The sequence below is a fragment of the Balaenoptera musculus genome, chromosome 5, assembly GCF_009873245.2.
Source record: "Balaenoptera musculus isolate JJ_BM4_2016_0621 chromosome 5, mBalMus1.pri.v3, whole genome shotgun sequence".
NCBI lineage: Eukaryota > Metazoa > Chordata > Mammalia > Artiodactyla > Balaenopteridae > Balaenoptera > Balaenoptera musculus.
The window spans coordinates 27,540,843-27,828,641 of record NC_045789.1 but is presented as its reverse complement, the minus strand read 5'-3'; the positions used below and the strand labels follow the sequence as shown (position 1 = coordinate 27,828,641).

General features: G+C 42.3%; 3 protein-coding genes across 8 annotated transcripts in view; 1 reads left to right on the top strand and 2 right to left on the bottom strand.

Annotated features, from left to right (window-relative positions):
- Window positions 1–45,684: 45,684 nt before the first annotated feature.
- ZNF827 (zinc finger protein 827) lies at window positions 45,685–221,497 on the top strand. 5 transcript variants are annotated; one of them, XM_036853682.1, is made up of 15 exons: window positions 45,685–46,203; window positions 82,757–83,800; window positions 93,885–94,057; window positions 99,555–100,035; window positions 117,297–117,530; window positions 141,816–142,055; window positions 144,506–144,563; window positions 160,668–160,771; window positions 201,385–201,522; window positions 204,527–204,698; window positions 205,574–205,740; window positions 215,411–215,602; window positions 215,964–216,141; window positions 218,131–218,163; window positions 219,643–219,763. In XM_036853682.1, exons 1-14 carry the CDS (start codon window positions 46,161–46,163, stop codon window positions 218,144–218,146), a joined length of 3,240 nt encoding a protein of 1,079 aa, XP_036709577.1. In that variant the 5' UTR covers window positions 45,685–46,160; the 3' UTR covers window positions 218,147–218,163; window positions 219,643–219,763. The 5 variants fall into 5 exon arrangements, with proteins under 5 accessions (XP_036709577.1, XP_036709580.1, XP_036709576.1 ...); XM_036853685.1 differs by having other exon boundaries at window positions 215,964–216,154; window positions 219,643–219,652; XM_036853681.1 differs by lacking the exon at window positions 218,131–218,163 and having other exon boundaries at window positions 219,643–221,497.
- Window positions 221,498–239,662: 18,165 nt separating this feature from the next.
- C5H4orf51 (chromosome 5 C4orf51 homolog) lies at window positions 239,663–265,173 on the bottom strand. Its single transcript, XM_036853470.1, has 6 exons — window positions 264,947–265,173; window positions 260,408–260,467; window positions 245,327–245,387; window positions 243,022–243,079; window positions 242,130–242,203; window positions 239,663–239,770 (listed from the first exon to the last, which is right to left on the bottom strand). The coding sequence occupies exons 1-6, from the start codon at window positions 265,171–265,173 to the stop codon at window positions 239,663–239,665; spliced, it is 588 nt and encodes a 195-aa protein (XP_036709365.1).
- Window positions 265,174–286,652: 21,479 nt separating this feature from the next.
- Window positions 286,653–287,799, bottom strand: part of MMAA (metabolism of cobalamin associated A) — a 21,501-nt gene continuing 20,354 nt past the window's right edge. For both annotated transcript variants that reach the window (XM_036853582.1, XM_036853581.1), the window contains one exon: window positions 286,653–287,665. In XM_036853582.1, coding sequence (XP_036709477.1) covers window positions 287,378–287,665 — 288 coding nt within the window. In that variant the 3' untranslated portion in view covers window positions 286,653–287,377. The remainder of the gene's footprint in view (window positions 287,666–287,799) is intronic.

Genomic DNA, 287,799 nt, shown 5'->3' with positions numbered 1-287,799 from the left:
CTTTGATGCTGTCACGTTCAACAGCCAGCACCAGCGGTTCTTCTTTGGAGGATTAGCATTGCTACTGGAACCACATTGCCCACAAGTAGAGAGAACTGGAAATGCCTGAAAACTCCCAACCCCTGGGGCAGCTCTTAACCAATGACTGACAGCGGTGGGAATAAGAGACCCATCTCCCTTACCCAGGGGCAAGACAACTCCGAGGTATCACTTACCCTACACTCAGCATAACTTCCCCAGTGGGATTGGGTGGAAACCACCCTCTGCCAGTCTTTACTGAGATCCCATGCTTGCTTGGCATCTTTCCCTCCCCTGTCTGCTTCTCCCATACCTTTACTAGTCTTTCCTGGAAGAACTTCCTTAGTAAATCACTTGCTCATGGATCCTTATCTCACTAAATAATTGTTCCTGGGGAGCTGGAACCAGACACCCTATCTTGTATTACCAGGTAATACTTTATAGGTTTTGGAATTAGTAGGATCCGTTGCTAGAAACAGAAACTACCCAGATGTGTTAAACAGAAGGAATTTAAAATGGGAATTAGGCCCTTACAAATCACTGAAGCAATAATGACTGAGAATTTTCTCCAAATTAATTTCAGACCCCAAACCATGACCCAAGATGCTTACAGAACACCAAGAAGAATATATGGCAAACAGAAAACAAAACCAAAATAAACAAAAAAGAAACACACCTAGGCATATCATATTCCAACTGCAGAAAATCAAAGATAAAGAAAAAAACCTCGAAAGAGGCCAGGGAGGGGGAAAAGGACCTTACCTATAGAGAAGCAAAGATAAAAATTACATCCAACTTCTGTTCAAAAGACATGCAAACAAAAAAGGAGGTGAGGAAAATAAAGTGTTGAGAGAAAAAATCCACCAACCTAGAATTCTATACCTTGTAAAATTATCCTTGAAAAGTGAGGGAGGAAGAAAGACTTTCTCAGACAAACAGAAATTGAGAGAACTTGTCGCAAGTAGACCTGCCTTGCAATAAATGTTAAAAGTTCTTCAGACAGAAGGAAAATGACATAGGTCAGAAACTTGGGTCTAAATAAGGAAAAGAAGAGCATCAGAGAATAAATAAGTGAAGGTAAAATAAAACTTTTGTTTTTCTTAATTTTAATTGATCTAACACAGCGGTCCCCAACCTTTTGGCACCAGGGACCGGTTTCACGCGGGATGTGGGGGTGGGGTGGGGACACGGTTCAGGCAGTAATGCGAGTGATTGGGAGTGATGGGGAGCGGCAGATGAAGCTTCGCTCGCTCGCCCGCTGCTCACCTCCTGCTGTGCGGCCCGGTTCCTAACAGGCCACGGACAGGTAGCGGTCCACAGCCCGGGGGTTGGGGACCCCTGATTTAGCAGATAAGAGTCTGTTCAAAATAATAATAGCAACTATATATTTGATTATGTATGTTTATGTATATGTCTTACATATATATGTGCTTATGTATGCTTATATAGACGTGAATGAATGACAGAAATGATACAAGGGACAAGAGGGAGGAATCAGGATTATTTTGTTACTATAAGGTACTTACATGATTCATGAAGTGGTATAATGTTATTTGAAAGTGGATTTGAATGAGTTATTAATGTGCATTGCAAACTCTAAGGCAACCACTAAAAAAGTTTCTTAAAAAGGGAGTACAATTAATATGCTAAGAAATGAAAGAAACAGAATCATATAAAATGCTCAATTAAAACCACAAAAGGCAGGGACTTCCCTGGTGGTCCAGTGGGTAAGACTCCAAGCTCCCAATGCAGGGGGCCTGGGTTGAATCCCTGGTCGGTCTGGTCGGGGAACTAGATCCGGCAAGCATGCTGCAACTAAGAGTTCACATGCTGCAGCTAAAGATACCGAGTGCCGCGACTAAGGCCCGGCACAGCCAAATAAATAAATAAATAAATAACTATTAAAAAGTTAAAAAAAAAAAAAAAACAAACTACGAAAGGCAGAAAAAGTATGGAAAACAAAAATAGAACAAAGAACAAGTGTAATAAACAGAAAACAGTAACAATATGATAGCTATTAATCCAACTTTATAAATAATCACTTTGAATGTCAGTAGTCTAAATGCACCAATTGAAAGACAGAAACTATCAGAGCAGATCAAAAAGCGAGACCCAACTCTATGTGGTCTACAAGAAACCCACGTGAAATATAAAGATACATATAGAAGCATTCCATAGTCCTTTGATTAGATTTTAGTCTTTTAGTGAGCCTGTGCCTCTGGACTGTGCACTTCACAAGTATGTCTCAGTTTTTTCTCCCCCCTTAGGTGTGTCAGGATGGCTAGAGTGGGTTTGACTGGGGTATGTCCCTTCCTCAGGTCAGTTCCGCTTTGATGATACCCCAGGCGATTAGGCTCTGGTTAACCAGATTCTCCCGAGGGCAGGTCTTGTTAAGAAGAACAGAGCTCTCTGGCATTATTTCAACATGGTTCCTTTCCCCCCTCCCTTTGCAAGAAGCATGAGGAGATTTTTCTCTGATATTTATTGTGGAAATCTGGTCAAGTTCCTGGAGATATAACTCAGCATATTGTGGGAGCCTCCTCATGAAAGGGTGCCCCCGGAGTTTTTAACTTCTGAACTTCCAACTGTTTGTCAGTTACAATTCAGGTTTTCCGACCCATGGCGCATAGTTCATTGGGAGTCTCTGCTCCAGTACGCTACGACTTCCTGTATTCGCCTGACTCTCCAATCTTGCGGGCAGCAGTTTGCTCTGCGCCCTCCCCTCTCTAGCGGATCCAAGAAGAATTGCTGATTTTGTAGTCTGTTCAGCTTTTTACTTGTTGTTGGCTTGGAGTGGCAACTTCCAAGCTCCTTACAGGTGGAACCGGAAACCGGACGTCTCCACGGCTTTATTCCCAATTGCCAAAACGTGGAAGCAACCAAGAGGCCCTGGAGTAGATGAATGGATAAATAAACTGTGGTACCTCCGGACAGTGGAATATTATTCAATGCTAAAAAGAAATGAGCTATCAGGCCATGAAAAGACATGGAGGAACCCTAAATGTATATTACTAAATGAAAGAAGCCAATCTGAAAAGGCTGTACAGGTCTCCTTCATTTTTGAAAGTTGCCTGTATGATACTTCATTTTTATGAAAGACCTGCATTAGTACCTGTTTTCACTAACAGAAAGAAATCCGAAGAGGATTTTCACTTTTATGAAGAAAGGTGAAAAGCGAAAATAGCGTTCTGCGTTTGTTTTGTAGCAAACAAGTTCCTTCCCAGGAACCACACTCGGCAACTCAGTAACAAGCCGCCATTGCTTTGAACTGTGTCTGTGGGCATCTGTGCTTCATCTCAATTTATTTCGCGCATCCATTAGCAAGATGTGTCCTAAAGGTAAATGCTTTTTCGCTTTACACAATTTCAGCTTACCAAAGGCTTCGTAGGAACTACTTTCGGATACAAGGGAAACCTGTAACCTGTGTGATTCCAGCTACATGACATTCTGGAAAAGACAAATCTATGGAGACAGCAAAAAGATCAGAGGTTGCCAAGGGCTGGGGGAAGGGAGTGATGAATAGGCAGAGTACAGAGAAGTTTTAGAGCAGTGAATCTATTCTGTATAACATATAATGGTGGATACATGTCATTATGCATTTGTCCAAACTCACAGAAGGTACAATACTAAGAGTGAACCTTAATATATACTGTGGACTTTAGGTGATAATGATGTGTCAGTGTAGGTTCGTGGATTGTAACACGTGGACCACTGTGCTTCAGGATGTGGATAGTCAAGGAAGTTGTACATGTGTGGGGCTGGGGGCCATATGGGAACTAGCTGTACTTTCTGCTCAATTCTGCTGTGACCCAAAAACTCGTCTGAAAGATAAAGTTTATTAATTTAAAAAAAAAAAAAAGGGTAAGGTGGTTCATATCTCAGTATACACAGCTTATGATTAGATGGGTGGGGGGAGCAGGTTTCAGACAGTTGGTATAGAACGATCCTTTTCCATGTGTAAAAATGTCTAGAAGGTCAAAACTCAACCATTAATAGCAGTTCTCTCTAAGGAGCAGAATTGAATTGTGGGAGGCGAGGAAGCTGTTGGATGGTGGACTTCCACTTTTTATTTTAAATACTTCCTCAATATTTAAACTTTTTTTAAGCATCCGTTACTTTTATAATCAAAATTTTCATCTTAGAGCATTCAAAAGAATGAAAAGAGGGAATTTCCTGGCGGTCCAGTGGTTAGGACTCCACACTCTCACTGCCGAGGGCCCAGGTTCCATATCCCGGTTCAGGGAACTAAGATCCCACAAGCTGTGAGATAAGAACAACAATGACAATAATAGAATTAAAGAATGAAAAAGAAATTGATGAATAAATAAAGGAGTCTTTCCATGCAAGCCTCTTTGGGGTCTCCGTTTGTTTTTCTCTCTTGTCAAGAAGAAATAACATCTCATGGTTGTGAAAGTTAAGCCACGTGATGCATGTAAATCGATTCCTCCAGTGCCTTGTTTGAGTCACTTTTCATTCCTTCTTGCCCCTTCCCAGTCGTCTCCCAGCCCCCATCTTCTCTTCCCTCCAATTCCCCCTCTGAGCTTCTAAATCCCTATACTCCTGTCACCCTCTTTTCAGCATCCCCTCTGCCTTCCGTTCTGCCGCCACCACCCTCAACCTACCCCATCCCCACTGTGCAAGATGGTTACATTTTATGCAAAGAATGTATTCCTGGAGACCTCATATAATTCAAAACTTACATAATTCAAGCCTGCTTTTCCCACAGGACTGAATATAAAGTGCATGCAGGAGGGGGATGAATCTTGAAGTGCATAAATCTGCAAACGTGGTAATGTATATTTGCTTTAAGACTGCTTTTTATTTTCCCTGTATTTTCTCTAATATTTTGAAGTGCTCTCTCTTAAATTAACAGCACAGAGCATCATGAGAGTTGTCTGGCCTTCTCAATGGAGATTTAGCACATCCAAGTTCTGTACCAAAGTCCCCGACTCTCCTGAGTGTTTTACAGCTCTACCACTTAATGAACTCTTGGGTGACCTTGTTACAGGATTATAGGTTGGATATAAAGAAAATTTTAAATTATAATGGCAGTAAATGTTAAAATAACAGAGGAGAAGCCATCAGGTCTCTCACAGACTTTGGCATGCCGGTAAAGGCTGTGGTTCAGCGGGCACTTACAAAGGATGACGGTTAAGGTGCTGCTGCCCCATGACCACAGAGCGAACACAGCTTCCCGACTGCTCAGCCCGCCAGCACTGATAGTGTGCGATTCTTTTTTGTTTTTTGTTTTTTGTTTTTCTTTTGAGGAAAATAAATAATATTTTCATTTATTGAGATACTTTTTCAACTACTTGATTATCTCATGAAACTCTCAAGACTTTATTATCCACATTTTACAGGTGAGAAAAATTTTTTTTTCATTTTTATTGGAGTATAGTTGATTTACAATGTTGTGTTAGTTTCAGGTGTACAGCAAAGTGAATCAGGTATATATATATATATCCACTCTTCTTATTTTTTTTAGATCCTTTTCCCATATAGGCCATTACAGAGTATTGAGTAAAGTTCCCTGTGCTGATAGTGTGTGATTCTTGATGAAGGTTTTTAATGGGGGGAGAGGGAGATTCCAATTATCTTCAGTTTTGAACATAAAGTGAAACTGCCAGTGTTTTACATAGCACTTGTTCAATTTTACATAACTTCAATAAAATACCCTGTATATGGAGAAAATGTCTTGTTTCTTAGCTTACCCTTCAAGGTTCTTCTAGCTTCTATCTCCATCTCCAACTTTTTCTCCTTGGCACTCCCCTCCCCAGCCATACTGACACTTGTTTTCACCTACCTTAGTAGATTTTTATTAGTTTTAAATAGTTCAATTTAGAAATGAAGATAATACAAGAAGTAGGCAAAAATAAAATGAAGTTCATCAACAATTTCACCACACAGAGATAGTCATTATTAATATTTGGTTGTGTTTCCTTGCAGTCTTGTGCTGTCTACACGAACACAGAAGTCAGAGTATGTAGGTAAATTTGTATATGTAATTTTTTAATCACAAAGTGATGATTCAGTAATATTGTTCTGCAGCATACTTTTTTCACCTTATAATGTCATTAATCGTTCTTCATTATTTTGTTAGGAACTTGATAGGCTTTGACTATATGCATATCCCATAATAGACTGAAAGAATCCTATATTTTTGAATATTTAGACTGTTCACAAATGGGGGCTGTTGTGAACAATGCTGAAATGAATATTCTTGTTGCTAACTCTTTACAAACTCCATGATTATTTCTTTAAAATAAATTACTGCAAGTAGGATTTCTGGGCCAATGAGAATGAAAAATTTCAAGGCTTTAAATATGCATTGCCAAATTGCCCTAGAAGTTGGAAACAATTTGCATTCCCCTTAGAAATGTCTATGAGTCACTGCATACTCATTTGATGTGAGCCTTCTAATTCATCTATCTTCTCATTCATCTATCTTCCAAATTCAGATTATGATGTAAGAAAACCCCCAAAGGCAACCATATTAACTTGTTATATTTTAAAATAACTTCCTATTAGTAGAGGATGCCACGGAGCCCTCAGTGGACTCTGCTCGGTTATTTCTTAGACTCTAAGTTGTGAGAATGTACACAGTATGTATGCGTAAATCTCTCTTGGTACAGGACCACATAGAAGCAGGCTCTTAAATGTCAAAAAGCATTTATTAAGTGGGCTGATAAATGTATTTCACTTGCAGGCCTGATGTAAGTTATTTGTCTTTCCTTGGTCTCCTGTTGATGGCTTATTCATAGTAATGGATGGCATGGTTGAGTTCGTATGTGTACGTGTATCGTTTTGCCTTGATTGTTTAATTTTTAATTGATGGATATATGCTTCTAGCCTTTTGATGGGTACATTTTGTAAAATATTTAAAATCAATGAATTAATCTATGGTGCCTCAGAGACTGGATGTATCAGTCCCCTTGTGGGGACTGAGTCTATTCTGTTGAAATGTAAAAAATGGAACTCAGTTATTTCTCATATCATCCAGTACTAAGTGACAGTGGCAAGGTCGCTGCAAATACACACACAATGGAACCCAAGTTCATGTGGGAGATAATTGTCTCTTCTCACAAGCCTGTTTCTGTGTCTTCTATTTAAGGTTGGCATTTTGCAATGAATCCTACTCAAAGTTCTTTCTCTTTCAAGCATGTAACTCATGTGTATTTTGCTCTGTAACTTCCAGGCAAGGAACTAGAATTAGTAAAACAATAGCTCTCTCCCTCTACTCTTCTCTCCTGGGATGTCTGGTAATCTATCAAGAGACAGTCAAGCCATTAAGGGATTGATCCATCTGTTCATCTAAGTCATCCACTCAGAAAATGCCCAGTTAACAAACATCTCACACCAAGGGGCTAGGCAAAAGCCATGTGACAAAGAGGCACAACAATTACTGTAAAATCACATTAGCAAGTACATATATTCCCACTTTGGACACTCCCAAATCCTTCCTTCAAGTGCCAAAGGAAACCCCTTATGACATGCCATTCTCTAAATTGCAGCTGTTTTCTCAAGGTGTTGACTGCTGCTGCAGGCTCTTAGTAGGAGGTGATTACTGCTTTCTCCTGGAATGGTGGGGGGAAGTGAGGGGATGGAGAATCTCACAGCCCTGAGAGGATTCTGAAAGGGAAAGAATTTAAATGAATAACCCTTTCTCTCAGGCTCACTCAAGTGGAAGAAGTCAGTACCTAGAGAGTATTACCCCCCCATCACCCACACCCTGAATAATGGAAATCTTCCCATCAGTTGCAGCTTCTAGCCAGTATGCCTATGAGGTATTATACATATTCTGTTCCTCTCCTTGAACTTTTTGCAAGTCAAGCCTAGTAGCTGCAAAGGGTAACAGCAAACAAAAAAATCTGATTTCTGCACCGTGACAGCAATAATGCAAGTGGGGTTTTGCCATAAAAATCCCAGCACTGATGGTGGCACCAGCCGTGGCCCTATCTGCCTGTAAACATGTCAACATACCAAATGTGATTTGAATGCCTTTCTGGTCCAACTCGCCCCATATCCTGAGTTCCTAAACCAATTATTGAGAGAATGAAGATGATGAAAGACAAACTATTAAAGAAAAGTCCATCTTTATCTAAAAGCGCACTAAGCAAGTATTGAAGTTCTCCATATTTGCTCCCACGTGGGTACCATTTCTCTGGTCAGTTGTGGCAGAATTCACATATGCCCATCTTAGATGAAGTGTATTGGTTTTCTCTCTTTACCTTTTTTTTTTCTATTTTAGTTTTTCTGGAGATATTGAGCATCTTGTAAACTTGTTCTCTTTACTTGTAGACCAAATGTTTGATTTTGAAAGCACCTGTCCTGGTTAAAGGACTTGATAAAGTGTTGAAGGAAAATGATGCTTATCGTGAGGTGGCAGGGAGAGCAAATACAGCTGCCATTCTGTGTAGACAATCCATTGCCTACAAACAATCCGCTCTCACAGAAGACTTTCACTCCACTCTGTTTTTCAGAAACGAGACTCACCATACCCAAGGATTTTGATGAAGAGTCAATGGGCCAACAGAAATAAGAATGAGCATTATACTTGGGTCACAACATACAACTGGAGCTGAGTGTTAGGTGCCAACGAACATGTGCCATGGACTCACCTTTGTCTTGTTGAACTGACTCTGCTTCCGGACCTGTTCTGCCCAAGATGGAGCCATCTTTTGTGAAATACATCACCACCAGAGTGCTTTGTTCTGATAATGTATTACTCTAATACATTTGTTGCTTTAATGATATAGTGCTGTAACACATTATCAGAGCAAGGACAACTGATGATATATGATGGGAAGAATGGTGCCATTCAGAAAATGAAGGATTCAAGAAAAGATTCATTAGAATTACAGGATAATAGCCAACACATGCGGACTCTGGAAACTGTAATCTTGGTCTGTTTCCTACAGTTAGATAAACACCTCCCTAGCTCTGCACCCCATCAGGCACCAAATTCCATAAAATATTGGTTGCTACATATTTTATAAACTCTTTATACATACTAACAATATCTCCCATGAACCTTGGGTCACTGCAGGTTCATTGTATCCAGTTACATTGTTTTTACTAGAAAGTCCTCCTTATTTACCCCTAACCATAGAAAATCAAGTAACATTGACCTCTGGACAGTCAGAACAGCATATCATCTCTCATTACAATAATCTGAACTCCAATCATTGTTCAACATTAATTATTGCCAAGGCTATAGAGTTTTTTTTGGTACTTGACAGTTGATCTTCATCCTATCATTAACCTGAGGTCAATTTAATCCCAACCTCCATTTTCAGCACCATACAAACAATTTATTTTTGCATTTTTTCAAACACACAAAGACAAACAATGTCAGACTGCTCCACATTGTTCTATGCATGACGAAGATTAAACATTTTTAAAGACATTCATACATCAGAGTTTGGAAAGCACCAGTCGATGGGAGCTCTGGAAATGAGATGTCGTGGTGATAGGTTTTCCTGTAGGAGAATTACATAAGAAAAGATTCAGAGAGAGTATGAGTTGAGGACTTAAAATACATTTTATTTTCGAATTGTTATTTGGCTCTGTATAAGCCAAGAAGAATTATAGTTAGCCTCTACTATACAAAACTATCAGCTATGGCGTAGAATACCATACATTTAGTGTTCTTTTTTTTTTTTTTTTAACTTTGGGTTTATTTATTTATTTATTTATTTATTTATTTATTTATTTATGGCTGTGTTGGGTCTTTCGTTTCTGTGCGAGGGCTTTCTCTAGTTGCGGCGAGCGGGGGCCACTCTTCATTGCAGTGCGCGGGCCTCTCACTATCGCGGCCTCTCCTGTTGCAGAGCACAGGCTCCAGACGCGCAGGCTCAGTAGTTGTGGCACACGGGCCTAGTTGCTCCGCGACGTGTAGGATCTTCCCAGACCAGGGCTCGAACTCGTGTCCCCTGCATTGGCAGGCAGATTCTCAACTACTGCGCCACCAGGGAAACCCACATTTAGTGTTCTTAAAGCCATGAGCAGAAATGATAGAAGAATTCAGAAATGTTATCTGCCTATAAGATTTCCTTTTTTCCTCCTGGAAATCAGAAGTCTGAACATATAGGAGAAAGGAAGCTGGAATTCCTGCTGAGAAATGTATTTGGTGTTCTCTATTCTTCCTGACCTCATGCTTATATTGAAATGCCAGAAATAACAGTTTGACACAGCAAGGGCCATTGAAACAATAGTATTTAATGCATTTGACTGAAGAGAAAGTAAGCATTGTAAATGTAATCACAGCCAATTGCAAGTTAAACAATGCTTTGCAGAACTTTGTTGAATTCTCCTCTGCTGAATAAAATAGAAAATTTAAAAAGAAAAACTGCTAAAAAACGTAAAACTCAGGAAAGCATCCATTTAAAATTTTCCAGAGAATAAACACTTTCACATACAAAAATAGGTGGCTTTATATCCACATATAAAATGTTATATATGAAAAATGGTTGAAGTCAAAGAAGTAAACAAAATCAACATAAACCCAAAACCCACCTCTGTAGCTGTATACATTAATATATCTTTATTTGGATTATAAGTATTTATGTAGCTTACCAAACAGTTAAGATAAAAATCCAATATTCTCTGTTACGACTTTGCCTGTAAACAAGTATAGATGTTTAACAACAGTCCAGGCTGAATACCGGCACTTCCTTTGTCTCTTGCTACATCCACCAGAAAGGAGAAACTGAAATGCCTTAACCTTGGCAGGAAGAGTGAAATGTTTACCTTCTCCAAAACTATTTACTTGAGCAGGATTGAAAAATACAGCATACCAAATTTGAGATTCTGACTTGTTTCTATATGACTATTAATGCAGAATGTGGGGTTGAGGGTACTTCACAGGTGCAGCTGGCATTGACGTCAGCTATTGCTATTCTCCTGACCTTGAACAGTAAGGGACTAGTTTCAAATCTGCCTCAGTGCCTCAGAGTGATTCCCAGGGAAAGCTCTCTGGTCACCCACCATACCTCTAGTGATCACAAGACTCAAGGGAAGCCGGGCTCCTCTTGTCCTAATGCCAACGGCTTTCTCACTTCCAGGAAGGAATGCGGTGCAGGGACGGAGTGAAAGTTCCCCTTTGTTGCTGAACTTAGGAGTTGACAACAAAAACAGGTGGGTGATAGAAATCTTAATAGAAGTCTCCCTGCCTTTCTGGCAGGCTAACATTCTGCATCGTGACCCAGGAGACAGATCTGCCTGCTGTTCCGTGGGAACTCAAGGACAAAGGGACAGAAGGCCAAGGCTTCCTGGAGCCCTAAAGTGTCTGGAATGGGGAGTTAAACTTGAAATTACCCCTTGGCCTTGGGAGAAAAGGGCTCTGTACACTAAGGCCTAGAACTAACTGGAGACCAGAAGGGTCATCTTGTCACTCTATCATCAATTCTTAGAAAATACAAATTTTAGCAGGGAAGGGGTTAGAATTACACTTTAAACACTGAGTATAAATTGAACTACACCAACTCACCTTTATGCTGATGTTTGGCAGGGGTCTTCTTGGAACTTTTATTTCAAAACCATTGTAGATAAAATCATTGTCTTCTTTTCCTTACTCCTCTTCACAAATTCTCCTCAGTCCCCCAATCTAACTGGCTTTTTTTGTAACATAAAGACATGGGAATCTTGATGAGAAAAGAAGTACATGTATGGGATCTCTAGTGGCCTTTAGCAAAGTATTATTTAGTATAGATCATGCAAACCTGCCAAAGGCAGCTGGCATTTCTCATGACAGATCTTGTTAAAGATCTCTTTGGAATCTCAGAAACCTAATCAAAAATCTGAGTCAGTTAATACTGAATTTTTAAGTTATTTTAAGTAATTTCATGGTCACATACTGAGTTCTTCTACTCAGTGATGACTTTCCACATGATTTTAAAAACATCTAAATTTAATATGTCAAACAGAAAATGTTATTATCATGCATTTGTATGTCTGCATACCCAGAAGGATGGGGATTTCAAGTTAGACTTGTCTCACTTCTGGCAAACCACATGTAAAGATGGCATCTGGCCGAACTTGTCTGTAATGAGGAAGCAGAATCTTGGCATTCACCAATCTCCACTGCTGCCTTGGGAACAACAGTCCTAACGTAAACAAGGAATGATCTACACCTTGCTGGGTGCACAAGAATGCGTGATGACAAATCCTCTCCAAAATCAGGGACCACCTTTGTGCAATTCTGTAAATGGATGCTGAGAATCAGGTCATAAGACCTGATCTAGTTATAAGATAACTAGATCTGTCTTCCATAAGATCTATCTTCTAGTTATAAGATAAATAAGTTCTTGGGATATAATGCACAGCATGGTGACTATAGTTTACAATACTGTATTGTACATTTGAAAGTTCCTGAGAGTAAATGTCAAAAGTTCTTATCACGAGAAAAAGAATTGTAACTATGTATGGTGATGGATGGTAACTAAACTTACAGTGATGATCATTTTGCAGTATATGCATATATCACATCATCACGTCGTACACCTAAAAGGAATCAATGTTACATGTCAATTTTATCTCAGTAAAACTGGAAGAAAAAAAAGATCTACCATATTAACCCGGAAGGACAAACACATGATCTCATTCTTGGAAGACTTTGTAAGTGAAAATCCCACAGAAACAAGTTGGTGTAGGTGGAATACCATAAAATATGTAGGAGCAAGAGTAGAACAGGAGAGGAGTGCTTAAGCCTATAGCGTTGAAGGAATAGTCTACTCCACAGCCTTCTCTCCAACTGCTGACAAAGAGCCAGTGTTGAAGGAAAGACACGGGTCTTTTGCACGGTGGGTAAGGTGCTGAGTTCTGGCTGCCCGTGAAAGCGAGTTGAGCCAGACCAAGAAAACTCTGGGATGATGAAATTTCACTCAAGAGTGGACATAATAAAATCTCAACCTCTCATCAATGCCCTTTCCCCAAGTTTGCCTTCAATCATCACATCCTAAACCTCACATTGGACACCTGTATTCACAGGCCAACTTGAGCACAGAGCTCCATTTTCATGCAATCTAGATTCAATTGCTCAAACTGCATGCACACACTTATCCTGCTCTCGCAAATGTTGTTTTATTCATTAAAACGTAAGCTCAATATGCCTTACACAGTAAGGCCAGTTAAACAGAAAAGCGTGAAAGGATACGATGTATAAAATGTAAACAACAGTCGTCCCTCAGTATCTGAGGGGGATTGGTTCCAGGAACCCCTCGGATACCAAAACCCACAGACACTCATTTCTTTTATATAAAATGAGATAGTATTTGCACATAACCTATACACATTCTCCTGTATACTTTAAATCATCTCTAGGTTACTTATAATACCCAATACAATGTAAATAGTGTCCACACAGCAAATTCAAGTTTTGCTTTTTGGAACATTCCAGAATTTTTTTCAAATATTTTTAATCCCTGGTTGGTTGAATCCGTGGATACAGAGGGCCAAGTGTAATTTCTCAACAAGCTTTCATTGAGTACCAACTGTGTAACCAGCTCAAAGAAGACTCAAATTAAATTCAAAATGAAGTTATGGACCATTAAGGTTCTTGATACATACACATTTCCAAATTGCTTTCTAAAAGGATTCAAACAATTGGCACTCCCACAAGCACTGGAAGAAAATTCCTGTTTCACTTTATGTCTTGCATTAAAATTAAAAACTTAAGTAAAGAGAGTGTGTCACACAAATTGTATATTATATAAACCCAGTGTCCTGTAGCTTTAAATATCTGACATCTTAGATATCAGAGGATCTAGCTTATAGCCTAGAGGATGGAGCTTCACATTTTAAAACAATAGGCACTAGTTAGGTGAGCAGTAAACAGAACTGTTTGGGTTATTTTTACATAGAAGCCAAGGTGCTTATGACCGCTTTTCATTTAACTCCAAAATCTATGGATTTGAAAATTTCCCTACACATCCATGATTTTCATGCAATGATAATCATTATCTCCCCTCCCATATTTAGAGATCCTAGATCCACCCATACCTTGATGAAGTGAGTCTATGTGCTCCTGTTTTTATTAGGTGACCCCAACTCCATGGCCAAACCTGATTGGACAAAGAGAGAATACCTAACCCAAGCTGAGCCAATCTGATTCCTCCTATTAAATATTGAAACACTTTAAGAATAAGTCTCTGAGCAGCAGGAATCAGTCAGATGGAGTCCAAATTTGACACCATGAAAAGTCAAAGCTGAAATGATGGGCGGGCCAAAATTCGGAGTGGTGAATGGGAAGGTCGGCAGAAAGATGAACTAGAGAGACATGCAGAGAGAAGACCTCACCAGCACTTGAGTCTTACTGCCCAGTGACTGCCTCGTTCTTATGAAGTCTTCCTGTACTTCCTGCCACCGGGTTCTAGGAGATCTTTCCATGTCCTTAAAATTTATGCTATTTTGTAGTTGAACCAATTTGGTAAGAACAAACTCTCTCTGAGTATTGATTTTTCTACCCCCATTTTAAGACGCATTTCTCCTTCCTTCTCCCTGCCACTTAACAAAATTTCTAAAACAAGGATTTATCATAAAATCCAATGCATATTAAATGTAATGGGGGTGTTTCCTCTTGAAAAGTTACTAGATTGATGGTACATCTTGCATGTGATGACATCTCAGAACTGGAGGCTATAGAACATGGATGAAGGCAACCAGATAGGTTGGCCAGAGGCATGCTACTTACCCCCATGTTCACAGGTTAAAAGGGTCCTAATATATGGGTCTAGGCAGAGACATCTAGACATCTAGACATGTAGACTGTGTGTATATATATCACAAATTCAAAGTGTTGGGTAATTTTAAAAAAACAAATTAGGAGACAAAACTTATTATATGTTTCTGAGTTCAACATTTTTAAACCAGTAAGCCCACTCATCACCAAAAAGTCTATATACAGATTGTCCCATCTGAAACATAGTTAGGCATTAACACCACCATCCCTAATTACATAATGAATTTTTTTAAACCCTGTTTCTAGATTTCGAGAAATTGAAAATTTCTACCAACTCTATCCAATAGAAAACAATAAAATGAAGAAACAGAGTTTGCTAACTTTGACCATCCCCAGAATCTGACTTAGCAACTTATGGCTTTCTCCATAGATGGACAAGGGATCTGATTTAGGAATTGAGTGTCACTCCCCGATGACTACAAAAGCCGCAGCCTCTCACGCCCCCTCCCTCTTTTCAGCCCATCTTCCTCTTGCCCACTGCAGGAAGGAAAAGAGCCTGCTTTCGTCTAAGGAATCTGAGAATTGGACACACAGAGAGGACTGTCAGAAGCACGGAGAACACCCCACAGAAGACGGTTCTTAAAGGGAACCACGTGTGTCTGGCATCTGTTTGCCATCCCTGTGCTGGTGGCGGGCTTTTATGAGTTCTAATTTCTGATGGGAGCAAACAGAACTACGAATGCATCCAGGGAATACACCTGGTGAGTACTTCCGTCGTTTCTGCATTTCTATCCGTCTGCTTGTTGTACTTCTTAATTTCTCAAACCCTCTAAAAATGCGTTGTGAGAGAACATAATGCAAATCCAAAAAAATTAGCAAATAATAAACATTCACACAGGATTGGTGGAATCATGCAAATCCTTTTGCTCATTTCTATGGGAGCCAAAGTTTGATATTGACTCAGATAACCAAAAGGCTTTTTAATTATTGTAACAGAAATATGTTTGCTGCCCCGCCGGATGGGGATAATCATATACAGAGATAATGCTTCTTCATCTGCTTTCTCTCTGTCCAAAGGCCAGCAGACCTGCAACAGAAATGGAGTCAGCCAACACCAAAATTAAGAAAAAGCTCACATTCTGCTTCACAACTCACCAAAAGGCATAATTAGACAAAATTTGCCATCCAGGCCAAATGTTTAGGATCACCACTTTCCCAAAGAAGATGAAAGAAATTTTCAAAAAGTAGTCTTCCCTCTGGAAGTTTCCTCTAAAAGATGTATGATCTGGGATCCTATGAAAATGAGTGCTCCATATTATACCTTTGGAGTTCAGCAATGTTCCACGTAAGGAGCAAATCACTTCTGAATCCCTATCTAGTGTTTCCCAATATCTGTCTAGACTTCCCTCTGTAGAAGTTAGGTTGGTGGCACAGTTCTTGCTGAGATGCCCACAGAATTGATCAACATGCAGCAGAAACCTCAGGATGACGTGATTCGTGCTATTTTCGGGTGATGAACGGAGGCTTGAAGGGGGAGAAGTCAGGAAGGGCTTCAAAAGAGATGAGTGTTGAAAGATCCAACTCAGATGAAGGTGTGAAGTCCACGTGGATGGCTTCGTGATGAGCTGCAGACAAAGTTCCCCACCTAATGGATGCACGTTCCCCCTTTTAGCGGGGAGACAGACAAAATATTCTGGGGGCCAGATTCAGTGTGTGGGCCTTCCAATTTATGTCCCCTACTTTAAAGGTGGCACAGGAAGCATTTTAGGGAGTGGGACAACATCCATAAAAACACCAAGTCAAGGAAGGGCAGGTAAGTCTAGAGGAGGTACAGAACTATGGGTAGCTGGCAGCAGTGTTTCAGGAGGGACGGGAGAGAAGATGGCTGTGGTTGGTTGGGATTGACAAAGGCTTGGAAAACTACTCTACTAATGTTAGGTTTTATCCTGAAAGCCCTTGCCAGCCAGATTATGTCTCTAAGCAGTGGGATGACATGAAAAGATTCCCTTTTAGTAAGATAATTGCCAGCAGGGCTGTGGAAGAGAGAGGCTGGAAGCAGGAAGACTGGTGAGTGATGTCAGGGACACGTGAAAGAGGTCAAGGCAGCGGCGATGGGGGTGGAAAAGATCAGTTCAAATTGAGGGATATTTCCGAGGCAGAAGAGATAAAGCTTGGATGTGGGAGTGAGAGAGAAGGAGACATTAGGAATGATTCCAAGGTTTCCAGCTTTAGTAAATGCTTAGGTAAAAATACCCATAACCAAAATTGAGAATTGAGGAGAGGAACAAACTGGAAGAGTGGTCATTTCTATTTGAGATAAACGCAATTTTAAATAACTGGGGTTGAAGCAGGTGGCAATATTTTTCTTTCTCTCTCTTTATTGTTTTAATTTTGAAACATCCCAAACATACAGAAAAGCTGTAATTACAGTACAAATGAAAAAAAACCTTTTACCCCTTTAACCCTACTAATTATGTCTAAGTTGCTGATCTGATGCCCCATCACCTTATGTAAAGAATACATAATTCTTTAGTACATATTGCCTACAAACAGTAACATTCTCCCACATAAGCAGAGGATCACCACAAAATTAGGAGATTAACTTGAGACACTACTACCATCTAGTCCTCCACTCTCAGTCAAGTTTTGCCAAATGTCCCGTCAATCGTTTTTAGCAAAAGAATCCTGTCCAGAATCCTGGGCTACATTTAGTTGTCAGGCATCCTTCAGCCTGGAACCGTGCCTCCTTCTTTCCTGGCCTTCTTGTCCTTGACTCTTTTGAAGATTCCAGGTTACTTATTCTGTTGTACGTCCCACAATTTGGGTTTGTCTGTTATTCCCTCGTGATTAGATTCAGGTTATGCGTCTTTGGCAGGAAAATCACTGTGATGTTACGTTCTTCTTATTGCATCTTATCAGGTGGTACATGATTTCAGTTTATCCCATTACTGGTGATGTTTGCTTTGATCGCTTGATTAAGGTGGCATCTGCCAGTTTTCTTCACTTTACAGTTACTCTTTTCCCCTATGTAATGAATAAGTACATTTGCTATTTCTCATCAAACTTTCAATTTCTTCATTCATTAGTTTATATCAGAATGGATTCATGATTTCTTTACTCAGTTGGTTATAATCCATTACTGTTATTATTTATGGATACGCTTAAACCATCCCAGATTTGGCCAGCGGCAGCCCCTTCAGGCTAATTTCTGTGTCTTTTGGACAAGGATGTGTCATTCTTGAAACACTTCCTTGCTTTCTGGCATAAATTAAGATATCCCAGGCTCATCTTGTACTTTCCCTACCAGCCCTGAAATCAATCATTTCTCTAAGGATCCTTGGTCCCTTTCTGTGGAGAATAATATTTAGAAGCTACATCCTGGGAGCTAGATGTGCTCATATTATTGGCGTGTTCTAGGCCCTCTCAGTGTACAGAACTAGGGAATATATTTGTGCATTGTGCATATCCATCTACACACACACACACAAACATATATAGGTTCTCACACACATTTGTATCTCTACTTTTCATTTTTTATTTTATTTTATTTTATTCATTTTTGGCCTCACCACGTGACTTGTGGGATCTTAGTTCCCCGACCAGGGATTGAACCTATGCCACGGCAGTGAAAGTTCCGAGTCCTAACCACTGGACCACCAGGGAATTCCTTGTATCTCTACTTTGTTAATCTATTCACATTTTCTGACACATACTGATACTGCTGATTCCAGTGTAATGGCACCAGGTTCCTTCTAATTTTCTCCTTTTCCACCTCTGTGAGTCCATTATCCCATAGTAAAAAACCTGGCTCTCTGGTTACCTTTGGTCAGTCTACCATGTGTAACCCAAACCCCAGCTCTCCTGTTGTCCCCTCCCCTGCACGGGTGTCCTCCTCACCTCGCTCAGTGTATGACACTGGCTGCAGGCTGCCCCCATGAGAACCCTGCTCAGGCTCCTGTAGCCCATTCTGGGGCACACCCCACCCTCCCCGCCCGCTACCTTAGGTTCACACACCTACCTTGTTCTGCCCCACCTAACAGCTTTAGGACCAAATTGTTCAGGAAAACAAAGGAAGAGAAAAGAAGAGCATAGAAAAGAAAGGAACAGAGGGGAAGGGAAGAGAAAGAAAAAGAAGAATGTAAAATACAGGCTTAGCTTAAACGGGAAAGGAATTCACAGACAGAAGAGGTCCTCTCAAAGTTAAGGGAAGGGGATTTCCCTGGGCCAAAAGAGATTCCCCCCAGAGCACAGGGAAAGAAAGAAGTAGAAATCACTAAATGTCATCTAGAATAGCCCTCCATGAACCTCACATAACCCACCCAATAATTAGCTTTTGATGCATTTCATGGACTTGTATATTAGCAGTTAAAGAGAAGCTTGCTACAAAGTGTAGTGATATGATTCTTATTTCTGGTATCATGACTGGACATGGCATCCCCTTGACATTTCAGTCAACAAATCATTTGAAGACCATTTGAGGAAGAAATACAAGCCCTTAGAGTTGTCAAAAAACCTTCCATTGATACTTTCTGGTAAGATAAATAATATGTCAGCATCGAAACTTGCAGAGTGGCTGTCATTGTCTTGGAAAAAAATACAGAGACAATAGTGGCACTCTCTCTCTCTTAAAAATTGCTACATCACCAATGCTGGGGATAACACAGAGGAAGATTTTGTGTGGCAAACCATAGGTATCAATGACTCTGCTTTGAAAAGTGATTCAGAAAATTCAGACACTATTGTAGTCAAGTTCCCTTACTAATACATGCACGAGAGTGATACATAATAAAAACTATGCCCCTAAGTCTAGAAAAGCCCTTTCAATAAATATTAAAATATGTTCTAAGCCATAAGAAATCACTGTGCTGTTGTTTAACTGGCATCGTTATTTCCCCTAGTGGTTGTAAAATGATGACGTATTTTACAATCAATATCCTCTTTTTTCAGTAGCATGGTAAGAAACAGAGAAAGTGGCATTAGTGAGTTAGACTGAGAAAAGAGCCTTGCAAGGTATAGAATGAGAACTAGAGCTGAAAGAACAGGAGACTGTAGTCTAAAAAGAGAACAGTGATGTTTCAGAGGTGGGGTGATTCTTGACGCTAACGAAGTCCAGAGGATGGTCTTGGTAAAGATTTGGGGAGAGAGAGACCAAGGTCACTGGCCTACAAGAGATTAAGGAGCTGTGAGGTAGGGTGTTTAATGGATCCTCTCCTGGACAATGACGTACCCCAGGCTGATGGCAGGAATTGGGATGGAGAGCAAAGCAGCAAATAGGACTTCCAATTGCTCCACAAAAGCAGGAGGCTCATTTGGACATCGGAAGATTGCACCGAATAATGATGGGAAGAGGAGGCAAAGTTGTTACAAATTTTTTTATGAATCTTCAAATTCTTAGGAGAAAGTTTTAAAACTGTCTGTATTATGGTAGACTAAATACACTGCCATGAGAAAAGTTTTGTCTAACTTTCTGACAGTCATTCATTTTGATACCAAATGAGATTCCTATGGAATATGATCTTGATAGAGAAACATGGATTAAACTGAATAGACTTATGCAAATATCTGAGTTTGGATATTTTGAAACTCCATACAATTAATGTCTTGAACTGACTTCCTGTGTAAATGTGGAATTCAACAAATAACCCAGTAGCTTGATGTAATCTACGGCCATCAGAAATGCCCATTTGGTTGAAGACACATTTGCATATTGAATAATAATGCCAAATAGTGGCTTATTGACTTGATGGTTGATATTTAAAGCCATAGGAAGAAAGATAAACATAGCACTTGAAAGCCTTAGACCATTCTATACTTACATACTATTCCCTTGCCACTTTGCAAAATTAAACCACTGTGGGCTGGTAAGGAGATAAGTTAGTTGGGCCATGTCATAAATTAACTTCAAACATCAAAGCCAAATAAGTAAACTCAACTTCAGAAATGATCTCTTGGCTCAGACTTCAATAAACAGAGAGACGGCAGAGGGTTAATCCTTTGCTTGTTGGAGGCCAAAGATAGCGATGTGGTCCTGATTGTTCCAGAAATCGTACGAGAAAGTGTGCTTGTTTGAAGGTATTTGTAATAAATAAATGGTGCAGTCATGGTCATGAGAATAGGGACAAATGAAATTACAGCATGAGGACCAAAGCAATTGTTTTAGGAGATCTATTATTTATGAGAATCATCACAACCACTCAAAGCGTACTCAGAGTTGGGACAGTGGCGCTTCACAGCTGTTGAACCTAAACCCTCCTCTTCCTAGGACAGCACCGGCTGCAGGACAGACTACAAGACAGATGACCTTTGGGAGGATCTAACCATTGTGTGTCCTTAGCATCAAGGGAAAGATGGTCAAAGGAGAGATTTTTGCCTCTCCAGAAAGAATGCTGCACAGGAAATAAAAGTTGAAAATGGCACTCCATGTGGTAAATGAACATTAAAGAAGAGCCATTAATGTCACATATTTTAACCATTATAGGAATAGTCTTAGGGTGGGGAGATTTCTTTTTTCCCTACAAGAGTAATAAAGGATCCACTAAAAAAATCATTACTGGCTGCATGGCAATGAAAACACTACCACTATTCATTTCTTCTTCTGAGAGAGAGGAAGACAAAGCATTCAACTTCCAAGCTTTTAAAGTAATAGTGAGTTCAACAAATACAAGTCATAAGACTAATGTCTTTAAAACTGCCTCTGTTATGGTCAGTGGAGGGAAAAAGAAGGGACATGAGAAAGTTGAGGAAATGAAAGAAAGTAGAGAAAATAAGATGATTATATTCAGTCAATGGCTTTTCTTCCCAGACTCTGCTCCCTGCTCCACCCACATGTGAAGGCCTGCGGGGGTCTCCCTTTTCTACCTACCCCACAAACAGCCCCAGTTCCCTCCTCTGCCACCCACCATCACACGTGGGTTAATAAAATGAAGTCATTCCAGGGGACTTCCCTGGTGGTCCAGTGGTTAAGACTCTCTGCTTCCATTACCGGGGACACGGGTTTGATCCCTGGTTGGTGAACTAGGATCCAACATGCCTCGCGTCGGAAAAAAAAAAGAAGTCCTTGCAAACCCTCTTCAGGGGCCTTCAGTTCCCAGTGTCACGTAAGTTTGAACAAACAATATTTTTTTTAACTTTCCTGAGAAGTTCAAAGTGGTTAGATTTAAACGGCCCCCCATTAACATGCCCCAACTCAGTATGTTTTCATCTCTTCTTTTTTCCCCCTGTCTCAGGAAAGATGGTGCCCTTTCCTGTGTTCCAGCCTCACCCGTCCCCCTTGATCCTGAAGACTTCCTCTGTGGCTCTGTCCTTTCCACTAGCTCCTTTCCCTCTAGAAATTCATATTCTGTAATAGAAGCAACAATAAGAAATAACATCGGTATGAATTTTTAGTATACAAAATACTCTTGTGTACATAATTTCCGTTGAATCCTCACAACCTAAAAAAATAGGTATTATTGTTTTCCCACTTTTAAATCTCTGAGAGGTGAGGGGACTCGCCCACGCTCACAAGTGATGAGTGGTTCAGTAAGGACTCTAATGGAAGCCTTCCAATTTCAGCCCCATCCTGCCAGCCGGCCGCCTCCTCCTTGGAATTGCCATTAGCAGGGCTATCCGCCTGTTGCGGGCACACATGCTTTCCTTGCTCAGCTGGTAAATCCCTGTGACCCTCCCAGGGGCCCTGCAGGACTGAGAAGCTGAGAGCTCCCAGGCCATCTCCTGCCAAGGCTGGTCTCACCCATCAACTCCAGGATGCTTTAAAAAGATAACCATTTTCCACGTGCCATGACTTGACAAGGTTGGGAAGTCCTAGGATGACCCATCACCCTAGTTTACCCAGGCCTCTCCCAGTTTTAGCACTGAGAGTTTGACACTTGGGCCTACAGGGAAGGTTAGTCACTCTGAGAAAGCTCTAACCACCTCTGTGCCCCTCAGACCGACGGTGTTTCTTATACACTGTCTTTTATGACTATGTTTCAGATTCACTCAATAAACATTCCTTGAGAGCCCTGCTGGAGTCAACAGCACTACCCTAGCCCTGGTACACAAAAATGAACATTCCGTGTCTCTGCTGCAAGGAGCTTGCAGTCAAGGGGGGAAGTTGGTATGTATTCAAATGAGCACGTGACGTGGAGTGTGATTGTAAAAACAAAAGCCAAAACAAAAATAACGCTGAGCATTATGACAGCCACAAGAAAAGAGGATTTCAGGAAGGAGAGGGTGACCAGTAGAATCAAACGCTAATGAAAGGATGAGGCCTAAGAGGAGCCCACTGGATTTGGTGGCTAGAGCTGATAAGAAAGTAATTCAACTAGCACAGCCAGGGCAGAAAATAACAGGTAGTGAGGACAACAGCCAGAGCCATCCTCTAAAATTTAAGCCAGAAGACTTCCACTTTTGATCATGAAGGGGTAACTGGTCACCAGACTAGCCCTCCCACCATAAATGACTAGAAAACTGGACGAAACATATGAATCAACATCAGCTGGACACTGGGCAATTGTCATCCCTAGGAGGAGTAAGCCCAATGGAGCCCGAGCTTTCTGCCTGGAGACATTTACTGGACCCTGGTTCTGGCGGGAAACCCAAGCAAAACACTGAGCTGAGACAGACTCAGGGCTCACAGAGGCAAACTCCTGACCTCTCTGCCTTAACTCTGCTGTTTTTTCCAAAGCGCAAGTCACCACCTGTCATTATAAGTTTTATTTTTTTCATTGTTGTTATTTTCTGTCTCCTTGTGACTCCCTCTTCAGGAATGTAATCTTCATAAGGGCTGTGCAGAGATACCATCTATTTTATTCGCTGTTATATCTCTAAAAGAGTGTGTGTAGTAGGTGCTCAGTAAGTATTTTTGAAAGACTGAAACAAAAAGGGAGTAGGTAATGAGGAAATAATGTCAGGAAACAGACAACTCTTTCAAGAAATGTGTAGATGAGGGAAAAGGAGAGATAAGTTGGAACCACAACAGTGTCATAGAGTTTCAGGAAGGGTATTTTGTAGAGAAAAGGGCTCTAAAACATGACCATATCTGAGGGATCCTGGTTGCATATGGTAGCAGGCTGATGGGCTGTAACCTCTGAAGATCCCTCTAAGGACTGGCAGTTGAGATGTTCAGTAGGGATGAAACTGAGGGAGAGTTGGGGGGTTAGAATATGACTAGAGAGAAATTTCACAACTCAAGATGGTGTGGGTGGTCTATTGCTACATAATAAATCTCTCCTTAAAAAGAAAACCAAAGGCCCAAAATGGAGTCAGTTATGCTCGACCATGCCACCAAACTGGGGCTTCATATCTAATCTAACTGAAACTTCAACCTCCCCCCAGAAATGCAGTCTTACTGCTCAGTCAGGAATTTTCTGGTCAACACCAATGAAGTAATCTGTCACATGGGCATTCTCCAGCCCCTAAAGGAGGATGAGGTCATCTGCCACATAGACCCTTTCTGTTCCCTGTAGGTAAGTTACCTAAGCCTGAAATTATCTTTTTTGTTTAGGACTTCTTTGTGTTGCCTTTAAAAACCTCTCCTTTTCTATAACCCTTTGGAGCTCCTCTCTACTTGCTAGATGGGATGCTGCCCAAGTCATGAATTGTGCAAAAAAACCCAATTCAATCCTTAAAACTTACTCTATTGAATTGGTTGTTTTAGTACATTCCCCACTTTAGTGGCTTTAAACCATAACGATATATCATTTCTCATGCTTCCGCAATTTGGGTTGGGAAAATGTCCACGGTGGTTTCTTCACCGACATGTCTGGACCCTCAGCTGGGATGGCTGGAACAGCTGGGGACTGGCCCAGCCTCTCTCTCTCCATGTGGGCTCTCACGTAGCTAGCTTGAGCTCCCCCACAACATGGTTGTCTCAGAGTAATCAGACTTCTTGCTGATTCCTTGAAGGGAGGAAGTAGTAGCTGCCAGTTGTCTTAAGGCCTGGGTTTAGAAGATTCCAATGTCTCCTCTGCCACACTCTATTTACCAAAATAAGTTTCAATGCCACCTCAGATTCCAGGGAAGGAGAAATAAATTATACTTCTTGATGTGTAAGGCAGCCTGAACCTACGGGGAAGAGAAACTTATTGGGAGCCATTTTTGGAGGCTAGCTATCCTGAAGGCTTAGAAAGGAACATCCTGCATGACAATGAAGTCCAAGGTTAAGATGAGGCCACATCAGTGGCTGAGTGGAGATTATCATCCCCAGAGCCTAAGAGGTCAAGAGCCTGAAGGGTTTTGTCTTCATTAACGGGAATACCAGAATACCAATGGATGTTGGCATTCCATGGAACACAGATCTGAAGTCACTGGGGAAGAAGGAAGCTTTCTCTAGATGAGACATGATGGCGGAAAGGATGGAGAGAGGCTGGCATAAGTGAATGGTAGACTTCAGAAGAGAAAGCAGTGGAACTGAGTGCAATTAGCAGAGATCAGGGAGGAGATCCCCTCTTCTCAGCCCATGAGCAAGAAGAGTGGCTTCAGCTGGAGAAATTTAGTAAGAGGATTGCATCACGACAGAAATCCAGGTTTCGGTTGCATTGATGAATAAGGGACCAAATTAAAAATGTAAACAAAATAGAGGGATTCCCCATGGCAAAAGGCAGATGGCAGAAAGATGCCGTTGGGTAAACAGTAGTACTGAAATCCTGCTAATGGAGGTGGGAATAGAGATTTGCTGGGAGAGTATTGTCTAGGGCGGTGTAAGAGGGATACCAGGAGGGAAGAAGTTGAACATTAGCAAGTAAGATGGAACTATTGCTCTTGCTGGCATTCATCCACTCAATGGGGGAGAGATGGTGAATGTTATCTGATCCAGATTGGTGTCAAGATTTTACATCCTGGGGGACTTCCCTGGCGGTCCAGTAGTTAGGACTCTCAGCTTCCACTGTATGGGGCACAGGTTCAATCCCTGGTTGGGGAACAAAGATCCTGCATGCCGCGTGGTGCAATCATGCTCGCTCGCTCTCCTCTTTTAAGTAAAGGAAGGAGGTATAAGAAGTAAGACATTCTGCGACATTTTTGTTGGCCAAAACAAAACAGAACTAACACAGTGTTATTTCAGAGGTTTACGGATTCATTTGTTTGTTTGTTTGTTTTGGTTACACACCTGAGCCCAAGGATTACCAAGTATTTTACACACATTCAGCTCTCTTACTCTATAACATAGGTCAGCAGAAAGCACAGCTCCTAACCTGGCACCTCCCCCCCACCCCACTCTCTAAAAGGAACACACTTACTGATTTATAGTTTTTGCTGCTTTTACAATATTTTAACTGTGGAACAGAAGTACACTTCTCTTTTTCATTAGGAAAAAAAGAGGACGGCAAGGAAATAGGGTGGTTGCAATCTGAATTGAATTAAATATTTTCTTATTTATTTTGTTTTGTGTTTTTCTTTCTCCTCCTAAGAGGCAAAATACATCAATTATGGTTCAGTAGAACTTGTTACTCAGTGGGAACAACCATTCACAGGGTTGAAGAGAAGAACATGGGCACGTCTGTCAGCTCAATCTGGTCTTCAGTGGCCTTCTGCCTTGGAGCAGGCGGAGAGGTGAGTGGACCTCTCAATTCTGTGCAGCCTATGATCCAACATACTTCCCGGAAACATGAACATTCTTGCCCCTCTGGCTCCAACACCATAAAACTGGAAGAAAGCAGGTTTGCTCGTGTGAGTGGGCTGTGGCTATGAGGGGGCCTAGGTAAGCATCTGTCTCCTGTCTTTACTAAATAAGACATAATAAAATAAGACGTCTGAATGGATAAGGAAGATGTGATACATATATACAATGGAATATTACTCAGCCATAAAAAGGAATGAAATATGCCATTTGCAGCAACACAGATGGATTTAGAGATTATCATACTAAGTGAAGTAAGTCAGACAGAGAAAGACAAATATCATATGCTATCACTTACATGTGGAATCTAAAAAAAAAAAAGATACAAATGACCTTATATATAAAACAGAAATAGACCCACAGACATAGAAAACAAACTTCTGGTTACCAAACGGGAAAGGGAGGGAGGGATAAATTAGGAGTTTAGGATTAACATATACACACCACTATATATAAAATAGATAAAAAATAAGGTCCTATGGTATAGCACAGGGAACTGTATTCAATATCTTATAATAACCTATAAAGGAAAAGAATCTGAAAAAAAGATATATAGATAGATAGATAAAACTGAATCACTTTGCTGTACACCTGGAACAACTATATTTCAATTTCAAAAAAATAAATAAAATAAAATGAAATAAGACATCTACCGAACTCTCTTGCCTAACACTTAAGCCTAGGCAGAAAGTTATCTGGCATTGACCCAACTTCTCTGAGGCATGGAAATGACTTACTTAAGATAATCCAGTCAGAAGCAGCTGTAGAAAAACCACCTACTCCGTCTATACAGCAGATTTCCCCGGGGACAGATTCCTTCCCTTCCATGAAAAAAGGTAATTCACTCCCCATCCACACCCACACCCAAGTCTCAAGGTCGAAGCCGGGTTAAAACAAAATTAATGTCTTGTGTGTGCATGTGTGTGTGTGTGTGTGTGTGTTTAATGTTTTAGTAAAATGAACCTCTACCTCTTCACTCCTTAGATCATAGGAATTGCTTACATAACAGGGCACAGGAATTTTGAGGAAGGGAATCTACTTTTCCTCCATAATCGCTAATGATCTTTTCTCATTGTCCCTGGGGACTCCAGTACTTCGAATACTTCCCTGCAACTTCTTAGTTCAAGTCCTGACCTTTGATGCCAAACCAATCCATTACACTTTCTTTCTGGAGCCAAGAGTAGTGGACGTTTGTTTTCTGGCCACTCAGCGTCCATACACCCTACTTCCTGTAACTGTGGTTTGGGGAGCCCCAGTGCACTCATCCCTGCTCCCTGTGGCTCCAGGGGCACTCCTACCACCCTCCCCCACACCACGGGTCACTCCACGAGGTGACCCAGGCCTACGAGCACCGGCACACTCCTCCAAGGCCAAAGGTAAGTAAATGGCCAAACCAAAGGCAATGAAATACAATGAGACCTCGGGGATAACTTCTGAGAAAGAGCCCCTCTTACTTCCCATGCTGGATTTGAGAGGACAAAAAGGTTGGAGCAGTGCCTCCATTTTACTACAATGCGGAGGCTGCCATGAAACCACTCCAGTAGGAGGAGGGGTTGGGAGAAGACAGCAGCACAGCCCAGCGAGCTGGCAGAGCTCAGAATCCAGGAAGCCTGAAGTAAACTTATCCTCGGACTTTTCAAAGAACCACTAAGTCTCCTTTCTCCTTAAGAGAGAATTTTGCAACCAAAAGAGTCATACCTGCTACTCTGAGCATCATTCCAGAGACCTGTTTCTAGATATCTGTGATATTTATAAGCTCGCTTTTTTTGCACACTAAATGGTTCTCGCATCCGCCAACAAATGTCCCCATTTTGTTGAAGCCGTCTTCGTTAATTCTGTGCAATCTAATGTTACAGCATAAGCATAAAGCATAAGTTCTTTACACTTTTACAGAATCTTCTGTAACTTTCTCTCCTTCGTGTTCATTCACTTTTAATTCAGCAACAATTTATTGAGTGCTCAGTACTTGTTCTTAGAAGTCATGAGGTGCACAGCAAAGGGAGCAAGCAACAAAGTGAAAAAGCAACCGATGGAATGGGAGAAAATATTTTCTAACTGTCCGAAAGGGATTAATGTCCAAAATATATAAAGAATTCCTACAACTCAGGAGCAAAAAAACCAATAGCCCAGATAAAAAATAAACTAAATACTTAAATAGACACTTCTCCAAAAAGACATAAAAATGGCCAACAGATACATGTAAGGACTCTCAATGTCACTAATTATCTGGGAAATGCAAATCCAAACCACCATGAGCTATCATCTCACACCTTTCAGGATGGCTATTTTCAAAAAAAAGCAAAAGATGACAAGTGTTGGCAAGGATGTAGAGAAATTGGAACCCCTGAAAGCTGGTGGTGGGATTGCAAAATGGTGTTGCCAGAATGGCAAATAGTATGGCATTTCCTCACAAAATTAAAAGTAGAACTACCATATGATCCAGCAACCCCACTTCGAGGTATATATCCAAAAGAATTGAAAATACTATCTCAGCGAAGTATTTGTACACACTCATGTTCATTGCAGCGTGATTCATAATAGCCAAGACATGGGAGCAAACTAAATGCCCATCAACAGATGAATGGATAAAGCAAGTGTGTATACACATGCAGTGGAATATTATTCAGTCTTAAAAAAAGAAAGAAATTCTGGAGAATTCCCTGGCAGTCCAGTGGTTAGGACTCTGCGCTTTCACTGCCATGGCTGGTTTCAATCCCTGGTCGGGGAACTAAGATCCCACAAACCAAATGGTGTGGCCAAAAAAAAAAAAAAAAAAAAAACAGAGAGAAGGAAATTCTGCAATATGCAACAACACAACAACACAGATGAACCTTGAGGTTATTATGCTGAGTGAAATAAGCCAGTCACAGAAGGACAAATATTGCATGATTCTACTTATATGAGGTATCTAAAATAGGCAAATGTATAGATGGTAGAATGGTGGTTGCTAGAATCTGGGAGTGGAGGAAGGACAGAAATGGGGAATGACTAACCCATGGGCATAAATTTTCAGTTGAGAAAGATGAGTAACTTCTAGAAACCTGCTGTACAACATTGTACTTATAGTTAATAATACTGTATTAGACACTTAAAAATTCATTGAGGGTAGATCTCATGTTAAGTATTTTTACCACAATAAAATGCAATTGAAGGAGGAGGAGGAGAAGGAGGAGAAGGGGAAGAGGAAGAGGAAGAAGAAAAGAAGAAGAAGAGGAAGAAGGAAAAGAAGAATGAGGAGGAGGAGGAGGGGGAGAAGAAGGAGAAGAAGAAGAAGAAGAAGGAGAAGGAGAAGGAGAAGAGGAGGAGGAGAAGGAGGAGAAGGGGAAGAGGAAGAGGAAGAAGAAAAGAAGAAGAAGAGGAAGAAGGAAAAGAAGAATGAGGAGGAGGAGGAGGGGGAGAAGAAGGAGAAGAAGAAGAAGAAGAAGGAGAAGGAGAAGAGGAGGAGGAGGAAGAGGAAGAAGAAGAAGAAGGGGAGAAGGAGGAGGAGGAGGCGGCATGAGGGATGAAAACCTCAGCTTCAGCAACCATGCATAATTACAGAACAAGGTGGTGTGATCGGGAGAGGGAAATGTACAAGGTGATGGAGAGCCCAGAGCAGAGGGCCTGGTTGGAAGAGCTGGGCGCTCCCAGCATGTGTCCAGCTTTTCTAAGATCTTCTGTAAGGTTGGATATTTGATCAAGAAAGCCTTTTCCTTCTTCTTTCATGCTCACTTTTAATTTTCTTTCTGTCTTGGACGATGAAGTATTTGGAATCAAGAAGGCACAGATTCATTCAACATGGGCAAACATTTATGAGCATCGGCTGTGCGCCTGGCACGGTGCTGGGCCCTGGGAACAGAATACCTAGTGTCACACAACTTACATTCTAGTGGGAGATACAGACCACAAACAAGTAAAACATAAATAAATATCTAATATGATGTCAGCTGCTTATAAGAAAAGTAGAGCAGAGTTGAAGGATGGAGATGATGGGCAGGAGTTGAGGTGTGGGGTCTGTGTTAGATGAGGTGATGAGAGAAAGCCTCTCTGAAAAAATGTCATTTTTGCAGAAACATGAATGTAGTTGAGGTTATATGCTGTGTGATTATCCGGGGGAACAGCATTTCAATCAGAGGGAACAGCAAATGCAAAGACCTTGACAAGGGTGACTTCTCCATCAGACCCAGTAGACACAGGGACACAATACTTTTAGGGGCCCGTGAAAACGTCTTAATTCCTTTTAAAATCAGAAGGAAAAAATAAACTTTCAGATCAAAGGAACTATTTTAATGTATAACATTATACATTCATCCTTCTGCCAACGCAGTCATAAAATATAATCTGAATGTTTTTTAATGGAAGAACGTGCCCACAAAAGTCATGATGCAACCTTGGGCCCTGAAGAAGGAAACAGCTGGGCTTGTTGGAAGAGAAGCAAGACTATGTGACTAGACATGTCTGAGTGGAGGGAGGGGAACCAGAATTGAGTTCAGAGAGGTAGGTTAGGTCAATAGGCAGGGAGAGTTTCGAGTCCTGGCTTGAAGTTGGGAGTTGCAGAGTGAATGGCTAAGAGGGAAAGGAGAGGCAAAGCAAAAACTCCAGCGCTCAGAATTTTTGACACTTTGTTGAAGTCTGCAATTGCAACATTGAACATTTCTGGCCATTTCAAGCAAGCTGCTCCCACTGACTTTTTAACTTTTCACCAACCTCTTATGGGCTACCAACTCCACCTGCATCTTGAGATCAGCCTCTGCTACGTCTAGGCTTGTTATTTTCCTTCTGCCCTTGTACCGGCTTCATTGTGGGGTAGAATAACTTAGAATGACGTTGAAGTACTTTGTGATATTCAAATGCCATAAAGACGTGTCTTGCTGTCATTATAGTGAATAATAAGAAGTAATAATGCCTCCACCCAGGGATGGACTTTGGCTGAGAGACAAATGACCTTTCATGCTGGCTCGTCTGCCTTGTGTCCGTACCCAGCACATTCAGGAATCTCTCAGCCACGACCAATATTTCAAGAAGGATTTGTCACAGTGTGTTGTGAACCCATAAAGTTTATGACACTGCTTGTAGCTGCTCATTTACTAATACCAGTGATATTTAAAGCTCCTCAGAGCGAAGGCCTGGGCCACTTGCTGCCTCGCCCCTGTGCTGTCCTACATCCTGTTGAGACAATTGAGGTCACCTCCCTTCTCTTGTGTGCACACTCACATTGAAAATGACCTAGTGGAACCGGAGCCTGAGCCTGGCCAGCTGGGAACTCCCAGCATCCCCCAGACCTTTCAAGGTCCTTTGCAAAGTGGGCTGTGTGAGCGAGGAAGCCTTTTTTCCGCCTTTCTTCTTAGAAGGAAATACATTGGGATGCCTTAAAGTCTGTGAGGTCAAAAGGGCCCACGGATTTTGTCAGAGCGTCTTTAGAAAGCCACTTTTTATTACATTCTCCTGGATGGGCAAATAGCAAATTAGAAATAATATTTTAAAAGTCGCTGTATTCTAGGGTTAGGGAGGGTTTTACAGGAAGGATGACAATTGGTTTTATTGAGTCCGAAGGGGAGGAGGAGCCCTGTTGGAAATTTCAACTTTTAAACTTGCAAGGCTGCCTTTATCTTTCAGTAGTGAATGTGCCAGGAAAGGGGATGGCAAGGTGTAAGGGAAAAAAAAGTTTTGTTTTGGCATCTTTCAGTGTCTCTCCTCTTGGAGACTCATCTGGTTGATGACGGACACAGCTTCTAGAAAGCAAAGTCCACGGATGACCCAGAAAGCCCCCTTGGGGGTCTTTTTCAACTGCAGGTTAATTTACAGTGGAAATGCAAATCCATCCAAGCTGCAGTTCCAGAATTCAGAAAGAAATTAAAGTATTGCTTATACACGGGCTTTGAAAATGTCTGATCAGGGAATAACAGTCCTGGATGTCTCCTTTTCTCTGCTTCTTCCCTTCGAGGTTAGCCAGCATTTGCAAATAAGTGAGCCAACTTCCGAGGCCCAAAAGAAAATGAAATAAAACCTAAAACACTTGAGTCATGTAATCAGAGGCAGCCTCCCAGAGACTGCAGTAGATCAGGGGTGGTAATCTTCCTGCCCCCCCATCCCCTCCCCTCTCCACCTTTTACACACCCACTACGTTCTGGCCTGGGTGCAGGGCCCAGAGAGACTGGAAGGGCTCCAGGGGAAAGTAGCAAAGATGTAAAAAGGGAATCTGGGAAGTACCAGGGCAGCTCTCTGCCAATATTTGGAGAATAGTCATGTAAAAGGGCAGACCTGTGCGGTATGGCTTCAGAGGGCAGAAGAAAGAACAGAGAGTGGAAATGCTAGGTTTCTTTTCACATTTTTTACTGTAGTAGAATGTATACAACATAAAATTTACCATCTGAACCGATTTTAGGTGTACAGTTCAGTGGCATTAAGCACATTCACGTTGTTGTACATATTGTCCTTGATCCATCTCCAGAAATTTTTCATCCTCCCAAATTGAAAGGCTGTACCCACGAAACAATAACTCCCCGCTCTATCCTCCCCACAGTCCCTGGCATTCACTATTCCATTTTCTGTATCTATGAATTTGATTACTCTAGGAATCCCATATGAGGAGAAGCATACGATATTTACTACCCCTTTGTGTCAGGCTTATTTCACTCAGCATCATGTCTTTAAGGTTCTTCCATGTTGTAGGATGTGTCAGAGTGTCCTTCCTTTTTAAGGCCGAGTAATATGCCATTTGTATGTATACACCGCCATTTAACCATCAGTGCAAATTTGGACTGTTTCCACTTTTTGGCCACTGTGAATAATGTTGCTATGAACCTGTGTGTACAAATATCTGAGTCTCTGCTTTCAATTGTTCAGTGTATGTACCCAGGAGTGGGATTGCTGGATCAAATGCCAATTCTATATTTATTTATTTGAGGAACCGCCATATTGTTTTCCACAGTGGCTGCACGTTCACACCAGAGTTCCAATTTCTCCACTTCCTCACCATTACTTATTATTTTGTTTGTTTGATAACAACCACCCTAATGAGTGTGAGGGAAATGCTAGATTTTGACTGACTCTACAAAAGAACTATCTCACAGTAAGTTTTGTCCAGTTAGATAGAGTCTTCCTCATTATTTGGGATGATCAAATCAGAAGTTAGGCTAGGTAAGTGCTAACCCACTCCCCACGTGGAGAGTCTATAAATCTGTGATCCACCATGGTATTTGAGGGCCTTATTTATTTTTTGGTCTGATGTACATAAGATAAGAACAATGTATGACTTGCAATGATTTATTGGGGGTTATGTGTATATAAAGGGGAGATTGAATACTGGTGATTCACAGATTTGACCTACGATGTAATTTGTTTGGCATATATGTCCCACTGCTTAGAGATTTCACAACAAAATTTAGATTTCCTGCTTCTCTTAAAAGATGGGAAGACATGTGAGAAAGGGTCCACAGTCCCTGGAGTAGAGAAACAGGAGGTGGCCTCACTGCTCTGTTCAACTGTGTGCTACCCGCTCCCCACCCCCAGCCCCTGCTGTTCATTTAGACAACCTCTCAATTATAAATGAACTGTGAATTTAGGTGATTTATGTACTTAAAGAACTTTCAATAAGATACAAGCTCTTTGACCAAGCATCTGGAATAAGAGATTTTATCACATTTATCATTTTTCCTGAGGTTCATACATTCAATTATTTTGTTTTGTTGATTTTTAAACAAAAGTAACTGGATTAAAACCTAAGGTGTTACCATTAGAGCCTTTTTACTAAAAGGACGGTAACTTGTCATTATATTTGTTTCATGACAGCAGGGACCACGGTTCCTTTATCACACTGTATACCCAAAGCATAGGTGGCCCAGGATGATATTAGCCATTACTCTGCATTCAATGTTATTATTATTAATTATTGCATATGTTTTGTGGCGAGTTGAATGCTTTGTCGAACAGAGTAACTAACAGAGTGACAGGTACTTGAAATAGTGTATAATTAAAAGCATTCATTCATTCAAAGCACATGGAGACTGGACTTGTCTTGTGATCTTAGTTCTTTCAAGAATAAGATTCCAACCTAAGACTTGGTTAAACATTATCAAACTTTGTATATGTGGGCTTTGTTTTGTTTGGGTTTGGGAAGGTTTTCTGGTATAACATTCCTTCTCTGAATTCAGAGAAAGTCCAGGTTTATAAAATAAATTTTATTTTTGATATTATATTTTTAGATTTTGTTTGCCTACCTGTTTTAGACAAAGAGAAGTGTTAAAGGGAAAAGGTAGTCCTCATTCAGAACTATACTTTTTCCATAGGTCTATAACATAGACTTGTAAGTAATCCAATGTGGGTTATGATTTATGTCAGTTGAATGCCAAATAATACTGGGTCATTTATTTTGTTTCGGGCACAATGATGGGGGCGGAAGAGGGAGAATAGGTTGGTTTAAAACAAATCAAATCTTTTATTGAAAACCTCAATAAATGTTTTATAAGTGAAATTTATAACTGAATGAATGCCACAGTGCCTAAAATTCCTGCTATTAAAGTTGCTGCTCTGGGATAAAGCATGGGGAGTCTAGAAAGCAGAGGTAATATATTCAAACTTTTCCTCTAGTAGCCAAAGAAAACGAAAACTCATCCTCCGGGAATCTAGGGATAGAGCCTGAAGAGGTTTCCGGGAAAAATTTCTTTGAGACCTTGCATTTTCACTTAAAGTGCACTTAGAGTTTGGACCTCATAGCATAGTCTGTGCCATCAGGAACAGTTACTGTGCTTAGGGCTTCACACACTGGATTCATTTAAATCCCAAGCCAATGTCCTAGGGTAAGGACAATGCTGTCATTACCCCCACTTTCCAGGAGAAAAACCAAGGCACCTGGTATATCCAAATATATCTTAATAAAAGTATGTTTTAAATTATTTAAAAGTTAAATTACATAACTCTCTGCCAACAAATATTTGAGTGAAAGGAGCATTCCAGAAAGACAGACATGTTTATTCTGTGATATCTTGTACTTTCAGGCTACTTTATGCGTATCCCTATTGGAAAAAACACAAGTAAAAGCTATTTGTACTGCTGAAGACACTGGCATAGAGTGGGTAATATACTTAACTGTTCAAAATGTTTAAATTTTAAATTCAAAAGAATCTTTAATTATGACAATATATTTTAATAATGCAGACAGTAAAAAAGAAAAAAATGAACAGCTCTCAGTATTCCACTGGCTATCATTTTGGGGGGAATAAAAACATGAAGGCACCTTGGGAGGTGGGGGAAAAAAGGAGCAGGTATATTTTGAATGAAGAAAGACTATGGGCTCCACCTGTCAGGAGAGGGTAGGTTTTGGGACTTCTCCGGTAGTCCAGTGTTTAGGACTCTGTGCTTCCACTGCAGGGGGCATGGGTTCAATCCCTGGTCAGGGAACTAAGATTCGGAATGCTCATTGGGTGGCCAAAAAAAAAAAAGTAGAGGGTAGGTTTGGTGGGCAGTGCGATAGGTATTCCTGGGCGCTAAAGGGAGCAGCACTGCTGAGAGGGTAAACAGGCACCAAATATGTGGAAGTGGGGGTAGGAGAAAAGACAGAAGGTGTAAGGAATGGGTCCTGGAGAAAAACATCACCCACTTGGCAGTTTTGTTTAGGTCACCCCAAATTTATTTAGAGTGGAACTGAGATGGTCCTAGACCGTGAGGGCCAAAGACTTTCCTTTGGGCAACTGATTCTGCTTGCTTTCTTTTTTTTTTTTTTCCATCTACTATATTAGTCAGCTGAGGTGGCCATAAAAACATACCATACACCGGGTGGCTTCAACAACAATTTATTTTCTCACAGTTCTGGAGGCTGGGAATTCTGAGATGAGGATGCCAGCATGTTCAGGTTCTGGTGAGGACTCTCTTCCTGGCTTGCAGATGGCTGTCATCTTGCTGTGTCCTCACATGGCCTTTCCTGAGAAGGAGAGAGAGAGACAGAGAGACAGAGAGACAGAGAGAGAAAATGAGAGCTTTTTGGTGTCTCTTCTTATAAGGGCACTAATCCCATCATGAGTACCCCACCCTCCTGAACTTATATAAATCAAATTACCTTCTAAAGTCACCATCTCCCAATATCATCACATTGGGGGTTAGGGCTTTAACATAGGAACTTCGGGCAGACAAAATTAAGTCCATAGCATTTGCTAATTATGTGCCTAATATTGGGTCAAGGCTTATTATTACCTCTCACATAGCTTCGTTCCCTGTTCTCAGAGTTCTTGGCTGGCCTGGAGAATTTCTATACTTTAAAGGAAAAAAAAAAACTCCTCCTAGTTTCATGGGAAATAACAAAGAAGTGTTAACTAAAATAAGCCCTGGAGTTCTGCAAACTCTACACTGTCAAGGATAATATCTCTGTTTGCTCACTATGGCATTCCCAGTGGCTTGTGCAGTGTCTGGCACAGAGAAGCACTCATTAAATATTTGGCGAATGAATGAAAGGAGCTTGGATCAGTCTATGTTCAGGCCGTGAACAAAATTCACCTCAGATGATTCAAATGAAGAGCCTTTAACCAAGGGACTACTTATTGGGGTGTGGGTGAGGTCATGGGAATAAATGAGGGCTGATGAGGCATCCGGAGACTGGCAATGATGGAAGGCCATTACCACGTCTAAGGCTGAAAAAACAAGGGGAGGAAATAGTGTATCCCAAGTCCGGTGATGTCTGAGCTGTGCTCAGAAGCTGTATTCACGGAGGGACAGCGTCACAGCCAGAGACAAGGCATCAAAGCAGGGAGGGGGAACGAAGAAATATCCCTACCCCTCTGCCCTCCTACTCTTTTCCCTCCCACAAGTACCTCCTGTTGGCTGGCCCAGCTGTACATCAAGCCAGCCAGAGAGCTTGGCTGATGCAGTCACTAGAGGTCAGTTCCTAAGGCTCAGAATAGGGTGGGGAGGGAGGAGAATGGAGGAGGCAAAGGTGGAAGAGCCAGAGCAATGTGACCTCAACAAGGCACAGTGAAGTCCACATCCATTTCTGCTTGTCTCCGTTCTGGTTACTTGCAGAGATGACTTTGCTCTCTTTAATAATGTAACAATGGATGTCTACGTGGGAGCTCATACTTGTCTGTCAGGAAACCGGAAGCAACATTTCCTGGAGAGACTACCAGGGCATCTGTTTTGCCCCTTCTCTCCTAGACAAAAAGCCAGAGTCTCTTACGTATAGAATGGATGGACAACAAGGTCCTCCTGTAGAGCACAGGGAACTATATTCAATATCCTAGGATAAACCATAATGGAAAAGAATATAGAAAAGAATGTATATATATGTATAACTGAGTCACTTTGCTGTACAGCAGAAATTAACACAACATCGTAAATCAATTATACTTCAATTAAAAAAAAAAAAAAGCCGGAGTCTCTTGACCTCTAGGGCATGAGGCCTGACCTATCTGTTCCTCGGGTTTCTGCTGGATTGATGGAGGGAGATAACTGGGGCTGAAGGAGAACACTAGTCATCGAATTATAATGTCCATAACCGCAGGTGAAAGGGGCCTTGAGCAGAGTCTTAACTGGGTGTGCCTCAGTTTCCCCAGCCATTAAGTGGAAAAAGAAGTGGGTCAAAGAGTTGATGTGAAGATGAATTACACAGCCCTTGATATAGTATATCCTTCTCCTCGCCGTATGTCACTGTGTTGATCTCAGACAGAAATACTGCTGGAGAAAACATTTACATTATGCAAAAGGCAAAACAAATCTTCTCATGGACACCCTACAAAAAAAAAAAAAGGCCATCAACAACCTAACCTTTCTCTAAAACAACAAACAACCTGGCACAAACAGAGCTTGCACCTCCTGGGGTGCAAATTTCTAGAAGCATGACCTTTGGAAATTCAGTAATTCCTGCGATGCCTGTAGTCTGTTTTTAAGGACATCTTTGCCAGGAGCTGTATGGCAGCCAGTTCCCTGAGTCCCTGGCTTTCCCACAATACAATGTCCCGGTGCAGCTCCTCCGTCAGAGTGTAACTCCACACGAACTTGTTAATCCATTCACCAGAGTCTGTTTACTGAGAGGACACTTGCTGAACCAGTTGGGCTTCAGATGCCAGGACAAGTGTGTGTATTGTGGTTTAGGCTTTCTGTTTCTTCCTGCTGTTTTGAGCAATTAGTAGGTATTTTTTTTGGTCCTGAAGTTCCACTTTCCCCATTGTTCTTGAATGCAACGTGGAGGGGGGATGAGGTTTCAGAAACTGCTGCTGTAAGAGAACCTGTTCTTCCAACGTGAAAGTGACCCTTTGACCTGCCGTTAGGGTGCTGGGTTGGTGACTCATGCTTTCTGCTTTTAGGGTAATAGATTTGCACCGGTACACTGACCTCCTTCCAAAATACCTATGACCCTCACTGAAAGACTTCTGTAAGACAATTAGCCAAGGCCAAGTGTACCACGGGCTAACATTGGAATGGGATCTGAAGTTGGGCTTCATAAGCACTCTATTCATGAAGGTATAAACATTTGATTTTGAAATGTCTGCAATGTTTCTGCTTAGAAGTGTAATACTTCCTCTCCTCTGCTTTTATTTTGAAGATTTCCAATTTTTTTAATCAACACTATATTCTCAACGGAGTCTATCTCTACGATTTGTGAATTTTTCTTTGTAATTTAAAAAAGTTTCTTGTAGACCCCATAACTACCCTTTATTCATATTTAAAAGAACCTTCCAGAAGCTAGTAAAATAATATCAAACCTATGCTGAGTTTTCCAGGTCCAATATTTAAAGGCACTCAGTTCTCTCATTTTGTATGTTACTAAATCAAACGCTTCTAAGTTCTGGTAGGTTTACTTAAATCCAATAGGATGAACAAATATGCCTTCACATTATCCTATGTTTGAGCTCTAATTTTCTGGAATAGCAGACAGTCACTAGTGAGACTCAGCTAGAACAATCGCCCAACGTCTCAGTCCCTCTAGTTTTTCGTCTGTGAAATACAGGGCTAAACCAAGTGATCTGCAAGGTACCTTCTGGCCATAAAGTTCTGTGATTCTAATTTGAAGCTCTATTTTTCCCTCTTTATTAAAAATATTAAAGTACAAGATTAAGTGATGTAAGAGGGGGAGCATATAATAGCTAATTCCCATGGCATTATCATTTGCTGTTTTATATAAAAGGACTTGTAATCCAATGAAAAGGCATAGCCAACTGCTCAATAACCATGAAGACACAGTTGGAGCTCAGGGTAACTTGTTCTTTCCTCTAATGAGATACCTAACTACATAAAGTCTGGCAAAAAAAAAAAAAAGGATGGAGGCAGATCGGTGTGACTACAGACCACAGAGATAGGAATCATGGAGGAAAGAGTATAGGGAAATCCACAGAAAGCTTTTTGATTGGTTTCTGTTCCCATTTTATTTGCTGATCACCAGTAGTCATGAATTGGGCTGTGTTATCATTCTGTTTTTGGTTATTCTTACAGCCACACAACACTATAGTCTAAAGAGGGAGTTGCTTGACCTGTGAGTTGGATAAACAACCTTACCAAGATACCCCGGGTGGGTGTCTCATAGTGGGAGAAGAAGATGGGGAGTAGAATCAACAAAGGGAAAGACAGACATTGTAGAGACACTGAATCAGAGCCAGAGAGGGGCCGTGAGAGAAGCCACAAGGCATGAGGGGTCTTGCAAGAAGAGAGCGGTATGATTTGAGGCAGGTCAGAGGGTGACTGGGTCAGGCAGCAAAGAAGTACATTAAGAGACCAGACAAATCAGCTGGAAAAATGCATGAAAGTGGGAGCAGCTGCTTAGGGGAGTTTTTCATCCATGTAGATAAAAAAACAAGGCCCAGGGAAGCTACATTGATAGAGATGTTAAGAATCCCAGCAAATGAGGCTTGGGATACAGGAGCTTAAGACTCAGTTGGGGTTCGAGTTTGGAATAAATAAGGAGGGACTGAGTGATACAATCATTACAGCTGACAGGAAGGTAGGGAAACATAGATCATAGAGATTGGAGATCAGGAACTTACCAAATCTAAATACCACTTGTGCTCCGAGATGGTGTTGAGATGAAGAACTATGGGGGAGAAATTTAAGGGAAAGATCCCAAGCACAAGAGTTTGGATGGAAGACCTCCAAAATGCCCAGAAATGTTACCTTCACCAGGTTCTCTGTCAGGTCACAAGCTTGTCCATCCACAACTTTTGAAAGCATGGTTAATCCAAGTTGTGACAAAACTTGCTGATCCCAGCCAGGCCCTGGCCTCCTAAGAACACATGTACAGATGACAGCAAAAGCCTCCCCGCCTCCGTACATGATGGCTGGTCATCGTCACCAGATACTGATTTACAACACGTGAGGTCCAGGCCAGGAGAGATGCCAGACCCATATCTCTGCCTTGGGACAGGTACTCATTATTTAAAATGTCAGATGTGGAGGGCTTTGGGGGTTAAGAGCGTCCCTGTTTTAACTCTTGAGGCTAATAGCTCAGGCCCTGGGAAAGAGAGAGAGCTGGTCTTATTGTTCTAAGGGATCTGAGGTCGGAAGAGGGTTGGGCCCTCTGTTCAGAGGAACTAGCCTCTCCACATGGCTGGACAGCCTGTACCAACAGTCCTTGGTGAATATACTACTTGCCCTCTGTGACAGCTCATTTTATGTGTCAGTATGACTGGGCTAAGGGATACCCAGATAGCTGGTATTATTTCTGGGTGTGTTTGTATGGGTGTTTCCAGAAGAGATGAGCATCTGAATCCATAGGCTGAGTAGAGAAGACTGTTCTCACCAGTGAAGGTGGGCATTGTCCAATCTACAGAGGGCCCGAATAGAACAAAAAGGTGGAGGAAGGACAAATTCACTGTCTCTCCTTGAATTCTCCTCTTCTCCTGACCTTGGACACTGGAGCTCCTGGTTCTGGGGCTTCTGGACTCAGACCAGGACTTACGCCATTGGCGCCCCCCACCCCCCCCCCGCCCCAATTCTCAGGCCTTTTGACTTGGACTGAACTACACTCTTGGCTTTCCTGGTTCTCTGTCTGACAGTTGGCAGGTCATGGGACTTCTTGGCCTCCATACCCTCATGAGCCAATCCTTATAGTAAATAAGTAAATAAATGAATGAATGAATGAATAATATTTATTTCTCCGAAGAACCCTGAGTAATACATCCTCTCTGCATCTCATAAGGAATCTCATCAAAGAAGCCAATCTTGGGACACACAAAACCAACTCTCAGTTCCTGGAGATAAGTGGGCTTCATTTTTTGAGAAGTATACCAATATTTACAATTGGATTTCGAGACTAGTAAAACACCCACCGAAGTTCTTTTTTCTCTTTAATTGTATCTCAATTGATTTCTAGGGCAGTGTTTCTCAAGCTTTTTGGAATCAGGACTCCTTATACTCTTAAAATTATTGAGGTCCCCAAAGAACTTTTGTTTATGTGGGTTATGACTTGATATTTACTACATTACACATTACAACTGTGGAATTTCTAAAATATTTATTTATTAATTCCTATATAAATAACAATAATGAATACAAGTTAACACATTTTTATGAAAAATAATTATATCTTTCAAAACAAAAAATTTAGTGAAAAGAGTGGCATTGGGTTACATTTCTGCAAATCTCTACAATGTCTGGCTTACTAGAAGACAAGCTGGATTCTCATACCTACTTCTGCTTTCAATCTGTTGTGATATGTTGCTTTGGTTAAAGACATACATAAAGAAAATCAAGCCTCACACAGATATGTAGCTGGAAGAAGGGAGGAACATTTTAATAGCCTTTTCAGATAATTGTAGATATTTTTCTTTGACATACCACCAAACCTTGGTGAGTGCTAATTTCTTAAAAGTTACTGACAGTGTGGAATTTGAGACCACGTCAATGACTTTTTACACTCTTGCATTAAAATCCACTGGTTTATCTTGTACTTTAAGTAGATCTTTACTACAGCATGATCTTGTAACATCATGTATTGGTCATTTGGAAAATATTGAGCTCCACAGTTCTTCCAAAAGGTTGGCACAATATCAAAAAGTCACATTCATTAATATCACTATGAATCTCATCAGAAACATATGTAAGTATCAGGAAGCTGTTAAAGTCACAGTGATGGATACAAGTTATCTAAAATTCTAATTTTCACTTCTAACTACAAATATTATCATTGCCAAAAAATACCACGAATTGTTTTCTTTGAAGTTACAGGCTCACTTCATTCATTTTTGGAGAAATACCCAAGTCTGAATAATCATAGTTTGCGTGTCAGTCTTTCTTTCAAGTAAAAATAATATTCCATGGAAAAAGCAGCTATATCAAACCATCTCACGAGCGATTTTCCTTGAGATAACAATGTACTTCAGTATGCAGCAGAAGTACTTTCTATGTACCTAACATTTTGCCACAAAGAATATTTAAAAGTCTTGCACTCAAGGGTCGAGATTTAGTAAAATTAATAATTTTTACTGCTCCATCAAGGACATCTTTAAATGAACCTTTCTTTGTTTCTTTAAGCGAAGATGAGAATGACTACTAATACTTTTTTGGTGCCATTGCCTTGATCTGAGCTGCTAAGGTGCCGCCATTTTATTCCCATTGCTTTTAATCATCAGTGCAGTGTCAACACAGATAAAAGAGCAAACAATATTTTGAAAAGAGTTTTGACCTCAAGGACCCCTCTAGAGCCCACACGATTCTAGGGGGGGCGGTGCTCCCCTACCACCCTTAGTAGTACTTGGGAAAGGATAGAATTACTCCTGTGAGAGTGAGGGTTTATGACACATTGTCTTAGAATATATAATTTTGAGAAAATCTATCTTAATCTTACATTTGAGAGGTGACGGAGATGGAGGTGGAGAGAGTACTGTAATTATTAAGATAAAATATGCTTTCAAAAGCTTGGGCCATGGGGGTGAATCAAATAGAATATTCCAAAATAATGACTACGGTCAACAGTAATCCAAGTTCATGGGTACGTGCATCCAAAAGGCACGCGTTCCCCAAATCATTTATCCACTCGATTTTGAAATCCATTGTAGCAACCTCCATCTATTTACCTTCCTAATATTTTAGGTTCGTCTAACATTAAAATTAGCTTGTGTTCCCTAAACATCTAGGCATTGAGGGTGAGATGCCAGTGCCCTTGAAGAGTGCTTTGTAGCAGAGAGAGATACTAAGCTGAGATTGAAACAGAAGTTGTTCTGTCCTTATTTCCATTTTCTATTGTTGTGTACTACCTCAAATAATTTTTGGAAAGAGGTAGAGGTATGAACAAATTCAATTAAAAATGCTTTTGGCTGTTGATAGAACACCTATATAATTAAACGTTGACAGCATTTGCCTGCGTGCCTTTAAAAGGTTGCAGGAAACGTACTCTACTTTGAAGAAAGGCTTAAAGTGTGTTTTCAATTATAGTGTACTAAGCACTGGAAAGAGTCAGCAATTCAGGAAAAGGTAGTGGTGTATCTGTGCAGAGTAATAGCCCCCCATATCCCAGCTAAAGGCTCTGATGGAGCGATGGTGAAGTGTTGTGGCCGTTCTGTTGACCTTGTATTAGGTTTAAAGATGCTACACACTCAGGGCAATGACTCTGTTTAGAACGGTAGGCCCTGATTTATCATTCATATACTAACTTCACATCCAATGCTACTGACAGTAGTCGAAATCATGGCACCAGTTGAGTTTGATCTAGTTGGAAGATAGTTCTATTTCAAATTGGAACTCAGGGAACTTAACTACCAGTTTACTTAAGCCAATATTCAAGGAAGAGTTGGTTTAAGCGTGATGTTCCATTTCAAACTTGACTGCTCTCTGTTTGGTTTTAGATTGAATCCAAGCAGGTGTTTCAAAACCTGCGTCAGATAGCATTACCTGTCACTGGGAAGCTAGATCTTTCGGGGGAGGTGGCAGAGAGGGTTTCATCCTGAGATTTCACTATCAATGAAAAACATCTTTTGGGAGATATAACACTCTTTAAGCTTCTCCAATGAAAGTGTGCAATGTGAAAGCTTATTGTTATTTTTGAAGGGAGTGTGTAGGGATTTAACTCCCATGACTGTCTTGAACACCACTCCAGTTGTGAGAATTCAGTCAGAACCTCAAAGAGGCATTAGCTACCCGTGTAAGCGTATGGAGTGTCATTTTAATGTTCTGTATCTTTGCCGTGCCTCCACCTTCTTTGATGAAAAAGTCTATTTTAAAATTTGTAAGAAAATATTTAACATAATAAGATGATGAGTCAGAGGTTTGAAAAAGCTAAAAAGGGAAGATGTAGTTAAATAATGCACCTTTTTTATTTTTTAGCTACATCTGACTCACGACATATATAATGTATTTGGCTAAGTTCAAAGTTTTCTCTTACAAAGAGAGTTTTATGAAACAACTCTTCTTCAGACTGTTTTTTACTTCAATTATAGTAGCAGGTTTTGGAGTTTAAATTATTAACAACCTCTGAGTGAACTTTTATCCAAATGACTGCAAGTCGCAAAGAGAACAGTCCTCTTTCACCAAGTACCTTTTGTGCTGGAGTGAGACCCGTCCTTTTCTATTTTTCCCCTTTATGTCTCTCTTTGAAGAAAGATGTGTGATTTGTAAAGTAATGAAAGTATGTATCAGTTAATGAAAACCGCTATATTGAGCTCACAATGCAAACTGGAATTGCTTCAGGGTAAGCTTCACATACCTGCATTAAAGCAGGGAAAAAAGTAAATTTCAGAAGTCAAGATTGCTGTAGGAGTATCATGTAGCAGTTAAATCGACCATCAGGGGTGACCTAATCTTATTTTTCCCCCTTTGTCAAGGAGCTGTAATTTTCATTTAGGCAGCCTTTTCCAGTTTTAACTCCACTGGACACTCCAAAACGGGGCACTTATTCCATCAACCTAGTTATTGATTTCACCATATGTTATTTTATTTTATTTTATTTTTTGTTATTTTTATTGTAATGTTTTTGGAGAGTGCGTGGGAGACTGTCACCTCCACAGACTTAAGGTGAATGGGTGAGAGAGTAATTCTGAGTGCCAAAACCCTGAAGAATTTATGTAGTTTAATCAACAAAAGAAAGTTAAGAGAGAAACCTATTTTCTCTCGAAAAATCAGTAAGAATAATGAAATAATCGTTGTTTCAAGAGTGGGAAAAACTTTTTTTCCCCCTAGATCTGGCGAATAGCGGGATAAATTTGAAGAAGTCCATCCCACCCCCGCACGCGCGCCCCCCATTCTTTCCAGACAGAGCGGTTGCAAATCCCAGCCTGAGTCCGCCCTGGGAGCCTTAGGGCACCTTCCTCTTTGCTCTGTGTGTGTGTGTGTGAGAGTGTGTGTGTGTGTGTGTGTGTGTGTGTCTAGCTCTCGCTCTTTCCTTCAGTCTGTGCCTCTGTGTGTGTGTGACAGAGAGAGAGAGAGAGAGAGAGCGCGAGAGGAGAGAGAGAGAGAGCGAGAAAGAGAGCGAGAGAGAGAGAGAGAGAGAGAGAGAGAGCAAGAGAGCGAGCTGTGAGCTGTGCTGCCGCCGCCGCTGCCCTTTGATCCCGACATTAGTGTTAGGGGCTCGGAGACACAGAGCGCGGCCATAGACACCGACGCACCGGCACTCATTTATTTATACCTCCCATCACACACGCGAGCATAGGACACACACACACTCACACCTATTAGATCCTTTTCCATTGAAGAATATTACGCTCGGGGACAAGCCAGGTGCACGACCAAAAAATTAAAAAAAAAAAAAAAAAAGGAAAAAAAAAAAAAAGAAAGGAAAGAAAAGAAGAAAACCCCTCTTCTGGCTCCAGGAAACAAGCTTCAACCCATTGCACACACCGGAGAGAAGGGGTTTCCCCCTGCCCGCCCGCGCGCCCCCCAACTACCTCCCCTCTCCTGCCAGTGTCTGCCTCTCTGCCCCCACGGGGGTTTATTTGATCTCACATTAACCAAGGAGGAGAATGTGAGAAAAGGGGGAAAATGCCCAGGAGGAAGCAGGAGCAGCCCAAGCGCCTTCCCTCACGTAAGTCATCCCTTCTCCACCTCCTCTCGTGCCATTTTCTCGCCCTCCCTCTCCTCTTTCCCCTCCGCAGCCTCCTCCGTTGTTTTCTGCATTAGTTTAGGGTTACAGAGGTGAAACTGACAAAGACACAGCCCGGGTTACTCCTCGTTTAGGTCGGTGCTGAGGCAGCCATGTTGGTGATGGTCAGCCCCGTGCCCTTTCTATTCTCTCTCTCTTTTTCTTTCTTTCTCTCACCCCCCCCCTTTTTTTTTCCTTGAGATCGGGCTTTTTTCCCTTTTCCCTCCCCCTCCCCCTCCTCACTCCGGGTTGCTGGGGGGAGGGGGCAAAAGAAGGGAGGAGGGGAGTAGTGTGGATGCCGGGGTTTTTTTTAATCGCGGGTGGAGGGGAGGTGGGAGAGGTTGGAATCTTTTTAAACAAGAAATTCCTTGCGGATCCCGGTGCCTGAGGGTGCGGGGGTCGGGGCGCGCGGAGGGCTGGGGGCCGTGACATGGCGTTTGGGGGTGTCGGGGCGAGGGCGCGCGGCCGCCTGCCGAGTACGGGATCCAGGGAGAGGTCCGTCTCCGGCTAAAGGTTGCGCCGGGGCTGGTCGGGCCCGGAGCCGCCGGCGGCAGCGGCGGCGGCAGGAGCAGGAGGCGGAGGTGGAGGAGGCGGCGGCGGAGGAGGGGAGTCGGGGGCGGGCGAGGCGGGAGCGGCTGGGAGGGTGTGGGGGCACCGCACACAAACATACGGGTACACACGCGCCGCCGGGCGGCTGCTCCCGGGGCGCCGGGGCGAGGGGGCGCGCCGGGGCGCGGGGGGCGCGGGGCGGCCGGGCTGGGGGCGAGGCCCGGCAGCGGCGGGCGGATGTGGGGTGCGGGAGCTGCGCCGAGGCGGAGGCAGGAGGCAGGGCGGCTCGCGGCGCGCGAGGTCCCTGCAGAGCCGAGGGGAGGGAGGAGCAGGGCTCCTGGCCGCAATAAAATGCGGGGTCAGTCGGAGCAGACGGAGCCGGGCGAGACTCGGGCTCTCAGACCCCCCTCCCCGGCGAGCCTGAGCAGAGTCCAGGACTAAAGTGCATCACAGCCCTCCCCGGCTGCAGCCACACACCAACTGGAGACACACACCGCCGGCACGGCCCGGTCCCCTTCCCCTCCTCCACCCGCGCCCCTGGTCCCTCTCCGCCCTCCCTCCGGCTTTTCTTTGCGAGACTCTTAACTTTTCCCCCACTCCCTCTCCAGCTCACACCCCCCCCCCCCACCCCAATCTTTCTCCGCTTTGAGTGTTCCGAGATGCTGCTAAAGCTAAAAGTGAAGGAGAAAGAAGCAACTAAAAATATCCCCCGGGGCCGCCCGGCTCCTTGAATGCAGGGAGGAGGGGGCAGGGGAGAAGGCGTGGGGCGGGGTGACGGGGAGGAGGGGACGCCGGAGGCGCCGGAGGGAGGGGTCGGGGGAGACGGAGGGTCAATTTCTCTTCTCTCCCCCCGCACTGCTCCTCTCTCCGGGCGGTTTGGCGCTGCTTGGAGCCCGATCCTGCAAAACCCGGGCTGGGGGCGGGAGCGGAGCCGGAGCGCCCGCCCGCCCGGGTGTCAGGCCGACGTGGTCGGTCACCTGAAGTTCACGGAGGGTGGGGGAAGGGTTAAGGTTATGGTGTCTCGGGCTGGGGTTGTGTGTGAGCGTGTGCGTTTCCGCTGCAGACAGGCAGCGCGATCGATCTCCCCCTCGCGAAATCTCCGCGGCAGTGCCTGCCCGGGGGACGGGCAGGGGGCGCGGGTAGCTCGGGCCGGGCGCCCCCGTGCCTCCGTGTCACCCGGGCCGCGGCCGAAGTGGCGAGCAAGGGCACTCGCAGGCAGCCCGCTCCGCAAACATTCCTCTTTCTTTCCCCTTCCCGGTACGCAGGAGTCGACGCACAGGGCTTGGGTTGTGCTTTTTTTCCCCTTCCTTTAAAAAAAAAAAAAAAAATGCCCCTGTGCAGTCCTTTCTTCGCCTGCCCGCTAGAGGTTCTGAGGATAATATCACATATGTAATATATATGCACATAAAATCATTCGCAGGCGGCTGGGTGTGTAGGGAAATTTTGTGCGAGGAAGGAGAAGGCGGCGGAGTCGGGGCGGGCGAGTTGGGAGGCTCCGCGCTGCGATTCACAGAAAACTCGCAGCAGTTGGTGGAAGTGTGTGCGTGCACATGGCCGGCCGGCCGCAGTTCCCAGCTCTTTTCGGGGGCGTTTGGGGGCAGGGAGAGGAGGCAGGAATCCTGGGGGGGCGTCGGGGGAGGCTTGCCCTGCTCGGACAAAATGGGCTTCAGTGTTCTCTGCGAACTTGCCCTTAGATGGCAACTTTGGGCGCTGATGAGCTTGTGTGCGAAAACCAGGGCGGTGAGGTTATTTGGTCATTTTCCTTTCTTCTTAAAAAAAAAATCTTGGCGGGGTGAGAGGGAGGGTAGGAGGGGAGAAGGGATTTATCTGCTCGGTTGTGACGGAGATGGAACGCCTTCCCTCCCGTTGTGGGTAGTGCAGTCGGGCAGCTGCAGCCTGCCCTGCTGGTGACCTTGACCCTGACCTCGTGCGACTACCCTCTCCGTCTGAGAGGAAATTCAGGCTCCATTTTAGCTCGTGTGTTTTGGTGGGCCTCTCCAGTGCGCTGGGGCCTGGTGATTAAGTTGTATTTTGAGAGTGGGCTCTCCCACCCTGTTCTCTAATTGAATACTGTTATCCACTCAAGTTAAAAAAAAAAAAAAGAAAGAAAGAAAGAAAAAATCAACTCCTTCTCTCAGTCACATAAAGCCACTTTTACTGAAGTAAAAAGCAATTACCTTTTGGAAGCACCGTAAAAGTCCCTCCAGTTTTTAAAGAGAAGCCTAATTTGCGAAGCTTTCTCCACTTACCTTTGGTTTGAATGGACTTTTGTGGATGTGTGCTGCCTGTTTTAAGCATGGTTTACACATGTTTTGTGAGTAGTTTGCATTTGAGCTAAGAGCAATTTCTGGGCAAATGGTGTATTTTGCAATTCAGACACAGAAACCCAAGGCTTGCTAAGTGCTGAGTGAGTCTTGAAAGAACTTGCAGTGGGGTGGACTTTGGTCAAATTAGTGTTAATTTGTATTTAATGTAGAATATAATTGTAGCCCTAAATTCCAGTTTTAATGCTAAGTTCTTTGTTTATTTGTGTGTTTATTTGTGTGGGGGGGGCAGCCGGATTTTTCTTTCCCTGGAGAACCGTTTTGTATCAAAGTTAAAATATAGAGAGTTGGGAGTTGATTGCTCTAATAGACTGTCATCCTGAGTTTTTAAGAAGTTATACAGGGGCTGACTTAACATTTCTCCATAAAAGAAAGGAGTGATATGAGTGGTTTTCAGGGTGGGAAAGGTCAGAGGGGGGATGAGATGGGGAGGATTGCTTTTGAAACCGAAAAGCCTTCTGAGTAAATACAAGTGCTTAAGAGCCACTATTGATGTAACGTTTTTAGAATTTAGAGAACCTGTAAACACATTTAAGAAGTTCAAATTAGAATACAAGAAAAGAAACTTGTGATAACTGCATCTCTAGAAAATTTAAGATGCTTTCCACTTCCTCTTAGGTCCCCCCCCCCATTGCCTGTGTACCCTTCCCCCCATAAACCATTGCTGCTAATAAACTCTTTCTATGTGTTATTAAATATGATACTAGCCAGCCACAGTGGGGAATCTCCAAAGCCCACAGTCCTCCCACCCTATAGCACAGACACCAGGGAACCTGGAAGTTCCACCCTCCAGTAGATTAGTCCTGGAAATCCAGACTAGCACTTGGTATTATCTGATACCAAGTCTGGGGTGAGCCTCAGCCCCTGGCACGGAGTCCCAGCAATTCCCCAGGCTGGGCTTCGTTCTGCTAAGGTTTCCTAGCTCCTTCTGTTCAACTAGACACCCATGGGACTGTTCAGTACCGAATTAGCTTTGGGGATGGGCGAGCCTTTAACCTGACACTACTAACCTAAGCGTTAGATTTCTGATTTAAAATTCTACACAGTCCTTTCCTCCTGGGCCTCTGAAGTAAGTGTGTGTGTGTGTGTGTGTGTTTGTTTTTGTTATGTGGGCCTCATACATATGCAGAAAAACAAATGGACTGTCCTATAGAATTGAATGGTGATCCTATTGGCTGCAAATCAAAAAGGCGAGCTGCACTAGCTTTCAGAGGTGACCCCCAACCAAGGGTGTTAAACCTAAACTATTTTTGAGAAGTGGATTTCAAAATTATTATTCAAAATAAAGCCTTTATTTCTTGGCCTAGAGCAGTAATTATCATTTTGGGATTTACATACGACTCTGCTGCAGCTGATGGCTCTTTTACAAAAGTTCTTTCCATTAACAGGGTCCAATACCATGTTCCAAAAAAATGTCCTAGAGGTCCTTGGAGCTATACCATGTGCTTATCTTTAGCAGAATCCCGAACTGCAGAGTTTAAAAATGTTTGTCAGCCTGAGAAAGAGGAAGAGAGGGAAACTGATACCGTGACTGTTTGCCAGGCCTGGGGCTCAGCCCTTTGTGAACATCATTCCATTTGGGATCACAAACTGGAGAGGGAAAGGGGTGTGTTTGTTGCATCTGTAAAACCTTTGACCATTGGTGCCATCAGCACTTTTAAGATTTCCTCATTAGCTTCAACTTACCCCTAAACGGGTATGAGTTTAGATTCTCTTCTGTTTATCATTGGAAAGCTGCCCGATGCCTATTCCCGAGGGGGACCACAAAGGAAAAGTTCATAAAACAGTTGTTTTGTTATTCCAGTATTTTCACTGTTTACTCAGTTGTGGGTCAAGACCAGAACAGGTTATTGTGTTCATCATGAACAAAACTTTAAAAATTCTTTCTTGCTTTCTAGTAAAATTGGGAAACAAAATGACTGAAAAGCAACAGGATCCCTTATTTTTATATTTTTACGGGTCTTTATATGTCTGTTGAAAGATAGAAGGTAGAAGATTGAACTCTTTCCCTTACTTATTCTTATTAAATTTTTTCAGTGAACAGACAGTACCTCCTGACTAGGACAGGGACCATGGGGAAATTTTTAAAATCTGAAATAGAAAACTATTTCACTTCGGATGATTCTGGGGTACCACAAAGCAGGCTTGCTTGATGCTGGGCGAAAATGCCTATCTGTTCTCCTTAAAGAAATCCATGTATTCCTAATACAGTAAGTAGGGTCCACTGAGCTTTGCTGTTAAAATAAGGAAGATAGCTCAAAATCGCATTCCTTCTAATGCTGCAAAATAGTTTCTAATAAAAAAAAATTGATTTTTAATTTGTCTACGTGTTGCCATCTCGTTCTGGGGATGACACAGCTGGTGTGAATTGACAAGTCTCCTGCACCAAGTGTTAATAAATCACGTTGGGGAAGTATAAATTGGACAGCTTTTGGCCAGTGTTAGAGCTTGCTGTGCATTTGAGTTTTTAGAGTCTTTGAATGGCCTGTTAGGAGAGTTCCTAGGGAGGTGTGGAAAGTCTTGATCTAGCGAGGCTTATCAAATTAGATGGACAAAGGCTGTGGAAACAGCCAAGGGATCTTGTTGTACTGATGGAGTAACCAGGCAGGCTTCTCCTGGGGTCACAAGTTGGTTTAAAATACAAGGATTAATTAATTAATGTCAAGATGTCCTTGTAGGAAAGACCAGATTCGAAATGTGTAGGTAAAGCAGTTTATTTAGTAATCCCAGGAGTTCAGATTGTGTCTGAATGATTTCGTTTCCCCAAAGAGAAAAACTCATCCGGTAGCACTAACCCTGGTCACTTCGTGCAAAGTGGTGTCTTTGGACTCAAAAGATGATAAGGTGCGAAGGAAATGATGGTGGAGCCCAGATTGTCAGAGTGGAAAAAGTTCTCTTGGTTTCCGTGACTGGTCAGTCATGCCCTCTGTGAAAGCTGAGGGCAGCTTAGTCCTGGGAGGAGGTTAATATATCCTTTCGCTTTCCTCGTTTGAAGTTGCCTTGCCTCTCCTCCACTCTTCCTTTTTAAATATCTGCTGGAGTATTAGGACAGGAGGACCGAAAAACAAACACAACAGGCTGGAGCTCATCTCTCTATCCTGAGTGATGTGTTAGTAATTTTCTATAATTTAATCAGACTGATCGCAGAACAAGATAATGAGAGTGTGACCTACAAAATAGGACTTTTGGGGGCGTGAAAGGCTTTCTAGCAGAAGGTTTTTACAGGACCACGAGCTTTGTGGTGACGGCGTAGATTTTGACTTTCCTCTTATCCGAAAGAAATCCAGACCAGGCCTAGTGATGGTAAGACATGTGGGGGTTTTTTGTTTTGGTTTTTTTTTTTTCCATCAGATTTCGTTACTGCTTTGGCCTCAGTAAAGGCACTCTAGAATCACATTTTAGAGATGCAGATTGTCAGTGAAGACACTGTGTCCTGTTTCTTCTCTATTTCCTACTTTCTAGGTGTAGCTCAGTAACGCATACCATCTAGGGCCATGTGTACAAAATACTTTATGGTTTATGGTAGCTGAAATGTCTTTTGTCATATTTTATAAGAAACTAATGTGCAAAGCACAAACCTCAGAAATAGCTAAGAGATTTAGTGGGCTGAAGTTTCTAGCTGCTTTCCCCCTTCTGTTTAGGAGCAAGTTTTGTATTTCTATCCTCCGTCTGTACATTACATTTTTATGATATTAGAGTATAGTATATATGTCTAGATGCTGAAGCAGGGACCTCTCAGATGGCTTTATGATTCCCCAAGGACCCACCTTGGGATAGAATCGCTGTAGTTACAAGGTAGTTTCATAAATTAAAATCAGACTTTGGCTTGATACTAATCTTTAGCTGCATGGGTGCATATTGCTGTTTATTTTATAAAAGTCAGCCTCACTGCCTGTGTACACACACACACACACACACAGACACACACACATACACAGAAGCTGCACTGTAGCTAATTTTATAAAATGTACAGTGATACACGCCCACGGTCTGAAATCAGCATGAGGCCTTTAGCCACTCTGTTTTTCACAGACTGACCCAGAGTTATAGTAAATGCAGCAGATTCTGTGTGCCTAAAAAGGATATTGTTTCCAGCCTCCCATTCCCTTCTTGTTAAAAAACCTCTACCACTGAAGCTCTCTCGAGTTCTTAAATGACTAAGGCTTAGGTACTCTTGCTTCTGTTTTTAAGAAATTCCAAATTCAGCCAAGTTCTATCTCCCAGCAAGGAAGGAATGCGTGGACCTTCTCCGAGGCTTGGGCCTGAAAAAGCCAACCCCAAAATAATCCCTCTCTCTCTCTCTCCCTCTTTCCTGTAATTTCTCCATGGGTCAGAAAAGTGGTTAGAGCCCCATTAGAAGTGAGTTGCGAAGGGAAAAAGATGAGGGCTGAGAGAAATGTGCATCTCTGGATGAATTGTTTTGAGTGCTCTGAAGAGGTTGGCTTTCAAAGGGGAATGGAGAAGCCCAGGGAAGATGGTCTTTTCCATGACTGATCAGCAGCAGTCTGCTTATCTGTGCTTTCGAAACAAGCTACTGTACTTGAGGAGGGTGATAGATTTTTCTGAAGTTACATAGTGCCAGTGTCTTGGGTTGTCTGGTGGTATATTTTATTTATTTATTTACTTACTTATTTTTATTATTATCGGAGTATAATTGCTTTACAATTTTGTGTTAGTTTCTGCTGTACAGTAAAGTGAATCAGTTATATGTATACCCATATCCCCTCCCTTTTGGCCCTCCCTCCTACCCACCCCCCATCCCATCCATCTAGGTCGTCACAGAACACTGGGCTGAGCTTCCTGTGCTTTATAGCATGTTCCAACTAGCTATCTATTTTACGCATGGTAGTGTATATGTGTCATTCCTAATCTCCCAATTCGTCCCACCCTCCCCTTCCCCCCTCTGTGTCCACATGTCCGTTCTCTACGTCTGTGTCTCTGTTCCTGCCCTACAAATAGGTTCATCTGTACCATTTTCCTAGATTCCACATATATGCGTTAATATATGATATTTGTTTTTCTCTTTCTGCCTTACTTCACTCTGTATGACAGACTCTAGGTCCACCCACATCTGTACAAATGACCCAATTTCGTTCCTTTTTATGGCTGAGTAATATTCCATTGTATATATGTACCACATCTTCTTTATCCATTCATCTATCGTGGGACATTTAGGTTGCTTCCATATCTTGGCTATTGTAAATAGTGCTGCAGTGAACATTGTGGTACATGTATCTTTTTGAATTATGGTTTTCTCAGGGTATATGCCCAGTAGTGGGATTGCTGGGTCGTATGGTAGTTCTATTTTTAGTTTTTTAAGGAACCTCCATACTGTTCTCCATAGTGGCTGTATCAATTTACATTCCCACCAAGAGTGTATGAGGGTTCCCTTTTCTCCACACCCTCTCCAACATCTATCGTTTGTAGATTTTTGATGATGGCCATTCTGACTGGTGTGAGGTGATACCTCATTGTAGTTTTGATTTGCATTTCTCTAATGATTAGTGATGTTGAGCATTCTTTCATGTGTTTGTTGGCAATCTGTATATCTTCTTTGGAGAAATGTCTATTTAGATCTTCGGCCCATTTTTGGTTTGGGTTGTTTGTTTTTTTGATATTGAGCTGCATGAGCTGCTTGTAAATTTTGGAGATTAATCCTTTGTCCGTTGCTTTATTTGCAAATATTTTCTCCCTTTCTGAGGGTCGTCTTTTTGTCTTGCTTATGGTTTCCTTTGGTGGTGTATTTTTAAAAGTTTTTGTTGTTGTTTTGTAACAAGAGAGAAAATATCATGTGATTTTTGCCCTCTTTTCACTATGTCTACTGTATACTGTACATCTTAAGTAAAAAACGGTGACCGTACATGCTTTTTAAGGTCATAGAGTAGTGGTCCAGTGTACAGGCTCTGGTGCCAAGCTGTTTAGATCTGAGCTCTGACACTAACTAGCTGTGTGACCTTGGGCAAATTACTTAACTTCCCTGTTCTCTGGTTTCCTCATCTTTCAATAGTGATAACAGTCCCTATATCATAGGGATATTGTATGGATTAATTGAATACCTATATAAATGTCAATATTATGTACACACACAAAGCCATACCTAATTAGTGGCTGCTTTGTAGAAAGAGCTCAAGAAAGATTAGCTATTATGAAGTATATGAAATGTTTCCATTTGCTTAGTGTGTGATTACACTATAGGCATATCTGACTCAGAACTTTTTGGTGATGTCTGTGTTTATTATTATTTTTAAAACTTTTCCATGTATCTCATAGAGTAAATAATAGGATATGGTAAAATTCTTTTATAAGGCTGTATAATAGGGCTTGACAAGTACTTGTTTCATAGGCCAACAATATTACTTTAGGCTTTTACTAGAGGAAAAAGTTCCTCTGTGTGTATGATTTGACCTGAATTATATCTAAATTGTGTAATAATCATATGAATTTTGACTGGGTTTTACTGTAAAGTGATGATAGTAAATCCACAGTCCCAGACTTACACTGAGATTCAAATGAGAAAATAAGTGTTTAATAAAAGTTTATTTATTCATTAATTTACCAGTCAATCCACTGATTAAAATTACCCAGGGGAAATTTCTATTGGGTTTTCCATGTGTTACATAGGTAATAGTTCAAATTTTGCGCAGAAAGAAGGAAAGACAGGGTCTGCTGTTTCTAATTGCAGGGGACCAAACCAAGAGAACATTAGATGATTTAGGGTTTTTTTAAAATTTTAATTTTATATTGGAGCATAGTTGATTAACAATGTTGTGTTAGGTCCAGGTGTACAGCAAAGTGATTCCGTTACACATATACATGTATCTATTTTTCAAGAATTTTAAAAGAAGGATTGGGGTATGTGTGTGCTGTATGTGTGTGTTGTGTGTGTCTTATGGATGATATTAGAAGTCACAAGCTAGTGGCCTACTGATATGTTTTGCCCCATACAGTATGTTTAAAAACTCGAGACAGCATTTGGAAATGGTCGGTTTCACATACAAATCCAGATTTCCAGCTTCTTCTGAAAACTTGGACGAGCAAGCGGCACCAGGCCACCTCCCCACATGGCAGCAATCTGCTGCAGTCGGTGACGGCTGTCTCCCTTCCCTGGCATGTGCTCGCCAGTCTGCCACAGTTCCTGCCCCTGGGCTGCCGTGTCCCCGTCTGCATGTACATCTGCCCACCCCCCTGAAGTGTCTTATCTCCCGGCCCCCACAGGCCGGAGTTTGGATTAGAAACTGTTCTATATTCCCCGATATTCTGTAATCTTTTAATTCATCACTGAAGCTAGGGTACGATAAACCACATCCTATGGAAGTATCAGGAATCTGTCTAGGATCGGGATTAAGATCCTGGTACTAGATGCGTGAGCTCCATCCTGGCTGTCCCACATTTTGGCTGTGACCTTGGCAAGTTTCTGCACTTTGCCTGTTTTCTCATCTGTAAATTGGGAAAACGTTGTAGGTCCTATGGGGACAAAGTGAGTTCATCCATGTAGATATTTTGATTCGTGTCTGGCACATAGTATGTGCACAATAAATGCTGGCCACATTAAGACACTCGAGGTGTGAATTTCTTTCTTTTTTTTTTGTGAATTTCTTTCAACTAAAGATCTCAGTACGATTGCTTTAACTGTGCTGTGTAATCAGTCAATGACAACTGTTGTTGCCTATCAGTTTCAGATCATCATCAGCCAACCCAGTGGTTCTCTACCCTGGTAGCCCATTATAATCACCTGGGAGATTTTAAAAATGCAAACACCCCCCGAGATTTAAATTTAATTGGCCCAGAGTGGAGTCTGGGCATGGACATCCTTTAAAAGCTCCCCAGGTGATACAAATGGATAGCAAGAGTTGAGGACCCTTGAACTAACCAGAACTCCCCCTCTGGGCTGATGCCATGTCAGCCAAAAATAAAGGCATGATTTTGAGTCTGGGCAGCTTATTGATGAGAATCTGTTAAACTCTTAAAACCTTTAAAAATAGCTCATGGATCTGAGTAATTGACTCCAACTCCTCCAGATCAGAAATCAGAGGTTCAGGGAAGGACCTGTACTAAGCAGGAGACACAGATTCCAGTCTTCTCTGTCACCTTCTCCCACCACAAGCACTAGGGTTTCTCACTAGCGTTGTGACCTTGGGTGAGTCACTTGACCTCTCTGTACTTGCGGAGTGCCGTCTTGTAAAATGGATAACAGTACATTAACCACACCTTCTCTTTATAGAATGCTTACTGTCCACAAAACATTTTCGTCGATACCATCTGCCTGTGAGGCAGGCAGGGAAGAGCCCTTCCTCTTACCAATTGGACAGACGTGGAAACTGGGCCACAGGGAGGAAGAAACTAGCTTGAGAGGTCACCGGAGCGAGTACTATAAAAGGCTGGAGCCCTGTGAAGGGCGGGTATCTGGGCTCAGAGCTGCTCTGAGGTCTGTGAAACCTTCACGGGGTCTCAAGCTTGAAGGATACGCCTTCACCACCTGCACCTCTTCTCAGACCCTGCACTGCAGGAGGCCCCCTAGGTGCTGATGGAACACATACGTTGCCCTGTGATTCACAAAAACTTGTGCCACCAGTTGTATTTCTTTTCTCAAAGATTTATTTTGACCTTAGACTAAGCAGAGGGTCATGCGTCATAGAATAGAGTCACATGCAGTGATGTACTTTCTGGGGTCTGAATTATGTGCTCCATATGGAAAACACTGCCTTCATGTAATGGCCTAGAATAGTGAGTTGTTTTCTATTCTGTGCTTGTTTGGCCCTACTTGTTAACCCAACAATCCTCTCTGGATCATGAAACACAGCTGTATTTGGAAGGAAACAAAGTGTGGGACACCCTATGCTTCAGGAAATATTCCGGAAATGTGCTATATGATTTCTCCCTTCTAGGGGAAAGCAAACCTCCAATAATAACTTACTGGGTTTTAATCTGACCTTAAGAAAGAGGGAAATCAAATTATAGTGAGCTGCTTTCTGACATTTATAGAAAGAGAGGCATTTCATAATCTAGAAGTAGGGTTTGGGTTGGCTGGATGACTAGATCACAGAAGTGCTGTGTACCAGTGGCTACTCAAATACATGTTGATAGATGAGAAATATATACAAAAGAGAAGAAAAGAATACATGTATTTTATTTTATTTTTTTTCCTTTCTTTTTTTATTAATTTTTATTGGAGTATAGTTGCTTTACAATGTTGTGTTAGTTTCTGCTGTACAGCAAAGTGCATCCGCTATACGTATACATATATCCCTTCTTTTATTGGGTTTCCTTCCCATTTAGGTCACCACAGAGCATTGAGTAGAGTTCCCTGTGCTATAGAGTAGGTTCTTATTAGTCATCTATTTTATACATAGTAGAGAGTACACGTATTTTAAATATGATTTGTGTACTCCATGAGACTGGAACCATGGAAATCACAGATACTAACTGTTTATTAATTTATTCTTCAAAATCTATATTGGCTTTTAATGACAAAAGGAGTGCATGTTTAGTATAAATAATTAAAGCAATGTAGGAATATTTATAGTAAGATGTGAAAGTCTCGTTTCCCAACTTACACCCCCAGAGATAACTGCTATTAATCAGCAAGCAATATTTAAAATTCAGCCATCATTTGAAAAATGGATGCATTTCAGCAGAGTTGGCTAAATTAATGTAAGTACTGAATTCAGGACAAGGGTGATAACATTGGCCTTGTGAACTGATTAGATCACATGCATCATAGTGAATTCCAGATTGAGTGCCCTGATTTAAAGGGGGACATTGATAAACTACTCACCAGAAGGGAGGCAACTAGAATGTTGTAGGCTCTTGAAATCATCATGTGAGGAATTAACTACTGAGGCAATTGGGAGTACTTAATTTGAAGAAAAATGTGAGGGTGGATAAAAATTGTGCATGGTAGCTACATTCAAATATATGAAGTTCTGTCAAGTGAAAAAGGGAGTAAACTTACTCTGAATTGTCATTCATCCTAAATTCTCACCTTGTGTCTGCTAACTGATACTTGATTCATCCATCCATTCATTCATTCATTCAGGCAGCAGTAACTGAGTGCTTCTGTGCCAGGGATTAAGGATCTGTGGAGCTGAATAGAATATGGTCCCGGCTCACAAGGATCTCAGAGCCAAGCAGGCAGAGAAGGAGATGGAAACAAATAACTAAAATTCAGCTTGAAAAGTATTTTCATAGATTTCTGAAATGCTGAGCAGAAAACAGACACTAGGACCCGCAGGGTAGAAGTTATAGGGAAGATAACTTTGGTTTCTTAAGATAAGGGCCTGTTGAATAAATAAAACTGCCCCCAAATGAAACAGAAGATCTTGTGTTTACAAAGAAGCTGGTTCCACCACCTGTCAAGGGTGATTTTTTTAAGGACTGCAAGTAAAGAGGGGGTGAGATGGGGTGCAGAAATGTTGAGAATTCTATCGAGCAAATGCTTCTTTGCTTGGTTTCTCTTATAAAACAGGAAATCTGCTCCTACAGCGGGGAGAAAACATCTTTCAGTATAGTGAATTGAAAGGCTTTTGGGAATAAGGATACATGGATGTCAACACACATTAGAGCAGTGAGGATTTGATCAGCTGAGAGTTGGAGCCCCTGCTTGGTGCTCATTCATTAAGAAAAAGTTTTGAGCATTTACCTGGCTCATAAAAGTTATATAGAACGCAGTCTGTGCTGACAGTTCTTTCAAATGTTGACACAAAACAATCACAGAGGATAAGTGCAAATCAATATACCAACAGGTGCAAGACAATAATATATGAATTAGGTGTGTAAATGTTTGAGGAAACTCAGAGGAAGAGTGACGGATAGAAGATTCTTGGAGAGGATTGGTACCTAAAGCATCCTCAAGGATGTGATGGATTTAGATCTTGAGACGAGAGAAGAACGTTCCAAGCAGAAGAAATAGCATTAGCCAAAAGAGGTTGAAATAAACCAAAAGTAGGCAGGAGACACTAAGGAACTTCGTTGAACCACAGCGGGCATGTTGGTGATGTAAGGATAGGAAGTAGGAAAAATGTAGTGGAGCTGGCCCAGGTGATAAGAGATTATGCTGGTTAAGTTTAGTGTTTTGGATACAGCACAAAATCAACTGTGAAATTCGGTAGTTTTTTCATTGTGCTGTAGATGGAGTTGGAGGATGATGGCCTGAAGGAAGAAATGGCCTTTTTAAGTAGGGAGGGCTGTTGAAAAATCAAAGTGAATGGATGGCAGTGGCTGTGACCGCTGAAAGTGTCCGAGAAGAGACCTGCCCCACTGATGGGTTTCTCTGGGGCCCGTGCTGCAGACCCTCAGCCAGGGCTTAGTCCCTGCCCCTCCTCCAACCACCCCTTCCATACCTCTTTGGTTTCCTTTGGCAAAGAAAGCTCTAATGCAGTGTCTCCCTTTGGAGGTTGCAAAGTATGTGCCATTTACAAAAAATAATATATCTAACATTCATACATATATAATGAAGCATTATGGTTAAATGAACATTAATAAACCTACTGACCAATCTAACAGATTTCAACGCTAGCAAATTTCTCCTGTACTCTTCTCTTGCTACCTGTTCCCATTTTCCTAAATTTTCTGTTGACCATTCCCCTTGCTTTTTCTCTATAGCTTTACCACATTTAGTTTTGCTTGTCTTTGAAATTTATAAAAATGTAAAAGTATTAAAAAGGTGGCAAATAGCACGCATTCGGCACCTTGGATTTTCATCCAACTGTTACCTTTGTGCGATGTATTCATGTTGATGCATTTAGCTGTGGTGCATTCATTTTCACTGCTTCCTAGTATTGTACTGTAGAAACATACCACAGCGTGTGTGGTTTGTTTCTACTTTTTGCTGTTAGAACAGTGGTGCTGTGAACGTGCAAGTACATATCTCTTTGGCCTGAGTGAAAATTTCTCTAAGAAGACACTGGTTCTCAAGTACTTGGGTCTTGGGGCCTCCCAAAAGTTATTGAGGACGTCGAAGAGCTTTTGTGTATATGCATTGTATCCATCTCTATATAGCATAACAGAGATTAAAATTGAGCAATTAAATATTTTTATTGTTAAAAATAATGGTTATAACCCGTTATCTGTTCATTATAAATAGGATATTTTTATGAAAAATACCTTTTTCCAAAAAAATTTAGTGAGAAGAGTGGTATTATTTCATAATTTTACAAATCTCTTTAATGTCTGACAATACAAGATTATCATATCTACTGCTGCATTCAATCAATTGCAGCATGTTGTTTTGGATGGAATATATGAAGAAAATCTGACTTCACACAGATATGTAATAGCCTTTTCAGATAATTACGGCTATTCTTTGGTACTTTGCCAAGACTCAAAAAGAGGGAGCTTCTTAAAGCTATCCCTTAGCTTAGTTCATTGTAATGTGGAATCTGAAACCATTTCCATGAATTTTTTGTATTCAGTTTCATTAAAACCTACTGGTCGGGCTTCCCTGGTGGCGCAGTGGTTGAGAATCTGCCTGCCAATGCAGGGGACACGGGTTCGAGCCCTGGTCTGGGAAGATCCCACATGCCACGGAGCAACTGGGCCCGTGAGCCACAACTACTGAGCCTGCGCGTCTGGAGCCTGTGCTCCGCAACAAGAGAGGCCGCGATAGTGAGAGGCCCGCGCACCGCGATGAAGAGAGGCCCCCATTTGCCGCAACTAGAGAAAGCCCTCGCACAGAAACGAAAGACCCAACACAACCATAAATAAATTAATTAATTAAAAAAAAAACAAACAAACCTACTGGTCTATATTGCAGTTTGAATGGATCATCATGGATATACCATCACGCATGAGTTATTTGGAAAGTATTGTTTCGCTAAGTTCTGTAGATCTACCAAATGTTGAAACATTTCATTATACAGTATAAAAAATTTATTAATGTCAACACTGGTCTTATTTGAAAAGTCTGTATTGGAAAACTGTCAAGTTCACAGTGTAGGGTACGGGTTTTCCAAAATTTTAATTCTTGCTTGAAAGCTTGAATTTTATCATTGTCTACAAATGCTGTCAGCTTTTCCTTAAAGTATCAACCTTACTTCATTCACTTCCAAGAAATTGTCTGCCAAATACCCAAATTTGAATGACCAAAGTTTGTCAGTTATTCTTTCAAGTAAAAGTGATATTCCATGAAAAATGTTGCTGGTTCTTCTCCCAACTCAATCACACACGTACTTTTCCTAGATACAGCCATCGTACTTCAGTCATGGCAGAAGTGCTTTATGCACACATTTCATTACATTTAATATTTTTAAAAAGTTTACTCAAGGGTCAATCTTTAATAAAATTAATAATTTCTACTGCTGCTTCATCAAAGATATTCTTTTTTATATATATATAATTTTTTTCTTTTTGACCACGCTGCACGGCTTGTGAGATCCTAGTTCCCTGACCAGGGATAGAACCCACACCCCCTTCATTGGAAGCGCAGAGTCTTAACCACTGGATCGCCAGGGAAGTCCCCCACCAAAGACATTCTTAAGTGAAACTGGCAGGGCTGTTTTGTTTTGTTTTGTGTGTGTGTGTGTGTGTGTGTGTGTGTGTGTTTACTGTGAGTGTGTGGTGGTGAAGAGTGCAGTGATTATTAGGATGCTTTGGTGCCACTGCCTCTATTCGAGCTAAGGTGCCAGCATTTTACCCACCATTGCTTTTGTGTCATCAGCGCAAATGTTAACAGAGTGAAAAGGGCAGATAATATCTTAGTATTGCTATGAAAACAGTTTTGATCTTGAGGATCCCTGAAAGGGTCTCAGAGACCCCTGGGGGTCCACAGACCACACTTTGAGAACCACCTCTCTAAGGTGCCTGCAAAGGAACGGAAATGCCAAGTCTTGGTGTTTGTGCTTCCTCAGCTTTGCTTGATAATGTTACAATGCAGCACTTTGTGGCTATTTGCACTGAAGAACCCCAAAGGCAGGGGACCCTTCTCTCACAAAGGTTCTCAGCCTCTAGGAGGTTTCTTTGAAGTATCTTCGAAGTCTTTTGTTCCATCTGCAAATTTGGATGAAAATAGGCATTTTTCTCTATAACATATGTTGTTTTAAAATAACGTTTTAAATAAACTTAGCAGTTAAATTACTCTTCTTCCCCACAAATACATATGTCAAAACGTTGATCTATGAAGATGCTCCATGTTCATCCTGTGACTTCCTGGTACCCCCCTTAGAGAAAGAGAACTCCTATGGATACCACGGGTTCAGGATGATTTATCGTGGAGAGTGTATTGTTGCATACGGAGATGCCTGAGATTTTCAGGCCCGGGGAGCTGGAAGGATTTCTGGTCTTCTTGTGATCCCTTTCTGGGCTGCTGTCCCCACCATTCATGAACCCACTGACCCAAGACAGAAACCTGGGTGAAATCCTCCATGTGACCCATTTCCTTTCCTCCCACATCAAATGGACCACCAAGTCTTTTGATTCTACTTCCAGAATATCTCTAGCATTCATCACGCACCCTCCCCACCACTGCTTTCATTTATGTTGTTATTTTCTCCCATAAGAATTAACATCTTTTTTTTGCCTCAGTCTCATCTCCTCTTCCCCCACCCCAGCCTCTGTATAATCCAGTCTTTACACTGTAGACTTTCTAAAAGACTCATGTAATCCAGATAATCCTTATTTAGGATCTTTCAGGCATTCCCTGAAAGGATAAAGTTTGCTATTCTTAGCAAAGTATAGAAGATGCTTCATCTTTTGAGCCCCCTTTCTTCTGCCCTCCTGTGTGTCCCTTATTTCAATCGTATCGAGTGATCTGTTTTGCAGACCGCCATGCCTATATCTCCTTACCTTGGCATATTCTTTTCCCTACTTCTGGGATGTCTTCAACCCATCTGATTGGCCTGATAACCTTCTTCTTATCCTTCAACACTCAGTCCTCTGAGAAACCTTCCCTGCCTCCCCTCCCCCCATCCTTGTCCCACCTCCCGGCCAGAATTAGGCATATTAGGCGTCCCCTCCCATGTTTCCCATGGATCTCTCATCATACCTCCCATGCTACATTATAATTGCTTATTCATCTATGTCCTTATTGACTGTAAGCTTGGGGCATGGATTATTTCTTACTCATTTTTGTACATTCTTGCACATAACAGTACTTGGTATATAGTAAGTGGTCAGTAAATATTGTTGAATAAGTGATTGAAAGGAGAGGTTAAGAACAGGTCACAGAATCCAAGATAGAAGGCGTTCTATATACATTATTGAATATATGAATGAGTGAATGAATGCATGAATGAATGAAAGAATGGGTCACAGAATCCAAGACATAGGAGGTGTTCCATCAACATTGTTGAATGAACGAATGGAGAAGTTAAGAATGGGTCACAGAATCAAAGGGTTATAGGGGTACAAAGGACTTGGGGGACTATCTCCTGCTATCTTCCTCTCTCAGAAATGAGAAAACGATTTGCCTGAATTGTTTAACTGGGCTGGGTGGAGGTGATGAACAGTGCCACGAACCTTCCCATGGATGTGGCCTAGCAATGACTGGAGAAAGTCATGTGCTTCCGGAGAAGACTTGCCGACAAGAACAGGGGCCATGGCCTGCACCACAGGGGGATACCACAATCTGAGTGCCAGAGAGCACTTTTGTGGTTGGAAGTTTGTGGCATTCCAGACTGTAGAGTCTCCCCTCTGTTATTGGCTGCTGCTCTCCGTCTCTGTCCTCAGACTGTGCCAAGACTGTAAGATTTTCCTGATGACGGGGCATATTCTACATCTGGATTCCATGGTTATAACAACCAGAAGTTTCCTGCCCTTTTTGTTTGAGGTGATTATGATATAGAGCTGGGTAGCAATAGCAACAGTTTTGAGGTAAGCTCTACTATTTAAAATACCCTGTTCTCCCATCTGAGATTTCTAGGTGCCTGGGAGGGAGGGAAAGGGAAAACTATATTCACTACGTGCTAACTCTATATGCCAAATACTTTACTTACATAATTCTGATTTACCTTGACAATGACCCTATGAAATTGCAGGTATTAATATCCTGTTCTACACATGAGACAGTGAGCCTGTAGATGTTGGTAGGGTCTAGTAGGAGGCAGAGTGGGATTCGAGTGGCATTTTCTGGTGCCAAGGCTTGTGCCCTTTCTGTTTTGCCATGCTGCTTCATGTTCTAGAAATGTTGTGGTTTTTTGGTTAGGCAAAACCTATTGTCGCCTCATTTTATCAACTGGGTGAATTCTTGAAGTTGCATATATGTTATGTACTTAAAAGGAGGAGAATCTGTAGTTTTCTAGTTCAATGTTGTCTGTGCTTGGCAGTTTGCACAAGCCTTGCCATCTCTGCAGGACCATGGGGCCTGAGAGAGGGAGCAGGTGTTATTACTCTACTTTACACAGACAAGGGATCTGAGTAATGGGAGGGAGTGTCCCACAATTGTCTGGTTCATCTCTGTGGTCATAACATCCAGTCTATGGATTGGTATTTAGTAGGCTCTCCGGTTTTTATTAAATAAACATCAGGAGTTATATACCTGGTAAGTTCCAAATTCAGGCTGGAACCCAGGTCTCCGGATCTGAGCTCAGTGCTCTGTCCACTGCTAAACCATCCTGCTTTTTCCCAGAGCCCTAAGCAGAGAGATGCAAGAGTGAACTCTCATTGGCCTGTGTGGGATTTGGGAACCCTCTGATATGGCTATCTGGTGGATTTCCACAAATCTAAATAAGCACATCTGGTCCCTTAGAATAAGATCTCTTTATTGTTTTTGTTGCTCTTCCTTTAAATACTTCAATATAGGATTTTAAATCATTTCTTATCATGAATTTGGTAAAGTAGCAGGATACAAAATTAATGCACAGAAATCTCTTGCATTCTTATACACTAATGATGAAATATCTGAAAGAGAAATTAAGGAAACACTCCCATTTACCACTGCAACAAAAAGAATAAAATACCTAGGAATAAACCTACCTAAGGAGACAAAAGACCTGTATGCAGAAAACTATAAGACACTGATGAAAGAAATTAAAGATGATACAAACAGATGGAGAGATATACCATGTTCTTGGATTGGAAGAATCAACATTGTGAAAATGACTATACTACCCAAAGCAATCTACAGATTCAATGCAATTCCTATCAAACTACCACTGGCATGTTTCACAGAACTAGAACAAAAAATTTCACAATTTGTATGGAAACACAAAAGATCCCGAATAGCCAAAGCATTCTTGAGAAAGAAAAACGGAGCTGGTGGAATCAGGTGCCTGGACTTCACACTAGACTACAAAGCTACAGTAATCAAGACAGTATGGTACTGGCACAAAAACAGAAATATAGATCAATGGAACAGGATAGAAAGCCCAGAGGTAAACCCATGCACATATGGTCACCTTATTTTTGATAAAGGAGGCAAGAATATACAATGGAGAAAAGACAGCCTCTTCAATAAGTGGTGCTGGGAAAACTGGACAGCTACATGTAAAAGAATGAAATTAGAACACTCCCTATCACCATACACAAAAATAAACTCAAAATGGATTAAAGACCTAAATGTAAGGCTATAAAACTCTTAGAGGAAAACATAGGCAGAACACTCTATGACATAAATCACAGCAAGATCCTTTTTTGACCCACCTCCTAGAGAAATGGAAATAAAAACAAAAATAAACAAATGGGACCTAATGAAACTTAAAAGCTTTTGCACCGCAGAGGAAACCATAAGACGAAACGACAACCTTCAGAATGGGAGAAAATATTTGTAAATGAAGCAACTGACAAAGGATTAATCTCCAAAATATACAAATAGCTCATGAAGCTCAATATCAAAACAACAAACAACCCAATCCAAGATGGGCAGAAGACCTAAACAGACATTTCTCCAAAGAAGATATACAGATCGCCAACAAACACATGAAAGGATGCTCAACATCACTAATCATTAGAGAAATGCAAATCAAAGCCACAATGAGGTATCACCTCACACTGGTCAGAATGGCCATCATCAAAAAATCTACAAAGAGTAAATGCTGGAGAGGGTGTGGAGAAAAGGGAACCCTCTTGCACTGTTGGTGGGAATGTAAATTGATACAGCCACTATGAAGAACAGTATGGAGGTTCCTTAAAAAACTAAAAATAGAACTACCATACGACCCAGCAATCCCACTACTGGGCATATACCCCGAGAAAACCATAATTCAAAAAGAGTCATGTACCACAATGTTCATTGCAGCTCTATTTACAATAGCCAGGACATAGAAGCAACCTAAACTGTCCATCAACAGATGAATGGATAAAGAAGATGTGGCACATATATACAATGGAATATTACTCAGCCATAAAACGAAATGAAATTGAGTTATTTGTAGTGAGGTGGATGGACCTAGAGTCTGTCATACAGAGTGAAGTAAGTCAGAAAGAGAAAAACAAATACAGTACGCTAACACATATATATGGAATCTAAAAAAAAAACCCATGGTTCTGAAGAACCTAGGGGCAGGACAGGAATAAACATGCAGACGTAGAGAATGGACTTGAGGACACGGGGAGGGTGAAGGGTAAGCTGGGGCGAAGTGAGAGAGTGCCATGGACATATATAACACTTCCAAATGTAAAATCGATAGCTAGTGGGAAGCAGCCGCATAGCACAGGGAGATCAGCTCGGTGCTTTGTGACCACCTAGAGGGGTGGGATAGGGAGGGTGGGAGGGAGACGCAAGAGGGAGGAGATATGGGGATATATGTATACGTATAGCTGATTCACTTTGTTATACAGCAGAAACTAACACGCCACTGTAGAGCAATTATACTCCAATAAAGATATTAAAAAAATAATCATTTCCTATCTACCTGCCACTTCTCAATACAATGATTGGAAAAGGATCGATTATCCAATTATCCAATCCTCGTGGAGGACGCACACCAGGAAGATCCCCGAGATCATCTAATGCAGCGTTTTTAAAACTAAAAAGAAAAAAAAATTAGTGAACCCTTGTCTTTAAGGAGAGCGCTCGTGTATAGATAAGATCAAAGTTGGGCTGCAGGTTAGCCGTGTGCTGAGGTGCAAGGTAAGTGGATCCACACAACCAGGCCCTTCCCTGGAGTCCTAGGGTTTTTGAGGGTGTGGTTTATAAATCCCTGATCTATTCTAAACCCCCTTATAGATGAAGAAACCGAGGCACCAGGGTCCTTAGTGACGCACAGAAGTGGCTGGCTTAAGAAGATGGCGATGAAACTTGTTGCCATCTGTCCGAATTTCCAGTATTGTTTTAAGCACCATTCTGCTTTGATTATAAAGAAAAATTACCTACTTTTCTGCCTGTTTCTGTGCAGCCCCTTGAGCTAAGAATGGTTTTACATTTTAAAGCGTTGTTTAAAACAAATAAGCAATGGCAACAAAAACAAAAAAACAAAGAATATGGGACAGAGACCGTATGTGCACCACAAAGCCTGAAATATTTACTGTCTGGCCTTTCACAGAAAAAGATTGCTGACCCTGCTTTACAGGATTCACTACTATTGACGTTAGTGTGGAAATACCAAAAGAATTTGGCTTTCTTCTAAGTAGCTTCAAACCATGTAGATTGAAAACAAAGCCTGAGTAGTTGAGAATATTTATATCAAAAAGCTTTTCAAATGAAAGCTTTAAATGGCCCTATAGCTTTTCATCCTCCTTTTCAAATACCAGTTATTGGTGGAGGATAAGCTAGGTAACTTAAGTTCTTATAACATGTGGGAGAATATTGTAGCCAGAGGGCTGCAGAGAGTTCTAAGTTCTATAAGATGAAAAAGAAGTGGTGTGGTTATTCAAACAGAGAATTGGGGCATTTTACAGACTCCCAAAAGGTTAACAACGAGAGGAGCTGACATACGAATAATGTAAGAGGTCACTCCCGGGAAATGGCCAGGCTCACTTTGGGGCCATACATCTGTGGGTCAGAGGGATTTTTTGCTGTTGTTGAGCATTTACCTTGGGGTTGAACCTTCATCTGAAGCAACAGTAGACATATTCCCTGACCTCAGCCTTATCACTTGATGCATTTCCAGAAGGACTGAGCTTTGTTGGGAAGCGGAATGAATGTTTTCTTCTCTGCAGCATTGCTCCTGGTGACAGACAACTAGAAAACAGTGCCAGGTTTCTTTCAGGTGAAAGACTTAGCAAAGTGTTCTTAGTGAAACCCCAAGTGGGCATGCCTGAGGAAAGTCCGGGAAGAAAGGAAATCACCCCTGGAATTCTTCAAAGAGACTTAAGTGGACAAAACCGGTGGACTCCGGGTTGTTAAGGGACTGTTAATCCAGCTCCAGGGTATTCTGGCCCTTGGAATTGCCCTGGTTTGTTGGTTGCTTGTAGATTTTGTTGTATCCACTGTCTTTTGGCCTTCTATCATTGACTTCGTATGTGTGTGCCAGAAGGTGGGCAGGGAAAAGAAAGGGAGAGAACAAATAAGAGAACATTTGACCACTAGATAGCAGCCCTGGCACAAAGCCTGGTTCCAGTAAAGGTTAAAATTGTTGGCCTAAATCAGTGTTTAAAGTTGACTTTGAGTTAGGGTTGTCCTTGTAAGTGGTGTTCTTTGGTGTCATGGATTCTCATGCATAACCCAAAGAAATATTCTCACACAATTCCAGTGCACCATCTCCTTTTGTGAGTATGTGGGAGCTAGGAGCTGCTTCCTCTGTAGCTTTTGTTTTATGTGTATTTAATCACTAAATAAAAAGCAATTTCCTCTCCCTTGCTAAATCTCTTATCCCCTAAGGCTCTTTTCCTTCTGGATATACATATATTTTTAGTCAATAAAGGGCTTACTGTGTGAACTTTTCTGTTGGCAGTCAGAACAATTGTGACTGTGATATGTTTCATTCCAAGGTGCCTGCTGTCAACACTTGGTAAATGTGCTCACAAATAAATGTATCATTTTATGTATAAGCTAAGATTTTACTAAGTAGCCATTTATCTCTCTATAGAGGGCTGTTCTTAGACTACAGAGTGCATTATTATGTTATTACGGCTTGTTGTTGTTGTTAAGTTCTTTTTTGATCTATTAAGAATTTCCTGGTGATTTCAGTAGTTTGGTAATTTATCATTCATCTTAGAACAGGTATTGGTAATGTTGGGATGAAAACATTTACACAAGAGGAAATAAAAGTCAAGGAAGCAGATAATCAACCTATTTATCAGCCTTAGCAGACAATTTTTCTGGTAACACCATGGTATTCATGGTAAATTTACTTCTGATTGCTTGAGGGGACAAATTCTATATGCTTTTTGTAACATGGAGGTGCCTGAAAGGGTTAAGTAAGCATCAAGGAATCAATCTGTGGACTAACCAATCCTGTTTTGGTCTCTCGATTGGCCTTCTGGCCAGTGGGTTCATACTATATTTTCAAGTATCCCCTCCTTTTTAATTTGCTACAACATATGTGGTGATGAGTACATATATACACACATAGATAGATAGATAGATAGATTTGTTTGTTTGGAGATTTCTAAGTTGCTCTAATAATAAAAGACTTCTCTTGCGTAATGTCTTTTTCAAAATCTTACATTTGACAGAAATTTGGCTAAAGTTTAGAGAGAAGCAAAAATAACCTTTTAGTCTGTAATCTCTGCAGCCTCAGGTGACTTCACACTGAGTGGCAGGGTGGTCAGTTTTGTGCAATAAACCCAGCTTATACAAAAGCTACAGTACCAGCTGAGGCTATGGTTTAGAATCCAGAGGTGAACAACCCCAGAAAAGAGTCTCAGGCCTTCATTCAAACTTAAGTGTATTTGTTTTCTAGAGCTGCCATTACAAGGTGCCACCAATTGGATGGCTTAAATGACAAAAAAAAATTTCTTTTAATAATTATTCTTAATCGATAAGATCCTATGACAATTATATGCAATAATTTAATACAAACAAAGCAAATAGATATTGTATTCCCATGATTCAAAAGAGGCTCAAACGAAAGTAATGTATTGTCTCACTGTTCTGGAGGCCAAAAGTCCAAGATCAGCGTGTCAGGAGGGCCATGCTCCTTCTGAAGGTGCTAGGGAAGTATCTGTTGTTGGTCTCTCTCCCAGCTTCTGGTAGTTTCTCGACTTGTGGCAGCACAACTACAGTCTTCACATGGCTTGTCCGTCTCTGTGTGCAAATTTCCCCTTTTTATAAGGACACCAGTCATATTGGATTAGGGCCCACGCTAATGACCTCATCTCAACTTGATCGCCTACAAAGATCCTATTTCTAAAATCGATGACATTCACAGGTACTGGGGGTTGGACTTCAGCATCTTTTGAAGGGACACAATTCAACCTATGACACTTGGTTTTCATCTTTAGTTTGCACAGTTTTAATAAGCCTGGTGATTGTTTTTTCAGTTATGGCAGACAAAAAAGTTTCAAATTTAGAAGGAAGGGGCTCTGTGTAGGGCATAATAGAAAAAAAAAAAAATGAAGAAGTCAAAAGACTATTAAAGTAAGAATAGTAACTTAAAATACCATTGCTTGGGGCTATTTAATATGGGGGCAAGCTGCTGAAAAGTCCCAGGAGTTTCTGAGACACATCTCAGAACATAATAATCATGTTACAAACACAGTAATTATGTTTCACACATCCTGTTTGAGTATGTATGCATTTTTAAATCCCATCAAAACAAAATAAAAATATGCTGACTACATCAAGGTACTTTGGTACTTTTTGATTACCTGAAATATTACTTTTTTGTCAAGTTACTCATATTCCGAAGGTATGAGTTTGAACCTCGCTTTGTCACTAGGTGTGTATATTAAGTAAGCCTTTTGGAAACTTGGTTTCCTGGTCTGTAAAGCGAAGAGAGTACAGTCTACCACGTAAAATTATTGTGAGGATCAAATTTGCTGGTGAATATTAAAACACCCAATATAGAACCAGGTACATTTCCAGTGCTTTATACATGATTGTTTACTCGTTCAACAAATGTTTATTGGGAACCTGCAGTGTTCCAGGCCTCATTCTAGGATTCATTCATTCACTCAGCGATGATCACTTAGTGATTTAGTAGTAGAAGCACTGACCTCTGCATTGGGACATCTGAGCTCAAGTCCCGTCTTTTTTGTGAATCAATATGGGACCTCGGGCAAATCACCAGCTCTCTCTAGGCCTCTGCCTAGAGGCTAGACCTATGAACTCATCTCCAAGGCTTTTCCATCTCTAAAATAATACCTATAACAAAATTCAGTTTCAACAAATAGAGTTGTAGTTCTTGATATCCTACGGATCCATTGTATCCTCCTGGGAAGTTACCTTCTGGGCTTCTGCTTTGCTCTCTGAAGTGGGGCGTACCAGGACGAGTGCTGTTTTCTGATAGTAATAATAGTAACACTGACAGCCGCCCCTTACTGAACTCTTGACACTGTGCTACATACTTTTCATACATTCTTGCTTCTCCGAATAGGGTACATGTTTCTCCAAAGCAGGTGGGTATCCAGAGGGAAATGGTGCACTTTCCAGGAGAATAAATGTTTCTGGACGGTTTGTGAGAAATACCCCCGTATTATTAAGTAAGGACAAGCACAGCTATAGTATAGAGTGCAGAATTCACTTGAAATGTTAAGCTAAAACTCAAAGAAATGTGGGGCTTCCTGGAGGGGGCATCAGCTTCAGTCCCACGTTTCCCTAAGCTGCTGTTGTCTTTTCTTGGCCACCAGGCAGGCTCTGGTGGAAAAGTTTGCAAAACAGGCTCTTTTCCCTATTCTGTGTTTGACTCACATGAGAAAAATAGAATTGTCATTTGTAATTTGGAAAACAGTTCTCATTTCCAGTACAGACAAGGGCTACCTTTCTGATTGTTAAGCCCATTCTTCCTTCTTTTTTAAAATATTTATTTATTTATTTTTGGCTGTGTTGGGTCTTCATTGCTGCGCACGAGCTTTCTCTAGTTGTGGTGAGCCGGGGCTAGTCTTCGTTGTGGTGCGCGGGCTTCTCATTGCGGTGGCTTCTCTTGTTGCGGAGCACGGGCTCTAGGCACGCAGGCTTCAGTAGTTGTGGCTCACAGGCTCTAGAGCACAGGCTCAGTAGTTGTGGCGCACGGGCTTAGTTGCTCTGCGGCATGTGGGATCTTCCCAGACCAGGGTTCGAACCTGTGTCCCCTGAATTGGCAGGCGGATTCTTAACCACTGCACCACCAGGGAAGTCCCAAGCCCATTCTTCTTTCTCATTCATACATGTGGCAAATATTTGAGTGTGTGCTCCAGTGAGTACCATTCTAAGTGCTGAGGATACAGCAGCAAGCAAAACAAAGCTTTCTCTCTTATGGAGCTTCTATTCTAGTAAACAGTTATGTTTGAGGGGAGACCTGAGGAAGTAAGGGAATCAGCCATGTGGCTCTTTTTGGGGGAAAAATCTTTCAAGCAACGGGAATAGCAAGTGCAAAGGCCCTGAGGCAGGAGCCTACTTTATTAACAAGGCAGAGTGGTAGCAGATGAAGCCAGAGGGATACAGATTATGTAGGGCCTTGAGGTCAAGGTAAGGGTTTTGGCTTTTATTCTGAGAAATGTGAGAGGCCATTGTGGAGGCTTTGTGGATGGAGTAGTGGAGTTGGAGATATTTTTAAAAGCTTACTCTGGCTGCTGGCTAAGAATAGTGGGGCAAGAATTGGAAGTAAGGCAACCAGTCAGAAGGCTACTGCCAATCTCCAAAATATACAAGCAGCTCATGCAGCTCAATATCAAAAAAACAAACAACCCAATCCAAAAATGGGAGGAAGACCTAAATAGACATTTCTCCAAAGAAGACATACGGATGGCCAACAAACATGTGAAAATATGCTCAAAATCACTAATCATTAGAGAAATGCAAATCAGAACCACAATGAGATATCACCTCATACTGGTCAGAATGGCCATCATCAAAAAATCTAGAAACAATAAATACTGGAGAGGGTGTGGCGAAAAGGGAACCCTCCTGCACTGTTGGTGGGAGTGTAAATTGATACAGCCACTATGGAGAACAGGGACAGTATGGAGGTTCCTTAAAAAACTAAAAGTAGAACTACGATACGACCCAGCAATCCCACTACTGGGCATATACCCTGAGAAAACCATAATCCAAAAAGATACATGTACCGCAATGTTCATTGCAGCACTATTTACAATAGCCAGGACATGGAAGCAACCTAAATGTCCATCGACAGACGAATGGATAAAGAAGATGTGGCACATATATACAATGGAAGACTACTCAGCCATAAAAAGAAACGAAATTGAGTTATCTGTAGTGAGGTAGATGGGCCTAGAGTCTGTCATACAGAGTGAAGTAAGTCAGAAAGAGAAAAACAAATACTGAATGCTAACGCATATACATGGAATCTAGAAAAATGGTACTGATGAACCTAGTGGTAGGGCAGGAATAAAGATGCAGACGTTGAGAATGGACTTGAGGACACGGGGGAAGGGGAGGCTAGGACGTAGTGAGAGAGTAGCACTGACATATATACACTACCAAATGTAAAATGGATAGCTAGTGGGAGGCAGCCGCAGAGCACAGGGAGATCAGCTTGGTGCTTTGTGACCACTTAGAGGGGTGGGATAATAGGGAGGGTGGGGGGGAGGCTCAAGAGGGAGGGGATATGGGGATATATGTATACATAGAGCTGATTCACTTGGTTACACAGCAAAAACTAACACAACGTTGTAAAGCAATTATACTCCAATAAAGACGTATAAAGGAAAAAAAAAAAGGCTACTGCCATGGTCCAGGCAAAGGGTGCAGTGCTGTATACGAGGGTGGGAGTTGTAGTAATGGTGAAAAGTAGCAAAATTTGGGATGTATGTTGAAAGTAGAACCAACAGAATCCACAAATGAATTAGATGTGTGGTGGTGGTGAGAGAAAGAGGATAGAGGAGACTGGCTGTGGCCTTTTGGTCTAAGCAGTTACAGGGATGGAGGAGTTGCCATTCACGTTGAGATGAGCCGTTTGACGGAGGAGCTTGGGTAGTTCCTCGGTCACTGGAAGATCTGGCAACTTTATATGAGAATATTGAAACTGGCTTAGATACTGTTTGGAACTCACTCTGAAGATAAGGAGCGATGTGTTAATTTGTGATACCTTTGTTTTCCTCGTGGACACTTCCAACAAGAATTTGCAAACACTGCTGTGTGCAAAATGCTCATTTTGACCCAGGAGCCCGCCCTGCTATCTCAGTCTGCGGACTCATCCTCTCCAGACTTCCTCTCATTTCCCCATGCCCTCACGGCACCTTTTCCCCAGTTGGACTGGTGACAGGGATCTGGTTGTCTTCTCCACCCTGGCAGTTTAAAATAACTAGCAATTCTTACATTTTCTTCTTGGCCACGCTGACAGCGGATGGGTGCCACCGGGCATCGGTGTTCTGGAACTGCGGTCTCTGCGGCTTGGTCCTGCAGAGCCGATTACCTGCCCATGCCTGTCACTCGGACTGTGGACTTGGAGCCCCGAACCCCTGAAAGGTCTCTTCGCTGAGGGCAGAACCGGTGTGGGGGGATGTGCTGAGGCTTTCAGCCTACAAAGGGACAACTGAAAAATTGGCAAGTAAATCGGCCTAAACGAGGATATGTTTTACGCTCAGAATCACAAAATGGGTTCCGAACCGCCTGATGTGCAGCATACTAAACCTTTATGAAACATTAGAGAGGTCATTGCTTTTGTCCTCCTGGTGCCTCTTTCCTCTGCTTTCTTCTGTGACCCACATTGAGCCATTGTTAAGCCTGCCCTCTAGCTTCAGCGATAGGTCCAGGGAGTGGCACGTGACCTGCAGCAGTCAATCGGAGGAGGAAGGACCTTTCTCCCATGGTACGTCATTGAGAGTGAGAACCCAGAACCTGCGCGGCCAGGTTTTTAGCCTCCTGGGAAAGGTGGCCCGAGAGGAGATGTTAACCTCCGAGAAGAGACTAGAGGCAAATGAGAGGGAGCCCTATGGTGCTTTCCACACCCTCTCTGAGGGACACTGTGTCCCTCTCAGTGATGTAGGGACCAAGAACATCACCTATGGCTTCCTGCAGTCCTGCTTGTCATTTACAACCACAGAAGCCCTACTACCTACCCCTACTATGGGCAGGGCTTCGAGGGGAAGTACAAAAGTGACTTGACTCACGGTCCTGCCCCAGGAATGTATAACCTAACGGTTTGATTTCAAAAGTAGTGGGGACTTCCCTGGTGGTGCAGTGGTTAAGAATCCGCCTGCCAATGCAGGGGACTCGGGTTCGATCCCCGGTCCGGGAAGATCCCACATGCCGCGGAGCAACTAAGCCTGTGTGCCACAGCTACAGAGCCTGCGCTCTAGAGCCCGTGAGCCACAACTACTGAGCCCGTGAGCCACAACTACTGAGTCCGCGTGCCACAACTACTGAGCCTGCGCTCTAGAGCCTGTGCTCCGCAATGAGAGAAGCCACCGCAATGAGAAGCCAGTGCACCGCAAAGAGTAGCCCCTGCTTGCCACAGCTAGAGAAAACCCACATCTGGCAACGAAGACCCAATACAGCCAAAAATAAATAAATTATAAGTAGGTAAGTAAATAAATAAATCAAAAAAACCCGCAAAGTAGTGAGTAGGGTAAGGCAGTTGGTCAAATCTGCCCTTAACAAATCAATAGACGGTGAGTTTTTAAAATGTGAAGAATCTGGAAACATTTTCCATAGGTGCATTTATCTAACATTGGTCACCAGAATATTAGCTTACTCCACAACTGGGCTGTTTCCTGTTTGATAGCTCACAGAGGAGCAAGCCCTCTTATGAGTGAATTTCCAGTGCCGTCTGTTGAAATCCTCTTCATCCTCCGAGGTCCATTTCCAAAGCCACCTGCACAATTGGAATGATTTGCTCTCTTACGCACACACGACTCTTGCTTGATGGTACTAGTCATTGTGTTTCATAGGATTGCACATTCCTGGCTTCCCTGTTGATTATAAACTGTTGGCCTAGAAATTGTTGCATCCCCGAGGCGCCCTGTTGCAGAGAACAGTTCCCCGAACATGGTAAATGCTCAGTAAATGTTGAATTAAACCAATTATCAGCATTGGTTTTACTCATAACTTTTGTACACGGCTCCACAAACTTTGCAAACTGCTTTTGTATACAGTTGCAAGGAAAAGTCTGTTGTATGAGTTAAGGTTTGTATTCCAGGTATAACTGATAATACTGATAGTGACGTGTGGCCTTTAGCTATGGATGTGTATTAGGTGGAAAGTGAAAACATGGAAGATTTGTAGATGAAAATGAGCCAGAAGGTTAGGGACCAGGTGAATACACCTGTGGTCACAAGAAGAGGGTGTTGGCTGCCAGAGGCCTGACCATGAGTCAGCTCCATCCAGGCGAGTCCTGAGAGCTTAATCCTGGTTCTCTTCAATACCTGCTGGTGAGATTCATGTGGCCCGACTGGTGGGAATGGTTTGTGGGTAGACTTAGAAGTGAGGCTTTTCGGCTTCCATCTCCACTCGCTTTCACCTCAGCCAAAAGGCGTGAAAAGTAATAGGCGACTCCTTATATATTTTTTTCTCTCTCCTCCCGATCTTTCTGAACGAGGACCTTCTCAGTTGAATATCAGTCCAATGAAATGCATCTGATTAAAACTGTCAAACTGAAAAGGAAGTGAGTTGAAAAAAATGCAGCGAGAGTTGTGGCTCTCAAGTTACCCAGTTTCTCTGCTTGAGGACTGAATTGTAAATAAATGTGTTAGGTAGTGAAATGTGGTTTTGTTTTCCCCAAAGGAGAAGTCTTTGCCACATGGAAACAAAATGTATTCAGCATATTCTCATTCTGTAATTGCACCGTTTCTATTCTTAATTCTTCGAGTTTCTGATTTAAAGGGAAACACACCAAAACAGACTGTTTAGTAAAATTGACAGGAATGAGTGTGAACCTGGCTGTCAGAGACATAGGTTGTCGTAAGTTAGCAATGGAAATAGCTTCCTGTTCTGGAGGTTAAAAATAATGGATCTAGAAGGGAGTTATTTACACGGGCAGCTCGGAGGCTTCCCCAGGAGCCTGTCAGGAGAGCTGTGAGATCCACGGTGGGGGCTGGATGAGCGGGGAGCGTCTGCAGGACAGTGGCCTGTGCGCTGCCCTGTGATTACGTGCCACTGTTCCCTGCCGGTGACAGACCAGGAAACAGAACAGCCTCGCAGCCCCGGGTGGGGCTGGGGGATGGGGTGTGTGCGTGGGGGGAGCCTCAGGTTGGGAAAGAGCGTCAAAAGTCACGCCACACTTGTTCTGAAGTTCGTGATGTCCGGCAGATTAATCCCCTAGATTGCAGGAATGCTATTCGAACATCCCGGTGAGAGAACCTTTTCTCATCATGCGGTGTGAAAGGCGCGGGGGGGGCGGGGTGGGGGGTGTGTGGCTGGCGGGTAGCGCTGCAGACCCCACTGAAGCGGAGCTCCCCGCAACTGGACCAGGAAGAATGAAACTGAATGTGAAAATAAAACAACAGCCCAGCAGAAGGGAAACAAAATTAATATTTGGGGGAGAAACTCCTTGTTGCCGCCGTTTTATGAACTGAAAGCCTATTTGTCGAAGCCTGTCGGGACTTTTCTCTAAACCTCTGCAGGTCCCAACTTCTCTTGCACTCATTTCTCTGCGTGCATCTTCCACCTTTTACTTGACCTCAGGTGATGACAGAATAATTTCGGAGATGTTTCTCCTCGGGTTTCTGGTCTGGCTCCTTCTAGGTCATGCCTTACAATTATTTGCTGGTTTATTACTTGACAAACCTCGATTTCAGGAGCAGCATTTTTGGAAAAGTGATAAATAGAATATTACGAGTTTAAAAATATTCTTTAGGTAGCCGAGTTTCCTTGCACTGCACAAGAGAGTGTGTGTATCTCAGTGAGCGTGTCTGCAAAGCAGGGAGAAATATCTCGGGGTTTTAAAGGACGTAAATTGGTCTGTTTAAGAAATGTTTTGTTTGATTGTTTGCTTGTTCTCGGCTGTGTTTTGGTGAGGTTGAGGAAGTTGCTTTAAAAGTGGATATCAACTGTTTGTTTCTCTCTTTTTTTTTTTTTAACTTTTTATTTTATGTTGGAGTAAAGCTGCTTAACAATGCTGTGATAGTTTCAGGTGCACAGCAAAGCAACTCAGCCATACATATACATGTATCCATTCACCCCCAAACTCCCCTCCCATCCAGGCTGCCACATAACATTGAGCAGAGTTCCCTGTGCTATACAGTAAGTCCTTGTTGTTTTTTTAACACTCTTGAACGTTTGGATCTCCTTATCACTGGTTGATGGGATTAGAGCCTGAATTCTTCAGTTTTGGACCCACTCACCGGCTTCACATTTGGAGGGGGAATATTCTTGCTCACTTAGGGTCTGGAGGGGGCAGGAAATTAAACTTTGCCTTTGGGGCTTTGCCAATAGATGTGTTGAATTCTTCAGGCGTTCAATATCAATTTTTGACGACAGCAACAGAGAAGAGGCAGAGAGGGAATGGAGAGATCAGAGTATAGGAATAATGGCTACTTACCTCTTAATGGTTTATCTTAAAATAAAGAGTGAATACTGTCCTTATTACTGAGAATTCTCTTGCTGATTTCTGTTTCCAGAGGGTGGAAGGATAGCTGGCTGGGGGTGAGAGGACAGCTGCTCAGAGCTTTCTAGAAGTTGCTATTCAGAGGGCATCTGGCAGGGGCTTTGAAAAGGAACCTTAGGCCAGGTGTTGAGAGATTTGGGTTTTGGGTTCCAGTGTTAGCAGTAGGTTAGCTGTGTGCCTTTGATGCAATCAGGTAACCTTTACAGTATTTAATAGTCTCAGTAAAATGACAAGACTGGACACGTTTGTGGTTGTAATTCTTTGTGGTTCTCAAAACCCTGATTTTATGTACCTTGTTAATTGCCTCATACTACAAGATTCTAGACCAATCTTGACTATCTCGAGCTACTCTAGTTTGACAAAAACATAATCTCCAAGTATTTCCTTTTGAAACATACATTTTCCTATGTTAGCTCATTTAGTGAGTGCTAATAAAGATCAAAGGAGAGATCCTTGAACAAGATCTTCAACTATTCTTACTGGAGTGATTTTTAAATCTTTTACTTCTCTTACTATTTATAAGATCATTCCCATGTGATTTTTCCGAAGGATGAGGTATTTAATCTGAAATCAAGACAGGGGCTTTGCCAAAGGAACGTAAAATTAGCCCTATTGTTGAAATGGATGTTGACTGCTTGGTGTTTGGTAAAAGCATCCCTACGAGAAGCCGCTGGGGAGATGGGTAGTTCTGGGTTCCGCCGATTTCAGGAAAGATGAAAAATGTTGAAATCAAATGGGAAGAAGGAAATGTGACAAATCACAAGGAGCCAGACTGTTCTTAACAGAGAAAACTCAATTCTGTCTGCTTTTTTCCAGCAAATTCCATTTGATATTTTATATTTTCTTGATAACTTAATAAGGAATCTCAGGAAGGAGTTGCAGAACTTTAACTTAGTGAAAGAGAATTTGTCATTTGTGACATTTCTCCTCTAAAGAGCAGGGGAAGATCAGTGTATTAGCTTGTAGTTCGTACATTACTACTTGCAGCTATTTCTATTGGGAAAGGAAACAGCATGTTATACAGCAAAACTTGGCACAGTGGGGGATTTTGGCTCAGTCCCTAAACCTTCACAGAACTCTGCTAGGGACCAGACATTGTGCTAGGCATATGTGGGATCTGTACATAATAAGAAAATCCCTGCCTTCAAGGAACACCACCACTTAATTTTTTAGAAGTTAAGTTCATAGCAGACAGTTCATTTAGAGTAATATAATACCAATATTTAAAAAATGGGAATGTTGGGTCTGCATTCCAAATATGCACAGAATCCGGCTACTTCTCCCCACCTGCAATCACCTTGAGCTGGCCTCCCTGTTCCCACCTTGTACCTGCGTTCTCTTTTCCACACACGGCCAGAACAAACCTTTGAAAACCTGAGTCACATCATGTCACTGCCCTGCCCCTCCCCCTCCAGTGGTTCCCAGTTGCACCAGATGCAAAAGACCTTTCAATAGTTTACAATGTCCTACTGATAGGCATGGCCTCCCTCCTTTATAACTTACACATTCTCCCTCTCTCTCTCTCCCTCTCTCTCTCTCTCTCTCTCCCTCTCTCTCTCTCTCGTTCGTTATTTCTCTTTCTCTCCTACTGCTCTGACACTCACTCACTCACTCCACTCTCCCCACACTGGCTTCCTTGCTGGTCCATGCACATGCCAGGCAAGTTCCCACATCAGGGCATTGACAGTGACCCCCTCTGATCTGCCTGGGCCCCTCTCCCAGAGATGGCTGCCTGACCAGCTGCTGGCATCTTTCAGGTCTTTGCTCAAATGTCACCGCCTCAGTGAAGCCTCACCCCAGCTACCTTATTTAACATGACAGCTCACCTCCTACCCCTTACCTCCAATCCTCCTTGCCCTGTTCTGTATCTTTTCCTATAACACTTACCACCCTCTGGCTTACTGGAGGATTTACTCATTTATTCATTTTGTTTAACATCTGTCTTTCTCCACTGGAATGTAAGCTCCAAGAAGGCAGGATCTTTGTTTTGTTCAACGTTGTTCAGTCTAGAACAATCTAGAACAACGCCTGACATGCAGCAGGCGCTCCCTCATTATTTGTTGAACGAGTGAGTGAATGAATGAGAAAGAGAGATTAATTCTGACTGAGAGTTCTAGGCAGAATCATGAGGAAGAATCCTTTGAGCTGGCTGTTGAAGGATGGGCAGAGTTGGACCGTCGGGTTTTCTGGAGAAAGACATTCCAGATCAAGGGAATATTTTGAGCAAAGGTAGAAAAGTGGCGGAGCCCACTTGTGCTCCTGGAACGGCAAAGAGTCCCAACTGACCGGTGCCGGGGGCCAGTGCGAGCAGTAAGGGTGGACAGATAAACTAATGGATAGAAAAATAACGAAAGGGGACTCTGGGTGTAGTGAGGGAATAAATTAGTAATCACTGCCCATGTTGAGAGGGCAGGTGAGTCGGGGGTTGGAATCTCAAACAAGCAGCATGCGTTGTCCCTTTAAGAAATCAGGAATGTGAATAGTGTTTGCTAATGAGATCTCATTTTTATATAGTACTTGACTGTTTTCAAAACATGGTCACATGTTTGTTATGATGGAGGTTTCAGAGCAACTATGTGAAGTTGGTATAATAGCTAATAGGCAGGTTTTTATTTACATGATTTGATCAACTTAAAGTTAATTGCATTTTACTATATCAAGCCAGCTAAATGACGCGTCTGAGGTTGTGGAGTTAGAAAGTGGAGAAGCGGCTTCCCACTGCCTTGGGTCTCATCACACTGTGTTTTCCCTTCTGCCAGTCTGCCTCTTTCATTCCCACACGATCCTAAAGATGTCATGCTGGGATTTTTCACCAGGGTACAAGCTTCTTCCCATTTCCCCAATCACTGAAAGTAGCGGTTTCTTCTTTACCAGATCCATTTTTCTCTTTCCTCCTTTTCCATTTCACTTTATCTGGAATAATTATGAGAACGATGAACATGTGTAGAAGGTGGGTGTGTTTTTACCTTGGCCTGTTCGGCATCCTTTCAGCCTTAGGCTGAGACGGTCTGACCCAGCACCTGACGTGCTCTAAAGTTGTGTCTGTCTTTCGTGTGGTTCTTGGGTGGAAGGGCAGAGGAAGCATGTCCACGACTCCATTTGAGTGTCTTCAGGCTTGCTTGTTGCTCGCTTTGGGAGTAAACCTGATCTTCTTAATTCCCCCAGATATTAGTAGGCAGGACGAGGCGGAGGGAGAACTCAGTGAAGGAGAACACTGGTATGGGAACTCTTCAGAGACGCCGTCGGAAGCATCCTATGGAGAAGTCCAGGAGAACTATAAGCTGTCCCTGGAGGACCGGATCCAGGAGCAGTCCACTTCCCCCGACACCTCCTTGGGAAGCGGGACCCCCAGCAGTCACACGTTGGAGCTGGTGGCACTGGACGGTGAGGTCCTGCGAGACCCACTGCAGTGTCCAGATCACCTCTCCCCCGGCGTGTCTTCTTTGTGTGATGATGATCCCGCGGGCTCCACCAAGCCCTTGAGCAGCAACTTGAGGCGGCTGCTAGAGGCCGGGTCCCTCAAACTCGATGCCACAGCCACGGCCAATGGCAGGGTGGAGTCCCCAGTCAACGTCGGCTCGAATCTCTCCTTTTCCCCACCGTCCCACCATGCCCAGCAGCTCAGCGTGCTGGCCAGGAAGCTGGCTGAGAAGCAGGAACAGAATGACCAATACACTCCAAGTAACCGTTTCCTATGGAATCAAGGTAAGTGGTTGCCAAACTCAACCACCACCTGCGGCTTGTCCCCGGATTCAGCCATCCTCAAACTGAAAGCTGCAGCCAATGCTGTTCTGCAGGACAAATCGCTGACCAGGACGGAGGAGACCACGCGATTTGAGTCCTTTTCCTCCCCTTTCAGCTCCCAGTCTGCCAGCTCCACCTTGGCAGCTTTATCCAAGAAAGTCAGCGAGAGAAGCTTGACTCCTGGCCAGGAACACCCACCCCCGGCCAGCTCTTTCCTTTCCCTGGCTTCCATGACCTCCTCGGCGGCCCTTCTGAAAGAGGTCGCAGCAAGGGCTGCCGGGACCCTTCTGGCTGAGAAATCATCACTGGTGCCTGAGGACCCTCTCCCGCCACCGCCTTCAGAGAAGAAGCAAGACAAAGTGACCCCGCCGCCACCTCCGCCACCTCCGCCACCTCCGCCACAATCCTTGGAATTATTGTTACTCCCAGTTCCTAAGGGAAGAGTGTCTAAACCCTCCAACTCAGGTATGGATGCTTTCATTTCCATCATCTTGTAAGTCTTTTTTTTTTTTTTAACCTGTCATTTGCAACGTCTAATTCATTGCCTTCTTCGCTTGGGTTCCCCATCTGATCTGAGGCAGGAATAAAAAAGCAGGAGCATGAAAAATATTTTAAGTAAGCAGCCTAGGGGGTTCTTTCATGTATGTGTGACACAAAAAACTTCACCAATAGCTTTAGTTATGAAAGGTAATGAATACTCTTAGAGACATACAGTACTCCTCCGTTGCATAGAAATGATTTTTTTTTTCTTTTTCTTAGCAAGTTCCGGCTAGGTCCACACAAGATATATTTAATAGGGGAAGATCAAAGCACCTTTGTCATGGAGAGCATGGCATCACTGAACAGAGGGGAGAAGAAAAACTCACTGCTTTTGAAACAGTTGACAAGAGAGAGCTTACCGTCCTACTGCCTCCATGACAAATGGACTTTTGTATCAGCAGTAGCTATTCTGCCCTAATGTACCACACTGTATACTTTCCTGTTAGCATTTATATTAATTTTTGGTGGAACGTAAGCCTTGACTTATCTTGTTCTTCCATAATTTCTTGTCACACAAGAACTCTGAAGAGTATTGTCATTCAGATGTAATCAAAGCATTTCCTGCAAATGCTTTATTTTATTCCAGTCCAATCAGATTCTGAAGGAATGTGCATGTGGAAAATGTGAATCATGGGTTTTTCTTGTGGAGACGGTCTTTCCAAAGGAGAAGTGGCCGCTTTATAGAGCCTTGACATTCACAGTTATTCATCCGAGGGAGAAATTTAGTCACTTGAGTCCTCACAGTGGAAACATCATTTCTTGTCCTGGTTTGTTTCTAAATTATGTCCATGGTAAATGCAGGGTCCCAGAGATGGATATATGGAGTTTCAGATGTCTCTTGAGGATATCCTGCCAGACTGGAACAGGAAGTGGGCCATGTGTGTCCTCATCAGTAGAAACGCTGCCATTGTGTGCGTCTAGCCAACTTTTGATTATTTGCAGCCATGTTGATGACAGGGGCTTAGAATGGCAAATAATTGACTGAACAATCACAGCTAACATCAGTTTGATGCATTTATGACAAATTTCCATTTAAATTGCTGAGTGAGCTATATGCACTCATTATAATTACTTGAAAACTTGTGTAAACAGCAGAACAGAACTAGGAAAATGGATATGTGGAACTTTTATGACTCTTTAAGTGATCCAAACTGCTCACTCCAGGGTTTCTGAAGTGTCAATAAAATCCTGGAATGTTGATTAATTCTGAGTTTCCCTACTCTTCACTTCTCACTCGCCATCTGGGGAAATAAAGAGAGAAATGGCTAAAATTAGGAAATGGGAGACAAGCAGAGGGAGTGGGGTAATTTTGCAAGGGAATAAATCACTCCTGGTTTATAGAAATTTCATTTAGGGGTAGCAGCAGAAAGAGAGGTATGGCTATCTATGTAAAATGTCACTTTATAAGTATTCTCCATCTGGTTATTAAATAACTGTATTAATGATGTTTCTCCTGTAAGTTCACCTGGACATTAGTTACTTGGAAAAGCTTACGCAAAATTAGTAATAAACTTTAGATGGCTAAAGGCTTGGAAAGAAGGAACTGATAAAACTCTCTCCTGACGGCAGACTCTAATGGCTTTGTAATTTTCAAGTGTCTTGGGTGTAACCAGCAATAGTTATGAAGTGTGATCTTTTCACTCAAGTGACTAGATGCACGTGAAGAGGAGAGCGAGGTCACGAGCTTCCAGGGTGGGCGATAGACTGTTTGCCTGTTTTGTTGCAGGATCTACACTCCAGGAATGAGATGTGCTCCCTTTTTGGTTTAAATGCACTTAATCCGTGCCCATACCTCCACAGGCTTCTCAGCAGAATTGAATATGGAGATCTATAAGAAATTGATTTTTTCTTTTTTCTTTACTGAATTCATTCTGTTGCTGAAACACTTAATATTTGAATCAATGAACATGTTCCAACTGAAAGAGGAGAGAAAAGAACTTCTCAGAATGGGGCTCTGCCACCCCTTTTGCTGATGGACAGGGACCTGTGCCCCCTGTTTTGCACATGCCTCTGTTCACAGTGCAAGACTTGGCAAAGCAGCTCCATTGACTGAGTGATTGTATTAAAAAAAAAAAAATTCATTTGGTAAAACTCACGCAAGAGAAAAGATCGCTGCAAAGAGAAACACGAGGGCTCTTGAAATGATCCCCTGTGTGTCCATGTGGGCGCATCCTAAATTCAAGTTCTGTTTCTTTAGAACTTTTATTTATTAAACCATAGTTGATTTACAATATTGTGTTAGTTTCAGGTGTACAGCTTCAGATTCTTTTCCATTATAGGTTATTACAAGATGTTGAATATAGTTCCCTGTGCTATACAGTAAATCCTTGTTGTTTATCTATTTTATATATAGTGATGTGTCTCTATAAATCCTTTACTCCTAATTAATCCCTCCCTTCCTTTCCCCTTTGGTAGCCATAAGTTTGTTTTCTATGTCTGTGAGTCTATTTGTTTTGTAAATAAGTTAGATTGCACATATAAGCGATATCATATGATATTTGTCTTTCTGTCTGACTTACTTCACCTAGTATGATAATCTCTAGGTCCATCCATGTTGCTGCCAATGGCATTATTTCATTCTTTTTAATGGCTCAGTAATATTACATTGTGTGTGTGTGTATATGTATGTATGTGTATGTGTATATATATATATATATATATATATATATATATATATATACACCATCTTTATCCATTCATCAGTTGATGGACATTTAGGTTGGTGGACAAGTTCTGTTCCTTACTGCATGGATTGGAAATAGGAGAGGGGGTGCCTCTGTGCACTTTTCACTTAAAGTGAATGTCATTGTTTCCCAGCATCCTAACTGGATTATGGGTTAAGAAGTTGATAGAATATCTGATTTTGTTATTTACTTTGTACCATGGAGAGATAATTTGGCTGGTGTTACTTGAATCACTGGTTTTTGAATCTGAGGAGTGGAAGGGAAGGTGGGTCTTCTCCGTCTGCCCCCTCCTCTCCCTTTCTCCACACGGTACTGTTGGTTTCAGGGCCACCTGGGGGCTGGATTTGGATGTGACTTGACTTTACCTAAAAAGCATTATGGGAATGCAGTGAGAGCTGTCACCCACACTTCTAAACAGTTCTCGTGATTATTTTTTTCCTTTACTTTAGAAAGAAATCTTAGTTTAATTCAAAATAAGTAGGTGGAACGACTTCTCACAGCAGGGAAAGGGTTTCTGTTGCCTACTACTTAAATAAACAAATAATAACCAAAAAAAAGAATCCACAGAAATAAGTTACACACCATTCCGATTTCAAGGGGGGCTTTACATTTTAAAGCTGTTTCTCAAAATGTTGCAAAAAGGGCATATAAAGTAGATTCTGGAGTTACAAAGGGAGATGTGCTAGAAAAGCCAGTCCTGTCTTGAGTCATTTAGACACTAGCATTTCTTTGACCTTCTTTAGGTCACGGGAAGTCCAAACCATGAGAAAAAAAAGTGTCTTTTAGGTCTGCCCTTATTTGTCTTATTTGAACAGGATTCAGTTGTTGCCAGGTCATGGTGTATTTAATTCCTTAAAGAGTCCACCACTCGATAGCCGTTCCCCCTGCAAGGAGAGGTGACACTGGAGGAGGAGGTTTCTTTCATGTGACCCTGCGCCCCAGCACATGCCACACTGCTCCTCTGAAAGGGGACATGATAGAAAGAAGATCATGTCCATTTACTCTAAAGATAAATGTCACACATTGACTCAATTCTCTTTGAAGCTACTGTTCTGTTGCAGCTCAGAACAAAATAAATGGTTTTTATTTTAAAGACAAAGTTTCTTGTAGAAGGCCAACAAGATTCCCAGGATGCCAGGCTCCTGGTTAAAAGAAATCACTAGGCGAGTTTCCGAGAGAGTGTCTCCAAAGCATCTTATTTTCCTGAGTAAAATTTAAATATGCTTAGAAGCAAGCTGGTCTCATATAGCTGAGAGCTAAGAATATTTCCTGGGTCAATAGATACAGTTTTCTGGCTGCTGTTTTTATTCCTGTTTATGAGATGTTATTATTAACATTATTGCAAAAGCAGAGAAAGTCCAGAAAGTCAGGTCACCTCTTCTGATACTCCCCTTAGGTCCATCGTTATTAGAGCCGTAATCTGGGGATGATCGCATAGAGGGACTTCCTTAGAAAATTCACTTTTTAATCAAGATTCAGAACTATCTGTCACCGATCTCAATTATATTTCCCCAGTGATTTAAACTTAGACTGCTTCTAGATATCAGACTTCTCTCTTAGTTTTACTGAATGCTTACCAGTTGTTAAAATATGCATCGATTATCTTGATGTCAGTAACAGCAGAAAGACCCTGTGACATCCATTGCCAACATAGGTTTTGTTTCCCTGAAATAGGAGTTGAGAGACATGCCCAAGAAATTCCATGGAAAGATGTTAAATCCATGTATATGGTTAGGAAGGAGGATGATGGCTCATCCTACAGAGATACGCACTAGTAGGTTAGTGGGCCTAGAGGGGGGACGGATGGTACAGGGATTAAACATACCCAGGGCCACCTGGCGTCTTAAACTCCTTCGATGTGTATGGAAAGGTCTGTTTGCAGAAACGACCCACTTGCAAATTATCTTGCCGCTTAGGATATAACAAGGCAAAGTTTGATTTCAAAGCCTACAAAACAATTACATTTGTTGAAAAAATTACCTACCTTGAGTTACAGCGATTTAGTTAAAACCCTCCATGATTTTTTTTTTTTTTAACCCAATGAAGTTTTTATGTATAGACAATAGGGCAGAGCACCAACCGGACATGAAGAGATTGGCTGTCATCCCCACCCTTCCACTAACAAGCAGAGGGACCATAATAAGCATAAATCTCAATTCAGTTTCCTCAACTGTACGCTGAGCTGGTCGGAATTTATCCTCCAAGATTGTTCTCCGCTTTAAAATTCCTTGCTTTTACTTTCTTTATTTGTCTATCAACTCAAAATAAAAATTTTTCTGTTTTTGAGTTAAATATGTTGCTTCTTAAAATTCCCTATCAAACCTTCTGCAAGATTGTCTCTCTGCCTTGGACAGATCCTGTCCATTGTAAATAGATGACATATATCATTGTACTTGATTAATGAGGTAGTCACACTGCATGCATTTTTAACATTAGTTGCTCCAAAATTCATTTTGAAAATAAGTGATCTATGAGTATGTGAACATCTCTATAAGTATGTGATCATCATGGTTTATATACTCATTCTTTCAACATGTGTATTGGCATACTCTGTGAAAAGCATGCGCTCTTGGGTTAACATACTTCCGCTGGGACTTACTGGCAGCTTCCTGGACCTTTTTCTTCCATTTCCAGCCCATGTTTCATTTTTTGATACTCTCTTGACCCAGCCCTTTCCACTTAAGTTCATTATGGTCCAACACACAATGACTGAATTGTACTTGGTCCCCGGTGTTGTTTTCGATGCTAGAGACACTAGGTAAGGACTTCCAGCTCTGCCCTAGCCAGTTCCTGCCTCCACTCTCTTCTTCTTTTCTCCTTCCATCTTTTCCATCTTTCTGTTTCCCCTGCTGAGCTGAATTTGGCCATCAGAGTTCTGCACAAGCTGAGCTGGACCTACCTGAACAGCACAGTGGATTGTTGCTGAATTTTGTTTCCTCTTGGTTCCGGGAACAATCTGCCATGTTGGGCCAAGCCCTGAGCTACATATTTCTTATGTGATGTCAGTTGTTTAAATTTACATCTGCCTGGGGGCTTCCCTGGTGGCGCAGTGGTTAAGAATCCACCTGACAATGCAGGGGACACGGGTTCAAGCCCTGGTCCGGGAAGATCCCACATGCCGTGGAGTAACTAAGCCCATGCGCCACAACTACTGAGCCTGTGCTCTAGAGCCCGCAAGCCACAACTACTGAGCCCTTGCGCCGCAACTACTGAAGCCCGTGAGCCCTAGAGCCCGTGCTCTGCAGCAAGAGAAGCCACCGCATTGAGAAGCCCGCTCACTGAAACAAAGAGTAGACCCCACTTGCCGTAACTAGAGAAAGCCCGCACACAGCAACAAAGACCCAGCGCAGCCAAAAATAAATAAATTAATTAATTAATTAAAAAAAAATTTACATCTGCTCTGGTGGTAAGTGTTCTGCTTTGGAGGGAAAAGTTTATTGTCACTACTATTCTTACCATAGCTACTACAGATAGCCTCCATTTACTGCATGACAGGCCTTTTACACACATTTAGTATTGCTTTTTATTCCAATAATATTATTGCTTATAAAGAGAAAATGTTTTCTCCAAGGGAGCAAATTAGCAGCTATCCATCCCACCAGGTCTAGCAGCATTTGGTGGAATTTAGTTTTGTTTCCAGTGGTACTAACTAGTGGTATATCTGGGGGAAGTTGTTCATCGGACAGTTGTAAACTAGGTAAAATTATGAACACTTCAATCCTGTTGCCTCGAGAATGTGTGGTTCATTCTGAGGAAGTGGTTGTATTTCCTTAGGCTAGAAATTTGAGTGAAATTTACAGCTGTCAGTTCCTTGAAAATATTTTGGCATACAAAATAGAGTCCATCCTTACTTCCTCCTTTCTCTAAAGTAGTTAACAACATCGTATACGTGTGGAGGGCATCCTACTAAAATATGAATTTTTTTAATAAATAAAAATGCAGATATTACCAGGGGAAATTACTGGCCAATTTTTAAACTCGATCTTTGTGTTCTGGTTACTTTTATCACTGGCTTCTGTCTTCCTTTCAGGCAGCGATCAGTTAAAAATGTCAAATAGTTACAGTAGTATAACTATTTGACCACATATCTTGCTGTTAGTTTCTCTTCAGTATGAGTATTTGAATTCTTTTTTCCCGGTCAATCCAAGGACACTCTAATTTGTGCACCATGCATGTATATTCTGATATTAATTAAAGCTCAGGAAGCATAGCTCCCAAATAAGATACATTTATATGAAATATGAATATGCAGGGTTCAATGTAGCATAGTCTGTGATCCATTTGCCATGTCGAATAGGTGATTAGGGTAGGGGCTGAGAGGGCGTCAGTAAAAAATAGGAAGCCTGTTGATCACATTAGGCAAAGCAAGTTCTCTGGGGGAAACCAGCAGTGTTCCTCTTGTCAGTAAATGCCCTTCGATGGCCTTCCTATGATGTGCCAGGAAATCTCAGGTCAGTGGAGGACATCTCAGTTTTTCTCTCCTCTCCCAGACAATCGTGTAAAATTAGGCCGTTTAGGGTTTAGACGGTAGGAAGTACTTCCTGAAGATGGGAATTAGTGGAAGCCTCTTTGTGTATCTCTTTCTTACTACTTTGATGTTCTTACAACCCCAAGTAGACATCATCATTTTCCCCTCCTCTGGCTTATGACACTAATCTCACCTAGGGGCCTGATTCGGTCTTTTCTCTCAAATCTGTTGTTCAACATGTCATCTTTGTGATCAGGATATCAGAGTGGAGGGAGTGACAATGCAGGATTGAAAGTGAGAGGCCGAATAAGGGATAGGTCAGGAGAGGTCAGCAGAGGCAATCAACAACGAGACGCAGCAGGAAAGCTCGCGTGGGTTTATAAAAAGCGTGTTTATAGGCCTCTGCAAAGTGTGCTTTTCCTAGAGTAAAAGGAAATCCTCAGTCCCCACCCCATCCCCCAATCAAAAAAAGGAAATACTTGTGATGGAACACATCACAAGGAGAATTTCCAGACTTGAAGGGTATATGTTCAGATAGAGGATTCTTTTTCCAGGTGCTTGGTTGAGCTAACCGATATTGCTTACACCTGTAAAAATGGCATCTTTGGCGTGCCCCGACTTTATTCCAGAACTCTTCTGATTCCATCCATTTTAAGTGGCTCTTTGCATGTGGAGATTCAGTTGACTCCATGAATACATAATATGATTATTTTAAAGTATACCCTTGGGAATATTTCCTTTTAAAATTATGAAAGTAATGCGTATATTAAAAAATTCCAATGGTACAGAGGAATATACAATGAAAACAAAAGTTTCCCGCCATGACCCCTTCCCTTTAATCCACAGTCCTTTAAAATGAACTGCTTCATGTTTTCCTGGGTACGCTTCTAGACAATTCTCATACAAATAAAATATCATTTTTTTAAAATAAGATATCATTTTTTTGTTTCATTTATTCATCCCATTCTTCCTATTCCCCTCTTTTTTTTACTTTTTTTGCTCAAGTATTTAAAAGCAAATCCCAGACCTCATATTCATTTGCTTGTAAATATTTACATATATATAAGGACTTTAAAAACAAATAGCCTCGATAACTATTACAACATTTAACAGGATCAACGATTGCTACATGGTATTATGGAACACCTAGGCTATAATCAGTATTTTCTTAATTATCTCAAAAGTGTCTTTTTATAATTGCTTTGTTCAAATCAGGAGCAGAATAAGCTTCACACCTTGCGTTTGCTTTATATGTCTCTTAAGTGTCTTTTCATCTATAACCTCTTCCCTTCTTAAAATGCCAGTTACTTGTTGAAGAAACTGGGTCATCTGTCCTACAGAATGTTCCACATTCTGAATTTGGCTGATTCCATCCCTCTTGGTGTGTTTAACATTTCTAAAAAACAACCTGTATTTCCAGTAAATTTACTAGTTATCTAGAAGCTTGATTAAATATTTTGTAAGAATATTTCATAGATGGATTATCAGAGGGCACACAATGTCTGTCCCATTTTTAGTGATGTTGAGATTAATGGTTTTAGGTGTTGTCAGCTTGATTCATCCTTTAGAAAGTCCCCTACCAACCTTTCACCTAATGGTCTGAGAAGCAATTGATTCCTATTTTTTAGAAAATAAAAATAGAATCTCCCTAGACACATAGTTTCAATTCTTGCTTTATCCACCAACTCTGATATCTTGGACATGTTTCTATATTAGCATCTGTAGGTCTAGTTCATTTTTAAAAATGGTTTCTCATATTTTATTTCATGAGCGTATTACAACTTATTGAATCAGTTTGGAAATGTTCCTGATCCCTCATGATTAAGAACAGACAGTCCGAGTCCTTAACTCTACTCGTTTTTAGTTCCTCTATCCCTAAATCGCAGAGGCTAGTGTGGCCCTGAGCAGTATAAGTTGATAGACCAGATGTGTAGCAACAGAGTGTCACAATAGACACCCTCCCCTTTGGGGCTGGTGGAGGAGAGAGTGATCTCAGCTTTCCTTGGAGGAAGTAGTTGGTTTGTTGGCTTTCCTGAAAAATGGAAGCATTTGCAGCTACCCGGCTGTAGCTCTTCCCAGAGTGAGTAGTGGGGCCCAGTCGCCGTGCAGAGGAGGGCAGTGCATCTCAGTGGCCACCAGAGGGACAGAAGCAAGAGGGTGGCAACCCCTGACCTTATGACCCCCTGATGGCCAAACTGGCAGCAGCATCTGCTGAAGCCGAAACTGAACAAGTCAGCAGTAGGAGCCTGAAATTTGTCTCCACTGGAGTTGGGCTTGTGAGGTTTATGATGGCTGTTTGGTTTTCACTGTGGTGTTTTTCTCGGTCCCATTTGACTTGTCTTTATTTCTTACCCTTTTCCAAGTTCAGGAATTCAGATGTGAACTCGAGTCTGGCAGTTTCCTTCAGGAAACAAAGGCTCTGAAGTCAGGCTTCTCTGGGCTGAGCTGGGACAGATGCCCTCCGAAGTGTGGGATGGCCTCTGGAAGCAGGGCTTTCCCAAGGCAGGATGATCAGATTCTGAAAAATGGAGGCCAGATGGAAGTAATGAGATGAACGTGGGTTTCTACCTGAAGAAAAGCAGTAATAAAGCTTCCTCATGGATATAAAGTCTTGGAATGGCAAAAAACAAAACAAAACGAAGCAAAAACAAACAAACAAAAAAACCCAAAAAAACCCCACAAAACCTCAAAACCCAAAAAACCAAAACCAAAAAAAACCCAAAACCAAACAAAAAACCCCCTGAAGCCCCCCAGTTCCTTGTTAGTGTTCTTTATAGAGCAATGCATGTGAATTAGCGCTGGACGCAATGTGCCTTTTTGTTTTCCTTAATTTTCCTGTCTTTCTCCTTCTTCCAAGCCTCAGAAGAGGAAAGCGGAAAGCCTTTCCAGTGCCCCATATGTGGTTTGGTTATAAAAAGGAAGAGTTACTGGAAGCGGCACATGGTGATTCACACAGGTTTAAAAAGTCATCAGTGTCCGCTCTGTCCATTCCGGTGTGCTCGCAAGGACAATCTCAAATCCCACATGAAGGTAAGCCACCTGCGGATGGGCCTCACAGCGAGGCAAGCACAGCCAGGGCCCTTGCACAGATCCATGCCCAGAGCTCAGTGCTGAAAGGCAGATTGCAATGCCAATGAAGCACATTGAAAAGGATCTCGTAAAGGATTTCATTATAAGCGTCTTCAAGTCCATTCGACAACCCAGAACTTCAAGCAGAGAGCAGCTTCAGTATCCAAATAATATACGTAGTGTAGAACCATCCTTTCCTATTGGGAAGCAACAGCCTAACCTGGCCTTGCACGGTGATGCATTTTGGGGCACTAAGAGGAAAAGTTAGGGGAGAGCAAGAAGCAGGGAAAGACGTGTTCAGGAAGGACTGCTGGACCTGCCCCCCTTCCTGGAGGGAATGCCCTCTTCTGCTGTTGCTTTGCCGTCCAGCTTACACACCCAGAGGCACACCCAGAGACATCTTACAGGGAGCGTGAGGACATTGAAAGACACCTGGGCTTTAACTTTCACCCTGTGGGAGGCTTGGGGGCCACTCCTGACAAGACTGAGTCCCCTTGAGGCCGACAGTGTTTGAGCCGTCATAATTCCTGGGATCACACTTAGCAAACATCTAAAGACATTGTTTTCAGTGTCCTATTAGGAGCGACTGGGGGGCTTGCGCCTGTAATGAGCATATAGGGAATTGACTAGACTATGTGTCACTCTTATGTGAGCTGGGGGGAAACTTTTTAGCAGACCCTATTAATGCTAAGGAATGCAAAGAGGAAACCCAAGAGATCAAAAAAGCATGGCTTCTGAATTTGACAGGTTTGCCTTTAAATCTTATTGTGTAACTTACTAGCGAAGTGGTGAGCAAATGAGTCTTTAGACTTAATTTTCTCATCTGTTAAATGGGAATGATTATGTTCGTCTGGAAGGGATATCATTAATATTTAAGAAGGTATTAGCAAAGTATCTGACACAGAAATGTTCAATGGTAGTTATTTAATTTCAATAGCTATTGTTGAACACCTTAATAATAATAACCATCATTTTCACTGATGTTTGCAATATTGTCTCACTGTTGACATTATTTATAAAGTGTTTACTTTCCTGCCATAAGAAGTAGAGCATGTGTACATAATTGAGGTGTTTGCTTTTTTCAAAATATTGCAGTCTTATCCTTCTGAATAGATCAGTAATCACTGTTTAGAATTGTTGATCTAAAAAGGTATGATCAGACAGAACCTCTACTGACTTTAGGAAATTGCTTGGAAAATTAAAAACAAAAAATTAAAGCCATGATATAATTTGTTTTCTACCATTTGCCTTTGTCTCCAGGGAGTAGCAGGCCCTTCATTTTCAGAATCCATTTAACCAGGGGTTCTGGTTGGTTGAATTTTACTGAGCCGGCTCAGTGTTTTACTTGCATCCTCCTCATCCTCTGTCAACTCTTTCCCAGCGTAAAATCTTGTATTTTACACCTGCAAAGTGGATTTCATTAGCAGGATGAGCCTTCCAAAGAAATGCCTTTAAAACTAAAATTTGTTTTTGTTACCGTCTCCTACTCTGTGTTTAGAAATCAGGTCTGGCAAATTTAAAGCTTCAGTGAGCAGAAAACTTGCATCTGGCCTGACACCTTGTAAGCCTGTTTTCAGCTCAGGGTCACTTAAAACAACCTATTTATAAACCCATGGGGGAAAAAAAAAGCTGGGTTTTCAATAGCAGGAACTGCTGACCCTGAAACTACAGGGAGATGAGTTGGGTGCCTTGATGATACAGACCGTGGGCCATGACAGCGTTGCAGATGAGAGCAGCCAGGGATCTGTGGGTCGTGGGGTCTTAGAATGCTTTCAGAACAAATCAATAACCAGTACAATAAAGCAGTGGTGCGAAATGACTACTTTATTCAAACTCATGGTGTCCCAACCTGTTGAGCTTTTGAGGAGGGGAGTGTGAGAGGGGCTTATGCAAGTTTGATTTCAACAGATGGTGTCCGCTTTCTTTTCTGTTCTCCACCTCACTTATGGGCCCGTGTTTTTTGCTTTGATCAAAGAATTCATGATTTAATTTTGATGAGGCATACTTTCATTTTGGTAGATTTTGAAAACATAGTCTACAGAGAAATGTAATGGCTGTGGCCTTAGGAATGAATATTCTTTGCTCTGTGCGCCAGAGGCTACAAGATGGATAGATTTTCTAAAACAAGCCCTACCTCAGAAGTAAGGGCAGTATAGCCCATAGATTAAGATCTCAAACTGCGTGGTAAAAAAAAAAACAAAAAACCTCAGTTAGACTCTCGATTCCGTGACTTTCAGTAGCTGTGGAGCTTTGGGTGAATCATTTAACCTCTCCAAGGCTCCGTTTCCGCTCGTGGAGATAATAATCATACGATCTATCTCACGGACTTGTTATGAGGGTTAAATGAGATAACAGATATAAAGCACTTAATATGATGCCCAGCATGGAGAAACACTCAATAAATGCAGCTACTGTAGTAATTATTATCCAAAAGCCATCTGAATATATATTTACATTTAGAAATAAATCGATGACATGGCATGAAAGAATTACTCTAAATTTTATTGCTTTTCTCTCTTCATGACATAGCTTTAGTGTTGAGAATTTAGAAAAACTGATAAAAAGAATCTGAAACTGGCCCTTAATCCCATCACGCAGAAATAACCATTATCATCCTAATCTGTATCCTTCTATATTGATTACATAAAGCTACTTAAGGAAAAATGGGATTCTACTTTATTTGTTCAACGACTACAGTACTTACTGGGTTCAGGCACTGTACAATTTTCTGAGAGCCTGCCTTTCCTCCTTCATATATCATGCAAATGTTTTTATGGCTTGCTGCGGAAGGAGCTTGTAAATACCTCCAGCTTCCTCGGGGTTATCTTAGATTTCCATTAAGTCTTTTACAACTTTCCTGGATGAGCGAGCATACAGGAATTAAATGCGGAATTCATAAGCTAAAATTGAACAGAGAAGGTGAGGAGGGCTGAGATCGGGGAACGTGGGTGAAGAAACGGCAAAAAGTAGGCAACGGTCAGGGCGCCGACTTTCCCTAGTCTCAGGCCTGCCAGCTAAGGAGCTGACTCCTAGGGAAGCCCCCCCACCCCGCGGCCTGCCTGGTCCCCTCAGTGAGGTGGAGGAGATGCTTCCCGAAGTGTCCTCGTGTTTGTCCAGCTGCTTCCAGGAGGTGGACCCAGTGATGCAACAACCCTTATACTTCCCACCTCTTGGGGTGGTGACATGCTCTCTCTGTGAAGGATGACCAGCAGAAAGCAGGTGTCTATGTGACCTGGAAAGAATGACACGCTTTAGTCAAGTGTTTCTTGACGGTAGCTGACCAAGAAGGGTTTTTAAGCCGATGTCGGGCTAAAGAGAGTACAGATGATCCCGGAAAGATCTTTTCTGTCGGGAGAGCAGGGGAGAGCCTTCCCTCCAAGGTCAAATGCGAGCTCTCTCCCCTCCGGGAAGGTCTAGCTCTAATAAAATTCTAAGTGTGACCGTCAACACTTCATCCACTGTTTTTCTTTTCAACGGTCACTCATTTTTCTGCCACTAAATATAGCCAGGCCAGGACCGGGTGGAAGAGGAGAGCCGCATACAGGACTTGGGCACAGACGCTTTTGAATCCAGGGCTCCCTGTTTGATTTTAGAACCTGGGCTCTGTCCTTTTCCTTTTTCCAGAAGCTGCTTCCGGAGCTTCTGTTCTTGGATTAGCTCCTGTCCTCTCCCGGGGCAATAGATGTCAGGACACTCCTGAAATGGAATCTGCCCCACCGCACTGCTCCCAGGGACGACGGAAGCTTTCAGCCTCATGACCTTTGCCACCTGGTTCCGGGGCGAGCTGTGGCTGGCACCTGTCAGGGTCCCCTGGGGCTGTGACCTGAGGCCCCCAAGGTGCTTGCTCCTGTGTGTACTGGTTGGAGGAGAGGGTGGGGAATCTTCCCGATTCTGTGAGTGAGAAAGTAAATGAATCGCTCTGCTCCAGAGTGAGGTCCCTTTGTTGTGAAAGAACAGAGACAGTTAACAGCTGGTGACAAAGAGTGTGTGTCCCCCCAATTCCAGCCCCTCCCGAGGTGGCAGAGGGGAAGCCTTTTAATGAGCAAGGCTTTGCTGTAACTGAATGTAAGTGTATACGGTTATTTCTGTGGAGAAATTCAGGCTTTGGGGGACCCAGAGTCTCTTCTGTTGTTTTTTTCAAAAAGCCACAGTGGGGTGCTGTAGCGACAGGATCTCACCATTAACTTTTAATTTCTTTGCTTTTGTTGGTCAATCCACATTATTTAAAAGTATGTTTTGGCTGGTGAATAATGCTTTTGGATTGCACTCAGAATGCATAAACGGCTGTAGTAAAACTTGCACTCTTGGAAAGGAAGCCCACGCAGAGGGGCCAGGTGGCCCAGTGGATTAAGGAATCTTTAACCTTTAACCTTCCTTAGACCTGGGTTCAAATCCTGCCTGGATCACCACTCAAAGATGAGAGGTCGGTTTGACTTGGGTTTTGAATTCCAATCACTCGTTTGTCCAAAATCACACAACTCCCCAAATCTTTTGGCCCAAATCTCCACCATTGGCAGTTTCTACTCAAGGAAGGGCCAGTCCTGAAATAGCAGGGTGGAGCAGGTCAGCACTGAAGTACATTGGCAGAGATGAATGGGGAAGTTACAAGCTTACGAGCACCTGCCAGCTCCAAGCCTGGCTCGGGCCAATGCAATGATTTCCTCACTTTTTCAAGCACTGAATTTGATTGTGACAGGAAGTAAAAAAAAGTTTCCAGCCATTTTTACAGGTACTGTGCAGGCAAGGCTGGAACTGTGTTTAAAAGTCTGCATTCTTTCACTGCAGACAGAACCACGTTTGCAAACACTGGTTTCATCTTGCTGAGACAGCTTGGTGGGCATCAGCCCCTGGTTTTTGTCCCCCTCTGCTTCCTTTATATGTCATGTTGCTCTAGCCACGTGCTTCGGGGTCTCAGTTTCTCTGTCTATGAAACGGGAATACCCTGGAGGCATTATTTGCCACATTCTTAATTACCTAGAGAAGCATTTTTGAAAATGGAAATTATGTTTGCAAAACATAACTAATTCTCTGGGTGGTAATAATTGGGTCCCTGCAGTGTATTTATATTACTTGACAGGTTACCTCTATTGACCCCCAACTAGTAATTATGTAAGTTCAAATTGTGCTGGGTTTATAATGTTTTCTCTGAAGACATCAGCCGAGATGGGATGACTAGAATATTAGGAGGATTCTACCCCAGACGGCCTCCATTGGCAGACAGCATCCTCCGTTGTGAGTACGGCTTTACTAATGGATTCTTAACCTGCGTGGACCTGCTTTATGTTTAGGGATGGCCCTCACGACCTGAAGCACGTAATGAAGTGCTCCTGTAGTGCTGAGATTCCCCGGGCCAGCCCTCTGTACCGTGAGGCAATTGTGGCTGAGTAGCGTGGATGTACAACAGGGCGTCTTCCATCAGCACACAGTGGCTAGCTCACTCTTCTTGCTTCTCCGCCAGGTTCATCAGCACCAGGACCGGGGAGAGACCTTTCAGTGCCAGCTCTGCCCTTTCACTTCCTCCCGTCACTTCAGCCTGAAACTCCACATGCGCTGCCACCAGCACTTCCTGAGGACAGAAGCCAAGGTGAAGGAGGAGATCCCAGACCCCGATGTCAAGGGATCTCCCCACCTCAGTGACAGTACCTGCCTGGGGCAGCAAAGGGAAGGAGGAGGGACAGAGCTAGTGGGGACCATGATGAAGTCCAGCACTCCAGAGAGGACTAGCCAGGGTGGGGCTGGCGTCTCGCCTTTGCTGGTGAAGGAGGAGCCCAAGGAAGATAATGGCCTGCCAACCTCCTTTACTCTGAATGCTACCGACAGGCCGGCCAACCACACGAAGCTGAGAGAGCCCTCCGAGTACGCAGCCAACAGCGCGTCCGCATTGTTCAGCCAGGACATCTCTGTAAAGATGGCGTCTGATTTTCTCATGAAGCTGTCAGGTACTTGAAGAGGGTTGTCCTCTCTCTCTCTCTCTCTCTCTCTCTCTTCTCTCTCTCTCTACCAGTGTTCTCATCTACAGAATGAGCTGGTAGGACTAAGTGATTTCAAGATCGCTTGAGATTCCAGTTGTCCGCACTCTCATACATTTTCTCCTTGAGACTTGTTTTTTGCAGTCCTTTGGAAGTAGGCGTGGCTGTGGTTTGGGTCTAAACACAACAGGGGTTGTTGATTTCCTTCCGGTTTTCCCCCTTTATGAGTTCTTGCTGTGGGGGACAGGTCACAGCGTGAGCCAGGTTGGCGACAGTTCTTCGTGTGACCTTGAGCCCTATTTAACTTGTCTCTCCGTTGGGTTCTTTAAAGTGCTTGTATGGGTCATCTTGCTTTGTGTTATTCAAGTTCTTTATTGCCTTGATTTAAAAGATGTTTAAAGGACATGTATACAGAGACTACTATTAGCAATTATAGAGTTTTCAAATTTGAGCAAATGATAAAATTATCTTTAAATTTTGTTTTTTCTAAGGGAAAGTGTTTTTATTGTGGTAAAATATACCTAACATGAAATTTACCATTTTAACCATTTTTAAGTATACAGTTCTTTGGCATTAAGTACATTCACACTGTTGTGTAATCATCACCACCATCCATCTCTGGAACTTTTTCATCCTCCCAAACTGAAACCTTGTACCCATTAACCAAGAATTCCCCATTCCACCCTCCCCTCTGCCCCTGGTAACCATTATTCTATTTTCTGTCTCTATGAACATAACGACTCCAGGTACCTCATGTAAAGTGTGATTTAAATAAGTTTTTTTTAAACATTCTTTTGCAACTGCCCCAGTGCCTTTTAGAAAGAAGATGGAGTATGTTTTAAAAACTTATTACTAATTGATATCACTTTCACCATCAAATTATGCATGATGTTTCTTTTAGTTTGTTTTCTTTTTTTCCCTCAATTTCTTTAAGTTGTGGAGTTGAATGGGGGATGTAGAGATGCTGAGGGAGCGCTGTTTTTCCTGACGTTTTGGAATGAGAAAACATGTTGTGGGTCTGTGCTGCTACTCATTATATTTTTTAATGTCTGATTTTAAATTTTAAAAGAGATGTGGAGGGTGGGGAAAGGTCGGCTGAGAATTGGTTCTATCTTTCAGTGAAGATGGCAGTCCCCACGATGATTTCCAAATGCCATTTCAGCTCTTTGGAGATTGACAATACCCTTTTAAATGGAGAATAATTGGTCACCACCTTCCTTTAAATGGGCTGTGAGTCGCATTTCACTAAATGTCATCGCCAGGTGAATTAGAGGTTCTGCTTCACTCTGAAGTCCCTTTGCTCAGTGACACTTCAGTCAGGTCTTCTGGAATGTCCCCATCACCCCAGGTCTTTGCCCCTCAGGAGTGCACTGCACTGGTTGGAAGAAATGAGGAAAGGCAGGGGATGGAAAGGAGGCATCGCAGAAAGAACTGAGATGGAAGTGTTACAGGGAGGCATCCCACCCTGCAAGATGAGTGAGCTCGTCCTACACCGGAAATGATCGGGTGTCAGGAATTCAACCGTGGCAGTGAAGAACGCTCTTCCCTTGTCTTCTCCTCTTCCACCCCAACCTAGGGGGATGTGTGCTCTTTGAGACTCTGCTTTTTGTATTTAAACATTTTTGAAAATGTGGGGGAAATTCAGGCTTCTGGCTTTCCTTTTGCCACTGATCTTTTAGTTTTCATTTCTAGGAGATCGCTGGTTCTTCTTTGATGGTCTCCCCCACCAATGTCATAGCAAAAGGGGCTCCTTTTCTGGGCTCTTCTAGCACTTTCCCAAGGAATGCAATGGCATATTCACGTAGCATAGCTTAGAAACGGGGACATTTCCTTACTTAGCAGACAGGGGAAACTCAGTATGAGGTTAGTAACTCTTAGGAAGAGGGTACTCCCTTTACTCCAGGACTCCAGAAAGTTTTTAATCCTGAGGAAGGTGAGGGGGGTGGAGGAAGGTTTGATGGTACACAATTCCTGCTGAGCTCAGCTGTGAGTGCCCAGCATCAGGCTGTAATTAGCCCCAGACCCAGTCTCAGGGAGCACAAGATAAGGCCTGTGGCTTCTGGGAGCCAGGCTTGCAAACAGGAAAAACACAAGAGGAGACGCCAGTCGGTAGGTTGGGGTGAAAAACTGTGCACCCAGGCCTTATACTGCGATCTGTTTTCTCAGTTGGCTATTGATGGGGACTTGTTTACGGGTTTGGCAGTCGCAGTATTTACTGACTGATCAGTTGGCATAAGAAAACAGATAACAAATGCACGCTGTTTATGCAAAAGGCCCGTGCAGCTATTTTATGGTGGCTTACTAGAGGTCCTGAAACCTGACTTGTGTGCACTGTTACCTAGCAACCTGTTACAAAGTCACCGGGGAGTGAGATGCATTGGTAATTTTTTTGTGTGTGCGCATATTTGGATGTAAATGTAAACTTGGTGACAGTGGCAACGCAGCCCACGGGAAAAGGAAAGGAATACATTTTCCGGAGGTGGGGGGGAGTGATTATTTATTTATTTTTCTTCCACTCGCTCTCTGCTTGGTCAGGCTCTGGAATTGATAGCTCCCATCATTGTGGTGTTCTAACTGTCTGTGTCTGTGACTGTGATCCCGGGACCAAAAGGCCAGATCCCGGGGAGCTGTGCCTGAGTTTCTAGCTCTTTCCCTTATCAGATGTCGGGTTAGCATCAGGCCTTGTCCCTAGGCATCATAACGGCGCCATTGTTCTTGCCATGAATTTTTGAGCTGGGCTCTGTGTGTGCACCTGCTGGGACTCTAGGGTGCAGCTGTTTGTGGACACCGGGGCTGGGAGTCTCTGTGCCAGCCACATCACAGTCTGCAGAACTGGAGCACAGTGGCAAATTCAAGCGTGTCCGTACCTTCTTGTTTCCAAAGGAGAGATGGAACACACTTGATTCTTTCTTGCTTGGTGATTAAGGGGAGTCTTTCTTGCTCCCACTGGATTAAAAATCACTGGTGGAATCCTCTTTTTTTTTTTTTTTTTTTAACCTTATAAATGTGTAAAGCATGCTTACTTTTTTTTTTTTAATTTATTTTATTTATTTATGGCTGCGTTGGGTCTTCGTTGCTGTGCGCAGACTTTCTCTAGTTGCGGCGAGCGGGGGGCTACTCTTCGTTGCGGTGCACGGCCTTCTCACTGCAGTGGCTTCTCTTGCTGTGGAGCACGGGCTCTAGGCGTGCGGGCTTCAGGAGTTGTGGCGCGCGGGGTCTAGAGCTCAGGCTCAGTAGCTGTGGCGCACGGGCTTAGTTGCTCCACGGCATGTGGGATCTTCCCAGCAGATGGCTCGAACCCATGTCCCTGCATTGGCAGGCAGATTCTTAACCACTGCGCCACCAGGGAAGCCCTGGAATCCTCTCTTAAAGGGACTCTAAATCCTTCCCTCCCTACCCCCGTTTTGAGGTTTCCTAGTGTCTGTGATTGTGAAATCAAACCCCTTCCCCGAACCGTCTACTCTTCTTCTGCCTGAGCCCACACTTAACATTCCTTCGTCCTTCAAGATTAACCTTATTCCCTAGGACCAAGGCTTTCCAGGCTCAGCACCGTAACTGATTCAGGGAAGAGGATGGGACAGTCCCTGCTGCTGGCTTTCTGGGCTGATGGAAGAGAGAATTTTGCAAACTCTGCTCCAAGTTTCAGCCTAGGAGGCAGGCCTTTGAGGGCTGCAGCCCTGCATATTTGCATAGATCTTTCTTGGGAGCCAAAAGGCAGATGCAGACTGTCGCACGTCAGGGCAAGGGATTCAGTAGCCGCATGACTGGGGCTGTGCAGGGGAGAGGAGATAAAATTCCTACTGTTTCTGTGCCTTCTCTCCTTTATCCAGTAGCAGCTCTCACCTTGACTGACATTAGACTTACCTGGGGAGTTTTTTTTTTTTTAAATGCCAGGGTCCAGCCCCACTGCCAGAAATTATGATTTAGTTGGATAGGACCTAGACCTAGACATTGGTGTTTTCTTTTTCTTTTTTTTTTTGGCCACACTGCGTGGCATGCGGGATCTTAGTTCCCCAACCGGGGATTGAACCTGCGCCCCCTGCAGTGAAAGTCTTAACCACTGGACCACCAGGGAAGTCCCTAGACATTGGTGTTTTCTTTAAAATCCTCAAACGATTCTAAAATGCGGCCAGGACTAAGGACCACTGATGTGGAAGATAAACTTGGTACCTGTTTTTTTGTTTGTTTGTTTTTCAGTACACCTATAGTTTTTCAGTGCAGCTCTCTTCCCTCACTTTCTATCCAAGACCATGAAAAAGGCCTGGTGGTTTGGGATGGGTCTGAGGCATTCACTATAGGTCAAGGTTAACAGGAACTGGAGGCCTGGGTGAGTCATGGTCATTGAGCCCCACGTTTTCCCTCGTGGAGCCACATGACAGGAGAATTAAAAGAAGCATCTTGATATTCTCCAGTTAGAATTAGAAAGTCTCGAGACTCATCTAGAATATCTAGGAGCTGGGAATATCATCATTAGACGCCTGATTAAAAGTTGCCTGCTGTGGCCTTACATCATTTCTCTTTCTGAAAACTACACTTTTCAAGATATCACATTTAAATCTAACTCTCCAAATTAGAACCAAGCAGTTGACAGAAACTTGGCATCTCAGTTGTTGGCTGGGAATATCTTTTTATCTTTTTGTACTTGGTTTTTTCAAAATAAAAGATACAAGTCATTTCCACTATTTTTAGTTTGGAAACTGGCCAAAAAAATTTATCCTGTCTCCCACATTCTATTAATTTCATAAAATTCGGGCCGAAACATCTTAGCCATGAGGGGTGGACTTCGGAAAACAGTGACTTGCAAATGGGTCCACGCTGAACTGTTTCGAATGTGTTAGGAGCTCAGTGGTAAAATGGCAAAGGTTTTCTTGAATAAACGAAGGGCAGCTGGTGAACGTTTGTGTTGTATCTTGCAGTTTCCCATGGGCCTTTGTTCCGCCACCTCCATCTCTTTCCCATAATGTTATGCATCTGTAGTTAAAATACAGTTTGTCTGTAAAGGGCAGCTCCTTATCCTGTGATACCTTTGTTTGTGCTACTGAAGAAGGACGGGGCCGGGAGATGCCCGTTAACTAGGCATCCTTATTACCTGGTGGCTCTGATTGGCTTTCTGTCAAACATCTTAGCATCCTTCTACCAAGGAAGTGCCAGCCTTCTGCCATTCACGCCCTCAGGCTTCAGTGCCATTAGCTGGGGCTCTCCCCACGCCTAAGTGTGCCTTTCCCCGGTGGGTTTATTGTTGGCAGTCTTCCTTTGCATCTTCAGTTTGGCCCTTTTTCTTAACCCTGCCTGGCTTTCCTCATGATGGGCACTCACTGATCACTTGACTAAAATTCCTGGTGTCAGAAGCCACATTGTGGGCCCTCATATGTGCAGGCGGCCCGAATGTCCTATTGAAATCCTGGATTTTACCGAACCTGGTGGGTGATTCACGTGAGAGGGAGAGTGTGACGCTTTCTTGTTTTTCAGTGACTTGCTGCTTCACGAGATGAGGGCTGATCTGAGTCACAGAAGGGAACAGGTGGCGTAACAAGAAAGTGGGACCTGGAGTTACACACGTGCTCAGGCCTCCAGGGATGGAGACTTTGTGACACTGACTCACTGTTTATGATTTTTCCTTAGCAATCACTTACATAGTGCCTGCTCCTTGACGTTTAACCCGTTTGAACTTTATAACAACCCTAGAGGAAGATACTGTTGGTATTCCCATTGTACAGATGAAAACTGAGAAACAGAGAGGTTAAGAAACTTGCCCACGTTTACACAGCTAATAAGTGGTGGGACTGGGATTCTAATCCAGGCAGCTGGGCTCCAGCATCCCCTTCCCCAAATCACAAAGTAAGGAAGTGGTGAAACTGGAAGTTGGCTCTGTTCTCTGCCCTTGTCTTTGTAGAGTCAGAGTCCCCAGCAAGGGAGCCATTCTCTGAATGTCGTATGTTCAATGCCACTGGAAGTTGTACTAATACTTTTAGGCTTTTCAGGCATTGTTTAGTGCAGATGGAGTAGTAACAGTAAAGCCAGTTACAGTGTGTCTTCAATGGCTCGTAACAAGCATGTAGTTGAGGAAACCAAGACCGGAAGTCAGTAGGGTAGAAGGGTTGCCACTGGAATCCAGACGTTTCTTTCCTCACTGTGCTGGATAGAGTTCATCTCATTCCAGAACTGTCCTCAGAGTAGTTGTTTATCTTGATAGACTCTTGGGAAAATTGATCAAACTCTATGTTTCTGCAAAACTGAATCCAGGTCATTTTCTTCCTTGCCTCAGAAGTACATTTTCTTCCGCTCACTACTGTTGTTACTATTGTTACAACTTCTACTATTGTTATCCTGAGGCTTATTACTAATCAGATGGGTTTCCAGTGAGCCAGGCGCGGTGCCAACAACTTGATGTAATTTCTCAGTTAACCTTCCCAACCACCCTGTTAATGTTAAACCTATTTTATAGATGAGGAAGCTGAGGCTTAGTAGGTTTTGGCGACCGAGGGATAGAGCAGAGATTCAGCACTGCCTAACTGTGAAGCTTGGCTCCTGACCACTTAATGAGCTATTACCTAATTTTTTTTTTTTTTTTCCTCAATCGAGTGAACTGTCTTTTGACCTCAGTCTGCTTCACTGTTTATTTTCCTTGGCTTCAAACCATGACATCGTTTTTAATGCATGCTAATTCAGTCACTAATCTGGTTAAATTTTTTTGTGTCTTCAAAATACACCCACAATCCATCCCTCGAGGGCGGCCTTTCCTGGACCACCAGCTCCCTCCCGGATGCTTCCTCCGCCCCAGGACCCTCCCTCCCCGCCGCCAGGCCTCCAAGGCGTTAATGGACTCTTCTGATACCTCTGGCATCAGGTTGTGCCCCTGCCTGGCTTCTTTCTCCTGAATAATGGTATCCCTACTCCTCTCAAGAAAAATGCTGAGTCTTCACCAGCTGGTAGACACTCCCCCTGCCCCCCATTTCCATTTACCTGCCTTCCCTCACGTTCCAGGAGTCCGGTCATTGGAAACATGGAGTTCCATAAATCTTCCTCCTGTTAGGTAGAATGGGGGAGGGGGGTTCTAAAAAGAATTAATAATGTTATTAAAACCAAAATAACTAGGGACTTCCCTGGCGGTCCAGTGGTTAGGACCCTGCGCTTCCGCTGCAGAGGGCACAGGTTCGATCTCTGGTCGGGGGACTAAGATCCCTCATGCTGTGCGGTGTGGCCCAAAAAACCCCACAAAATAACTAGTTTAATGCACCTCTGACCCCCAGTGGTTCTGTATCTTTGTAGAGAATTTCTAGCAACATTGCGCTTTATTGCTGTGATATCCACCCCTACTCCCCGCTCCAGTGATACTTAGAATCTTAACATCCAAGTTGATACTTGTATTACTGCTTGTGTCTTAGTCTTGCCTCTTCAACTATATTTCAGATTGCTAAGGGGTGGGGAGGGGCAGCGGCAGGGGATGATGTTTCCTTTATAATGTCTTTATCTTTGTATCATCCACAATGTATTCCGTGGTAGATGATAAGAAAGGTATTCCATTAGTCATATATATTCTGGGAGTCAGGTTTTCAGAGGTTGTGGTATTGCTTCACTTAAAAAAGATTTACAAATTCACAACCAGCTCCGTAGTGCCATAAAGAGTACGGAAGAAAGAGGTGGTCCATGGGAAGAAAGCAGGCTGTTCAAAGGGAGCCTCAAAGGGTGTGAGTACCTTGGTGTTGGCCGGGACCTCAGCTTCTGGGGCCAAATCTAGGAACCGGAGTCGGTCACACAGGGAGTTAAGTAACAAACTGGTCCACAGTTTAGCAGCTCAACACAATAGCCATTTACTTAGCTTACGAGTTTGGGGATTGGCAGTTGGGCATGGCTGACCGGTGTGCTTTTTCTGGTCTCGTCTGGGCTGACTCATCCATCTGCAGGACTTTGCCAGGTTGCCAGGGCATGGCTGGTCTAGGTGAGCCCCAGCTGGGAGGGCTTCTCTCTGTCCCCCAGGGTGTCCCATCCTTCAGTGTGTTAGCCTGGGCTCGCCCACATGGCAGCTGGGCTGGCTTCCAAAGGAGAGAGCAGAAGTGCTCCAGGTCTCTGGAGGCTGGGCTCAAAGCTGGCCCAGCGTCACTCCCACCACCTTCCAGTGACTGAAGCCAGCCGCTCCAACCCAGATTCAGAGGGCGGGATAATCTGCTCCACCTCCTGATGGGAAGATCTGCGGAGTCACATGGCAAAAGGGGTGGGTTTTCAGGCAGAAGGGATCCTGATGACCATTTTGCAGTCTCCCAACACCCAGAGTTCTTCAGACTCACTGGGTGTTCCACAAAGACAAAAAAACCTTAAAATACCAATGTATGAACCAGAATGTCAGTATAGTAATTTAAAATGACAAGTGTAACAATCAAGAGCAGATGTCATTTGGGGCAGATGGTCACCGACTTCCCTGAAGAGTGTTGGATATATATGATCCAATCTTTAGGTTTTCTTTTTTTCCAGTCTCAAGTCACCTCAAGCTGTTCTTACATGCAAATCACTCCACGGCTGTTCCTACAGTTCATTCTTTGGATGTGTTAATAGCGTGAATTTAAAATGCGGTTTTCTCTCCCATCTACTCCCGGCTAGAGGCTTGATCGGTTTTCCAGGACTGGTCCTTCCTGCTTTTGACAAGGGAGATATCCTGTCTGTTAAGTGGATTCCTGCAGATAGCTGCTCTCGCTCATTATGTGTGGCTTGTAGTAGTTTCGTTCACGGAGAAAAGCCTTATTTATTTATTTTAAAGTTCTGTGGCGCTGCCTATTGTTATTACCCTTGACCCTGCTCCAAAGGCTCTTTTGTTTTCCCTTCGTCGCTATGTCTATAATCTCAGTAGCTGTCACAGGGGACCTGCGCGGCCCTGGTCCGCAGACATAGACACTGAAGTGTGACCGAGGATTAGCTCAGGTGGGGATGAAAGAGATAATGAAATATAATGAGAAATATAAGATGGTTAAAAGTCTGCTAAACACTAAATATAAAATGACTTAAGGCCAATTAAGTAGTTTACCTTATGAGAGAGCAAGATTTGAAAATATTTAGCTAATGTTTTAAATAAACATTCTATTTGAATATAATATGCTTCACTGTTATTAATTATTATTTAATGAAATCTCGGCTTTCCTTATGATTTCCGAAGGCAATTTATTTTCTTCTCACCCAAAGTGTATCAAGTTGTCAAAAAATCCCAGGTGCCCAGACAGATCATACATCCTTACATACACTTACAAGGGAACTTGGGTAGTTATAACAGCCCTGATTTGTGATCTGGAGAGTTGAGCTCTGATTCTGATTCTTTCATGAATGAGCTGTGTGGTTTTAAAAAGGTCATATCATTCTCTGAGACTCTGTTTTCTTATTGTAAAGTAAGGGAGTGGAAAGCAGTAATGGTTTTCATTTTGTTTGTTTGTTTTTAAACATTAAACCCATTTTTTTCCAAACAAAATCTTAAGGGCAGACTCAATATATAAAACACAAAGAATATGTAGTTTAATGTATTTTTAAATTTAACTTTATTTTTTAGGTTCTCATGTATTATATTTATTTATTTTCAAAGTCCAGCAATTCGAAAAAAGTTGCTAAGTGATAATCCCACACACGTGAAATTAGTGTTATGTTAAGATGAGGTCTTACAGCAGTATAAGCATCTAGTGTATTTCTAAATTTATTTTGCTGATTGCAGCTTCAAGAAATACCATTTACACAGGGACATCATGGCAAATGAGATAAGATTTTTAGCAATTCACCTTGTAATCTCAGGATCCCTTTAATTAAATGTATTCAGCTGCTTGAAAGAAGAGTACAATAATAAAAGTTTTTGCTTCAAAGCTGACAACATATAGCAATTGCCCTTATTCCTTATCACGATAAAGGGCAGACAAGAAGCACCCCAAACTTTCAGCATGTACTAAAGCCATCGATAATTCTATTTTAGCTACTTGGTTATTACTCAGACCATTATTTGGAAGTTTATTTAATCTCGCTAGTCTCAGATTCTTCATCTACAAGATGGAGATAATGGTAGTAACTACTTCAGAAGGTCGTTGAGAGGATCAGATAAATTAATCCAAGGAAACAGCATACTCCCTGGCCCATATTAAGTGCTCTATAAATGACAGAACCAAATATGTGTGTATCTACATATTTCTGTCTGGCTACTAGCCATGATCAGAAGCTTCACCAAAGCAGATACACTTGAAACTACCCTGGCACCTAATTTAAGGCAGTGGTCCTCAACCAGGGGCATGCTCAGGGGAGAGTAAGGCAATGTCTAGAGAAATTTTTGTTTTCACGACTGGGAAGTGCTACTGGCATCTAGTAGGTAGAGACCAGGGGTGCTGTTAAACATCCTACTGTTTGCAGGACTGTCACCCACAGCAAATTACCCAGCCCAGAATGTCAGTGGTGCTGAGGTTGAGAAAACCTGATTTGAGGCATACCTAGATACCCTAGTCGTACCATAATTGTACAGTTTTACATGCACAGGCCTGAATTTTTGGAAAGATTAGTGTATAGCCAAGCACTTCCTTATTTATGACATATTACTAGAACTCTGCCACTCCTAAGAGGCAGGGAGAACTGCATCACAAGTGATACACAAAACTGAATTAACTTGTTAACTCAAGTTAACCTATCAGTGGTCTCCAGTGAGTTGACATTTTATATATAACAGAGCTGAGGGTCCACATTTTAAAATTAAATTTTAAATTAGTTTCAATAATCTTAAAAGCTTACATTGGAAACCGACATTTATTGGAACCCCAGAAGCTTATCCTAGGGTTGGTTCCTTGGGACACTGTTTGAAAACCACCAAATCTGCGGTCCCTTCCAGGTCCAAGGGTCTTTGGCTCTGCTTTAGGGGGAGCTAGTAAGTAAAATTCTCAATGGCCTAGCTTTTTCATGTACCAGTTCAGCAGTCACAAAATTGCCAGAGTCTGAACTGAAAGAGAGCTGGGTCTTATTAAACTCAAGGAAAGTGTCGTTTTCCTTCACCAGAGGAAACGGACAAAACAGAGCAGTAACAGTCATGTTGCCGTCCCTTCTTCCTCTTCCACCCTCTTAGATCTTCATAAAATTCTTCCCCACCAGAAAACATGCCTTTCCTTCAGCTTACACGCCACCCTTCCTCATTTCTCGTTCACAATGCTTAGTTCACACCGTATCACTTCTGCCCAGAGCCCACAGTGCAACTGCTTGAGGTAGTTTCCTTCTTAAAGGCGCTTGGACTATCTTGGAGAGAAAGGAGAGCGCTTGGGCGCATTTTCAGCCAGAAGCCCTGAAGTCTAGTGTCTCTGATTTGGAGAAGTCTGTCTGTTAACCTCTTGGGACCTTAGTTCCTTCACCTGCAAGATGAAGGTAGTAACAATGCCTGTCTCTTGTGGTTGATGGAAGGATCAATTCCTGTATAACTATTCAAATGCTAGTTGTGTGCGTTACTGAAACAAATAATGGTCTTTAAGGAAGTTATACAGCATTGTCCTGGGGGTGGGGATGAGAGGGGCTTAGACAGAATCTCGAAGTGTACTGAGGACACCTCGCCAGAAAGACGGGTTCCTTTTACAACTCATTAATGCTGGCCTATTAGAATTAGAAACTTGGAATCATTTTATCCCAGTGGCTTTCCCGTTCCTTTCCCATATTAGCCTTTGTCTTGAATCCTTTCTAAATCCTGATTTAGAAAAAGCTGATTTGTTTCCTTTCAATGGCAGCCCAACTCCATAGAGCACATGAACTTACAGATGTACATAATTTTTAATCATAATTTTCTCAGGTCACAAAGTGTTTGAACAGTGAGAGAAAGGACCTCTTGGTTAGTGGGGCTTCCTCACTGCATTAAGTGGAGTGTCTGGAAGCTTGACGATACATAAACGGAAGTCAAGGTAGTTGCTGTGAAAGTCCTTTACAAACTGAGTTCCATATGTGCACCCATCTTCTTGTTAGTGGTAAGAATGAAGTAAAGACTAGGCAGTGAGTCTTAAATTACTGCTTTTCTCTTAGCAATTTCCCCAAAGAGAAAACATCTTTAGTTTCACCTTTCCCTGTAGAAAAAACATTTTTTTAATTAAGATAATAAAAAAATGATGGCAATTATGCAGTCATATTGATTTTAAAATATAGGGCTTTATGCACTATTCTCAGTGTAAATATTTCTGGTAATTGAAAAAAAAAGCAGGGTAGCCTTCATATTGCTATTTTTACATCATCTATTTAGATCCCAATGTTTGGGAAACTAAAATTTGGACAAATGAGTGTTTCCCACATATTTTTTGATATGTCATTAGCCATATTTACATTTCCCTAGCACATTACTAGTTTTATGCCATTCTTGACATTGTCAGAATGAAAACCAGGTATGAAGTACCTTGCAAGTTTATAAAACAGCAACATACAGCTTGTCTATTATTTTTTTAAAGTGTCTTATTACAGTTCTGTTAAATCTGGGTTGTACTAATAATGCCAAATATCTTTTTTTTTTTTCTTAAGTCTTCTGTAGCACATATTCTGACTAATGCTCCCAGAAGCTACTTATATCTTCAGAGAGCATTGGCTTCGTGGTTGCCCTCTCCAGCAGTTGGGATTTGCTTCTAGGGCCTCAGTAGTTTCCTATCTCTTTCCTAGGCTCACTTAGAATTTTTTAAAGTTTCAAAAATAAAAGATGGAAGCCTGAAGCATTTTTAAAAATATATAACCATTCACTTTATATTGTTCCTACCCAAAGAATCAAAGTTACAGACTTAATAGACAGCACACCATTTATTTTTTATTATTATTATTTTTTTTAATTTTCTTTATTTTTTTGGCTGCGTCGGGTCTTAGTTGCAGCATGCAGGATCTTTCGTTGCGGCGCACAGCCTTCTCTCTAGTTGTGGTGTGCAGGTTTTCTCTCTCTAGTTATGGCGCACGGGTTCCAGAGAGCGTGGGCTCTGTAGTTTGTGGCATGCAGGCTCTCTAATTGAGGCACACGAGCTCAGTAGTTGTGGTACGCAAGCCTAGTTGCCCCGCGGCATGTGGGATCTTAGTTCCTCGACCAGAGATGGAACCTGTGTCCATGCATTGGAAGGCGGATTCTTTTTTTTAAATGATACAAATGAGCTTATTTATTTATTTATTTATTTATTTATTTATTTATTTATGGCTATGTTGGGTCTTCGTTTCTGTGCGAGGGCTTTCTCTAGTTGCGGCGAGCGGGGGCCACTCTTCATCGCGGTGCGCGGGCCTCTCACTATCACGGCCTCTTGTTGCAGAGCACAGGCTCCAGATGTGCAGGCTCAGTAGTTGTGGTCACGGACCTAGTTGCTCCGCGGCATGTGGGATCTTCCCAGACCAGGGCTCGAACCCATGTCCCCTGCATTGGCAGGCAGATTCTCAACCGCTGCGCCTCCAGGGAAACCTGGATGGCGGATTCTTTACCACTGGACCACCAGGGAAGTCCCCGACAGCACACCATTTAATTACTCTATCGTGACAAACTTAGGATGCTCTTGGAAAGGGTTTTATGAAGGATTCTGGAAGAAAGGCTTAGGGTGAGAGAAGCTTTAGGAGGTGGCCAGCAACCACGCCCTCCTGCTGGAAGTGGTTGAAAGGGGAGAAATGTGCTAGATAAACAGAATCCTCTTAGGAGCTACCTTCTGTAGAGGTCCAAAATACATGCTTGAAGATTGCTCTAGAGACTGTCTTTGTTCCCTTGGGCTCAGATGCCAATGGCACTGTCCCCAGAGGGCTAGATTTTCAGCACTTTCCTTGAGATTTTTCTGGGTTCCTCCTTTAGTAATGCCAGAGTCCAAGTGATCATTCAGAGACACCTCAGTAAGAGCTGTTGGGTAGTAGCAGAGCTTTTAACTTTATCTGGAAGGTCTTATCCCCAGTCTCATGATCAGACTTGAGGAAAGCACTTCCGATTGCCTTTGGTGGAATATTTTGGGATTTGTAGCTTTTGTTTACCACAGGTAATAATGGAGTGCCAACAGATGTCACTGATTTGTGACCAACATATTATATTTATTCAACAAATATATGTTGAGCTCCTGCTGTGTGCCAGGCCCCGTTCTAGGCACTCGAGATACATCAGCGTTAAAACAAAGATTATTGCCTTCATGAAGCCTACCTTTGAGTTGAAGGAATAGACCATAAATTGTTAACATAATAAATAAGAAAATTATGTAGTATGGATTAGTCTTTAGGGCTGCCATAGCAAAATACCATAGACTGGGTGGCTTAAACAATAGAAATGTATTTCTCACCCTTCTGGAGCCTGGAGGTCCAAGATCAAGGTGCTGACAGGTTTGGTTTCTCCTGAGGCCTCTCCTTGGCTTGAAGATGGCTGCCTTCTTGCTCTGTACCCACATGGTCTTTCCTCTGTGTGTGCACATCCTCTGTGTCTCTCTTATTCTCAGGACACAAGTCATATTGGATTAGGGCCACACCCTGATGGCCTCGTTTAACCTAATTATCTCCCTATCTCCAAATACAGTCGCAGTGAGGGTTAGGGCTTCAACATTTGTATTTGGGGAGGTGGGGCATACACAATTCAATCCATAACAAGATGTTGTCTGGTGATAAGTATTTTGGATAAAAAGGAAAATTAAGGACTTCCCTGGCGGTCCAGTGGTTAAGACTTTGCCTTCCAATGCAGGGGATGCAGGTTCAATCCCTGGTCGGGGAGCTAAGATCCCACATGCCTCGCGGCCAAAAAACCAAAACATAAAACAGAAGCAATATTGTAACGAATTCAATAAAGACTTTAAAAAAATTTATTGAAAAAAAAAAAAGGTGGGGGAAGACTTCCCTGGTGGTCCAGTGGTTAAGAATCCACCTTCCAATGCAAGGGACACGGGTTCGATCCGTGGTTGGGGAACTGAGATCCCACATGGCGCAGGGCAGCTAAGACGCACACCACAACTACTGAGCCCACGTGCTCAGGAGCCCACGTGCCACATCTAGAGAGCCTGCGTGCGGCAACGAAAGACCCCACATGCCGCAACAAAGACCCGACGCAGCCAAATAAATAAATGAATAAATATTAAAAAAAAAAAAAAGGAAAATTAGAGTAGGGTAAGAGAGTTTGGGGGACTGTGGGTACTATGGGGTGGGCATCACAGTTTTGATCAGGGTGGTCGTGGTCTTCATTGAGAAGGTGGTATTTTAGCAAAGACTTGAAGGTCAAGTTACATTCAGGTGTTGTTATAACACAGGGACCAGAGATGGAGGAGTGGTGTAGTGGAGCTAGGCAGGGGACACAGGGTGGGCAGCCCATGCACCTGGCTTCTTGTCTTAGCTCTTCATCTTTCTGGTAGTAAAACTTCCAAGTGTCACTTTAGCCCTCTGGGGTCCAGTTCCCAAATATGCTGGTCTGTGTGAACTTGTGACTCCAGCAGGGATATTCTTCGAAGGGCATGAGGTATAAAGAAAGGACTTTGTGTCTAGGTATTGGCTGGAGGTAGATGGTGGGCAGGGGGTGATAGGCGTGCCCTTTGGGGATATATTTTCATCCTTTTTGTTGTTGTTGTTGTTAAGCAGGAGTGGGCTTAAGTCTCATTCTTTTTTTTTTTTATAAATTTATCTATTTATTTGTTTATTTTTGGCTGCACTGGGTCTCTGTTGCTGCGTGCGGGCTTTTCTCTAGTTGCGGCGAGCGGGGGCTACTCTTCATTGCGGTGCGCGGGCTTCTCATTGCGGTGGCTTCTCTTGCTGCGGAGCACAGGCTCTAGGCGTGTGGGCTTCAGTAGTTGCGGCATGAGGGTTCAATAGTTGTGGCTTGCGGGATCTAGGCACACGGCTTCAGTAGTTGTGGCATGAGGGCTCAGTAGTTGTGGCTCACGGGCTCTAGGCACACGGCTTCAGTAGTTGTGGCGTGCAGACTCAGTAGTTGTGGCACATGGGCTCTAGAGTGCCCGCTCAGTAGTTGTGGCTCACGGGCTCTAGAGCGCAGGCTCAGTAGTTGTGGCACACGGGCTTAGTTGCTCTGTGGCATGTGGGATCCTCCCAGACCAGGGCTCGAACCCTTGTCCCCTGCATTGGCAGGCGGATTATTAACCACTGTGCCACCAGGGAAGCCCAAGGCTCATTCTAAGAAGCATTTCTAAGAACTCTGTATTAGGATGAGATCTTGTTTCTTAAAATACCAGCACACCTAAATTAACCAACTTAAAGGTCCTACTATGTGGCCCTTTAAAGGCGAGCAAGATGGCTGTGAAAGTGACAAGTGGTAAAAGAGGCTGCTAGTCTTCCTTCTTGGTTTTTCCCAAGAAAGACCAGGAAGTAGTATGTAGCTCAGTGGGTGAAGGCCTGGTAAGGTGTAGCCAAGCCACAGAATCTATCCCATAATAGGCCAGTTAGCTCTGCCCTGACCACACACTCCACACCAGCCAACCATGCTAGAAATGGAAAAAGGACATTAGTGGAAAAACTGGTGAAATCTGAATAAAATCTGGATCTTAGATCATAGTAATGTGAATTTCTTCGTTCTGACAAATGCTCCATGGTGTTACATAAGATGTTAACTTTAGGGAACACTGAGTGAAGGATGTAGGGGAAGTCTTTGACCCCTCTTTGCAACTTCTCTGCAAATCTAAAATTATTCCAAAATAAAATTTTTTTCTCTTAAAAATGCCCATTGTGGACTCGAAGATAACTTGGGCTACAGATATTGACCAGAAAGACAATGCCAAGTGCATGCCCCACTGTTTGTGGAACAGTGGCATCAGCTTATAATAAGGCAAAAGTGTTATATCTCCATTCTGAGCTTTTCTCTTTGGCAAATTCTCCATCCTCACCTGACCACCGCATTCTAGGTTTTTGCTTTGGTTTTTGCCTCTGACTCATGTTTATATTCACTATTTTATGGCAGAATAACTGTCTGAAAGCATTATTCTATAATAGGGTTAGGTAGGGAGAGTGCTAATAGGTCAGAGAGGCAGCAGCATATACAGGAAAGAAGACACTGGAAACCAAAGAGAAAATGCCCAAACACTTTGTAGAGGCAGCGCTTCCTAAAATACGATAGGTTCCAAAGATTCAGAAGCCCGCACTCTTCTGAAAGTCCTACGCTCATGGAGTGACTTCCATTTTTGTGCTCAGGGCTCAGCCTATTTTGATCGGGTTGTGGTCCCTCCTGTGTAGGCACGATGTGATCATGCACTGTATACTTCATTAAGTTGGGAACAGCTAAGAGTGGGACTGGCCTTTCATGCATGTATATGTGTGTAATCCTTTTCTTCTTTTGACAGCTGCAAATCAGAAGGAGCCCATGAATCTTAATTTTAAAGTGAAAGAGGAACCTAAGGAAGAGGAGGCTCTAAGTGCCACGTTGCCTCGGTCCAACTATGTGTTCAGCCCCGAGTCTGAAGTGCCAGCCCCAAGCGTCTCTGAGGACACACTTAAGCCCCAGGAAGCAAAGGGCAACGTACTAAGGCGGGATATGTCAGTCAAAGCAGCATCTGAACTTCTCATGAAACTATCAGGTACTTGATTTCTTCTAAAATATTCACATTCTGATACCATCACTTGCAAGCCACCTGGGCTGCTTCCTGCATGGGTTATAATTAGCCTGATGGCGGCAATATCACATTATTGCGGTGAATTCAGGAATGATTGGATTACTTGGCTAAAATTCCTGTGTTGTGTGTGAGTCTGTTTGTGGATGTCAGCCGTGTACCTGTCTTACCCCTTTCCTGATTATGCCTGCAAATTGTTGGAAAACAGTGCTGTTTTCTAAGATGCTGTAGGTCATAATTTTAAATGGGTTCTAATGACATTCAAAGCACTTCTGTCAATTGATCAAAATAGCTATTCTTTCCTAAAAGAGGACCTTGCACTGTTTGGTGTTTTTGTACTATATTCTTTAAGAACCATTAAAAATATTTTTCTGAACTTAATAAACCATTAAGATGGCACTTGAAGTGATTACCAATAGAGTAGCAATAAGATTTTATAAATAGAAAATCTCATAATGGAATGTTACAGTGATTAATCCAAGTTCTTAAGGCAAACAAATAATTTTTATTAGTATCTAAATGTCATTTCAGCCTATCAAATGTTGGCAAAATGGGTTATAATTTGAAATTCATGTATTTTGGATTTTTCCCACCCAGTCTCCTATCTGCCCCATGCCCTTCAGAACAGATAGAAATTTAGTGTGTTTTAAAATTCAAAGGTATGACTTTAAGAACATGGAAAGAAAAGTTATGTAAATAATAGTACTTACCAAGTCATATCCCATCCTTAGTTCGCTGCTGCTTAAAAATAATTTTTAGAGACTCTACTCAAAATACTAATATGAATCAAACACTGTTTTCAGTTTTGTAACTTGGTGTGCTTGTAGGATGAAAGCAAGATATGTATTAGGGAGACCCCTTCCCAGTGTAATTCCACCAGCAATTCTGTGTTTCTGGTTGACCAGTAGGTTGGAAAGTAAGAAATTAATAATTATTTACTTAGGGTTGTTGTATTAGAACAGTTGAAATTCCTGTATTTGCCAGTTGGTAGGGTTAAGAATTCTTTCCTTTGATGTTAATTTAAAACACACTGGAACTTCCGGGGGACATGATTTGTTACAGATAAAGCATAATACAGTTATTACCTTGTCGCCCCATTTTTCTAAACTTCGCAGTGATAACGCAGCTCCTCCTATGTAAATGGGAGTTCTAGCAAGATTGTGCTAATTGCTAAAAGCTGCAAGTTTAAAAAAATGATGTTCGAGCCCACATACTTTGAACCCTCCCTCCTGTGTCAAAAGGTCTTGGTGACATGCAGTAATCTGTCTGTTGGTTTTCCAGTCAATTCAGAGAGGTCACACAGCTCTCTAATGCTTCTCCCATAACATAGATTTTCACGCTCTTCCAACAGTGACTCCTATCCCCTCCTGGTGGTAAGATTCCAGTGTGCAATATTTCTATTTCAGAGTTTACTGTGCAGCCAGCACTGAGAGCAGAGGAAGCTAGGGTGGCACCAAAAGATAATATGCAATAATGAGATTTCAGGAAAGATGTTCTCTAAGGAAAACATTTTATCTTAGTCCTTTTGGATGATGCAGTTTGAGACAATGAAGTATGAAATCATTTCCTAGGTAATAAGAGATTCCCGAAATAGCATATAGCTAGGCAGCCATGCACATTTAATGATATTTGTGGTCAGCAATGGCTCTTCTAAATGTTTATGTGGGGTGTTAGTGAGTACACGTGCTGTGGGGTTCGACAGTAGTTGAATCTGGAATTCCCTGGTCGTCCGGTGGTTAGGACTCCACGCTTTCACTGCCGAGGGCACGGGTTCCATCCCTGGTCAGGGAACTAAGAACCTGCAAGGTGTGTGGCGTGACCAAAAATTAAAAAAACAAAAAACAAAAACAAAACAAAAAAGATAACAGTTGAATGGATGACATGGTCGTGTTTCCACAGGTCATCTGCCCTGCTTCATGCTGTGGAAATGAAAACTTGTTTGAAGACTAAGATAATTATTGTTTTGCCCTGAAAAAATTTTCCAGTATTCTGTGTGCTTTGACTTAGGTCAAAGAAATATGCTTCACAGTCTCTACCTTCTAGATGCTTGTGGTCTAGTCAGAAGTCATCCAGGGCAATGGAATTCATTCAATCAGTGATTTGCACTTGGAACTTCATACTGCTACAGTCTAGCAGACTGTGGTCACTAAACTGCGAAGAAGTTTCCAAGTCAGCCCTAAAAATAGGAATGTGACTTAAAAAAAACACAAATGTCTTTTCATTCCGAAGCCGCAAGGTAAAGAGGACTCACCCTTTATTAGGTTTAAAGTGGATATTAGGGTTTCTAATCACGGATGGCTCGGTGCTCTTGGAAGAAGGAAGATGTTAGGAAAAAAACCGCCTATGCTGTCTTTCCTCAAGTTATAATTTTAACAATTTCAATGTTTACGCCCTGAAAGCCATCTGAGGAAAGGACCTGTCAGTGTCTTCAGGCCCTCCTTTCCATGCTATTTCCTGGTATAGACAAGAGTAGTCATGCGTTTCTCAAAGCATCTGTGCAGGTAGTCAGGGCTGCTCCTCGTCTAATACCCCAAAGCCTTGATGCAGGTATTCCTGTGGGTGGGAGTCCCTGCCTTGCTAATTTTCATTTATGGTCTTCTGTCCCGCTGGGGAAAATCCATATGTTTAGGAAGAGTTAGGTGAGAAAAGTACGTCCCATGCATTATCATACATTTTTTTCCTTCTTTCAGTTTTGACCCAAAGAATAGCTACCATGTGGAATCAGAGGATTTTTCATCTCTCTTACTTATTTCCTTGAGATTCAATGCTACGACCTGTCGTAGTTTAGGCCCTTTCAGTCTTTTCCTCGAATTAGCAAGACGAAACTAGTCAACTATTTGGCTGCCTCATTTCCGGTTTTAAATTAATTTATGTTAACTCCTTCACGATGGATGTTGGGCACATGGCCAGGTCAAATATCATGTGAAACTTTCCTAGGTGGAGAAACCTCTGTAGGCATATTGTTTTCCAAATTAACATGTATGTTTTATGGGGAAAACACAGATGCGTTAACAACCAGGTGAAATTTTTCATTAACTGTGTGTTTAGGAAAATCTGAGTTTTCTTCCTTCCTATTTCCAGTTGTCAATTGGGCAGTCAAGTGCCTGACAGCTGGACCAAGTAAATTGATTACCATAAAGAAAGCAACCCGCTCTAAGGAAACCACTGGGTGTCTGGGACTACTTGTTGTTACATGACATGAGAAAGCCGAGATAATCAGACTTTTCTGCTAAGTGTATATTTGCCAAAGATAATTCCCAGAAGTCTTGATTTAAGGAGGCCAAAATCCTGAAGTCCAATAGAGAGACTAGGTTACATCAGACAGACTAAGAGAATCAAGTCAGTCTTAATCTCTGGTTTTGCAACGTCTAGTGACTCTGAAAACTTAGAGAACAGATGTGTTATCACAGATGTGATGTAATGCTCTAAGTGACCCAAAGTTTTATCTGCTCTGTCTCTGTTGTGCTTTAAGAGAAGTAGCTATATTGTAAATCAACTATACCTCAATAAAGAAAAAAAGAGAAGTAGCTACGCTCAAAGAAACAAAGAAATGCCCTCTTCTACCTTGGTCGTGCATATATAAAATGTACCACATGTATAATTGAACCAAGAAGTAGTAGATAAGAATGCCATTTAAAAATATGAGTCCCACAAAAAAGAAGTAGCTGGAAAGCTGGAGCTATTCAGAAACATTAATGAAAAAGTAAACATTTAAATTGATCCAACATGGTAAATAAAACCTCACATTAGACCTTGATTCAAAATACGTCTGTTGGTTTTCCTTTTTCTGTGCTCAAAGAGGGAAACTGCATCGATTTATATTCATTTCTGATTTATATTCATTTATCCCCACCTAGTCTTGGAGAGAAATATAAATTATAATTGCCTCTTGTAGAGGAATCCAGGCAGGTCCTGGATTTGAAATACATAGTGATGTAGGGTTCAGGGAATCACCTACGTAAGAAAGGGCTTTAGTGCAGAGATATTTAGAAGCAGGTAACTTGGCTAGGATGAAGTTTTAAGGTGAATTCAATCTCCGAGGTGAACTGAAGCAGAGAGGAAAGTTACCCAGAGACTGGCTTTGTGAACAGTTTTAATTGGGGCCCTTTTGGTTGTAAGTAACAAATCCTCTTCAGCTAGTTTAGGCAGGAAAGAGGAATTTAATGGAAGGTGCAGGTTTGGGGTTGACTTCTGGAATGAACCCAAAGGTAGGGATGCAGTAGGGTGTCAGGCGTCCCCTGAAGCCAGAGACTGGAAGACCGTATGGAGGCCAGGAGGTCCCTGCCCATCCCTGCTTCTCTGCTCATACAGATGGACTTTTTCTGATATCCAGCCCACATGGTAGAACATGACAATTGCCATCACCTTCTGAGTATACCTCTTGTTCAAAAGAGCAGCTAAACAGAAATTTCTCTTTTTTTTTTTTTAAAGATTTTTTTGATGTGGACCATTTTTAAAGTCGTTATTGAATTTGTTACAATACTGCTTCTGTTTTATGTTTTGCTTTTTTTTGGCCGCGAGGCATGTGGGATCTTAGCTCCCTGAACAGGGATCAAACTTGCACCCCTTGCATTGGAAGGCGAAATCTTAACCACTGGACCGCCAAGGAAGTCCCTAAACAGAAATGTCTTAGTCCCAATCCCAAATTCCAGCTGATTGCCTCAGCTCCGATTGGGGCCCACCAGTGGAAACTTCTGCTGTATCTAGGAACAAGGGCATGTTGAGCAGACATGGCTGCTGTCATGTAGGATTGCTGGGAGGAGAAGAATCCCCAGAAACGCACCTTGGATGGGCAAGAGTAGAGGGAGACCAGGAAGATAAGCAATATGTCTGAACCCCGAAAGTTCGAGGAGCAGATTATGGGCATTGCTGTTAATTAAATATTGAATGTAAATGTGTTTTGGCCTTTGGGTGATGCTTGCCTTTCCTTTCTGGTGGAGAAGACTACCCAGCCAGGACCCAGCCTACCCAGCAGCAACTCTGTATGTGCCAAGGCCCTGCTTCTAAGTGTGGTCCCCAGACCAGCAGAATCAGCATGAGTTGGAGAAGATAGAGAAGTGATAGAAATGCAAATTCTTGAGCTCTACTGTGGACCCAGCTGAAACTCTCGAGTTCTTTATAAGCCCTACAAGTGATTCTGAAAGCTAAGTTTTTAGGAAGCACTGTGCTGAGGAAATGGTTAATTAGAGAAAGAAGTTCGGTCCATCCAAAAAAGAGTGCCTTGGGTTGAAACTGGCAGAGAAGAAAACTCTCTTAAATGCACATTTTGCCTTTTAAAAAGAATCATCTGTCTTCAGTGGAGATTCTTTTTCATTTATTAGGAAATAATGGTATCTGGGAACCTTTTTTAGAAGGGTACGTGTACCTAATAAATCAAGATAGTGTTGGTTGTTAGCCTCAGATAATGCTGCTTTTTTCCCATGTGCTTTGCTGTTAAATTTCAGGATTATTCCTGGGCAACGTGTGCATTCCTTTAGGAGGGAAAAGCTCCCCACCCTCAGCTCCAACAAATCCAAGGTCACGTCGGAGACTGCTGTTCTAAAGAATTCCTTGAGATAAAGTAGGGATTTTAGCTAAGTAAGTTCTCAGGGCAAAAACTATTCACTGTTCTATTTGATATTTCTCCCTTGGAAAATCGTAGTCTATCAAACTTTTTTATTTTTTTATTTTTTTAATTTTTATTTATTTATGGCTGTGTTGGGTCTTCGTTTCTGTGCGAGGGCTTTCTCTAGTTGTGGCAAGCGGGGGCCACTCTTCTTCGCGGTGCACAGGCCTCTCACTATCGCGGCCTCGCTTGTTGCGGAGCACAGGCTCCAGACGTGCAGGCTCAGTAATTGTGGCTCACGGGCCCAGTTGCTCCGTGGCATGTGGGATCTTCCCAAACCAGGGCTCGAACCCGTGTCCCCTGCATTGGCAGGCAGATTCTCAACCACTGCGCTACCAGGGAAGCCCCTATCAAACTTTATAAGGTATGACTTCAGTAGTTATCTGCAAGGATGGAAAATAGGTGTCTTCAGTTTATATTAATATCATCTCTCGTTTCCCTCCTTCAAACTTACGGGTTATTTAATTGAATGGTGGAAAGAACCTGGGAGGCCTAGTTTTACCTAGTTCCTGTGATTCTCCTTGCTTACAGTGGAAAGTAGAGCACACTCCTGAAGTGAACAGGTGGACATGTTAGCCAACTATAAAAGAGTTAAAGAGTAATTTAGAAGCATCAGTAAAAAAAGAATTTTATTTATTTTATTAATGCTGTCTATTTATCCCGTTGTCAAATAGGTGGTGCTGAGGAATTTGAAAGCATGAAAATGTCAAAATGGCCTAGTCTAATCAGTCTGCACTTGAAAAATGCTTTTTTTCACTTCAGCTTTTTTTGAGCACCTAGAGAAACCTACTGAACCCAGTACTCTACTTTTCTAATTATATATATATATATATATGTGTGTGTGTGTATATATATATATATATATATATATATATATATATATATATATATATATTTTAGATTGTTATGTCTCAGAAGGGACTTCTAGACTGCTTTTAAAAATACCATCCCACTTTCTCAACGTCTTTATTGAGATATAATTCACATACCATAAAATTTACCTATTTAAAGTGTACAGCTCGGTGGTTTTTAGTATATTGACAGAGTTGTGCAACCATCACCACGTCTAATTACAGAACATTTTCATCCCCCCCAAAAAGAAACTTTATACCCATTAGCACTCACTCTTTACCTCCCATCTCCACCAAACACTCTCCCAGCTCCTAATCTACTGCCTCTCAATAGATTTTCGTATTGTGGACATTCCACATGAATGTAATTACCCAAGAAGTGTCTTCTTCCACTTAGCGTAATGTTTTCAAAGCTCATCTATGTTGTAACATGCATCAGCACTTTATTCCTTTTTATGGCTGAATAATATTCCATCGGATATTATTGGAATGGATATACCAATAATGCAATACTAATTTTATACATGGTATAAAATGGATATACCACATTTTGTTTATCCATTCATCCATTGTTGAACATTCGGGTTGTTGCCCAACTTTTGCTGATAAGAACATGTGAAGTTTTTGTGTAGACATATGTTTTGTTTCTCTTGGGTATATACCTCAAAGTGGAATTCCTGGGTCAAATGGTAACTCTACGTTTAACATTTTGAGGAACTGCCAAGCTGTTTCGCAAAGCAGCTGCACCATTTTATATCCCCACAGCAATGGATGGGAGTTTGAATTCTTCCACATCCTTGCCAAAAGTTGTTATTGTCTGTCTTTTTTATTATAGCCATCATGCTGGGTGTGAGCTAGTATCTCATTGTGATTTTGATTTGCATTTCCCTGATGACTAATAATGGTGAGCATATTTTCATGTGCTTATTGGCCATTTGTATATCTTTCCTGGAGAGATGTTTACTCAAGTTCTTTTCCAACTTTTTAATTGAGTTATTTGCCTTTTTACTTTTGAGTTGTAATAGTTCCTTATATATTCCGGATGTAAGTCTCTTATAGGATGTATGATTTGCAAATATTATACTTTCTCTCATTCTGCTGATTGTCTTTTCACTTTCTTGATGGTATTATTTGCAGCACAAAAGGTTTTAATTATAATCCAATTTATCTCTCTTTTCTTTTGTTACTTGTTGCTTGTGATAATTAGGGAATTATCACATTTCCATAATTCCAAAAATTGGGTAAAAAATGAAGACTTGTTTAATATTAACATGAAAGCCTGTCTTTATGTATATTAGCACCATATTTAGTTTTCAGCTATAAAGCCTATGAAACCTAACTTGACCTCCCTGATTTCTGTTTTTGCTATAGCATTATTCTGTACTTCAGCTGATGGCAAAGGATATTCATATGTCAACTTTTTAAATGACTTTTAATGAATATCACCAACAGTGGTCTTACAACTAATGAGGAGATCACTTTGTCATTGCCATATATATCCTAAGCTACTCTCAGGATATACGTGTGTGTGTGTATATATACACACACACACACACACACACACACACACACATACACAGAAACCCATAACTGGGGGAGTTAAATCATAAATAAGCAATTAGACTCTTTTTTTAGCACTTGAAAACTCAGTGAGAATTGCAGATGTTTGGAGTGCAGAAACTCTTATATAAACAGAGAATAGGTCACTTTAATAAGATAAAAATGTAACCTGTGTATATATCCAGAGAATTCCTTTCCTGAAGGTCTAGATTTTGTTAAGCTCAGAGGGTATACCTTGGTGTTATTTATCTGGTTGTTTAGACAGGACAGAGTGGGAAATAGCTGTATGCAGCTCTGGAAGAGCCATTCTCTTCCCAGCAAGAAGAGGGAACTTGCTTCCAACAGAAGCTCCCACCATAACTGGTGTTACCTTCACCCTTTGACTAGTAAGCGCCCTTCTATTTATCTTGGGATTCCACACACAGCTTCCAAATCCCCGAGCCCATATACCTGAGTGGCGGCTTCTGCTTCCCGCACCTCCCGGGGGAGGTCTCTGGGCTTACACCCCAGGCCAGCGCCTCTGTGCCTCCTTTTCCCCTTAGAGCCCTCACCCTTTGGCCACCCTTTTGCTTTCTTGACCCGGCTTCCTTCACCTCCCACACTGAGGCCTGGGCCTCAGAAAGGCCGGACTCAGAAGGGCTCTTGTTTTACTATCATCTCCCCGGTGCAGAGCCCATATGTTAATATAGCTACAAAAATTTGTATTGGCCTGTGTTTCAGAAACCAGGCAAAAGCTCAGAAAGGAATTTCATAGGCTCCACCTTCATTACAGATGCCTTTTCTGTTTGGCTGGACAGGGGGATGGAAGGCTGTAAGGCAAGGGGTGCAAGCTGGGGTTGGGCGTGGTGAAGGGGTTCCAGATCCTTTACAATACTGAGCAAAATAACTGAGAATGACACCTAGGAGATGTGATCGCAGTCAACCTAGCGTGCCCGTCTCCTGTATTCCTGTGTCATTTTCTGTTTTCTGTTAGAAATAAAAAAAACATTTCTACAGACATTACACATGACACAAACAGTAGCACAGAGAGGCCATCAGTAAGTACTATTTGATGGTGACAGCTCTTAACAAGAAGCTTTATTTTCTGAGGGAGCCGATGGCAGTGTGAATGCAAATATTTGTGTAACCAGTCAAACATTCTGTTCCATTTTTCTCTCAGAGGACCAATTTCCCTGCCAGGTAGAAGCTGTGCATCTTGTCACTGCATTACAATCTCTTACACCACTCTTCGCTTTTTATGGCTCCTCCCCTCAGACTCTTTGCCTGTATATTACCACAGTTACGGTCTTGTGAGGGAGAGCACGGTCATTATTTTCCTCAGGGAGAGATCTGAAACATTCTCATTCCACGATGGTTTTTCTTCTCATTGCTGTATTAACCCTTAACCTTTACCTTATCCATGTCAAAGAAGGGGAACATTTGCATGTATAATTAAACCCCATGGCTTCTGTGCCCATCTGGCTACAGGCTGGTATCACAGCCCTACCTCTGGAGAAGGGAATCCTGTGTGTGATGCTGAGTGGCCACATCCTACCATCCCACTGAGCAGGGGTTCAACTGGGTGGTGGTACTCAGGCCCATCAGCCACATTGAGCACCGGAAGATACACACAGGGTGAGACTGATGGAGCCCATTTCCACTGGGCTGGGGAGTGTCTATATTAGCCCAAGAATGGAAAACTTTCCTGAAGAGAACTACTTCTCCCTTTTGGCTTCTGTTACTCTTATAGGAAGATGAAGGCTTGAAGAGTGGTATTTTCTCATTATCAAAGTGCGAGAACCTATGGCATTCTTGGTCTTCTTCCTAATAAGTCTTCTATTTACTCCACCCATGTATACATTTTCCCCATATTTAGGCCATCTTGAGTTCGTGCTCTGAGTTGATTTACTTCCTGTTTTCTAAATATGGGATAGCAGCTGGATTTGAGCACATTTCCTGGTTTCTCATGGCTTCCACGTGCTTGTATCACTTATCTCCACAGCTGGAGAAGTGGGGGGCAATGTTAGAATATACATGTGACCCACCATCTCTTATCTTTTGTCCAGAATCAAGTGGTGAGGATCACTGTTTAAAGAATACATCACGAACTTGTTTCCTTACTTCCTCTGACTGCCAACCTTAGCCCCGTAAACCCACCTAAACACACACACACACACACACACACACACGCATGCTTCTCTCCTGTCGCTACCATAACTCTTCCTACTGTTTCGGAGTCGGAGCAATCAGGGGGACAGCCTTTCTGGAGGCTTCCTGTGGTCCACGTCCGTGTTGCCAAAGGTATATTTAATAGCCCTCTGGTCGAGAGGGAGAGAGACCCTTAGCAGAGCTGAAGGATTAATGGGACTAAAGGTGAAATGGCAGTGATTTGTGGGAATTACTTACCTTGGAAGCAGAATCATTGTGCCTCACTCCACCTTTAAATAGTGGCAGAAATCTTCACTTGGGATTCATCAGTGCTTATATAGCCAACCTATTGTGTGTTATGTAGATAATTTTCTTCTGCACTTATTTTTTGAAAGCTGTAGAATAAAGAAGAAAACTGGGGACTCGGGATAATTTAATCGAGACAGATGGTTGTCTCCTTTCAATCACTTGTATTAAAACCTTTATTTTTGGGACTTTCCTGGTGGCACAGTGGTTAAGAATCTGCCTACCAATGCAGGGGACGTGGGTTCTATCCCTGGTCCGGGAAGATCCCACATGCCTCAGAGCAACTAAGCCCATGTGCCACAACTACTGAGCCTCTTGCCACAGCTACTGAAGCCCGCGCACCTAGAGCCCATGCTCTGCAGCAAGAGAAGCCCCCAAACACCGCAACGAAGAGTAGCCCCCGCTCGCCGCAACTACAGAAAGCCCACGTGCAGCAACGAAGACCCAATGCAACCAAAAATAAATAAATAAATAAAATTAATTCTTAAAAAGAAAACTTTATTTTTTTATTTATCTTTATTTAAAAAATTTTTTTTTCAAAACAAAACATTTTTTTGAAGTATAGTTGATTTACAATGTTGTGTTAGTTTCAGGTGTACAGCAAAGTGATTCGGTTATACATATGTATATGTACATCTATTCTTCTTTAGATTCTTTTCCATTATAGATTATTGCAAGATATTGAGTAAAGTTCCCTGTGCTATACAGTAAGTCCTTGCTGGTTATCTATTTTATACATTGTACTGTGTATGTTTATTCCACCCTAATACTGTATAACATAGTTTCTCCTACAAAACGTTGTTCATATTAGAAAGATTTTCCTATGTGACTCCTCAGCTTTCTTGGAGATGCCCAAGGCTGAAGTCCTCACCCCATGTGTAACAGGGAGAGATCAAGCCTGAGGGCCTACTTCTCAGTTAGGGGTCCCGCCTCCTCGTCCCCCTCCTCCTGGTTGACTGTTCGTCACTCTTCACCACCTGCGCTAGAGAGGACACAGGAACAGAGAGAGGAAGGGACATTAAGATGAGTCACTTACGTTACTTGCAAGTAGCTTTGATTTTTAAAACATTCGGAAAAGAAGGTTGAAACCCAGCTAAAATGCATTCGGAGACTATCCGTGCACTCCATGTCTCCAAGAAGTATGAGGAATTAGAGCCCAGAGGGAACGTTTCCCACTGTCACATGGTCTGGTCCCCACTCCAAGGTTTCCCACAGGCATGATACCAAGGATGTTGCCCCATCGTAAGCAGAGGCTCATGTATCATTGGCCATGAGGGCTTTGATTTTTGGCAAAAGTTTGTAAAGGGGGTTAAATGAACTCTGTACCTTAGCTCTTCTCTACTTCTCATCATAGCTTTCCTTTTCTTCTTTATGGTGTTTCTTTTTGTTGTTGTTGTTTTCGTTCATGTTCTCATTCATTCAGCACTATTTATTGAGCCCTACTATTTTCTAAGCCCCATTTTGGGCACTAGGGACACCAAGGTGAACAAAACAGTGTCCTTTCCTGCGTGAGCCTGCATTCTCTTCCCACCCCATCCACCGCCGCCCATGCTCACTCTGGGTCGTGCCTGTGTTCCACTCTCTGTTATTATGCAGTGTTCTGCTTTCTGCACCATCTTACCAGCCCTTCCCTGCCTGCTGGAAACATTGACCGATGGAAGAAAAGCAGTCAGGGCTTCTCAACAGAGATATCCTTGGGACACGATTCAGTAATATTTAGCACCACCTAAGAAAAGCATTTTAAACTTGTCTGCATATACTAAAGCCCTTTTACCATCTGTTAGTGGAAAATATTTAAAAGTTTGGTAAGACTCTCAGTTATTGAAATAAAACTCTTCATTTGCTCCTTCCTCTCCTTGGGCATTAAAGACTCCATCTTCCTCCCTGAGCGTCAAGCAATGGCCAACCCATCACTGGACAGAGATGGATCTTGCTTTTTGGTCATTTTTTTATGTCAGCAGGAATTCTGCTGAATCTTTCAGGAGTTCTGTTCAAAATCTACATGCACACCCCCCCCCACCCTTCCTGCATTCAGGTTCATAGAAAGATATATAAAGGCCTATTAATCACAACAGATGAGGTGGACAGGACTTAGATTTATTAAATGGCAAAGGACAATGATGTTAAATCGCTTTAGGCTTAGATCAGATACTTTAATTGACCCTTTTTCTTTCTTTTTTTCTTTTTTTAATGTGAGACAAGAAGAGTATATTCTGGACGTTAGATGAAAAATAGGTTAATTTTTTAAAAATGAGATCATTTGGAACGTTACCAAATGGCAGACATACAGTTTAAATGCACATCTTTAGCTAATTCCTCATGAAATCATCAAATGAAAAGAAAACAAGACGGTTGGGAGAGGTTTTACTTTAACACCGGGACACTCAGAGTTCAACAGATAATGGCTGGACCCCTCCACGTCGTCTGCTGGTTGGAGAAGCTGATCTCCTGGAGCCCCCAGTGACTCAAGGATTTTAATTCTTGTCCTTGGGACAAAAGTGAAATTGAAGGCAGCATTTGTTATGTGTGATGGACATATTCTGACTAGTGATCACCTCCCCCATGGCCAGTCTGAGGGACCTTCCTAAACTACCCTGTGTAGTGTAACCCTGGGCAGTGTCATACCCTGAATCAATTCCAGAACTTGTGCTGCAGCTCTGGGTCCCGTTTTATGGCCAGTCTGAAAACACTGGCAAATGCCCAGCTGAGGTATCTCAGACGTGGACCTCTTACGTTTCTTGCTGATGTCAGGGAGGCGAAGACTAATTGAAAAATGCTCAGAAGAATAAACTTCAAGTGCTTTGCTCTGATGGAAAATGATACGTTTCTTGGACCCCTGAAAGTGAACTTCCAGGTCTCACTGACTCTTTATGATCTTTAAAGTTTGAGTTCTGTTGTTTTTGTTTGTTTGTTTGCTTGTTTTAGGGCATATTTTTCCTTGCAGACACAGAACAACTAATAAAATGGAACACTTTATGGGTGCTCCTTATTTTGTCCTTCTGAGTTGACCTCCTGCTTACCCCCTGTCCACTTAATTGTGAATTCTAGTGTGCAGAGCTCACTCTTCAGACATTTGTTAATTCTCCTTCCTAAGTTGCCAGGTAGTGTACTGATAAAGAGGGGAAATGCAAGTTTTCTTATGGTTTTGCTGATCCAATTCAAAGGGCCAATTCTGATAAAATATCTTTGAAATTGTTATAGGAATAAAAAATGTGGGGCGTGTGCGTGTGTGTGTGTGTGTGTGTGTGTGTGTGTGTGAGAGAGAGAGAGAAGAAGGAAGGAACATACAAAAAACCTAGACCCCTCATTCCACCATTTTAAACAAGATTCTCCTAATGTTTAGATTACTGTGCAGATTGGTTTCACCACCTGGGAAAGATGGTCTGATTTAATTAATCAATTAATTATCTAATGAGTTATTTAAGTTTGTGTAGAGCTCTGCGTGTTTTCCTCATAGATAATGGCTTGATCTCATGATTTGCTCAGTTCCTTCGGTGCAGTTCTGGGTGAAATGTGTGTGTGTGTGTGTGTGTACTGGAGGTCATTGTGAGGTTCTTCTGTTGAAAAATACTGTTTTTTTCCTTTTTTTTTTTTAATTGAGGGGGAAAAATTCAATTCCCTACCTCACACCATTTAGTAGCCGTGCCCTCAGCTGTGCCTGTTACCGTCAAGTCCAGAGACCATGCATTTTATTCATTCTGGAGAATAAGCCTCCCATTCTGCTGTTCCAAGAAGAGGCAGTGGAATGCTGTTCTTGAAAGTTCTTGTGTATTAGGAAAACTAGAGAAAAACTGCTGCACCTCTGTTTTCTTTTGTGGAGAGCGTTTCTTCTCTTTTTGCCCAGGAACAGATGACCGATGTGTCCAATAGGGACAGTAGGAGCCTATGTTGCCTCTCCTGGGATGTGGCAGCTGCTGTGGATAAGCCCCAGGCATGGGTTTCCTTCCTCAGAGCAGGACTGGAGAGCTTTTACCTCACCAAGGACCACTGTAGAGACAAATGAAGTTCATTTTTTTTAATTGAAGTATAGTTGATTTACAATGTTGTGTTAATTACTGTCGTACAGCAAAGTGATTCAGTTATACATACATATACATTCTTTTTTCTATATTCTTTTCCATTATGGTTTATCATAGGATATTGAATATAGTTCCCTGTGCTATACAGTAGGACTTTGCCGTTTATCCATCTATATATAATAGTTTGCATCTGCTAACCCCAGCCTCCTGCTCCATTCCTCAGCCCCCTCCCCCGGCAACCACAAGTCTGTTCTCTATGCCCATTATTCTGTTTCTGTTCCTTTGTGAACAGATAGGTTCATTTGTGTCATATTTTAGATTTCACATATAAGTGATATCATATGGTGTTTGTCTTTCTCTTTCTGACTTACTTCACTTAGTATGATGATCTCTAGTTGCATCCGTGTTGCTGCAAATGGCATTAATCCATTCTTTTTGATGGCTGAGTAGTATTCCATTGTATATATGTACCACATCTTCTTTATCCATTCGGACAAATGAAGTTTAATATATAACTTCCCATGGAGAAGCATGTACCAATCTAGTCCTTTAAAGAACCTAAGACCTGTCTCAGTGTGCATGTCCTTCTGTCCCGTGTGATGGCTCCTGGAGAGAGACAGGGCAGGAGACGAGAGAGGGAAGGAAGAATCACACTCAGCATCTATGCATCAGGTTCTTAATTTTCATAACAAGAACGGAACTGTGTTCATGTGCATTGCACTGGGGACGCAGCCCCAGTTATAGGGTGAGGGCGTGGCTGCCCAGGGGCTCTTTCCCTCCCACCTGCTGCTCTCTGAGAATGCAAAGCATGATGCAGAGCATGAGACTTCTGGGAAATAACATTTCCATTTCTGCTCGAGCAGGGCTGGGGCTAGGTCTTCTCCCTGTGCCACCCAGGAAACCCAGCCCAACTCTTCAGTCCGTCTTTTTTCTTAAGGGTATTTATTTTTTTAATTTCATTTTTATTTCATATTGGAGTATAGTTGATCTACAGTGTTCTGTTGGTTTCATGTGTACAGCAAAGTGATTCAGTTATACATATACATATATGCGTTGTCTTTCAGATTCTTTTCCCATATAGAATATTGAATTTTCCCATTACAGAATATTGAGTAGCTGATTTTGGCAAAGACAAAGTTAAGTAAGAGAAAGCAAAGGGAGACAGCAGCTCGCCTTCATCAGATTCCAGCGGTGAGCCAAGCACTGCCATGGCGTGATGTTACCATGCAGTCTCTTTTCTTGTTCCTGGTCATCTGTTTCCCTTTACTTGGTCTTTTGACCTGCATTGTCGTTCACAAAGTGTTAAGTAATGAACCCGACACCTCCAGGAATCTTTTTTTTTTTTTTTACCTGGACCATGTTTTTGTGCCCAACCCAGAACTTTGTATCTTTGAGGATGGCAAGTTGGGGATAAAAGATTTTTAATTTATCTGATTGACAGGGGTATCACTCTAGAAAGTGAATTGTTTCCAGATGGCATCGTTGGCATTGCTTCTAGAGGCTCTTTTAAGCTTCTTGTTATTCAAAAACACTAGCTCAGGATCATGATGGCAGTCCAGAGAGAGAATGGCCAATTTTTGTTTTTTATTTCAATGCCACTGCCAGTGCTGCATCCTTTCGTATTTTGTTTCAAGTTCATAGCATACGTGAGTGTCTGCTGCAGACAGAGTGTCTCCGGCAGTCAGGGAAGGGAGAGGAGCATTGCACACCTACTGTGTGTTCTGCCTCAGGTGATGCATGTGACAAACAGCTATTAATCGCATCAAATGTGCAAAGTCTGGGGATGAAAGATGAATCAGAGCCAGGCTGTCACTGAGCATTCAGTCCACAGGGGAAATGAAATCTGTAGACAATAACCACAGCGCAGTACAATGTTGGCAAGATCTGAGCAATCTAGAGGTAGGACCGAGGAGGGAAAGTTGCAATCTGATGAAAATAAAGGGAGGCTGCTCAGAGAGGAGATGTCTAAGTTATTTTGAAATCTGTGTAGGGAATTATCAGGGTATTTAAGAGGGAATAAGATGAGGAATGGCCGGGCGTATTCGGGCAGCTGGCTTAGTTCAGTATTGCAGGGAGAGTGGGGCTGGGGCTTTTATATAGGGCAGAAACTAAGTAATCACTGTACGGGTGCAGGAGCCCAGGGGCGGGAGTGGGTGGTGCCTCTGCCCTCACCCTGCTTCCCTCTGGCTTTCTATGCACATGGCTGCTATGCTGGACCACTCGCTCTCCACCTCTTCTCGCTTCTTTTTAATTTAAAAAAAAATTTTTTTTTCTTTTTTGGCTGCATTGGGTCTTCGTTGCTGTGCGCAGGCTTTTCTCTAGCTGCGGCAAGCGGGGGCTGCTCTTCGTTGCGGTGCACGGGCTTCTCATTGCGGTGGCTTCTCTTGTTGTGGAGCACAGCCTCTAAGTGCGTGGGCCCAGTAGTTGTGGCACACAGGCTCAGTAGTTGTGGCTCGCGGGCTCTAGAGCACAAGCTCAGTAGTTGTGGTACACGGGCTTAGTTGCGCTGCAACATGTGGGATCTTCCCGGACCAGGGCTCGAACCCGTGTCCCCTGCATTGGCAGGCGGATTCTTAACCACTGCGCCACCAGGGAAGTTCCTCTCCTTGCTTTTTTTCTTCTTCCTCCTCTGTAGGAGTAGATGGTAACATTTCCTCCCCATCCACCACTCTCTACTCGACCTCCCTTGCTGATCTCACCCAGTCCCTTGGATTCAGATGACTTCCAATCTGTCTTTCACTAGTGATTCTTCTCTTACTGCCTCTAAGCCATCACGACCTCTACCTCCTGCAGGAATTACAGATACTTAGCCAAAATAGGTATGAAAATCTTCCTTCATGTTTCTCCCCGACCGAACTTTTCTGTTTTTCTACTCTTATTGATAGCATTTTCCAAATCTCAGAGGCCTTTAAAAGTCAGAGAATTGTTATTTTCTTTTAATCTCACCTCTCCCTTGTCCAGACCATATGCATGGTTTCTTCACAATTACTCTCACATTGGTCTCTTCATTCTTGATTCAGACTCTTATTCGGTCCACCACCAGTGCCTCTGCGTTCAGCCTCTGGAATATCTTGTGAGTCTTTTCTACCCTCATGACCTTTAGTTCAGGCTCTCATCATCTCGTTGCTTGGATTACTACAAGTCCCCATCAACGGCCCCGTTTCCATTTCCTCCTGTCCCTTCATCCCGTACGAGTGCCCCTGCCAGATTGCCCTTCTGAAATGTAATCTGATCATGCTGCTTCTCCAAGCAAACCCCCCCAAAGGCTGCCTCCTCGCCGGCTCCCCTTTCAGGACAGGCTTCCGGACCCAGCATCTTAGTGTCCATATTCTGCCCTTACCTACCTCTCCAGTGTAATTTCTCTGGAATATAATCTGACGCTCTTTGTTAAACAGTATGTTAAATGGAAGATCTGGCTTCGGCACCAAGGTTACAGCATGAAGAATTTTTTTAAAAATACAAAAACTCCTGGCCTAGAGTCAGAAAGTAGAATGATGGTTGCCAGAGGCTGAGAGAAGGGGGAAATGGGGAGTTAATGTTTAATGGGTAAAGTTTCAGTTGGGGAAGATGAAAAATTCTGGAGAAGGATGATGGTGATGGCTGCACAACAACGTGAATGTATTTAATGCCACTGAACAGTGTGCTTAAAAATGGTTAAAAAGATACATCTTATGTTATGTATATTTGAACACACACCTCCTGGACCTCGTGGTCAAATGGAGAGAGTATAAAAGTGAGAGGTTATTGAAGATTGGGTGAGGGGATTTTGGAGAGAACTGGGCTGTGATTCCCCCACTGCAGGGTACTGGGGATGGAGGAAAGGGTACCAGTCTCTCATCCCAAATCTAGAGAGCACGGCTTGAGGGACGTCATCTGGGAAGTTTGTCCCATGTTTTCCTCAGTTGGGAGCCTGGTGGCCTGGTGCCTGATGTCAGCCTGGGGAATCTAGAGGGCAAATTGCCTTGGTGTCTGAGTGGAAGAGAGCGGCTGCTGGGCTGCATGGGGCCTGAATTCACCCTTTTTTGTCTGATCAAATAAGGAGGCCCCGGTGTGGACCGGATTCCCACAGGAGGGTCAACAGGGGTGTTGTCTTAAATGCTGTCCGGGGGGGGCTGCCTAGAGAGTTGATGGTACCCTTGCCCGCCTTGAGATGGAGACCCACAGGCGGATCCCCACAGGCGGTGGAGGAAATCAGTGAGCCCAGGCTAGAGGCCGGTCAGCCAGGTAAAGGAAGTGCAGGGAGAGATCACCGCCAAGTTAAAGGTCTCCGAAGACCCGATGGGAGAATCCCATGAGAGAAGTGTCTGCTTGCCTAAAGAGGGTAAAACCATTCGAGATCAGGTCAGCGAGGGAAGAGCTTCACCTCCCCTCCCCTCTCCTCCTTCCCTCCTCCTTCTCTAGTTTCAGGATCAGGAAGGGCAGCTAGAGTGCTGGGGAGAACGTGAGAAGGCAGGGAGAGGGAGCGGACCCCACCATTTCCCCCCAGTCACAGGCGACCTGTGGGCCCTTCCGGGGGGGGAACCGGGATCACCTTCACGGAAAGGCTGAACTGTGGCTTAAGCTGTGGGGTTGGGCCTTCTGGATTCTGAATCAAGACCATTCTTTTGCTGTTTAAAGGGCTGTAAGGCTTTGTATTACCTAAGAATTATCGGTTATGGGCCTGACTGAGATTTCACCCAGGACCAGGCGAGGAACATTTTCCTACCAAGCAGGTTTAAAGAGACGACGGCAGACAACGCTAGAGTTGCTTTTACGTTGATACCGCATGAGTCCTGCTTACCCAAGGAGCCAGTTCCACCTCTCAACGTTGGCGCTCCAGCCGAACGGACAGTGTGATATTTATTCCCTGGGCGCCCCCGGTCGAGGGCAATTCCACCTTTGTACTTTGGTTCGTGGTCTTCCTCGACTCCTCTTCCCACACTGTGTTTTAATTTCACTTCTTGTATGAGAGGGCTGTTGATACTTGTCTGATCATCCATCCATTTGGATTTAAACTGCTTGAGGGCAAGAACCTTGTCTTATTTGTCTCTGAATCCCATTAATCATCTATCATAGTTCTGAGTACATAGTAGACATTGATAAAAGATTACACCTAGGGGCAGAACAGGAATAAAGACACAGACATAGAGAATTGATCTGAGGACACAGGGAGGGCGAAGGGTAAGCTGGGACAAAGTGAGAGAGTGGCATGGACATATATACACTACCAAATGTAAAATAGATAGCTAGTGGGAAGCAGCTGCATAGCACAGGGAGATCAGCTCGGTGCTTTGTGACCACCTAGAGGAGTGGGATAGGGAGGGTGGGAGGGAGACACAAGAGGGAGGAGATATGGGGATATATGTATATGTATAGCTGATTCACTTTGTTATACAGCAGAAACTAACACACCATTGTAAAGCAATTATACTCCAATAAAAATGTTAAAAAAAAGAAAAAAAAGAAAAAAGATTACAGAATGGCCGAGTGATTGATGAATGAAATAATCCAGTTTGATAGCGAATATATATTGTGCTTATGAAGGCAGGAAAGAAAACAGTATTATGGCATTCCTGTTGCTTTTTTTCCCTTCTGTTGCCAAGCAGAGTTTGAATAGGGCTTGTTGGAGCCACGAACCAACTCTTCCGATGCTACCAGACATGCACACCGTTCTGTACACTTCTAAAGAGGAAATAGCATCTTTTTATGGGTGTATGTAATTGTTTTCCATTTTAAAAAAAAATTAGGTGAGTGACAAGATATCCATATTAATCACAGACAAATTACAGAATACAAATAAGCGTTGCAGTAAACAGTCTCCTACACCCCCTCCCAGGCATCAGGCACTGTTAACTCTCTCTCATCTCTTCCCATGTGCCAGGTTCTCTCTTGAAGTAGCGGTAGAGCCCACTGGAGTCGAATTAATATTTGTGGCATGGGAGTCAAAGCTAAGAGTGAGTGGAGTGAGGTATTCAACCGTTGCTATGTTAGGACGCCCCAGGCAACAGGGAGCGAGCTGGCCTGGGGACCAAGTGGGATCTGTAGCAGAAACTCTGTTCCCAAGTCAGCTGCCTCCTGCATCCTCCTTGGCCAGCCGGCTTGAGACGGTGATCAACCAAGCTGGAACTTAGGAGGAGCTGCTTCTTTCTGCTTTGCCTTGGGTGTTGATTAAATGGGGGCGGGGAGAGGAGAAGGGGTGAAAACAAGAGTGTGGCAGAAACTTTACAGCTGTGGTTTTGCCCTCCAGAGGACACTGGCGATGTCTGGAGTTGCCTGTAGTTGTCACAGCTAGGGGGCTGGCACCCCTCGTATGTAGAGAGTAGAGACCAGAGATGTGCTAAACACCCTGCAGTGCACAGCACAGCCTCTCACAGCAAAGAAGTATCTGCCTTCAAATGTCCATAGGGCTGAGGTTGAGAAACCTGCTTTTTAAAAAAAGGCAAGAAAACACTTGGCAATGATGCTATTGCATACAAGAGCAAGGACTATAAAAATATTTATTGAACGATGTCTCACTTGCCCATTGAGATGTCAGTTTGAAAAGTCTTCTCGGTGAGTCTGGAGTCTATCTGGTAGATTACAAATGCTAAAGGTTTTTTGGGGTTTTCTAAACATCTTTATTGGAGTATAATTGCTTTACAGTGGTGTGTTAGTTTCTGCTGTATAACAAACTGAATCAGCTATACATATACATATATCCCCATATCTCCCCCCTCTTGCGTCTCCCTCCCACCCTCCCTATCCCACTCCTCTAGGTGGTCACAAAGCACCGAGCTGATCTCCCTGTGCTATGCGGCTGCTTCCCACTAGCTATCTATTTTACATTTGGTAGTGTATATATGTCCATGCCACTCTCTCACTTCGTCCCAGCTTACCCTTCCCCCTCCCCGTGTCCTCAAGTCCATTCTCTACGTCTGCATCTTTATTACTGTCGTGCCCCTAGGTTCTTCAGAACTTTTTTTTTTTTTAGATTCCATATATATGTGTTAGCATGCGGTATTTGTTTTTCTCTTTCTGACTTACTTCACTCAGTGATCAGTGTTTTGTGCATTGTTGAAAAGTCAAGAGTTGTCATAAGGAAGAGCAGAAAGCACTTCATGGAAAATCATACTTGAAATTATCCCAAGTAGCTTTTAAAAACTGATTTCATTAAATCCAGTGGAACAAATAGCCAGGTGGTTTTTAATCCAGGGGCAAAGCTGGGGGAAAGGGGGCTTGGGGGAGATAAATAATGGAGCTCCTTTCTAGCTTTGTTCTTTTTATGTTGTTGAGATTTTTATTTTTTTAACAAAATGAATCTCTCTCTAGTATCCCTTTGTGTTTGTCTTCAGGCCTTGGAATGACTTGCAAGGTTCAGAGACATCATTATGTACCTGTGACACTGACCCCACTGTTTATTTTCCAAATCCTAAGTAGTTTGAGGGGACACAAAGAGGGCACTGTGTGTGGTGACTGCACCTATGGGTGATCTAAGGGAAGGTCAGGATGGCTGTCACGTCCCCAAATCCCTAAGTGGACAGGGGGTGTCTTCAATACTCAAGAAAGAATCAGGGACTAGAAATAAAGGCAGAGACCCAGGCATGTAACTTGGAAAGCTTTATATTCTTCTTTTTTTTTTTTTTTTTTTTTTTTAGCATGATTGAATCAATGGACGGTTTTTATGAGCTTCACAGACATGCAGAGAAAAAAGAAAAAAACAGCTTGGCAGGAATACAGGGAGGGGGAAAGGATCTAAATTAAATATAACAGTTGCCTGCAGTTTAGTTGCTGACAAAAAAACAAGTCGTTTTCTCTGAGAAGCATGTGTAATATGTCAGGAAGAAAAAAAGCACAATTAGCACACTTCTTACATGAGATCTTATGGATAGCACCATATTAATTTTAATCACTTAATTAAAAGTACTCCACTGTCTTCTTTATTGCAAATCAATAAAGTATGCATGTACCTGACTTTCACCTGTCTCATACTTGGCAAGGAGAGCGTAGCTTTCTCTGACTACCCAGCTTATAGCAATGAGATTTCCCCTGTCATATCTCCTAACTGTCCCAAGATCAGCACCTGCTTTATGTTGCCTCTTATAGTTTTATCTGTCTACCTATCCATCCATCCCTCACAAATTACCACAAACTTCGTAGCTTAAAACAACAGAAATGGGGTCCAGAAGTCTGAAATCTGAAGGTTCTAGGGGAGAATCTTTCCTTACTCCTTCCGGTTTCTGGTGACACCAGGCAATCCTTAGCTTGTGGCAGCAAAACTCCAGTCTGTCTTAGTCCGTTCCGGCTGCTGTAACAGAACATCATAGACTGGGTAGCTTGTAAACAACAGAGAGGTATTTCTCACAGTTCTGGCATCTGGAAGTCGAGGGTCAGGGTGCCAGCACAGTCAGGTGAGAGCCCTCTTCCTGGTTCATTGTCAGGCATCTCTGCACTGTGTCCTCACGTGCAGGAAGGGGCAAGGAAGCTGTCTGGGGTCTTCTTTATAAAGGCATTAACCCCCATTCTTGAGGACTCCTCCCTCATGACCTAATCACCTCCCAAAGGCCCCACTTCCAAATATCATCACATTGGTGATTAGGTTTCAGCATATTAATTTGGAGGGGAGACACAGACAGTCAGTCTTACAGCACTGTCTCTGACCTCACATGGCCTTTTCCACTGTGTCTGTGTCTTGTCCTCTTCTGTCTATTATATGGACACTTGTCATTGGATTTAGGGCCTACCTGGATAATCCAGGATCATCTCATCTTGAGATCCTTAACTTAATCACATCTACAAATACCTTTTTTCCATATAAAGTCACATTCACAAGTTCCTGGGGTTATGACATAGTCATATCTTTTTGGGGGGCCACGATTCAACCCACTACCCTATCTATCTATCTATCTCTCTGTCTATCTATCAAATCCTTTTTGGTTTTTGTGTTTTCCAGAATGCTGAGGACACAGTAATAACTAACAAATGCTTACCAATTTGAAAGTGTGGCCTTATTTTAAAGTGACCCAAATTAATGGCTGGGCTAATTGTCCCACCTTGTTTCCAAGATGTTCTCTCATTAGCTCTAAGGAACATATGAACATAAAGACACTCCAGCCTTGCAAAGTAAATGTATGTTTCAAACTAAAGACCAAAGTTCAATAGCCACACCTAAAGCCAGAGCAGTCAGTAAGGTGAACTGTTATTATAACTTGTAAGATTGCTGTTTTTCTAAGTGTTAATCCTTGGGCTGCAATTAACATCCTAGGTGGTCTTGAGGATTACTAGCTCCCAGCAAGGTGTAAATGTCTCAGTTGAATCAACCCTATTTATCCTTTATTAATTTAGGTGCCCTAGAAGAGAAAGAAAAAAAACATTGATCAGAGCTTTCGAAATAGAGGGAGGAAATCTTAGTATGAATATGCTTGCTCTTAATTGGTTCACTGAAATTGAGTACATTATAAAACAAGGACAGGTATTTGCTATGTTCTCTGTAAGTCCTGGAAGCGTCATGGCAGAGAGAAAGGAGTGTGTGGGAGTGATCGGGAGACTTTGGTCAAGAAACCTGGTTCTAGATCTGGAGCCGTAGGCCTGGTTCTGCTGCCATTTGTGTGGCCTTGGGCAAGTCCCCTGATTTCTCCGAGCTTCAGGTTCCTTCCTTTTCTGGAAACCAGATGGATTAAAGTAGAAGTTTTTCAAACTGTGTTCCAGTGTGCCACGTCACCGTCTTCTAAACTGCTCCCTGACACAAGTTCTCTCTGTGATTAGAAACTGGGTTTGGTTCAGAATTAAGAAACTCTGGCGTTTTTGTTCTTCATTCACCTGTTTGCAGCGGAAAGCTACAAGGACACTCAGATGGTGAAGATTAAAGAGGAACCCATGGAGGTGGACATCCAGGACCCGCAGGCCTCAGTATCACCCAGCCGCAGTGTTGGCTATAGCACTTTAATTGGGCGAGAGAAAACTGAACCCTTACAGAAGATGCCAGAAGGCAGAGTGCCCCCAGAGAGAAACCTCTTCAGTCAAGACATCTCTGTGAAGATGGCGTCCGAGCTTCTTTTTCAACTGTCAGGTACGTTTCCTCGAGGAAAAAAAAAAAATGTCAATAATGGGGACTAATTGGAGGGAAAGCCACTCTAACGAAGTAAAAACACCTGCATTATAGGATTTTTTTAGACAGAAATCCATTTTGTTACTTTAACATGTATACCACCTCTCAAACGAAGAGTTCATCAAATGCTGCCAGGTAGAACTCCTGCCAAACTTTCTTTAGTAAATAGTTAAGAATCATTTGAAATTAGAACTCTATTCAACTTTTCAACTTCGTGCAAATGATCCCTGTTGCCTGGACTAAACGGCTCACCTCTAATTTTGTTTAGGCAGTTGATCTGATTAACAGCCTTTTTTTTTTTTTTTTTTTTTCCTAATGTGCAAAAGATAAACTTCAATTTACTCCAACAGTGACTGAGTTACTGTGAATTCCAAATTAGTGTGGTCGGAATTAACGAGATTTTACGGTGTCTTGCCAAAAAACAAAAAAATCAAGGAAAGGGGAAGACAAAAGCTGAAACTGTGAGGACTCTTTTCCAGCTATAACATAGTAGAACATTTCCTGTAAACCAACTTTTTCTACTTCAAATACTCAGAAGTCAAAGTTTAGGAATCAGCTAAGTGATCACCTATTACAAAGCTAAGGAATCACCTATTCTAGCTCAGCTAAGTGTCTTGATAGAATAGGGGAGGGTCCTAGAACCTAAGCTGTTCTCTTTATCACCTCATTCAAGCTTCATGGTCTTTGTCCTTATCAAATTTAATGTGCTGTTATTGCTTAAATGTGATTGAGATGGATGAAAGAGACTCCTATAAGATTCAGACTTATATAGAAATACAGATACTTTGTCCTTGGTCAAGCATCGGCTTACATACTGAAATTCAGGCATCAGTAGTGTTTGTTACTAATATTTGATAAACTCTGTTTTGTTATGGCTAACAGATTTCAAACACCCACTAAATGCCTCATTATTTAAGTATCGACTTTTCTCCCCTAAGAAAAATACCGGAAAAGAGGAAAGAAGCTAGAATCTGCAAGGCATCGTGATAGCTCACCTCCTCATTGGCCTCATGACACGCCCCCATAGCTGTGAAGTTATCAGTCGGTGCCGAAAATGGCAGGCTCGGAGTTCTCAAACAAGGACTCTGTTTGTGCAGAGCTCAGAGAGGTGGAAACAGTTAAGTCAGTAAACTGAATAGACCACATAGATCTTTGCAAGTTCCAAAAAAACTCCAAACATGCAAGATGCTTTTCTTTAAAAAAAAAACAAAAACAAAAAAAAACAGGCTGAAAGCATCTCTAAAAACAATATAACTTTGAAAATGATTTAGCAGTTCAAATTTGCAAAAGTGTGGTTCTTTTCAAAAAGTCTCTGTCTCTAGCAGTACATTATCATGGTCTACTATCAGCTAAAAACTTTGTGTCTGAGAGTTCTCACCCTGGCGCTGTCACTGACTGCCTGGGTGACCTCAAGCAAGTCATTTAGCCCCGATTTCCTGCTCTCTGAAAGAACACTGCCTGTGAATCCAAATTCACCCTCATTGTCACTGTTGAACGGACAGAAAGGAATTGTCCACGCAAATATGCACACAGCAGCTTCAGACCAGTGTTAAAAAGCACGGGACAGCGTAAATCTCTGTTTAAAATTTTCCCCCAAATCCGTAAGATTAGGAGTTTTTCACTTGCCCTGCTGTTGAAATCTGAAACCCTTGTAGAGGTGGCCAGGTTTCCTCTGGAGACTTAAAAGAAGCCACCGAGGGCTGTGACAGTCAGGGCAGAATCCTCACATTTGAACTGGATGGGGAAGACCAGAGGTCAACTTTTGTGTTCCTGAAAGCTAATTAAATAATTTCTGACAGCTGGTAGATTGAGACCTCAAGACAGAGTAAGGGAGAGTTTACCTCCTCTTGTCTAATGATATTTTTTGTCTCCTGTGACATTTATCAGAATGTGCACTCGATGACTCTCGCACCCAGAGGTCTTACGTTTGTTTTTATATCCCGTCTCACAAAGGGGCCTGACAATACAGAATGCTTAAAGGTCGTCATCCAAGTCAGAAGCGGAACGGTTGCAACAACTGCAGTTTTCATGCTGAATCAGAGAAAAGCAGACATTTTCAGCTGGGGAAAAATATAATAGAAAGAACTATCTTTATGCACATCTGTGTGTGTGTGTGTGTGTGTGTGTGTGTACATGTACTCACTGAGGCCTGATGAAAATCAGACAACACATTTATACTTTGTTAGTAACTCTTTCCCTTTGATTGGTTTTTAGTAAACTATTTTGGTAGATGCTATCGACATGCTTCTGTTGCCTGTCTTTACCAATAAGACAGGAAGGGTTTGAATGTTTAAAAAAGAAACCAAAAGAAAACCACAACAGAGAAAGAGGATGTTTCTGCTTCAGCCTTAAACACACAAATCGAGTCAGAGCAACCTAAGAGATGTCTGTTTCATCCTTTCTCTTTACAGAGAAGGTGAGCAAAGAACACACTCACACGAAAGAAAACACCATCCGGACGACCACCAGGTAGGCCACTGCGGAGTCCCCTCGGAACACCCCCTCTGGGGGCCATCAGGCCCACGTCACAGTTTGAGCAACATTCCTCCAACCGTTCTCTCCCACTGGGTTCAAAAGTCACCCCTTTATCATCATTTTGTGTTTGAACTTTGGTTGGTGGAAACAACACAAAACGCAAAGGACACCAAGGGGGAAGGCCATTCATAGTTATTAAACATCTAAATGTGTCACTTTGCTGGAGAGTTTTCCTTATGCTATTATTTTTTATTCCTTACAATGATTGTGCGAAGTAGATAATATTATCCTCTTGGCAGAAGTTTCCTGACTGGAGAGTTGAAGTGGGTGGCGGGGCTGTGTTTGGGAGCTGGGTCTGTATCTCAGGAAAGCCTCAGTCGGTTGGTAGACCGAGGTTGAACTGCGTTCCTAAGTAGCTTTGCAGCTGTGGACTGATAACTTGTCACCAGGGACATCCCAGCTTTTTAACTCACTGCATTGTTAGGAGGGCAAAAATGTAAAAAGCAGAAGAAAGACAATGCTTTCAGAAATTGCAGGAAAACTGACATCACTAACAACTGTAGGTTAAGGAAGCTTTCCATTTGCCAAAGGCAGTTGAAGAGAAGGTCAGCCAGGGTGGGCTGCCCATCAGGGTGGGTCAGGCAGGGTGGGCTGCCCATCCTGAGGCTCGTAACCACCCAGACCCGAACCGTTGCAGGCAGGTGCCAACAAGTGCAGACCCACCTCTGTGGAAAGGGAGCTTGGGGGAGAGGCCGGCTCCCCCGTGGCAGGCTTTAAGTCAAGGAACTTTACTTTCCTGAGCAAACTTAGATTCTTCCTCCTGGGAGCCGTTGATTGGTTTTGTGATTTAATTCTTGCGACGGAAGATCAACAGTGTTTTTCCTTTGGATGTGATATGAGTCGACCTCAGACCATCACCGGGCACATGAACGGTGTTCATTTGAACCTTAACGCGAGTTTTTTCTTCTTTTTAACTCTGTGAGTCGGAATTTGGGACTATCAAGTATTAAACAGTAATTAAAACAGAGTCAGCTTGCTTCGCACAGGGTTTATATAGTATTAGGGACAGAACCTGCCTCTAACCCAAGCATGGTGTTAGGCTTGCCTCCGTGTATAAGTACGCCGATGGGAAATGAGTCTTTCCATCTGGTCTGTGCGTTGTGTTGGGAAATGGGTCTGGGGGATGGAGAGGGGATTTTGTCTGTTCAGTTGGATGCCCAAATAGGAGATGTGAACTACTATAGATTCCAGCCTGCCTTCTCCATGTAATCCTAAGGCTATTTTTTTTTTTTTTTTGGTATCTATGCTTATGTTCATGAGTCTAAACACATGAAATGGGCCAGATTGGTAGACATCGAAAGACGGCAGATTAAAAATAAGAGGTGTCAATTTTAATTTGCTTCCCTAGGCTTCCTGAAGTGTCACAGCTCAGGTTCCCTAGAAGCAGAGCCCTAGACAGGGATCCCTGTGCGGGTGTGTTATTGAGGGCGTGCTGTCAGAGGGACCTGCAGGGATGCGATGGGGCGGGAGAAGGAAGGGGAGCTGAGCAAGGATTCTAGGGCCAGTTGTCTCCCGCAGAGAATTCTGGAGCATGAATTGCACCACAGAGGAAATCCTGCCTTGAGGTAAGGGGGCCAGCTCTTGGTCCCCCCTCATTATCCACTAACTTCATCAGGGGATGTGTAGCCTGCCAGGTGAGGGGGGCTCCAACGGTGAGGGCATTTCTCACTACAAGCAGCCGACACCCCTGGCGATGCGGGGTGAGTGCACCAGTGCGGTAAAGGGGATCTGGGCAGGACCCCAGCCCCATCTCCTATGGAGGTTTTCTGCGGGCTCTTTAAGATTACATGATAATATTTACCTAGCAGAAAGGTATGCTGCAAGACCCTGTTATTATGCTTTCCAGGTGTTCTCTGGGAAGAGGTAAGTGGAGGTTTGAACTAGCCCCAAACAAGTGAAATGTACAATACCTCCTAGCCTTGGCTGGAGCTGAAGCATAATTACAGGATAGAAGAGAGGGGTTTTTTTAGCCATTTGGCAAAAAACGGAGCAATCCTTAAATTCTCCTGTTGCTGGGAGATTATGCGTAAGAAGAAATCCAAATCAGATCTTTTGCCCAAAGCAAAACAAGAGGTGCTTCCTATGAGCTTCCCCACCCCTACAATGTGGTATTCAGACATCAGTGTTATAGGTTTCTTGGTTTCTTGTTCTTCTACAAAATCCTTGGTGTGTTTTTATTTTTCCTTTGAGTAGGCAACTTGCCCAATTAACCTCTCCTCAAAGAGATCTCTTTTTACCTTCTCACCTCATTACTTCAGGTGGAATAGAATCAAGCTGCCTTGTGCCAAGAAATCCTCTTTAACCTGAGTTAACCGATAGCAGAAATAAGGGGGAAAAAACGCCAACTCTCTTCTTTTTTGATTCCCGTTTTGGAAGAAACTCTTACTTTTGGAAGAGGTCTGCACAAGGTCAGCTAATGGGGTTATGTTTTAAGGTATGATCTGTGATACTTTCCAGAAAGATTTACATCGAGGCTCCAACTTCCCATACCTCCAGATTTTTTAAGTACTTAGTGGGATGTTTGGTTAGTTATCAGATTTCCCACGTTTGATTTCCTGGAAGAAGCTGACTGTCCAGAGCGATGGTTCATGATGGGAATCAAAGTTCGGAATTGTCCATGTTTCAGAGTTGCTGGGCACATTTAAGATAGTTGACTTGTGAAGGGCAGCCTTGGACGCTGGCCTCAGCGCGGTATTGAGATCAGGCACATCCAAATGCTGACGGGTGCCTGAGCCCTTCCACTCAGTGAGATCTGCCTCTGGGATCTGGAGATCCAGGGGAACCAGAGGAGGAAAGAGATGTGCAATGCTGAAAAAAGAAACTGATTCTCTCCGATTCTCTCTCTGTCCTTTATCAACCCACAACTTTCCCCACTGTTGTTAATCATTATTAATCTTGACTCTCATGCCAAACACAAGAATGAAGAAAAAGTGTAGCAACCCAAGTGTGAAACACTCTGTCTCTGGCAGTTCCAATGTGTGCTTACCAATGAGATATGGGGGTGCTGGTTTCCATGCCCGGGCACCAAGGCAACAGGAAGCCCGTGGATGTCCGTACAGGTAACTCCCCATCCCATAAGGGCTGATGACTGCACCTCTCTCCTCATCCAATCCTCCCTCGTCACAGCTGTCCATTGGCCATTCTGCTGTTTGTTAATTCCTCGATTATAAGATGGGGAGACATGGAAAGAGAAAATGATGTTGGACAGCATTCCTTGTTAGCCATTTTTTTAAAAGAAGTTCTAGGTAAAGCTAAGGGTTGAAACTGATAACTAGCAAGTTTCTGGATCATTGGCTCTTGACCTCATTTTTCAAAAACTCTTACAATGGAAAATTTCAAACGATACAAGAACAGAGAATGTACCCATGATCGAGTTTAAATAATTATCAATTCATGACCAATTCATGTTTCATCCATCCCTTCCTTTTGTTCTTCTTCCCCGTAGATTATTTTGAAGCAAATCCTAGACATCATTTGAAGAACTGGTTTGAGAACGCCTTTTTAAAAAATTATCCTAAGAACTTAGACTCAGCTGCTTCAATTAGGATCATCTTCCCAAAAGTAAAGGAGAAAACCATCCACCAGGGTATCCCATGTGGCCAGGCAGAGAAATCAATCTACTTAGCAGCCGGGATGATTGGATCATCTGGTCCTGCTCACCAATGCCTTGACCCTACCCTTCCTTCCACCCTTGTCTGTGCCCTCCTAGGAGCACCTCCATTGAATCAGTCCTTCAGTTGGAGCTTCACTGTAAATGCTAAACAGCAGTTCTTCTGCCTGTTTAACCTTAGAGTCTAGAAAATTCAACCTAAGTGTAAAGAAGTCTGTGCGTCCCCTTTGAGATAGCCTGTGGCATTCTTAATGCCATTCTACCTGACAAATGAGATGGGGAGAAGGTCCGCCCAGACCCATGAGAACAGAAGGACTGAATGCTTAAGAGACTAACGCAATCTTGGTGTTTCGATTTCCTTTCCCAGCACAACCCTAGGTTCTGCTGGGAGCAGATAACCAGCTAATATGATCATTTGTAGATGAAAATATATGAGGCATGATATCATAACCAGATCCCAAAGTTTAATGGAATAAAAAGAAGATCTACATCTTCTGACATGGACCATCACCCAGCCAGATGCTGGATAAGATCGAAATAGGAAAATGGAACCCTAGAGTAAGAATCAGATAGCTCCTGGCAGGTGAATTGGACATGCTCGATGTTGTGTAACACCATGAACTTCAAACAATGGCTGCCAAGAACCCTCTCTTGGTTATTTGTTCTCTCTCTTCCCCATTAATAATTCAGCGTCCATGGGGCTATAAGATTACAGGCCTATAAGAAAAACTTCTCACACCTGGCTTGCTCTATTCCAAAAGCAAGGAAGTATTTACCTGAATTGTTTTTTTCTTCATTACTAGACAAAAAGCAGAAGTGGGAAAATCAGAAAGGTAGAGTCATATCATGCTGTGCCGACCAACATTTAATTTGCCCAATTTTGAGAATTTGAAATGCGGGCTATTTTTCTGTGATTTAGATAATGGCACTTACAGTGTTTACTAAAAGATATATGTACTTGGAAGTGTTCAATATAGAATTTTCCTGTGTGATTGTTTGGATGCCTGTCCTTAAATATTTATGAGTCAGTAACAGAAATTGCACAAATCTGTCAGAGCGTGATGTGCTGCTTCAATTTGTGCAATTTCCCCTTTTCAATTTTTAGAAGGCATAAGAGAACAATGCTCCATTACCTTAAGAAGTAAAAGATTACACATAAAGAACACTGGATTAGATGGAAGCAATTAAGAAAATAAACAGGAAACAGAGCAAATTAAATTGGTGATTTTTGAGTAGCTCTCCCTATAGTCTCTTTACCCTTTATATTTTCTAACTTTAAAATTAAAGGCACAGAATTTTGTTTCTAAAAAATGGAAATTGCTACTAATTTCATGGAATCTCTCCAGTTAGGACATTCAATGCTTTTTTGGTGAAGTCAAAGCTGGTTGTTGGGCCATTGAAAAGTTTATAAAGCGCCTTTGCTCAAGACACTGCCATCTACTGGAATACTGTCATAATAAATATGTAAATCTTTGTTGTCTGTGATGTTAAGTACCCACCCCCTCCACCCACCCAGTAAGGTACCTTTGTGCAGTGCACAGCCTGCACCACTGTATGTAGCTGCCCTGACACAAGTGTTGACTGGAGAGTTTGTCACTGGCAGTCCATCCTTCTCAACTTATCTTTGAGTTTTCATTTTTCAAAGAAGTTAAAACTCATCCTTTAAACAGTGGATCTTTTTTTTTTTTTTAGATACATATAGCCTCAAACTACTTTGTGCATTGCTCTCATTTGAGTTTTCTTCCTTCTTATCGCACCAAACCTTCCTCAGTACTTTTCTCTATTTCTATATGCCATTGTCCTGTAGGTATCACGCTCTGCCATTTTTCCTCCCACCCATGACCTCTACATTGAACGGTTATAGTTGAGACACTGTGCTTCCAGAACTCTTTAATACGGTGTCACTGTGAAGAGTTTAAATCTTCTTTTCAAGGATCTGAAGAGGGCTGTGCCTTTCTTTTCTTCATTTCCACGGGTTCTCCCACCTTTATTTCTACTGGCTTACAACTGTGTTCCATCTGTTTGCGCAGCTCAGAACAGTCAGGAACGAGGTATAAATGTGTAAGCCTCTGTAAGTAGACAGATCATGCACAGGTGACATGTGACATGTGGCTCAGATGCCAGCTTCTTCTAATCTGGGATTTTCTCTCAAGGGTGTCTCCATGGTTGTTACTAGAAATATCTCCAATATTCCAGGGTTGACCTCTGTTTAGGGAGGAAGGCCCTGGTGGATGACGCAGCAGGCCAGGGCCCATCCACATTTCACTGGGGTTACCTTCAACTTCCACGGGACAAAGGGTCTCGCATCGCTGCAGAGAAGACTGAGCTCATCTGTGCTCTGCTTGCCTCGGCAGAAGCCCATTGTCCTTGTTTATGTATAAAGTCAGATTCCTGCGGGAGATCCAGGTCCCTCCACGGGCTGACATTTCACGGCTCCTGACGTGCAGGTTCACTTCCGCGGCTGCGCCTGGCTCCGGCTCCCCGAGGTCTGGCCTCCCGGCCGCAGCCGCCCTCGACAAGGCCTGGCATTGTGCGCCTTGTCCTGAGAAGTTTCCTGGCTCCGCGGTGGATGAATGCTCGAGCCGCAGCAACAGGAATTGTTCCTTGAAAACGTGGTGTTAGGTTGTACGGATTGGCCCGACTCTAGGACAGCCCTAAATAGAAGGCATCTGTACTTTTTCAGAGAAGAAAATTTAAAAACATTACCAAAATGAATTCTCCCTAAAATGTTCTACTTTTCTTCTACAGTATTTTAAACAGCCTTTTTCTTCCGTGGCTCTCAGCCTTCTGCAACTGAAGTTGACTGATATGAATGGGATCAGAATTTAGATACAGTTGCCCCCGCCTGTGTCTTTTACAACTGCCTTCAATTATATCATCCCTCAGACTACTCTTTAAAAGACTAAGAGTCTCTTTAAAAATAAAGGATCCTGAACTGTAAATCTTAATCATTTGTTTTAAGTTTAAAAAATAACTTTTATTTTCAGAGAATATAGGAGAACATAAAGAAGAAAAAATACCCACTTATAATCAATCCTGCTACCTAGAAGCAACCACTGCTAAGTTGGTGGTGTGTATCCTGGCTGAATTTTTATCTGTTTAGAGATGTATACTTTCCCATCAAAACTGGATCCTACTATATATACAGTTTTATAATCTTCTCTTTTACCTAGTAATATATTAAGAATTTCTTTCCATGTCAGTAAACATAACCCAATATTATTCTTTTAATATTTGCATGTCATAATTTATTTAATACTTCTCTTATTCTTGGATATCAAGGGTTTGGTTTGGTTTGGTTTTCCCAAGTTCTTGCTAATTCTGGGATAAATTGACTCGAGAAAGCATTCACAGGTTTCAGGCTTTTGCTATGAATTGTCTAATTGACTTTCAAAAAGGTTGAATCTACAATTTTACCGGAAGCTAATGAGAGAATATTTTAAAGGTCTCTGTGCTTTATCATTAAAAAAAATTTTTTTTTACCGATTGGGAGGTTAAAAAGTATATCTTATAGTTAAAACCTTTTCATTTATTGATTCCTGGTGATATCAAGCATTTTGTTCATGAAGAGACATTTTTATTTGTTCTTTTGTATTTCTTTTATTGTCACTTATTATTCTGTCTGGTGGTTTGTCTGGGTTGAACTTTTTGTTTGATTGTTGATATTGATTTTTTTATTATTTTATTTAATATTTTTTTATTTATTATATTTATTTAAAGCAAAATGAAAGGAATAATGCAATAAACCACCATATCCCCACCACCCAGATTGAACAAATGTTTGCTACACTTATTTCACCAATCTTTTCTTCCTTATATTTTAGATCACATCCCTGACATGACATTCACTCCCACATTCTTTGATATATATATCTCTTAAAAAATAAGGACATTTTCTGCAATACCACTGTACACCTTACAAATTAACAACACATTCGATTGGTTTTTAACTGCTAAGAAGGTTCTAGCTGATCAGCACCAACCAAGTGTACAGCCGTGTCAATGAGGAGGAGAAGAAAGCACATCTTGGCTTTCTTATGACCTCCAAAAATTAAAGAAAATCTGGTGCCTATACGTGTAGCCGAATGATGGAGTGACCTTGCTTCTCCATCTGCCCACAAGCCCCATTTAGAAACCCACTGAATCTGCAATGCCAAGTCTCAATTTGTAGATAAATGCCCCGGCTGAAGCTTGCCAGTGTATAACGATTCATTCAAGCTTTCCTCACTACAGTCCTTCTTTCTTTGAAAATGTGTGTGCCCAACGTGATGGATGACTGGGTTTCCAGGCCTAGCCCACTGGGGTCATAAGAGGGCTTCTCTGTTGTGTCCCTTTTAAGCTTGAATAGGGAACTTGCTGTTTCATATCCTCAGGGCTGTCCTCAGGTCAGGGACTCGCAGTTGTTCTTAATCTCAAGCACTCTGCCCCACCGCCACATCCCCTGAGCTGCCACCCAGGGTGCTTTTATTAAAATAAGTAAGTAAATAAAATCATTCAAGAGTAGGGGTCCTCGGGAGGGACAGTATACATGAGCGCCATTAAAGCTGTGTTTTCTTTCATTATAGATTACCTTTTTAACTGACTGCAAGAAAGTTAACAGGGAAACTGGCACCGACTTTTATATCTAAAATGTTGATATCTGGGCCCATTTCAGAAGAAGCAACTACCCGGTCTCATCCAAAATGAAGTGAGGGCCCAAGTGGGCAGGTAGGATGACCACCTGCTGTCTGCAGTGACATACAGAGATGGCTATACTGGAGCAAAAGGACCTTACCCGGGTTGCAAAGAGAGCTCAAAAATCCTTTTCCAAAAATCGGTAGAACTAAGCAGTTAATAGATTTCAAATACAATGATTTATCAATATGTTTCAAAACATACAGATATGTAAATATATACAAAAGAAATATTGAGCATCCATTATTCTATTATAAATTATTAGCAAATACCCAAGGACAGTAACATTTGAGAAAAAAATAAGCGCTACCTAAAGAAAATTGCATTAATCATGAAAATTAACTTGAAATAATGTTATTTGATCTTTTTAAAAAATGGAATATCTAAAAATAAAGTGTGGCAATGTGTTTGTTGTTCAATTGTGAGCGTATTTTCATGCAAGCTAGTACAGCTTCTGAGAAAGTTTCTTCTGACCTTAAAGTACTTGAAGAAATTTTGAGAAGATAGTTATAACTAATCCAGATATTTCCCCTGTTCCTTATTTTCGAATAATCCTATCTGGATATGTTTGAAAAGCTTTAAAAGAAAAAGGAAACCACAACCCTTTGTGCTCTGTGTCAATGACTATAACCTGTTATTGTTAGCAAGATGTAGTTTTGTTCAAGGACAATGTTTCCGGTTTGTTCTCATTTCCTTTGGTTGCAAGATGTATACCTGGAGATCCCATGTGGAAGTTACCTGTATCCATTTCAATCTGCAACGTTCGTATTCCATGTAGTCAGAAAGTCTTGGGACTAGAGTGAGATTTATTCTTGGAAGAATGTAGTCCGTCGCCTGTCTCTGCTTGAGGCTTTTGGAGGCATAGAGGATTGTTTTCTTGACTAGCGCCTCCTGCTCATTTCAAAATGTTAACGTAGTGTGTCACTCCTGGGTCTAAGTGATTCAGAGGTCAGAGTTTTAAAAATATCAGTACAATGGTTGTTGATAAATGTATGGAATTTCAGTTCTTAAAAAAATTAACCTGATACATCCATACAGAAAAGAAGTATTTCAGTGTCCTGACTTGAGAGCTGGGGCTAAGTAGAGATTGAGGCAGCCCTGTTACCAGGACGGACAGATGGCCATCTGGTGAGGTGGCCCAGGGGCTGGGGTCTGCTGGGAGGCAGGTAGCAGCTGCAGAGGGAAAACATTGGCTTCCACAGAACTTTCCCACCCCAGAAGGGGGCTCTGGCTCTCCTTCCGCAATATATAGCTTCTCTGAAATATCTAAGTCAGATAATTTGGTCTTAAAATTTCCTTAAAATAAAACAAAATGAAATAAAAATTAACCAACATTCTTTTGGACATATTTAATCAGCTCTTAGAAAAAAATCCAGAAGCCCTGTTATGTTATATGATACATAGCTGAATAAATAATTAAGTACTTTTACTTGAAAAAACACCATCTTTTTTATTGATTAAAGAAAATTTTGTCTATGTGCGGATTGAAGTCAGAATATCACTTCAGGATGATTTGCCCGAAACGCTTACATTTAATAGAATTTCATTCTACCCTGAAATATGTAGATCTTTCTAGAGTCTGAGGACAAATTCATTGCAGAGCAAAGTCTTTTTTTCTTATTTAATCTTTCTTTTCTATTTGCCATCCCCAAGTTCAGTCCTAAAAGTTATTGTCTTTTAGAAGGAAAAAAAATGACTTCTTCTCTGGTGTTCCTTTTAAATTATAGTGCCACCACTAAGCATAAAGTATTTTTTCTTAACTTTCTCTTACATACTATATCCACCTTATTCTTTTCCTTTTTTGTTTTGTTCTGCTTTGCTATTGCCATCAAAACAAGAATTCCCGTAACGTGTCGGTTTCAGTGGTGGCACCCCGGGGGGGATGGTTTGTAAGTAGATGGGCCTTCTGTTTTGCACGAAGCCGAACTCCTGTCGGCACTCAGATGTTAAAGGTGGAAATATTTGTGCCACAGTCAGCAGTTAGCAAAACGTATCCCTATTTAGAGCCATAATCTTTTATGGACTCTTTTATTATTTATTGTAAATCGTTTCTTTCTGCAGCCCTGAGCTGTTGACCTCACAGCCCATGCCATCTAATGCCTGGAATTGTCCAGTCACCGTGACACCAGTGCCCCTTCCTATTTTAACCCTTAGATTTTCTGCAGGAGAAAAATCAAAATACGCATTCATTGTCCGTTTCATTTTTATTCAGAAAAGAAACTCGAATAAATAAACGTTTTGTCTTCTCCAAGTAGCAAAAGGCAGGAAAAGTAATGGGGGTGTTTGGCAGTTCTAAGTCTACACCAACATCTTCCAGATGCTGTGTCTGAGTATTTATCAAGTATTTATACGAGTTAGCTAGTCTTCAGGTGGCCTGTCATTGTGCAGGACCAAAGGGGAGCCACTGTGGTAGGTGGTGATTTTGTTAAATGAGAATAAGTGACGGTCCCTTCCGCCATTAGCTATTAGTCAACCTGCTTCTCTACCAACTTTTTACCAAAAAATGTGAACTAGAAATAAGTCATTTTCTGGACGGATTTTGCGTTTTCCACTTCCTAAGCTCTCTTTCCGGTGGAGGGGCTTTTTCACACTAAAATGCCTAAATTGAGTCTGGAAGCACGAACCACGCGGCATTTGCAAGCTTGCTCCTTTTTTCCTGGAAGAATTGATAACTACCTAAGCAGTTGAAGGACGGTACACACACGCTTCAGAGTCTAGTACATCGTAAAACCTGCAGTTCATTGACTCTTTTCCTCCCTGAAAAGTGCAGACCCGGTTCATCCTGTATCGGGTACCTCCAGGGCCTCCCCTCTCTGCCCGCCACACTCTCCTGTCACCCACAGTCCCTGTGGCCTGAACGAGGGGCCGGTTTGTTCACCACAGAGCTGGACGTCCTCTGAGAGCAGATGGGCTTCTGCACTTTACAGACCCTGTGAGGCACAGGAAAAGAAAAGGGGCCTAAGGATGACCATCTCCACATTCTGAGAATGACCTTGCTTGGTGCTAAGTTATAAGTACAGCATCTTCTGTTCTCAGATCACAGGCAGAAAGTTAAAGATAACCAAATCATTTTTCACATGTTCTATTTCTCAATTGAAAAAGCCTTTCTTTGGTGACCTAGGATCCTGCATACTGAAACAGTACTCCCACCCCCCTTCCCTCCCTTCTTCCACTGTCTCTTCCTTTTGTTCTGTCAGTTCCAAGAAGGATCCATGACTTTGTATTGTCCATGCGTTACCCTAGATGTTAAGAGACCAAGCAAAAGGCAGTGTAGCTTAGTTTAATGGGCAAGGGTGCAAAATGCGATGCCAACAGGCCTGGGTTCAAATCCTGTCTCAGCCCACGGGCATGGACAACTACTTAACTTCTCTGTACCTGAGTCTCTTCATCTGTAAAATATGGATGATAATAGTAATCGTTGACACCCTATAGAGGGTCCTTGTGAGGATTCAATGAAGTTAATATACACAAAGCCCTTTAGAGCAGTGCCAGATACTTAGTAAGCAATACACGTGTTAGTTGCCATTTTTATTGAGCATGTACGATGTACTAAGAACTTTAACATGAAATATCTTATTTAACCCTTTACAGCTGCCCTATAAAGATGGTATTTTAAAAGCTCTTTTCCAATGATGAAACAGGCTAGGGAGGTTGTTGACAAAGATCACTTCACCATCAAGTGGCCAATATGGAATTCAGACTCAGATCCTTCTGATTCCAAACTCAGTGCTAAACCACTGCACTCTCACTTCCCAGCGTGAATGGATCCGAATGCGGAGCATTGCAGCGGGGTGTCTGGTCTGAGACATGCTCTGTTAACGTAGTATCTTCTCTTTATAGATAAGACCTTACACCAGTCTTAAGCTGCCTTGACTTGTCAAAGTTTCTCCATTGACTCTTTGCCCCTAACATTGCCAGTCCTTTTGTGCTTTTCTAGTATCCAGCCTCATCCCCTTCTAATTCTCCACTTCTTCAGGAGAAATCTTTTCTTTTCTATACAGGATAAAGCTGGCCTCCAGGGTAGAAAATTATTTGCAATGTTGTTTCCCTCAGCGATTGCCTCCGTTTCTTCTGAGCGGCTAGATGGTAATAGGGCTTCACTCCGCATGTGCGTGAAAATCTGCTGAAGAGAACACGTGACGATGCAGAGCTAGCAAAACCTAGGATGCGCTTCCCAGCACGTAGCGTGGCCGCCTCTGCCTGCTTCACCTGGAAACCTTCGGGTTGGTTGGAAATGTACCTGTGGTCTTTACCTGCCCTGTTTCTTAAGCTATTTTTCAATCTGCCTGTGTCGCTGCCGCTTTGCAGTGTTGGCCACCAGAGTCACCATGTCCCATATGGACTGCTGCTCTGGCCGCCTGCCTTGGGTTCTCCAACCCACCGGGCGGAGCTTCCTGAAACTGCAATCATACTGCGTCCCCGCCTTACTGAACACACCGCCGGGCTTTCCAGGACTGTTAGGACAAAGCCGGGATCCCTGCACTCGGTGTGCCCACCCTGCCCGGCGCTCCAGCTTCACCCCGCTCCGCAGACTGGCTGTGATCTCTCACTGTGCAGGGGACACTTCCCCCAGACACTGGGAACCCTGACAACCCTGCTGTCCATTCAGGTCGCAGCTCAGCTGTGGCTTCTGCAGGAGACCCGCTCCTGGCCGGGCCCGCACTGCCACCCCGCGCCCCTCCCTTCCACAGCGTTAGTCTAGTCGTGGTAGCCACGCAGGTCTTTGAGCCCTCTTAACATTTGCAGCCGTAGCCAGTTTCGCTGATGTTATGTTCCCAGTGCCTGGCATGCCCAGACACTCACTAAATTGCAGTTACTGCAAAACTGAGGGAAAGAGGGCAGTGCACACCTTTCTCTGTGGCAAGAAGGGTGATATTCCTAGATACCTTAGGGGGCCTCTCTAGGGGATCTGGGTGTCCCCAAAGGAAGTCTCCACATTTCAGACCAAACAGTTCCATGAGCTTCCTGAACTCTCAGATTCTAGCGTCATTCCAGGGTAACCGAAGGCCCATTGCCTGACGTTTACCCTGTGCCCTTGGGCCAGCCGGTGGTGGTTCCCATCTGAACTGTCCAATCAAACACGAGCATGTCATTGTCACCTTGTATAGATGCTTCAGAGCTGAGGAGGTGGGATTCGAGAAATCTCACACTCTGGGTCTGACCAACAATCCTCCAAGGGCTCTACCTCCTTAGAAGTTCTTTGATTCTAAACAGTTTTCTTTGTGGAAGAGTTAGAAATTAACCGAATCTCTCCAGCGGTCAACGGAACCTTCAGTATCAGAGTGACCTTTTCTTCATGCATTTTATGCAAGGAAACTCTATTCTTTTTGTCAACTTGTGAGGAAAGGTTGATTAATTTATGCTCCCTTTTGAGCTAGGCAGAGATACAGATAAAAACAGCTTACGCTGATTGAGCACTTACTGTTTGCCAGACACTGTGAAAAGCACATTCCATGAACCATCTTACTCAGTCCTCCTAGAGTGGGTATAGATGCTATTAACGTCCCATTTTATAGACAAGAAATGAAGGCTCAGAAAAGTTAAGTGATTTGTGCAAGGTCACACAGCCGTTAAGTGGTGGAGCTGGAGTTTGGACCTAGAACTGCCCACTCTCAAGTGCACTCTCTTAGCCTCCATGCTGCCTTGCCTTATCCTTTCACGAGTTTTGTATCACTTGCAGGTTTTGAGTTGTTTGGCACAAAACAACATGTCTCCCCACTCCCTATCACTGACTAGCCTATAGCCAGTTCACTTTTTAAGCCTATTTAAATTGTTTTATGTTTAAGATACAAATAAAAAGCATGCCACACATTTTCATAACTCTAATGGAAAACTGATGAATTCATAAAAGTGCTAACAAAAGATCAAGATGAAAACAAAAATTAATTACATGGGACTGAGTGAACTGATGAGGATGATTATAATTTTTGTGACTTTGTTTGAATAAAAAAAAAAAATCCCACAAGGACTCAGAGGCAAAAAATATACAAATCAATTTTCACTGCAAAGTAAAGGAGCTGTTACAGTGGAGGATTACTGGACTGAATGTCAATATTATGACATAGTATGAGTGTGTTTCGTGTTTGGTAATTGCAATCATTGTTGCTTTTGTTGTGGTCATCCATTTACAATGCTTGGTGTCAGCTTATTTATCTCTTGTAAAAATAAAATACAGTGTGTGTGTGAAAAAAAAAAGAGAGATAAAACAGTCTGAGGAAAGGGTAATGATTAAAATTTTATTATCAGAAACAATACAAAAAAAAAGAAAAGCATGCCACACAAAGTTGCATCAAATCTAGCCTAAGAGTCATGTGAAACTATACTGTTAACTGTGTGTTTTATTTTTAAAAGATGGATATGTCTTCCATTTTTATCTTAATCTTTCCTTTTTAATATTTAATAACAGTAAGCCGTAGCCTTTTGGCATGTTTGGAAAAGCAGCACCAGTCATAGGAGTCCTAGGCTTGCGTGACCCCAGATCTGTTCCTTCCCCCGATCTGCAGTTTTGCAGGAGCCGATCCGGCAGGCTGTACATCTCTGACTTCCGGGAAGGTTCAGCCAATCAGAGCCTTTGATGTGGTGGGGGTGGGGCTTAAGAAAGAGGCGGGGTATTTCCCTCCCTCCCTCCCTGCCCTCCCTGTCTGCCTCGTGCTGCGGCTGCACCTCTGTGGTCCCAGCTCCCTGCTGGGCAGGCTCACCTTGCCTCCAGCTTCCACCAGGTGACCTCAGTTCCCTGGGCTCCATTTACCTCTGCCTTTTGTCTCTCCAGCCTCAGCGTGCTGGTGGCTTCCTGCTAGCTCTGGGCTGCGCTGCTGCCGCCTATGAACCTTACATCACCTGTGCACCGAGTGAAATTTGCTCTGTTGTACAGTAATAGGGCTTCCCGTGCTCCATGTTGGACTCTGTTGTGTATTCCAGTATTCTCACACGTGATCGCAATATAGTTTACTTTAGAGGCATGGGAGATGGAGCCTATGACTGGGTTAAAATCCTCTGATTAAAAGCAGCCAAAGTGTTTGTGTTCACTATGGCTGTGGTATAAGGGGAAAACCCTGCCTGGGTGTCTGGTGTCTAGTTCTCGCTGAGTCACTAGGGGAGCTTAGAATCACTCAAGTCAAAGCCTCAGTTTCTTGAAAAATGAAAGTGCTCCCCGGGGTCCCTTCTGGCAGCCCCATTAGCTGGCTTTAACTCCTTCCAAACCAAGACAGTTGTAGGATGCAGACTCAGTTCCTGTGGGGGACCAGCGAGTTGTCTCCATCGGCTCGGCGGACCCTGACTCCAGCCATCTGCCCTTCCGAGGGGTGCCATTGGTCCCTGAGGGGTCAGGTGACAAAATGTGGGCGAGCTGGGGCAAATCTGTCACCACTCTGGAAAGACCTCCAAAACAGGCTTTTCTGATCTGACTCATGTGCTTGGTCTTCATTCAGGCACAGCTCGCTCCCAGATCATACAGTGCAAAAGTAAAATTTACTGCTCAGCTGTCCTGATAGTGGGTTTAACAATGTATCGAAGATGTTTCATCTGTTCGCCTTAAGTATACAACCAATAGGCAGAATGTGCAGATGGCACTTGTCTGATGTAATATAGTCTCTCTTTCTCCATTTTAAGCACAATCTTATAGTCTCTAAACAGCATTTAAAAAATACGTTATCCCACATGTTGTTTGTGTATACGTATATATTTGGGGCCAGATGCTCTGGGTATCTTCAATAACTTTGATTTACTAAACTTCCCTCCTCCTTCCCCACCCCCAGCCCTTTCTTTTCAGAAGATACATTTAGACAATCACCATTCACCTCCAATTCAAAAGACCTGCTGCCCAGTGAATCTGTGCTTCACGGAAGAATATCAGCTCCAGGTATGGAAACATTGTCGATTTTGCTTCTACTAATGGTTGCTTAAAAATTACTTTTCTGAAATGCGTGGATTCTCAGATACGTTCGTTCAGTTTATAGGCTGAAGTTACTCATCTGAAGCTAGGTTTTTGAAGAGAGAGAAAATTTAAATAGCCACAAAAGTTTGTTAACAGAAAAAACAGACAGTAAGAAAGCTCTTCTTCTTTGCTGCAGGAGCTTATTGTTCTTTACCCGCTGATGTTTCATTCGTAGAGTGAATTCCTTTGAAATAGCGAAGTATAACCTGGAAATAATTTGCTTTCCACGTTGTCAGTATTTTAGGCAGGCAGCCAGGAAGATGGAGGAGGACGGTGGCAAGACAGCTAGTCGCAGACCGGGACGATCATGACCCTGGGGGGGTGTAGGCCACCACAAAGACCACTTCGGTTTCCATGGCAGCAACACAGCTTGTTAAGATAGTCTTGCCACCCAGATTTCGCCTCTGTTCTGAGAGGATCCGCATAGATCCATCTACCGCTCCCTTTTGCCACCTCAGCATCAATGCACAATTTCCTATCCACGCTTCCTTTTTCGTTGCTCCCTTCCCAAGCAAAAAGAAAGACGTGCTTGCTGTCCCTTTACCAACAGCATGGCCATCCCTCAGGACTTACGTGTGCATTCTCAGAGTTGTCAGGAAATGAGAACATTTGAGAACCCCTGCCCTGGAGTCCCTCCTCCCTTCCCACCCCTCCCCCACCCCAGTACCACCAGTCCAGCTGCCTGGAAGCTTTCAGCTCCCAGTCACTGAGAGAATTTCAGAAGCTCTTGGTGGCCTCCACACCCATTCATGTGTCCAAGAGAGACCAAGGCCACATGTGTGCACGAGGGGCTCACAGCAGGGTTGTTGGCCAGGAATTCCTGCAAGAATAAAGTCCGGTGTCCCCCTCACACGCAAGGAGCCCGTGTCACAGATGCAAATGGCTGCAGGGCTGAGTGTTTTGCGATTCAGAAAGAGCCAAGGAGCATCTTCTGAGATACTGGCTTGTGGATATCACAGGTCGTTGGAAGTGGTCCGTGACAAACAGTGGGGAAAAGGGCACTCCTTGTCGTTCTTTAGTCTTGTGATGGCAGATCCATTTCTCCTCATCTCTATAGAGTCCAGGGACCTGCAGCCTTGTTAGCCTGGCAGGGCTTTTCTATTCAAACCCCATAAATAACATGCTTACACAAAAACACATTACGTAATACCTGGTTCTACAGGTGGAAAGAAATTCTGGTTAGTTGACGTCTTCATTCTCAAACAGGGGCTATTTGAACTACTGTTTACTTCTCACAGTGTCTTTTTGAATAACCATCTCCCTGTTCCCCAAATTATCACCCTGCTGTTAAGTTGATGGATTGTGACTTTCTAATGTCAAAATAACTGCCTAGTAATTGCCTGTCAGAATGTTGTGACCCATACAGCCAGCATCCCATGATGTATATACAAACCCTGCATTGCTGGCTTAATGTGTGGCTTGGCTATATCTTAAGAAGGGTTTATTGGTCAAGTTACAGCTCGCCCTCAAAAAGTAATATGTTTAACTATGTGTGTTGTGTTGTCGGCTGGGGAACTTCCTATGATTCGCTTGACAGACTTTTATTACAAATTAGATAAACTCACCCTTAAAAAGTTCACTCTTATTTTGGGGGGAGAAGTCAGCATAACTGGGATTTTTTTAATGTAAATCCACCATTCTTGAGGGATAATCAGTCTCTGTTCTTGAAAAAGCCTTTCTTTAGGCAGAGGATAGGCAAAATGACTATATTTAAATTTTGCCAAAATAGACAACTAAAAAGGGCCTATTTAAAGCAAGCAAGGTAAAAATGCTTTAGAAATGGAGAATTAGGAAAATTAAAAGTGGTAAGGACAACCTGGTGATCACAAAGTTCTTATAATCCAAAGATATATTTTGTAAGGAAAACCTTGATTATTTGGACGAATTGTGGAGAAGACCAATCTGAACTAACAAAAGATTGCAGTATGGAGACTTTTCAAGAAAACATGTGTTTGACATCGGGACAGTGATAAATGGCCGTTGTGTACTACCTACTCAAGCTCCCCAGTCCCTTACCCACAATTCTGAAATCCATAATTTTTTGAATAAGTTGTTTGGTGGCAAAACCTAATGGGAGGCTGTTTATAGCCTTTATGTATTATGCCAAGGATGAAATCCATACATTTTTGTTGCAGAAATATCAATGTGCTTGATTATGAAGGCCCATCGGAGTGCTACATAAAATAATATCTTACGCACCATATTATCATCTGAAATCAGAAAAAGTATGAATCCCAAGATACATCAGGCCCCAGGGGTCTTAGATAGATATGGTGGACCTACGTCTGTTCCAGGACTCTGCTAAATGCAGTGCTGGGAACAAAGAAATTTTGAAGCCACAGTTAAAGATCTTAAGATTCTAGGGTATAAGAATCATAAATTCCTATAGAAGATTTCAGAAGACCAAGTGGGCAGCAGATTTCGGAATCACTGACGATGTGGCAAGAACGAGTTGTCCGATGAAGGCGCTCTAGTACTTACGGCAGCGTTGTTAATGAGGGCCTGGATTCGAGAAAGGGAGGACGGGGATAGGACAGGCAGGAAATGGGCTAGTTGACTAGTTTGGTTAGCTTTGTTATCAGCAGGTTGAATGAGGGACCTATGGCGGCTGTGTAGAAATGGGGAAGCCAGGAAGGAGATAGCTGGCTTTAGTGACCAGGCAGAAAATCATTTGTTGTGAGTATATAAATAAAAGCCTCAGCACCCTTGGACATCTTCTCTTGCGTAATTTAAACGTCACCATTAAAATATTATTTCCATTCTTTATTTACTTAGCAAACTTCTTCTTGCCACACATCATGCAGAGATAAATGTCAGCCTGGAGAATGATCTCAGAGTCCCAACTAGTGGAGACCATAATTAATGAGGTTTAATGTGCCTAGTTCCAATCCAAGAAGGCCCTTGCAAATGCTGAAAACCCACAGCATTAATTCAACGATATATATTGGTATATATTTATATACCTCTATCAGTGGGATGAAATTCTCTCCCATTCGCCTTTGGAGTGAGACCACGGGGCAGGGGAGTGTACCACGTGAGAGTGTCGTTGAAGGCCTGGCAGCTCCAGGCCAAAGTGATGCACGCAGTGGGTTGTGATTGTGTTTCAGGCCTGCGGAGCACGAAGCAAGCGGTGTGGGAGAGAGCAAAATGGGGAGAGGTGGTAGCACCACGGATCATGGAAAAATTGAGAATAGCACTGTTAACTAGGCATTTGCCTTCGGCAGATGGTCTCTAAGACACACAGCTGCCACCATCCCAGAGAAACAGAATAAACACAGAGCTTCGCAGTGTCCTGGACCCGGTTGTTGCCACTATTTCTAGACTGACTTTCCTGTGAACCAAAAAATCCTCACGAGCCGAGACCTAACATTTTTACTTGCTGTGAATGTCTTAGGCGGAGGTAACACCAGGAATCCTTAATAAAACAATGAGTTAAAAGCTGCTGTCATTGTCTGCTGGAGGGATGTAAGGACAAAATAACCTGAAGGCCGTGAATAGGTGACTTGAGTGCACCCTGGCTAGTGCCGTGGCTGGTGGGGATTGTACAAAAGGAATAAAAGAGATTTCCTACTATGGGGGAGATAAAATTACAGACTCTGTGTAATTTAATGTACTTTGTCTAATTTATAGTTGTCTCACTTTGTAAAAGATTTACACTAATAGAGGAAAGATTCTGAGGTCAGGTGTTTTTCAGGGCACGAAGGGCAGTTCTGTGCAAGGTGTAGACCCATTGCCATGTACCTGCAGCTATTTCTGTTTTCCCGTCGTCTTTCCGAAGCAAAGGCTATTAAGAGAAGGATTTACGTCTCAGCACTGCTTTTAAGCAATGTGGAGCTTCAGTTCTGTTTTATTATGATTTTGAAGTCACAGTATGTTTGCTCTGTATTAAGCCAAAAAAACAAAAACACAAGCAGAGCGGGTGTGAAGGAAAATGCAGGTCTCCGTGGAACTCTTTCACTGTGTTTGGAGTCACCGATGCTTCTGTTTGTTATTTCAGATGGAGCTTGGAGTCAGACAATGTAAAACATATCAGCACTTGTATTTGTAAATCCCTTCACCCATTATTTGCTAAATTCCCTTTAAAAAAAGAAACTCTTTTTGTTGTTATTGTTCATAACATCCAAACAAGAAGTAAAGAACATGAGCAAAATTTAGTTCAAGACTTGATATGCCAATCAGGTTTGATGTTAAATAAAAAGGCACGTTTAGAATGGTCTGCCTTGTCCCCAGGCCAATTCTTGATCCATTTTCCTCTCTCCGTTCTGCCCATCACTCTAATATAAGTTGTACCATGTCATATACACTTTTCTGAGATCTAAATTAATGGTGCCTTGCATTAGAGTACCACCAGTGACTAACTCTTGGCCTGCCATGCAGCTGCCCAGATAGGAATGACCTCTCTCAGACAGTGGGTTTAAAAGATGTGCATGTCACCTTTGTTTATGCTAAGACGTCCCGACTCATATCTCGAGAGAGAGACATACCAAGCTTTCCTGGATTACAGCAAAGTGTTTTCTTCAATCCTTTTTCAAACACAGCAGATGCTTTTAAAATTCAGACTAAGTCATGGATAAACAGTGGAACGTTGGGTGTTGTTTGGTGTGTATCATTTTGTGGCTTAAGCTCCTTTTTGATTAAACAGATCCATCCTGTACAGAGGAGGAAGTTAATAGTTATCAAGGACCTGCTAAATTGTCAGGCCCGGGATCTGTGTCATCTCATTTAATTTTGAAAACAACCCATTGAGACATAGGAATTATGCTCAGTTTACAGGTGACTAAATGGAGGTTCAGAGAGATTTAATACCCTTTTTCCAGTTTCATTGAGATATAATTGACATATAACATTGTATTCGTTTAAGATGTACAACCTAATGATTTGCTATACATATGCTGCAGAATGATCACTGCAATCAGTCTAGTTAAAATCCATCACCTCACATTGTTACAAACTTTTTTTCTTGTGAGAACCTTTAAGATCTATTCTCTTAGCAACTTTCAAACCTGCAATGTGGTATTGTTAACTACAGTCACCGTGCTGTACATTTCATCCCCAGAATTTATTTATCTTATAACTGGAAGTTTGTACCTTTTGCGGAGACATTAAGGGTTTCATGGGTTCAGAGATATTGTGGGTTCAGTTCCAGGCCACCACAATAAAGCCAATATTACCATAAAGTGAGTCACACAAATTTTTTGGTTTCCCGGTACATATAAATGTTATGTTTACACCATACTGTAGTCTATTAAGTATGCAATAGCATCATGTCTAAAAAACAACATACATACCTTAGTTAAGAGATACTTTATTGCTAAAAAATGCTAGCCATCATCTGACAATGCATAGTTGCCACAAACCTTCGATTTGTTAAAAAAAAAAAAAAAAAAGCAATATCTGCGAAGCACAATAAAGCAAGATATGCCTGTAATAACTTGTTCAGAATCATCCAGTTGGTGAGTGGCAGCCCGTGAATTCAAACCCAGAACTCCACAGTGCATTTTCTCTCTTTCTGCCCTGTCACACTGCCTCCTAAGTCAGGTAATGTGTCACCAGCAGTGAGCAAAGAAGCACATCTCTCCAGTGTTTGCCCATATGTACTCCCAGTTGACATCTGAAGTAGTACTGATGGATGGCCTTCTTTTAGTTAGGAATAAAAAGTAGTCCTTTAAATAAGATATTTCAAAGCAGTGACAAGATAAGAATGTACTGTTTATTAATATAATGCTAATTTTGTCCTCTTCCCTTTTAATTCTTTTCTTTCTTCCCTTAATGCTTTGATATCTAGTAATCATAGTCACTTGGAATGTTTCTTTCGGTCAAGAAACTTTAAAGAAACAATGTTTCTTTTCAGTAACCTTTAATGGATTGTCTGAGCTGTAGAAATAAGTTTCATGAACCTGGTTAAAACCTCCTGGTTAAATAAGATACATAACACTGAAGTGAGTGGTGATCTGATGAGCAATGCAAAAGGAAAAGTTCTCCACTGGGAATCAGGAGAGCCCGTGTTTAGCCCTAGCTAAGCTTCCAGTAGAAAGAGAATAGAAGAGCGTCAAGCTTCTTCCACATCCCCTCTTTTTCAAAAACTGCCATCTGTAGTGGTACTGTGACCTCAACTCAAGTTTCTTTATTTTCCTTGTGGAGCCAAAACTATATACTGGTATGGGGAACATCAGTTTAGTCTACTAGAAATTCTACCACACCCACTAAGAGTTGGGGAAGGGACATAATCCTTGAAGGACAGTATTGGGGATGGTAGTGACTGAGAAGCGGGCACAAGAAGGGCATCTGGGAAGATGGACCGTTTCATTTCTTGATCTGGCTGCTGATTATATGCATGGGTAATTTTGTGAAAATTCATCAAGCTGTGTTAAGGCTAATTGTCTTATTCACAAATAGGTGGGTCTTGATGCCACGTGGCCACCTCCAGGCCATCAATACGAGTGCATCTTCACTTCAGAGACTATGAAAGTGATGACGATGCCAGCTGTCTTTCAAGTAGACAATTTTTAGTTTACAGGAACATTTCCATTTGTAGCACAAAATTGCCCCGAATTAAGTGACATATAGGTTGATATCTCTGATTCCCGTTCCGTTTCAAATTGGGAAAGCATTCTGCAATGCTTACAGCATTTCTCTGATGTACTTACAAAAGATGCGCTATGTAGTCTGTCCAGCTGTTTACTAGAGGGAGAAGGTTTTGTTGTTACAGAGCTTCCTGATCCAGATAATGTTATTTGAGGCTAAAAATGATGTGCTCGCAACCAGCTCCATTTGTCCCTCACCAGCCTAGTTTGGTCTCAGTCAGAGTGTAGGTGAATTCCAAAGGGGAGCTGTTGACTCCATTAAAAATTCTTTCCAGAGAAAGGTCTTCGTGTCCAAGTTAGTCCTTCTCAAAAATGTGACTAATCAGGTCTCTGCAGACCAGCGGTTGTGGTGTTCACACACTGAAGGGGTTTAATTGTGGTAACCTTTCCAAAGGAGAAATTTATCTCCAGTTTAGATGCCTCACCTGAGCTATCTATGGAAAGCCACAAAGACAGGGGACAAAACTGTGGTCACTGGGCTAAGTCCCTTTATCTATGCCCAGATAGCACCGGGGTTGAGTCGCTTGGTATTGAAGATAATCATCAACACTTTCGTGTTTGTACTTTGCGGGAAATGGTGACATCCAAAAGCCCTTTTAAAAACCCAGTTTTTTGGGCTTCCCTGCTGGCACAGTGGTTAAGAATCCGCCTGCCAATGCAGGAGACATGGGTTCGAGCCCTGGTCCGGGAAGATCCCACATGCCGTGGAGCAACTAAGCCCGTGCGCCACAACTACTGAGCCTGCACTCTAGAGCCCGCAAGCCACAACTACTGAGCCTGCGAGCCTAGAGCCCGTGCTCTGCAACAAGAGAAGCCACCGCAATGAGAAACCCGCGCACCGCAACAGAGAGTAGCCCCCGCTCGCCGCAACTAGAGAAAGCCCGCGCGCAGCAATGAAGACCCAATGCAGCCAAAAATAAGTAAATAAAATAGATTAGTTTTATTTAAAAAACCAGTTTTTTGTTATTTAAATTAGTTCATTTGTGTCATATTTTAGATCCCATGTATAAGTGATATACGATATTCATCTTTCTCTGAATGAGTTATTTCATTTAGTATGATACTCTCTAGGTCCATCCATGTTGCTGCCAATGGCATTATTTCATTCTTTTGTATGGCTAAGTAAACATACTCGTGGTTACGAAAGGGGAAGGGGGGTTGGAATTAGGAGTTTGGGATTAGCAGATACACACTACTATATATAAAATAGATAAACAACAAGGACTTACTTTATAGCACAGGGAACTATATTCAATATCTTGTAATAAAATATACTGGAAAAGAAAAAATCCAGTTTGAAGACTTTGTTTCTCAGGTGTTTCTCAGGTTAGGTCCCTGAGGCTGTGACCATTTCGGCCCTGGCCTGATATCTTCCTGTGAGCAGAACATAAAATTTTCTGCATGCCATTTATAAGGCCTCTGCAGTGCCCGTGGTTGTATTTTTACTTTTGCAAAAACTACTGAGATGCCTGGAGAATGAATAGTGCTATAAAAGGTCAAATTCTTGAGTATGTGTAATGGACGATGGAGAGTATTTGTTTGAAAATTGCCATGTGGTGACCCTGGCTTCAGTTTGGGACCAGCTAATTCAATCTACAAGGCCTTTTCTGTATATTCAATATGTTCTTCCATTCCTTTGCTATCAAAAATACATATTCTCATTTCATGCAATTTCTTCTTTGTGTTTATTCCTTTGCAGGGCAGCAACTGCCCTCCGGTAACCAGTGTAGAAAAAAAGAAAAGCCGTTCCGCTTGCAAACTAGACCATCTATTTTTCATTCAAACGGATCCATTCTGTATTCCCATATGTAGGCCAAACGGGGACCTCTCTGCGGTGAGAGAGACACCCCTGCCCCACGTCACACCACAGCCCTTCCTCCATGTGGTTGTTGGAATGACGGTCAGGGGCTTCAGTTGGGGGCTGTTCTCCCTCATGCAGTGTGTTTCCTTTAGCAAAGTCCTTACCATTTCTCTTCTCCATCTATCATCCAGAAAAGGAAGGTGTGAACTAGAAGTGCAAAAGTATGGGCAATCTTTGCACTGGCTTCATGAGATCCCTGGTTCCCCACGTCCTCCTCTGGAGTTCTACTGAGACGTCCCGCACAGGGGTCTCGCAAGTTCTCTCAATTCAACAGGTCCCAAACTAAACGTATTCCCCGCCCCACCCCTGCTGTCTCCATCCCTCCCCTCCCCAAATAATGAAAACTGATGAAAACCCTCTGCTCTATCTTTTTTTCCTAGCTTGTTGAGTAACATCATCACCTCCCATGGCACAAATCATAAGGTTCAATACCATTTGTTTGCGTTCCTCCACAAACAGATCCCAAGGCAAGGATTTGTGCAAGGAGTTTTGTAGGAAGCAAGACCAGGAAAGCTTGGGAGAGGGACGGGAAAGCGGGCCAGGGAAAGGCAGGCAGCCGACAGAAGGTTCCTCCTCAAACAGGTTACCTGTGTAGACAACTGGAGATTAGTGTCACTGGGGGACTCTGGGAAGCCATGGAGGACACACACCTCAGAGTTTTCTACTGGAGGGACTGAGAGAGGTGAGATTCAAGCTGCTCCCAGGAGAGTCAATTCCCCAACACCCTGGTCTTACTACACAGGTGGTCAAAGCAGGCTCCCGTGGCCAGAGGAAGCCCTTGGCAAATGTAGGCACGTGCTGGTAGTGGGAAGGCAGGTGCTGAAGTGATAAAGGCAAGGTGATGGCGGGAGAGGGGACAGGAATGACAGTATTTGCTGCATCGTTTTCCATTACTGCCTCTTTCCCACCTTCCACTTCCAACCAGTTACCCTGCATGATTCTTCCTCCTACCTCTCTCCTAAATGCATGTTTTCCTTTCTTTCCCAGCTGCCAATAAGCTTGTTCGAGTCTCCATCATTAGTCCTCTGGGTTACAACAGTGGTCTCTCTCAGGTCCTCCTGTCTCCAGTGTCACCCCTGATGGTCCCGTCTTCCCATCCTGCAGCCGTAATCTTTCTAGAAGGCATATCTCCTCATCTCACTGTCAGCCCTAGTGGCTTCCCATTGCCCTCAGGATAAAGTTTAACTGACACCTGCAGTCTCTCCCTATAGGTTTGTTTGTTTGTTTGTTTGTTTAATAGCCTCTGCATTCCCCTTCCACTCCAAAACTGGATTAGGTGCCGCTTCCTTTGATCTCCTTGGATATTTAGAATTTCCTGTTTATTTAAGCATCAGCCTTCTCCCTTAGCTGTAAACTCCTTGGTGGGCATAAGCTGACTTGTTGACCATGGTATCTCCCAGAAGCCACCACCAAGTGTAATCGCTCATCAATCTTGGATGAAAGCATATTGTCGAAAAACTATGTTGTTTGTAGAGCTAGTGTTAAATGTTCTAAGAGAAATCTGATGAGACTTTGATTATGACACAGATCCGATTTTGACTGTAGGTTTAAATGGACCTCTTTATAAATGTAAGGTGTGCAATAAAGCTTTTTTCAAGTAGAGGTGGTCTCCCTAGCTAATGTGGGTAACTGCCGTGACATAATTCTCTTTTAGAATTAAACAGTTAAGCTTGACAGGAGAAAGATTGCAGGGCTATTGTGTTCATTTTTTTCACCTTAGATATAGATCTAACTGCCACAAAAGAAAGTCTAGAGCAGCATTTCTGAGGGCAGAGAGTGGAAGATGGAGGTCCAAGAAGACTAGATGGTTTGAGGTAAAAGGTTAACACTGGAATTAATGCGAAAACCCAATACTGATTTTCATGCATAATAATAAAACTTCCCAAGCATAAAATTCCCTGTGTCATTAGTCTCATATTAAAAAGTTTGGAATTATTTCAGATAGAATTGTTTTCCCATCCGTGAGCCAACCGCTTTATGAGATGAGCTTCTCTTTTAATGTAAATTATTTTATTGAGAGACAGTGTTATATTTTGATCCAAATAGGGCAAAAGTTCACATAAGAGTCTCTCATTCATACTAAGGGGAAACTGTGTGAGACAGATTTGAATTCAGGCCTGAAGCTCTCTGGAATTTGGGCAGCCCATGAAAGGGAATTTTTTTTTCTTGCAAATTATTAAAAAATGATACATGGCTTTTTCCTCTTGCTTGGGAAATGTCCCCCAGATTTTCTGACACTTCCTCAATTGTTTCTTACACCTGAAGAGAGAAACAGTTTTCTACAGCTGTCAGGCTACACCCCTCCCTACTCTTACACCTTTCTCCTCACCTCTGCAAGAATCAACTGAGATGAGCCCCCTGGAGTTGGAGATTCCCACACATACACAGCCATTTCTGCCCTCAGCTACCTGTCTTCTCCAGGGCACTCTGTCTCATCCCCATCTTTTCCTTCTCTTTTTCTATTGTGAGCCATTGTGGGGTTTACATGAGGCAAGACCTACGTTAAATATTCTACTAAAGATGTCAATAAGAAATGAATTCTCTAAGTTACAGAGAAATACAGTGCTCCCTGTTATTTTGTGAACTTTAACCTTCATGTCCCATTCTAGGAATTTAATCTACCAATAAACTTGAGCAAGTAACACTAAGGTGTATGGACAAGGCTGTGCTCTCCACATAAATATATGAAAACAAATGAAGTGTTCATAGGTAGGGAACTGGTGAAATGAACCATAGGACATTCGATGGAAAATTCTAGCGCTATTAAAAAAGGATAAAGGAGATCTTTTAGAATTTATATGAAAAGATGTCTAATATATATTGTTAGATTTTAAAAAACAAAAAGCTGGCTACAGACAATATGTGTGACATGATCCCATTTATATATTTTTTAAAGAGGTGGTACATTTTATGTGTGCACAAAATGCTTGCATGTGTGGAGGTAATTTCCCCACAGATAAATTCTGAACAGTGATTAGCACGAGGAGTGAAAAAGACTGGGATTGGGAGAAGAGGGATAGTAAGTGAGAGGCATTCTTTCATTTTTCAGTTTATATCCTTTGTTCTATTTTTTTTTTACCATTAATTTACACTTTTATAATTTTTTAAAGTCAGCAAAAGTAAAGTGAGATACCTATGTTTCAAATCAATTTTTTTTTTTTTTTTTAGAATCCATCATTTACACATATGATGACTTGGATCCCTAATGAATAATCTCTAAATTAAGTGATCTACTAAAAATATGGATAAAGCAATGATTCTTAGCCATCTTCCCTTGGTGAACTCCCCCAGCTAGATGCCAGAGTTAAATGAGTGTTTCATACAGTTGATGAGAATATAAATCAGGTTACAAATCTGCATGAATGGTGTGACCCCATGGTTTGTAAAAATGTGTGCATACAGGGGAAAAATCAGGAAGGATAGGAATGTTAACTGCTATCTCAGGGTAATTAGGATTTCAAGTGACTTTTACTTATATTTTATGGACTTCCATTTTTACCATAAACATGCATTATTTTTATCATCAGACACATCATTTGAACAAAGGTGAAGCTATCTTGTTTGTTCTGGTACTGAATGATTGACACCACTTGGAAGTTTTTATCATGAGGTTAATGCCTGGAGCTTTGGACAAGGAGATCAACTTCAACAGAACCATGTTCAGATGTGACCCCAGAAAAAATGGTAGACCTACAAAAGTGAATGGAGATATTTTCAGCTGCAAGAGATGAAAATGTTGGAAAAAGTCTTGTAAGGGATGTTTGGAACGTAGAACCTATCTTAAGGTATCAAAGCACTTCAGACTAAGGGATACCAACCATTCACATGTCTTGCTCTGATTGGCAACTACTGCCTTCACGATTTCCTCATCCTCTGTTACGTTTACCCTTGGGTACCTTCTTCCCATGCAGGGCTTTCCAGTCAAAATGACTCATCCATCTGCAAATTCTAGGTCCCTGCCTTAAGTATCCAGGAATGAGTCACTCAGATCAGTTGCTTCTCTTTTAACTTGAATGGAATTAGACTCTGGGATGTTCAGTTGAAAGATTCATGAATGGGTAGGTCCCAGGAAAGGCAGTGGTGAGGTTATCAGGGAAATCAGCTCTATTATAGGAACGGGAAACAGAATAATTAGGGAGTCAGATAACCCAGAGGTAGAATGATATACAAATAAATAAAAAAATAGAAAAGATTAGGTCCAAACTCTGGCTGTCAATCTTTGCTAGAGTATGGAGGCAGGAATTAATGGGTTATGCGGATTTTAGGTAACTATTTTGTCTTAAAGGCAAGATGACTCATACAAATTACTTTTTTTGCTCACTAATTTTGTATGTACTGTGTAGGTACTTGCCAAAAGAAAAGCAGGGGAAAATTTTACTCAGGAAAAAAAAAGTGTACTCTTGCAAATGCTTTTAACATGTAGGCATGCTTTCGGTATGTGAAAGTTATTTTTGACACTATTTTTGGCCAAATTGTTTTTCATTTTTATGAAAAATGTTAATTTTTAAAGCACTCCGGTCTATCTCCCAACTGTTACTTTTATCACTCGAAAATGTGGTATTTTAAAAATATCATCACTGGTGTCATACTAAGACTTGCCTTGGATTACAAGCCTTTCATAGTAATTAATGTCTTTTTTTAAAGGCATTTGGACATGAAAAAGGAATAAAATGAAAGTTCACCAAAATGTTCATAGCAGTTGTCTTTGGGTAATGATGGGAACTGTCGTTGTGGTTTGGGGTTTTTTTTTCCCCCACTTGTCTGTGTTCTTCTAGTTTTCTATAATGAGCATGGAACACTTATAAAGAAAAAATCAAATTTATTAGAGGGAGTAAGTTTGTTAAGGGAGAAAGATAAGAGTCATGATGCTTTGAGTTGCACTATAGTCATTCTCATGGTCACACACAAGATGGGCCTTTGTCCAAGGCTCCCAAACATCTTGTGTTACAATGAATAAATATTGGTAGAGTTGTTTCAAAAATTTTAAGTTACATATCCTGTAAGTTATTAACAAAGAGCTGTGAAATCCTCATATGAGATACAAATATGACCGTAGTCTTTTAAGTACATATTTCAGTTTGGCTACTTACTAAGTTCACTTGAGGAATGATTGAAGTTTGAGGATGGTTCCTTATTTTCAACCTTACAAGGGAGATTAATGAATTAAATTTATCTTAGGGCACCTGCTGTTGGAGAAAAAGTGCACACCATCTTATTTAACTGGGTCGTTGAAAACGGTGTTTAATGGAACAGCCCTTTGTACTGTTGCATTGCACTATTGGTCTCATAAATATCATTCATTTAGGTATAATTAACAAAATAATAGCTGCTGATGGAGAATGTTTTCAGTAGTTTTATCAAGAAGTAAAATGAGCATTCACATTTTTGTTGCATCTGTTTAGTTTCCTAACAGAAGAGGTCAATTAGAAAAACGATCTTCGTGGCTACAGATTCACTGCCCCTTAGATAATTTTCATTCTTCTCCATTAGCGTCAGAGGATATTGAGATGCTATGAAATGGGGATTAAATATAAAAGGATCTGAGTAGCATTAAGTATTTGATGAGCAGCCTGAGAAGCTATTATGAGGTGTATGTACCCCTGGGGTAAAAAGAAAGTTTATGTATTCATTCAACAAACACTTATGAAGCAGCTATGATACGCTGAGTACCTTTTAGGTCTGGGGAACAACAGTGAACAGAACAAAGTCCTTGTCCTTATGGGGCTTACGTGCTAGAGATAGAGACACATGATATACAAATAATTATACAGTGTGTATATAATATATACACACACATATATAATAACATTGTGGAAGTATATAATATATATTTTTATGGAATATATAATTTTATTTCTATATTATTTAATAACATGAAAAAACTAAGCTATGTAAGGGGGGTTGGAAAGGGACCATCGAAGGTAGGATGGTCAGAGAAATTTCTCCCTGAGAAGGTGCAGTTCTGGGTAAAGGGAGCAGTTACTACAAGGCCCAGAGGGGAGGATGGGCTTGGCTTGGGGAAGTGGCAGCAGGAAGAGTGGCTGGCTGGAGGAGAGGGAGGGAGAAGCACTTACAGAGGCTCGAGGAGACTAGCAAGGGCTTGGGCTTTCCTGCAAGTATCCAAGGAACCACTGGAATGTTTGGAGCAGAGAAATGACAGAATCTCACTTCCATTTTAAAAAGTTAATCTGACTTCTTGTTTAATCTTTAAAGCCTTAATAAGGTCCCCTGAAAGGCTTAATGGAAACAGAGAGGCCCTGAATAAAGATAAGAGAGGCAGAGAAAGTTAATTTAATTTGCTGGGTATTCTTTTTATAGTGGATGGAATTTGTGCAATCCCTGTAATAATTAATTATTGGTGGTGAGTATTGCCCAATGTTTATCTCATTTCATTTTTCTTACTATTAAGCTATGAAAGAGGGATTGTATGGCACAGGGAACTATACTCAGTATTTTGCAATAACCTATAAAGGAAAAGAATCTGAAAAAGAATATATATTTGTGTGTGTGTGTGTGTGTGTGTGTGTGTGTATAAAACTGAATCACTGTGCTGTTCACCTGAAACTAACATGATATGGTAAATCAACTATACTGCAATAAAAAATAAAATTTGTTAAAACTAAAAAAAATTTTTAATTAAAAAATCAAAAAATATATATATATTTTTTTTATAAATTTATTTATTTATTTTTGGCTGTGTTGGGTCTTCGTTTCTGTGCGAAGGCTTTCTCTAGTTGCGGCGAGCGGGGGCCACTCTTCATCGCGGTGTGCGGGCCTCTCACTGTCGCAGCCTCTCTTGTTGCGGAGCACAGGCTCCAGACGCGCAGGCTCAGTAGTTGTGGCTCACGGGCCCAGTTGCTCCGCGGCATGTGGGATCTTCCCAGACCAGGGCTCGAACCCGTGTCCCCTGCATTGGCAGGCAGATTCTCAACCACTGAGCCACCAGGGAAGCCCAAAATATTTTTATTTTATTATGTTTAGTTGAATGTTTTGGGTTTTTTCTTAATCAGTTAAAATGACTATCTAGATAGTTAACTGAATATTTATGGAAAAAAGTCTACAAAACTCAATAAAAAAACGCTTGGAAACTCACAGAATTTGAAATCAGAATTATTTTTAAAAATGACAAGACAAATCCATTATTTAGAATTCATTGTAGAAAAGAGAATGCCTTCATAAGTAAGGGGAATTTAGCTTCACCAAGAATTGCTCCAGCATTATTTATAAAGAGCTATGGCAGGGAACTGTGAATTCACCAATAAAAACTGCAAATTACTCAAACAGATGCTCACAAAGTATGCCTAGAGGCTATTGTATATCTGTGTCTTGCCAGTTCTGCCATTGGAGAGGTGATTTACAGTCGTAAAACCACTAATGATGGCTGTTTACAAATGTTATACCAAATTATATTGTGTAAGACAATAATATCCGTTATTTACAACAGAAATCCTAAATGTTTGTTACCTACATACATTACTGACAAGCAGAAGAGCTCATATTTGCTAGTACATAATATGACTCTTTTGGTGTGTGTGTGGAGCGGGGAGGGTGCCTTTCCCCATTCAAGGAAATAGCACGTAATAAGGAAATTTCTCAGAAACACGACCAAGTACTAAACCATCAAAAACTCAGGTTCGAGTTAAATATGTGCCTCTTCCCACCTCTCTCCAGCAATCCTCAGATGTTGAAATCCCTTTTTAACAATATTTTATTTGTCATCTGTAATATCTGAGGAAATGGAGATTCTTCCTAGACTTTTTGAGACTTGCGTCATATAAATACATTGTTTGGCTAAATTTTTGTTTTAAGTGCTTTCCAACCACCAGAATAGAGTAGATGATTCTCTAGACTAGACCTGTTACCATACAATTTTTCAGCCAAGTCGTTCAGAGGCAGTTTGCTGAGATAGGGAATGAGGTAATAAGATTCAGTGATAAAAAAGCAGTCCACTTCTTGCTGGCAAGCTGTGAGGTTGACTACTTAATATTGAGCTGGAGAGTGAGACTGAATTACAGTTTCCTCCAGGGTGACTCAGGCTTCAAAATTCACTGGGGGAAGGGTTGAGGGTGGAGACAAGAGAAACCTTTACAAGCGGTCCCGTTTACATCTGTTTACACTCATGAATGTGTGTGTGTTCATTTTCTTTTGGCGTGTGGGAAGAAACTGGCCAAAATCTCTAAAAGGGCTTTGCTATTTTACTTTTTTAAAACATTGTTTTTTTATTGAAGTATAGTTGCTGTACAATATTATATAAGTTACAGGTGTACAATACAGTCATCCACAATCTTTAAAGGTTATACTCCATTTATAGTTATCATAAAATATTGGCTATATTCCCCATGTTGTACAGTACATCCTTATAGCTTATTTTATACTTAGTAGTTTGTACCTCTTAATTTCCACTCCTATGTTGCCCCTCCACACACACACTGGCAACCACTAGTTTGTTCTCTATGTCTGTGAGTCTGCTTCTTTTTTGTTATATTCACTGTTTGTTGTATTCTTTAGATTCTACATATAAGTGATATCATACCGTATTTGTCTTTCTCCATCTGACTTAAGGGCTTTGCTATTTTAAATAGAAATGTCCACTTAAGAGATTTCATAGTTAGGAAGTTCTTAATTGACTCATTGTTCCCTAGCGATGGTGGCCCCTTTTCAGGATAGCACACCATATGTTAGAACAAGTAATAACAAAGGGAAATGAATTTGAGAAAAACTGCATGCATTTTGAGAAACTGGATTTTTTGTGTGTGTGCATCAATAACCCAACCAGGATGTTCCTGTGTGCTTAGCACACTGAATACATTTAAGTCATTTTCATTTTACTGGGGAGCTGGGATAAACCTGCAGTTCAACCTTTGGGAAATCATTACTGGCTCAAGCTAAATGATATTGCTGTCTCTATTACAGTCTTGGAGTCTTGGGGAGTCATATACACTGATTCATAGGATTCCTTTGATCAACTGGAAAAACTTCTCTCTACTCAGAAGGAGGACAGAGAAGTCTCATAGGTCAGATTGTGCAGTTGACATTCTCAAGATGATGCTATCAAACTCTTCTCAGATTAGATCCATGACGCTTTCTAAATCCTTTTGCAAACAGCTGAATTCCAACAGGACTACCTTTATTTGTGCAATTGAAGAACGAGAGTGATCCCAATACACCGCTAGCAAAGAAGTGATTATCTTACCCTCTTGAAGGTGGTAACCAGCTTGGACTCTTTTTTGTTTTGTTTTCCAATTGCTCAGGTTGATGGGATTAAAGAGATTTTTAAAGAAAGAATTTTAAATATGCACAAGGAAAAAGATATGTGCGGCTATGTTATGTATTGGTTTTAATAGACTCGGCTCTTAAAATGCTTGATCATAACAAAATAGGTGGAAACATGTACTGAGTTGGTGGCCTTCAAACTTTTGGACAAAAACCCAGAGTAAGTTTCATGTGTTTATAAACATGTATGTATATGTGTGTGTTAAATGACAGTGTAAAATATATAGAGATAGGTTGGTTGATCGATTAAGATAGGTAAATGACACAATCTTCACTATGTACCATGTCTGGTATTTTCTAGTCTATCCTATTTTATTTCACCTTTTTTTTTTAAAAAAAGGGCTGGTTGAGCCCAGTTCATTTCATGATCTGCTGGTGGGTCACACCCAGCAATTTTATCATCACTGGGCTAACCGATAAGGAGTGTTCTCCTCCTTTGAGTTCCCTTCTGGCAAACTCAAGAAGGACCAACTAGGTGCCACCTCCTTTGGTCTTGTTTTTTTTGGCTGCCTTGGGTCTTAGTTGAGGCACGCGGGCTCTTTGTTGCCATGCTCAGGCTTCTCTCTAGTTGTGGCACACGGGCTCAGCTGCCCCGTGGCACGTGGGATCTTAGTTCCCTGACCAGGGATCGAACCGGCGTCCTCTGCATTGCAAGACTGACTCTTAACCACTGGACCACCAGGGAAGTCCCAACTCCTTCGGTCTTGACTCAACAGGCTGGTTTGTGCCAAACAGTTTGCAGATCCAAACTCCCATCCTATTGAGATGATTGGATCACTCCTGAACCAGACCTTTGAAGCTGTACCCCACTGTACTAAAAATAAACAAAACAGAAGAGGAACCAAACCTTTCCCAGAGTGGTCTGGTACTATTGGTCTTTGTATCTCAGTAGGAACGGGAAAGTAATGATGTTTTGCATGTGAGTGAATCTCATTGAAGAACAAATGTCTCTAGATTGCTTTTCAAAATTTTAAAATAATGGCAAAGTGAACTTAAGTGGGAGGAAAAGGATAGAAGAAAAAATTTGAATTCTGCATTTAGCCATTAATTGAATTGAGTCCTTAGTATCTGAAACCAGTCTTTGGTTTTGCACCTTCTTGCATATAAGTAGCTATGACAGTGTCCATCCTTGATTCTTATTCAGTGTGTTAGGCAGGGGCTGAATGACCCCCTCTCCGCAGTATGTTGCCTTTAGTTCCCATTTTTAAAAATAATTTCCTATGAATAGCAGATCACCCTTCCTGCCTTCCTCCACTCCTCCGCCTCCCCCATGAATGGTAAAAGGCTCAGGTTGAAATAATGGAGTTTTTCGGTTGCTGGAAATAATGGATTACAGTAATCAGCTAAGCTTTTTAAAGCATGTGTATTGAAAGGGAGAAAAAGATATGTCTTGGATTCCACCCACTCCAGGAATCAGCAAAGAGAGAATTCTCTCAATTAAAACAATGAAATTTCATCCCACCCTTGGGGTATTACTTCTGCTCTGTTGATGATAATGAACATCAAGTTGATTGGCTTCCCACGCCCTGACAGTCATTAGTTATGCCAAAGGTGCTGGGGATCTTCCTAATGAGTGCAGTGATCTGAAAGAAATGTAAGGTGACAGCCTTTTCCTCACCTCACCCCGGAAGCCCCATCACAGGACAGGTGACGGGCCTGATGTATCTTTTTACAGTACACTTCTTCCTCACTCTCTCTAATAAGAAAGAGATTTTGAAGATATTATTTGCTTGGAATGAGCTGATTCTGTGGAACATAGAAAAGTTTCTATTTGTCACCTACTGTATAGCACAGGGAACTATACTCAATATTTTGTAATAACCTATAAGGGAAAAAAATCTGAAAAAGAATAGATACAAATATGTATAACTGAATCACTTTGCTGTACACCTGAAACTAATACAACATTGTAAATCAACTCTACTTCAATGAAAAATAAAATAAAATAAAAAATAGATCCATATGTATGTGAAGTATTGCGAAGGCTATCAAGGTAGAAGAACTTGACTGGTAGGGCTAAAAAAGCTTACGTATTTGAAGATACCTGCAAATAATTCTCACTTATTACACATATACAGTGCCCAAATGTCCGAAAAATATGGTGCCAGCAACATAGAAAGGCTAAAGGAATTGGAAGTTTAATAGGGCAATGTTCTCCATTCTGAAAGGGTCAAATTTTCTTCTGTCATTAGAGTTTCTACAAAAGAATCCCATTCAGACATGGAGGATTTTTTTTTTTTTACTTCACATAGGCAATTATTTCCATCTTAACCTTGGATAGAGGAAGTTGGACTAATAGTTAAATGTGATTGGAATTATGCCTATGACTTTTTTTACTGCCTTGTGAATTTTCTTATCGAAAGCTCAGTGAACTTCTTAATTCAAAAATTAAGAATCAGCTCATGCTCCTTGCCCCTGGTAATCACCAGGGTACCACTATCATTGAAGGTATATTAAGGACCTACCTGTCTGTGTCCCAGCTAGAATTTAAAGTCATAGTCTGCTTTCTCAAAATCTGCAACCTAGGCTGGATGAGATCTACGGTTCTCAACTGGGGTTGATTTGTCCCCCCAGGAGACATTTAGCAGTGTCTGGTGATATTTTTAATTGCCGTGACAAGGGGGCAGGTACTACTGGCACCTATTAGCTAGAAGCCAGGGATGCCAGCAAATATCCTGCAATGCACAGAACAGGCCCAGCAACGAAGTATTATCTGGGCCAGATGTCAGTAGTGCTGAGGTTGAGAAACCCCACCTTAGGTGTTGGCAGGTGTACCTAAAGGGCATGTTGAAAACTAAAAGTCATAGACCAGATATACAAATTAAGTGGTATTGCTTCAACTGTGTATAAACACAGACTTCTGGAAATTTTTCAAGTTTCTAAGCTAGGGTTTTGTTGTTTAATAACTCTATTAACATTTGCACTTGTTTCATAATAGACAACTGGGCAACGGTGACACTCTTTCTTTCATTATAACAGTGGCCAGAAACAAGCATCAAACGTGAACAGAACCTTGCTCGTGAATTCTTAAAATCTCAGGAAATGGAGGATATGCATTATGGAGCGGGAGTTCTATTCCCTATGAAGTACCTGAGCCTACTTTAAATGATAAAAAAAATTACATGTATCAGTTAGGATAAAGTTTTGATGGCTGTAAAAAAGGCCAAAGTAACAGTGGCTTAAATAAGGTAGAAGTTTATTTCTCTCTGATATGTCAGCCAGAGTGTGAGCAATCTGGGGCTGCTGTGGTGGCCCCAGGGTGGCCAGGTTCCTTCTATCTTGCTCTGCCAACCTTGGTATATAGCCACTAGGATGGTTGCTCCATCCTAAACAGCAGGAAGGCAAGAAGAAAGTCAAGGGCATGGCCCTCCTTTTAAGGGCATGACTTAGAGGTTGTGCACGTCACTTCTGCTCATCTCACTGTCTAGAACTTAGTCACATGGCTACATGTAGCTGTTAGGGAGACTGACAAAGTTTTTTGTTGGGCAGACATGTGCCCAGCAAAACCTCAGGGGTTCCTTTATTAAAGGAAGAAGAAAAGCATGCATGTGGGAAGACAGCTTGCAACCTCTGCTTCAGATATCTTGTCTTCGGTTAATTCAAGGTCAAGGAACCCAAAGACTGCTTAATGATTCCAGTTGGCCTTTGGTCAGGGCAGAGGGCACAGACTGTGATGATGTCTACAATGGCTTGTTATTTCACTCTGTTACATTAATCCTCAATCACATGTAGGGCAGTACGAGCTCAGGAGCTGAACTGCCACGGTTCAAATCTTAGCTCCGCCACTTGCCAGCTGAGTCGATTTTAGCAAGCTTCCTTCCACTCTTTGTGCCTGGATTTCCTCCTTTGTAAATTGTTGATGGCTTGGGGTGAGGTTTAGTGAAGTCATACACATAAGGCACTCAGACCAGTGCCCATCAGAGTGACCTACTAAGAGTTCTACACATTGTTATCATTGTGGTGGATTCCTGCGCCCGACTAGCTGATTTCCTATCTGCCGATTTGAACCTTAACTTAGTAAACACATACATGTCTGTCAATTTCATTTGGTTTTAAAATCCTAATAAAGATTTGTTGCCTTGACCTAATTTTGAGTCGTAGCTCCCACCCCCAATAAAGTTATCAAAATGTGGGATTTGATTTGGAATGAAAATAAAGCTCAACCAGGATTGATGTGGGCTTGAGCCAACTCATGAACTAGTGGATTGCCAGCACTTTACATCAGAGTCACATTGGTGGACAAGCTAGAAATTCAGAGTAGACAACTAATGTTCTGGCTGCTTTGTCAACTACCTGTTGATTTCTCTGCAGATGTCAGAGATTTCTGCTCTGATCCAATCAATTTCATTAAACTCGAGATAATTCTTTTCTCTTCAGTAAAGGAATTTAAGAACTCACAGCAAAAACATTGCAATTCAGAAGATCTACAAATGGCAGTAATTATCATGCTTTCTACACTATTTCATATTTCAACATCGTATAGCAGATATCCATCCCTGAATTCTGAGCAGATCACTAAAATTAAGGTTAGAACATTTTTAAAGCTGATGAATGTACATACATATCTGTGTGTGTATTAGAGAAAATCCTCTGCAGATGATAATATAGTTTGGCCCCTAAAACACACATGTTCTTTGTTAGGTCATTTCCTACTTTTTACTAGTATAAATTTTGAAAGCAGATTAGTATTTTACCTCTATATGAAGTAATAGAAATGCAAATCATGTATATTGTTTATGGAATGCAGGGTGTATTTTCTATAGGCTATAACATACTCTGATGTGAATATAAAGTTAGTGGGGGCAGCCATACTCCAGTACACAAACATTTGTCTTGATTTTCTTCTCAAAGTCCCTTTGGTCCTTACAACATAAAATTTAATGGATGATTCTACATCCATTTACTCTTAAATTCAGTGAGGAAGAATGATGGTGACTCATTATAGCAATTCTTATTATTTTATCAACAGAAAATGGTAAAGAAAAACAATTTCACCCAATCAAATGGAAATGGAAGTTATTTACTTTTTAAGGTTTTTCAGTTTTTTTGTTTGTTTTCTGGCTGAGTTGGGTCTTCGTTGCTGTGCGCAGGCTTTCTCTAGTTGCAGCGAGCAGGAGCTGCCCTTCATTGTGGTGCACAGGCTTCTCATTGAGGTGGCTTCTCTTGTTGCAGAGCACGGGCTCTAGGTGCTTGGGCTCAGTAGTTGTGGCTCGTGGGCTCTAGAGCACAGGCTCAGTAGCTGTGGCACACGGGCTTAGTTGCTCCGCGGCATGTGGGATCTTCCCGGACCAGGGCTCAAACCCGTGTCCCCTGCATTGGCAGGTGGATTCTTAACCACTGCACCACCAGGGAAGTCTGAAATGGAAGTTATTTAGACTGACCTGTATCAAAATATTTACTAGGAAGGCTACAACTTTAAGCACTCAGAGGGCATGTGGGTTTAACAATGTGAATATACAACAGCTAATGATGTCCAACCCTAAAAATAAAATACAACAACGATTTCCAGAATAAATCATTTCCATTTCTGCCATAGAAGTTTTGGTCTCTTAAAACTCAGCATATTACAGTATAATGCTTTAAAAAACTATTCAGGACTTAAGGAAGCAAGCCCTAGAGTGTGGGTTCCTCCAAACAGAAGGATTCCACTCTTTTTCTCTTTCTTTTTAAAATAAATGAATACAGGAAACAGAAAGGCATAGAAGGAACATGTGAGAATGAGGGCTAATAGCCTTACTGGTGAACAAGCTCCAGAGAAAAAGGGGACAAAGAACTTTTCCTGTGATGCAGCATTTTGGGGTGGGGGTAGCCGCTGTGAATCTCTTAAAGTTCAAGGACTTCACAAACCTCTCCTTGGCCAACTTGAACGGAGCATAAGACTCATGTGAGTCACCAGGTGAACAGTTGTAACTTGATAAAAAGATAATCCTCTGGCTATTATTATATCAAAGCAGTAGACGGAGTGTCTGTAAAGGTCAAATGTGAAGCTTTCCACAATAATTTTACCTAAAGGCAAAGAGTTTACCTTTAAGAGCAAGATCTGTACTTTGTTCTCTAGGGTCTCTGTTATCCAGTACAGAGATCGTATCCAGCACACCGTGGCTTGAGCCAGATATGGTTTGTTTGCGGGAGACTCTTCAAGACCTTTGGTTTTTGTTTTGAGATATTATACAAGGATTCCATTGATTAATAATTATTGCAAATGTGGTCCCAGAATTGTGTGACTCAGGGCCACTGCCCCTAAGAGACCAAAATTCTTGATAAAACATTACACGGTTCCTGCCTTTTGACCTTGCTCTGACTTGGGAGGACACCCCCAGTATGCGTGGTTTGGTTCAGTATCTGTGAAAAGGGGACAGAACCTACCACAGAGGCTGTTGGGAGGAGCCAATGATATAATTTACTTCAGGTACTTTACAGAGCGCCTGATGCATTGTTAGCTCTCAGTAGTAAATTTTATTATTGGTGCTGCCGCCATATTTCCTGCACAGGTGCTAAGAGGGTAAACGGAGACATGATATTAAATGTTCATAGTTGGTTAGAAATTCGATTTGCAAGTGATGAAATAAGGTATCCCCCCACCCTTCTCCCCACCACCACTTCACTACTCCCTGATCCTGCCCCTCTCCCTCTCCTCCCCCTCCTTCCCCCTTCTCTGCCACTCAACCAGTGTTACCAGTTCCACGGGCATCCCTCCAGAGATACTGTATGCACAGACAAGTGAAAATGTATCTGTATATCTGCGTGTATCCATATTTATTTTTGGAACGTTTATTCTTGAACAGCCCTCCACTTGAAAGGATAAAGAACCTCCTTTCAAGCTGATAATTGAAGTAGGGAAATGAACTAAGAGTCTCTTCCCTGCATGGTTGCAAATGGCAAGATTTTCTACCCTGTGGAATCAAACGGTTACATCCTTCTTGATTTAACAAGATAAAGAGGACATTGGATATAGAGGATCCTTTTGACAGGGTAGACACTGAGGCCCCAAAGGGTGGTTCACACTGGAGTTTATTACTGCATTCAGCAGGCCATTTTATCTCCACATAGAGACATGATCATTTAAGCATGTGGGCCCAATATGTGGGTGCCCAGAATCAACAACCAACTCTCTTTTACATATTTGTATATGCTTTGTTAGCTGACTGGCTCCAAATTAAACTGAAGGGGAATTAGAAGCCTTAGTTGAGGAGTCAGTGGTGTAAGACACCCTACTCTAGCTGAGCAGATAGAGCAAAGAATTTCAGAAGAATGACAGTTGCTTCCACTTCCCTTCTTTCAATCGTTCCCATTGCCCCCCACACGTGAACCTAGTCAAATCAGATTTAGCTCTTCCACATTCCATCAATTAGGGCAAAAATTATTGGGTTAAAAGGGCATACTTCTGATTATCCTGGTGCCTAAGTAATATGGTTATGTTATCTATAAATAACACAGAGAGGGAAGCAGATGCAGTCACTCCCCATAAGCAGTGATTCTGACATCATTGGTCAGGCACGGATGGTTAGTAGGCTTAGTGTAGGTATCAGAGTTTGCCATTTTGGCTAAACCTTCACTTTGGAAGAGGAAAGAGGTGTGCCATTCCATTTGAAAGCCTTTGGAAACTCGCTTTTTACCCATGGTTACCTGCCAGACCAGTATTTGGGATTTGATGTTTTTCAGTGCTCTGTTCTCCTGGAGATATTACTGGTTTCCTTAACAGCAGAAATAGTTCTGTGAATTGGCTCTTGACAGGTAAAGAGCTTTCCCATTGGCCTGTACGGGTTTTGGGTATATGTACGCTTTTTAAATGAGAAATGTAGATCTCTAGGAGTTTCACCTGACATTATCTCCTGTGAGATTAGACTGTGACCACATTTTCATCTCAGACAACACCGACAGGACCTTGAGGCAAATCATATGCTCGTACACTGTTGAAATCAGAATATGGCGGCATTCCGATAGGAGGAGCATTTGTGAGTTCCCATATTAAGATTAAATGCAAGAATCTTTGTTCATGCAACATGAAGGTTACAAATGTGCGTATGCCAAAACTGGGAAATAGAAAATGAGATTATCATGGTGACATCTGTTCTCCACTGTAGTACGTGTTCTATAGGACAGTGTACGGGTTGAAGACTGATTAGTTATGCAAAGCCATTGGTAGGTAGTGTGATTAAGAACCTGAACTTCAGCCTGTGGGGAGGCAGGGGGAGGAGGTAAGGAGGGCACTGAGCCAAGACTGGTTCACTCCCAATCTGGATTTTACTGTATGACTCTAGGCAGGCAATTAGCTGGCCCACACCTCAGGTTCTCTATAAATTAGAAGCAGTAATAGAAGCCTTCTCCCAGTTCTCCCTGGTTCACAGAAGGTGAGGCCAAGATTATTCTGAGGCGAAGTTTCCAAAGAATGTTGAACCTCCATCATCATAGTTTGAGGTAGTAACTTTCTGTTATGGGGTAGGAAGTGGTGCAACATGGGACAGGCTAGGACTTCTCAGCCTTATCTATTTGCAAGTGGTTTACATTAATTTACATATATCGTGCATCAATGCTTTTCTCTCCTTTGCCTATAATTAGTGAAATTTTAATCAAATCAACCAATATTTATTGATTGTCTGTTACATTTAAGATCTATGTAAAACGAGACGCTAGGAAGAGATGCTTTCAAAGATGACCAAGTCAGGGACTTCCCCGGAGGTCCAGTGATTAAGACTCCACGCTTCCAATGCAGGGGGTGCAGGTTCAAGCCCTGGTCGGGGAACTAAGATCCCACATGTCATGTGGCACGGCCAAATAAAAAAAAATTAAATTAAAGAATAAAAAAACAGATGACCAAGTCAGAATATATGAGAAAGATACATACATACAGCCTACAGTAATACAGGACATATAGTTAAAATATATTGCATTTCCACTATGGACTAAGGTTGTGCCTCCACACTTCCAAATTTATTATTTGATCTTTCTCTATTTTGATTTGTAACCAAAATATTGCATTGATATTTTTGTATTTAATTTATTTGATTTCCTTTTCAGTTTGAAAATTGAAATGGAAGGAAAACATCTTTTTTTTTTTTTTAGATTTCTCCTCTCGCTCAGCTACTTTGGAGTTGTATCACTGAGTATTTTCTGTTCCTTACCATATCCTTAGGCTACTGGATATTTGCATTTTGGGTTTGTAAGCTGAAAATCCTCTTCTTGCTCTAACCTTAAATGATTAAATAGAAGTGGTTTCGAGTTTTCATTTAGTTATATTGATAATAGTAATGCCTTAACTTTCATATTCAAGTTCAATTCTTCAGACTCCTTGTCCATAGGATATGTGTTTGGAGTAGGATTAAACTTATATTAAACCTTCCATGCTGTAGCTACATTCTGTTCTTTAACAGGGACATGTGTGTTTAAGGCAGCTGATAAGGTTGTACTTTCATCTGAAACTATAAAATGTAGCGACACTTGCCATCTAGGAAAGAAAAAAATTAAACACACAACTTTGGTCTCCTTAGGACCCAGTCCAAAATCCGCTATCAGCCTTTTTCTACTTTGACACAGAGATTAAAGATCCTTCACAAAAAAGGGGTGACGCATCCCTCCCATGGACACACCAAGTGTTACATGCAGTATGAGGAAAGCCAGGGTGCATATTCTTCCAGGTTGGGGATCCTGGGTTCAGATCTCAGCTCCACCTCTTACCAGCTGTGTGAGAACAGACTGATTCCTTAAGCTTCTCGAGCACTGATTTTTCTCATCGGTACAATGAGGATAACAATGAGACCAACCTTAATGTGTTGCTTTGAGGATTAAATGATATAATATAAGTAAAGGATTTAGCCACAGTGCCTGGAACAACATAAGTGCTAAGTAAATCTTAACTAGTTGTATGTATAATTCCTCTTTCAGCTACATCTAAATCCACAGTTTTCTCCCCCGTTAAAGAAAGTACATGGATATTCAAATAATTGACAATAATATTATTGTGGAGATGGCCTGTTTTATTTATTTAAAAAATAAAATGTTTGCCAGCTGTGTTACTTATTATTGTTGTTAACAAATTATCAGTGTTGCCAATCATTCAGACACACTTTCACAGGAAAATATTAACAAGGTATGTCCCAAACCCATGTTGGTGTGCCCTACCTGGGGAAAATAATTAAAGAAACCAACAAGCAGAAATCTTCATCATATAAAAACATACAGCTCTGCTTAATCAAGTAGATAGTATTTCTGGGTCCAGGAGAAAAATATTTGTGATGAATGTTGCCTTCAAATGTTAAATCTACCATCAACTATTGCAAATTTTATAATGTGCTAAAACCCAAGGTCAAGAGAAAGGCAAACTGGAAGAGTTATATTTTCTGTTAATACAGAATTCAATAGATTAGGAAGCAGAGAGAGAAGACTGAAAATTTGAAACTGGATGTAGTCACTCAAGAATACTGCAGTGTCTGGGAGCTGATAAGGGCTTTAAGGAAATTTAGAAATCTTTAAAGGAATGGATGATATGATCAAGGCTTGTCCATAAGAAAAGAGAACTAGAATAATTGAGAATACCAGTGGATTCCAATGCAATGAAGGGAACTACAGAATCCCTAGGGGCTTACTTGAATAATATTTGGAAATGACTGTGACTTGAATTTAAAAAGAAACATATTAAATATTTTTAAAATACTCTATAGGTGTGGTGCATAGCACATCATATAATATTAGAAGTAAATGAACATTCAAATTTTTAGTATTTTAGAAGTTAGTTTAGAAAGTCTGAATTTTCACAGTCTAGAATATTTTATAAAGTTTAAATTTTTTAACAATGGTGATTTGCTTTTAGTTTATTCATTCCCTCCTCTATTCAATAAATAAATATGGAGCACCGAGTTCAGCAATTTACAAGAGGAAAAAGAGAGAATTCTCCCATTTGCCCAAGCAGTGGTAGTGTTTTCCCTCAAGGTGTTTTCATATGTGCCGATACTTTATAATAATTTATAGAAGAAAATTTTTTTGATTTAAAGATTCATCATCACCTAATACAGTCATGGGGTAGCTCCACACTTGAATGCCTGTTCTTTTACTTCGCTGGGAAAAGTTGAAAGAAAAGTCATTAGAGGGGCTTATTCTGGGACCAATGAAAGCTGACCTGAAAGGATTTAATTAAAATTTACATAATTGGTGCTCAGATTTTTGATATCCAGCAACCCATCAGCAGTAAAGACCTGGGAGGAGACCCGAGAGGAATCAGGCAAGAGAAAGGAGTCGGCGGGCTCCGAATTCCACCATTCTCTCTCCATCTAGGTCCTGGGGTAAGAATTTGGGTTGCCCTAGTAAAGCCTCCTTTAAATTTATGCAATCACGGATGCTTCTTCTTCATGGCTGGTGAATATAGGAAAATTTAAATTGGAACAAATCGAGATTGTAGCAGATAAATTTGTCTTTGGTGAGATAAATCAGAACGCTTGGATTTTCTTCTTTAATCTTGTACAGTAGTATCATGTAACAAATGGTTAAGGGTTTGGGCTTTGAAGTCAGACTTGGGTTTGGGATAGACTGTCACTTACCAGTTGCATGACCTTGAATTCATTGTTCAGCCTCCCTGAGCCTGATACATCTTTTCTTGTAAAATGGGAATGGTAACAATAGTACCTAACCACAGTGCCGTTATACGTTTCAATATAATATGTGTACATGCATAATAGAGTGCCTGGCACAATGGTAAATCCTCTGTATCTGTAGCGTATGGTTTTAATTATGCATTATCTCCTTAATATACTTTTTTAAATTAATTTTTATTGGAGTATGGTTGCGTTACAATGTTGTGTTAGCCTCCACTGCACAACAAAATGAATCAGCCATGCATATACAGATATCCCCTCCCTTCTGAACGTCCCTCCCATTTAGGTTACCACAGTGCATTCGGTAGAGTTCCCTGTGCTATACAGTATGTTCCCATCAGTTGTCTATTGTATATATAGTATCAATAATGTATATGTGTCAATCCCAGTCACCCAATTCCTCCCTCCCCAGCCCTTTCCCCCTTGGTATCCATACATTTGTCCTCTATGTCTTTGTCTCTATTTCTGCTTTGCAAATAAAATCATCTATACCATTTTTCTAGATTCCACATATATACGTTATTATACGATACTTGCTTTTCTCTTTCTGACTTAGTTCAGTCTGTATGACACTCCCTGGGTCCATCCATGTCTCTACAAACGACACAATTTCATTCCTTTTTATGGCTGAGTAATATTCCATTGTATATATGTACCACATCTTCTTTATCCGTTCCTCTGTTGATGGACATTTAGGTTGCTTCCATGTCCTGGCTATTGTAAATAGTGCTGCAATGAACATTGGGGTGCATGTGTTTTTTTGGATTATGGTTTTCTCAGGGTATATGACCAGTAGTGGGATTGCTGGGTCATATGGTAGTTCTATTTTTAGTTTTTTAAGGAACCTCCATACTGTTCTCCATAGTGGCTGTATCAATTTACATTCCCACCAACAGTGCCAGAGGGTTCCCTTTTCTCCACACCCTCTCCAGCATTTATTGTTTGTAGATTTTTTGATGATGGCCATTCTGACTGGTGTGAGGTGGTACCTCATTGTAGTTTTGATTTGCATTTCTTTAATAATTAGTGAGGTTGAGCATCTTTTCATGTGTTTGTTGGCCATCTGTATGTCTTCTTTGGAGAAATGTCTATTTAGGTCTTCTGCCCATTTTTTGATTGGATTGTTTGTTGTTTTGATATTGAGCTGTATGAGCTGCTTGTATATTTTGGAGATTAATCCTTTGTCAGTTGCTTCGTTTGCAAATATTTTCTCCCATTCTGAGGGTTGTCTAAATGGAATCCAAATTGGCAAAGAAGAAGTAAAACTGTCACTGTTTGCAGATGACATGATGCTATACATAGAAAATCCTAAAGATGCCACCAGAAAACTACTAGAGCTAATTTATGAATTTGGTAAACTTGCAGGATACAAAATTAATACACAGAAATCTCTTGCATTCCTATACACTAACAATGAAAGATCAGAAAGAGAAATTAAGGAAACAATCCCATTTACCATTGCAACAAAAAGAATAAAATACCTAGGAATAAACCTACCTAAGGAGACAAAAGACCTGTATGCAGAAGACTATAAGATACTGATGAAAGAAATCAAAGATGACACAAACAGGTGGAGAGATATACTATGTACTTGGATTGGAAGAATCAATATTGTGAAAATGACTATACTACCCAAAGCAGTCTACAGATTCAGTGCAATCTGTATCAAATTACCAGTGGCACTTTTCACAGAACTAGACCAAAAAATTTTACAGTTTGTATGGAAATACAAAAGACCTCGAATAGCAAAAGCAATCTTGAGAAAGAAAAAAAAAAAAGGAGCTGGAGGAATCAGGCCTCCCTGACTTCAGACTATACTACAAAGCTACAGTAATCCAGACAGTATGGTACTGGCACAAAAACATAAATATAGATCAGTGGAACAGGATAGAAAGCCCAGAGATAAACCCACACACCTATGGTCACCTAATGTATGACAAAGGAGGCCAGAATATACAATGGAGCAAAGACAGCCTCTTCAATAAGTGGCGCTGGGGAAAACTGGACAGCTACATGTAAAAGAATGAAATTAGAACACTCCCTAACACCATACACAAAAATAAACTCAAAATGGATTAAAGACCTAAATGTAAGACCAGACACTATAAAACTCTTAGAGGAAAACATAGGCTGAGCACTCTTTGACATAAATCACAGCAACATCTTTTTTGACCCACCTCCTAGAATAATGAAAATTAAAACAAAAATAAACAAATGGGACCTAATTAAACTTAAATCCTTAATATACTTTTAAGAAACTCTGATGTTGTTTTGCGTAATGGAGATATGCTGCCCAAATGGGGTGAATCTCATTGGCCAGAACTATGTTTCAAGGCAAGGCCCTAACAGCAGTGGAAGTTGGGAAGGGAAGTGCATGATTTTTAACAAGGCACAGTGCTACCCTAAAGAAAAAAGTTGTCGCTCTGTTGGATATTGAGTAAGTAATCAGCAGTGTCTGCCACAAAGACATAAGAATGACACAGCTCCCAGGCCTAATGATTTTCTAACAAAGATTTATAAATGTTCTCAACATTGGGACATTCTGAGGGCATTTGCTAAGACTTTAAATCTTACCATCATCATTAAGAAGAGAAGTGGTTACTGGTCTATGTAAGTGGCAAGATAATAACCAAAGCCTCGTAGATGTCACTCCTGAATCAGTATTGTCAGTTTGCTTCCCTGTTGCAATGTAAAATTTGGTTGCCATTTAGTTCACCAGTCATGATCTTGGTGATGTGACTGTCTCATTTATTCAGTAAGCATTTATTGAAGGTCCACTGATCTTGGAAATACAAGTAGAGGGAAAATATAGAAGCAACATCCAAATTCCCAATGGATTTCTTGTTAAGGTGAAGTTATACAGAGATGACAGACATCTGTTGGCTAAATTCTGCCAGTGACTCTCTCTGTTTGGATGCTTAGAGAAGTTCCCTAAGATGCTCATGTGATCAGCCTCACTGGAATTAGGGGTACCAAGTCCTAGCCATTTTCCATTACCAGAGGAATCCAGGTTCTGTTTTCTTCTATTGATTTTAAATGAAAAAAAGCAGGTGTAGAAAACACTTATGGTTCTTTACCAAATTAAAAGTCCGTTAGTAAGGATTCATTGAGGCTAATTCTTGCCCAGAATTATGCAAAAAATGCCATAAGACTTTTCTAAGTTGATCCCAGGATGTTTGCTAATAACCAATTCCACAAACCCATGTTGGTTGTAGATGTTGGCATAAGTCTTATGGTTGAGAGGAGCTTGAGTGAGACTGTGGGGCAGTTACTTCCATTCTCTGGACCTTGGTTTCCTTATATGTATTGAATAAGAAGAGAACATTGAACAAGATAATTGTTAAGGTTCCTCCCTGAAGTGAGATTTGGGGCCGGATGGAGATGTAGTTACTCTGGAGACCTTGATTCTGTTACTCAACCCTGTGTAAGTTTTAAGTTGTGGGGTGCATTGCGGTGAGAGAGGTCCTCGAACTTTATGCCTTGGTTTCATCTCCATGGAAGGGAAGCAGTTAGGGTTAAAGAAAGATGAGTCCTCTCCTGGATCCAATGTTCTGTCAAGTAGAGTTTAATAGAGTTCCCTCCCAAATTCTACCAGATGGATTTATTTCATGAAAATTCTTGGAGAAATACTTCTTGGACCTATGCATGGACTTTAATGCTTAAGTTTGTTAAGCATTAAAGTTTGAAACGAGGCCAAAAAAGATCAAGGCTGTGAACTCTTTTATGACTAAAAATCTTCACCCACTATTTTTAATTGAGCACAGATTGACTCTTGCTAAATTCTGCTATCTTAGCTGTTCCTTGATCTGACATTTTGACCAGCAGAAAATCCCATATTTTGGGAGCGTGTTTGGAATGGTCTTTAAAGGGGAATTTGGTTGCACTAAGACCTGCAGAGAGGTGGTCATAGGGAACCTAATAGTTGTGTTAGGACCTGCCATATTACCCTAAGTTGAAGTGACCCTTAAAAAGAAAAGGAATTTGTAAAGGATATAGAACCACAAACACTAGAGCAAAGATATTAACCCCCAAAGGGTCCTAAACCACAGCTGACTCCTTAATTCACAAGCAGCCCTCAGAGGGTGGCAGCTTGTCTTAAGCCCCTGAAACCAAAGGACAGAGCCAGCAGGGAAAGGACTAACCAGAAAAATCACATGCCCTGCCTGGAAATGATTGGATAGGTTTTAACCCTATAGAAGAGTACTGACTCTAAATGCTGAGGGTTTCAGAAGTTCATTTGCGATATGCCTCGAAACTCTCCAGGCTTGATGATGAAAGAAAGAAAGACTCAAAATACCATCTGTCATAATGGAAAACCCATGTGGCCCCACAGCCTCTTCCTCATTGAGCAGCTGATGCAGATTTAGTCAATCTGGACAGTTATTTATGTGTTGAGGTCACATTTTGGCCAATCTTTTGCTTATGGCTTTAACCAAATAAAGCCTTCTCTCTCCACATTTCTCTTGCCAAAGTCAGGTTGAGAGATGATTCTTTGAGAGGATGATTTTGGCAGGAGATACAGGGATCTTCTCACACAGCAAAACACAGCGACAAAGCCAGATGATACACCAGTCAAGGAGCTAAAAGATGTTAAAACTGGAAGAAGCAAATTAAAGTCCTTTCCTTTGCCCCTCTTGTTCTTTGAGGGGTTTTGTTTGTTTGTTTGTTTAACAAAAATGTTCCCCAAATGTCAATGAAAGGCCCAAGGGAACTTTCTGTAGTAATAACTAGTTTACCTCAGAGGGGCTTGGCTTTTAGGATTTTCCCATTTGATCTTCCTCTTGTTCCTTCTTTATTCTACTTCATGACATATTACAGTTTCTAATATCTCTGTGGCTGGAAATACTCTAGGCTGACACCTTCAAGAAGAGAGACGGAAAGAAATCCTAGTGTCTGTGAACTGTTGCTAAATCTACACATGTCCACTTGTAACCAAGAAATTAAACTCAGGGCCAAAACACAAGAGAAGAAAGAAAAGTCCCTTCCTTGTTTGTGGTCACCTTTGGCAGTGATTCCATGTGGCTTGGAGGAGCTTCAGTGAGACCCATGGTCTGCTGTCTCCTCTCCCAGCGTCACTAGCCAGGTTACCTGGGCAATCAATTCAGTCCTCTGGGTCTCGGTTTCCTTATATGTAGGAAGAGAACACTGAACAAGATGATCCTTCAGGTTCCTCCCTGATCTAAGGTTTGGAGAAGGAGGGAGCCTTAATGACTCTGGAAACCTTGATTCTATTATTCAACCCTGTACAGGTTGTGGGGTGCACTGAGGTGGAAGAGGTCCTGGAATTTTATGCCTTGGTTTCATCCTTGTGGAAATGAAGGAGTTGGATTCAAAAAAAGTTGAGTCCTCTACTGGATCCAGTGTTCTGTCACGTAGAGTTTGATGGCGCTCCCTCCGCAAATGTACCAGATGGGTTTCTTTCATGGAAGTTTTTGGAGAAATACTTGATGGGTGGGCTTCATCTTCCCAGGATCTGTGCATGAAATGAGACCTTTCCCCTTGGATGACTAGGTCACAAGAGGAGGAGTTTGGCATCCTGTCTCTTGGCTATTGGGCCTCACCATTATGAATGAGGGGCCTCGGTTCACCATAAAGGGGAGGAGCTAAGAGCCTTGCATTGGGACCACTAAGATGAGGTGACTCTCCAAATGCCCTGTTCCCATATTCCCAACTGTACTGTAGGGGATAAAAGTGCTTGCTCCTGCACACCTATTTACTTCATTTAAAACAAAAATGTATTTAAGGAAGAGGCAAAGACCCAAATGGCAGTCAAAGCAAAGACCGTGAGTGCAAAAGTAGAGAGAAAAACATCTAATGAAATAGTACCAAGTAGCCAGGAATTTATGGGAACAATTTATGGATATCTCAGGAATCAGAGTATAAGAGGATAAAGGGAAATAACATGCTTTGTAGGAGAGAGAATCCTCTGAGACACTGTGTAAAAAAAATATAATCATTAAATAAGTATTTTGCTATAAAAGAAATGAAGAAAATCATTTGCATCGTTTTAAGATAATGAAACAAATATTAAAGGATATGGGAATAAAGATGAAGAAGAGCAAATTTTAAAAAATAATACCTATATTCCAAAATTTTTCGTGACTTTGGACTGATTGAAAAGCAGTTAGTGTTATGTGAATTTTTCTGTGATGTGTTATGCTTCAATAAAAAGTTTTTAAAAAGCATATTCCTTAATAATTTAAGAGAAACTTTTAAAAAGTTTTTTGAGCAGAACAAAAGAAGACAATTAAGATGGAAATGGGCTCAGATGGCTGTAAACGTATTGCTGTTGACAGTGAACATGGAGAGTTCTTCACAGGATGCAGGAGTTTTGGAATAAAGCTTGTCAAAGGCCAGACCTAACTTCCAAAGGCCCAAGACCAAGAGTAACCATAGGAGGGGTTTCAATTAAGAACGTCATAAGTTAGAGAAAACCCAACTAACAGTGGCTGAAACAAACAGAGGTTTGTTTTCCTCACATAAGAAGTCCAGAGCGGTAGTTTCTGCCATTTTTTCAGCTATTGGAAGATGCCATCAAGGACCCAGACTTTTCCCATCTTTCCCTTCCTCCATCCTTGGCAGGTTGATTTTCATCCTCAGGTCTCATATGCACAAAATGGCTTCCATAATCCCAGGCATTTCCTCTGTGATCAAGGCAAGAAAAAGAAAGAAGAGGGCCAACACCAAGCCTACCCTTCTCTTTGTCAGGAAAGCAAAAGCCTTCTCATTGGCCAGAATTTTAGCACATGACCACCCCAGCTGCCTGTACAGTGGGAATAGACAGGGGAGAAGGGAAGTTGAGACTAACTATTGGGTTAACCAAAAAACAGCATCTGCCAGAGAATTTGTCTTGAAGGGAATAGTCCTGTGGCTTGTTATTGGGAAGAAGTAAGGACAGAGGACCTTTGGGGATATGGCTCAGGACTGCAAACATTTCCACTAATAAAATCATTCAATCACGGTTCTTGGGTTGAGTTAAGACACCATTCAGAAGGCAAGTAGCCTTATTTTTCACCCTGAATTGGCCATTAGCTTTAACTAATGGTATTTCCAGGGCTCAGTCTTTCCCACTATAAAATAAGAATAATGTTTATTCCCTGCCTCACTTGGATCCTTTCATTCAGTCATTCATTTCTTCAACAACTATCTACTAGCCACCTGCTATGTATCAGGCACTGTGCCCATGCCGAGGATGCACAGATAAATCCTGCAGAACCCCCTCCTTCAGTGACTCACCTTCGAACAGGGAGAGGAGGCCAGCGAACATAGTTACTGAGCACCGCCGCATGTTGGACTTGCTGGGTACTCTGTATTAAAAAGATGCATATAATATAGAAGATCTGTAAACAAATAATATATCAGGTAAAGTGGCGCAATAGAGTATTCATAAAAGTGCTTTGGGACAGAGAAGGGGAAATGACTCATTACCTGGGGGACTGGAGAAGGCTTTACCAAGGAGATGCAGTCTGAGATAGCGCTTGAAAATGAGCTGGAGTTTGTGGGCAGAAAGAGGTGCCAAGGTGGGGAGTAGCTGCTGTGGGGGGGGGGGGCCTAGTTGGTTCAGAAGCACTGATGTCTCCAAAGGCACTAGCTTGTTCCCGAAAAGGCGAGTCGCTCACTCCGCGGAGCCCTTGGATGGTGGGAGGTGAAGTGGGGAGCTGAAGGGGGGAGATGGTTGGAGCCAGAGTATGAAGGACCTCAGGATCCATGCGCAGGAGTTTGGCCTGGGGAAGCCATTGGAACACAGGACGAGACATAACCTGATCTGGGCCTCAGAGAGATCATTCTGGAACCCGTGAGGAGGGGCTGTTGGAATGGAGGGAGGGGCTGTTGGAATGGTACCCATGAGGCTCTTTAGGAGGCTTTTGCAACAATCCTGGTGAGTGATGATGACTCAGTTAAGGCAGTGGGATTCCAGAAAGATCTTTGAGGTCTTTGTGGTTTTTTTTTGTTTGTTTCCGAAGTTTATCAAAAGTCAAAGAACAGGAAAACTTTACATTAAAATATGGCAATTTTAGCTTTCACAGTGTCCACACACACACAAATCAAATCGTGATATCGTTTTGTTAAACCTGTAGCATGTGACCGCAGAGGTAACCAGGCCAATTCGTTCGGTTCCTCCGAGAAGGCGATGGAGCACAGTACCTGTGACTGTGAATTGAGCTTTAAGACGCACACCCTGGGAACACTCGCCACTGTCCGTGCAGTGATCTGCTTAATGTAGGGTTTGTCTGTATTGCAAACGCATAGAGATCAGTACAGGCCTACGCATCCGCTTTTATAAACATTTATCAATAGGTTCACAATTTAAATAGTTTTCAATGTTTCTGGCAACTTTCGATCCGCAAGAGCTGCAGACAGAGTGCGCTGCTGTCTTCCAGAATGCTTCCTGGAGAGCCGGTGTCCCAGCTGGCAGCTCTCCACGGTGATGGGGCCAGTCCGGCTTCCAGAAGGCAGGCTGTGGTCATTCTAAAGCCTGGCCTTGCTGGGTGTCCATCACATTCAGATATCACTCTGGAACCAGATGGACAGCTTTTGGTGGTACATACACAGAGACAGGAAGAATCAAAAAATTCTGTGTTTTTCTCCCATGGCATGTGGCTGACACCATCTCCAGGAAATGTGGGAGGACGTAGCATCTGCTGAGCTCCATTTCAGCTCCGGGAAAAGGAGAGCAGGACTTTTACTTTAGTACTTGTTTAGGCAAAGTGATAATTCCCCTCTCGCCCCTGCACCTCCACCTGCAGCCTCACCCTGCTGTGATTTCAAGGTCGTGTTCTGGGAAGAGGCTCCTACGGCCGGGTTGCCTTGCTCCTGCGTGTGAAATGACAACGGGCGGCCGTAGCAAATGCAGACAGCAAGCAGGGCAAGGAGCCGGTCCTTGGACAGGGCTTGGGGTCCAGGTCCCAGGGGTGTGGCTGACCAAGAGGCCCCCGTGGTGCCTCTCCTGCCTCCACGGCTGTAGGTGGGCCTTCTGCTTGCCCGCAGCACAGCCTTCATAGTTCTAACCATTTTCTAGGCCAGTGGAGGGAATTGGACTTTTCATGATGCTTCAACGTCTCAAGCGTGTGACTAATATTATTGAGACGTCTTTCTTTTTAATTGCAACTACTTGTTCAGTCTGTGACCCAATTAGTTCATTCTTGTTCTGAATGTATTGGAAGACCCTGTACCCTCTCGATCTCTCCTTATAATTATTACTATCATCCTCCTTTGAAGCACTGTTTTGATTACACACTTCAAAGGAGCTGCTAAAATACCCTCTTGCGCCATGCGGTGGAAATGTCCATGGCTTGGACTCAAGGGCAGTCGTCTGAGAGGGGTTCCTGTCTGCACATCTCAGAGCCCTGTACCTCCCTTTTCACCTTCCTTCCCCCAAAATTCCACCCCTTCCCCTGAAGAGGTTTGTAGTCACACATTCCTACTCTAATAAGAAGACTAGCTCTTCTCTCTGAGGCCCAAAAAGCTACGTTTAACAAACACAGGTAAATCAATAAATGTGCCTTATCAGTGTTAGGATGGCTGGCAGGTGCCTCACAGCAAACATTTTTGCAATTTCACCATCAATCCCCCGCCCCATTCCAAACACACATTCGTATTTACTTCTTTCCTGAGATCACACTATCTGGCAAGTCTGAATTCAAATGAAAATTGATCCAGTTGACTCACCCAGATCCAGGTGGAAGCCTGTATTTGTAAATGGGAAGCAGTTTTAACCAAATTGTGTGAAATCAAGTTCTTTGTTCTGATGCTGTCTCTGCCCGGTGGTCTGAATGTTTTCAACTACTTGGTTTTTATGAAAACTTCTTTCCATGTGGTATCCGGTTCTATAAAGCACTACCGTGCTGTAGGAACATTCACAATAATTTACTGAAGTAAAGGACAAGATATTGACTCAGTAAATTATTTGTCTTGCTCTTCAGGGTTGAGGCCAAAAGCCCTATTAGTGGTCCAGACAAGTGTCCTCGTGGAAGTGTCCCCTTCCCTCTTTTTGGTACTCTGTCATCTCTCTCCTTACCTTACTGTAGAAGGAATGTTTGTAGACTCCATTACAGTTCAGTGAGAAGAAATACGGATGAGAAAATTAAAGGTAACTCAATGAATGATGACAAGAAAATAAAAACTTTTTAAGATGACAGGAGAAGGTATTAACGCCCACTTAGGTCATTCATGGCTGCGAATTAGGTACAGAAGACCTTGTGGTTCTCGTCATTTTCCCTAATATGATGAGACTTTTGGGGAAATTCTGGTTGTGTACTCTTGCATTAGGGAGTTTTATGGGGAGTAGTGTCTGAGTCCGTTCAGGCTGCTGTAACAAAATACCACAGACTGGGTAGCCTGTAAACAACAAAAATGTATTGCCCACAGTTCTAGAGGCTGGAAGCCCTAGATCAGGGTGCCAGCATGGTCGGGTGAGGGCCCTCTTCCAGGACACAAACTGCCTACGTCTTGCTGTGTCCTCACGTGGCAAAGGGGCTAGGGAGCCCCGTGAGGCCTCTTTTTTAAGGGCACTAATTCCACTCATGAGGATCCACCCTCATGACCTAAGCACCTCGCAGAGACCCGACCTCTAAAAACTACAGCCTTGAGCACTAGGGTCTCGATATATGAAGTCAGGGGGGATACACACATTCAGACCATAGCCAGGAGTACGCAGTTGTCATCCCTGAGTCTGTGTAACATTAAGTTCCTCATTAAGGATTCTGCACAACCCAGAATATAGGGCAAAGCCTGTTTTCATAAAGGGCAGTGAAAGTGTATTTCTTTTCAAGAGATGGAACCATCTATTTTTACATCAGAATCTGAGCTTCGGCCTTCTTGATTTACTGTCTGGTGGCGAGGGTCTGCATTTCTGGAATTTTAACATGCAACTCAACCAGTCACTCATTCAGCACCTATTTATGGAGTGCCAACTGTATACCGAGCACAGTGCTAAACCAAGCTGTCAACCTGCTGGAGGGTTAGGTCCACTAACCTTTAGTGAGGAAGGAGAGAAACCACGGGAGACTTGACTAAAATTGGAATCCATGTGCCACCACAGCTTTCAAGAATGGCCTTCTTAGAGACAGGAGCTGAGCGTGAAGACCAGAGGTTACTTGGACTTATCAGTACTTGCAGTTTACCAGCCACATTCTTCAGAAGGAAGTCTTTGCTTAAGTCCTGAATGTTGACTAAACTGAAATGTGTTCACGTTGCCTTGTTTATTCCTCATGCTGCTTTGTTCTTTTGGCCCAGAAACAGAAAAGATAGTCCTGGAGGCAGGAAATGGGTTGCCCTCTTGGAAATTCAACGACCAGCTTTTTCCCTGTGACGTGTGTGGGAAAGTATTTGGCCGACAGCAGACATTGTCCCGACATCTGTCTCTGCACACAGGTGAGTCAGAGTCTCCCTGCCGGGCCTTCCCTCCCTGGACCACCAGCTTCTCCATGATCAGGAAGCTGTGTCTCTAAGAGAATTAAACCAGGAAGTGGTAGAAATGTTTTTATCTGGACCTTTTCAAGCCATCTTACCTGGCATGTTCAAATAAGGCTCTGGAAAGGGTTTTTTATTTGTATTGAAAGGATCCATTGAGTTCAAGGAGGATTGATGAGAAAAGATAAACATTTTTAGGTGTGTTCAGGTAAAATTTCTCAACTCTAAGGAGTTTATTGCTGTCACCTTGAGGGTGCAGGGCATGGGGCTGCACCCCATCTTATTGGATTCATCTCATTGTGGTAGGTGGAAGCAGAGGGGAAAAGAGCACCTTGGTGGAGAAACAGTCCCTGTCTTTATTTACATATAATAATGGAGAAATATGGTTGATTCTGAGTGTTGGGAAGCGGAAACCCGAATAAATAGTAACTTAATCAATGCAGCAATAATAAGCAAGGACAATAAGAAGTGAGGTAAAATCAATAGCAAACAAAAAGCAAGATGGAAAATAAAAAATGAACTATTTCAATTTTTACACTGTAGATCAGCCTTGTTAAAAATTCAAATGTGTCTTATTTACAGGAAACACAAAACAAAATGGTAAAGAAAATAAAAGTTTTGTATCTCACACAAAATTTAAAAAGGCAAGACAGTATTAGTATGGCAAGATTAATTTCTCTTTTTATATATATATATTTTTAAATATTTTTAATCTTAACTATTAAACCACTAAAGACAAAATTTAGTCATATACTTAGCCACAAAGAAAACTTTCACATGTTAAAAAAAGTAGAGGTTCTACAAGCCACATTCTCTGAGCATACTTAAATGAAATTTCAAATAACCAAGGATCCATAAAATGTCCTACCTAATTGGATCAAAGGAAAGGATCACGAATTCCAGACATCTAGGAGGAATGAAAGGGGAGCATTCATCCTTAACCTGGAACGAATAGCTACAGCTGTGGTCCACGGGACATTTATAGACTTAAACATTTTAATTAGAAGGGAAGAAAAACGAAAATAAAGGAACTTAGCACTCATCTTGAAGAATTAGTAGAAGAACAAAATCTAGGAAGAAGACCATAAAATAGATAAATCCCTTTAAGTCTGATTAAGAAAGGAAAAGGAGGCAGAAATATTCAAAATTAGCAATGAAAAAGGAAGCCTAATTCTTTTTTTATACAATGTTTAAAGATTACTTTCCATTTACAGTTATTACCAAATATTGGCTCTATTCCCCGTGTTGTACAATACATCCCTGAGCCCATCTTACACCCAGCAGCTTGCACCTCCCCCTCCCCCCCATATTGCCCCTCCCCACCCACACTGGTAACCACTAGTTTGTTCTCTATATCTGTGAGCCTGCTTCTTTTCTGATATATTCACTAGTTTGTTGTATTTTTTAGAGTCCACATATAAGTGATATCATATAGTATTTGTCTTTCTCTGTCTGACTTATTTCACTAAGCATAATGCCCTCCAAGTCCACCCATGTGGCTGCAAATGGCAAGATTTCATTCTTTTTTATGGCTGAGTAGTATTCTATTGTATATATGTATCACATCTTCTTTATCCATTCACCTGTTGATGGACATTTAGATTGGGAAGCCTTATTCTTAATACAGATGCTGTTAAAGAATTATTGGAAAATAAGGGCAACTCTATGGCAAAGAAAAACAATGGAAAACTTTAGAAGACATAGATAATTTAAGCAAAATTTCCAAAATTGACCCAAGCTGGGTCAGGGGGAGATGGTGGTACTTAAGTAAATCAGTTACCAAAGGGGAATTTAGAAAGATGATGGAGATACTATTAATAAAAGCATCAGGTCCAGAAACTTTCCCAGCTGGGTTCTTTTTAACTGGTTGAGACTAGGAAATTCTGATATTATTAAACTTTTGCAAATGATAGAAAAAGATAGAAAGCTCAACAGTTCACTTTATGAAGAAATCATAACCTTAATACAAAAACTTAACAACCTCACTTATTAATACAAATGCACAAATTCTAAGGAAAAGACTCTCTTCTATCTGTACTGCAGGGCTCCTCCCCAGCCCCGCGAAGCCCGGGCCACCAGCACCTCAGATGCTGGGGACCACCTATAATAATGATGATGCCTTACATTTTGTTGCAGGCAAATCTTTTTCCACACTCTTTCCCGTGAAGTAGATAAGACAGGTATTTTCTTTAAGGTGAGCCCACTATTACAAATTCAGAACTAAGGACAGAAAAGGAAGTTGTTCTTTCCTTCCTCTGCTACCATCTGTTACCTTGATCTGTACCTAAAAGCAAAGCCTGCTCCTTTAATTTCCTTAATTAATCAAATGAATTCAGAATGCCACTCTGGAAACAGCCCTGAAACATCGTCAGTTTTATGAAAGGGTTTCTATTAAGAAATCAACTAAAGTTTTTTATTTTATTTATGTAGCATGAAAATTTCCAATTAAGTTATTTCATCTGAGTCCCTTTAATTTCATTAGTGTTTGTTTCTTGGCTAACTCAGGCCTGGAGCTTAGGAAAAATGATGGGGCTTCTCTTACACACCAGTCCTGGGAAGGCTGTTCCACAACCCCTTCCTCAGCTCAGCACCCACCCTGGACTGACACATGTCGGGGCTTGGACACACACACACACACACACACACACACACACACACAAAATATTCTTGTAGCCTGCATGGAGCTCACGTTATCAGGAAGAGGGGCCTGTAGGTATCCAGGAAAAAGCAGATGGTCCAGTTGCCCTGGAACTTTCTTTCACCTTTGAAAGTCTGAAAGCAGAAGCGACCTGCCATGTGAAGACTTTTTAGATATTTAAAATTCCAAAGTGTTCCCTTTGTCCCCATTGGAAATGAGATTTGAACCCACCCTCCTTTCCTTGATACCCTTAAGTGGTCTTTTGCAAGGTGTTGGGATTTCATTTCTGAGAGTGGTTTGGGTTTTTTCCTGTCCCTTCTCCCCCAGAGGAAAGAAAATACAAATGCCACTTGTGCCCCTATGCTGCTAAGTGCCGTGCAAACCTGAACCAGCACCTGACCGTCCATTCGGTGAAGCTGGTGAGTACGGACACCGAGGACATCGTCAGCGCCGTCACCTCTGAAGGCAGTGATGGGAAGAAGCACCCTTATTATTACAGGTGAGCCGCCCGTGGAACCTGCTGGTCCAGGCTGCCCAGACTTTCTTGAACACTCCCTGCCCATCTGCTAGGGCACACATGACAAAGTGTCTTTTCTCAGTCACAGGGCTGAGCTTCCTTTTAATATTGACTTTGCTTGGATTGAACCCTGTGTTGCACTGACTCCTTCCTGGCTTGGGTGGCCCTGGGAGAGTTAATTAAAAGGGAGGAGGTCTTAGAGGTGGCTTTGTGGGGCGGAGTCCAGAGAGTGGCAGGGCTCAGGGGTGATTAGCTGTGAGGTCTGGGCAGCTGGGAAGCTCCCACCTTTGTCACTGAGCACCTCGCTGCTTCCTGAGAATTATCCTAAGGAGAAATGAATCTGAGAACCCTGAAGGAATAGCCCTGGAAGTATTGCATACTTTCCCCTGGCTGTGCTATCCTTTAGTACCTGGAATGGTATGGTTCTCTTCCATATTCAACCGTGAATCAATATTCGGTTTGTTTGCTATAAAATCCCGAGTTTTCAGGCTTGCTATCGAATCCTGCCCTAGTTTATCAGCGCACCGGCTCTGCTGATGTCTTGGCAAGGCTGCCCCGCATCTCTTTGCCCGGAGGAATCAGTTAGGTTAATGTACAGCATCTGGAATCTGTAATTTTAAATTAACTTTATGATTATTTAGCATAGTTATAGCATGAATGGGATTGTTACATTATGCTGGCAGTGAGTCTGTCTGGCACAGTGACCACTTCAGAGGTGTCCCAGAAAGTGGAAGAATTTTCTAATGCAAAGCCTTTTGGTGGGAGGAAAACACGTGTCAAGGTCCAGATTTCGGAGTGTACCACGTGCAACCGGGTAGCCTCCCTTGAGAAGCTCACCCTTCTCTCCTCCCGTACAGCTGTCACGTGTGCGGATTTGAGACGGAGCTCAACGTCCAGTTTGTCAGCCACATGTCACTCCACGTCGACAAGGAGCAGTGGATGTTTTCCATCTGCTGTACGGCCTGCGACTTCGTCACCATGGAGGAGACGGAGATAAAGGCGCACATCGGCACCAAGCACACAGGTGACCCTCCCCGTCTGCCCTTCTCACCCGCCTCTCCTCCATCCCCCGCCGCCCCACCTGGCATGGGCGTCCTCATCGCCGTGCGACACTGACACTTCCTTCCCGAAGGAGGGACTTCCTCAGGGTAGCAGAGCCGCATCCCTCTGTATCCACAAGGCCATTGCCCGGCCTGGCTTATGCCTCGCCAATCTGACAGATTCACCGGCTCAGGTGCGGTGGAGAGGCGAGGGCTGTTTGCTTGTTCCTCATCCTGGTCATCACCATCGTAGGTAACAGTCATGGAGCTTTAATGACGTCCCAGGCTTGCACCTTTGTGCCCCAGATCTCATTTAAGTCTTAGAACAACCCTCTGGGGTCAGTACCATCGTGGGCATACCATATAGGTGAGAAACTGAGGCTTAACAGAGGTCAGGTCTTCTCTCCAAGGTCTACAACCAGGAAGTGACTGCAGATACTCAGACCAGAACGCTTTCATGCTAGAGCCCACTCTCTGTGACCCTGCTGTTGTGACAGCCGCAGGCAACCCTGGACAGAGGGCTGCCCCTTTCTGTTTTGCGGGGCCAGAGCCCTGTGCACCCAGTTCTGCAGGCTCTGTCCCTCTTCCCTGAAACTGCAGCCCTGACCCCCTCCAGAATGATGCATGGCAGCTCTGTTCAGGGGCAAAGAAAGCCAGCTTCTCCTGAAACAACTCAGTGGCTCTCTAGCCTGCGGCCAAGACTTTGCCAGCACTCTCCTTTCCTTTAAGGGTCTGGCCATACTGGTTAACTTCATCCATTTAATGATGTTAACATTTGGACTTCACCACGCAATCGTCCTCTCCCAAGTAATGGTTACAAATGACACCAGCGTGGCGTCATTAAGTGACAACGGAGAGGAGCTCCCCCTGCATTTTGCTTACAAGTCATGAGCTCACGTTGCTGACTGCCAGCCCTGGGCGGTGGATCAGCCCCTTGCGTCCTCGGTCCTTGAAGGATTCGGGAAGGGGAATTTCCCTGACAGCTGAGCTGACAACGTGCACGGCCGAGAAGTATCTCTCTGTGCTTTACTGGCCGCTTTGGCTCCGTGGTGCCAGCAGCAATAAAAGCTTGCTTTTGTCAGTAAGCGGAGCAGCTATGACTCGGAGGTCTGCAGAGAACCGTTATGCTGAGTGAGGAGGTGCCGTTTTTACAGTCAGTTGTCTGACCATAACCATATTAGTACTGTGGGCAGCGGGTGAGCTGGGAAACCCGCATTGAGACAAATGAAATTCAGCATTTCTGGAGTGGCCAGTGGAGGGAAAGGCCAGCCTCTCTTCCATTTCCACTGGCTTTCAGATTTTTTTTTTCTCTTGTCTGTTACACTTCCTTTCTTCTCACCCTCTCCACCCCAAAGTATGCCTAAACCCAGTTAAGAACTTCTCTCCTCCCTCCCCTATCCACAGCTCTCTCCACCCCACCTCAAGGAAACTATAGAAACCATAATGGCTGGAAAGATGTTGGACTTAGAACCACTTAATTGTCATCACTGGAAACTTCACATTCAAAAGCAACTGACGCAAGGTCACTGACCTCCTAATTGCTACAGGGAACACGGTGAAGATCTTGTTCCCTTTGAGATGGTGGGACCCCTGATCTAGCTGGGAAGAACATTCTTGCTTGTTAACACAGAGAGCCCAGAGTGGAATGCATTAAAGAAGTTTCTTTTGTAACGCAGTAGAAGCCTTTAGTGCTGCTGCTATTAGGCAATAAGGTTCTATCCTATTTTATAAGCCAGGGGTGCTAGCAAGGTTTTTGTAAGGGCCAGGTAGTAACTGTCTTAGGCTTTTAGGCCATACAGATTCTGTCACTGCTATTCAACTCTGCCATTGGATGGAAAGTAGCCGTAGGCGATGTGCGAATGAGTGGGCGTGGTAGTCATAGGCAATATGCAAATGAGTGGGCGTGGCAGTGTTCCACTAAAACTTGCTTTACAAAAACTCAAGGCTAGGTTTGGCCCAAGGGTTATAGTTTGCTGACCCCCAGTTATAAGCTTATGGCCCCACAGTTTGGGTTTCTCGTATTTAGCTGCTGCTTTGAGGTGTTTGAATTTAACCCAAAATATGTCAGTCTACATCTGTAATCAGTAAGCTGTGTAATTGCAAAGTTATGATATAAAGCAGTATGTATGCTATATAGTATAGATAACAATATATATTCCTGAGAATGAGGAGCTTATGTAAGGCACTGCTGTGTCTCCAGCACCTGGAGCAGTGGCTGCACAGTGTAGGTGGGGAGTAAGCCTTCATCCAGTGAATGAATATAAGTGTGCAAGCACATCTACACACACATGTGCACGCCAAGTAAGAAAACTACTGAAACGTGGCCCTTGCCTGACCTTAGAGTCTACTAACTTATGTATATACAGGCATACCTCGTTTTACTGCACTTTGCCTTATTTAGCTTCGCAGGTTTTTTTGGGTTTTTTTTAACGAATTGAAGGTTTGTGGTAACTCTGCGTCGAGCAAGTCTAATGGTGCCATTTTTCCAACAGCATTTGCACACTTCATGTCTCTGTGTCCGTTTTGGCAATTCTTGCGATATTGCCAGCTTTTTCATTATTATTATATTTGTTATGGTGGTCTCTGATCAGTGATCTTTGATGTTACTATTGCAAAGAGATCAAGACTTGCTGAAGGCTCAAATGATGGTTAGTATTTTTTAGCAATAAAGTCTTTTTAAATTAAGGTTATGTACATTGTTTTTTCAGACATAGTTCTGTTGCACACTTAATACACTACAGTATACTGTAAACATAACTTTTATATGCACTGGGACACCAAAAAAATTATGTGACTTGTATTATTGCAATATTTGCTCTATTGGTGTGGTCTGGAACCGAACCATCAATGTCTCTGAGGTTTGCCTGTACTCTATGTGGAAGAAGTCACTTGGGATGGAGGAGAGCACACGTTGAATTCTAGATCCTGGCTCTAGACCCCATGTTACTGTAAATAGCTCTGGGAATGTAAGAACTCATTTAACTTCTCTGGGCCTCCATCTGTTCCCTGAGTTTTTTTAATGAGTAGGAGATGCCAGACAGGCCTGAGATTCTCTAATTCTGTGAGCCTTGTTCCCTCATTTGATTTACCTGTCGTAGGAATGGGCATCTTTTATTTCAGTACCCTAGGAGATCTGAAGTGCTTTCCTGTTACCTAGTAAAGTTGTGATCTACGTATGGGATGAGCTTTAATGAATAGCAGATTTTTACTCAGTCTCTCTTAGAATCCACATCCTTCTTCATACTTCCTTACTGGCTACTCTTACCCAAGGCACCCTTGTGAATGAAGTGCTGAGCGGGTATCTGAGGAACTGTCCTCTGTTTAGTGTTTCTTCAGTGACTCTCCCTTACCCTCTTCCTCCACGGCTCCTCGTCCCTGCAGAGAACATCAGCAAGATAAAATATTCCCTCTGGTGCTTCCTTAATGCAAATTTTGCTGCAGTCTTTAAATGTTGCAATAATGGCATTGAGGAATTTGAATAGCTATTTGGAAAATACAACCATCTGTATGTCACGTCACATTGACACCAAAATAAGTGCCACATGACTTACCCAATCCCTGTTAACAAATCACCCCTAGAAAGGCTTGAAGAAAATAGAATATTTTTCAAACTTCCAGAGTAAGAAGAATTTGTAAAAGCTTAAGTGACAGAAGAAATCACGAAGGAGAAGAATCAGGAGATTTGACACAGGAAAATTTCTCCTGTTTGCAAAAGCAAAGCAAAAGAGAAGGAAAAGGAAAAGAAAAACCCACAGTCTGAAAAAATGTGTTTCTAAAAATGACAAAATGCTGATCTATTTACAACATGGAAAATTCATATAAACTGGTAAGAAACACTTTAGGTCTCCAATTAAAGGATTCACAAAGGACATGAACTGTCAATTCACAATAAAAGAAATAAAAGCTAAGGACTTAACATGAGGAAAAATGTTCAACCTCGCTAGCCGTCAAACTAAAACTCACAAGTGGCTTATCTTTCACCTATTAAGTTAGGAGCACGTCTTGTAATGTCACCCACTGTTGCCAGAAGCTGCCGATCCTCCTGTGGCCATGGCCTTGCAAAGTGGTAGAACTTTTGAAAACTAATTAGTATATACCAAGAGCCTTGAAAATGTAATACGCTGTGACCCAGTAATCCTGCTTCTGGGAATTTATCTGTAGGGAAAAAAAAAAAAAAAAAACCATCCAGTGGAATATTAATTTTAACTTAAAATTCAGTTTTAAGGAAATATTTAAGTAGAGTAGGATAAGTTTACTCCATGGATATAATCATATCATTTAAAACTATTAATTCATAATTATTTTCATAAATTTTTTGAGCACCAACTGTGTGCCAGGTATATAAAACAGCATGGGAAAATACAAAGTGTTCGTTATCATTATTATTATATTTTGTAAATATTATATGTTATATTTTATAACATAATAATATATTTTTCAATAATGCTTACCATGAGCCAGGCATTGTTCTTAGCGCGTTGCATATAAAAACCCATCTGGGGCTTCCCTGGTGGTGCAGTGGTTGAGAATCTGCCTGCTAATGCAGGGGACACGGGTTCGAGCCCTGGTCTGGGAAGATCCCACATGCTGCGGAGCAACTAGCCCCGTGAACCACAACTACTGAGCCTGCGCGTCTGGAGCCTGTGCTCCGCAACAAGAGAGGCCGCAATAGTGAGAGGCCCGCGCACCGCGATGAAGAGTGGCCCCCGCTTGCCACAACTAGAGAAAGCCCTCACACAGAAACGAAGACCCAACACAGCCAAAAAACAAAAAACAAAAAAAAACCCATCTGAGCCTCACCACAAACATATGAGCCAGGTGCTGATATTATTCCCATTTTTCAGATGAGGTAATTGAGGCACAAAGTACATACCTTGTCCCAGGTCATACAGCTACTGAGTGGAACAGATGGCATTCAAACTCAGGTATTCTGGATCTTAAGTCCTTATTCTTTATTTTTTTCTTTATTTTTTTATCGGAGTATAGTTGGTTTACAATGTTGTGTTAGTTTCAGGTGTACAGCAAAGTGAATCAGTTATACATATATCCACTCTTTTTTTAGATTCTTTTCCCTTATAGGTCATTACAGAGTATTGAGTAGAGTTCCCTGTGCTATACAGCAGGTTTTTATTAGTTATCTATTTTATATATAGTAGTGTGTATATGTCAGTCCCAATCTCCCAATTTATCCCTCCCCCGACTTATTCCCTGGTAACTATAGGTTTGTTTTCTACATCTGTGACTCTACTTCTGTTTTGTAAAGAAGTTCATTTGTACCCTTTTTCTTAGATTCCACATATAAGTGATATCATGTGATATTTGTCCTTTTTTTTAATTTATTATTTTTTTTTTATATTTATTTTTGGCTGTGTTGGGTCCTCGTTTCTGTGCGAGGGCTTTCTCTAGTTGCGGCAAGTGGGGGCCACTCTTCATCGCGGTGCGCGGGCCTCTCACTATCGCGGCCTCTCTTGTTGCGGAGCACAGGCTCCAGACGCACAGGCTCAGTAGTTGTGGCTCACGGGCCTAGCTGCTCTGCGGCATGTGGGATCTTCCCAGACCAGGGCTCGAACCCGTGTCCCCTGCATCGGCAGGCAGATTCTCAACCACTGCGCCACCAGGGAAGCCCGTGATATTTGTCTTAAATGCTTATTCTTAACCACTATGCAGTTAACAACAACAATTTTAAAATAAAGATGCTCACTTTTTCAAAAATAAAAAAAAGAACACCAAATATGTAATGTTGTTCGTATTGAGGCAGCAAGAGGGTGGGTACTGTTTTCTGGTGTCAGTCTCTCAATCTGTGTCATTTTAAATTACGAAATATTTAGGTTGTTCACGTTCTCTTCCGTTGGCTGTCCCAGTGTTTGAGGTTGCATTACCTGTGCACAGGTGTCCTTCACCAAAAATCTTTGCGATGCCGAAGATCAGCGATGGCTTGGATTGCAGTGAGCCTTGGATTGGGTTGACAAGGGCGCCCTGGGTCACTCCCTACAGATACAGCAAGGGGAGGTGTGAACTGAGGGGAGAGGAAGCTGTGTAGATGAGGGATTACAGAGCGCGTGGGCTGGGCTGTTCCCCATGCTGTAGCCCAGAGCGTTTGCCGTGACACCTCTATGTTTATACATTTATTAATTTAGGGAGCTCTCCCCAGTGCCGTAAGCCTGAGGGTACTTGAAGCTACTCTTAAAGATGGTAATTAAAATTATCTGTTTTAATTCTAAAAACTAGTTTAAAGTAATCACTCGTAATATTCTGTTGATAAGACTAGTCTTAGAGGATGGATTTGGTGAAGCAATGTCAGGGACTCAGGGCCCCCCCTGAAAATATTCTATTTGCCTACAAAATGTGACTGAACTGGTTCAATATTTAGATAAGACACTGGCAATCATGGTGCTGGCTTTCCTTGTACCAAGGGAGGAATGTATTCTAAAGGCATGTTCCATCCCTTCTCGTGGGTCAGTAAGTGAGGTCACCTACTGTCTGTCCAGGAACCAAGTTCACTTCTGCTAAGGAACAAGATTTTAAAAATTGTCAACTTGGGACTTCCCTGGCGGTCCAGTGGTTGGGACTCCAAGCTTCAATGCAGGGGGCGCAGGTTCAATCCCTGGTTGGGGAACTAGGATCCTGCATGCCATGCTGTGGGGCATGCCCAAAAAGTAAAACTAAAAGGAAAATTAAAATTGTCAACTGAAGTAAGGGTTGGGTACTCTGGGCATAAGTGCAGCTCTGACAGGAACGGGACTTGAAAACATTGTAAGCCGGTAAATATTTTCCCTTCCTCATTTTACAGACTTTTTTAAATTAGACAAGTAATTTATGGTCACTCCAGAAAATGTTGAAAACCCAAATAAAAGAAAACAAGCATAAGGCTGATCATTTCACACGCTGGATGTAGCCACCATTACAGCTTTGTTTACTTCTGGATTTTTTATGCCTATATATAAAATATGATTTATATTTTTAATCTCCTAATAAAGGAACTTTGTTTCTAGAGTTTAAAATCACTAGATTACTTAATTGGCTGATTTGAAGGGAAGGGAAGCACAGTCTCCCTATATTTTCAACCCTAGCCTAAAACTATGGGGTTGCATTAAATTGGCTTGGGGAGAATTGATGTCTTAACAATATTGAGTCTCTTGAACATTTACAATGGATAGCTCTCCAGTTATTTAGGGTTTATAATGTCCATTTTTATTTATTACAGTTTACCTTCAAGTGATATTATACCTCTTCATATGTAGTATAAGAACCTCACAATAACTTCTTCTCTCCCAGCCTTTATGTTATTGTTGTCATACATTTACCTATTATAAACCTTATAATACTTTGTTATTATTTTTTAAACAAAATTACTTTTATGATATTTTAAAGAGATTTTAAATCGAAAGAAAAATTCATCTATCTACCCATGCAGTTATCATTTCCAGTGTTCTTCATTCTTTTTGTGTAGATCCATTTTTTTATATTTGGTGTCATTTTCCTTCTGCCTGAAGAATTTTTTTTTAACATTTCTTGTAATTTGGGTCTGCTGGTGATGAATTCTTTTGACTTTTTTTTGCTTTCATTTTTGAAATATATTTTCACTGAGTATAAAGTTTCAGGTTGACAGTTGTTTCTTTCAGTACTTTATAAAGATGTCACTCCACTACTTTTCACTTGCATTGCTCCCAGTGAGAAATCTGCTGTCATGCTTATTTTTGTTCCTCTGCATGTAATGTAGCTTTCCTCCTCTGGCTGCTTTTAGGATATTTTTCTTTATCACTCATTTTGAGCATTTTGATTATGATGTCCCTTGGTATAGATTTCTTTATCTTTGGGGTTCATTGTGTCTCTTGGATCTGTGGGTTTGTGGTTTTCCTCAAATTTGGGAAAATTTTGGCCTTTTCACATATTTTTTCTGCCCTCCCTACCCCATTAGGGACTTCAATTGAACTTCTATCAAGCTACCTGCAGGCGTCCCATAGCTCACTGATGCCCTTTTCATTTTTGTGATTCTTTTTCCTCTGTGTTTCATTTCAGATCATTTCTATTGCTATTTCTTCAGGTTCACTAATCTTTTCTTCTGCCATGTCTAAATTGCTGGTAATCCCACCCAGTGCATTTTTCATCTCAGACATTGTAACTTTCATCTCTAGAAATTTGGATTGGCTCTTTTTATATCTTTCATGTCTCTACTTAACTTTCCAAACATGTGGAATACAGTTACAATAACTGCTCTTATGTCTTTGTCTGCAAATTCTAACAGCTTTGTCAGTTCTGGGTCAGTTTTGATTGGCTGATTATTCTTTTCGTTTTGGGTTGTGTTTTCTTGTTTCTTGGCATGCTGATAATCTTTGTTTGCATATCAGACATTGTGATCGTTACCTTGTTGGGCGCTATATATTTTATATTCCTATAAATATTCTTGACCTTTGTCTTAGAATTCAGTTAATTACTTGGCAACTTTGATCTTTTGGGGGTCTTGCTTTTATGATTTGTTAGGCAGGTCTGGAGCAGTGCTCCATCGAGGGCTAATCATTACCCACTATTCAAAGATCTTCCTCAGTTTTCTACTCAATGCCTTGGGAGTTATGAGTTTTTCTAATTTGGCCAGTGGAAACAGAGACTGTTCTCTAAGCCTTTCAGATGGGTTTTTTCCCTCTAACTTTGGGTGGTTTCCTCACACACATGCTCTGACCCCTACTCTGCTGAATGTCCTTGAGGGACCCTCTGCAGGTCTCCAGGTTCCTCTCCTGTGCTGCTCTTTCCTCTCTGGTGTTCTGTCCTGCAAAGTCCAGCCGTGTTAATCTCCTCAGACCCTCAGCTCTATCTCCTCAACTCAGTGAGTCTGCCAGGCCATTCCCCAACCCTGCACTGCAGCCTGGAAAGGAAAGTCTCTCAAGGCAGGAAGCAGGGCAAACCTAGAGCCTGCCTGTTTTCTTTCCTCTCTCTCAGGGGTCACTCCTCTTTATTGCCTCATGTCCAATGTTGTGAAAACTATTGTTTGATAAATTTTGTCTGTTTTTTGTCAGTTGATAAATAGCAATGGTAAATCCAGTCTCTGAAACTCCATCTTGAATGGTAGCAGAAGTCTCCTGATACTAGATTTCAGTGGCCTCTTGATTTGTTTACTCCTGGTTTTAAGGGAGAGTCCTGTGCCCTGATGAAGAGTATGGACATTAGAGCCTGATCAAGTGAAATCTCTGCTCCACCACTTCCTAGCCATGTGACCAAGGCCATGTTAACCTGGCTGTGCCTCCCTTCCCTAGTCTGTAAAATGGGGGTGATAATAGTCATGCCTCATTGGATTTTTGAGAGGATAAAATGAGATAGCGCATTTAAAGCATGATAACCCATTTAACGCATCTAAAGTTTCTAGAACTTGGTAACACATTCATCTTAGCTATTGTTGTCATTTTATTTTAATTCTTATGAGACGCCAATAAACACTTGCCAATTGAATATCTACTCTTGGCCTGAGAACCACAAGTGTCATCACCATAGGTGACTGGGACCTGGGATCCAGCGCTGGGAGAGCTGGAAACCTCAGCTTGTGCTCCCTGAATGATGATGTAGACATGAGGCCCCAAATCCCCCACCCATAATTGCTATTATTCTAGGGTTTTCATCTCCTAAATAACAGACCTGGGTTTGTTTGTTTTTTTAATGTTTCAGGGGAAGACAGGAAGACCCCCAGTGAATCAAACAGCCCCTCTTCATCCTCCCTCTCAGCTCTGAGTGATTCAGCCAACAGCAAAGACGATTCAGACAGCTCCCAGAAAAACAAGAGCGGAAACAACCTGCTGGTCATCTCTGTCGTGCCTGGGAGCCAGCCCTCACTGAATAGTGAGGAAAAGCCAGAGAAAGGTAAGGGAGGAGGTGGGCTGGTCTACTCAACCCTACCCACTCTGGCGGGGATGACCCAGTCTTGAGAATAAGCCCTTGACAGAAGTGATGTTGGAAAACAGATATTAGGCCTGGGAACAGTATAGTACGTATCATCTAAAATTTACGTGTGCTTTTTGGCTTGATTTGCATCCGTATATGGGGTGGAAAGATGGGGAGTGTGACATTGATTCCGAAGCTGTATGTTTAACTCCTTTTAGCCCGGAGATGCAGGGAACAGTGCCTGGAAGGGTACAGCTGGAGGGTGGGGGCTCTCTGTCCTACTCCTGCCCTCCTGTCCCTCTGCCCCATGCACCCGTACACCCAGCCTCGGTCCTTTCAGGGTTCGAATGCGTTTTTTGCAACTTTGTCTGCAAGACGAAGAACATGTTTGAGCGCCATCTGCAGATCCACCTCATCACCCGGATGTTTGAGTGTGACGTGTGCCACAAGTTCATGAAGACCCCCGAACAGCTGCTGGAGCATAAGAAATGCCACACTGTCCCCACCGGTGGGCTCAAGTAAGGAAAGCAAGTACAGAACCTTTTACTGTGTTGTTTATTAAACACCCTTTCCCCATCCCTACCCCATCCCCTCCCCTGAAGGTTTTGGGGTCATGGAGAAGGGGGGCTTGGCATGGGGGGCGTTAGTCAGGCACCTCTGCTGCCTTTAGCTGGATAGGAATTAGATCTGCCCCCCAGGAGGTTGGCAGATACCAGCAGGAGAATCCATTTCACAAGACGACTTGCTGAAGCAGCTCGGCACGGGCATGCAAGGGTAGACCCATCCTACACTGCTTGAGTTTTGCTCAGACTTGATTTTAAGGGACTTGGGGGTTAGTGTCCCCAGGTGTAAATCATTACACTGACACTGCACTTCACCCTCTATTTTTTAGATGATTTGCTGCAAGTCTTTTAAATAAGCACTACAGCTACCCCATACACACACCCACCCCCAAATATCGGATCCTTGCCAGTGTGAACAGGCAAGAGGCACCGTTTTTCATGCAAAGATCATGTGCCTCGTGTCTTCCAGCACATATGCCTTATGCCTTCCCAGGAGCCGGAATTGGGATCTCCCTGGTGTAGCCTTCGTGAGATCTGACATTTCCGGTCACATGTTCTTCACAGATCCCCAAAGACCTAGACAATGAGCATCATCATTAACCAATATTTGCAACAAGCCCTCTGGTCTGAAGAGAGACCCATCCGTTATTATCAAATGCACTGTGTGTCTGGCTTGATAATAGGTGCTAAAGGGCAAACAAGGAATAAAACATAATTTCCACCCTCGGGAAATGTACGTCCGAGCACAACCAGAGTTTAATCTTCCCAGTGCTTCTGAAATCAGAGTCCCTGTTCGTGAGGCACTCGTGGTCTAGTAAAGAGAAAAAAGCATCTGTCACTGGGCACAGAAAGACATACCACTTTCAAAGCATAATTATTCATGTTTGGCTGAAATGATCATGTTATTAAAAGAATGAAAAATGACATTGTACTTAATAGAAGAACAAAAAGCCTTTTGTTTGTAAACCTTTTTTATCTTTGAAACTCACAACTTGCCAGAGAAGTGGCATGACTGTCCTGAATGGGTGAGGGGTGGAGAGACCCAGAAGGAGCCTGGGAGTCGAGTCGGGGGCTCCGTGCAGGATGGACTCCCCGGGCTCCTGCCTGGTCAGGGGGACCCTCCTCAAGAACTTACCCAGAAGAGCAACACCTACTGTTGGATCCCATTTTGTTTCACCCTTGGGGGTGATTAGGGGGGAGGGGGAGGGGTGGGTAAATGGGATGGGGGGAGGGGCGATTATCATTCCCGACCACCAGTAAATGGGAAATGCCTAGCACGAGCTTATTTGGGAATTTGATTTGGTTTATTCCCACTGTCCCTTTCTAGATATTTGTGTACTCATGTTTTTAAAAAAAAAAAAAGCCATGTATTTCCGTGGTTGGAGTAGCACTCGTTGCCCTGCCCAGACGCCCAGTCACACCCATTACCTGCGGCCCCAGCCAGTTGTGGCTTTGCCAGTCAGGCCCCCTTTCTTCGGGGACCTAAGGAGTCCCGAGCCTCCGACCCACTGGGGAGGATGCAGAGTGAACGCTGTTGCTTTTGTGGGTATAAAAGCCCACTTCCCGTACAGCGCTAATGGTCCCCTATGTAATAGTTTGTGTTCTAGGATGACCAAGTAGAAGAATACTTTGAAAAAATTGCTAAAGCCTTCTGGCTGTACAGTGCGTCTTTGTTTTGTTTTGTTTCGTTTTCCCTTTGCCGTATCAGAGCATTAATTTGCCTGAGAGAGTGTCTTTACGATAAAAAACGGGAGCACGGAAAACCCTTAGCACTCTGCCTGAGCAGCGAAAGAAAGATTGAGCCGTGGGTCACAGAAATGTCCTTAACGTGAAACAGACTGCCGATGTCTAAATTGCTTTTCTGTGATGGGACTGCTTGTACTCTATATCCTGTTCATAATGCAGATCAAATAAGATTATACTATTATTTTTCTTTTGCCGTAGCTCAGGACAGTGGTGAGTTTCAGACTCCTCTAGGTAAGGCCCAGCTTGGCGTAGGGGTTGTGTGTGCACCTGACCTGGGAATGGGCTTTATATTTCTCTCGTGTGCACTCTTCTGTGAGCTGAGGTTCCGAGGCTAACGGCGGGCTTGGTGCTGAGGAGCAGTGCACGGGCACTGGGTGTGTTGGGCTCTGCTGAAAACCTCTCCAAACCCTCCGAGGACGATTCACTCCCAGGCCCTGCCCTGCAGGTGCCAGGCCAGAGCCGAGGCAGCCACTTTTGCATTTGCATTCTTTTGGTAAAGAGAGCACACACGCTACAGCTATCATATCAGCCACCGACTCGAGCCCGGCAGCTTCTACAGAGCGAAGCTCAGCAGAATCCGTAAACCTGCCCTCCCCGTCCTCCTCGCCCCTCCGGACAGCCGGGAGGCTCGGGGGTAGCGTAGCCTCACTGCCTAGGATGGAGAGACCCAGGCTTTGTCCCAGGGCACAGCCGGCCCGATAAGGCGGCAGAGCTGGGACTGAAACTGGCCCTTCTGGATAGACTCTGCCTAAATTACCCGTAGAGACCAGTCCAGTAATGAATCAGAGCCCACCATGTGCTGAGTACTCTACCGAGCTCTGCAGAGAATGCAGAAGAAAAGGGGGACACGGTCCTGCCCGCTAAGGATTTATGATCCCTTTGGATGATTATTAGTTCCATGACGTAATAACACTAATCATTAATAATGCATTAATAATGTCTTCAAGCTCCAGGGAGCAGTCGCCTCCCTCCCCCCCTCCCTCATTCCTAGACGGGCTGGTGGGTGGGCTTCCTTCTGCCGAGCCCGTTGCTGGTCCTCCCCTCCCTTCCCTGATGGAGACCCCAGGGCTGTAGGAGACAGGTTTTAGGAGCACAGGTCTCTGCATCTACACACACACTCCCACACGCAGACACACACCCAGGCCTTCTCGTCCTAACCACCCTTTAATCAGCACGATTCTGACCCCTACGACTTTCTGTTTGCTGGAGGTAGCTCTCCCCCTATAAGCTGTTCTTCAAAACTCTTAGCCTTTCTGCGTGTGCTTGGTGTGGTGCATGAAAAGTCGATTCTTTTGTGTTGCTCCCATCTCGAGGGGAGGTCGTGAGGGTTAGCCCTCGGCCGAGGCCACTGGGGGGGGCCGGGCGGGGAGGACGGAGGGGAGAACCGCTTAGCCGGGCGCCCCCTCCCGCACTGGCTCTGCTCCCCTTCCTGGGGGCCGGCGTCCGCGGGTGCAGCCAGGAGACCCCGAGCAGGCCGAGGGACGGCTCCGTCCGCCGCAGAGCCAGAAGAGGGTCCTCGTCCCCCACCCCACCCCACCCCCCGCAGGAGGCGGCAGGGCCGGGCTGGGCAGGGGGCAGGCCGGGCCTCGGAGCTGGGCGGGCGGCCGAGGGCAGGCTGGTGAGGCGGGGAGCAGCCGGGAGGCCGCCGAGCCCGCGTGGCTGACCCGCCCCTGTCCTTGCTTCCCCCCCCACCCCGCCCCCCGCCCGCAGGTGCCCATTCTGCATTTATTCCACCAACCGCCCCGCCGCCATGGAGTGCCACCTCAAGACCCACTACAAGATGGAGTACAAGTGCCGGATCTGCCAGACGGTGAAGGCCAACCAGCTGGAGCTGGAGACGCACAGCCGCGAGCATCGCCTCGGCAACCACTACAAGTGCGACCAGTGCGGCTACCTGTCCAAGACCGCCAACAAGCTCATCGAGCACGTGCGCGTGCACACCGGGGAGCGGCCCTTCCACTGTGACCAGTGCAGCTACAGCTGCAAACGCAAGGACAATCTCAACCTGCACAAGAAGCTGAAGCACGCCCCGCGCCAGACCTTCAGCTGCGGAGAGTGCCTGTTCAAGACCACTCACCCCTTCGTCTTCAGCCGCCACGTCAAGAAGCACCAGAGCGCGGACAGCCCCGAGGAGGACAAGAAGGGCCCGGCTCCGGCCCCCAAGGAAGCCGCCGGCCCCGGGGCCCCGCTCCTCGTGGTCGGCAGCGCCCGCCACCTCCTGTCTCCCCTGTCGGTCATGTCCGCCTCCCAGGCTCTGCAGACCGTGGCCCTGTCGGCCGCCCACGGCGGTGGCGGCGGCGGCGGTGGCGGCGGCGGCGGCTCCGAGCCCAACTTGGCACTCAAGGCCTTGCCCTTGAATGGCTCCCCTTTGCGCTTTGACAAGTACCGGAACTCGGATTTCGCCCATCTCATTCCCTTGACGATGTTATACCCCAAGAACCAGTTGGATCTCACATTCCACCCTCCCCGACCTCAGACTGCGCCGCCCAGCATCCCGTCCCCCAAACACTCCTTCCTCGCCTATCTCGGACTGAGAGAGAGAGCGGAGACTGTCTGAGGGCAGCCGGGCTCTGTACCAAAAACCAAGAGACAGAGACAAAAACACAAAACTCACAGAACTTAAACACAACCCCAGCAGGTGTACGTTGCTGCAAAACCTACAGACCCGCCCAGGTCTGACCACGTGTACTGTATCTCTTTAGTGAGGAATAGAGAATTGGCTCTGTGTGTGTACCTATTGCATTGACCTGAAAGCTGCTTTATCCAATCTTCGGAGAGGTGACCTACTGCCTCCGTCTACCTTCAGAGGCATGTCTCCCCAGCCACACACTCCCACCCTCAGCCCTTCCCCGTCCTTTGAAAGGAAATTCGTCTTGTTAAACCCTAAAGAGAGTGTCCTTAATAGCAATCAGCACTCGTAAGCTTCTGTACCGGTGCATTTTGTTTTCTGTTGGGTGAATGGGGCGTGTGGGCGTTTGTGGATTTGGAAAGAGACAGCCGTGTGTCGTGTGCCATAACATTTGCACATTCTTCGTACTGGCTTCTTTCACAGGGAGGAACGTTCTTTGCCCTCCTGGGTTGTTCATCCACGGCAGTCGCTCCCCGAGCTCCTTCATTACCTTTCCCCCTCTATTTTGTGGCTACAGAGTGGTAGGGCCTGGTGCTTAGGCGATGAAGGAATGGTAGACATCTCAGTGCTGCCTGAGATTTCCGACAGAGTCCTGGAGACCTTTTGCTCGCATCTCTGGTTATGAAGATGCGAGCAGCTGAGAGCCCCATCTGGAAGAAATAGCTTGCAGCGCTGCAGCCAACAACACAACACTTAACTGTGTTTTGTGTGTGTGTCCATACGTATGCAGTGTGTATGGTACACACACACAGTGCATCATTTTTTTAAGGGCAGATTATATATATATATGTATGTGATGTATTAAGTCAGTGGTTACCATTTGTTTGCAGGAAAAGAAAAATTGTATGAGTGAAAAATTTTATGGTTGATAAATCCAGCCAAGGAGATTAAAAGGGGTTTGGATAAATTCTGGGTATAAATGCTCAGACTAAAAAAGAAATGGCAGTTTTGCACAGTGCTTTTGGTCTTGCACTAGTTTTTGTTTCTCATCTGCAAAAAAGAAAAGTAAAATAAAAGGAAGAAAATGTACCTTTTTTATGGAAAGAGTAGACTGTATGTTTGAAACTTTTGTCATAACCTCTTTGACATATAACGACCCAACAAAAAGGTGCTGTTAGTCCTACCGTTCAGTTTATGCCCCTGAGACGTTTCCGTTGTGTTTGCAGGTCGTCAGGCTATAGCGGTATTCTCCATGTTATTAATAATTCTGTATTCCATTTTGTTAACACCTGGTAGATATAACCTGCTAGGAAGCTAACTTTATACTTATTTAAAGCTCTTATTTTGTGGTCATTAAAATGGCAACTTATGTGCAGCACTTTATTGCAGCAAGAAGCAGATACGGATTGGTTGTACAGCCCTTTGCTATTCTTAAAAAGTAATGGGTGATTTAAAAAGAAGAAAAGGAAAAGAATCTTTGGCTAAACATGTTAATGGCTTGTGTTTTTTAAGACAACAGAATTTCCAGTATGAAACAGGCTGAAGAGCAGAAAGAAATGTGCTTTGTATAATAATGAGACGTTTGGAATATAAAAGTTTATATATTATTTATCTATTGAAGAACTGGTGTACAGGAGGAATGCTTTCTTACTGCGTTGCTGTTTTCCATCATGTGTTATCCTAGGGTTGGGATTTTTTTTTTTTTTTCATCTATTCCACCGGGAGAAAATAAAAGCATCCCTAATTTTCTTCCTCTAGTCAGTTTGCTTCACTGAAAGCTCCCCTTGAAATTGGTACCGTTCTACAGGAGTCCAGAAGTCTGTACCTTCTGTCCACACCATGGTCGTCCCCTATACCCACCCTTCCTCCCCCAGACCTAGCAGGTGTGCTACACTTCCCTTGCCAGTCATCCAGCCCTGGCAAACCTGTTTACACTAAGGAGATGTCTCCAGGGGCAGGGAAGCTGAGCCAGCTAGGGCAGGAAGCTCCCGCACCCTGGGTCATCTTCCAGCAGAGACATCTGTTCTTGGCCACGTTTGAAACGTCATTCAACGTCGCCATATCAATGTCTCAGTAAAAGACACTATAGACAGTTATGGACAATACACTCCAAGAATACTGGGCTTATGGGTGGATTGGTTTTTTTAAAGTCACGTCTTTTTCCCCATATAATGGAGAATGTGCCACTTGGCTAATCATGTGCTTTCACAACTACAAGTTCAGTGATGTCAGGAAAGAGGGCCATGGTGATTCCACAGAGGCTGGCAGAAGGGCGAATCCCACGTGAGCACCAGCAGGTTAAAAACCTGAAGGGTGGCCCTGACAATTAAAACTGCAGATTTTACAGCATGCCACTTGTGCAATACGAGGTCCTAGGGTGAAACTTTCAAGATCAAGAAGGGTTTTGGAAGGAGACAATTACCGCTCAGATGCTTGCCACTGAACTTGTATTTGAATGACTTAGTCATGCTTAATGTAATTGGGCAACTTTTTTAGCACTTTGGAAAGAGTCATCCATCTTTCTGGTAAATTATAAAAGTTTTCTGAGTGAGAAAAGGTGTGTTTGGAGTTTGTTTGACTTTTTATATTATTATTATTGTTATTAATAAAGAAAAATCTACAGCATTTTTCAGACTCCACCGAAGTAATATGTACCCCCGAATTTGGTTTGCAGTTTGATACTCAGGGAAGGATGTATTCCATAGATATCCTTTCCGTGTAGAACACTAATGTCTTTGAGATAGTCACCTGCCAACTAACTTCAATTCTGTTTTCACTATGCATTCTTCAATGAAAGCTAGCTTATTTTTCCATATAGTAATGCAGTTAGAGCTCTCAGCACTTTCTTCTCTCCTTTTTTTAACTCCTCATATTATGTTCAGATGATCATACTGTCAAGGTTTATGTACATTACTGAAAATTTGTATTGTATAAAGCTTTTTGCATTACAAGGCTGTACAGGGTCATTTTGACAGTAACTGGTATATTCCTTTGCATCTTATGTTGCATTGCCAATTTCTAGTGTATCCAGTTTGGAAGTATAATATACTCTAATTAAAAAAAAAAAAAAGGTTGGCTATACTCTTGTTTCTTTTTCTTTCTTGGGTGCCATCCTTGGCTACTTGTTAATCTCACGGTTTTGTCTTGCTTTGTTCTGATTTTCACATTTCAGTGTATTTTAGATAAGTTAAGGAAGTGTCCACTACTAGTTATAACTACTGCAAAATGCAAGTTTTGAACAACCATGGTTCTAATGCAAACTGTTACTATGTAAATCATTCATGGCCATTAGGATCAAGAGCGTATCCATCAATCAGTACAGCTGCAGGCCGGCTCCTTCCTGAAAATACTTAGTGACATTTAAAAGTGTTCACCAGCCTTACCCTCTCCTGCTTAACAACATTTTATTGACCCCATAGCCATAGGGGGGAAAAGCAGATGAGTAATTCCATTTGTCTTAATGAAGTCTGGCAACTATGAGACTGTAATGAGGGGGGAAATGATATGCTTTGCAAGCTAAATAATAATCTATCCAAATGCAAGTAAGGGTTCCCCATTCAAAGGAAGGTGCCAGAGAAAGAAACTGAGCCCAGAAGAGAGAAAGAGAGAGAGAGAGTGAGAAAGCACACTGATACGTTGAAACAATTTTTTTTAAATCCATTTTTAAGTTCTGTCCATTAGAGAACTTCCCCATGAATCCTTGATGGTTGATGAAAAATATAAAGCAGCAAAAGAGAATATTTTGCCTGGTTCACAATTTGCATGCTTCTAAGTATAACGTCCTTGGCTTGTTGGAAGAAATTTTGAACTGCTTCACTCTAACATTTAAAAAGATCAAATTTACCTTTTATAAAATGAGATAATGTAGGAGAACCCACTTTGAAAATGGCCAGACACTATTCTCCCCTTCATTTGTTCATCCAGTACCTGTGTTTAAGTGATTGAATCAAGTTCTCTCACTTGATTCAAATACTCAGTTTGTTTGGGGATGACTGGTATTTATTGAAAATATTAAAGTAAGTCAGACTTCTTGGCTTTTTGCTAGCACTACAGCAGGCATGGCATCTCATTTTGTGTACGTATTTTTTTCCCTTAGATTCCACACCTACCTCACATTTTCCCCTTGGTTGAAAAAAGCCAGAAGTAGAAAGAAAATAATCATCAGTTTGGCAATTGTTTCCCCTGTTAATGGGCTCCCAGTGACGTTGAGGAGTGGCTGGGATGGGAGCCCATGACAGGACAGACCTCATCCTTCCTCTCCTTCACTCACCCAGAGAGCGCTGCATGTGGACTCCAAGCCAGTCATGCGGCCCCTGTTTGAATTTAATACCAGATCATCTATACTTTTCCTACTGTCGTGTTAAATAAATAGACTGTAAGCGAAGACTCAAGGCCATGTTTTCTATAACGTCTCTACGGCTGATTTGCCCCATTTGGTGGACACCAGAAACCATCCTTGACCGTTTCATAGAGCCGCAGTGCTGGTCACGGGGGAACAAGGAGAAATGTCAAGGCTTGATGAGCACCGGTACCTCCATACCCACGGTCAGGGCGTCACATTAGAACCCTCGCTTGCCAAAGGTCACGTGGGGCTCATGAAGGATTTGCAGGGGAAGGCATGTCTCCTTAGTGGCCGAAACACAGAATCAAGTCACCTCGGGGCTTTCAGTCCTTGGGGAGGAGCTCATACAAAAGGGGAGGGAGGGATGGAAAGGGACAGCAGCTGAGTGATCTCAACCGTTTGAAGTGGGACATAAGCGGTCAGGGGGCTCGTGCAAAATAAACAAAACCTCATCAGTTTTTCACTCAGAGAATGTAAAAGTGGAATCTTTCCCAACGGTGACTTAGAGCCTGTGTGCAAAATCGCAGGATCTGAGAATACGCTTGGGATTCGGACTCCATTCCAAGGAGCCATCAACCACAGATGTTCAAGAGACCCCAGCCAACAATCTTTTGCTTATAGAACTGTCTCAAAACAAGAATCTCACGCAAAGTGAGCTTTATTTTGCAAGTAATTACAATTCACTAAGAAAGCAAATGTCCATAAAGCAGGCCCTGGGGTAAATAAAATGTGGCTCTGGGGACCTAGGGGCCCATTCTTCTCCCGTCCAAGGTCTGAATTATATGAGGTTATCAATCAGGGTCTCTTCTTTATGAGGTAGTAGTTCTCCCATTCATAATTCTTTCTTGATAGTTGGATCTGTAAAACAGGAAAATGTCAATCCTGCTCATGTTGGTAGGAGCTGCAAAGGAGAAAAGGAAAATCAATCGCTGTATCCCCTTAGAATTCCTTTTTTGATGGAGTTAAGGTAAGTATAGTTAATTCGTTGTCAGTTTTCAATAGAATTATAGAACTAGAACACAGACTCTATCTCAGTTCATACTTCTAAATTATTTTCCCCTACACCAGCCCCTACAGGTGGCTTTCTACCCTATTTAGTGAGACTATCTGGATTACAGATAATGTTATCCAACCACAAAAGACATTCCTGTGGAGTTAGATCGCCTGAGTTTGAAGTCTGACTCGAAAGCACCTTATAAAAAGAAAGATTGAACTAGATGGTCTCTAAGACCCCTTCCACCCTAACAGATAACATATAATATACGAAGATTCCATTACACTTTCTAAACAAGCAAAAGTCAGTAGTCTTTTGAAGCAAAAGTGGTCACAAAGCAGAATCCTTGCAGGACAGTTAGAGCAAAAAATGGCACCTCAACATTTTCAAGCCACAACCGACTTAGGGGAGAAAACAATGACTAAAAATTTTTTTTTGCCCACTTCAGAGTTTGGGAGGCCTAAAATGTGTCTCTTCTGATTAAACACTAAGTCATCATGCTTGGATTGCCTGCAGTCATCTTGAGGGTGGCTTAAACGTATTTTACCAAACTATGGGTACTTAATCTGGTGAGATGAGGTGGGGGTATCCAGGTGGGGATGGAAAGGTTTTGCCCTGCCCATCTTCATCTCTCTAACTCTGCCCCCTCCTTCTCCCATCACCTGCTTCCAACCTCCTCACAGTACAGCTGTGACTGCTAAGCTCTCTGCCGACCATGTTTCAGATGTTTTTCTGGGGAAGAGCAAATGGTTTCTTTTAACAGGTAATGAAAGACATTTTAGTTTTAACATAATGAAAGAATATATTGATACTATTCTCATTTTGCCACTTTTTGAGAAAGACTCTCAGCCCAAGAACTCTAAGCACATTATCAAAGCTTCCAGCCTCTTCCATTGGATAGAAAGGCTCCATGTGTTTTACAGAGACACAGGAAATATCCGATCTGTCCCCATCATCAGACAAGCAAAACTAAAAGAGTAAACACTGGGCTAGGACCTGAGAAATTTATCTAGGCATCCTCCAGCCTGAATTCTAGAATGATGTCTCTCCAGTCTGAAAGATTTCTAGATAAGAGATGCCATCACTTGGCTTCAGTGTTCTCTTATTTTTATTTAACTGCAATTCCTAATTAGTGGTCTACAGACTTCTCAGTGTGTATTATAAAGGACCATCAGGGACTTCCCTGGCGGTCCAGTGGTTAAGTCTTAGCTTTCCAATGCAGGGGGTGCGGGTTCGATCCCTGGTCGGGGAGCTAAGATCTCACATGCCTCGCGGCCAAAAAACCAAAACATAAAACAGAAGCAATATTGTAGCAAATTCAATAAAGACTTTAAAAATGGTCCACATCAAAAAAATCTTAAAAAAAAAAACCATCAAGTCCCCTGTCCCCTTATGTCCCACTTCAAATAGAATGCCTATTAGAACATTCCCCATGCAATGGGTTTAATCAGCATTTGTAGCCTCTCTCTCTCTTTTCTGGGTTCTACTAAAAAGCTGAACCCTGACATTTATTTTGGAAAGAAATTCCAGAAATAAAGGTGGGAAACTAGATTCAAGCAAGTAAGAAGGGAAAGCCAATCCCAGGGCACATCGGTGAGTTAGTCATCATTGTGAACAACTGGGATGCAGTCCGTCTGGGAAACCTCACGAGGAGCTTTGTAAATAAATGTATTTCAGAATTGACAGCCCAGGGGAGAGAAGGGAGAAGGGGCCGGAGTAGCCGCAGCGAGTGTTAACTCCCTCGCACTTCCAGCTTTGCCCATGATTTGGAGTGGCTGAGTAAGTCCACACAGACAGCCACAGAGGTGGCAAAGAAGCCAGTGGTGCAGAAGGCAAGAGCTGTTTGGTGAAGCTGATGGAAGGTGCTGTCAATCACACCCGACCGTAGCCGGTTGCTACAGCAAAGGCTGGAGTAATAAGGTGAGTTTGTGAGATACTGAACAATAGGCATCTGATAAAATGGTCATATTTGGCTTAAATATTGGCATCACTTTAGCCTCTAAACCAACGTTGGCTACACATCCAACCTATTAGTTTAGCTTGAAGCTCTTCTCCTTTCCTCCACTGGGAGCTGGGCAGAGCCAAGGCAGTGTTGGGTCATGGTGCAATGGAAGGGAAGAGGTGGCACATGAGAAGCAGGTAAAGGCCCTCTCACCTGTATGGTTCAGTTTAGAGTCCTCCCTCCTTTGGCGTTTGCTTTTTGATTTCTCTAACGAGATTGAGCCCTTCTAGGACTTGATTAAGGGGAAATCACTTGACAGGGACATGGGCTGTCTCCCACCTCAGAGAGCCTCCTTGACCTGGGAAAGCCCCATGAGAGCCCAAAATGAGGCCAGCGACAAGGGGCCATCCCCCAGACTCGGTGGCCACCTTAAGCCCAAACAAAAGGCACCCTGGTGGCTCTCCTAGGTCCTAACTTCTCATGAATGCAGGTCCAGCAAAGGGGTTGGCAGCCAGAACTCATTTAGGAATAAAAAAGTTACATTTGCCTGGCATTTTCTTTGCACTTGTATCTCCCACGGGAACCTGGGGCTGAACAACGAGGTATCTGTCCTCATGGAAAACAACTGACTGAAAATTGAAATGTTCAGATATTTCACCTGTTTCTTTCCATCTCTAACCCACAACTGGCAGTCCTTTCACTAATGGAAGATTGGGCTAAGCATGGTTACGTAGAACATAGACAGACTGCATAGAGAACATACACAATACAGATATAAACATTATAGATTTGCATTTGTGTGAGAGCATCCAGAAGGAAGACCATGAATTTTATTATTCTGGAATTCACAATATTAAAAGATAGTATTTTTAATTTTTCCTTTGTACTGCTGAAAATAAATACAGGTTGATGAAAGAGTAACATATGAAAAGAATAATTAAGGGTCAAAGAAATCTCATTAATCAGAATATCCCCTTGCCCATCTTTTCTACAATTAAATAAATGGGCATAGCAATGGGTCATCACCATACTATTGGTCAAGGTCCCATCTCTTTATGGCATCAGACAATAGACATGGCAGCAATCACTGAATATGCAGGAGTCTTGGTTATGCAAAGAGGCCAATGTGTCTTTTTAAATGGGCAGAATAATAATTTCCCGTTGATGAAGGACTTTACAACTTGGCGTGTCTGCCTGTGAGGAAGGCTAAATTGTGTTTATGCATGATTTTGTGTCACAGGATCCTGCCTTTAAATATGAGTTCCTCACATTACCCATAATCCACTGCCTCGCTCATTATTATTCTCTGCACCTGTTCTCCATAACCCAGAGTTTCCATCCCAGTTGCCATGTTCTAAAGCAAGCCCAAGCCTATCCAACCAATCACTTCTCCCTGCAAACCCCAGACTCCACTTCCACTCTAACCTTGACCAATTTCTCTCCTTTGCATTCATTATTTAGTGAGCAACCAATATGCGGAAAGTCATGTGCTGGCAGCTGGTAAGAAACAGAGATAAGTAAGATACATTCCCTAGCTTTGAGGCATTTACCAACGCATAGAAGAAATGCACTTTTGAGCAAATGCATTATAATACCAGGAAAAAATACGCATAAATTGCTATAGAAATATTGAATAAAGAGTGACTACTTCCAACCAGGGTGACAGGAGGCTTTGTGGGGGACAGAGCATGCCAACTGTAATCTAAAGGCTGAGTAGGATTCTCAGAGGCGGGAAAAGTGGGGAGGGCATTCCAGATTGAGAGAACAGCTTGAGGAAAAGCAAGAAGGTGAGAAATTGCATGGTGGGTTCTGTTGTGCTAGAAGATTATAATGAAACCAAACAAAGCCAGCTTGTGCAGGGCTTCGAATCCCTTGTTAAGGAGCCTGAACATCTAAACGACTCTCTAGTTAATAAGAGCTAAGAAAAAATTTTGAGAAGGAGAATGGCAGGATCTGACCTGTGTGTTAGGAAGATAATTCTAGCAGCGTTGCAAAAGGAGGACTCGAAAGACAAAAAAGAACCCGAGAGACATGGTAGGTTCAAATATCCTGAACTGAAGGCATCATGTTCTCCCTTAAATCTGCCCCTTAAGCATGTGTTCTTTAGACCAATAAGGGCACACCCACCCTCCAAGTTACTTGAGCTCCAAAACTTGGGGTCAACTTTGCCTCCTTCTGTCTCTCCTCTGCCTTTCTCTTCCTCCCTTGCTTTGGACGCTAATCCATCAAATTCCTGCTCATTTTATCTGCCAAGACTTGTCTGAATCTCTCCTGTCTTTTCCCCTCTTCACATCTTGGCGCAGGTCCTCGGCATCCTTGCCAGGTGTCTCACAATAATTTCCTCTCTGAATAGGAGAGAGGGTAGAAAAGCCTGTGAAGAAGGTATTCCAGAGATTGGAAGAAAGTTCGTGATCAGACTTGTAGATACAAAGGTGGTATTTGGAGCCAGCGGCGAGGGTGACAACACGATGGCGGCAAGAGCAACAACAACAAAGGCACCAAAGACAGAACCTTGGGAGACGCCAACTTGACAGGAGGAGGAGGCCACACAGGAGACTGAGGAGCAACGATCAGAGAAGTCACGGCCGAGCACAGCGCTTAGAAGGAGCCGCTGGAAGAGGGTCACTTACATGAAATTGCACAGAAGGATGAGGAGGCTGAGGTTGAATTGCACAGCCTTTACCGATTTGCTGGTCCTTGGTGATCTTTCAGGATGCAGTGTCAGTGACAGGTTGTGGGTGGAAACCAAATTCCAACAGGTTAAAGAATGAATTGATGGTGAGCAGCTGGTGACAAGGAGAAAAGTCTACTCTTGTATTAAGTTTGGTAGTGAAAGAAAAAAAAAATCATGCGTGCCTCGTACTTGCCCAAAGATGTCAAATCATCCCTTCCCTCTCAGGGAGATCTAACCTGTCCCATTCCCTACTTCACAGTCCTTCGAAGAGAAGAGAAAGCTGCTGACCTTACAATCCCAGCCATGCTCCAAACCAATTTTCCTCATCATTTTTGGTATAATTCATCCTGTGAAGTGCGTGTGGTCTGTCTTCATACCATCCCTGCTCTTGCTATCTGCCTGGACCAGTTTCTGTCAGTCAAAGACATCTGCAGGAAAAGGGCTGCATGGGTAAAATTTAGCAGTACTTCTCTTACATACAAGAGTCTCGAGAATTGCAAAAAAAGAAAAATGGTCAAGGGATGGAAAGCCACCCCCCCCCCACTACTGTGGCCAGAATGATAAAATAATAAGGAGTCCAGTGTGAAAAGATGAAGGCTTAGAAAGGAATATGATAGGTCTCTTAAACGACATGATGGAGGGACTTCCCTGGTGGTCCAGTGGTTAAGACTCCATGCTTCCACTGCGGGGGGCACAGGCACAGGTTTGATCCTGGTTGGGGAACTAAGATCCCACACGCAGTGCAGCCCGGCTAAAAAAAAAAAAAAAAAAAAGAAAACACATGATGGATATGGCCAGAAAGGACAGACTCAGTCACCAAATTCCAGAAGATTAGACCTCAGGGGTAAATCCTGAAGCTTAGAAGTGATTGTTTATGTTGGAGCCCTGGTCTCACGCTACCCTGACTGTCATTTCCTGATGCGTTGCAAACCCCACCTTTGTGGAGAGCAGTGGGTCTCCAGCCCTTCTAGGATGCACACCACTCAGCTGGGGTAAAAGAGCTACAACGGCGATCCTCCCCGTGCCTGCTGCCAACTTGCCAACAGGAAAAAAATAACCCTCATCAGACATAATGGAAAGAAACGTACAGGGTTTTATGAGCTGGAAGTGAAATAATCTGTTTCTTATTAAACATCATGAGAAAATTATTAATTCATGCCAGAAACACAAATATAAATATTATCATATTGAAAGCGTTTATTCTGAAGGAGACCATCTGGCAGGGCCTCTCAGACCACACTTTGACATGCAGAGTGTATGTGTCACCCTGGCGGGCTCTTCCATTAAAGCAGTGAATCCAGAGGAAGTGAAAATGGAAGGGTTTTTAAAGGGGAGTACTTTGCAGTAATGACATCTGCTAGATACTTATCACATGTTTCTCTAGAGGTGGGCCAGCTTGTACAAATGCTATTATATGAAAACTTAAATGTTCAAAACAAGGGGTAGTGATTATTTCAGAATCTCTCCCCTTAAAATTGGATTCTCTTCTTGGGTACCAAATTCCAGAAGAGTATATACCTGCAAATGTATAGAGCATTCATTGCTCAACATAAATGTAGGAGGGAAGATGAAGGAAAATGTAGGAAAGAGAAGACACAATTATAGATTAACCAAAAATTGAAAATACAGAATCCTGAAAATATGAAGTAAATGCATGGTTCTTTTTGGTAAAATGCAGTTTTAAAAACCTCACGCTGTCACTTTTTTTTTTTTTTAATTTATTTTTGGCTGTGTTGGGTCTTCGTTTCTGTGAGAGGGCTTTCTCTAGTTGCGGCAAGTGGGGGCCACTCTTCATCGCGGTGCGCGGGCCTCTCACTATCATGGCCTCTCTTGTTGCGGAGCACAGGCTCCAGACGCGCAGGCTCAGCAATCGTGGCTCACGGGCCCAGTTGCTCCGCGGCATGTGGGATCTTCCCAGACCAGGGCTCGAACCCATGTCCTCTGCATTGGCAGGCAGATTCTCAACCACTGCGCCACCAGGGAAGCCCCTGTCACTTTTCTGCAGGAAGGCAGGGGGATATCAATAATTTGGAAAACATCCCCCTCTCTGGAGACAGATGGAGCACTGTTTACACACAAAGTGGAGGAAACCCTGCACTCCAGAAAAGAAGAAATGCTGATGGCAGCTTGAAGAAATGCCTGATTCCCTTGAGGATCCACGTGGACCGTTTTCATCTGCCTGCCCTACATTCTCAGAAGACTCTGAGCTTAAGTTTGCTCACATCTTCTGCCTTCACTTGCTCCAAGGTGCTACTGTTGGTTGAATATCAGTGTTGTGTTGGAACCTTTCCCAAATCTCTCTCCTCTATGTCACAAATCAAGTCCAATGGGTAGTCCTAGAGAATCTCTGAAGAACAATTCCTCAGTCTAGAATAACGGAGGTCAGCAGAGCCGACCCTGATGGGCTTCCAGTACTTGAGAGTTTACTCCCATCTTGGCCCTAACCCAAGACCACCAGGCATCCACCTACCAAAGTTCAATCGCTACATATGGAGTCATCCGAAAAGGGCCACATGACACACCAAAACGATATTAATAGGATATACTCCATTCCTACTTACTTAGGCCTGTCTCAAATGCTAGTGAGAATGCCAGCATCTATCAACGAGGAGCTCCGTGTCTGTCAGGGGTTTTGAGGCTACACGGTAGTTGGGGTTACTCAAGCCCTAATTACCCTTTAGTTAGGAGAGTGAGTAATTCAGATTACACTCTCTTCTCTTACTGTCTCTTCATATCAAACACTTTAGTGTGTATATTAGAAGTCGAAGAAATGGCCCCCATCCAATCCAAATCTCCTAGGAGAATTTGGAAACTCAATGTTAACACCTATATTCCTCATATTTTTAAACGTTTAATAACTATCTTTAGTCCTTTTCAAAAGGTAAGACACGCACATGATAAATAAAAACCAACCCAATGATTATGTTTCAGGAAGAATAATTGTGTTTGCATCTTCTGCTTTTCCTTTGCTCAAAGATACTCTGGGTTGAGCCTTTCCTAAATCTCTCTCCTGTATGCCACATACAAACTCCAATGGGTGGACTGAGAGAATTTATAGAATGAATTCCTCAGGCTAGAATAGTAAGCTTCTGGGGGTGGGGGGGTGAGGCGGGGGATGGCAGAGCTTCATACACCAGAACTTAAGCCAAGGGTCCTGACCTGCTATAAGTCTGGTCACTGTTCTGCCATCTTTGTCCAAATTTATGATCTATTCAGGACAGCTCATTTAGTGACAAATGAGATTACAGGAATGAGGGAACAAACTATTTGCCTATGCTTCTTATAAGCTATTAGTCATAAAAAGGAATATTTAGGTAGGTAGATGAAGGATGAGTAAGAGAGAGAGAATGAGAGTTACAGAGAAATGGCAGGAATTTGGAGCATCTAATTTCATTTCCTCATTATATACAAGAAGAAACTGTGGCATGTACGGGGTGGGGGAAGGTCAGAGAGGAGAGAGAGAGAGACAGAATGAAACAAAGATATTTGCTTAAAAATTTATAAAAATAATAATTTTTTCTATAAGTCATATTAACCCAAGGTGGTCTTATGGTTCAGTTTCAGCATCAAATCCCAGAAAAACAGTCCCACAGAAAAAAATATAATTAACAGCAATTCAAGTCTTAGCCTCTCCATAAAACACCAAGGAAGGGAGTACATTCTTGATGTATATCCAAAGATCTTAAAGATCTTCTTAGGACATTTTCTTCACCTCACTGACAATGAACTCCTCCAAACCTACTCTTCTCACTCTCTCTAGAACCCCTTAAAGTTCTGCCCAAAGTTCAGGCCACATAGCCACTTCTCTCTCCTCCTCAGAACCTTTATATAGATCAATTTAACCTTTCTGGTTTATTCCTCACCACCCCACATCCTGGAACTAAAGGTTTGGGCCTTCAGATTGAAAGAGCCTATCAGTATCAAGGAGGATAAACTTAAAAAATAAACTCACAAATAGAGACAGCATGATAAAACTCCAGAACATCAAGGTGAAAAAGACAGTGCTAAAAGAGTCTACAAAGGAGTGAGAGTCAGATCAACCACAGAAGTTTCAAGAAAATAATGGAACAATAGCTTAGAAATGCTCAGGAAAAATGAATTTGGACTTAGAGTTCCATAACAAACCAAACTAACACTGGAGAGAGATGAAAATAAACTCTCAGGAAAGTTTATTATCCACAGACACTCTCTGGTGGAGAAAGGAGAAGAACAAAGGAAAACCTACCAGAGAATGTACTCCAGCCAGAAGAAAAATGAATCCAAATGATAATGAAGGGGTAAAGGAGAATATATTCGTTTTTTATTTTTGCAATTAAAAAGTAACTTTTGAAAAGATTGGGGAGAAAGAAAAATAGGAAATGCAACTTAATTCTTGACTTTTATATCCATTCCATTTTACCTTTGTAGAATATGTCATTACAGCTTACAAAATGCTTTCAGATAAACTGTCAGTAGCCATAATCACAGGACCTACAAAAATATGTTTTAAGAGGGACCATGTTGGAACAAATAATAATTCCAATAAAACCTGGAATTGCCCTTCCTGAGGGTGGTAATGCTCTTCTTGCCATGGAAGCTGACTGCCTTGCACCAATCATCATGATGACAATGACAGTGGCTCTGAGGAGGGGCGATGAATGTCAGGTTTAGTAGACTGTTTTTCTTACTCTGCCTACCAAGTTGGACTAGATTATGAATTGGTAGGGAAGGAGCTCAACAGAAGTAAGAACTATAAAATTTCAGACCAGCTGATGCACTGAAAAGGGACTCGTTAGACGCTCAGGCTATGAGGGCTGGGGACTGGAAACCTCTCGCTGCCAGGATGTAGCCAAAGGGACCCACTCTGTGCAAGAGGCCGGCTAATAAAAGATCTTAGGCTCCACAAAGGCTTCTGTTGAGAGGTCTATGGTGCTATTGCCTATGATGACACACACGATGAATTTAGGGCTTGGAATCTCTCGCTTGAACTTTTTGACGCCATCCCGGTGTGTGCCAGAAAAAGAGCAGCTGTCGAAAAGCAAACATTTTCCTGTCTCTAAAAATAAAATGCTGGCAACACTTCAGACCCCTGTGCCAAGATCTGGCCCTTCCCAGGATAAACAATAGGTGGCTAAGCTGGTCGGAGGCAGGCACTGAGCCCTAGGTCCAGCCTGGAATGCCTAGGTGTGGCCATGTGCAGCTGTAAAGCTAGAAGCCGGAGGGGGCCCTCCCTTCTCCACAGCTGATGGAGGGCAGCTCCAGCCCCCCAGCCAGGGACCAGCTGCAGCAGACTTGGGTTACACCAGAAACCTTGACGCAGCTGAGGTCATAGAGCTCCCACCAACCCCTGCCCTCACAGCCCTGGGGTGCACGGTGACGGATCTGAGGGCCTGTGAGATCCCGTCCAGAGAAAGTTCCCTACGAAGGAAAGTTTCATAAGGACCTATCTGCATACATCACTCAGGGCTGTGGCCATCCCCCGTCAAAACCCATCATGCCCAGCTGAGAGCCCTCACTTGCTAGGCGCAGGCCCCATAAACCACCTTAGCGTGGAGATGCTATAATAACTCATCCTTCCCGCTCTAATTCCCTCCCAGCTCGTCAAATGCTTCTACAGCCCCTGTGCCTTGTCATTAGGGTTCAAATCTTCCCGAGACCATAAGCTTGGCTTTTTGCTGGTTTGGGGAGTTAAAAGGGCTAAGAGGGGGTTAGGGGAAGAGAGGGACTAAATACAGCAAATATTTGCAGACATAATCACTCCAGAAACAGGCTTCAGTGGAACAGAGTGTAGGGCCCACCCAGATGACGGATGTCACTCACCCAAGTGTCATATCATAAATAAAACTGAATGAGCCCATTCTCCTGCGGAACCAGAGTGACGCCTGTTCACACTATAAATATTTATGTAGTCATGGTCCTTAAAAGACTTTATTTTTCCAGGTAAGTAGACTTTAATGAAAAAGTTAAGCAGAGCTTTTCCTGCCATTACGGAACAGTCGCTGCAGCTTTTCAACGGGTATTCCACGGAAAGGAAAAGAAAAAGAAGAAAGAAGAAAAGGAAAAAAATAAGGCTCCTTCCCAGGAGGCTGCTGCTTGGGGATCTCATTTATGCCAGTCAAGGTTCATTCTCATTCAGAAAGTGACAGCCGTCAATGGGATGGCAGAAACCAGAAGAAGCTCTATGGGTCTCCTTCGGCCTGTGTAATGAAGGGAGCACAAGAAAATACTTGTCACCCAAGTTCAGACCCCTACCACCACCTCTGCCAGGTGAGACCGTCTCCTTATTGCTCTCAGCTCTCTCTGCCTGCCTTAGTAACAGAAAAAATGTACACCTCACCCCATTACTCTGCTCACTGGAGAAGCATTCTCAGAACGTGAGGATGTGTGTCTGGGTGTCTGGGAGTGTTCATGTAAAGTCCACCACTCCTGCTTTTATCTGCTCCTGATTGCATGAAGCAGGGCACCCCAGAAACCCTGCCAGCATCTGACCCGCTTTTCCTGCTCTCTTCACCTCACACCCTCCGCCAAGAGCAAACCCCCCTTGGGCTCCCAGCAGCGCTGTCATTCTCCCCTCCTCCAAGGCACTGTGGCAATCCTGCCACCTGGAGCTCCGGAGCCATTGTCTCCACAACAGTTCATGCTAATTTTCATGTCACTTTGCAGTTTACTCATCTCTTCAATGTACCAAAACCCTAGCCCAAGTCCACCAAGCCAGTTGCTTTCCCAGGGCTGGCCTTCTGCCCAGGCTCCCTTCCCCTCCAAACCTCAGGGTGGCCCCTGCTATGTCAGCCTGAACTGGCCTCTCTGGGAAAATTTGATGATCGTTTGGTTCTAGTCTCGGGAAATCTTGTTTCACAAGGAACAAGAGTGTTTGGTTTTGTGCGATGAGTCACAGGCCGCCTCGACCATGCCTATCTGGGGAGGCTGGGGCTGCCATGTATGGTCCTCGCTCTGTGCCACCCACCTCTCCGTGCAAGTCGCAGCTCTTTGCCAGGACAGCCTGAGTCATAAAACTCAGCACATTCCTTAAGCGTTGGATAGTCTTTCCTTGCTATTACTTTGCTTTTGTTTTATGCAGCACCTGGTTTCATTTTAAAAATTCAAATAAAATCTCATGGTCGGGGCTCGGGTGGGGTGGGGGGATAGGAAGGAAAGAAAAAAAGAAAGGAGTGAAGCCTAGGTTAGGGGAAGGAAGAAAGGGCTGTAACTCCCCAAATAGGCAAGACCCAGAGCAGGACAGAGAGTGAAGGGCAGAGTAAAAGGTAAGGGAGAGAGAGAGAGAGAGAGAGAGACAGGGAATGTGCTAGAATTGAACTGAATTTGATCATTTTTCTGTATGTGATAAAGCACATGATGTCACTCTCCTCCCCAAATTAGGCCCCAGGTCTCAGTTAGTCCTTTACTCATAAACCATGGGAACTTCCGTAAACCCCTACACTTTCTGAGTCTCCTCAATAAAGTGACAGACTTCTTTTTGACGAATTCTAAGGAACTTTCCAGTTATAACACTATGATTCTACGAACCTATCTGTTCCCTTTTTTCTTAGACCACAAACCCCAACCCATGTGTATGGGAATATTTTTCCAGAGGCTAACATTTGTTTTTTGTCTTTAGGGGGCAGAGGAATGGGGGACAGCAAGGGAGAAGGTGTAGACCCAACCGTATAAATGTTTCTGGCCAAACTGAATTTCTGTGGCCAGGTTATTTTGTAAAAGCATCCGTAAAGCTGTTCACACCGAGTTTTAGAATTTAAAGAGTATTCTATTAAGCTATGCTTTGCAGTCCGGGAAAAAAAAAACCAAACACAAACACTGAAAGAAAGAATGAATAATACCTATTAACATAGAGAACTGTGCTTTCTTGGAGTAGTAAAACGTATTAATTACAGCACAAGACCAGGACCGTTAGGTATTTAGACCTTCAACAGAGGCCGTCACCTCCCTCTGCCCGAGATCCTCTCCACGAGGCTGGCCAGGGCAAAACCCTGAAGGTTTCTGAGTGGCTCCAAGGCAGCATTCCAAAGCACGGTTTGGAGACCTTAAAAAAAACATACGAAGGGATCCCGGGAATCAGACCGGATGGCTTCCCGGGAAGGTATTTAGCCTAACTTGGGCTAAAGAACAAGAATAACCACTAGGAGGTTTGGGAAGGGGGCGGGTATGTAGGGGTGGTGGTGCGACTTTTAATTACCTTTTCTATTTAACAGAAATCATACCGAGAAGGACGGCTTGGTAAATGGGAGTAAACGGGGCACCGGGCAGAGAGCCGGGCGCTGGCGCGGAGGAAGAGGTGTAGCAGGAGGCAGCTACTTCCGTAACCACACGTGGTTCGGCGTCGCCCGGTGGGACAGCAGCCGCGGAGGCCCTTCGCGCCGGGACGGCGGCGTTGCCTTCCCGCACGCAGGGTCTCCGCGCCCTCCCTCCAGCGCGCTCAGCGCAGGCGGGGGCAGCGGGTGGGAGGATGGCGGTGGGAATGCAGGGGGAGGAGGGTCGCAGAGCCGGAGGAGAAAGAGCAGGAGAAGGCGGCGGACGCTAGATCCGGCGGGGGAGGAGGATCTTGGAGGGAGGAGGAGGACCTGCGGAGAGGCGGAGGGGAGCGGACGGGAGGAGCCGGGAGACGAAGACGGCGGCGGGGAGGGGCCGGGCCGTGGGCGGGGCGGGCCGTGGGCGGGGCTTATGGAGGCTCGAGGCCCCTCCGAAGGGAGCCGAGGCGAGAAAGGCCGCGACTCGCCCCGCCCCCAGGCTCCGCCCCCGCCGCGACGCCGGCCGCCCCTCCTCGCCAGCTTGCTTCCCGGCGGCGCCTCGCGCGGAGGAAGACCTGGCGGTGCAAGGCTGCAGCTCTGCCGGCTCTTGCTCTGAATACAAAAGAGCCTTTCTCACGCCCCTGCGCCCTTCTCGGCCCGGGACCCCCGGACGGAAGGGACTGGCTCGTTGGACGCTGGAGCCGACGGCTGTCGGGTCCACACCACCATTTCTGTGGTTCTTGCAGAGAAGTGTAGTTCCAAGTATTTATTTTAAAGGAAATTTTAATAATGATTATAACGATGACTTTTGTCCCCTCTTCCAATTTAAGAGAAAAAACAAACTGAGGGATGAAGGCGTTTGAAGCCCCGGCAAGTGCCCAAGAAAGCTAACCTGCCCAGGTCCGGGTCTTCCCGGGCCCTCTCATACCTCAAAGGCGTTAATTAAGCAAGCTCGGGGCCTCCAGCTTTGTGGCTTCGTTTTACGACTCAGCTAAATGATGAGAACGGTCCTCCCAGACTGTAAACGGAGTATTGATCAGCTTCTGAGTCTTCAGATGAGCTAGTCTTGCTTGTAGAATTACATGGTCCCCGAAGCTGGAAAAAAAAAATGGCCTGGTTGTCAGCACTCGCCCATCCGCTAAGGTTACTTTTTTGCACAGAATTGGGAATTAAATTGCCAAGACATCGGTAACGAGCAGGAATTGGGATTGTTCCTGCATTTTCTTCCACCTCCTTTAACCTTCCTATTTCATGTATCGTGTCTGTGTCAGGAAGCCCAGATCAATAAGCAGGAGAGGAAAAAGAGGCAAGAACTCTTGGAATCAATAACCGAACCATTCAGTGCTTCTCTACTGCCCCTTAAATCATCCTTTAGCGGTAAGATTTTTTTTCCCCTGTCTTCCCTACCATCCCTTTAGTCCAGACATTCCTGGGCGTGGATATCTCTGCTTTCCAGTGTTACATCATGAACTTCTAGAAGACAGGACCCAGAAATATAAATATGCAGAAGATGGTTACCAAAAGCATTAGACACCAAGCAAATACTTTTTAAAGTGAGAATACTGTTAATGATGGTTGAAATTTTCATTCAGTCCTTACTCATTGCTGAAAATCTCATTCAGTCCCTACTTGCTGCCGATGCAGGAACGTGTACATTTTACATCTCAGTGCTTGTTCCCATTCCCCCAAATATAATGCCCATTTTTTTTAATTAAGACTTTTGCCTTGTCCTATAAATTACAAGTTGTGATTTATTCTTTACTCAGAACTCTAGGCCCAAGGCTTCCCAAACAAGTACCCCATATTAATTGTGTGGGGTGTACCTGTGTGTGTGTGTGTGTGTGTGTGTGTGTTGTACTTTTAGCCTGTTGCACCATATAAACAAGAGCAGGATGTAATGTCATTAATTTGTCGGGAATTGTTGACTAAAAAGAAGCTACTGTGAGTATAGAAAATTCACTTTAGGGGAGGGGGTCGGGGAAGCACCTCGAAGAGACAGGCAACTGTTCCCCGGAACAGCTGCGGACACTGGCAGCAGAATTGCTTGGCATCAGTACAACTCTGTGCAGCAAGAGGGATTTATTTATTTAACAATAGTTCATGATTCTCCCGGGCAACTCCCAGGAGGCCAGCTAGCAGTAAATATACTTTCAGGAAATCAGCTACCCTTCCTAGAAGCAGGCATCAACCCTACAGGGAAGAGAGGTCCCTGGCTGCCCGCATAATACAACATTCAGTGGACTGCCCAGCTTCAAATGCCCCCGAATAACTCCCTCCACAGCCTGCCACAGCCCTGCCCTCCCGTGCTAGGAGGGTTACCTGGTAACTTTCTGGAAGGCCACCATTAAACAGATTAGCTACCTGGGAATGAGGTGGGCCGTTCAACCCTGTCCCATTAACTAAATTTATCAGATAAGCTAGTTGATGCCACAGACTAGGGTTTTCCAAAGTGATATGTATATATACTGGTGGTTCTTATGATAAGTTTAGGTGGTACTTGAGTAACATTTTTTATTTTAATGGTCAGGTTTTGTTTTTGTTTTTTTTTTTGGCCTCACCGTGGTGCAGCAAGCGGGATCTTAGTTCCCCCACCAGGGATCGAACCCGTGCCCCCTGCAGTGGAAGCTTGGAGTCTTAACCACTGGACCACCAGGGAAGTCCAGGTTTTTTTGTCTAATGCACATAACTAGCATACCAAGCCCATGGTATTGTAAATATAATTACTTAGGGTGAGGCCACATTTTTTAAGTCAATTTAAAGAGAAATCTTAATAAGCAAAAGTAATAGGATAGCAGAAATCGTTGTTAATTTTATATTAAATGAGGTGAAGTCAGTAGGGTGCTTGTAGAAACCAGTTTTTACTCTTTCTTTCTCTAGAAGTCTCTGCCAGAACTCTTAATATATAAGAATCCCATTTTCACATCCTGTTAAAAATTACTGGGTTTTGAGAACGTCTGAGTAGGCAAGACAAAGGCCCTGCTCTGGAGGGCCATGTCACGGGGACCGGGAACAGGAGATGTTGGGTAGCAGAATGGGCACGTGAGAAAGCTGAGCCCAGGACCCTGGGCACCCACGGTGGGTCCCCAGAAGGGGAGGACAATCTGAGAACTTATTGCCTTTTTCACAAGAGATGGAATCTAGCAAAACCCTGATGTCACTGAGGAGAATTTGGACCATACGAGAGAAATTCCAGTCCCTAAAAGCCTCTTTGAGGCTTGTTTCCAAAATAACTGTAGAGATCTAGACAAGAAATGTTCGTGATGCTTTTGGGAAGACTGCTTATCAGAATAGTCTATTTCTATAGTCTCTTCTGTTTATCACATTATTGTAAATTGTGGATTACCTTCACACCAATTCTAAACATACACACACCTCCACCCTCACGGCTACACTGTGCAAAATTACTGACTCTCCCAGGGATCCACTGTTGGGTGACAAGTGAAAAGATTCTTACATGCTTCGGGAACTCTCTCCTTAGTCGACTGTACTTCATCAGGTTGTCAGATGCTGGCTTTTTAATTCTCACATCTGGCATGAAGAGACAGCCAGTGTGTAAGTGCTCGTGGTAGAGTCTATCATAGTATGAATAAATGAACTGTACAGACATTCCTAAACCATTTTTTTTGTTTGTTTGTTTTTTTCCACAGTTGCATTTTAAATTAATTAATTAATTTTTTTTTTTTTTTTTTTTGGCTGTGTTGGGTCTTCGTTTCTGTGCGAGGGCTTTTCTCTAGTTGTGGCAAGTGGGGGGCCATTCTTCATCACAGTGCGCGGGCCTCTCACTGTCGCGACCTCTCTTGCTGCGGAGCACAGGCTCCAGACGCGCAGGCTCAGTAATTGTGGCTCACGGGCCCAGTTGCTCCGCGGCATGTGGGATCTTCCCAGACCAGGGCTCGAACCCGCGTCCCCTGCATTGGCAGGCAGATTCTCAACCACTGCGCCACCAGGGAACCCCCTAAACCATTTTTTAATCAACAGTTCATACACACTACCTACCTCACACACACACACACACACACACACACACGCTACCCTCCCACCCCGACCCCCAGCTTCTGTCACCATCACAACCTTTTCACAGGTACACTCTTTTTCAGAGCTGCTGCTAGCAGCACCTCTGTGGGAATCCTCCCAATGTTTACTTCTGCATCCTACCATCCTTACCGTTACGTTAGGAGAGGTACGTGCAATGATGTAACAAAGTGCATGATGGGAGGAAGGAGGCAGAAATGCAAAAGGCCTTAAATGACTTCAGACTCTGGAATGGATGAAGATATCGGATAAAGATCATAATTACAATAAAAGCAGAACATGAATGTAAAGTGGTAGTTTTGGATTGGACTTACAGGTTCTTTCATAACTTGGAGGTGCTAGAGGAAAATCCCCAGACAGAATCTGGTGCGCCTGTGAAAAAGAGAGATAAAAATAAAACCAACCACTTTCACAATCGAAACTTAATAAAATTCCTTTTCCACTGTTGTGTTTCCACTGTGTTGTCCTCCCCATTCAAAAGGCATTTGATACTGCTGTCAGCAGCCACTATACTAACAGATACTAGCAATAGGATAGAAAGACAAAATTGGAGAAAATACTTATAAAATTGCTCTCCTTATATGCAAATAGCTTACACAAGCCAATAAGAAAAAGCTAAACACCCTGGTAGAAAAATGGGCAAAGGAGGTGAATACAATCACTTCTCGTTGCTCATGGATTCCATATTTGAGAATTTGCCTGCTTGCTAAAATATTTATGTAACCCCAAAGTCAATACTCGCAGCACTTTTGAGATTGTTCAAGGACATGCCCAAAGTGGCAAACAGTTTGAGTCACCTGACCTGCACGGTGTCGATGGAGGTCCAACAAGAGCACACTCTTTCTTGCTTCAGCTCTCATACAGTAAACAAAGTGTCCTTTTTGCAGCCAATTTAATGCCACATGTTCTGCATTCTCATGTTTTTTGTTAATGACTTCACTGTTTAAAATGGCCCCCAGGTGCAGTGCTGATGTGCTGTCTAGGGTTCCTAAGTGCAGGAAGGTTGTGATGTGCCTTACAGAGAAAATACGTTTGTTAGATAAGCTTTGTTTAGGTACAAGTTATAGTGCTGTAAGTTCAACGTGAATGGATCAACAATATATATTAGGGCTTCCCTGGTGGCGCAGTGGTTGAGAATCTGCCTGCCAATGCTTGGGACACGGGTTCGAGCCCTGGTCTGGGAAGATCCCACATGCCGCGGAGCAACTGGGCCCGTGAGCCACAATTACTGAGCCTGCGCGTCTGGAGCCTGTGCTCCGCAACAAGAGAGGCCGCAATAGTGAGAGGCCCGCGCACCGTGATGAAGAGTGGCCCCAGCTTGCCACAACTAGAGAAAGCCCTCGCACAGAAACGAAGACACAACACAGCCATAAATAAATTAATTAATTAATTTTAAAAAACAATATATATTAAATAAGGTATGGTTAAACAGAAACACGCATAAAACAAATTTACATATTGATCAGTTGGTGAAAACCGTATGACCAGAGGCTCACAGGAACCTGACCCTCCATTTCCCTTAGGAGCAATAATAGTTCAGTATTCAGTAATTCAGTGTTAGTGGAGACTTTAGAAAAGATAACTATGTTGAATAATGAGAATTAACTATAAGTCACAAAAGAGCTATGAATAACTAGTAAACAGAAGATGCTCAACCTCACTGATAATCAAAGAAATGAAAGTTAAAAGGAGATTGAAATATCTTTATCAAATTAGAAAATATCAAAATTATTTTTTAGAGCCAGTGTTAGGGAAAATATAGGAAAACAGGCACTCTTGTGGATTGCTAGTTCATAAGGCCAATTTTCTGGAAGGCAATTTGGCTGTACATCAAAATTTTAAATAAGCATCCCTTCTAACCTAAGAATTCTACTTATGGGAAAGGACTCTGAGATGATGATTGTACAATTGCAAAAATTTACATTCAAATTTACTGATCCCAGCATTATTTATAATAGTTACAAATTTAAAAAACCTAATGCCCAGCAACAAGGCATATTTTTAAATTGATACATCCAGTCAATGGAATATTATGTATCCATTAAAATAATGATTGTGTTAACATTGAAGATGTCCATGAAAACATTAAGTGGTTAAAGCAGATTACAGAGGACAATGGATCCCATCAATGTACTCTAAGTGTATGCCTGTGCGCATCTTTATGTATGCATAAGTGTAGAGAGACGTTTCTAAGGAAGTTCACTAAAATGTTAATGGTGATTATCCCTGGGGAGAGGGGAAGGATTTCAGGTGACTTTTACTTTTGTCTCTATTTCTCTGTATTATTTGAAAGTTTTCAATCAGAGAAAAGCTGTTTTTGTTTTTAACTGTCAATGTAGTTTGTATCGTTATTGTCACACATGGGAAAGAGGAAAAGTTGGTGACTATTAAAAGAAGTACAGTATCATCAGTTCACAATTATAATATTGGTTATCTCTGTTTCTCCATCATCTAGAGGAACGCTACACACATAATAAGCACTCAGGAATAAATGTTTAATGAATGAATATATTAAACAATAACTCCAACTCCCTCCAGTTTTTTTTTTAATAAATAATATGCAATATGCAATCATTTAAGCTCTACATGTAAATGATCACTGAGAAATGTTGGACTTACCACTCCATGCTTGACATCAAATGAATTTTTAAAGGAACTGGTTATATGAAGGAATAGTCCTGCGTGCAAATGAAGAAGGAAAACCAGGATCAAGTCCAGTGCTAGAATAAAATTTCTTACATTCCCAATTAGGCTATACCAACGAATTGTATACACATCACTTATTTCCCTTTAGAATTTGACCAACAGAAAAGTAAGTGGTAAGACAAAGCTATAACTAAAAGTTAAGTCATAGTAAACATTCTGGAGCTTCTGGGGTGGCTGGGTAAAAATGTTTGTTTTTTATGGTACATATTTCATATTATTTTAAAAAGAAAACCATACTGATAATAGCTAAGAAGACATTGAAATTATTTGAGTCTATAAAAAAAAGTGTTATCAGAATAATTCAGTTCTATATGTCCTTTGGCTTTCTCTATGAGGTTTTCCTGAAGTAAGTCTAAAATAGGGACTGTGTTTCAGTCTTTATTAATTTTCTTAAATTTTAGTTCAGCTACAAAATAATTCTTTATGTCCCCTCTCCCCCATAGAAAAGAAAAGTTAACCTTTCAAATGCTCTACTTTTTAAAAGATTTTAATTTTTTAGAGCAGTCTTAGGTTCACAGAGAAATTGAGAGAAAGATACACAGATTTCCCATATACCACCTGCACCCACATATGCATAGCCTCCCCATTATCAACATTCCCCCACCAGAGTGTTAACCATTGTTACAATTGGCACAACTACACTGTAACATCATAATCACCTAAAGATCACAGTTTCCATTACAGTTCACTGTTGATGTTGTACATTCTATAGGTTTGGACAAATGTATAATGGCATGTACCCATCATTATAGTATCATACAGAGTATTTTCACTGACCTAAAAATCCTCTGTGCTCTGCCTATCTATCCCTCCCTATACAAATTTTAGAATCACTTTGTTGATACCCACAAAATAACTTGCTGGGATTTTGATTGGGGTTGCACTGAATCTAATTTCAAATTCCACTTGTTCATTGCTGGTATATAGGAAAGCAATCAACTTTTGTGTATTAACCTTGTATTTTGCAACCTTGCTATAATCACTTGTTACTTCCAGGACTTTTTTTGTCAATTCTTTTGGATTTCCTACATAGAAAATTGTGTCATATGTGAACAGAGACAGTTTTATTTCTTCCTTCTCAATCTCTATACCTTTTATTTCCTTTTTTTGTCTTACTGCATTAGCTAGTACTTTTAGTATTATGTTGAAAGGAGTGGTGAGAGGAGAATCCCTGCCTTGTACCTGATCTTAGTGGGAAAGCTTTGAGTTTGTCGTTAAATATGATGTTACCTATAGGTCTTTTTTGTAGATTTTCTTTATCAAGTTGAGGAAGTTCTCGTCTTTTCCTAGTTTACTGAGACTTTTCCTAGTTTACTATCATGAATGGGTGTTGAATTTTGTCAAATGCTTTTTCTGCATCTATTGACATGATCATGTGGGGTTTTTTTTGGTTTTGTTTTTGTTTCTTGCTTATTGATGTGATGGATACATTAATTGATTTGCGAATGTTGAACCAGCCTTGCATACCTGGAATAAATACCTCTTGGTTGTGGTTATAATTCTTTTTATACATTGTTGGATTTTATTTGCTAATATTTAGTTGAGAATTTTTGCATCTGTGTTCATGAGATATGTTTATCTATATATCTCTTGTAATATCTTTGTCTGGCTTTGGTATTAGGGTAATGCTGGCCTCATAGAATGAATTAGGAAGTATTCCCTAACCTCTTAACCTCTGAAAGAGATTGTAGAGAATTAGTATAATTTCTTCCTTAAGTGTTTGGTAAAATTAACTGGTGAACCCATCTGGGCCTATTGCTTTCTGCTTGGGAATGTTATTAATTACTAATTCAATTTCTTTAATAGATATAGGCCTATTCAGATTGTGTATTTTTTTCTTGTGTGAGTTTTGGCAGCTTCTATCTTCAAGGAATTGGTCCATTTCATCTTGGTTATCAAATTTGTCAGCATGGAATTGGTCATAGTATTCCTTTAGTATACTTTTAATGTCCATGGGCTCTGTAGTGATTTCCCTTCTTTCATTTATTTCTGATAGTAATTTATGTCCTTTCTCTACTTTTTTCTTAGTTAGCCCAGCTAGAGGCTTATTGATTTTCTTGATCTTTTCAAAGAAACAGCTTTTTGTTTCCTTTACTTTGTCTCTTGATTTCCTGTTTTCAATTTCATTGATTTCTACTCTACTACATATTGTTTCTTTTCTATTGCTTACTATGTATTTAATTTGCTCTTCCTTTTCTAGATTCCTAAGGTGGAAACTAAATTGATTTTAGATCTTTGTTCTTTTCTAATATATGCATTCAATGCTATAAATTTCCCTCGAAGCACTGCTTTTACTGCATTCCACCAATTTTGATAAGTTGTGTTTTCATTTTCATTTAGTTCAAAATATTTTAAAATTTCTCTTGACCTTTCCTCTTTGACCCATGTGTTATTTAGAAATGTATTGTTTAATCTCCATGTATTTGGGGATTTTCCAGTTATCTTTATGCTATTGATTTCTAATTTAATTCTACTGTGGTCTGAAAGCAGACATTCTATGATTGCTAGTCTTTTAAATTTGTTAAGGTGTATTTTATGACCCAGAATGTGGTCTATCTTGGTGAATGTTCCATGTGAGCTTGAGAAGAATGTATTTTCTGCTGTTGTTGGATGAAGTTATTTAATAGATGTTGATTATATCCAATTGATTGATATGTTGTTGAGTTCAACTATGTCCTTACTCATTTTCCTCCTTCTAGATCTGTCCATTTCTGATAGAGAGGTGTTGAAATCTCCAACTATGATAGTGGATTCATCTATTTCTCCTTTCTATCAGTTTTCACCTCACATAGTTTGATACTCTGTTGTTCGGTACATACATGTTAAGGATTATTATGTCTTCTTGGAGAATTGACCCCTTTATCATTATTATTATTTAATGCCCTTCTTTATCCCTGATAATTTTCCTTGCTTCAGAGTCTGCTGTGTCTGAAATTAATAGAGCTATTCCTGCTTTATGTTTCATTGGTATTAACATAGTATATTTTTCTCCATCTATTTACTTTTTTTATAGCAATTATTATGATTTGAAGTGTTTTTTTTTTTATTTTTCAAACTACCAAGCATCTCAAAGCTTTCTCAGTTACTTAGTTTGCATTGTAAGCATTTATTTTCTTTTTTTGTAAGCATTTATTTTCATTTAACTTTGTATGGTATTTCTAAAACTTACATATGATGAAAATCAAGTAATCCATCCATTTACTTTCAATCTATATGTGTCTTTATAGTTAAAGGGGGTTTCTTGTAGATAACATATAATTGGGTCTTGTTTTTTGATCTACTGATAACCTCTTGTCTTTCAATTAGTGTATTTAGACCACTGATGTTCAAAATGACTATTGATACAGTTGGATTAACATCTACCATGTTTGTTATTGTTTTCTACTTGTTGCCCTTACTCCTATTTTTGTCTTCCACTTTTTCTGCCTTCTGTCATTTTATATGAGCATTTATATGATTGTATTTTGCTCCTTTCTTAGTATAATAATTCTACTTCTTTTTTTTAACTTTTTTAGTGGTTGCCCTAGAGTTTTCAATATACATTTACAGCTAATCCAAGTGTAGTTTCAAATAACACTATAGCACTTCATGAGTATACCTTATAACAATAAAATATTCCTATTTCCTCCCTCCTGTTTCCTGTATTATTTCTGTCATTCACCTCACTTATATATAAGCATACATATATAAGTATATACATAAGACATATACATATACATAAGCATACATAATTGAATACATTGTTACTACTATTATCTTTGAACAAACTTATGTGTTCAATACATTGTTACTACTATTATCTTTGAACAAACTTATCTGTTAGATCAATTAATAAGAAAAATTAAAGTTTTTATTTTACCTTCACTTACTCCTTCTTAGATGCTTTTCCTTTTTTTAATGCAGATCCAAGTTTCTGACCTATATTATTTCCTTCTCTCTAAAGAACTTAACATTTCTTGCAAGGTGGTTCTACTGGCAAAAAATTCCCTCAGTTTTTGTTTGTCTGAGATAGTATTTCTTTCTCCTTCACTTTTCAAAGATACTTTCACAGGATATAGAATTCCAGGTTAGTGAGGTTTTTCTGTCAACATTTTAAATATTTCACTCTACTCTCTTCTTGCTTGCATGGTTTCTGAGAAGAAGTTGGATATGATTCTTATCTTGTTTCTTTATAGGTAAGGTGTTTCTCCCCTGTGGCTTCTTTCAGGATTTTTTTCTTTAACTTTTACTTTCTGTAGTTTGAAAATGATATGCCTATGTAGAGTTTGTTTGTTTGTTTGTTTTACATTTATCCTTCTTGATGTTCTCTGAGCTTTCTGGATCTGTGGTTTGGTGTCCAACATTAATTTGTGAAAATTCTCAGTCATTATTGTTTTATATATTTTTTCTATTTCTTTTTCTGGTGTGCCCATTACACCTTCTATAGTTGTCCCACAGTCTGTTCTGTCTGTTCTGTCTTTGTTCTCCTTGCCTTTCCGTTTTGGAGGTTTCTATTGAGGTAACCTCAAGCACAGAGATTTTTTCCTCAGCTGTGACCAGTTTTCTAATAAGCCCAACAAAAGCATTCTTTCTTTCTGTTACACTGTTTTTGATCTCAGCATTTCTTTTTGGTTCTTTCTTAGGATTTCCACGTAGGCTTATATTGCCCATCTGTTCATGCATACTATCTATTTTATCCATTAGAGCCCTTAGAATATTAACCATAGTTGTTTTAAATTCCTGGTCTGATAATTCCAACATCCTGCCATGTCTGGCTCTGATGCTTGCTCTGTTACATCAAATGTGTTTTTGCCTTTTAGCATGCCTTGTAATTTTTTCTTGATAGCAGAATGTGTTGTACCAGGTAAAAGGAATTGCTGTAAATAGGACCTTAAATAATGTGGCGGTAAGTTCTAGGGGGAGGGGAAGCATTCTATAGTCCTATGATTAGGTCTCAGCCATTTAGTGAGCCTGTGCCTCTGGACTGTGAACTTCACAAGTTTTTCCAAGTTTTTTTCTCCCCGCTTAGGTGGAACAGAATGGCTAAAGTGGACTGGAGTTGGGTATTTCTTTTCCCACATGGAAAGCTAGGGTAAGCTGGAGTTGGGTACTTCCCTTCTCCCAGGTCAGTTAGGCTATGATAATACCCTGGCAGATTAGGCTCTGGTTAACTAGCTTCTCATGAGGGTAGACCTTGTTAAGAAGAATATAGTGCTCTGGAGTATTTCAAAATGGTTCCTTTTTCCCCTCCCCCTGCCGGAAGCACAAGGGGATTTTTCTCTGATATTTACTGTGGGTACCTGGTCAAGTTCCTGGGGGTAAATCTCACAATACTGTAGGGGTTGCCCTATGCCTGGGTCCTTTTAGAATTTTTCACTCTCAGACTTGTCTACATTGAGCCTCCAGCAATTTGTCAGCAATTACTGTTCAGGTATTCCAACCCTGGCACTGGTTCCTGTAGTGGCTTCCACTTGTGAGACTCTGCTCTGGTAAGTTGTGACTCTCTGAATTCACTTGCCTGTCTCTTCAATCTTGGGGGTGTCGGTTTGCCCTGTGTCCTCACCTCTCTTATGGATCTAAGAAGAGTTGTTGATTTTTCACTCTCTTCAGCTTTTTACCCATTGTTAGGATGGAGTGGACTCTTTCAAGCCCCTTACATGCAGAACTGGAAGCCAGAAGTCAAGGTAAATTTATGCCTGAAACATTCTTCTATGATACACAGCTTATACTCTTAGAAACGGAGGGAACCAAGACTATGCTGAAATTCTAAAGCTATACATTTTTCTCAAGGTCTGAAGAAGCTCTAGTGTATTTTTTAACAATTTTATTGAGGTTCATCCACATTCCATATTTCGTTCTTTTTATTGGTGGGTAGTATTCCATTGTATGAATATATCAGATTTTGTTATCCATTCACCAACTGATGAATGTAAGGGTTCTTTCCGATTTTCGCTACTATAGATAATACTGCAGTGAACATTCACATGCAAATCTTTGTGTAGACATTTGTTTTCATTTCTCTTGAGTGGGTACCTAGGTGTGGAATTGTTAGATCCTATTGTAAATTTATGTTTAACTTTTAAAGAAACTGTCAAGGTGTTTTCCAAGGCAGCTGTGCTACTTTACATTCCCACCAGCAATGAATGAAGGTTCTGGTTTCTCCACATCCTTACCAACATTTGTCTTTGTGATTATAGCCATTGTTATGAGGAAAAAATTATAAGTTATACATTTCCTATAAGATGAAAAAATTAAATTTGATTAAAAGTAAATAAAAATTGATTTAAAAAGGTAAAGAGGGTCTGGTTTGGCATAAAATGATGGGGCCTGGTCAACAGGGATGAGTCAAGGGAGAGGAGTAGCATTTGGCAGATACTCATTATTTGTGTTATTTTATGCTGATAAACTTTAAAAAACAGGCTATCTTAAGCTAAAGTCAAATAAAGAGTTCAATAATTATTTAGCTAAATTCAAGAAAAACTCACTTTTTCACAGCGGCAGTTAAAGCATGTGGATAAGAAGTTTATCCTGCATAATTAGCTCTGATTATTCCATTGGCTGTAAATCCTTAGCCTTTCAAAGCTCTATAAGACTTTTATAAATCCCATAGGCCTGCCAGAGGCTTTAAGTAGTTTTTTGTCACCCTTCCTTTCAAGAATTATATGAGATAATCATTAATTACTAAATTATATGATTTTATAATATAGAAGTTTTATAGAAAGTAATTTTGAGGCGTTTGATGGATTATAGGGGGAAAACAGGCATTAGAATTTGTGCTAGACCACTGCATGAGGGATTTACACATTTATGTTCATCTTTTAGCAAAACTTGGTCATTTTTCTAACTGAGCTAGAAACATCTCTCATTTTCTTCAGTCTGTTTACGGAGAAGAACACCAGCAAGCTCCCATATGTTGGAGTTCGGTCAGCTGACGATTTTTTTCTTTGCAAGTTAACAATTGACAAAATAGAGCCCACAGTGCAACTTGACCTTGGCAGTTTCAGCTGGCCTTTTAATTAAGGACATTTAACATTACCCTAATTTGCTACTGTGTATCCACCTCCCTGCTTCCACTTCCTCCTCCTAGAATTGCAACCAAATTGGGCAATTTTGTTGATGAAACTAACAATGTCAGTAATGGCCAACAAATTCTACCTTACATATTAGGTCCATAAATCTTGCGCCAACCCTGGTGGAATGCCACAGGTATTTGGTTTTAAAAGTGAATTATCAAAAAAGCAAGCGTGGGTTTGCGAGCACCGCTCTTTCAGAATCAGAGAAGATCAAGTTTGGAAATATTCTTGGTCTTCTAATCATGTAGTCCACCTACTGGGTATCTGTCATTGTACCGCTCTCAGCTGTATTTGTGATTCCGTTTTCTTATCTTAGATTAGGGGATCATATGATCTCCTACCTACCCATCCCTGAGGTCCTTGAAACTTTGAGTTCCTTGAAATGAAGCTTCATGAACACAAAACATAATGTTGGAAAGTGAAGAAAAATAGTTTTTAACCTTTTTGGAGTACTGTGGTCTTAAATTGTATGTACACAAAAGAGGAGAATTTAGATCAAAGATTAACAACACTTAACCAAGAGTCCATGGACACCCTGGAGGGATCCAAGAGGTATGCATTGTTGGCTTGTAGAAGTGTCTCAATGGATGTTTTTCTGAAGATAGGGCCCAGAGCTTTCATCAGGCTTTTCAAAGTGCCTCAAAAATATAAGGTATTTCAAAGAGAGAATTGCTAACCATTGGGATAGATGACAGAGTGAATCTTTTCCTGACAGATTTTTAAGAATAAGGTATTTAATGGTCTGTATATTAGGTAAAAATTATTCTATCAGTGTTAAGTTTCTTACGTGTGATAATAGTATTACAGTTATGTGAGAACATTTTTTTTTTTGCTAAAAGAACATTCTTAATTCCTAGGAGTACATGCTGAAGTATTTAAGGATCTACTGTTATTATACCTGTAATTTACTCTCAATAGTTCAGCAAAGAAGTACTATATACAAGTATCAATAGGGAGAGACTGAGATAAAGCTCTATGTTAACAAATGTGGCAAAATCTTAACAATTGGTGAATCTGGGCAGAGAGTAGGCAAATATTGGTTGTACAATTCCTTCAACTTTTCTATGAATTAAAAAAAAAAATTAGGACTTCCCTGGTGGTCCAGCTGTTAAGACTCCACGCTCCCAATGCAGGGGGCCCAGTTCGATCCCTGGTCAGGGAACTAGTTCCCGCATGCCACAACTAAAGATCCTGCACTCCGCAACTAAGACCTGGCACAGCCAAATAAATAAATAAATATTTTTAAAAATCTTTGTGTATAATAAGGCATTCACTTATTTGCCTTAATTTCATAATTATAGGCAAAGAAGTGCTATATTTTATAGATGGCAAAAACCAGGCAGAAAAAGATTAAGAAAACCAAGCAGCAGCGTCCCAAATTACATTGGAGCCGTAACCAAGGACAGACCTAAAACCAATGTCTTCTTCCCATCTTCTCCCCACATAGCTCCAGCCCGTCCCGTAGGCAGACCCATGGCTTGTTCACACAAGCCCCTGAAATCACTGTAGTGCCCACTGTCGTGCTATCTTTTAAGTTCACGGGCAAAAGCAATCGCAGCCACTTCCTAGTCGATGTTTTGCTTGAACAGCAAAGTATGCACAGTAACAGATGGCATCTTGTGACCTTCTTAATAACAGGCTCGGCTGCCAATGTTCCCTTGTGTCCAGTCTCTGCAGGGAATTTGGAAACTCTTGCCTTACACTTGAATATTTTCTGACAAACACACTTAACCATTTATTAGACTGTTTCCTGATTTCAAATAGAGGAAAACAAAATTCCCAACTCCTGAAAGGGGCGTTGGTATTCCCTGGGTCTGGGGGCCCATCCTGGGAATCTCTGGGGTGTGCTGGCCATCATCTGGCGTATCTGTCATTTTGAGTGTGGTGAGGACCTCAGTCCCAGGCAAACCGCTTCCCAGGCTGCCTAGATTTATGGGTGGCCAACCTAAGCTTTTCTCTTTCTGTAGTTTAAAAGAAATGTCTGCGCTTCCCACAGCCAGGCATACAAATTAGCCAGAAAACAAGCTAAATCCCGGCATTAGAAGGTCCCTCTGCTGTGACAGCCCACACCAGGAGTGAATTCGGGAGCCCCGTGGTGGGTGAGGCTTGTCCTAAGCCACTTTGCTCCCTTCCTCGGGCAGCCGCGCTGTCGAGCTCCACAGTGGGAGCGGGAAGAAGAGGAGGAGGGCAAGGATTAGGTGAGGAAGCACCCTGCCCGGCGGCCCTGCTGGTCCTCTGCTCTCCTGCAGGGGCAGCTCGCCTTTGTTAACAATGGAAGGCACACAAGAGTGGCCCTAGGAGCAGCCGATATTCGATATTCATGTCGAAGCCTGAGGAGTCCTCTCCTCCCCCAGCAGAATGGACCTGAACGGCTTGCACCAGGAGTCCAGGTACAAGCCGTATCAGTCTCCATCAGGCAACAGGTGTGTGTGTGGGGGGGGATGGGATGGGTGGAGAAAGTGCTAGAACATTCTCAGTGCAGGTGGTAGGAGTGCAAAGTGTGGAACCTCAGGGATAAACATCTCAGGTGACAGGCACGAGATGGCGTGAATTCACACGCAGGAGGAGATAGGTAGGAATTAGGTTTCTGTTTGGCGGCGTTTCATTTGGGGGTTTCTCCTGGTAGCTGAGGCGGAGGAGGTGAGTGTTTCCCGTTGGCCCCAATTCTGGCCTTTGGAAAAGAGGATGCCTTGGAGAGGGGCGGCTCTCCTGATGCCTCTGCCTGGGAGATGCTGGCCTGGGTGTGGAGGAGCCCGGATGACGAGCTGCGAGTCTCTCCCAGGACAGCTGGGGCAGATTGCCTGGTGTGGTGGCCATCTACCCCTTCACTGTTCCGTCCCGGGGCTGGCCTGTTGCTCCTTCCCCAGGCCGACCAGCAAACCTGCAGGAAAAGTCCCTCTCTTCAGGCATGCCCTACCCCATCTGCCCCCACCTTCACTCTGGGGCCCCAGCCTCCAGAAGCAGAAAGCTTTGGAAATGCTCCCAGAGCAGCACACGGGGGCACATCCCTGAGACGTTATGGAAACAAGGTGAACAAAGCCTGGAAGCCACAGGACACCCACAGCACGAAGAAGAGGAAGGTACTCCCCTGCCTCGGGCGCTGCGGGCACCAGCTCTTCTCCCGCTCTCTTTCCTCTCTCCCACTCATGCCAGATCCTGTTCCCCGTCACTGGTCTACACGACTGCGTGTCTGTGTTTCAGATTTGTGCCTTCTTCAGCCTGTTACAGAGGCTGGGTGGGGGGTAGAGGAGCGTAGTGCCATATGCTAGTTTCCATTCAATTTTTTGGGTTTTTTTTTTGGCTAAGCCACGCTTGGCTTACGGGATCCTAGCTCCCCGACCAGGGATTGAACCTGGGCCCTCGACAGTGAAAGCACGGATTCCTAACCGCTGGAGCACCAGGGAATTCCCTCATTCAATTTTTAAAGTATTACAATTTTATGTGCTACTACACAGGATTTTAAAGCCTGCCATTGGAAACACACGTTTTTGTTTTTAACATCTTTATTGGAGTATAATTGCTTTACAATGGTGTGTTAGTTTCTGCCTTGTAGCAAAGTAAATCAGCTATACATATACATATATCCCCATATCCGCTCCCTCTTGCGTCTCCCTCCCACCCGCCCTATCCCACCCCTCTAGGTGGTCACAGAGCACCAAGCTGATCTCCCTGTGCTAGGCGGCTGCTTCCCACTAGCTATCTATTTTACATTTGGTAGTGTGTATACGTCCATGCTACTCTCTTACTTCTTCCCAGCTTACCCTTCCCCCTCCCCGTGTCCTCAAGTCCATTCTCTAGTAGGTCTGTGTCTTTATTCCGGTCTTGCCCCTAGGTTCTTCATAACCAATTTTTTTTTTTTTTTTTTTTTTTTAGATTCCATGTATATGTGTTAGCATACGGTATTTGTTTTTCTCTTTCTGACTTACTTCACTCTGTATGACAGACTCTAGGTCCATCCACCTCACTACAAATAACTCAATTTCGTTTCTTTTTATGGCTGAGTAATATTCCATTGTATATATGTGCCACATCTTCTTTATCCATTCATCTGTGGATGGGCACTTAGGTTGCTTCCATGTTCTGGCTATTGTAAATAGAGCTGCAATGAACATTTTGGTACATGACTCTTTTTGAATTACGGTTTTCTCAGGGTATATGCCCAGTAGTGGGATTGCTGGGCCATGGAAACACAAGTTTTTGAAAGGTTGCTTCAGTAAAAACTACATTCTAATTTTTGAAAGTACTTATGAATTCCCTTTGGGAAGACAAATTCTATGTAACAAACTGCCTCTATAAGGAAATATATTGTGGGAAAGAAAAGTCAACCATGGAAGGTCCATAAAAACCACTGTTCAATATACAGTTAAAGGACATCTGGTTTGTACTGAGCCCTGTCCTGGGTGCTGGAGATACAGAGACGAACAAGACAGACAAGTTCCTTCTCTCATGAAGCTTATGCTCTAGAAGAGGAAAGAGATAACAAGTAAACGAATACAATAATACATGGCAAATTAGGAACAAAGATGGAAATTAAAAATGGAAAGAGTGTGAAGAACTGACTTTAAATGTAGTGGCTGGGGAAAACCTCTCTGAAGAGGTGACATTCAAATTCAAACTTGAAGGATACAGCTCAGCAGAGCTGAGATCATTGCATTCCAGCAAAGAGAATGTATGTGCAAAGGTCCTGAAGTGGGAAATGGCTTAGCAGTTTCAAGTTTCTGAAAGAAGCCAATGTAACTGGAACAGAGTGATCAGACTGGACAGATAGGCAGGGTCCCATTTGTGCAAGACCTTACAACCTTGGTAAGGAATTAGGATTTTATTGCAAGTGTGACAGGAAACAGAGAAGTGACATCATCTTGTTTATGCTTTAAGATCTCCCCGTGTAAAGACATGACTTATGGGCGGTCTGGTGAGTTCTTTTTACTTCTGTAAGTCTCTTGAGCTTTGGAGAAGGCTTCGCAGGAGAATAAAAGTGAGAGTGAAAGAATAGGAGAAAAAGAAGATGTTAAAAATGGACACACACACTCTTGAAGTAACATGACAAACCATATTCATGTTGCCCTATCAGAATATTATTTGGTTCTTGTAAATATTTTCCTGGATTCTGTCATCCTTGTAAAAGGCCATATACCATAAAGAGAGTTCCAGGTAGCTGCTTTAGGGACTTGGAATTTGTTATGTGTAGCTAGGGAATATCCCAAGAAGATCTTACACATGCTGTCACATCTGGGCTTTGATGTGTCATTCTATAGATAACCTCTTCCCTAGTACATACTACGTCTCCTGGAAGAACAAGAATCAAAGAGCCCAGTGTACTCTTTTGCAAGGGTAAGTTGGGCTCATCCTGGAGGGACACAGGCTTGGCCTTAAGAATGAGAAGAGGGAAAGGAACAGCCCGTGAGAGCTACCCCAGCTGCCCCGCATCCCACCTTGCTCTTCATAAATTGCTTCTGCTGGAGAGAAGCTTTTTAATTAAACAAAACTTGCTAGAATCTGTCTTAGAAAGTTGAATTGTTGAACAGTTTCTGTCTGTGGTATTGCAGTTTTAGGATCCTTGATTTTAATTTTTATTAGCGATTGCTTTGTTCTTTGAACATGAGAGATGAGCGTATGAGGCGCCAAAGAAGGGAAAAGCCACAACCATATCATTTGGAAAGAAAATTAACAGTGACGCAAAAGGAAAACCCGCCTTAGCGTAGGCAGAACAAATGAGACGGAACTCTTTGAAAGACAGTCGTGAAAAAGAATTTGAGAATGTTTTCCCTCTGATGATGTGAATCACACTTAAGAACAGCCTGTCTGATTTGCATATCTACGAATGGACACTTTTTAAAAAAAATTTTAATGACATCTCTCATCTGCTATCAATTCTTCTTCGTTCTTTTTTAAAAAAATTTATTTATTTAATTTATTTATTTTTGGCTGCGTTGAGTCTTCATTGCTGCACGCGGGCTTTCTCCAGTTGCGGCGAGCGGGGGCTACTCTTGGTTGCCATGCACGGGCTTCTCATTGCGGTGGCTTCTCTTGTTGCGGAGCACGGGCTCTAGGCACACAGGCTTCAGTAGTCGTGGCTCGCGGGCTCTAGAGCGCAGGCTCAGTAGTTGTGGCGCACGGGCTTAGTTGCTCCGCGGCATGTGGGATCTTCCCGGACCAGGGCTCGAACCCGTGTCCCTTGCATTGGCAGGCGATTCTTAACCACTGCGCCACCAGGGAAGTCCCAATGGACACATTTCTACAGAGAGACAGTCAACAGACCAATGTCCACTAGTGGTGAGCAAATTTATCCAGTGGGCTTGTACTGACAATCTGATCCTTGGCTTCGCGTTTTAATTCCCTTCATTAGAAGCTTCTAGCACAAAGTTGATCATCCAAAAATTAGACATGGACATTGAAAAGAAGCACAAAGGGAAGTTATCCTCTGGCCAAATTAAATAATTCTACTCTGACGTACTGTCACCTCTCAATGAAGAGTGTAGTCATCAGTTAAATTAAAATGACCATTTGAGGAAAGTGAAAAAGGCCACATGGGCGAGGTCCATTAGTAAGTCATCATTATGAATACAACGTTTATGTCCTTTCTACCTTTCCTCTACCAATACTTTACCATAAAGACAGGAGAGGAGATATAGGAAAACAAAGCAATACCTATGGTACAGTGGTAAGTAATTTAATTTCCCCTACCCTAGCTCAGACTTGTCTCCCAGCTATGTAGTGTGTTTCAGTTTCATGTTTATTACTGCAAACGGGGAAAGAAAGTCTTTCCTGACTTTAACAATAGCACAGATGGTTAGCTGTCCTGTCTCTTGCCTCAACAAACCATAGAGGGACACATAAAACCCATTTCAAATGCACTATTCCCATAAAGTTCAATTTTATGAGGAAAGCCAGCAGAATAGTGATGGTCCATTATTTAGGAGAACGCCATGAGGCTGCAGGATGGTCCTGACACCATCCACCCTCCTCCCACAACACATGGGTACATATTGAACAACAAACACAACAAAAAGTATTAACAGAATATTTTATAAGGTGCTTTAAAAATCCTAATTTGAGATAATCTTTAGTCTTATTAAACCTTCAAAGATTGAACCCTGAGAGGTGGAAATTATATGAGAAAAACCTATTGTGTTTCTTCCCCCAAAATCAGAGTGTGTGGCAGGAGGGCCAGCTGTCCCCTTCCACAGTGTGCAGTTGTTACTGGGAAGAGTCTACCCAGCCCAGGAATCTAAACTCTCTGGCATGTAGGTGGGGCCTTGTGACCGCTTCTCCCACTGGAATGTGAGCATATGAGATGCGAGTCATGTCCAGGCTGAAATGGTGAAAAAGCAGGGGTGCCTTCCCTACCCTTTATCCCCTCCCGCCAGATGGAGAGAAAGGACTCTGGGGCCCCAGGGGATGTGGAACCCCAAGATGAAGGAAGTCTGTGTCCTTAGATCACCCTGTGGAAGGTCTGTCTGCAAAACACCCTCCTGGGCCTTTAGATGAAGAAAAAAACTGTGTTTTAACGTGTTAACCAACTGGAATGTGGAGGTTTATCTATTATAGCAGCTAGTGTTATCCTGATTTAACTAAAACGGGGTGGAGGTGGGTATAGATTAGTAAATGGAGTTTCCTAGCTGGTGGTTTATAACGGTTTGTTTTTTCTTCCCAGTTCTTTGCTGTACCCAGTAAAGCTCAGATTCCATTACCTAGAGCTCCAAGCTCTGGCAGAAGGTACATTCTGGGACTAACATGCAGGAGGAAGATTTTTTGCCCCGGAATAACTTATTTTTAAGTGCGACAGATCCAGAGTGGAACGTGCTCATTTGCTTGCTAGAGACGCCTTGCCTTTAGTAGGCAAATGGAAACCATCTGGATGACAATCAAGAACATAAAAGTTATCAAGACAGCAAACTTGGCCAAAGGGCTGTGCTCAGAACTGATCATGTTGCACTTAGCTTTAACATCTGTGGTCTCTTGGAGACCAGCCCTGCGGGCAAAGCAGTTTGGCAATGACATCCTAAAGAGAGCAAGTACAAGTTATAAGCTTGTGGGTTTATAAGTCACAGACTATGGACTTAACAGGGCTTTTCACTCACCCTTTCATTTGATTTCTTAAACTTCGACGCTTCTTCTCTTCCTCTCTTTCCACTCTCCCAACCGTAAAATCTCATTAAACCAACCCAAGTTGGACTTTCTCATTGTCTTCAGTAATTTGTTTGGTCCCTGATTTGTCATAAAAGGGTAAAATGTTCAACTTTTGTACATGAAAATCTCAAACATTAAGTTCAAAATTGTTTTCACAGGATTTCTGAGACTTTCGCTAGAGAGTTGTTTTCAAAATAAGATAAGTGCTATGAATGGAATAGGAAATATTACGGTAATTATGTTGGTTTCCCAGGAAAACGTAGAACTTAGTAGCAATGGGGTAACTTGGGGATTCACAGATGCTGTGTCTATCTTTCAAAACATATCTGTAGTTCAGTTTCCCTGAATCCAGATATGACACTCGTTTTAGTCAAGCAGTTGGCTTGGCGGGAAGCACAGTCATCAATTTCTAGAGGGCAACACATGGTGGCCATTGTTTCAGGGCCTCTGATTGGGGGGAGGAGGGTCTCCGAGCTCCGGGGACCTGGAATGTGTGTGTGAGGTAAGGATAGAGGGGAATTATCTCAGCCTAAAGAGTCCTAAAATGCTCCTGGACATGTATTCAGCCCACAGACTAGCCCTAATAACTCCTGAGATGACAGCTGGTGGCCCACCCTGTATCTTTCTTCTCATAACCTACAGCAGCAATTGAATCACTAGAGGGTATTAATTTTTAAATGTACATTTCTAAGCCCAACCCCAGTAATTATTTTTCCAATAGGTTTGGGGCAGAAGGTCTGAGGCAGGTAATCAGTGGGCCAGTTTCCTGACTTCTATGGGAATCATTTCTTTGCTTCTCCTTATATTTTTTATTACCCAGGCAGATATACCCAACACTATAGTTTGGCTTAGACTGTTTTTTTTTTTTTTAATTTTACGTAAATGGAATAATACAATATGTATTGCATCTGGCTCAAAATGCTCAATATAATGTTTGTGTCATTACAAGATGTAACCATAGTTTGTTCATTTACACTGGCATTGTATGATCACAGCACTGTCTGTGCATTCTGATGCATTCTATGCATTCTGATGAATAGTACATATTGTACATTTGGGTTGTTTTCAGTTTTTTGGCTATTACGAAAAATGCTGCTATGAACATACTTGTACATGTCTCTTGGTGCACGTGTGACAATGCATTTCAGCTGGGTATATACTTAGAACTGCTAAGTCCTAGGAAATTTATAGCATCAACTTTAGAAAACAAGACCAAACTGTTTTTCTAAAGAAAACAATTCAATGCACATTCCCACCAGATGTACATGAAAGACCTCATTGTTCTACACCCTCACCAGCACTTAGTATTAATGGTGTTTTTAATTTTAACCTTTCTGGAAGATGACATGAGTAAGCTCATTGTGGTTTTAATTTACATTTCCTGATTACTAATGTGGTTAAGGACCTTTTGATAAGTTTATTGGTCACTTGGATATCTTGGTTTATGAACTTCATTTCAAAGCCTCTGTTCCATTTTTCTAGTGGATTGTCTTTTTCCTACTAATTTGTAGGAGTTTTTTATATGTATCATAGTTATGAGCCCTTGGTCAGTCACTGAATTGAAAATCTTGTCTTCCTCTCCGTAGCTCGCCTTTTCATACTTGTAAGGGTGTGTTTTGTTAAAGAGAACTACTTAATTTTAAGATAGTCCCATTTACTTCACTTTTTCTTTGTGGTTAGTGCTTTTCGTGTCTGTTTAAGAAATCTTTGCCAGCCTCAAGATCAACAAGATATTCTCTATGTCGTCATCTAATGGATTTGCTGTTTTGCCTTTCACACTTAGGCCTCTAATTCATCTGGAATTAATCTACCTGGGACTGCAAACACGACCTTTCTCCACTGTTCTGCTACCTTTCTCATAAATAAGTGCCCATATATGCATGGTTCTGTTTCTGGGCTCTTTATTCCGTTCCATTGGTCTATTTGTTATCTTTGTGCCACAATGCCATCCTGCCTTAATTACTGCGGCTTTATAGTAAATTTTGTTATCTGTAGAACAAACCCTCTTACTTTGTTCTTTTTTGAGAGTGTCCTGGCTATTCCCTGGCCTTGAATCATCTTGTCAAGTTCCACAAAAACACCTATTGGAATTGCATAAATCAATTTGGGGAGAAATAATATTTTTATAGTATTTAGTCTTCTAATTCATGAACATGGTTTATCTCTCCATTGACTTAGATCTTTATTTTCTCTCACTAATGTCTTATAGTTTTCTGTGTGGAGATCTTACACATCTTTGATTGTCTTTATTCTTAAAAACTTGACATATTTTAGCAAAGTGGCATTCTTTTAAAATTTCATTTTAAAAATTGCATCTGGCTCAAATTAATTAATCTACCTGGGATTGCAAACACAACCTTTCTCCACTGTTCTGAGTGTTTTCACTGGTAAGTGAAAATTTGGTCTGGTAAGTACTAATTTTCTTTTATATTTCCTGTTTTTAAACATTCATGAAAATTTTGTATCGTGCTCCTTCCTTTATTATAAAAATTTTTACTTTCCTTTATTATAAAAATGTTTCTGCTCTCCATTCTACCTGTGTTATAGGCATACCTTGTTTTATTGGACTTGGCTTTATTGTGCTTTGCTGATACTGTGTGTTTTACAAATTGAAGGTTTGTGACAACCCTGTGTTCTCAGATGATGGTTAGCATTGTTTTTAGCAACCAAGTATTTTTAAATTAAGGCATGAACATTGTTTTTTAGACATAATGCTATTGCCCACTTAACAATATAGTGTATACATAACTTTTATATGTACTGGGAAACCAAAAAATTTGTGTGACTTGCTTTATTGGGTTACTCACTTTATTAGACCAAACTACAATATCTCCGAGATCCGCCTGTACTTTTCTATTGCTGCTGTAACAAACTAATGCTCCCTATTTGTCCCGTGGCCTTTTAGTAAGCCCTGGCACAGCGCCTCTTCATTTCAGAAGCATGATCCAACATGCTGCTGCTTTTTCATTCAGGGATTTGTTCTATAAGTACCAATGCAGAAGGGAAAATCATTGCTTTTCAAAGAATTTGGGACTCTTCTGAAAGGCCCAGTCAGAACTCTCCCAGTTTTCATATTTTCTGGGTTTGTATACCTCAGAGAGTCCAAGGTTGAGATAGGGAAGCAAGCATTGCCTTGAAGATTCCCCTGCTGGCCTAGAGGTGCCTCAAAATTCACAGAATTAGCAAAGGGACTTCCAAAGTTAACTGAGGTGTCAACATACTCGAGAGCTATTAAAAATGCAGCGACTGTGTAGTTCACTGGAATACACCAGACGAGGCATCCAATTGCAAAGTACTTCTGAGACATTTTGGCTTTAAGCATTGTTGTGATAATTTGGAAAGCCCTGGAAGGCAAAATAACTAGTATTTGTTAGGGTATTATTTGAATTATTCCTCACATCTCAAGTTGGAGCCAATAATCCAATTGATTTTCAAATAGATTTCCAGAATTTGGACAAGATATTTGACAACCTACAGAGGGAAATATTGCATTACGAATCCTCATCTTTTCCACATCCTCACTTAATGCTTTCTGTCTCAAACTCACTGAGTTGCTCACAGCTCTCAGATAACACCTGGGATTAAGTGCTCGCTGCCTTTGTGCACTCTCTCCTCCAGGCAGCCCTCCCTTCTCTCCCCACCTCCTAAACCAGCTCAGAGGAAAGCTGCTTTACAGAGCTCTTTCCAGAAACACAATACTCCTCCCCGCCCCACCCCCCCACCCCACCCCACCCCACCCCCCCACCCCACCCCACCCCACCCCCGCCACAGACACTGATAAAATCTCCTTCCCCTGTGCTGGTTACTTATTTCTGTGGTTTCAGTTACCATATGAAACTGAAATTAATGTTTTCTGTGGGCCTGTCATAGGGCTTGGTTTATAGTAAACACTCAGAATATGTCTTTCGGGCCCCCAACACTTGAATTCATCCAGAGACAATTCATGGTGGAGGGCAGAGGAGGATTTAGTCGACGTTCCTCCTGCTCCGAGGGAATTTTTCAATTCCCCAAAGTGGAAAAACTAGACAAGAAACAAAGTGAAATTCTCAAAAGCACCTCTTTGCTGAGCAGAGAAGACAAAATATCTACATCTTAACTGAATACTCATATTTTAACTTTTCAAGAGTAAAGGTAGTTGTGCATAATTTTAGGAGTACTAAGTAGAGAATACAAACATAATTTCAGCTGGTAACTGACATTTAGCTCTTCCTCCCCCTGACATTTACCCAGGAAAATATACAGCGCGGAAGTCTACAAAGTGTCTCAGGGTTGACAATACCCTCCTCCTTCTAACAGCATTCTCATCCAGTTACAGTGACATCGCCAGGGGTGAATCACAAAGGAATCTTACTGGTTACACTCAGGCCAGTGCTGTCCTGCTTGAAGTCGGCCGCACGTGGAATCATCCAGCTGCTTTTTCCAGTAACTGCCCGCATATGTTGTTACAGACGAATCTGACCACCTTGTTTCATTCTGCCAAGATGCCCCAGCCTTCATTCGGATCAGATCAAACTCTTGAGAAGTAAGAGGGCTAAAGGGCAGAAGAATTTGTGGAGTCAAGTAGAGGAAGTGTGACATGGCCTGCTCGGAAGGACGACTTTTCAAGCCCTCTGCGTAAGGAAGAATTAATTTCCTTTTTGTAGCAAGAACTAATTGACTCGCCTCACCAAACTCTTGTGACTCTGACAGTTCACAGAATGCAGAAGCTGAACTCTCTTAAAGTTGCCAAGCAACAGGTCACACAATTCCACAAATACCACCTTCCATCCCCCCAAATTTCAACTAGCAAAATTAGAAGTTATATAACTTTCTGGCTTTTGCTCTAAGCGATATACTGCTACAAATTATGGCAAGAAAGCAGGTGGCCACTGCTTTTATAAATAAAAGAGTGAGTCCTAATCACGGTGGTTTAAGACGTGGAACAAGAGGACAGTGGCAAGCATTCATTTCCTCTAAAGACTGGCCTCCAAGGGTCTGGAGGCAAAGGTGCCCCTCTTGTGATGTCAACGATAGCAGGTGACTCAAACGGCTTCTTGCGTGTCATACAGCAATGATGCTGAAACTGGCAGCATGCAGAAGTCGCCCCAGGAGCTGGGAAAATCAGCACCCCAGCCCGTAGATTCTGATTTACTTGGTCTGGAGTAGGGTCCAGGCTTTGGTAATTTTCAAAAGCTTATTTCTGGAAGGTTCTAAAGAGCAGCCAGGGTTAACAATTAAGGTCACTGAAACACCACTGTGAACCTTTTTTAGGATCTTCTGTTCACCTGATTTCCTCTATCCTTCACTAATAATTACTCTAAACCTGGTTAATACGCTTGCCTCTCCTCCACACAATTGTTATTCATTGGCAAATCGAAATAGATCTATTTTTGTCCTTTCTCTGATCAATTCTTTTTTCTTTTAATTAATTTTTATTGGAGTATAGTTGCTTTACAATGTTGGGCAGAAGTTCTCAACCCTCTGTGTTCATTCATGTAACCTGTGGGATTCTTTATAGAAACACATGTCCTGCCGCACCTTGATCGGCAACTCCGTGAGCGGATCCATCATCAGCATTAAAAAAAGAGTCTCCAGGACTTCCCTGGCGGTCCAGTGGTTACGACTCCACGCTTCCAATGCAGGGGGCGTGGGTTTGATCCCTGGTTGGGGAACTAAGATCCCACATGCCGCGTGGTGTGGCCAAAAAATTTAAAAAAAAAAAAGATTCTCCATAGGTGGCTGGATCAGCACCCATGGGGCACCTTAAACATGCAGAGGACTTGCCCTCCCTTCACAGACTATAGGTCTGAGGAAAAGCCCCAGAATCAACATATTTCTATGGTTACATGAGGCAGTCTATCTTTCAATGCTGGGAATACGAGCTGAATTTAAACAGTCTTTTATTTTATTTTATTTTTGAGATTATATTCTTTTTTTTAATTAATTAATTTATTCTTGGCCGCATTGGGTCTTCATTGCTGCGAGTGGGCTTTCACCAGTTGCGGCGAGTGGGGCTACTCTTCATTGCGTTGCGTGGGCTTCTCACTGCGGTGGCTTCTCTTGTTGCAGAGCACAGGCTCTAGGTGCAAGGGCTTCAGTAGTTACGGCATGCGGGCTTCAGTAGTTGTGGCTCACGGGCTCTAGAGCACAGACTAAGTAGTTGTGGTGCACAGGCTTAGTTGCTCCGCGGCATGTGGGATCTTCCCGGACCAGGGCTCGAACCCGTGTCCCCTGCATTGGCAGGCGGATTCTCAACCACTGCACCACCAGGGAAGTCCCTAAACAGTCCTTTAAAGTGAGGCTGACACACTACAGGGTACGCTTCTTTGAGAGTAAAATTACTTGCTAATACTTGTTAGTATTTAGAAGTAGAAGTATCTTTCCTTAAAAGTTTGAAATTTGGGACATAAGCACATTTACCCTAGAAGGATTAGGCCGATGTTAGCAGAGCTGGCTGCTTTTTCTCAGGGAGTTGGAGGTTCCTTCGAGAAACCCAGATGAGAGAAGAAGATGGAGATAAAGAGTGAAGGAGGGGAACGGAAACAAGGCTGCCCAACTCTTTTCAACGCACCCAGTGTCAGGTGGCAACTGCTTCGATGCTTAAACCTTTAGCCATTCCAGCAAAAATGGTGGTTTAAAAATCTCTGCTGGCAACAAATATGGTTTCGAGGCAAGAAAATAAATAGAACAGATTGTGAAAGATTATTTGTAGAAAACATTTTAAAATTTTCTTCTTAGATTGTGTGGCTGTCTATAGGCAATTGTGTAATGAAATAAACTCTAAAAAATAAATTAGGGTGTAAATATACCTTATTATCGCATTCCTATCCTTTAGTTTTATTTATTTCTTTTCTTCTCCCAAAATCAAGTACGATATCATTTTAACAATTATAACCTCAAGAACCAAGAGTAGTGAAACTTAACAATTTGAGTGAAAATGTCTAATATTGGTTTAGATGAGATTATAGCTTAGTTCTTCAGTCTATTAGATGTTGAACAAGTCTGTTAAGAATAAGTTGGACTTCAAATTAGAAAATAAGTAGAACAGACTAACTGAATTTATTATCCTAAGTATTTAGTCTAAAAAAAGTTATTATAAAATAGTTATAGTTATTATAAAATATTGGCTATATGCCCCATGCTGTACAATATATCCTTGTAGCTTATTTTATAGCTAATAGTTTGTACCTTTTAATCCCCACCCCTATCTTGCCCCTCCCCCTTCCCTCTCCCCACTGGTAACCACTAGTTTGTTTTCTGTAGCTGTGAGTCTGTTTCTGTTTTGCTATATTCACTAGTTTGTTGTATTTTTTGGATATAAGTGATATCTTATTCCACATATAAGTGATAACGCAGTATTTGTCTTTCTCTGTCTGACTTATTTCACTTAGCATAATAATATACTCCAAGTCCCTCCACGTTGTTGCAAATGGCAAAATTTCATTCTTTTTTCTAGCTGAGTAGTATTCCATTCTAGATATATACCACATCTTCTTTATCCATTCATCTGTTGATGGACACTTAGGTCTGACAACCCAGTTTTAAATATATGAGTGAAAGACTTGAAAAAGCACTTTTAGAAAAGTTACCTAAATGGCCAATAAACAGGAAAAGGGGCTCAGCACCGTCAGTCACCAGGGACAGGCCAGAATGAGATGGCACCAGGCCCCCCCCACGCCCCCCCCACCCCACCGCCGAATGGCTAAAAATTACAGGTTGTGGCGAGATGGCACTCCTGCTGATGAGTAAAATCTACAATCACTTTGGAAAATTGTTTGCCGGTGTCTATTGAAGCTAAACATGCAAACATCCTATGACCCAGGGTGCCCCTCCTGGTATATACCCAACAGAAACGAGGGGCTACGCACACCAAAAAGTTGTACGAGAATATTCATAATGATTTAAACGGAAACCTACCATTGTCTGTCCGTAGTGGAATGGACAAACTGCATGTCATACAACAGAGTACTGCACAGCGGTGCAAAATGGCAAGCTACTGACCGCTCAATACGGGTCAGTCTCTCAGGATACGATGTGGAGCTCAAGAGGCCAGACCCCAAAGCACGCACCCCAGGCTTCCGTTTATGTATTCGGGTAATACTGGTGATGAGGCAGAACTAGTCTGTGTCATAGAGATCAGGGCAGTAATTACCTTCGGGGCTTGGCATGAAGTGGAAGGGGCCCAAGGAGCCACCAGGTCACCGGAACTATTTCACACCTTGATCTGGGGGGTGGTTCCACAGATGTGGCGGGTTGTATTGTACAAAGACGGCCGCGTCAATTTCTCCCTTCCCACAAGGTTGTCACAACGTGGACTTGAGGCTCCTATTGAGGTGCGAGGCGGATAATCCCTCCCTTTGAACGAGAGCAGACCTTTGTGATCCCTCGATCAATAGAGAGAGGACCACGGAAAGACTCTGTGCGCGCTTCCGCCTGGACCCTCCAGCGGGGAAGCCAGCCGCCGTGCCCTGACGAAGCCCAAGCCACCCCAAGGAGGGACCACGTGGAGAGGCCACGGGGAGGGGTTCCGGCCGCGGCTCAGCGGAGGCCCAGCCAGCATCAGCCGAGAGACCCGAGGACGGCTGCGCCAGGGGAGCGCATCCGAGCCTTCGGTGCATCGCAGCCCCCGCGCCTCACAGACACCGCGGAGCAGGGGCGAGCTGTCCCCGCCCACCCGGCCGGCTCCTGACCCGCAGAGCCCTCACACCACGAAGGGGCTTCGTCCACTGCTTCTGGCGGCTGGTGAGGCAGCGCTGGTGACGGGACCGAGTGCACACACAGAGAGCAAGTGAAATGTGCACTCGGGGTCTGTGCACTTAGCTCTGTGTAGGCTACAGCTCAGCTTTTTAAAAAGAACCATCCAAACCCTCCTGAAGAAGAAAAAGAAGGCAGTGGGGCTTACCCACCAGTTGAAAGACTATTTGTAAAACTACAATCAAGGGTGAAGTGTGGTGACTTCCCTGGCAGTCCAGTGGTTAGGACTCGGCACTTGCACTGCAAGGGGCATGGCTTCCATCCCTGGGCGGAGAACTAAGATCCCGCATGCTGCGCAGTGCAGCCAAAAAGAAAGGGAGGGGGTGGGATGAAGTGTGGTGTCAGCCCAGGAGGTGACGAACTGGACAATTGAACAGGATACAGAACCCAGAAGGATACACACCCATAGATGGGCTTTTTTTTTTTTTTTAATTTATTTTTGGCTGTGTTGGGTCTTCGTTTCGTGTGAGGGCTTTCTCTAGTTGTGGCAAGTGGGGGCCACTCTTCATCGCGGTGTGCGGGCCTCTCACTATCGCGGCCTCTCTTGTTGAAGGGCACAGGCTCCAGACGCGCAGGCTCAGTAATTGTGGCTCATGGGTCTAGTTGCTCCGTGGCATGTGAGATCCTCCCAGACCAGGGCTCGAACCCGTGTCCCTTGCATTGGCAGGTGGGTTCTTAACCACTGCACCACCAGGGAAGCCCCATAGATGGGCTTTGATAAATAAGAGAAGTGGCATGATGGGTCCTTGGAGAAAGACATGCAATAAAGGAGGCAGGAAAACCCCAGGACAAAAAATTAGATCCTTTATTACACTCAAAAAGCATCTCCAAATGGATTAAGAAACAAAATGTCAAAAGCAAAAGTTTAAAACTTTAGAAGAAGATACACGTGAATATCTATGTGACCTCCGGATAGGAAAGAATTTCTTAATCAACACACTCACAAACCTTAACCATATAAAAGAAAAGATTGATACATTTGACTACATTACAATTAAGGACTTTTACACAATAAAATATAACTTAATGGAGGTGAAAGGACACGCTGCAAACTGGGAGATAATTCTCACTGCACCCAAAACCAACCAAAGACAAGTGTCAGAATTTACAAAGAATTCCTAGGGGTCAGGAAGCAAAAGCGAACAACCCAACAGCAAAATGGGCAAAAGGCAGGAGCAGGTGCTTCCAGGAGAGTAGAGGGGCCAACAGACGTGGAGAGAGGCCCTCTGTGCTCACTGTCATCAAGGGACATGTTTCACGGTGAGATGGGATTTTGCACACATTTGATTGACCAAAAAAAAAATGTGTTGATAATTGCAAATGTCAGAGAAGATGTGCATCCCCAGAACTCTTACACTTTGCTGGTGGAGCACAGATTGATGCAACCGCTTTGCAGAACAGTTAGGCATTACCTTGCCAAGTTAAAATTTTGCGTTCCCATGATCCAGATTCCATTCTCAGCTCTCCTCCCGGGAGGGTCCCCTGGGTGTGCGCACAGGAGGCCTGTTCGTCAGAGCGAACATGGGAACAGCCCAAAGGCCCGACAACAAGAGAAGAGAACGGATAACGTATGATGTAATCACACAATGAAAAATTCTACCATGGAGACATTCAATATCTACAGCTGCTCGCAGAATATAAACAAAGCTCAGGAATGTAATGTTGAATAGGGAAAATCAAGTCCCAGAAATAAAAACAGAATGAACACCAAGTGCAGAATCATGTTTACCTCGGGTGGAGGAGGAAGCGGTTGAGGTACTGGCTCTTCCAGTGCTCGGACTGGCTGGTGGTGCGGAGTGTTCCTTATATTTTCACTATAATCTGAAAGGAGAAGAGCATCCAGCAGGGACCAATGCAGAGAGTGTGTGGCAAAGCACAGATTTCAATAAATGCAGCCTGTGCACGTGAGGTCTGGAAGCTACTAAAATATTTGTTACAAAGAGAGGGGGAAGGCTGAAGAGGCAGAGTACGGAGGGTTTTTAGGGCCATGAAACTACTCTGAATGATACACATCATCACACATTTGCCCAAAGCCCAAAGTGTGCAACACTAATATAAACTAATATATTAGTGTGACCCTAATATAAACTATGGACTTCGGGGTTCAATGATGCATCAATGCAGGTTCATCACTTGTGACAAATGCACCGCTCTGGCGGGGATGTTGATGGTGGGGGAGATTTGCATGTGTGAGGACAGGGGGTGTATGGGAAATCTCTGTACTTCTGCTCCATCTCGTTGTGAACCTAAAACTTGCTCTAAAAAATAGTCTAATAAAAAAATTTTTAAGAGAGAGGGCTGGGACAATTTAGAGTAGCCAGGTCATGGAAGCAACCTAAATGCCCATTGACAGACGAATGGATAAAGAAGATGTGGTACATGTATACAATGGAATATTAACTCAGCCATAAAAAGAAACGAAATTGGGTCATTTGTAGAGAAGTGGATGGACTTAGAGACTGTCATACAGAGTGAAGTAAGTCAGAAAGAGAAAAACAAATATCGTATATTAATGCATATATGTGGAATCTAGAAAAATGGTACAGATGAACCGGTTTGCAAGGCAGAAATAGAGACACAGATGCAGAGGGCAAATGTGTGGACACCAAGGGGGGAAAGTGGGGGGTGGTGGTAGTGGGATGAATTGGGAGATTGTGATTGACATATATACACTAATATGCATAAAATAGATAACTAATAAGAACCTGCTATATAAAACAATAAATAAATTTTAAAAAAGAGAGAGAGAGAGAGGGCTGGGGAGAGAATTGAGGAGGAAGAAGAGTTGCTATTAAATATTTTACATTGTTTTTGGCTTGACCAGGCAGCGTATCCTCCTCTCTAAATCACAAGTGCTGTCTGTGTCAGAGGACCCAGCTATGTCAGGACCCAGCCCACCCACTCCAGGGAAGGGCACCTGTGAGACACGCCCAGCTGGTCCTCAGCACCAGGTGAGGGAGAACGTGGACCTGAGTGCCCTGTAGAGCCAGCCCAGAGCACATCCCATGTCACACTGGTCCTCACGGCACCCACACAGCAGTTGTCACCATCCTATGCCTCAGCTGAACAGGAGAGCTGCCTCTGCGCCTGCCCTCACACCAGAGGGAGACACTTCAAGCTTGGTCACTTCGCTCTCAATGAACCAGAGTCCTAGAGGGACAACTAGCACCTTGGTTTAATTCCCAGAGCATCTGCCCTCCAGCTTTGCAGTCAGGGCTTCCCTGGAAGTGGGAATGCAAGAGTGAAGGCCTCTGCTCAGCCCACCTCCCCTCTGGCCATATGGGCCACTGTCACTGGGACATAAGGCCTTGCTGGAATCCCCTGGGATGGTCTGGCTGTGGCTGAAAGATTTTGCCCTGGCTGGAGGCTGCAGGCGACAGGGGCCAAGGCAGCCCAATGCCCAGAGCTCCCCACTGCACCTGGCTGTACTTCAGCTGCCCCTGATAAGGGGCAAGGTCCAGGGGGTGGGTATTAATGGGCAGGTCTTGACCAGGCTTTTGTCTAAACACGGGCTGATTATTCTAATGAGGTATTAATAGGTATTAATTAAAAGAATTTCATGGTTAAGTAAGTTTAAGACAAGTTGGGATAAACATGTTTCTTTGCTGTAGGACTTTAGGACCTTTAACATTTCAATGTGCATCGTGAATCTTTCCAAGGGGGCAGCATTTCCTAAACTTATTTGACCACAGAACTCCTTTTATGGGGTGGGGAGCATCTCTGGGTGTTGCTGTTTTGTGGAACAGTCCAGGAAGTACAAAGTCTAGAGGTCTCTATAGCTAAGACAATGGCTGCTCTATAAGTCTCTGGAATTTACTAGATCTTGACTAGATCTCCAGACTAAACCAATGACAGCCTGGCAAGAGGGTGACTCAAGCAGTATTTTTTTTTAATTGAGACGTAACATCAAACAGTAAAGTACACAAATATACTTGTCATATGTGTACATCTATGTAACTACCACCCAGATGCACCACTCTGTCTCTTTCCAGTCAAAACAGCACATACACACACACACACACACACACACAGGTAACTACTATTTCGATTTTTATCACCAGAGACTAGATATGTCAGGCAGAAACTTACTCATGCCATTCCAAGACAAAACCCAGGGAGAAACCAAGTAATAGAAAGGCCAAAAACAAGCAGAATTCTCTTGAGAAAAAAGATCCCGTTTGAAGCTTAAGCTTCCATCTCAACAAGAATCTGTCTCCTGCCCACAAGGTGCCAAATTCCGGTATTTGGATAAGTGTGGTCAGCAGCTGACTGAGCGTACGTAATGTGTTATAGTTAATAACTCTTTGTCAGTTATAATAATATTAATTCTCAGTCCTTGATCTTGCAATAATTTCTTCATGCTTATCAAGTGTAGCATTTGGACATTTTAGTAACTTGTCAAAAACTGTGGTCTACAGTCTACATGGTCTACAAGACACAGAAAACAAGGAGTCAGCTGCAACCAGAACTGGATGGAAATAAATGAAGGGTAAAGTGCAAAGGAACAGGAAAAGGAAATTGATAAAATTAGGGAAGAGGAGCCTAAAGGGAAGGATCATTTTTCTCTCCTTTCCTGAAATTCATTTTTGGTTGTGTTTACTATATGAAAACTGAAACTGATTATAAAGCGCAAACACCGTGACCCAAATTTTGTTGAATAAAAAGTATATGTATGTGTATGTATTTATAAGAAAAGGCCCAGTGGGCTCTATACAGAGATGTTAATACTTATAGCTGAGTAGGAGGATTGCATGTGATTTTTATATTTTACATTCCTTTCTTTATTTTCCAAATGTTTTACAATGAATATATGTAACTCATAATCAGAGCCAAGATGCTATGTTACAAAAATGAAAACAAATGGAATGCATCCATATATAATCAATCTCCCTAATCTTACAAAGAGTCTCTTTTGAGTTTACATTTATTTTTCTCTTCCAGTTCTCTCTGGAGTCTAGGCCGTAAAAACAAAAGCAAACAAAAAACAAAAACAAGAAACTCTATGGCAAAAAGACTGGAGTCAGTTCAATCAAATATGGTGCTTCTTAGATTTTCTCTCCCTCTAGTTCTGGGTCCATAATCAAGGGAAAGGAGAAAATAAAGCACAAGGTCTTCAGGGGTGTGTGTGTGTGTGTGTGTGTGTGTGTGTGTTGGTGGGGAATAGAGAATAGGGAAATAGAAATAGATCAGGTATATTGTGGACCACAAAGTGAGGAAACTTGAGTTAATGGATGCTGTTTTCCAAGGAAGCCCTGTCTGAATTGATAAAGGAGGTAATCCACAAATTGTATCTCACACTCTCAAAGAAACAAACAAAAAGACTCACAATAATTCTAACTAAAAAAATGAGCCATAATAATGGTCAAGGCTTTTGGGATCTCTTGGCGGGTACCTCCTGGGATAAACAGCATACAGCAAGCGATAGCTGATTTCTTCGATTCACTCAAGGTGAGTGTTGGGGGAAGTAGACCCACAAGCTGAACAGGCCTATCTTTCCTCTATTATAAAATTAAGCCATTGCCATACTATTCTGCTTGGACAACACTCTTAGTCTCAGATAGAACCATTATTAGGATAATCAAAAGTCATTTAGAAGAAAATCCTAAAAGGTACTTCAAAGTTCTATTCGTGCTCAAGTAACTTGAATCTTGGGAGAGTCTCATGTATAGGATAATAATAATTGGTGACAACAGAGGCAAATATTTATATGTTCTAGGTACTCTTCTAAGCCCTTTATATACCATAACTCATTTAATCCTCACAACAACAACCCTATGAGGAAGATGCTGTTTTTATCCCCATATTACAGAGGAGGAAAGGGATCCACCAAACGTCGGCCCAACATCACACTGCCAGGAAGAGGGAAAACTGGAGTTGAAACTCGGGCAGTGTGACTGCAGAGGCTGGACTCTTTAGACTATTAAAACTACTGCATCTTTAACTTGCTTTACTCTCCTTATCTGTCATCTTCCCCCATCTCTCCCCAATGCCTGCCCTGCACCCTTTGTCTGGTCCCGCACCTGCTGACTACTGCCTTCCTCATCAACCCAGTCCAAAAGCATCCCCAACAACTTACATAGTAATAATTTTCATATTCAGAGAAGCTTCTAATCGATGACCTAATAAATGTGCCCTGCAGAAAAGACCAATGAGTTTTAGTTTTTATTTTTTTAAATGAACAACTACTTTGTGTTCCCAAGCTGAGGTCCATAGACTTGTTTATGAGGAAAGAGGTATACGGGCCTCCTGTTACACACATCATTTAATACTTTGAAGATTCTGAGATCAAGTTTAAGAATGATACATCAAATATTGTCAATTAAATATTAATATGCAAAATGCTTGCAACCCCCGAAATTTTCCAAGATGAGAAGAGAGATTCTAGGAAGCCTATTACCCATGCATAGTTCCTAACTGGGATTCTAAAAAGAATTATCTGTTAAAAAGAGATCAATCTCTCTTTTTTTTTTTCTAATTTATTTATTTTTGGCTGTGTTGGGTCTTCGTTGCTGCGTGCAGGCTTTCTCTAGTTGCAGCGAGCGAGGGCTACTCTTCATTGCAGTGCGCGGGCTTCTCATTGCAGTGGTTTCTCTTGTTGCAGAGCACAGGCTCTAGGTGCGCGGGCTTCAGTAGTTGTGGCACGTGGGTTAAGTAGTTGTGGCGCACGGGCTTAGTTGCTCCACAGCATGTGGGACCTTCCTGGACCAGGGCTCGAACCCGTGTTCCCTGTATTGGCAGGTGGATTCTTAACCACTGCACCACCAGGGAAGTCCTCTTTTTTTTTGTATTTTATTTTATTTTTGGCGGTGCTGCGCGGCTTACGGGATCTTAGTTCCCTGACCAGGGATTGAACCTGCGCCCTCAGCAGTGAAAGTGCAGTGTCCTAACCACTGGGCCACCAGGGAATTCCCCAAAAAGAGATTAATCGTAGTGGATTAGAGTTTCTAAATGCTTGAAGACAAATAATAGGTAGATGAACTCCTCACAGCTTTAAACAAGTTGAATCCTACCTGGAGGTCATGGCAGGAGTGGGTGGAAAACATGAAATAAAGTTGCTAAAATGATCAGTTAATGCATGTTTGTTGGTGAGCAAAGACCAGAAGAGAAATCCTCTTAGGATTTAACTGACAGACCCTTCATTCTCTCTCTGGTCTCCAAGGGGGGGTTATTTGCCTATGTTGCTGGCTTAGTCAAATAGGAATCTAAGTTCTACTTCCTTTTTTCTGTTACTGAATCACACCACATGCTGAATTGGGGTCCACAGGTTTAGGGATGCACAGGAATGAATGTGCACAAGACCTGGGAAAAGGCTACCCTAGCCCTAGAATGATCAAGGTTAATACTCCACCCCGCCTCCTTTGGACACTTAATCTGAACGGCGGCAGATTTATAACGTGCACAGGCATTTATAGGCCTGTTTCTGCATTTCCGGGGTTATGCCTTGAGCTGAGAGACACTCAACCACATTTTCTCCTACAAAACTGAAGGTATCCCAATAAATGCAATTTTAGGGTGCTCCGGAGAATTGGATTAATTCAATGTATTCATGCCCTTTCATGTGCCATTCTTTGTAAGGACTGTTCAATATGTAGCTATGTCTCTTTGTCTCTGTGGCTATGTATGAGCTTTGCTCAGAATCTGTTCGCTCATCCATTCATTCAATAAATATTTATTGTGCATCTACTCTGGGCCACTGAACAACACCACTTGTTATTTTGCACCATATTAGCCTACTTCCTACAAATACAATGATGTATGATATACCGATGGCATTTTTCCTGCCACTCTGATTAGGATTCGTTCACTAATCAAGAGCTATTTAAGTAGAGAACTGTGTAAAAAGGCAGCATAAACAGCATACAAGTTTAATTGGGTACACTTTATAAATATTGGGAAGTACGCAAACCACATACAGTGAACTAACTTTTGTTGTTGTTCTGAGATGCAAATACCCAGTACAATTTTTCAGCAGATTATTCAGGTGAAATTATTTTGAGCTAAAAATTCATATTGCAAATACCATATGATAGGGCATGATGCTAGAAGCTTACTGCACATGATAAAAATTTGAATAGAACCAGAGTGAGTTTATAAGGGCACAACACTTTTATATACTCCAGCCCTCCCACACTTTCTGGGGGGTTTCACACATTCTCTCCTCCAGGCAGAATACCCTGGAACAGCCAGACATTTCACGACCGCTTTACTGTTGCTCATGGCTAAGTGTTTTAGGATGCCTCTGCAACATCCCAGCCCCCTCTTACAGGAAGCCCGCCTCACAGACTTGTACACTCTAGGTCCTTTGGGATAGTCAAAGCTGGATACTGAGTTCAACGCCAAGATATGGTAGAAACTGTGGAACGTAAACCGAAGCAAGGTATCTTGACAAGAGAAACACCAGGAATCTTTTGTGTTCCTTTCATTTTATGCATTTTCATTGTACTGAGGGAAGGCAGAATTGGAAGGTCAAGACTATATTCTTATCTGCGGTGGAGGGGGAGTGCAGTAAAAGCTTTGCAGAACTTTCCCTCTTTGTGTTAGGCTCAGACAGCAGTTGACGATTATATTAGTTTGCTGGGGCTGCCTTAATAAAGTACCACAAACTCAGTGGCTTAAAACAACAGAAATGTAATGTCTCAGGTCTGGAGGCTGAGTCTGAAATCAAGGTATCAGCAGGACTCAGGCTTCTTCTGCTTCTGGAACACACAGGAGGATCCTTCCTTGCCTCTTCTAGCTTCCGGTGGCTTCCCGGGGATCTTTGGCATCCTTTGGCTCTCAGCTGCGTCACTCCAGTCTCTGCCTTTCTCATCATACAGCATTCGCCCTGTGTGTCTTTGCCGCCACGTGACTGTCTTCCTATGAGGACACCAGTCACATTGGACTGGGGCCCATCCACCTCCAACATGACCTCCTCTTGGCTAATCACGCCTGCAACAATCTTATTTCCAAATAAGATCACATTCTGAGATGCTGGGGGTTAGGACTTCCAAATACCTTTTTAGGAGGACACGATTCAAATCATAACAACAATGAGGGTGTATGATAGATACCACAGGGGCAATAAAATGTTCTGAGAGTCACTGAGTAAAATGCTGTCTGTGTCCTCTATTATGCCAAGGGCCCCAAGTGACTGGACCTAGTGGGAAGAAAATTTCTGGAAGCAGCAACAGCACTGGTCTTAAAAAGAGGTGGTGTGACTTCTTAGTTTTTTATCCTAAATAAAGATGTAGTATTGCAGCAGATCGTTAGTAAATAATGACATTTCTAGAATTAAAAAGACTGATAACATTCTAAGGAAGAGCAGGAATAATTTAAAAGATTATGGTCAATAGGCAATATATTTTTCTTAATCGCTTGTTTCTAATCCATGTAATAGATCACTGAGTAAAGAGTTAGTAAGAGGTAGGTTTGAGTCTTGAGTCATACTGGCTGATTCAGCAAATCACCTCACCCCTCTGAAACTCCTTTATCCACCTAGTCATTTGTTCTATAGCGGAAGTATCCATCATTGCCTACCCCACCCACAAGCACCAAGAAAACAGTGCCTTACAAACTGTCCTTGCTGAGTAAGAAGGAACCATATTTATACTTTATTCCACCCTCTGAAACACAGATTGAGGTGGGCAACTGATTCTGGGAAACCCACCCAGAGACTTCCTTCAGTGACTTCTACTGCCTCCAAAAGATGAACAGGCCAATCATAATTCTGTCAAGAATTTGAAATTGGGAAACAAGAAACTACGAAGTGCTAAAGGAAGACCTAGAGCTGTAAAATAATGAGGTAAAACTGGAGCTAGAAAGGCCCTTGATGGTCTTCATGGAAAACAATCATAAAGTCTAGAATGGTGCAGAGAAAAGAGAAAAGCAGAACTGTCATGACTGAAATTTCCTGGTTCATATGTGAGAGCTGCCTCCATTCTTTTTCTCTTTGGTTTTCTGCAGTTTGAATATGATACGGCAACGTGTGGGTTTTTCTTTTTGTTTTTGGTATTTCTCCTCTCTGGTGTTGTCTAAGCTTCCCAGATCTGTGGTTTGGCTTTTGTCATTAATTTTGGATAGTCCTCAGGCATTACTACTTGAAATAATTCTTCTCTCTCTTCTTTCAGTATTCCGATGACTTGTATGTTTCATCTTTTGAAATTGTTCCACAGACCTTGGATGTTCTGTTTTATTTCTTCATTCTTTTTTTATCTTGAATTTCAGTTTGTGAAGTGTCTAATGGCCTATTTCCAAGCTCACTGATCCTTTTTCTTGGCTGTGTCAAATCTACAGATGAGCCCATTGAATGCACTCTTCGTGTCTGTTACAGTGTTTTGATTTCTAGCAAACTTCTTTGCTAGATTCTTTCAGAGTTTCCATCTCTTCACTTACATTACCCACCTGTTCTTGCCTGTCATCTATTTTTTCCTTTAGGGCCTTTAATACATTAATCATAGTTATTTTAAATTCCTTGTTTGATCATTCCAACATCTGTGCACCTCTGACTCTGGTTCTGATGATTAAGACTATGTTTTTTCAGGACTTCCCTGGTGGTCCAGTGGGTAAGACGCTGTGCTCCCAATGCAGGGGGACTGGGTTCGATCCCTGGTCGGGGAACTAAGATCCCACACGCCCACATGGCACAGCCAAAAAATAAATAAATAAATGAAAATTTAAAAAATAAAATAAGACATCATTAAAAACAAAAAAGACAATTTTCTGTCTTGCCTTTTGGCCTCCCTTGTAATTTTTTTGTTGAAATCCAGACATGACGTATCGAGTAGCAGGAACTGAGGTAAATAGGCCTTTAGCGTGAGGCCGTATGCTAATCTAAGGGTTGGGGTACATGTAATGGTTGCTGGAAGTGCCAGAGGCTTCAAATCCCTCTAGCATCCCTGCTTTTGTCTCCCCCCCTTGACTCTGGGCTTCCCTGAGTAGTCCTCCTCAGAGAGTCTGTGTCTTGCGACTCATTCAACTGTAATCTCGTTATTATATTGGAGCCCTGTTAGTGTGATGGTCACGCGTTAGGGAAGGAGAGTTTTATAATCTTCTGATTAAATGTCAGTCTGTTAAGTGGTCCTGCATCCTTGGGCTTTGATCTTTACAAGCCTTTCTCCAGCAGTGTAGCTTCTCCCACCCCTGCTTCTTATTCCATTCACTGGCTACAGAGTTTCCAATCTGTTCAATATTTCCTTAAAACCCTGACCCCTGTTGACGATGTCCCCCTCCCCACTTTAGGTGAGAAAAAAAGCACTAGGCGGGATGCAGTGGGAGGGGGGATCCCCAGCTGGGATAAGGTGCTGGCAAAGTCCTTTTCCCTGCAGAGTAGGTCTTACGGAGAAGGCTCTGGAGTTTTACACATGATTACTCTTCACCGGCTCCTGCTGGGGTCATGAGGGGTTTTTCTTGCATCTTCGCTTCGTGACAACACGGTTTCTGGAGATAAAAGCCCACGCAAGTGGGGGAGGCTCCCGTAAGACCGCAGCCCTCAGGAGTTTCTCACTCTCGTATTAGTTCACACTCAGACTTCAGTAGTTCTACAAAATAACCACTTTAGTGTCCCTACCAGTTTACGGCCCCACAGGTCTCTGCTCCAGGCAGGCAGATCTCAACTGTGACTCTCTGGATGCAAGTGTCTGTCCAGATTTTGGGGTGGTGGTTTCTCTATGGGTCCAAGAAAAGTCATTGACTCTCAATTTGACTGGCTTTTTCTAAGTTGGAAGGATGGGAGTAGAGATTCCCAAGTTCTTTACATGTCAGAGTTTAAAATCAGAGCCATTATTGTCTCCATTCTTGAAGGCTGAAGTTTGACTCCTGCCTTTGGATTTTCAGGAGACCTCCACATTTAAAATAAGTCTATCTTCTCTTGAGTTTGTCTTGAGTGGGTCAACCATGCAATCAAAAGACCTCTGTCACAGCCCCTCCTCCTCCTCTTCCCCCCTCTCTCCCCCTCCTCCTCCTCCTCCTCCTCCTCCTTCTTTTTCTGTATAAAGGGGGTGGTTAGGTTAAAATAACTCTAAAATATCCTATTAATCAGCTAGACATAAAAGGGAAATAATACCTAAACGATACCACACTTTGTTTAACCATTCCTGTTTAGGCTAATGATCTTTTCCTGTTTTCAGATGCATCTTCACCATAAGGAAGGGTAAAAATAACCTAGGGGAAATATTTGGAAAACTGGATTAGGGAAAGATATTTTCAATAAATAAGAGTGTTAGAGTACTCACATAAGTTTGAAGATAAGTGACAGCTGGCTATATGAACTTCACTTGTGTGTTCTGGTGGTATATTAATAATTAAGTAATTAAACCTTTTCATGAAGATCACACTTGACAATAATACATCAATAACACTCATTTATTTATATCTCGCTTTATTCCAAAACAGATTAAACCATGTTTAGTAGACTTTTGTTTTGTCTGCCTGGCATTCTACTTTATTCTGCGACTAACAACTCACTTAATCTTGGAGAATGGGTCTTCCCCGAACTCCAGATGTTTCCAATCAGTCATAACACCATAACACTCCACACCACTGGCCACAGAGACAGACCTATGACTTGTCAAGCAGGCCAGTCTGAGTGTTTCCCCAAGACTCTCAGAACTGGATCTCTGGAGACAGGGGAAGTCCTTCCCCTGGACCTGAGTGCTGCTGGTTGCTAGTTCTCCAGCTACGTGGAGAATGAAGTCAATACACAGAGAGGAAGAGATGGAGAGTCCTAGCTTCATTTGCGGCCCTGAAGCTTGCTGCGCCCCTATGCTTCTCCCTGAATGATTAGATGAGCCGATAAATTCCTCTTTTTGCCCAAGCTAGTAGGTTTCTGTCATTTCTGGACAAGAGTCCTGGCTAATACAGAGCTGACGTTAAGTTTTGTTTTGTAATGTCTAAAATACTATCTTCAACCATAAGCAGAAAAGTCTACTGGAAAAGAAATACCTTGAGGCACCATTCTCCAAAAGAGCAAAATCTAACATATATTAGGTTACAGAGAAGAAAGGCCTTAAAGATAACATACTGAGAAGGATCTTACCATCTGAATTATGTACAAATCCCTTACCCATTCTATACCACAGAGGCATCCATAAATAAAGATAATACCTGAACTATCTTATGGAAAGTATGAAATAAGGTTCATAAAGTACTCTGAGCAACTGGAAAATAGTATTTTTTAAAATCTAATGTATATAATGTATCACATTTAGGGTCGGTGAATTTAGACAAATTTCTTAATATTCCTATTGCTCAATTCCTTTTTCTGTAAAATGGGAGTCATAATACCTTTAAGGGGTTGTTGATAGAATGTTAGCCATCATATATATGTGAAGCTGGGAGATCACGACTCAACTGAAGATGATACTTGCCAGCCAAGGAGAGACTGCCAACTACCCAGGCATCTTTGCAGGGGTTGCTAGATACTTTGAAAAGGGGGCTTGTGTGGGGGAAGTTTTCTGCAGAGATTGTGGGCTTGTGTGCTGGGGGAAGAGACAGGAGAGCCGAGCTCAATGAGAGATGCTGTGGTAGTTGGTCCCGACCCCAGCCCTACGGACCAGCCCCTGTGAGAGGAGAGGCAGGATTCCTGTGCTCTGGGAACACAGCACTATTTCGGCAACTTAGGAGTTTTCACAGTTTGGGACCATCTAAGCAGGGCAGCGTTCTCCTACAGGAACAGCGGCAGCTAAAACAGTGGAGCCCAACAGAAGCCTGCGGGGAGTAAGCTGCACCCAAGAGTTGAGCTTGTTGGTGAATCAGTGAGGAATCCCTAGAACTTCCAAAAATACTTGAGGGGTCTGTGGTCCTGCCTGATGTGACGGAATCCTGAGTCAGCAAAATTTGGGTGTAAAAGTGACTTTATTCATAAGAAGAGGGTGTTGATCCTTGAATAGTTAGGTTCTATATGTAACAAGATTTGGCACCAAAATATGGGCCCAATAAATGGCTTTAAGATATCATCCTAAGATATCCCTTTGTAGAATTCTAACCACACCTCAAATTGGCCAGGTGGACGGTACAGAGCTTTGAGGACGAGGTTGCATGATTGCCTCTGTGTTGGTTAAAAGCAACATTAACTGATTAAGCATTTAGACTTGCTGAGAGTAGAATAGCTTACCGACTTAGATGTGCCCTCACCTCGTTCTGTCAAGAAGCTGAGGGGGCTCAGCAAAATTATCTGCCCCCAGGGTACCTCTGCATCAATTTTCAGGTAAATATTAATGTACTTTGACTCACAATAGCGTCATCTACATTTTACATGACCAAGTTGAATTTTTTCTGGAATCAAAAAAAAGCATCCAATGTTGTATAACAGCTTTTGTGCCATTCTAATATTCTGTTATCAAACATACCACTAACGACCAAAAAGTGTACTTACATAAACCTCATGGGGCAGGAATTACAAATTCATGTTGCGTGGGTTTTAAAAGTTCATAAATTTAGTAACCAAGTAACCAAAATACTACAATGAAGGAAAGAAAACCAAATAGTCCAGAGTCTCATTCTGAAGCTTCTTTTTCAAGGAAAATTTCGACTTGCTCGTCATTTTCCAAGTCTTCCCTGAATAACGATGCTGACATTTAGCGAGCTTTCTAACACACTACATGAGTCACAGTGGCACCCCAAGATGTACCCCTTAGGTGAGGAGAACTGGACTTTATGAGGAGTGTCCTAAAGTTTGCCTCCGGAAGCATTTGTGCTTGTGGAGCCCCACGTGGCTTGCTCCAGGAGCAGCTGAGCTCCACCATCTGCACGGATGTATAGACCACAGGAGGTGCTTCTCTTCTCGAAGCCCTTGCAGTTTACCAGTTCTTGGCAGTAGCGTCGTGACTTCTATGATGGCCATCCACTGGATGAGTGCAATGTTAGAACTGTTGTCACTGATTCTTCCTGCTGTTTTGGTTTTTTCCTGCATTAAAGACTGAATTACATAAACATTGAGGCTCACATGTATGTTGTTCATGAGCTTTTTTTTAAAAATAAATTTATTTATTTATTTATTTATGGCTGTGTTGGGTCTTCGTTTCTGTGCGAGGGCTTTCTCCAGTTGCGGCGAGCGGTGGCCACTCTTCATCGCGGTGCGCGGGCCTCTCACTGTCATGGCCTCTCCCATTGCGGAGCATAGGCTCCAGACGCGCAGGCTCAGTAGTTGTGGCTCACGGGCTTAGTTGCTCCGCGGCATGTGGGATCTTCCCAGACCAGGGCTCGAACCCGTGTCCCCTGCATTGGCAGGCAGATTCCTAACCACTGCGCCACCAGGGAAGCCCTGTTTATGAGCTTTTGTCTTCAGTGTATACTGGGTAATAGCCACAAGAGCTTAGGGAAAGAGGTAAACAACCATCCTGGTGATTATGAAGAGACAATTCCCTGCTAGGTTGCACTGTGATAGCTACTGTTAACTGCGGCTGTACCTGTACAAGAAAGCGCAGTCATTTTATTGAAATTTGGTATTGTTTTAGCAAAATGTCTGTCAATTTTGGAGCTCAGTTTGGAACACAGCACGTTTTTACCCACCTACGGAAATTAATGGTAATTATGCTTTTGACAAAAGCGAAGTCAGGTTTATTTTCAGAGAAGAATTATCCTTTTAAGATAGAGGAAGATGAACTCATTTAATCCTTACAACAACTCTTAAGAGGTAGCAACTCTCCATTGTTAAATATTTATTTAGCACTTACTATGTCCAGGTACTCTATGTGTATTAACTAACCTAGTCATTTCAAGAACTCTGGGTGAACACCATTGTCAACCCCTTTAACAATAAGGAAACTGAGGCACAGGGAGATTAAGTAGTCTGGCCAAACTAAAATTAAATGACGAGAATCTGTTTTGTAAAACAAAGAGTGCCTACTGTAACATTTCTAACAACACCTACCAATTACTGAGTGCCAAGCAATTTAAATACAGTATCTCATTTAATTATTTCAACAACTCTGTAAAGCAGCTATTCTTACCCTAATTTTACAGATGAGGAAACTGGTGCATACAGAGGAGAAATGACCTGCCCCCCAATCATATGGCTGGTTAGTGACAGAGCTGAGATTTGACTCTGCGGACATCTACACCTGTGCTTTTGACCAGGTCAGGGGTCCAGCACGGTAGAATTACAGGTGGGAAGGAGCGATGGCATTTTTGAGCTTAATAAAAGGGAGCATTAATTTTTTTTTAAGGCCCCAAATATTTTACTATATTATACAGCTTCCAGTGTAGCAAATAACAGAAATAAAGGTAAATAATACCTTTGAAATTGGTCTCTATATCATAGCCAATGGTACAACAACAACATAAGAAACACAAGGGAGGTTTTCTAATGCTTTTTATGACTATATTTATAACACTTAAAAGCAGTTCAAACTGAGATGAAATGCATGGAAAAATTTAGGGCTAACAAATGCCACCCTTTCTCTGCCTTGTTTGTAATACAGTGTGCGTGTGCCCCACTGTGGCTTCCATTGTACCACAAATGACAGGTTTGTCATTCCCTGTAACGTCTTACTAAGGGAAATTATGGAATTCCTTCTCTGGTTCTAAAAACAGTTTTTCATCTGATAGGGTGGCTTAACAGTGGTCCTTTTTGAAATTAGATGAATTGACTGGATGACCTTTCCAAGTCTCTCCTAATCCTCAAATATGAGGTAGGTATGCCAATAACACAAACCTTTAAAAAAAGACGTAAAGGAATGTTTGCTAAAATAATAATCAAGAAATTCGATTCTAGATAGGAGGATAAGTCACAGTGAAAGCTGACATACTGTGTCAAATATTCTCAGAATAGAATGTGTTTGAAAGTTCTAGAATGACATTTTGTGCAATGGAGAAATTTTATGGTTAGAAATAATTTTATTCAAATGTACACAGTTATAACTACCGTCAAATAGTATAAAATATATTCAAAGAATTAACTAGAATGGGTGCTTTAAAGACTATCATAAAATATCACAAGAGCATGATGGTAGTAATAAGATCATGGGAGAAAACTGAACCTTTTATAAGGTCTGTACAGCTTCACATACTCATAACTTTAACATAATAATAACAATGGCAAGAGGACTCTGAGTATTTCCCATGTACCATCATGGCAGCAAAACGATTCTCCTGAGTTATCTCATTTATCCTCACCAACCCTATAAAGTTAATATGTCAATTCCATTTTACCAGGGAGGAAACTCAAACTGAGAAAGGTAGGTTATTTGTCCAAACTCACACAGCCAATAAGTAAGCGATCTGGGTTTAAAGTTTAAACCCACCAGTCCCAACGCCAGAACCCAAGCCCTTAGTCACTGTGCCATGCTTCCTCCAGAGGACAAAACTTGTTCCTCACCATCAAGAATAAAGTAGATTTTTAAGATGCTAATATGAAGTCAAATGGCCAAGAAGGAAGAGAAGCAAACACCTTTGATTACAACCCACATTATTTGTGGCTGACTTCCCCAGTTCCCTTTGGGCTCTCCTACCTACCATGGGGAGTCCGCAAGTCTAGACGACAGACTGTAAAACTGTGTTCACATCCCTACACATTCCAACTGTTTTGTTACTCGTGGACACGGCCATTTCAGGAATTCCTAGGTAGTCTGGCATACTAAATGTCGATCACGATTTTCAGCTCTTAGAAACCCACTGTGTATTATTCTAGCCTCAAGTAAGACTTCAAAAATGTGGTCACTCTTGCTTACATTTTCTCTGGAAACTCAGAGAATAGAGAATCAAAGAAAGCGTTTTAAGGTACATGGTCTTTTTCTGTCCTCCTCAGCTTTCTCTGCTCGTGACTGACGAGAAGACACCATCCTACAGTCCACCACGTATAAGAACAGAAAGCAATGGAGCTGAGTAACGTACAGCAGTTACCTTACAAATGCTGCTGACTGCCTGACCTCTGCCATCCATATCTAACGCTCTTCCACTTTCCAAGCGCAGTTCACAGATAAGGAGGCCGAGGGCACCACAAGAGAACTACTGAAAATATAAGCACACAAGTGACTTTTAATATTAAAATACTTTATTAAAATGAAGTGCATCCTACCCAATAACTTTATGTATATGAAAAGATATATAAAGTTATTGGATAGGATGCACTTCATTAGTCTCTGCTTTTAAAAGCTTTCAACAACAGGTCTGCCGCTAGGCCTGGGGACAGGGCCCCACTGAGAACGCTTTCTTCCAGGAGAGGAATCCGTTTCCGGACTGTGGGGTGGGTCCTGAAATGTTCTACCACATTTTCCTGAATGAGGTTCCACATCCAAACTCTCTGCTGCTTCTGTCGCTTGGCAGTCAGCTCCCCACTGGCAAGCATCACATCCTGGAATTCTTTCATTGTATCCCACATTTCAGTGATCCCCTCTCCACTTCTGGCAGAAATACGAATTACCTGTTGAAAAGGGAAGAACCAGAACTATATTACTTAAAACGATAGAAAACATTGTCATGGGGACTCTGGCATTTGCCAATTAAGTCTTACAGTCTATGGCATGGCGATAGGGAGGCGACAAAAATGAGACATTC

Coding starts and splice junctions, on each gene's coding strand:
- ZNF827 (XM_036853681.1), top strand. CDS start 46,161: ATGCCCAGGAGGAAGCAGGAGCAGCCCAAGCGCCTTCCCTCAC. Junction 144,564..160,667: donor ACCATCCGGACGACCACCAG/GTAGGCCACTGC, acceptor CCCCACCCCCAG/CCCTTTCTTTTCAGAAGATA. Junction 201,523..204,526: donor ACATCTGTCTCTGCACACAG/GTGAGTCAGAGT, acceptor CTTCTCCCCCAG/AGGAAAGAAAATACAAATGC.
- C5H4orf51 (XM_036853470.1), bottom strand. CDS start 265,173: ATGTCACACTTCCTCTACTTGACTCCACAAATTCTTCTGCCCTTTAGC. Junction 260,468..264,946: donor CACTGGCCTGAGTGTAACCA/GTAAGATTCCTT, acceptor TGCTCTCTTTAG/GATGTCATTGCCAAACTGCT. Junction 239,771..242,129: donor GGAGAGAGTTCCCGAAGCAT/GTAAGAATCTTT, acceptor TTTTTTTTCCAG/CTTCGGGGACCATGTAATTC.